Source organism: Pinus tabuliformis, chromosome 9 (assembly GCF_031772625.1).
Source record: "Pinus tabuliformis cultivar Carrire ecotype Pingquan chromosome 9, CPIR1, whole genome shotgun sequence".
Taxonomy (NCBI): Eukaryota; Viridiplantae; Streptophyta; class Pinopsida; order Pinales; family Pinaceae; genus Pinus; species Pinus tabuliformis.
The window spans coordinates 156290248-156578605 of record NC_142307.1 but is presented as its reverse complement, the minus strand read 5'-3'; the positions used below and the strand labels follow the sequence as shown (position 1 = coordinate 156578605).

Genomic DNA, 288358 nt, shown 5'->3' with positions numbered 1-288358 from the left:
ATGGGTCTTTCCTTTGGTGCTAGTGCCAAATAAAAATGGGAAGTGGAGAATCTGTGTTGATTATCAGGAACTAAACAAGGCCACCAAGAAGGACCATTTTCCTTTACCTTTCATAGATCAAGTGTTAGATGGCCTAGCAAGGAAGAAGTTTTTCTCCTTCCTAGATGGGTTTAGCGGGTACAACCAAATCCAAATCAGCCCGGAAGACCAGGAGAAGACCACTTTCACTTGTCCTTAGGGTACCTTCACATATCAGGTCCTTCCTTTTGGATTATGCAATGCTCCCGCCACCTTCCAAAGAGCAGTATTGAATATATTTGTTGAATTGGTTCATGATGCAGTGGAAATCTATATGGATGACTTTACCCCTTATGGTTCTAACTTCTAGGAAGCTTTGTCTAACCTGGGAAAAGTTTTGGACAAGTGTATTGAAATGAACCTGTCCCTCAGTCCTGAAAAATGTGAGTTCCTGATGACTGAAGGGACTGTGCTAAGTCATGCAATCTCTCAGCAAGGATTACAGGTGGACCCCAACAAAATTGCCATCATCCAAAGGGTCCCACCTCCTCAAAAAGTAAGAGATGTTTGAAGTTTCCTAGTTTTAGCAGGGCATTATAGAAGATTCATTAAGGATTTCAGTAAGCTAGCCTCTCCATTGTTTGGTCTTTTGGGAAAAGATGTTGAGTTCATATGGACTGACAATTGTTAAGAGGCTCTAGATACCTTGAAAAGTAAACCGGTGACTACCCCAATTTTGAGAGTTCCAAACTAGGCCCTACATTTACACATTCATACAGATGCCTCAAACAAAGTGATAGGAGCAGCCTTAGGGCAAGTTGATGAGAAGCTGCCTTATGCCATATATTTTGTAAGTTTGTCAAAGGAAAAATTAAACTAAACTATAACTTAAAAGGAGCTCCTAGCTATAGTCCATTCCCTAAATAAGTTCAGACACTACATCACTGGCTATCAGACATTTGTACACACTGATCATGCTGCAATTAGGTATTTAATGAAAAAACCAGATGTAAATGCTCGCATTATTAGATGGTTTCTTTTATTGCAACAATTTGATTTAACCATTGTTGATAAGTCGGGTAAGGAAAATGTTGTTTCTAATTTTTTGTCCAAAATAGATCTGTCTGCAGGTGAAGAAGGAATGGTGAATGATCAAATGCCTAATGAACACCTATTTTCTATCTCAGTACTCTCTCCATGGTTTGCTAATATAGAAAATTACTTGGTTTCAACACAGTTCCCGCCACACATGTCCTCAAAAGAGAAGATCAAGATCGTGAGGAAAAGTGCCCCTTTCACCTGGTTTGGGGGTAATCTCTTCAAACTTGACCCATATCAGGTTTTGAGGCGATGTGTCAGGGAGGAGGAAGTTTTTGACATTCTCCTAACCTGTCATTATGGGCCCTGTGGGGGGCATTTCGCAGCAAACAGGACTGCCTTCAAAATCCTGCAAGCAGGGTACTATTGGCCCACTCTTCATAAATATGTAAGGAGATATATCAGCAAATGTGACCAATGTCAAAGGATGGGGAAACCTACTCCAATGGATGAGATTCCCCTGCAACCTCAAGTGACTTTCAAGCCATTTGAGAAGTGGGGCATGGACTTTGTGGGCCCTGTCAACCCTCCTTCAAAGCAGAAATATTACATCATTGTGTGCACTGATTATCTGACAAAATGGGCAAAAACAAAGGCGATCAAGGCAACAACAGAAGAAAAAGTAGCTGAGTTTGAGAGAGAATATATTCTACATGTTTTGATATCTAAAAGAATTAGTCACAAATAAAAGGAGTCAATTTACCTCCAATCTGATTGAAAACCTGCTCACACGTCACAAAATTAAGCACAGAACTTCCACCCCTTATCATCCGCAAGCAAATGGACAGGTGGAAGTCACTAACAGAGCTTTGGAAGGAATTTTGACCTATATCTCAGCCATGCACAAAAGGAAAGGTTACTTCAACTAAATGGATTGGATGAACAGAGATTGCAGACCCTGCTCCACTCAGAGGTAGTCCAGCTTCAAAGGAAAATATGGCATGACAAACACCTCAAAGAGAAACAATTCCAGGAAGGAGATTGGGCACTGTTGTATGATTCAAGATATAAAGATTTCAAGGGCAAATTGAGGACAAGATGGTTGGGACTGTACACAGTAGAAAGGTTCAATGACAATGGTTCAGTTCTGATCAGGAACATTGATGAAGAAGCCATCCCCATGCTTTTCAATGGGCATAGGTTGAAAATCCACAAGAAGCCCCTCTCCAAGCAAGAATTCATTGAGAATCTGAGTAAAACAGTGTTGGTAGTGGAGCAAGTCTCTGCCTCCACTCCACCCACACCTTAAAAAAAAATGAGGAGAATAAAAGATCCCTAGGTGAAAACCTCCCCTTGCAGGCGCCTAGGGCAGGAAATGAAGGTGAAACCCTCCTGAAGGTGCCCCAACTGTCTCATAAAAAAAAAAAAAACATGAACAAAAAAAATTAACTTATTTTGAATACTTTGCAGGTTGCAGGAGGGCCACAGAAGAAAAAGGGATATCACCAAGCCAAATACACCTCTGATAGATCATTTCTCCATTGCTATTTTATTTCTCCAGTCCCTGGTCTCACCTGTTCTGGAAATTATGCATCCTATAGGAGGCTCTGTGCATTCTACAGGAGGCTCCTGTAGAAATCACAGAGAGCTCGAAATCAAGTCCAGAAAAGGATCAAAGGGATAAAAACTTGTTCAGAAGACCTATGGACCCCCTACCACCATTCATCCTCCTAACTCTCCATTCCACACCTGCAAAACTGCATTTCCACTCGCTTCCTTCCTCCCTACACAGAAAACACAGAAATCATGTGTCTTTTGTTAAAAAAAATGAAGAATAAACAGCAGCATCCTTAACTTATCTCTTAGCTATTGCATACCAGTTGCTTTTCCTTGACTTATAGAACCTTCCTCAGCTATCTCTCCAGTCCCTACTCAAGTCTCAGCCAAAAGTTTAGAGGGAGAAGCAGTTATAGGAAATCCTGCAGGATTCCTGTAGCAGCTGATCCCCCTAAAAATCGAGCTCCAGAGGCAAGGTCAGTGCAGCCACAGATGATAAAACGCGCAAGGAACTGGTCCTGATTAAAGATCACCAGCATGAGGTAGCCAAGACACTAAGTCAAAAGCCACGGGCACCAGCAACAACAATCCATGAACAGAACGCCAAATTCTGAGCATGCAATAGCACGGTAGCGACTAATAGGTAAGTGACAAAACCCATTCCTCTATTGCATGAGTATAATTTAGAAACTGCATGGACAAGTGAGATGGTTGCGATTAAACGAGATCGCTGGCCACCCTCGTCCAATTCAAACAGTGCCCAGTGGGTGCAATCAGCGCGTGTGTTCATTCAACTCGGGAAGAAAACTCAAAACAGGTAGTGGTGGCAGTGTATAACGGGAATGATGGAAGTGATTGCAGGCAGGCGGCACGAAGTTTCATAATTACACTAAAGTAGGGACCAACGGTCCGGATATGGATAACGTACCCTTACTGCCACCTCACCTCGTCACCATAGAACACTCCCGTAAGCTTCAGTATGCTGCAGACGACTGCCTCCACCACCTTTGTTTTCATTGCATCGACGAGTTCTCAGCTGTAGCAACCTACCTACCACTTTCAGAACCTTGAAACAGTCACTCTTTGTCAGTTTTAGAACCCTTCCACCATTCGAGCTCTACAGGAGCATTATCAGACTCTACAGGAGCAGAAACACAATCCTACAGGAGCCCTTCTACAGGAGGGCCAATGAGTAGCATCGCAGAGGAAACCTCGGGATTTTATGGCAAATTCGAGCTTGAAAAGGTAGGCTCAGTAAAACCCACTCTGCATTTACACATATATACAAAAGGTGGTGGGATTTGAACCGAAGTATTGAGTTGAAAAGAAGGGGAAAGTGAGAACAGAGTCTACATGTGTTTTAAAACAATATATATAGTTTCTCCATTTTCTCTTTGCACTCAAAAATTGTCTCTTTCTCCTCCGTGGTATTCTGCTGTGTAAAGAGATGATGCAACTCTAGAAAATTAAGCCTGTAAAAAAGTGAATTTGCATTGGGAGTCTACTTATTTTGTGAAAGAAAAAACATTATCATGTATACTCTCTGTTTTTTTTAAATATTGTTTCCCTCAGACAGACCGAGAAGTAAATTAAGTTTGAGAACAGAGTTTGAAGGGAAGGAAAATTGCAATTTGTTTTTGTTAGAAAGGAAGAACATGAAAAATTATGTCTCCAGTTCCAAAACCTCAGTTGTTCCTCTGTTTTCGGATTTGAAATTTGTTGCATTCCTCCTCACCTGAAACATTCCAGCAGTCTCTGAACATCATGACAGGGGGTTTTATGAGGAAGAAGCCTCTGAATTCAACTAAGCTGCATGAACATCCAGAAGTGGTAGCCCTCTTTACCAGGGAAAATTGGATGCCTTTCTTTGAAAAATTTCATGGGTATGATGAGGAAGTCAAAGAAGAATTTTTATTGTCTTTAAAACCTCACTCAAAAACCCATGCCACCATCAGTTTCAGAGGTCTAACCATAGAACTTACACTGGAGTTCATTAGTAGGATTACAAGTCTCCCACTTGGACTCCCCTGGAGCAAAGACGAAAAACCACTAGGATAAGTTGCTAAGAATACCTTTTTCCAGCCTGATGAACATCTTGTGGAGGATAAGAATGGCATCATGAGGAAAAGTATACCTTATCCATGGGGTGAGGTCAGTTATCAGATCATGAAATACATCTCCTGTGAAGGAAGATATAGCATAGTCTATGGGTACCATTTCAGACTATTACATGAACTACGATATGGCATAGACCTTCATGCATCCAGAAAACTCAGTCTTCCATATTTCCTCCTCTAATCCTTAATAGAATCTAGCACCAAATTGAAGTCAAGGGTTCCATACCAATTGACCCACCATGGGCTAATTAAATTGCTGGTGGAGGATGCCCTCCACACTTACACAATCCCCATAGCCTGGGAGATTTTCAGGAACATGACAAAAGAAGATGATATAAAAACTCTCACTGATGACCTTAGTCCATCTGGAAGTGAAGAGGAGGAACAAAAAGAGGAAGTTGGGAAGGAAATCCATGAAGAAGAACAGAGCATTCAATCGGAAGAAGAGGAACACCACACAAAAAAAGAAGAAAATCAGAGAGGAGAGGAGAAACATGACACCACCAAAGATGAGCCTAAGGCAGAGAAGAAGAAAGAATCAAAAGCAGAAAAGAGTAAAGCCACAACAGAGAAAAATAAGAGGACAAGAATTGAAAAGAAGAAGCCTAAGACAGTGTAGAAAAAGGTTGTCACAGGAAAGGTAGAAACTAAGCAAGCAAAGGAGAAAACAAAATCAGAGACAGTAGACACAAAACCAGCAGAAACAGGAAAAACAACATATGAAGAAGAGGAAGCACAGCAAGAAGTGTCTCCTGAGAAACTAGCAAGAGAGGCAGCAACTTTTATTGCTGCACTTAGTACTCTAGCCAAGCCCAAAGGAAAGAAGAAGAGACAACCATCTATGTACTTCAAGGCTCAAAAGAGCACCAGAATAAAGATGGGGAAGCCTCAACCACCATCAAAAGAGCCCATCATCATTGAGGATGTCCCTACTGCAACAAGGGAGGAATCTCCCTCCAAAAGCCCTATCACTTACGAAAGAGGAAGTCCTAAGACCTCTACTTGGAAGGAAAGGATCAAACTAATGGACTCTAAAATAGTCCTACAGGAGGCACAGACCTCTCTACAGGAGACATTGGCAAAGCTCCAAGAGACTGAAAAACTTGAAAAGAAGGTAGAAGAATAGACCAAGGAGGAAGACAAGGCAAAAGAGATACCAGAGCCTGGACCTCAGCCTATCTTAGGCTCTTACTACAACCTTTTGGAAGGTGGGAAGATCATCCCACAAAAGTTTGCAGTCCCTCTTTTCTTCAAGTTGGAAAAGGAAAGAGTCAGGACCCATACATGGATGCAGATTCCAAAATAAAAAGGGGTGGAAGACATTGGGCACATGGAAAACAAATTGAGGGAGATGGCCAAAGAATTGAGCATGGTCAGGCATACAGAAAGCATCAGAAGAGCTCACTTAGAGGCAAAAAATGAAATATTAAAGAAGCAGCTGCAAGAAAGGGAACCTCAAGGAGGAAATGAGTTGCCAATCTTAAAAAGACAGCAACAGGGAGAGGAACCCCAGGCAGACAGTGAAATAGTAATAAGACAACAACAGGAAATGGAATCCCAAGCAGAAAATGAGGTGTTGATCTTGAGAAGGCAGCTACAGGAAAAGGAAGCCCAATTAGCCTGCATGGCCAACTAGGCTATGGAGGCATTACAGTGCAGGCAACCAGCCAAATCATATGCAGTGTACCTCAAGGATCAGTGGCTCCAATTTTAGATCAAGACACTGGCCCAGAGGGGCACAATACCTTTTCATGATTATGGCCAATTCATGCATCTATGTGATCACAGTTTAGCTGAGGACAAAGAGAAGCTAGCAGAGTTTTACTTGGCCAACATGCCACTTACTGACATGAAATTATGGGATCCAAATGTTGCGTTGGGAGACTTGCAGCTAATGGCCATGGCATCTTGGATGAGCCATGAAGAGAAAAGGGCAATAGAAATCCAGAAAATGATGGCAAAAGAGCTGAATGAACCCCTGATGATTAGAGCAGAACCAACAAAACCCATGGCTCTCATCTATGCCCACCAACACCTTGCAACTAATCCTCAAGTTTTCCCTGACTATGTTGATAAGCATGCCCAAACTATTGCTCACTTCGAGGACATGGAGAGATTGTTTGGAGATGACTGCATTCATGCCTGCATGAGAAGGTGGAACACATTGCCACACAGCCTACGGATCAGGGAGTATCACTCCCCAAACAGGATGAGGGAAGCCATGAGGAGAGTGCCACTGTATAAGCACTCTATGCAAAGTTTGAAGGCCAATTGGATTGGCCTCAAATTCAGTCCTCCACTATTGCTAGGATTGCTGGAAGGAGTAAAAGAGGAGGAAGAACAAAAACAGTCGGAAGAGGTGGATAGGAAGGTAGGATTCTATGATAAAGACGAAGATATCACATCAGAAGCATGGGATGTCAGGGGAATCTGTCAGAGCCATCAAGGATGAAGAGTTAGACTAGGTGCTCAGAGGATGAGCAACCCATTCAGTAGGGGGGTGATAATGAGCCCCAGAAATGGGTAATTATATGGGCTCACTTTGCCTCTTATTTTGACATAATCCACCATTCTCATTCATTTATTGCATGTTTTTGAATATATTTATGCTAATAGAGTGAATTGGGTTAGTCATTTTGCCATGTAGTCTAATGTGTGCTTTATGCATATTTTTTAGTCAATTTTGGAAAAAGTCAAGGGATTTATGAGCCAATGGTAGCCAAAACTCGAGGAAAATAGGGAAGAGGATATGTAAGGGCATGTCTCCTTCATTTATGACCCCTTTTTTGAATCCTCCATCAACAACTCGGGACACAAAGATCCACATTCCAAGGGGTAGCCGAGCAAGTAAAGAAGGACTGTTGTTTATCTCCAGTTCTAGGAAGCCGAGCTCCTTGATTTTAGGAGGACTGTTGGGGGACTCCATTTGTATAAATAAGGGGGCTTAGAGCCTCAGTAGGTTAGCCAGTCATTAGTAGAATTTTCACACTTTTGTGCAATACTTGTTCAGCTTATTTTCAAATTTCTTTTTTAGAACAGTTCATGTAATGTGACCATTATTTTTTATAATGAAGATGAAACAGTTTTTGAGCCAGCACTGATCTCTCTCAGAGAGTTGAAGCTCTTGGTTAGGTCCCAACCCAAGCTACCCAACATTCCTACTTTGTATTCATATGTTTTTTCTTCAGTTCATGAGTTAATTTATGTTACATAGATTCATTTTACTTTATTAGATTAGGTTGCTTTTGATGGTTTGCATAGTTGTTTTGTGTTTTAGTTGCTCAAGTAGGTTACTGCAGTGACAGAATAAGATTCGAAAAGGCCAACAGCAAGACTTGATCTCCTTTCTCCCTGCCTGGGACTATGATTTGAGGTCAAGGCACTACTGCTACCACCAAAAACACAATGTTGCTCTTCCATGCAACTGCTAGTGTGATGACTTGATTTGGAAAGATTGATATGTTGATTCAGATTCAGTTTCCTAGATCATTGCTTATTATTTTCCAATAGATCTCTTTGCATTCTTTTCTATTCAAAGGTTAATGTTTAGCATCTTCTGTTTGTAGGTCAGAAATTAGGTCAAGCTAGAGAAATTTTTGTTTTCATAGTATAGTTAGTTCTTCCTTTGATCATTTTTTGTAAGTAGATGTGTAGATCTCTTGCAAGACACCTCAGTTCACCATACATCCATAAAAAATCTAGCACCATCTCACTTCTCATAGATTTCCCAAGTCATTCGCAATATTTCTCCAATCTGCCCTAATTTCTGCATTTTTCTCCATAAGATTTTCTCTCGTCATTTGAACAAATCCAACCATCATGTTCGTTCTTGATCTTCCTTGACAAGTTCTAGGCACTTCAACACCTTCATCTAGCCTTCAGTGACCATTTTCCATCATTTTTCCACCTTCAAAACTCCAAAAATAGCTCTCGACCTCCTCCTATAGATCCTCCTGTAGATCCCCTGCAGCCTCCTGTAGAATTCCCTGTAAGTGGTTTTTCGAAATCCAATTGCAATGGAAGTCTTTAGAAGAGTTCTAGGATCTTCTTAGGACCTCTCCACACCTTCCTCCACCTCTACAAAATCCAACTCCATCTTCCTTCGCCACCAAAACTATACACAATCACAAGCATAATAACTCCACATAAAAACACTCAAAAGCACAAAAAGATGTTTTCTTCTAATTTCTTTTCAGAAGTAGCTTGAATAAATGCAATTACCTTTTCAGTAGTCAATGGCACTCATTTCATCATTTTTCATCACTTTTCTTGCAAAATTAGGGTTAATAGGTCAATTAAGATTTGCTAGGGTTTGCGTCACATTTCAGTTTTCCTTCTCTTTCTGTAAATAGAATAGCCTCTGTAGAGTTAGATTTCTTTCATCACAATTAAAAGCTTCTTCTGAGAATTCATAGAAGTTGGCATAATTTCCTAGCGAACTTGCGCCAACTGGCCAAGTGATAGCCTGCAGTAAGAGCTAGTACTTGTGCATATAACACCGTTGCTTCCAAGTTTGTTACGAACTACCGGTCGATAAAAGTAAAGTAGGAAGCCCCAGGAGTTGCAGCATTATTGCTGCAATACTAGTGCTCACTAGCAGTCACTCCTGAAGCATTTACCGTGACAGTGAGAACAAAGGCTTAAAACAGAGAGTTGTTTTTGTGTAGAGCTAAGTGCAGTTCATTGTAGACACATCGAAGTTGTGTGAAGACTATTGTAGATCATGACGGCTATTTGAAATCATCGTGAGGTAACTTTTCAGATTCTATGTGGACAATATGAAGAGTTGTGAAGACTCCTTCATATGAAGACAGGTTGTCATTGATGATGTAGCATGGAGACTACATTGAAGCTGTAGATTGACAGAATTCAGTGAATAAGATTTTGGGAGCAAAGAATTACTATCAAACATATCTAGACAAAATATAGAAATGGGTTGGAGCCCAGAGGGTTGGTGCCCTGAAGGTTGGAGCTTCAAACAAACAAGGTTGGTGCCTTGACAAGATATGGTTGGAGCCCTTGGGGTTGGTGCCTCAGAATTAGAAGGATTGGTGTCGTTGGATTTGGTGCTCCTAAACACAAGGTTGGTGCCTTGAGAAGATAGGGTTGGAGCCCTAGAGGTTGGAGCCTCACAAAAGACCAAGTTGGTGCTTGGCAACAGATTGGAGCCTTATATATATTGTACTTGTTTTATTGTAAAGATTATATTAATAAAACCATTTATCCCTATTGTTCATTTTTGTGTTCTAAATATAAATTATTTAACTGGTAAAAATAACAATTGAAAAGGAATATTGATTCACCCCCTCCCCCCCCAGTATTTCCAAAAAAATATGTATTCTTATAAATTCATTCTTGGCATGGAAGTCCAAAAAATGATTGAGTATGGCTCCCCCTGTTCATTCAGTTTTTGTATTGCAAATGGGAATTTGTCTGCTTGATAAAATAGAAACATATACACAAGAATAGAGGCATATCTATATATTCCTTCAGTTTGAATCTTAAGGGATTGTTCATGAATGTTTTTAGCAAGGCACTGGCTAAAATTAAAAATTACTGAGGGATTTTCTATAATGGAAAAAATGGAAAGAAAACCTAAAATAGGTTCATCTACCCATTCATCTAAATAATACCCCAGCAAACATGAAAGTATGGAAATGAGTTGCTTAGTTTTGTATGGAAAATGGAGGAGGAATATGGTGGATTCTTTTTTGGGATTTGGGCATCTTCAGGTAGGAAGATTTCAAAAATCTTGGATCTTTGGGAAAAGGTCAACTTCTGATATTATTCAGGGCTTCCACTGAGAAAGTAATAGTGGAAACATTCTAAGGGATCTGCAACATTCGGTTAATTAACTGAGGGTTTATTATGAATAGAATTTCACCATTGCGGGCCACAATGGCTCTCTAGTTTGGCGAGTAACAAGCTTGGCATTTGAGGACCAATTCGAGGAAGTGATGGGTTTGGGGAAACATGTGGAGGGGTAAATTGGATTCCCAGAGGCCAATTTCATCGCTCTGGTCAAGGAAGATGTCTTTGAGCCAGCTGTGTAATTCGAATAAATCGAATTCACACTTAAGCTATGACATTTTATAATCTTTGGGATGTGATCAATGTCAACTAGTGGGGGAATCATAGGAATTTCAATATTAACATTGGTTTTTCTCTTGTGAGCCATATTGGGAATTTTGAAGCAATTTGGAAAAGGCTGAAGAATTGTGCAATTTACTCGGGAAAAGTTTGAAAATGGAGGTTGGAAACAATGGTGAATTTGGTGCTACTGTGTCCTTGTTTCCCACTCAATGTCGAGACAATCTGCCTGTGTGAATTGAAATTGAGAAAATGCAAAAGAACATCTGCAGGATCAGATTCAGCAAAGGGTGTAACATGAATGGATGGTGGGCTCTTTATGGTTGAGGAATCATGCGTTGAGGTTGTGGGACCGTTGGCGGGTTTCACGGGAATTTAGCAAAGGATTAAATGCATAACGGGTAGGGAAATGATCGGACAAGTGCCGCGAAGGGAATAGTGGTGTAGGCAAGGGAAACCGTTGGCAGGAAGGAGAGGGTTATGTAGTTTTTGGAGGGGGGAGGGTGGTATGCAGTATTGAGAGGGGAGTCAAAAGAATGTAGGAGTGACACGTAAGGTGGGGTCGGGGAAGTGAAACCACCTTTTCGGACCCCCCCTTCGTCAATAAAGGTAGGAAGGAAAGGGGGGCAAAAGGCATTGCAGACCATCAATTACAATCATGATTGACACATAGCTTAGATCGGGCCTGCCATTTATCCACTAGATGACCAAACAATTTGTCGTTTTGCACTTTTTGTTTATAAACACAAAAACTTAGGACAAAGACTATATTGCCTTAAAGCATACATAATACAATTTCAATGTTTTTCATCCTAATTTTGAAAGCAAGGTCTATCTTCTACAAACCAAGGGTGCATTTAAATGTGCATAACCTTCTTATTTTCCTTTGAAAGATAAATTTATCCTAATCTAAGTTTTAACCTACAAACTTTAAATTATTAATCCATATTAAACAATTGGATCAATTTCTTCACCTATCTACCTAATTTTAACCAAGTTTAAATAGTTTGGTTAAATTATTCTCTAGTCTAACAACACAAATTCAAATGTGTTTAACCATGATTATATTGTTTGATTCAAACAAATATATGTGGTTGTGGCATTTAAAACAAGTTGCAATAAATTCCTAATTTATTTTTCAAAACAAAAATATTTTTCTCATAGTGGCATTTGAATTTGCATCGCTTTCACTCTTTTTATTTTCATGAGGTCATTTTCATCTTTTTTATTCTTTTACTCTATTTTTCTTTTTATATACCCTCTTTTCATTTTTTTATTTTTGGAAGTCATTTGTAACATGCAATATTATTTACGATTTGATATACTGAAAGAAAATATTCAATCATCATTTTATCATATGAATCACAGGACCCTAACAGTGGCTCCAGCTGGGGGTGGCACTCTCCCTGTAAGGTTCCAAGAATTGTTGACTACTAGCCTTGAATCATCTCCTTTAGTATTTTTTCTGCACCTAATTTGTTTTGTTGTTGTTGTGATTATGGTGGCAAACATGACCAAAATTTCAAGGCCTTCTCTTCGGGCTTCAAATTTATGATATGAACTACCCTCTCATAACAGTACAAAGAAAAAGATATTTACAATGATTTTGGTGAGAAATGTTGTTATTCTTGGAAAACATATTGTTTTAACATTCTACCATTGACAGGTCCACTAGGCAGCTATGTTCCATCAATGTCCTTTAGAAAAAGAATGCATTATTTCCCCCGTAAGCATGGATTGTGTACGGTCCCATTCATAAATTATCAATTTTTCCATGCTTACCTTTTTCTTCTCTTCTTGAATCCCATTTCAAGACACTGTCCCCTATCTAAAAACCATCAACTTTGGTTCTTTTGTCATAAATATTCTTGATGTTTTCCTGGACCAATTGGGTTCTATTGTAAACTTCTTCCCTTGATTATTGCAGTTGAATTGTTTGATTTATTCTTCTTTGAAGGTCATTAGGTTCCACTTGCAATTCCTACATCATTTTCAAAACATGGATACCTAATGAACTTGGAAAAACAACGTCCATTCCATAAACCAATTGGTATGGATACATGTGAATTGGTTTCTTAGTGGTGATTCTGTCAGCCCATAATGCATTTACCAATTTGTTATGCCCTTATTTCTTGTTATCTTGCAACAATTTCTTGATGATATTAACTAGACTTTTGTTGGAAGACTCTGCTAATCCATTCCCTTGGGGTAATAGGCAGTAGTGTCCTAATATTTTTTGATATTTTTTGCAAAACTCCACCATCTTATTTGATTTGAATGTTTCTTCATTATCTGTAATGATTTTCTTGGGATATCCAAATCTTGAAAGAATATTATTTTCTAAGAATTTAATAATCACTGCATCAGAAGCTTGCCTAGTAGGTATAGCTTCAATCCATTTGGAAAAATAATCGGTGGTTGTAAGAATCCATTTGTGTTGGGCCAAGGAGTAAGGATGTTTTTCTCTAATGAAATACAAACCCCACTGTTGAAAATCAGTTTTAGTTGAAATGGGCTTCAAGGGTAAAGGCAACAGTTTCCTTTTTCCTTCAAATATCTGACATTTGTGACATGAGGTGACTTTCTTATGGACATCTACAAATAAGGTTGGCCAGTAAAAACCAACTCTTAGGATCTTTTTGGTAGTGGTCTTCCAGTACATGTGTCCTCCACAATCTCCTTCACGAAATTTCTGCATTACTTTATCTGCTTCATCTTCCAACAAGCAATTTAGTAAAATTCCTCCAACTTTCCAATACAAATTATTGTCTAGAATACAAAATTTCATAGCTTTGAGTTTGAGAAATCTAGCTTTAGTCTTGGTTAAAATAGGAGGATCATGTAAATGATGTAAAACAAAAATAAGGTTTTCATACTAGGGAGAGGTTGCAAAAGCCTCTGTTACTTGTGGAGTCGCCTTCTCTCCTTGTTCGTCAAGTATAGCTAGAAAATTTATATCCAAAGCATGTAAATTCGATCCAGCCATCTATTTAGCTAACCCTTGACCCTTATTGAGTTTGGTAGGTTTAATTTCAATGTCATATTCCAGGATAATGGCAATCCATTTACCCCTTTTCCCATCAAGATCGTTTTGGGTCAGTGTGTTTTTTACCACAGTGTTTGGAACAAAAGAAATTATATGTGAATGAAGAATATAAACTCTGAAATCTTTAATTGCTTCCACTAAATCCATTGCTTTCTTTTCCATGATGTTGTATTTAAATGCAGTATCTCTTAGGGCTTTTCTAAAGAAAGCAATAGGTTGTTCATGTCCTTCATTCTTTTCTGTAAGAGAACTGCTGAAATAGTATGCTCATATGCAAATGAGAAAATTAGAAAATATTTTGTGAAATCAAGGTCAATTAACACATGAGCTTGGGTTAAGGCTAGTTTTACCTGATCAAATGATTGTTTTGCCTCTCTGTTCCACTTTACCTTAATGTCTTTTCTCAACATATTTGTTATATTTCTTAGAAGTTCTACTAAATTAGGAATAAATATCCTTAAAAAATTGATTTGGCCAATGAAAGATTGGACTTCCTTTACATTTCTAGGGGGATTTATTTTTAAAATAGCTTCAATTCTTCTAAGATCTATTTTAATTCCATCTTTTGAAATGATATGTCTTAGCAATTTTCCTTCTTTTAAGCCAAACAACGTTTTCTTTGGGTTCAGGGAAATACCAAATCTCCTACATTTTTCAAAGACCCTTCTTAGGTGAAGCAAATGTTCTTCATCTGTTTTTGAAAAAGCAGTGATATCATCAAGATATATAACTATGAATTTGCCTATTTCATTTGCAAAGGTAAAGTCCATTTCGCTTTGAAATGTAGTGCCAACATTCATTAAGCCAAAAGGAATCTGCACATACATGAAAGTGCCCAAAGGTGTAGTACATGTTGTCTTTTCTTGGTCTTCAAGATGCACTAGGACTTGTAACCAAAAAAACCGTCTAATAAACAAATTCTACTGGATCCAACCACCTTCTACAAAATGTGATCCATTTTAGGCAAAGGGTAGTTATCTTTCAGGGATTCTTTATTAAGATTTCGAAAATCAATATATAGTCTAATTTCTCTAGTCTTTTTCCTAGTTGGAACTAACTTTGACACCCACAATGGTGCAATGATCTTGGCACCATACATCTTTTTGACCTCCTTTTCAATTAGAGGCATCAACGTTGGGTTGATCCTCCTAAGTTTCTATTTTAAAAAAAATTGGTCTTATTTTATGGAAATCCTATGTTGTATAATGTTGGTGTCATAAGATTTCAAATCTTCATAACTCCATGTAAACACATCTCTGAATTCCTTCAACAAGTTTATGTACTTTTTCTTGTCAGCTAGGGGTAAACATTTCGGTAATTTAACCATCTTGGGTTCTTAATCAGTTCCTGTATTACTATCTTTAACTTCAAGTCCAGTGGGTTTGATTTTAGGCTTTTTGGCTACATCATTAAAATCAAACAAATCCTCTAAGGGGACTAACCCTCTAGGCAAAACATTGTCTTTCAATAGTAGTATTTCTAATTCTTCTTTTTCTTGATCAATTTCTTTTGATTCTAATTTGGTCACACTGTTATGTACATTATCTTCTATGTCAACATCTACATCTATATTAGCACACTCAAACTCATCCTTTGATTGTTAATAACTTTCAATTTGTTCATCGTTCCCAAAGACTTGCCAATATCTAATATTGTTTGGTACAGTTGGTATGTTTTTTACTTCAACAATATATTGGTGACTAGGATGGTATGGCATTTTGTAGGTACTAGATGAAGTAAGTAGAGCATCAGCTAGGATTTTTTGACCTTTGGGGACCACAGACAAGTTATACTCAACGAAAGATTCAAGAAAATCCAAAACAACATTCCTATAGGCCCTTAACCTTGGGTGTTTGGCAGAGTATTCCCCTTTGATCTGTTTTATTATTAGTTTGGAGTCCCCATGAATTGAAATTATCTTGGCACCTAGCTTCTTTAAAATTTGTAACCCTAGAATTAAGGCTTCATATTCAGCTATGTTGTTAGTACATTGAAAGTTTAGCTTATATGAATGGCCTTCTGAGTGACGAGTTTGTGAATTTGAAACCCATACACCTGCCCCTAATCCCTCTTTACTAACAGCCCCATCAAAACCAAATTTCGTAGAGGTTAATTTTGTTTAGCATGCTCCACCATATATGTTTTTCATTCCTCAATTTCACACAAATCAGTTTCTAAATTGGCAATTTGTTCATTTATGTTTCCATCATTGTACAAAATGAAAGAATCAAGGTCTAAATGGACTGAATATAAGGGATAATTGTGGGGTTTATCCTGACTGCTAACCATAAATTTCATTATTTTTTCCCTATATAGTCTCCTCTACTAACCAAACACTAGAATGGTAGCATAGGTCATATCCATTTGAAGGGTTCCTTGCAGTTTAGCTCCCCACGAGTGAGATAGTAACATGCCATATTTAGGAGGTATGTCAGTAACAACTATGTCCATTACCAAGATCTTGGCTGGTATTTGTGCTAAATTGACACATAAATCCTTAATGAGACCTAGGCATTCTACTTTATTTGAATCAAAAGAATACAGATCTTTGTATTTTCTAGTGATATCCAGTCCCAATTTTTCCATGACAACCTTAGGCATGAGATTGTGAGAAGCCCCTGAGTCAAGCATTGCATTGTGAAAAATTTTATCATGAATGTTTAAACTAATGTAAAATGGAGGTACATCTCCATCTTGGAGTTTTCCATCAACTTTAGGCCCAAAAATTATTTATGGTTGATCATCAAATATATTCAATGTATCTGTACCTTCCCCTATATTCAAAGCTTTCATCACTTGTGATATGTATGTGGTTTTATTCATAAGTTCTGTTAGAGGAATGGATATTTTAAGTTTTTCCAATTCATGTTCTATACTGAATGATGTTTGAGTTTTGTTTAGATTGAGGGCATCTTGTTTCTCAACAACATCCTTTTGGGAAATATCTTTTTGTTAGATCTAAGACTTTTGTGATCCATAATGTAGAAATATGTCTTTCAGATTAATTACATTATTAGGATTTTGTCGATGTTTTGAACCAACTAATGTGGTTCATCCTTGTCTTGAGAATGAACCACATTAGTTGGTTCAAAACGTTAACCAAATCCTAAAAATATATTTTTTTTGGCTAGTAGAGGGACTATCAGTTTGAGTTGCTTTGAAGATAGTATCAAATGTCTTTTGGGTTGGAACATCTGCATTATTTTTAGCAGGAATGTCAAGATTTTTCTTAGCAGGGGTGTCAGTTACCTTTTTATTGGGAATATCAACATTCTTTTTAGTAGGATTATCAGTTGTTTTCCTACTCCTTAGGTTATATTGCCTATGTACTTCCATAATTTCATTTTCAAAACCTTTCTTTTAATCTTCTAATTCTCAGGATTTACTTCATCTTGTGAAAGTAGGAAGAGGTCTTGTTCTTCTTGAGTAAGAAATGCAGATTCATTATCATTTACTCACATTAAATTGATCTAAGTATCATTAAGGTATTCAACTAATTCTCCCTCCTCATATGTATAGTTCGCTTGAAATGGAGGTTTGATCTGCTAATCTGGACCTTTTTGTTCCCTTTGTTTGATTTGGGGTGGATTTATCCTAAAATTAGAATTTCTGATTTTGGGAGAAAGTTGGTTTTCTCTAGGAGGAGCCCTATCATCTATACTTATTCTCTTCATCATCATCTCCATCGTTCTAACCAAATTATCTATTTTATAATCGGATGAAGAGGAGGAAGGTTCCTCCTTGATAGTAACCCTTCGTTCAGTTTTTAGTTTCGCTTTTTTTCCTAATAAATTAGCCTCAACTTTAAGGGAATTAGCTTGCATTTCGTCTAATGTAGTGGGGTCTCTCTCTCTCTCTCAATTGGTATGCCATATCCACTTCAAATCCTTTAGGGAAATGGATAAGGGTCAAGCCTGATGGAGGTTTAATAGCAGTTGGAATTGCATTATAAACTTTATTAAACCTATCACAATATTCTTCCACAGTTTCATTAGGTCCTCTTTTTAAGTTTTTATACTCATTCAGAATCTGAAGGGGATTCTTTTTGGTTTCCCGCCTATTTAGGAAAGCTTGATGAAAGGCATCAAGATCAGCTATACTAGTTGTTGTTGAATTTTTGAACCATTTTCTTACTTCTCCACCCACACTGTTGAAATATGGCAACAAGAATATTCCAATTTAATTTGTCCTTGAATTAAATTGTGAATTAAAATCGAATTCAGTCTTAACAACTACTTGGAAATAATTAATTAATTATTTTAAATTAATTAGTTGGAGAAATTCAAATTAGAAGTCTTTTTGAAGTCATGCAAGAGTTATCCCTTAAATTAAAGAGATAAGATTGAGTTATATTTGAGTTGTAATTAGTTAACTCAATTTATTGAGTTAAGTCCAGTTAAATTAGTTCCAAACTGTTTGAGGATCTAAGAGTGAGTTAACATTCAATTGATGCATAAATGAACTCAACTAGTGCTACTCCAGTTAACTGAAGATTCCCTCATCAGAATCTCATGCATGTCTCTTTTGAGAAAGATCTAATTGATATTAATGTTCAAGGACAGTGTACTAAAAGTTGCATGTGTTTTCTCAAGGAGAAAACTCATGCATGAAGTCAAGGATTCATCCTTGAGGATTGTGCAGTTTTGAAGGCTAATCATCCACAAGGAACAGTGCAAGGAAATAAGAGCTTGGAGGGCATAGAGGAAGGCTGAAGAGAAGCCAAGATTTCCTGTGAGCATTTGTGAGGATTGTACTGAGAGCTGGCTAGCTGTGAGAGCTAAGCCTTCGTATAATTCCTATGTATTTCCACCATGTATGATAATACAATAGTGTGGGGTTTTTATCTGAGACTTTCCCCAAAGTATTTTCATGTGTATTGTGTCATTGATTCTTCTTCTTCTGGTTATATTATTCAGCTCGATCTTTAAGCTTCGGCAAATTGATAGTAGAAGTAGGTTATAGTATTCTGGTTTGATTTATATTGCATTATCGGATTAACCTATCACAGATTTTCTACATGGTATCGGAGATGTGAACACTATACTGAGAAGAGAATTCGAAGTTTGAAGTTCGAGGTTGTAGGTGCAAATCGAATTCATATCATACTTCAAGGTTTGCGAATGGCGTTCTATGGCTTGAAACTTGAGTATGCCTCGAAAGGTAGCTCGAATTACATAGCATGGAAAGATAGAATGGAAGTTGTATTAGAAGACAATGGCTTGAAGGTATTCATTGATCAAGAAATCCCAAAGCCAGCTTCAACTAATGCACAAGAGCTGGCTGAGTGGAAGAAGTGTGTGGAAAAAGCGAGACGGATCATCCTTGAAAGAGTTCGAGACCATATTGTCTCGAGTCTCCGTGGGAAGGATACTCCATTTTCAATGTGGAAGACATTGAAGGACCTCTACCAGAACAATAGCGACCAAAGGAAATTGGTGCTCAAGGATAAGCTTCGAAGAATCAAGATGGAGAAGGGCGATATTATTTCCACATATTTGAACAAGCTCACCACCCGCAGAGATGAGCTTGGCAGTGTGGGAATAACTATTGCCGATGATGATATGGTGAGCCTCTCTCTCCTTCGCCTTCCAAAGAGTTGAAATAACTACCAGGACTCTGTGAATGGAAGGGAGAAACTGTTGGATTGGGAATGACTGTGGTTGGATCTTATGCAAGAGGAGATCAAGAGGAGCACACGAGATTGTTCTTCATCCAATAATGATGATGAAGAAAATATGGCCTTAGCAAGTAAGGCAAGGAAAGGAAAGGGGAAGGATTCCCATTTCAAATCGAATTCTTCTCATGGAGGGAAGAAGGGTGACATGTCTAAAGTAATATGCTTTAATTATCACAAGATGAGACATTATGTGACTAATTTCCCTTCGAATAAATCCAAGAAGGGATTCTTGGAAGGATCGGAAGGTGAGGCATTAGCTTCTCAGTTCGAAATGTACTTTACCCTCATCGCATGCATGTGTCATCGATGATGGATTGTGTCTAGTATCTTGACAGTGGAGCCTCATTCCACATGACCGGTGATAAAAATTTATTCAATGCCTTGGAGGAGAAAGACCTCAAGATGCGCATAGAGATGGGTGATGACGGAAGGTATAGTGTTTCAGGAGTGGGCACGATTGCTTTTCAGAGGGAGCATGGAGCTCTTCTCACCTTAACAGATGTGATGTATGTGCCTGAATTGAAGAAGAACTTGGTATCGATCGCGATGTTGGAGGACAAAGGCTACGATGTTTTCTTCAATAAAGGAAAGGTGTTCCTAAGACACATAGCCATGGGTTAGACCAAGAGGATAGGAATTCGGGTGAAGAATATCTATAAACTAGAGGTAGATGATTGTGCAGCATTGAGTACGAAAGCATAATTGGTGCAAAGCCAAGACATTGGCGAGTTGTGGCCCAGGTGGTTGGGCCATTTGCATCATGGGGCTTTGAAGATAATGCAGCAGATATCTACAGGACTTGCCAAAGGTAAACTTGAGCAATTTGACCTTGGTAAAGTACACCAAGTCTTCCTTTCATGATCGAGACAGTTGAGCAGAGGCTATCTTAGAGCGAGTTCATATTGATTTGTATGGACCATTTTCGACGGCATCCACAGTGAAGCAAAGGTATTATGTGATTTTCATTGATGACTATTCTCATAAATGTTGGATTTATTTCATGCAAAATAAGGACCAAACCTTCACAAAGTTTTGTGAGTTCAAAGCTTTGGTCGAGAAAGAGTCAGGGAAGAATATCAAGGCCTTGAGAAGCGAAAACGATGGAGAATATGTATCTCAATAGTTTAAGGACTTCTGTGCAACAAAAGGAATTAAAAGAGAGTTGACGACACCTCATAACCCACAGCAAAATGGGGTGGCCGAGAGGAAGAACAAAATTATTGTAGGGGGGCAATGTTGCATGACCAAGGCCTACCACTTCACTTGTAGGCTGAGGCATGCAACACAGCGGTCTATTTGCATAATAGAAGCCTGCATCACATACTTGGGATGAAGACACCAGAGGAAGCTTTCTCCTGTAAGAGACCAGATGTGGATCACTTCAGGATCTTTGGCTCATCGGTATATTTCCATGTGACAAAGGATGTATGAAAGAAGCTTGAGTTGACAACAAAGTTGGGGATATTTGTGGGGTACACTAATACACCTCACAACTATCGGGTGTACTTGCCTAACAGACGAAGGATAGTGGTTCGCAGAGATCTCAAGTTTGATGAACAGAAGGCCATGCGAGTTTCCCTTGAGAGGGAGCTCCAACTACAAGCTATGGAGGAACTGTTGGTTCCTAAGGAGGAGGAGCCTCAGATTGATGCGGAGTAGCTGCATGCAGAGTTTCTAAGAGTGGAGACATCCACTCAAATAGAGTCTTCCAGAGATGGATGGAAGCACACAAGAGAAGTTGACAGATTGTTGGAGGATGCGAGAGATAATGTGGGAGCACCATCTTCTCAGTGCAGACAGAGGAGGTCACCTGAGAGGTACACTCGAAACATGGCCCTTGCTTGGGAATGTTTTGAGACCGAGCCATCCTCCTTTGAAGAATCAGTGCAGCATCCGATTTGGGCTGATGCTATGGTGGAGGAGTATGACTCCATGATTTGTAACAGTGTTTGGGACGTGGTTCCGAGACCAGAGAACAAGTCAATTGTGAGTCCCCGTTGGCTTTACAAGGTAAAGCAAGCTGCTGAAAGTAGTGTAGAGAAGCATAAGGCAAGATTTGTTGCCCATGGCTTTTCACAAGTCGAGAGGATCATGTTGGTGCAATGTATTTCGACAGAGGAGCAAGATGCTGACATTTTGACAAAGGCATTGTCAAAGTGTAAATTCGAGTTGCATAGAGACAGGATGGGGTGGCAGATAATCCCTTTATTGTTGAGAGGGAGTGTTGAAATATGGCAACAAGAATATTCCAATTTGATTTGTCCTTGAATTAAATTGTGAATTAAAATTGAATTTAGTCTTAACAACTACTTGGAAATAATTAATTAGTTGGAGAAATTTAAGTTAGAAGTCTTTCTGAAGTCATGCAAGAGTTATCCCTTAAATTAAGGAGATAAGATTTAGTTATATTTGAGTTGTAATTAGTTAACACAGTTTATTGAGTTAAGTCCAGTTAAATTAGTTCCAAACTGTTTGAGGAACTAATAGTGAGTTAACAATCAGTTGATGCATTAATGCACTCAACTAGTGCTACTCCAGTTAACTAAAGATTCCCTCATTAGAAACTCATGCATGTCTATTCTAAGAAAGACCCAGTTGAGATTAATGTTCAAGGACAGTGTACTATCAGTTGCATGTGTTTTCTCAAGGAGAAAACTCATGCATGCAGTCAAGGGTTCATCCTTGAGGATTGCACAGTTTTGAAGGCTAATCATCCACAAGGAACAGTGCAAGGAAATAGGATCTTGGAGGGCAGAGAGGAAGGCTGGAGAGAAGCCAAGATTTCCTATGAGCATCTGTGAGGATTGTACTAAGAGCTGGCTAGCTTCGAGAGCTAAGGCTTTGTATAATTCCTATGTATTTCCACCATGTATGATAATACAATAATGTGGGGTTTTTATCTGAGACTTTCCCCAAATTATTTTCATGTGTATTGTGCCATTGATTCTTCTTCTTCTGGTTATATTGTTCAACTCGATCTTTAAGCTTCCGCAAATTGATAGTAGAAGTAGGTTATAGTATTCTGCTTTTATTTATATTGCATTATCGGGTTAACCTATCACATATTTTCTACACAAACTTTAGGAAAAAAGTATGATCTTTACATCGCTTTCATCCACTTGCTAAAGATCAAATAAATCATTCATCTTATCTACATGTTTTTGTGTAGTGATGGCACCACTGCCATCAAATTGAGGAATTTTACTTTCATAATCTTGGGGCATAGGATGCAATTGCCCGGGTAAGACCAAGGGATCATAACGAGTTGCCATGTTGGGTTGAATAATAGGTGAGCTTATGGGAGGTATCAATCTAGGAGTTCCTAAAATAGGTTGGGTCATTGTCTGTAATACTATTGGAGAAGTAGTGGAGATTATAGAAGAAGTGGGAGTAATTGATGCATGATGGATAGATTGAGAGGAAATAGAAGATGCTGTAATAGTCAAGGCAGAAAGTTCAACATCTTGTTGAATATAGGCTTCACGTACAACTTGATCAATTTTTGATAGTAGATCTTGTAACTTATTGAAGTTTTGGACAGTTTGTTGATCAAAATCTAATTCAACAGATTGACCTTCATATATATAGGGTTGTTGCATGGATTGATCAATTATTGTTTCATCCATAAAACTTTCAGACTTAGTCCTAAATAGACTATGTTCAAATTGTAAGCCAAACTGAATATCCTGGATAGTGACAAATTTCTCTAGCATGGATTTTTGCTTAGGTAGGGGACTATTACTTCCTTGACTTTCAGCTAAGCTTCTTTTTCTAATCAATTTTTCAGGGTCATCTAAGATCTTGGGGGGTTTTGGATCAGGATGTGATCTGGTGTGAACTCTTTTTGGAGCCAGATATTTAATATTAAACACACAACTCAATTATTTACACAGCTTACAACCTATAAACATTTATTTATGAAATTTGAACCATTACTTTTCCTAAAAAATAATAATAATAATAATAAATTAAATAAATAAATTTTAAATTTTAAAAAATAAATAAATTGAACTAGGGAAATGAACCTTTAGAAATGAAAGTTTTTTCTTCCTGAGTATGGTCGCCACTATGTTATCACTCTGTAATTTCTGAGGTTGCTAGAGAAATTACAAAGGTAACCACAAAACCACTTTGGAAGCTGGGATCTAGCCCTGCCAGCTTCAGAGAGGGATCTCTTTGTCAAATTTAGATTTGTTTGGTTTTGGATATTAGGATAGTTATAAAATTTCAAGTTTTGTTTTATGAATTGGTTTGATTTGTATGGTTGATTGATGTCTAGATTACCATTGGGCTATGGAGTCTGTGACTTAAAAGATGGATCAGTTTCAGTATTTTGCAGATAGATTTCACAAGGAAAGGCAACCAAACTAATTGGATTCTTTAATTTTAAATGAAGTGAATAAGAAGAAGAGAAAGGGTTTCCATTAAGTAAAGAGATATTAAGAATTCATTTACTTAATATCAGTCGAAAACATTAAAATTATTCAAAGCCAAAATAAAAGTGTACATCAAAACAAATTTTGTTCTTCAACTTTCTATTAAATAATTCAAATTATGAAAACACAAAGAGTATGGTAAACAAAGAATAATAAACACATAAAATGATAGATACACTCCAAAAACAATTTGACACAAGAATCCCGTGAAAGAGCTTTTTGTATTATTGATAATTCCACTAAAGCTCGAAAATGTACAATAGATTTCTTAGATGTAAACAGACTTGCATGCATAGGCTTCTTCTCCCAAGGCAACATGCAAATCCATCCCCTGTCTCAGGGATCTATGTTTAGCAGTTGGAGGTTACATGCAAGGAGCAATTTAGAAACCTCCCACCAAGTGTCGCTTCCCCTAGATTTGTGGCATGCAAGTCACAACTTTGATGTTATCAAACTCATCAACCGAATGCTGTAGAGATCATTCCTCACATCAACCTTGCAGCTCTGACATCCCACATCACATCTAGGAGCAGTCATCACATTCAGCTAGATGTTTTGGGGTAAGCCCGCTTCCCATGCCTTGTGTTGCATTTCTGTCGTTTTTTGGTTTTCACTTGTATGAGTATTGTTTTCTTGATTTCTTCGAATGCTTGTTGTCGTTTACATGTATATTAGCTTGTTCTAGCTCTTTTTCAATTTTCGTTTCTATCTCGTCGATGTCGCATGCATGAAATTGTTTTGCATGGTCATTCGCCCAACTGGCGAACTGCCTCATCCACATGCATGTTGAGTTGTTTTTCGAATCTTTCATTCATGTTTTGCATGCACTATTAATCACTTCTGCTATCACTTAGTTTCACCATGCATTCATTGAATTACTTGTTTTCAGTTTCATGTCGATGATTCGGGCTAACCTTGGCTCGGGTTCTGCCTTCACCAAGGCTGCATTACGCAATCTGGGAAATGAAGGCTCACCTTCCTCTCAAAATTTGTGCATTCCTACCTAGCACTGGACTCCATGACTGTTTTGCGCATTTCTGGAGGATAGTAGCGGCTTGGCCCTGTTATCACTCCAAGAAACTCTCCTAGGTTATAGCTTGGAGATGACTGGTAACATATAATATTCAATATTGTTCTCTAAAATATTGGAATAAATGTGGGTTTGGATCAAGTTAGATAACCATTTCAGCTCTATTCTCACTCAACACATGCATGAACCCTCTCACCAATACAAGACTTTAGACAATTAATGCTCAATAATTTATAGATTCAATAGATAGATGGAGAACACTGAATGTACCAGCAGTTTGCATACATAAACACATATGAATGGCCAGCTACAAGTAGTAAAAAAAGCTTGCAAATCTAATTTATCAAAGCAGAGATAAGAGGACAGTTATCTGGCCTTAGACACAAAAAAAACATGAACAAATTGTTCAAGTGCAAGCATAGAACAGTAAAGAGAATGGACATTTGAACATATAATAGCAAAAGAAGCTTATATTGCTAGAATGAAGATGAGAAGTTTGAAGGAACAGAGGAGAAACAATTTGCAGAAGTTGAACCCTTGTTACCTCTATTTTTCAGATATTTATAGCCTTTACAATGATACTGATCCTTCTGAGAGGCTCGGAGTCTTAATCTATCCACTCTATCTCTTAACTGTTTGATTCCCTAAAGGCAAGCATGGCTTGGAGGTTTTTCTCCTTCTGATAGAGGAATAACCGCATTCAGATATTTTGGATAGTCTATTGCGTTGTCTGGGAGCTCTCTCATGCCAGAGATGCCCCATAATGTTTGTTGGTGTGGCTATTGCGCTGTCTGCGCTCCCTGATCTTTTTGTTTCGGGCTGCAGCGTGTTGTGGCCCTTCTCTTTCCCTTTTCGATCTCTATTTTCTGGCAGCCTGCCTCCCAGACTCTGCCATGTAGTGGAACAGGTCCTCGGGCCTCTGTAACCCTTTAAAGGTTTCCTTTGTCTGTTTCCCGTATTTACACAGAAAACGCTGCAATCAATGATAAATCCTGCCTTCTCTATGTATTTTGGACCTCAAAAGTCCTCAAGTATGGTTTAATTATCTATTGGGTCCACCCTTAGCGTTATCGCAAATCGCATTCGGCTCGCTTCCTTTGTATTTCGTTAAACCAAGAAAATGCATAAAAACTGCGAAAAAACATTGAAAGACGGCTTTCCGCAGATTTCAAATATGATACATTTTCATTCTGGAAATCCATCGGGTCCAGGTTCCATCGCTATCACAATGCCCCAAGGTTTCCTTTGTATTTCGTTTAAACGAAGAAAATACACAAAATGCATTGAAAATGGGCCTTCTATAGACTTCAAATTTTATGTATTTCACTTCCCGGACCGTTTCGAGTCCAGGCTTCATCACAATCGGCGCTGCCCCAAGGTTCCTTTGTATTTCATTATATAATGAAATACACGAAAAATCCATTAAAATTGGCTTTGGTGCGGACCTGAAATCCTGTGAAAAATTGTTTATAATACCGTCAGGTACGCAAAATCGGGTCGCCCGTATGTATATGCAAAGGCCCTACCCCATGGTTTTTGCCAATAGCGATCAAGCGATGTAACGTGGGTCGTCAATCTGTGCGCGATTGACGGTCCACGTTTAATCCCTGATCGCAATCGCTCCTTCCCCCTGGTCTGTGCCGATAACGCTGATTTGCCTCTGCCGATTGCGACCCGCCGATCCGATCATCGGCGATCATTGATCGACAGTGTCCAGCACCATTTACCACTGCCCGAAGTCCTTTCTACTTGCCGATTTGCGATTTTCCACTTAGATCTGGGTCGTTGATTGACCAAATCTAATGGTTGTTGTACATTCTTGAGTTTTAAGCCTACGATAATGGTTTTTCATGGTTTTTGAAGTGTTTTAGCCTCCCGATAGTGCATTTTTTCCCTTCCAAGGGCTCTCCTCCCTCGCTTGTTTCAATCTTTAGATGATCTTAAGCACTTTTGAAGACTTAGGGAGTGATTTAGAGCATATTTGTATCCATTTGCATGATTTTTAAGCAAACTTTGGAGACTTTGGGAGTGTTTTGGATCCATTTTTGGGCCAAATGCCTCCAAGGCTAACAGGCCCAACAAATTGCGAAAATCTGTCCCTGGGCCAGTAGTCTTTCCCAGCTGGAATTGTGCATTGTGCAATCCTAGCAGTCAGCAGCTAGACTGGACTATGCATTGTGCGGTTCCAGCAATTAGTCAGTCTCCCAACACCCCAGACTATGCCTTGTGTAGTCTTGGTAGTCGGTCTCCTGACCTCTCCGCCGAAATTGTGCAACCTTCATGATCATTCACTCAGGTATGTTGGAAGTTAGTTCTCATGTTCATTTTGGCTTTTGACTGACAAATTGCTTGGTATGAGTGTTCCCATGTCTCCAGGTATCACAAGTGCTCATCTACCTCTCAGTAGTACAAGTACTATGGTTTCCAAGAGAGCAGAGACAAAGACACCGTTCAAAGCACTCTTGGCGATGCAATCGATCAAGTGTCCATGGACTTACCTACTCACGAAGACATCAATTTTTTCGTGGACAAGGACATCAAGCAGCAGCATCACAGCGAGCAGCATCATGAACAACAGCTGAAGGTAACATAAGGAATGCAGCGAATGCAAGTGGAAGGTTGTTGACAACATAGAGGTGGAGCAAAGTTGCAAGATCAAGCAAATCGACTGATCATGAAAGAAACTTTAGAGACTCGGGCTATGAAATGATGGCACAACATGAAGATTTCGTGAAGGCATAAGATGGAACAAATAAGGAGTTGCATGTGTTGAAGCAGCAACTCAGGAAGAACATGAAGCCGCACAAACAGTCCAATGAGTTGCAATAGGAACAGGAACAGCAGTGGGCACAACATGCACTCATGGATGAAACTATGCCAATAAGAGTTAAGGATCTATCCTAGTATTTGACATAGAGAAAACATGGTGAGAAGTGTTGTTGATCGCATGCAAAGGATCCAGCAGCATGCATGTCGTTTAGTGCACACATGCAATCCAACCCATTCAACACACTCACCAAGGCAAAGACAAGAAGCAAGTCCAACTGGGGTTGAACATGTACTTCGGAAAATTGATGTGCATTGTTGTTGGGAAAAGTATCCAATTCGGAATGCCCCTATCCCACTCTGAGAGGTGATAGTGCCTTAGCAACAAACAAAGAAAGCTATCTGAGTATTCTTATTTATGAGATGCAAATAGAGAAAGAAGGATGTAACTAACCAGTGTCTTCCGCTAGTTTATCGATCCAATCGCTTTCTCTCTTTCGTTCGCTTCCCGCTGCCTGCTCTTTCACTGGTCCAGCTTCACACGGTTCCTACAAGATCACAAGAGCAGAAGACTACACGAAAGATATAGATTCACATTCATAACTAGTTTAGGATCAGTTATAAACTAAATATGCAAATATAACAAAACATCATTGAAATACAATCATATAAGATAAACTCAAGTAGCTTTATTGATATGATAAACAAGGTTCAAGAGGAGATACAACCAAGTGAGTCCCGATCCAGCATCTACCTCCCAGCAAAAGAATCCCTTCCTCTCCTCCAACAAAGCATAAATCACCCAATGTACTAATCTCAATCTCAAACCAGCAGCAATTCTCTGCAAAGTACAAAATTCCAGCCTCCTGAACCTCTGGGTGAGAGATCCATATATAGATGTGAGCAGAGAGGATGAGTCAGCTCATGTTTTGACTTGTGGCTTCTCTCTGTCAGTTCTTGTTTCCACTTGGAGGTTGAGAACCTCTTACTCATCACTAGTCGAATTCATTGAGGCAAGTGTCATTGAGGAAGATTCTGGAAGCTTCCAGGGTCTTTCCACCTCGTTGAATGAACTTTCCATTTGTCATTTCCCGCTCAGCGCACCCTGGTAGTGCTTCTACCTGCGTTGCAGTGCAAGTAGCCAGTGTAACTTCTGCATTTCAGCGCAGACAGCTAGTGGAGCCTCTGAATTGATTCTGAATTGACTGTTTTTGGGTGGTTTTTGGTGGAGAACTTCTGGGAGAAGCTGTCATTGGTTGACCTTGTTCCTTTAGGGGTAGGAACAACTCATTTAGGGACTTTGGATCCCCTGTATTATTGACATTTCATGCTCAATGTTGTAAGGCACAAAAATGTCTATAACACGCATGAGCACCAGCACACACTTAAGATCAGCACGAACATTATGCATCAGTGTGTTTCTGGTTCAACCGTACCCAAGAAGACCATGCACATGTTAGAAGACGAGTTTGATGAAAGGGGCTGAACCAATGCATCGGTTGCAATGAAAGCAAGAGTTTGCTTCAGCAAGATGTCACCATGAGGTACATGCACACCATCACGGATGACCAAGCTTGGCATCAGCTCACCAGCTTGACCATCACAAGCATGTCAAAGATTTGATATCACCACAGTGGACCCAGTGTCAGTGATGTCTTGCAAGGCTTGCTCAAGCCATGTTGTCTCACATGAGTACATGTGCATTGTAATGTTGAGTCATGTCAAGTGTTATTCAAGTGTCAACTGTTGGATGTAACAGTCATAGAGTAGGTAAATATTCATGAGGGTAGTTGAACTGTCACAAAGGAGAATGTCAAGGGTGACCCCACCCTTTGCTATAAATAGTCCCTCATAACTCATTGTATGGTCTTTTGGTCAACCAAACTTCTACTAAGACTATCTTAAAGAAGGCTTCGATAGTATTGTAATGTGCCTTGGCTTCTCCACTGCACGAAGCTAATACATCTCTTTGGAGGAGCAGACGGATGTGGCTATAACATTCCACTATTGGGGCTAGCAGGTTTACATGGTGTATTGTATGATTGTGACTTACACTTATTTAATAATAAGAGCCAACAGATTTTCATGCATATGTTTTTATTGTAGTTGGACTATTATGGTTTCCTTAATGATATATGTTGTTTAACTTATGTACTTGTATATGAATTGAATTGTATGCAAGTATATGAATCTTGTTTTTAATGTGTTGCATATGTTGTTAATGTTGTCACCGTCCATGTCGATTGCTCTGTCGGACATCATACAAGCCTTTATCATGAACATTTTTATATCAATTGTCACACTTGTCTCAGACTGATCCGTGAGTGTTGTTTGTGTTATCTTACCTTTTTGTTGTGAATGTCCCATTCAAGTGGACTACTCCGCCGGAAGCTGTGTGTAGAATTTCCTGTAAATTCTCTACAAATCTACCTCTGAGATCTATGTAGAAAGTATGATTGTAGATTAACTTGATAAGGCAATGTACGAAAGAAAAATACCAGAGTCTACTTCTACTATAAAAGTTGCGGAAGCTTAAAGATCGAGATGAATCAGAGCTGAACACATATAACCATGAAAAGAAGAATCAATACACATGAAACACAGAAAATACTTAGGGGAAAACCTCAGCTAAAAACCCCACTATCTATATTATCATACAAGGTGGAACTACATCATAATTATACAAAGCCTTAGCTCTCAGTTCAATCCTCCTGAATGCTCATAGGCAATCAAAGCTTCTCACAAGCCTTCTTCTCTGCCCTCCAAGCTCCTATTTCCTTGCGCAATTCCTCTGGGATGATCTCCTTCACCCAGTGGAACACTTCTCTCACACATTGCTTTAACACACTGTCAAAACTGTGCAATCCTAAAGGAACCTTACCTTGACTGCATGCAAGAGTTTCCTTTATAGGAAAACACATGAAACTAATAGTACACTGTCCTTAACATTTAGCTCAACTGGGTCTTTCTCAGAATAGACATGCATGAGTTTCTAATGAGGGAATCTTCAGTTATCTAGAGTACACTGGTTGAGTGCATGCATGCATCAACTGACTAATAACTCACAATTAGTTCCTTAAACAGTTTGAAACTAATTTAACTAGACTTAACTTAGTAAACTGAGCTAACTAATTACAACTCAAATATATCTCAATATTATCTCCTTAATTAAGGGATAATCTCCTTAATTTAAGGGACAACTCTTGCATGACTTCAGAAAGACTTCTAACTTGAATCTCTCTGACTAATTAATCCATAACGAATTAATTAATTAATTCCAATAAACTAGTGAGACTAAATTCGAATTTAATTCACAATTTAAATTCAAGGACAAATTAAAATTGGAATTTTTGGATTCTATTTTTATCATTTCTTGTTGCTATTTTCAACACTCCCTCTCAACGAGAAAGGAATTCAACTCGATCCCAATCCTGAACCTTTGGAATGTTTTGCATGCAACACTTCTCTCTAGTGTTGTTGCTCTAGCAACTTTAGAAACAAAAAAAGCATCCAACCTGAATCAGTATGATGCACTTGTCATCAAAGTCTCTTACTGTTATTGCCTTTGTCAACTGAAAACTCAGTGCTTCTGTTGACTCTGCCTTTCTGCACTGTTGTCAATCCTTCTCTGCGCTCTTTAGTGTCTGACTACTCTAGCCTTTGTCACTTTGATCTCTGACTGCATCAATCTCACTGATTCCTCCCGGTACTATGTACTTTGGGCTTCCGTAGCAAGATACGATCCATGAGATAAAACCTCTCAATGGACCCTACCCAATTTTAGCCTTCTTAAGACTATCACTTCACATCGCCCCACCTCACACGTGGAGGTATGGCTACATGTGATCCCTATGTCCACTTGGATCGAAATTACCCCCTAATGGAGGTATCTTCATGAATGGATCACTTCACTCAGTCTCCTCTCTGCTTCTCCAATTGTGGCTCCTCCACAATTGTCTGATACTTCTTCTAGGACTGCACGTTGAGAGGTAATTTACTCTCCCTCTCAACTACTAAGTCTCTAACATTTGCCTTGCTCCTCAAGGCTTTGAATGCATCTTGAACCTAAAGAGAATGAAGGTTCTTGACTCATGAACCGATTTGTTTCACCTGTCTCGTGGTGATGTGTCGAAGGAAAACCTTTCCCTTACTAAAAACAACATCGGGTAGCCTTTGTCCTCCAACATCGCGATAGATACCAAATTCTTCTTCAGTCTAGGCACATACTTCACATCTGTCAAGGTGATAAGAGCTCCATTCTCCCTCTAAAAAGCAACCATGCCCACTCCTGAAACATTATACCTTTCATCGTCACCCATCTATATGCACATCTTGAGGTCTTTCTCCTCCAAGGTACTGAATAAACTTTTATCGCCAGTCATGTGGAATGAGGCTCCACTGTCAAGATACCAAACACAACCCATCATCGATGACACCATGCATGCTATGAGGGTAAAGTCCATTTCAAACTGAGAGGCCAATGCCTCACCTTCCGATCCTTTCAAGGATACCTTCTTGGACTTCTTCAATGGGAAATTAGTCGCATAATGACCCATCTCGTGACAATTAAATCATCTCACTTTAGACTTGTCACCCTTCTTCCCTCCATGAGAATAATTCGATTCGGAATGGGACATCTTCCCCTTCCCTTTCCTTGCCTTAATTGCTAAGGCCATATTTTCTTCATCATCATCTTTGGATGAAGAACCATCTCAAGTGCTCCTCCTGATCTCCTCCTACATTAGATCCGACCACAGTCGTTCCCAATCCAACAGTTTCTCCCTTCCATTCATAGAGTCCTAGTAGCTATTCCAGCTCTTTGGAAGGCCAAGGAGAGCAAGGCTTACCATATCATCATCGGCAATAGTTATTCCCACACTTCCAAGATCATCTCTACAGGTGGTGAGCTTGTTCAGATATGTGGAAATAGTATCGCCCTTCTCCGTCTTGATTCTTCGAATCTTATCTTGGAGCGCAAATTTCCTCTGGTTGTTATTGTTCTAGCAGAGGACCTTCAATGTCTTCCACATTGAATATGGAGTATCCTTCTCATGGAAACTCGAGACAATATGGTCTCAAACTCCCTCAAGGATGATCTGTCTTGTCCTTGCCACACACTTCTTCCACTTAGCCAACTCTTATGCATTAGTTGAACATGGCTTTGAGATTTCTTAATCAATGAAATCCTTCAAGTTGTTTTCTTCTAATACAACCTCCACGCAATCTTTCCATGCTATGTAATTCGAGTTGCCTTCCAAGGCATACTCCAGTCTCAAGCCATAGAACGCCATTGGCTAACCTTGAAGTATGATAAGAATTTGATTTGCACCTGCTACCCCAAACTTCAAACTTCTAATTCTCTCCTCTGTATACTGTTCACAGCTCCGATAAACCTAGCTTTGATACCATGTAGAATTTCCTTCAAATTCTCTACAAATCTACCTCTGAGATCTATGTAGAAAATCCGACTGTAGATTAACTCAATAATGCAATATACCAAAGAAAAACATTGTAATCTACTTCTACTATCAAAATTGTGAAAGCTTAAAGATTGAGTTGAATCAGAGCTAAACACATATAACCATGAGAAGAAGAATGAATACACATGAAACACAGAAAATACTCAGGGGAAAGCCTCAGCTAAAAACCCCACGATCTGTATTATCATACAAGGTGGAAATACATCATAATTATACAAAGCCTTAGCTCTCACAGCTAGCCATCTCTTAGTACAATCCTCCTGGATGCTCACAGGCAGTCAAAGCTTCTCACAAGCCTTCTCCTCTACCCTCCAAGCTCCTATTCCCTTGCACAGTTCCACTGGGATGATCTCCTTCACCCAATGGAACACTACTTTCACACACTGCTTTAACACAGTGTCATAACTACGCAATCCTCAAGGAACCTTACCTTGAATGCATGCAAGAGTTTCTTTTATAGGAAAACACATGCAACCGATAGTACATTGTCCTTGACATTTAGCTCAACTAGGTCTTTCTCAGAATAGACATGCATGAGTTTCTGATGAGGGAATCTTCAGTTATCTAGAGTACACTGGTTGAGTGCATGCATGCATCAAGTGACTAATAACTCACAATTAGTTCCTTAAACAGTTTGAAACTAATTTAACTAGACTTAACTCAGTAAACTGAGCTAACTAATTACAACTCAAATGTATCTCAATATGATCTCCTTAATTAAGGAATAATCTCCTTAATTTAAGGGACAACTCTTGCATGACTTCAGAAAGACTTCTAACTTGAATCTCTCCGACTAATTAATCCATAATGAATTAATTAATTAATTCCAAGCAACTAGTGAGACTCAATTCGAATTTAATTCACAATTTAAATTCAAAGACAAATTAAAATTGGAATTTCTGGATTCTATTTTTATCATTTCTTGTTGCTATTTTCAACATTGTGCATGTCCTTTGTGTGGTGTGTTCCTAGATGAGTTGGGACCGATCCCTTTCAATCTGGAACTCACCTTCACCTTCCTCTCCCTTCAAAGTGTTGGAACCTCTCGTACACATTCCTTGACTCTCTGCATCAGTCACACCCCTGCAACTAACAGAGTTATCTTACTTGCCTCTGTGCGACATCGCGGTCAAGGCATTACCTTACTACCCACTGCTGGGACTCCTACACCAAACAGAATGAGGTCTAATTGGGACTTCTTACCGAGGAGATCCCCTTGACATGTTTGCGGGTCCAGTACCGTCAACATTTCTAGTGCTAGAAGGAGGGCCTGATGACAAGCAGTGTCCTCTCATCCAGTTTTGAACCTTTGCATATCTTTCATGGGGTCTTGCATTCTTCTTCCCCTGAGTTGTTTTTCAAATTTTGAAGATGTCTCCATCTGGGAGAATATTTTCAATCTCTTGTCCACTCACATGTTTGATGGTGAAGGCGAAGTGGCCTGGCCTGAGCACTAACATAATTCATGAGGAATATAAGTGTACTAGCGAACAGGTCGGTTTGTTGTTGGCATTCACACTTCGCGAATCTCCATTCCATTGGGTGCTCAGCCTACCGGCTGACACCATGCACTCATGTGAGAAGTTCTGTGATCTTATTGAAGACACATTCCAGCATTTTGATCGAGGTCATCTTGACTGGAAACTGTTACAGCAACGGAGGGCTCCAGATGAATCTGTTATTGATTTTTGGCAGTGCTTCCATGACTTACAGTTTCAAGATCCGAGGAGCCAGATGAAGTTCGCTTATCTCTGTGACCAGTTCAAGTATTGTCTTAAGAAATCTTCCCATCCTAAGAAAAAGCTTGATGTGAAGCCTCGCTCAACCTTCTTCGTTGATGGATCTGCGCAATCCCATGTGGGAGAAGGCACTGTCTCAACGGATTGTCTGCCTCCCTCTCATTCAACAGTTCCATTATCGCCTAATGACACTAAGGATCATGTTCGCACATCTATTCATTCTTCACACCCTCCCAACATCACTCCACTCAATTTTCGCATAGAGTTGGTTGTGAGTCCTTTGAGTTCCCATATGCATTATTTTCTTTGACCTCCATATTCACACTCATGATCCGGATCTTGGGAGGAGGCCCCCAAGATCTGAAAAATTGAAATGGATCTTGGGGTAGAGACCCCCAAGATCTGAAAAGTTGAATTGCCAGAAGAAAAAGAGGAGAATGCCAAATAAACAAAACCACAAAGAAAATTTATTTAAAATAGTAATGCTTGATAAACCAGCTAGGGCAATGGTAGCTTATCTTTGAGAAGAGATGTGCGGCTACATGCCTCTGAACTGTAAAGGCTACACTGTGGCAGACAATCTGTCCTTTTACAAAATGTGACTTGTTACTTATAGTATTTTTCAGTTACAATACCATGAGTCAATTCAATGGGTGAATGAATACCATGGGTGGATTTTACAATACCACGGGCAGATGCCATTTACAATACCATGGGTAAATTCCACAGGTCGATGAATAATATGGGTGGATGAGTACGATGGGTGGATTTTACAATACCACGGGCGGATGCCATTTACAATACCATGGGTAAATTCCATGGGTCGATGAATAATATGGGTGGATGGGTACCATGGGTTGATGCCATTTTCCATTCAGATCATTCCTCCCTCCTTAAGAAGCAATGGTCCCCATTGCGTAAAGTTCCCTCATGCGAAGCCTTTGTGGAATATGAAGAGCCACCGAAGATAAGGGTTTTATGTGGTTAACCCAAAACCCTGATAAACGAAGATCCGAGGATAGAGATACTCTATAATGCTTGTGACCAACTGTGATTCTGATAGTGTGCGACCTAGAAAATGGACTTCGATGACAAGGATTTTATGCGGTTGACCCATAACCATGATGTTGGTTGTTGATGAACTAGCAGGTTCCTACATAACCTGGGGTGGGAGGTCACGTCTCCAAATAACCCAAGTTGAATGCTGCTATATTGAAACTGATGAATGTGAAGCAGGTGCCTACTAAAGTGGGGTGGGAGGGCACGTCTCCAAAGGAAACCCACTCCGAATGCTACTCCAAAGTTAAAATGGACATAACTCGGCCAATATAACTCAGAATATTTATTATAACCTGTTTTTAGAAGCAGAAGGATAATTTTGCATCTTCCCATGAGTTGGAAATCCTTATCTGGACACTCTAAGATCTCATATTCGTGCTGCAACAGTTCTGCCGTCACAAAAATTCTAATAAAATAGCTGATTTTAAATCAGCGATATCTCCCACATCCGAACTCCGATTCGACCCATTTTTTTTTTAAATTGGGTGATTTTTCGAGAGGAATCCAGATCTGGTATTTATTTTTGTAAATTTTGTACCAAATGTTTCAGATCTGATCTGCAAAGTCGCTGCCCAAAAAAAATCCTGCAAAAAAATGAAAAATGAAAAATTCTTCCTGCTTGACCCAAGAAAGTGCTCTATGGAGTTTGTAGCACATGGCTAAATTTTGTTGAATATTGCTGCAAAATTTGAAACTGAAATATGCATCGAACCCTCATTCCCATGGAATCATAACATGCTCTGATACCACTGATCTGGATCTCGGGAGGAGGCCCCCAAGATCTGGAAAATTGAACATCAACACACTTGGCAAAGGATGACTCCACTTGAACTGCACGATCCCACTGCCCATGCATTAGAGGAGTCTTACATTGCAAGCACTCGTTCACAGCGCAAGTTATCTTTGTTTCTTTTGTTTGCTTGGATGTCTCATTCAAGAGTGTGCTTTTGCTTCAAAGTTGCACATAGTGTCACACAGCACCATGATAAGTCCGCGGGATGTCTGTTATGCACATGCACTCACTTATGTCCCGTGGGCACTTTGAAACATGAAGTGTGGTTGTCTTCACTATTATATCTTTCTTGTATGCTGGTCTGCATGACTAGGTTACTCGCAGACCAAGCCTTCATCGACATGGGTCTACCAATGCGTCGGTGGCTGCATTGGAAGTATCACTTCACATGATCAGGCCTATGCACCGTTAGTGTAGGAGTATGAGTAGTGTTTGCTTTCAGTTGTTTGCTTTCATGGTTTAATTGCTTGTTTGTTTACTTGCTTCACTTTCATTTTTGCTTCTACTCTTTCTTTGCTTTGTTGATTGTTAGTTCTTTCGCTTGTTTCATCCATAGGTTAGTTTTGCACGAAACCATGTGTGACTCATGAAACGAGCTGGGTAAAGTACAAGAGGGTTTGTACAGCTACCGCTACTTGGTTATTTGTCATCTTGCCTCTATATGTTGAACTTGTTACTCTTAGTCCATGATACGTCGAAGGAAAATACGTACTCTTCGAAGTGAGCCTTGGTGTAAACACAACGCTTGCGCGCTAACTAGTGTCACCATCTCTAGTCGAAATTTTTGGGTTAACCCTTGTCATCTCAGTCAAGTACAGTAAGGTGAGGGGGAAAACCTAAACAAGCACATCAGAGATATAATAAACTACTTCTCTACTGGGACAACCTCCTCTGCTCTCAATAAGTCGGGATCCCTCTTCTGCCTCTGAAATGAATAAATGCTATGCATGGTGAAAATGAAAATGAAAAAATAAAAAATAAAAAAAGTTCAAAATGAAAAATGAATCAGGGGAAAGAAGAGAAAGGCTTCCTGCGTAGGGAGGTGATGCAAGTAACTTTTTCGGAGTACTAACCAGGCTCGCTGGCAGTGGAGCCATGCTTGTGTTCCTATGTGACTCCACCAGGGTACTATCCAGGCCTGCTGGCAGTGGAGCAACACCAGAGATGAAACTAAGACACTAACGACTATACTGCTTGTGCACCTATATACCCCTCAACCCCAATCGAAACCACTGTGTTTCCTTGGCTTGGAATGTGTTTCAATTGACCAAGAGTCTGGCAAATACTACATCTTAACATCAAGCTAGTGTGAATCCAAGACAAGCTAGAAACTAAACAATACTTCCGGAGGTGTTAGACTTGCTTTTCATGAACAAGGTCCATTTAGAAAGCTACAGTTCTACTAGTGTGTCGCGAAATGTTGTAGCGGCTACAACCACCCTCCAAAATTTTTCCTTAGCCTGTTTTGGAGCCTCCCTACGAACCTTGACAGTATTTTGCCTTGTTTTGTCAAGACCTCAAGCTTCAACGTCTTTCTTGCTCAAAGGCAGCCTGTCGATCACAGTTTTATCTTTTCCCTTCATAGGCTACTCACTTGGACTTGGTCCAGCTGCAGGCTAAGCAGCTTCCCCTTGAAAATTGCGCATTTTTGGACGGCAACCAGCCTTCCCTCCAGAAATTGTGCAACCCTCTCTGACAGCCTATTTCCAAGATTGTGCAATCCTGCCAGCCAACCTTCCCAGCAAGATTTGCACAAATTTTCCCAACAGCAGGTTGTTCAGGCCAGGATTTGTGCAAATCTTGGCAGCATTTAGCTGCTTTGCCTAGAAATTGTGCAAACCTCCTAGGCAACTAGCGCAAGTCCCAACCAGAAATGCGCATTTTTCTCCAATAGTCGAGCAGTGGCTTGCATGTGCAGCTGAGTTCACAGGTTCCCTCCGGGACCGATAAAAATATACTTTCATGCATAGGTTACTTATCCCAAGGCAACATGCAAAGGCATCCCTTGTCTCGGGGATCTATGTTTAGCAATTAGAGGTTACATGCAAGGAGAAATTCAGAAACCTCACACTAAGTGTCGCTTCCCTTAGATTTTTGGCATGCACATCACAAACTTGATGTTATAAAATTCATCAACTGGACGTTGCAGAGTTCATTCCTCACATCAACCTTGCAGCTCTGACATCCCACATCACATCTAAGAGCAGTGGACACATTCAGCTTAGTTGTTTTGGGGTAAGCCTGCTTCCCATGCCTTGTGTTTCATTTCTGTCACTTTTTTGGTTTTCGCTTGTATGAGTATTGTTTGCTTGATTTCCTTGAATGCTTATTGTCATTTACATGTATACTAGCTTTTTCTAGCTCTGTTTCAGTTTTCATTTCTATCTCGCCATTGTCACATGCATGAAACTATTTTGCACGAACATTCACCCAACCGGCGAACTACCTCACCCACATGCATGTTGATCTATTTACCGAATCTTTCATTTATGTTTTGCATGCACTATTGATCACTTCTGCTATCACTTGTGTCACCATGCATTCATTGGTTTACTTGCTTTCAGTTTCCTGTCGGCAATTCGAACCAACCTTGACCCGGGCTCTGCCTTCACCAAGACTGCATTGCCTAATCTAGTAAAGGAAGGCTCACCTTCCTCTCCATATTTGAGCATTCCTACCCAGCACTAGACTCCAACATCGTTTTGCGTATTTCTAGAGGACAATGGTTGCTTGGCCCAAGAAATTGAGCAAATTTGTCCCTGGACCAGTAGTTCTTCCGAGCTGGAATTGCACATTACGCAATCCCAGCAGTCAGCAACCAGACTGGACTGTGCATTGCGTAGTTCTAGCAGTAGTCAGTCTCCCATCACCCCGAATTGTGCCTTGTGCAGTCTTGGTAGTCAGTCTCCTGACCTCCCGGCCGAAATTGTGAAACCTTCATGATCATTCACTCAAGTATGTTGCAAGTCAGTTCTCATGTTCATTTTGGTTTTTGACTAACAGATTTCTTGCTATGAGTGTTTCCATGTCTCCAGATATCATAGGTGTTCATCTTCCTCTCAATAGTATAGATACTATGGTTTCCAAGAGAGAAAAGACGAAGACACCATCCAGAGAACGGTTGGGGATGCAGTCGATCAAGTGTCCATGGACTTGCCTACTCACGAAGACATCAAGTTGTTTGTGGACAAGGACATCAAGTAGTAGCATCACAGCGAGCAGCATCCTGAACAACAGCTGAAGGAAGCATACCGAATGCAGCGAATACAAGAGTAAGGTTGTTGACAACATAGAGGAGGAAAAAAGTTGCAAGATCAAACAGATCTAATGATAATGAAAGAAACTTTGGAGAATCAGGCTATGAAATGATGGCGCGACATGAAAATCACATGAAGGCAGAAGATAGAACAAAGAAGGACTTGCATGTGTTGAAGCAGCAACTCAGGAAGAACATGAAGCCACACAGACAGTACAATGAGTTGCAGCAGGAACAAGAATATAAGTGGGCACAACATGCACTTGTGGATGAAACTGCGCCAGTACGAGTTAATCATCCATCCCAGCAGTTGACAAAAAGCAAACATGGTGAGAAGTGTTGTTGATCACATGCAAAGGATCCAGCAGCATGCATGTTGTTTAGTGCACGCATGCAATCCAACCCATTCAACACACTTACCAAGGCGAATACAAGAAGCGAGTCCAACTAGGGTTGAACATGTACTTCAGCAAGTTGACGCACATGAGCACCAGCACACACTTAAGATCAGCACGAACATTATGCATCAGTGTGTTGCCTATTCAACCGTACCCAAGAAGACCATGCACATGTTAGCAAATGAGTTGGATGAAAGGGGTCGAACCAGTGCACCGGTTGCAATGAAAGCAAGAGTTCGCTTCAGCAAGATGTCACCATGAGGTGCATGCACACCATCACGGATGACCAAGCTTGGCATCAGCTCACCAGCTTCACGATCACAAGCATGTCAAAGAGTTGGTCTCACCACAAAGGGCCGAGTGTCAGTGATGTCTTGCAAGGCTTTCTCAAGCCATGTTGTCTCACACGAGTACATGTGCATTGTAATGTTGAGTCATGTCAAGTGTAAGTCAAGTGTGAACAGTTGGATGTAATAGTCATAGAGTAGGTAAAGAGTCATGAGGGTAGTTGAACTGACACAATGGGGAAAGTCAAGGGTGCCCCACCCTTTGCTATAAATAGTCCCTCATAACTCATTATATGGGCTTTTGGTCAGCCAAGCTTCTATTAAGACTATCTTGAAGAAGGCTTGGACAGTGTTGTAACGCGCCTTGGCTTCTCCACTGCACGGAGCTAGTACATCTCTTTGGAGGAGTAGGCAGATGTGGATATAACGTTCCACTATTGGGGCTAGCAGGTTTACATGGTGTATTGTATGATTGTGACTTACACTTCTTTAATAATAAGAGCTAGCACATTTTCATGCATATGTTGTTATTGTAGTTGGACTGTTCTGGTTTCCTTAATGATATATGTTGTTTAACTTATGTATTTGTATATGAATTGATTTGTATGCAATTATATGAATCTTGTTGTTAATGTGTTGCATATGTTGTTAAAGTTGTCACTGTCTGTATCGACTGCTCTGTCGAACATCAAACAGACCTTTCTCATGAACCTTGCTATATCAATCATCACACTCGTCTCAAACTGATCCGTAAGTGTTGTTCGTGTTATATTACCTTTTTGTTTTAATTTTCGCATCCAAGTGGACTGCTCCGCAGAAAGCTATACATGTCCTTTGCGTGGTGTGTTCCTAGCCGAGGTGGGATTGATACCTTTCAACCTGGAACTCACCTTCACCTTCCTCTCCCTTCAAAGTGTTGGAACCTCTCATACATATTCCTTGACTCTCTGCATCAGTCACACCCTTGCTACTGACACATCTTACTTGCCTCTATGCGACATCGTGGTCAAGGCATTACCTTACGACCCACTGCTCGGACTCCTACACCAAACGGTCTTAGGTCTAATTGCAACTTCTTACCGGGGAGATCCCCTTGACATGTTGGCGGGTCCAGCACCATCAACACTTCCCATGGCCTTTTCTCTGATTTTTCTTGAGGTGTGGAGTTTTTGAAGTAGTGGTAGACAACAACTTCTCCTCTGCTTCTTGTAGATTATTTTCTTCCCACTCATCTTGGTTCATGTATTTCTCGATTTCAGGCCTCTAAGTGTGAACATATGGAGTGTTTTTTTGTTCCACTCTTAGTTTATAGATCATACCAAATGGGTCATATGACCAAGTGAATCTCAAGGGAAAAATCATCTATTTTAGGAGGATATATGCTTCCTCTCTTGTTTTCCTGTTGTTGCAAATAAATGGTCCTATCTTAGCCTTTATTCTAAATTGTGATTTCTTCTTAGCTGACACGGAATGGACCTCGTCTGAGTATATCATTTGCATGATGTATTCTAAAGAAAAAATTATCATTGGGAGATACCTGGGTACTTTATAAGGAATCATCTCACACCCATACGCTCTTATTTTAGTGTAATTCTGGTATAAATACCAGTCACCTATTCTGACCTGCTCACTTAGGTACAAAATATTCTGAATCTCTGCACTGACCTTGGATATTGTCTCACTTATCAACAAACATGTAGCTAGATGAATAAATTGATCAATAAAGTCTTTGAAGTTGTATTCTTTTGAATTCCTTCTTAGCATGGAAGTCCAAAAAATGATTGAGTGTGGCTTCCCGTCTTCATTGAGTTTTTGTACTGCACATGGGAATTTGTCTACTTGATAAAATAGAAACATATACACAAGAATAGAAGCATATTTGAACATTCCTTCAATTTGAAGCTTAAGGAATTATTCATGAATTTTGTGAGCAAGGAAGTGGCTAAAATTTAAAATTATTGATGGATTTTCTTCGGTGGAGAAAATGCATAGAAAACCTAAAATAGGTTTATCTACCCATTCATCCGAATAATACCCCAGCAAACATGAGAGTATGGAAATGATTTTCTTAGTTTTGTCTGGAAAAATGGAGGGATATGGTGGATTCTTTTTTGGTAGTTGGGCATCTTCGGTAGGAAGATTTCGAAAATCTTGGATCTCTGGGAAAGGGTCAACTTCTGATATAATGAATTCAGGGCTTCCACCAAGAAAGGAATAGTGGAATCATTCTGAGGGATCTGCAACATTTGGTTAATTGACTGAAGGGTTATTTTGAATAGAATTTCACCATTGTGGCCCACAATGAGTCTCTTGTTTGGAAAGTAACAAGGTTGGCATTTGAGGACAAATTTGGGGAAGTGATGGGTTTGGGGAAACATGCAGAGGGGTAAATTGGATTCCAATTGGCCAATTTCATCGCTCTAGTTAAGGAAGATGTCTTTGAGCCAGTTGTGTAATTCGAATAAATCAAATTCACACTTCAACTATGAGATTTTATAGTCTATGTCAGCCAGGGGGATGTGATCAAGGTCAACTGGGAACGTTGTCCCTTCCTAGATTTACCATTGGTTTACCAGTTTGGTATTTTTTGACCTCCTTAGTTCCAAATGTCCAAATTGTTCTCAACCAAGTAGTCCTCCACTTGAACATAATCAACCTGAACTTAATCCTAAAGTTGACCCTTTGCCTTCTTCGCCTTTTGTTTCTTCATCCTTTTCTTCCTCCTTGCCTAGTGAAATTCTTGATTTAAGTAACTAGGAAGCTAAGAATAAGAAGCAAAATAAGCAGGGGGGAAACCAAGCAAACATTTTTATGAATGCGACTAATGCCGATAAACTTTCCAATAAGGCCCATAAAGTGAAATTCCCTTGCAAGCTTTATAAGGGGGACCACCTTCTTATAGATTGCTCTAGTATTCCACAAGTATTAGAAGTGTGGTCCACAAGCTCACATCAACCCATGTCGTCAACCTCTGGAGATCATGTTGGTGACAAAACATCAATTAAGGATAATAAGGTTCCCGGGAAGAAAGGTAAAGTTAAGTTTCCTTGTAGGTTATGTGAAGGGAATCATCTAATTCACATTTCCCTTATGTGGATGAAGCATCCAAAGTGATGAAGAACCTTATTTCTTCTCACTAGCGACTTCCACCTGGTTACCAAAAGCTTTCCCCCAATAATTCTCCACTAGTTGATGAAGTAATTGACTCGAATCCATCTTCAGTAAAATCTTTCTCCCAATAATTCTCCACTATTTGATGAAGTAATTGACTCGAATCCATCTTCTTTCAATCCCACTCTCTCTGAACGTGAATCCCATGAGTCCATTCCCAACCAACCATTGGTTGAGAAAATGGTTGACTTACTTCCACCTTTAGTCGATAACACTTTTCCCATAGAGAGTGAAGTCATATCGCTGAGGTTTTTCTTGTTTCTTCATATCCTTTCAAACAAGGGGACATTTCCCTTGTTGTCATGGAACCCCTCCAAGTAACGACTCAGTTGGTTAGACTACCCAACAGCTCCAAGTAAGTCAACCCATTTATAGCATGCCACAAGTGCCAACTAGTCAGCCTGTTCCAAGAATGATGCAAATTCGTTAAGGCAACTATTACAAGGAATACCCCAAGCTCCTTTTGGTAAGACAACAATCATGCAACAACCTTATTCAGACCAATATTTCCAAGTTCAACCTTTTCAATGATATCAGGTCTTTTCTGGAACTAGACAACTTGGTATTAGGATATCAAAGAAATTTGTATAAAGGTGGGATGCAAATGTCAGTAGCCCAAACCATCTCATCCTATCCTGGATATCCCTCACCAGCAGTTAACATTCCCTCACAAGGTTACTGAGCTACCTAGGGGTCGGAGCAGATTTCCTTTTCTTGTGTCAAGCTCGTTAAAAAAATGAAACAAGGTCCCAAAGTAGAGTTCATTTTCTTGTGTCAAGCTCATTAAAAAATGAAAGAAGGTCCCATCAGCGGAGTTATTTTTCCTGCTTCAAGCTCATTAAAAAATGAAACAGATCTCCCTTCAAGTCGAGTCTTTCACTTGATCATGTAAATGAACCTTCATTCCTTCTGTCTATTAGCAACCAGCAGTCTACTTAGGTGAATGAAATGAAGCTTGGGGGGCATGTCCTTATAATTAAGTCATTATGTTGATGGCATGAAAACCAATTCCAAACATAGTTTTTTTCTATGTTTCAAGCTTTTGTAAAAATGAAACCCCTCTCAAGCATAGTTTTATTTTGTTTCAAGTTTGTGTAAAAATGAAACTACTCTCAAGCATAGTTTTTCCTTGTTTCAAGCTTATGTAAAAATGAAACCATTCTCATCCTATCCATTGTGATTGTCATTTTTTATCAACCTTTTTTACCAAATCAGCGTTGGTTTTCTCTCTCCATTATCACCATCTGCTTGGTCGATCGTACGCTTTCACTTTCATTTTTACCCTTTCTTGTGGAACCATTGTGATGAGTCATCTTATTAGTCTGCCTCTTGACCTCTACATGTTTTTAGTAGTTCCATCATGACCGGAACCAATTGCTACCCTTTATACCACTTGTTCCTCCAGGAGGAGTCCTCTTTGAGCCCTTTTCAGACTCCCAAAACATGGAAATATTGTCAAGCACTTGTCTTTTCGAACTTGTTAAAATAAATGAAAAGACATCTACTTGGTATAAGTTTAACCATTTTCTGAACTAGGATAGACTATTTGTGAAAAAAGAATACTTTAGTTGAACATGACTAAAAGGTTCTCATGAGTATCGTTTTCTGCCTTTTCAGACTTAAAGAGACTAAATTTACGAAAAGGATCCATTGGAGTTTTCTTTTCTCCTTTTTCTCAAACTCTCTAAACATGAAAAAAAAGTTGAGTTATATTTTTGTTGGACTCATAAAAACATCAAACAGCGTTGGACTCGTCAAACATGACGAGACCGAACCACTCCTCTCAAGGTTTGTTAAAAATACTCAAAAGGATTCATCCAAAGGATGAACTTATATATGTTATCCTCTTCAATCTTGTCAAAAATAAAGAGGTACTGGCCATAAATGGTTGGGAAATTGAGAAAACAAGGCATTTTTACCTATTAATGGTAGTGAGTCACTCTTGAACATCACACTCTTTCACATCATTTCCATGACTATTGGGTTGGGAAATATGTTTGCCTCTTTGGTTAATCACACCATATCAAAATCCTTCTTAATCGGTTTTGAGTCAACGTTGCCAACTGTATAAAGTTTTGTCGATATGTTCAAGAGAAGTCCTTCAATTGACATCTGCTACAACACTCTTAGGCCTTCTTTCATGTCTGTTGTTCCTAAACAAACTCTGCATCAACATCATTCTATCTCAAATTTTGATACTTGTTTCGTGTCATTGATGAAGGATACATCAATACCCTCCTGCGACGGATCACTTCCTATCGACATCAGATCATTATCCAGGAAGTTGAATTACAAACTCCTTTCAGTACTTTGGAGCTTGCATACTTCAATGACAAGTTTTCTCACTTTCAATGACGAGTTCTCATCATTTCCATTCAACTAGAAAATTATGTGTGGTGTTCGACTTTAGCTCATTCATTCACACCACACAGCTTGTACTATGGTACATTGAGAGCCATTATCATTAACGGTGGTTTCTCTCGCATCTATTAACGGATTACATCATTGATCGATAATCAAATGGTCTTTACCATGTTCCACTCCAACTCATTTATTTGCATGGCTAGACTTGTACTATCAATTGATGAGGTAGAAGACCCCGATCTAGTTCCATCCATATGAGCTGCGATTTTAGGATTCATACAAGATTACAAAGTATGATGGCTATAATCATTCATATAGTCATCCAAGCATGGCTCCACACTTTGTCATCAATGGACGAGACTTCTTGATCATTGTACATGTATATTGGCTTATATGATGAGTATGGATATGCCTCCCCCAGCTATGATATCATGATGATAATATGTGTTGTAACAGATGATGGTCTCAACCAAGCTATTCTTGATCCAGACTTGTCACAAGGTAAAGAAATTTTGTTATGAATAAAATATATTAAATATAAATAATGATGATAATTGTAATAATTATTAATTAATTAGTAATTAGTGTTTAAAAAAGCTAAGTCTAAATAGGACATGAATTTCCATGAAGAGGAACCTGCCTAGCATATAAGCAAGCCCCTTGCCCTCATTTGTAACATCACTCTTATTCATGCACTTTTAATATATATTCTTGTATCTCAATGAAGATCTTTATATTCCAAGTCTTCTAGAGTATTTAACCTAAAGAACGAACTTTGTTCTTCCATTTGGTATTACAGTTGTTCGATTGTCTAGTCGCTCAACTGCTGCACAAGAGCTTCATTCTCTGATCTAGGTCCTTGACCATCAAATTCGTCAACATCGTTGTCGTTAAAGTGTTTCACTACTAGAATTTGGAGTTTCTCCAAATCACCATTTAAGCCTTTGGCCATTTACAAAAATTATTTAAAAAACATAAAAAGAAGACGCAAACTAACAACAACAAAAAATTATCAAAAAAAAGATCGGGAAGAAAAAAATATATTTAAACAAAAAAAAAAAAACTTTAAAAAAGAGATATAAATTAGAAAAAAATAATTGCAAAAAAAGGATCTAAAAATAGAATAGAGCCACATGTTTTTATAACGGTAAAGCAGGATTACTTGGAAAAAAAAAGGCGTAAATTCCAATTCAAAATTTTAAAGGAGTTATATTTTAAAAGGGGTTTGAAGGAATAACTTTCGAAGCTTTAATATAAAAATAAAATAAAAACAAAACAAAAAGAGGAAATTAATATAAAAATAAATAAATTAAGAAGTGGATATTTGAAGAGAATTATAAAGGTATTAAAAAAATAATATATTTGTATATTCTCAAAGCTCATATAAGAAGAAAATGAAGTAGTCAAGATGAGTTCTACACAACAATCATTATTTTGGACTAAATGCTTGTTTTGTATAACATACATTGAATATCTTTGGATTCATAAAAATTGTGAATTATGTCGTTCAACATGTGGAAAATTATTTAATGTGGAAGAATGTCAAGATGACGTATTGATGCAAATGACAGAATGAGAGGAAAAACTTGCAGAACTAGAACAAAAACTAACAAAACAAAAAAAAACGAGGAAATTTTGCGTCTAAGGGACCATAGCCAAAAATTACTTGTGAAGGTCAAGAAGCCCAAAGAATGAAAGAAAAAATTAGAAGAAGAAAAAGGATGTGTCGAGAAGAAATTAAACGAGATTCTATCACTGAATGAAACAAAGATTATTAGAACAAATCAGAGATCTAAAAGATGATAAGCTTAAAAGCCAAGACATTGAAAATAAGATTGATGAATCAGAAACCAAAGAACTCTTACGTCTCAGAAACCATAATCAAAGTCTACTCACTCAAATTAAGAAACTTAAGGATGACAAGTAATCATTAAAAAAAAAGTTAGAAAAATTACTCACAAAAGAAGTATCAAATTCTTTAGGCGTAACAGTGCAAGTCAAAAAAAAAGGAAAAAAACACAAATCCCATTAATCTCACAATTTAGAGAAATCCAAACCCAACTGAAGTAAGTACGTACTTAGAAGTTGCAGTTCAAACGATGAAAATCCCAGATGAAGATTTTGTGACCAACTCGACAACATTAGACCTTGAAGTAAGTCTAAATATTGCCACACACATGATAAGGGAAAGACAAACTCCTTATCTACATTTGAATCACAAGAGCAGACATTCCAAACAGTTTGTGTATTTGTATCTCTCAAAACAAGAACAACAAACTTAGATTCAGAAAGACACTGAAGTGCGCACAATTTAGTGCAGTGATAATGATTCATCACAAGTTTCTAGTAATCAAAAGATTCCACAAAAGGTTAATTTAGGATGGTCAGATCCTTTCTCTATGCAATAATTTTATATATCACTCCAAAGATAATATCAACTTGTATCAATGAAGATGACAGTTCTGAGACAAGAAGACATTTGAAACAGAAAAAAAGATCAAGCCTTTTCATCAGCAAGCTTTTAGGACAAAGCTTTTTGAAGAGGAAGGCAATGTTATGAATAAACTATATTTAATATAAATAATGATGATAATTGTAATAATGATTAATTAATTATTAATTAGTGTTTAAGAGGTATGTCTAAATGGGACATGAATTTCAATGAAGGGGCACTTGCCTAGCATATAAGCAGGCCCCTCGCTCTCATCTGTAACATCATTCATATTCATACACTTTTAATATATATTCTTGTATCTCAATGGAGATATTTATATTCCAAGTCTTTTGGAGTATTTAACCTGAAGAACAAACTTTGCTCGTTCCAACTATTGTAGCCTACTCTGTCATTTAAATTTTCATTTTTTATATTACTCAAAATTCAAAAAAAATGGAATATTAAATTTTGAAAATCAAAAGAGAATTAGAAATTTTAGAGTATTTGTTACACTAACGGTGGCATTTAAGATGTTATGAAAGTGGGCCCGATCCATCGGTTAAAGCCCGAACATGTCAGCGAAGTGCGATCAAAGATCAGTGAGGGAGACAGGTAAAGTGTTCTGCGGGGGAACAAGGAGCACGGGTTATAATTTATAGCCCAACCCCCACAGTTGACCCTGACGTCAACATGGCTGACTGAAATCAATGGCCCATGATCGCTATGGGGGTTCAACCTTGATCAAACTCCCATACACTCCCTACTCCCGCAGCGGGCCACCCCGCATTGTTTACTCCACATCACCTCCGCCATGCCATCCGCCATGCCATCCGCCACTCCCATTCATTTCCATCCAGCTCACCCACCGTACCTTGTCACCTCATCTGCCACTCCATTAATTCATTACATTAATTGCAGGTTTCCCTCCGTTTTGCTTACCATATATAAAAGGAAAGTGAAAACCTCGTTGCATTAGTCATTTGCTTTTGGTACCAAGTGGCTTCACCTCCAGTTCAGCATTCCGAGTTAGCAATTGTCATTCACAGACGCCATGGCCAAACAAGTAAGTTCCTCCTCTGTCATCCATACCCCGTTAATGGACGTTGAACATGATATTTCTTTTGCACAATTAAGCACCTTTCCCTATATCAAGAAGTCATTCTAAACCATAAAAATTCCCCTGTATTCATGGCAATTATTAGATCAAGTGTTTTAGCAGCATTTGTCTAAAAAATCACTTGTTCCTTGAATTCATTCAGTGGTTAGCCTCATCAATGTACCCTAAGAAGTGTTTTGTAATGAATCAGTCCGGGGAGAATGTTTTCCAAGTAACCTCTCAGTTAATTCACCAAGCTTTGAATTACCCTGTATCTGGAACTTATACCACCTTTACTGAAGAGTCCTTGGTCTCATATTATGATAACCTGTCATCCCAGGAGTTTTCTTATGCTACCTCATTCTTAGCTCCTAAATCTGGACAATTCTCTCCATATGGAAATGTGTTTTCTTTAGACATATTTGCAACAGATATAAGACCAATCTTGCAGGTGATTTCTAAGATTTTGGGGAAGGAGGACTCTAGACAGGTTGATAAAGCAGTGTTGGGATTTTTCTCTTTGATGATGAAACCAGAAGTAGTACTAGATATTCCAACATTTTGGGTAGACACTATTAATACTCAATTCATGACTCTGTCACTTACTGGTTCCTTCAAGTTTCCTTCAGTTATTACTTATTTATTTATGTACCAGAATGTTGAACATTTTACAAGTTTGGAACTAAATATTGTTGACATAAACAAAAAGAAGCAGTCAGTGGTATTCTGGACAGACCTGATAAGGGGTGATCCAGGAGATGGTGGCCTGTTTGAATTCACTTCTTTATTCCTTCCAGTGGCCTACAAGATCTTGAATGGAACCTTGCCCCCAACATTTCTTCCCAAAGCTCAAGAATTCCTTCAATTGAGCAAGGATGTAAGGTGTGGAGACTGGTTCATATTTGAAGAACATGCAGAGATCAGGCTTTATGGAGCCTCAATCAAACCATATAGGTTACCAAAATTTGTGCCAATGAGGCTCTTTGCTCTTGAGTTTATCAAACAGAGCTTGAATGTGGATCAGGTTCATTTTGTTCCCATGAAGAAGGGTTATTTCTTTAAATTGCCCAGAGTAGTAGGACCCTTCATTGTGAACACTAGACAGGCTGCTCAAGAGGTTGAGAAATTGTTGGATGACATGTGTCTCTTACAGGTGGTTGAGTGGGCTTATGACCCTCATCAAATTATTTCAAAAAGAAGGTTAGAGAATGGATATTCAGCCTTTGTGCATGAAAGTAGACCGGAAATGGAGAAAATGGCAAATGGGGGTCTATAGAGCACCAAAGGGGCAGAGATTGAAACCCCTAGTATTTCAAAAAAAGGTGCCAAAAGGGCTAGAGAAGATGTTATTGATCTTGATGAAGAAGAATTAGAAACAGCAAAAAGGACTAAACTTTTGGATGCAATGTCTTCAGTACAACCTGGTTTGGTAATCCAATTGGGAGAAACAGAGGGTGCACCAGCTTCTCCATCCTCCAGAGAACCTGTTCATGATCAGGTTCCTCTGATACAAAGCATGTTTGCCCAGATAGCTGAGAGAAACCAGAAAGTAAAGTCAAATATGGAGGCTCAGGCTGAGTCTCAAGTTGTTCCTGAGAAAACCCGGTTATTGTCTACTATGGACTTAGAGAAAAGTCAACTTAAAATTGCATTCTCTCATCCTACTGAGATGTCAGTTGGGTCCACCAGTAATTTCAAAATTGTTAATTTGACTGTTGATACTCAGAAGCTTCATATGCTTGACAAGATCAATTTGCACATGTAGACTGGGCAATTGATTGTCAATGATTTACATAAGACAAATGTAGTTGCTATTAAAGCAGAGAAATGTTACATAAAGTAATTCAGCAATTAAAGTTGGAAAAGGCCAACTCGAGGGCTCTGAATGCCCAGGTGGATGAATTAAAGAAGATTATTATTAAAATAGGAGTCAACCCTGATGATCAACCTGCAATACAAAAATTGTTGCAATCTGCTAAGTCAGAGATTGGAATTTTAAAGAAGAAGTTGAATCTGCCTACAGGTGAGCATCCTATGGCTGCAGGGATAGCTGAAGTTGAGAATGAAAAGGAGAAGTTGTTACAGGATGTATTGCAGAAAATTGAAGAAGTTTCTTTACTTAAAGAATCATTGGATAAGATGCAAAAACAGGTGGATACTCATGTTTGCACAGTAGTGATGCTAGCCAATACAGAGGATCCAGTAGCACAGATATTACAGCTAGGGACAGAGTTAAAGATGGTCGAGCATGATGTGAAGAAAGCACAAAGGGACATGGAAACAGCCTATAAACTCTTAAACCTAAGCGAAGAAGAAGCTAGAATGGAGAAGGAAAACGCAAAGAAATACAGAGAAGACCTTCTAAGGGCTGAAGAGGAAATTAAAAGGCTGAAGGAGAAGATGAAGGGAAATATGTCCTTAATTCAAGCTAGGGAGATTTTATGGGATGAAATTATTGAAGTTATCAGGAGCATCTGGGAGTTCCTTGTTATTATGTCTGATGAAAAAGAAATTGTCAGAGATATGGAAAGTGTGGTTATGCAGGACAAACAAAAAGCATTAGACAGATCAAAGTTTGCAAAAAGAATGATAGATTTTATTAATTCTAAGTCTGCTTCAGAGCTAAAGGAGCATGACATTACAGACAGAACACTATGTGCAATAGATTTTAATAAGATGATTGTCAGAAACATTTACAGAAATACTGCTGAGAAGAAGATAAATGAGATAAAAGAAGCAGTTTCCAAGTTTAACATCTTGTTTGATAAAAGAGTTAGAGTTGGGCTTCCCTCTTGCTGGGATTTACAGGGAAACTTGTTGCCATGGAAAACATATGAGACCTTGCTAGTTGAGGCGAAAAGCAAAGTTGACAACACCCATGAGAAGACAGCAGTACTGAAGGGAGCAACTATTGTGAATTATCTTAATAAAGATTTTAAGCTTCTATGGATGGTGAAGACTTTGTTTACAGACAAGCCTACTTATAGTAGGATTACAGCATGCAGAATGGCACTCAACAAATTGGAAGAAGCACCAAAGTCGATGATAGAGCAGACAAAAGATGCACCAACAGGACCATCTACTCAAGCCACTGATTCGAACAGTGACCAACAATCACCAATCATAATTTAATTCCTTTCCATTTTATGTTATCTTATTTCCTGAGGAAAATGAGGTGTCTTTTACCCTCCAATGTAATGTTCTGAAATGACTTTTTACTTTAGGCAGTTAGAAAATAGTTAAGTAGTTTGATAGTTTTGGTAGTTACCAATTGTCCTATGATGTATAAAAAGAGGAAAAATCAAAGAAGAAAAATCCAATTTTTGGAGAATCTGAAGACTACACATTTTTCACTTAAGAAATTGATGATTAATGAAAGAATCAGGAGTTTCCATACAGTGTTGGGTATGACTTGTAATCTCTCTATTATGTGTCATTTGTATCTTCCTCTCTTTAAATATGGTAATGAAGTTGCAAGTCTTTGTTTACTTCTATGAAGAAAGTTCAATTTCCTTAAAATAGTTCTCCCATGTTTAAAACTTCTTTATCTTTATTTATTCTAAGTTAAAGTTAATAGTTTCTGTCAAACACATCATATTACCTTTTAACTTCTCAAAGTATTCTTCACACAGCATTTATATCCAACACCACATGGCATCTTGGGGCTTTCATATCAACTATATATTAAGGGTTTAAGATCATGTTCTTCATACTCCTCAAAATGAAGACACATTATACAAATAAGTGACATGCATAATAAAATTTTAATGTCTTAAGCACAATTTCTCCACTGCCTAGAAATTGGTTTCTTAAGGGACAATACCAACTTCAGTCCTCAGCCACTACTTCTGACTTTGTACTTTAGGGGGCAATATGTTACAGGTCATTTTGTCGCAATCACTCAAATGGCATGAATACCCAATCAATCAACATCCTTAACACTTTGTCATTATCCCTTTGGAAAGCCCTAAACATTACCTCTCCAAAAAGTCTGAGTTTCTAAGTCAATCGGCTAAAAAACTATGGTTTTGACCCCAACGCACATTTCACTTCAATCCACCTACTATGGTTGTAAGTTGCATAACTGAGCACCTACACTAACCAGCGCAGGTTGCTCTACTTTGTAGGTGATATGGTTCTAAAATTTTGGAAAAAATAAAAAAATTATTTATGAATCTTCTCCTTCAAGAAGCTTCTAAGGTGGTTTTGATCATTTACCCTTGATAGAGATCTCGAATTCCTACTCTAGAGGTATTATCTCTTATCCTTAGAGCGTATCCTCCTTCATATGTAGATCTCTAGCCTAGATTGGTAAATCCTAACTACCGCATTTACCATATAAACTCACTACCTCCAATACAGTCTTGGTTGGCTTTTGGAGATTACTAGTCACCCTCATGTTGTTATTTTGAGCTTAAGGAATCATCATCTATTGATGCATTAGGGTTGAAGTTGAAGGTTTGCTTTGTGGCAAGGATGCACAAGACAATTGGTGAGACATCTACAATGTCAAGCATCTATAAATGGTTGTAGCTCTCTCCTTCATTTGTTAATACAAAAATTACTATGTTTTCCTATACTTTTGTCATGTTGATGCTTATGTATTTCAATGCCTTTTGACTCATTGATTTGAGTCATTAATTAATGTTGTGTGGATAAATTTGTAGTTCTCTTGCCTATTTTAGTCATTTTGCAGGTTCCATTTATAGCGCTTGGAGCTATTGTTGGAGCTTACAAGAAACGAGAAGAAGACGGATTACTAAAGATTCCAAGTAGGCCTTTCTCCCATATTATAATTTCTCTAAGGAAAATGTATATCATTTTTCCCCTGTTGTTTCTAGATCAGGCCACTAGATCTAGGGAGTTCCCTTTTGTCCGCAGAACATAATTTTCCACATAACAGTACCAAAAATTGTTTAATTCGATTTAGGAGCACATGGATTGAGTGGAAAACACTAATGATGGCTTGGTAGAGAAAGGGAATAATTCTATTATGTAAGAAAGAAGGTATGTGCTAGTAGCTATAAGGAAGTTTAGCTCCTTGAAAATGATAGATGAACCATTTGATGACAAAGTTGCATGAAGATTATTAAGATCCATGAAGGTCAAAGTTTGATGAGATGTGATGTTATTAGGAGCCAAGAAGTCTTGCAAGCTACTACGAAGATCTCCATGGAAGAATAAGTAATTGATGAATGAGACACGCTGAAGCTTATGGTTATGTCTCCCTGGTTGACAGGGAGTAAGGATCTCCTCCCTGGTTGAGAGAGAGTGATTGTGGACACCATATTCTCCATGTGTCGCACACTAGGCTAGGACTAACAGTTGTAAGTCTAGTGAAGGCACCAATAAGGAGAATGGAGGATTGGATAAGCATCTAGGACCGATTATCCTTGAGGATTGGGAATCCAAGATAGGAATAGTCCCAAGGACCAATACTCTTTCAGGATAGTGCAAGGTATCCAAGACAAGAGTATTACTAAGGAGGACTTATATTCTTTGAGGATTGGAAATCCAAGATAAGAATAGTCCTGTAAAGACATACCTGGTGAACATCTGGATAGTGTATGTGCCTTGAGAAGTAGTTGCGGTGGTGTCCAAATGTATGTCTCCCAACATTGTGCTCTAATCTAGTGGAGAGTTAGAGCTTTTTAGTCAAGGCCTTGCTATTTTCTAATTGACTAATTGACAGTGTTGGTTATAATTATGATGTTTGATGATGTTTATCAATCTGAACTCTTCTTATGAGAATATTTCAATTTGAAAGTATCCTTGTATCCCATTGTGTAATTATGAATACCTCCCGAGTTAAGAAGGAGTGTTGAAAAATGTAACTAGGTTCAGTCTTCATAATTATCATTGTACTTGTATCATTGTGTATTTCATGAAAAAGAAAATTATTATTTTAATTATTATTTCCTAATCAAAGCATATTCTTCATGCTCTTAAGGTCATTGGAGTCAAGAAGAATGTGTAATTGAGTTAAAGTCCATTTGAACTCTTTGTAAGAAAAAGAAAGAAAAAATTGTGTTTTATCAAAAGAGTCAAATTGTCCCCATGAGATCAAGTTGGCCTTTCAAGACAAGTCGACCTAGAAGAGGCACCTATTTGGCCGTTTGGACAACTATATATACAAGAGACTTCCACCTCATTTCATCATCCATCATCCACTTTGATTTTTGTGCAAAAGAGGAGGATTTCAGTGAAGTCAAAGGAGAGAAAGTTCATTTTTCTAGCCCAATTTTATGTCCACACGTGCGAGTTTTTAAGGTAGATTTTGTGGTATTACATGCCTAAAATTACAGGGCAAAGATTGCAAGAAGGCCGAAAAATCTAGTAATTAGCCAGAATTCAGATGTTTGACTAGTGTTGACTTTATTGACTTTGACCAACAAGAAGAAAGATTAAAGGAGGGTTGACTTAAGGCATCTGTGGAGGTCTTGGCTTAATTTTGGGTCTTGGATATCTCACTTTGATATGATTTTATAATAATATGATATTTTTTCTGGCTTTTCTCCCTTGTGGGGTTTTGGCCCTAGCTTGGAGAGCATACATATTGTGTTCTTTTGTTTCTTTGTGATCTTCATGTACATTTTGGTAATTGCGTGATGAAGAAGAACATAACATAAAAATAATAAGCCAATAAACACTCAAGTAATTATCATAAAAGAGAAATCAACCCTAATGTACATTTTGGTAATTGCTTGATGAAGAAGAACATAACATAAAAATAATAAGCCAATAAACACTCAAGTAATTATCATGAAGGAGAAATCAACCCCAATTTGGTAGCTTAATGGTTTCTCAACATCAACCACTAAATCACAAGCCCAAAGGTGCACTTGTTACAGTAATGTCTAGATAATTCATAGACATTACCCTAAAAGAAAGGTTTTTGTTCAGGAAGAAAATCAACCCTTGTCAAGGTTGGACCATGGATTGTTTGACTAGTGACGCCTTGTCTCAGCCACTAAATGTAATATTCCCAAGGAAAATTTACAATGATAAACAAAGAAAACAAAGAAAAAAAACACACAATATTAAACACCCAAAAAATGCCAAAATTTGTGCTAAGTTGATCCATTTTATTAAGACAAATGATGGGGTACAATATGAGATCAGAAAGCATGCACCTAGGCTTGTCCAAGGTAATCTAGCAAAGCCCAAGTGGTGAAAACAAGTGCCCCAACTATTGTGTAGTTGTTCTCTCTATGGCCCTGCGCTGAATACCTAGAAAACTAAACTGTTGGTTGTGAAGAATGGTTGATTTGACCCCCTTTCGGAGCTCAAAAATTCCGGGAAATTAACCCCGACCTCTCCTCCAAAAACTTGCCAAAACCCAAAAATGGTTTGGCTAAACACTAACCCCGAAATTTCGGCCCAATTTCTCCTAGCTCCCTTGTTGCTAGGTATTTCGACCCACCTATAAATTCCATTGTTGAAGGCTCCCAAAATGGTTGAGATATTCAGCAAATCCCCTTCCGAAACTCCTCCTCAAGTCTCAGCCCCAAACTCCTCTTCCTCCAAGTGTCCCACATGTGGCACAAATAGGCGCTACGCAGGTCCACACAGTCTTTGTTGAACCAGCTCCACAACACGCTAAAAAGGCTCCCAGATCAGACTGAATATGATGAAGACTCCCTCCTAGGGCTAGCACTCGAGGTCCACCGAAGCAAGGGTGAGATTCTCACCTGAAAATATCTTGTGCTCAATAGCAAATGCAGACTTGGGTTCCAAATCAAGCGTGCTAATGAGAGTGAATGTTCAAATTATCAAAAATGCCCAAAATAAGTGCCTACTCCTAGTTTGTCATTGTGCCTCCAATTTTCTCATGTGGGACCTAGCCATCGATTTCCTCCATCCTTTCACTCCAAGAGTGTGTATTTCCAAGAGGGTAGCATATTCCCTCTTTGGTGTGGCCCCCACCATCCACTAAACATTTTATTTTTCACTTTATTCTATGTTGGGCCTTTACCTTAGCTTCAAAACTTCAAGTGGGGTCCCACAACCCACTTTTCCTAAGGAAAGTGATAAAGATGATAAAATTAGCAAAATAGATATTTCCCCTTAGCAATATTGCTAAGTGGGAATATCACAATCCTCCCCACCAAAATGTTACTTGTCCTCAAGAAACTAAAAGAATGGATGCTGGAGTATCTTCTCTCCCTCCAAAGTGGCATCCTCATCAAGCAGATTCCTCCATCTGATCAAGAACTCTTTGATGACCCTGTTCTGCAAGTGTCTCTCACAGGTGTCCAAAATAGCCTCAGGCTCCAAACCCAGATGCCCCCCATCATCCATGGGTGGTAACTCTATAGTTGTTGTCACCTACTACCCCAGTTCCCTTTTCAGGAAAGACACATGAAAAATGTCGGGAACTCGGCTCCCTTGGGGTAGCTCCAGCTCATACGCTACTTCAATCCTCTTGGTGACTTTGTAAGACCCATAAAATTTGGGCTTAATATTTTCGGCCCCCTTCTGTTTGAACGTGGATGGTTTGTACAGTTTAAGCCTCAGGAAAATTAAATCCCCAACCTCAAATTGCCTCTCTACTCGGCCCCTATCAGCATAGAGCTTTTGTTGGTTCCACGAAGTCTATAGGTTGTCCTTGAGAGCCCATAGGATATCCTAGATCTCTTGTATCCAATACTTAGCCCTTGGGACTCGACTGTCTCCAAACATCATATCAGCGAAAGTCAATGCATCATAACCATACAAAGCTCGAAATGGGGACATACCTATGGACATGTGGTACGTTTCGTTGTAGAAGTACTCAACCAAATGCAACCACTGTATACATGCACATTATTGGCCCGTCACATGGTTCTGTGAATAGCCCTCCAGCCACTTGTTTACAATCTTCGTCTACTCATTGGTCTGGGGGTGATAGCTAATGCTCGGGGTGAGCTCGGTACCCACTAGCCGAATCTGCCAAAATCCCCCCATGAACTTGTTGTCCCGATCACTGACAATAGTATTCAAAATACCATGAAGTTGAAACACCTCCCTGAAAAACAGCTCAGCCACCTGTGAAGCCGAAGACCGGGCGGAAATAGCGAAGAAGTGGGCAAATTTGGTTAATCGGTCTACCACCACATAGATGCAGTCCTTGCCTTGGACTATAGGCAACCCGGTGATAAAATCCATCGAAATACTCTCCCATTTCCCCTCAAGGATAGGAAGAGGTTGTAACAATCCAGCACGGTGCGTCTGCTCACCCTTTTTTCGTCTAGCACATATCACACTCCCAGATGTGCCTAAGAACATCACCCTTAAGGCCCTTCCATGCAAAACTCTCCCTGATAGTCCTATATGTTTTGGTGAACCTCTGATGTCGTGCTAACGATGAATCGTGGGCAGCCTGCATAATCTTCTCCCTCAATCAGGAGCCCCCATGCATTAGGACCACTCCTACTACGCCCTCCCGTGATGCATCGCACTCAAGCACAAAGTGTTGCATGAAATCTGGAAGTGCCAACACTAGGCAAATGCTCATCACCTATTTGACGTGCTCGAAAGCCTCCTGTGCTCCATCGGTCCACTCAAATTCCCCCTTGGTCAAATTGATGAGGGGGACTTCCAACTAGGAGAAGCCCTTCACAGACTTCCTATAATAGGTGCATATACCCACGAAACCCCTCAAATCTGTCACATTCTGGGGTATTGGTCAGTCTTAGATGGCCCTAATCTTCTCCTCATGTACTCTCATGCCATCCTCCCCAATAATATGCCCCAAATAGAGCATCTATGTCAATATGAACTCACACTTGGAAAGCTTTGCCTAGAACTGTTGTTCCTCTGGAATGCACAACACCACCTCCAAGTGTTGCAAATGCTCCTCCCAGATCTAAATATAGATCAGAATGTCGTTGAAAAATACCAATACGAATCTCTACAACTTCCCATGGAACACATGGTTCATGCGGAACTGGAAGGTGGCAGGAGAATTGGTTAGGCCAAATGGTATAACCAGAAACTTGAAGTGCCCATAGTGACACCTGAAATTTGTCTTGGAGACGTCCTAATCCCTCACTCTGATCTGGTGGTACCCCGAACGCAATTCTATCTTGGAGAAGTACTTGGCTCTCCTCAACTCACCTATGGGAGGAATGGGTTAGCGGTTCTTCAGGGTATTTTTGTTGAGTGCCCAATAATCTATGCACATGTGCAACATCCCATCCTTCTTCTTCACCAAGATAACTCATGAAGCGAAGGGGCTAGAGCCATACCTAATATGCCAAAGTGTCAGCAGCTCATGAATGGCTCACTCAATCTCATCCCTGTAGGCCTTGGGATGTCTGTATGGAGTGGTGGCTACCCCAAATCAGGTGGCTACCCCAATAGTATGTCCCCAAACACTACTGGGTATCTGTCTAAGATGGCATGTATGTCCGGGTGTGGTGGTAGGTTGACTCCCAGCGTCATAAATCCTCAACTCCACCGCCCACTTAATGTCACCATGCTCAACTTAGCCTCCATCTTGTGCATTGAGACTGCCTATGGAGGGTAATAATGCATGCCACGCAGAACAACCAATTTTCCATTCGGCCTTGTAAACTCCAACTCCAGCTTCCTCCAATTAGTAGTGACCCAACCAAGAGAACAAAGCCACTAGACAGCCATCACCACATTGGTGTTTGGTACATCCACCACAAAGAAATGGTTTGTCACTAAATAGTTCCCTATGGTCACTGTCAAAGCAGGAACACATCGCGTACGCTACATGGTCTGGTCCACTAGCACAAGGACTGAGAAGCCCTCAAACTCCTCGGTCGTGATACCCCCATGAGAGCCCGTAGGATATCTTGGCTCTCTTGTATCCAATACTTGGCCCTTAGGGCCCGACTATCTCTGAACATCATATCAACGAAATTCAATGCATCATAATCGTACAAAGCTCGAAATGGGGACATATCTACGGGCATGTGGTACATTGTGTTGTAGCAGTACTCACCCAAATCTAACCACCGTATACATGCACGTTGTTGGCCCGTCACATGGTTGTGTAAATAACCCTCCAACCACTTATTTACAATATTCATCTGCCCATCGGTCTGGGGATGATAGCTAGTGCTCGGGGTGAGCTCAGTACCCACCAGCAGAAATAACTTCTGCCAAAATCACCCCATGAACCTCTTGTCCCAATCACTCACAATAGTCTTCAGAAGACCATGAAGTCAAAACACCTCTCTGAAAAACATCTCAGCCACCTGTGAAGCCGAAGATCAGGCGAAAATAATGAAGAAGTGGGTAAATTTGGTTAATCGGTCTACCACCACATAGATGTAGTCCTTGCCTTGGACCATAGGCAACCTGGTGATTAAATCCATCGAAATACTCTCCCATTTCCCCTCAAGGATAGGAAGAGGTTGTAACAATCCAGCAGGGTGTGTTTGCTCACCCTTATTCCTCTAGCACTTATCACACTTCTGAACGTGCCTAAGAACATCACCCTTAAGGCTCTTCCATGCAAAATTCTACTTGATAGTCCTATATGTTTTGTTGAACCCCTAATGCCCTGCTAACAATGAATTGTGGGCACCCTGCATAATAGTCTCCCTCAATTGGGATTTAAGCACTAAATAAATCTTTTCTTTGTAGTAGATCACCTCGTTCATCACCATGCACTGGTCATTTGTAATTGTGCCATCAAGGACCTCACATGCAAATCAGTCCTTGGAATACTCCACTGGCAATTATGCCTTCCAATCTGGCACAATGTTCATCAGTGAAATAGTAATCGACCTCCTAGACAATGCATCAGCCACCACATTGTGCCAACCCTTGACATAATCAATGTGAAAGTCATACGCTTGAAGTTTTCTCACCCACTTTTTTTCCTCTCCTATAGCTACTTCTACTCCAAAACAATATGAGGCTATTGTGATATGTTTTCTCCTAGAACCTGTTGCCCACTAGGTACTGTCTAAACTTTTCCAACACTTGCATGATGGCTAGCTTCTCTTTGTCGTATATGGAGGATAGCCACTTGTGGGGAAGTAGCTTTTGACTCTCAAAAGCTATCGGGAGCCCCCCCAGCATCAGGACTGCTCCTACACCTTCCCCTGATGCATTGCACTCAAGCACAAAGGGTTGGATGAAATCTGGAAGTGCCAACATTGGGCAGTTTCTCATCACCTGTTTAAGGCACTCAAAAGCCTCATGTGATCCATCGGTCCACTCAAATGCCCCCTTCTTGGTAAAATCGATGAGGGGGGTTACCAACTGGGAGAAGCCCTTCACAAACTTCATGTAGTAGGTGCATATACCCACAAAACCCCTCAACTCTGTCACATTCTGGGGTATTGACCAGTCCCGGATGGCCCTAATCTTCTCCTCATGTACTCTCATGCCATCCTCCCCAATAATATGCCCCAAATAGAGCATCTCTATCAATCTAAACTCACACTTGGAAAGCTTGGCATATAATTGTTGCTCCTCTAGAGTGCACAACACCACTTGGAAGTGTTGCAAATTCTCTTCCCAGGTCTGACTATAGATCAAAATGTCGTTGAAAAATAATCTCTGAACTGCCCATGGAACACATGGTTCATGATGAGTTGAGATGTGTAAATCCTTCTTGAGGATCATTTTGAGATGCAGATATGGAAAGAGATAAATAGGTACTTGATGAAAAGATGACAAAGTTCTTTAAGCGGCCTATGACTAATGAGTAGGTGCTCAAGTATTTGAATACCACAAGGTATGCATCGTATGTTGTGTTTCAGCTATTGGCTCAATAAGCCCCAAGGTTTGATGAGAATGCCTCTTTCTTTAATGGCTCATACATGCATATGAAAGTGACTTGGATATATGTCTCCTATGATGAAAGTATGCACTTGATGTTGAACATTTTGACCTCCTTGAATTCTATGAGGCTATCTAATGTTGATACATTGATACACTTGATATTTGGCTAACATCTATTATCTATCTATAAAGAAGGCTAGCACCTTGGCTCTAGAAATTATACTCTTGATACTTGTCATGATGTCTTTCATATAGAAGGATAGTTCATTGACTCATATACATGAGTCTGTTGGTAATTCTTGCGATAAGCATGATGAAAGCATATGGAAAGAGTGATTGACATTCTTGTTGTTTTGATAAAGCTTTATTGAATGACCTAATTTGATCTCATTGGTCATGAAGAGCATGATAATCTTGATGTGAAGAGGTATAAGTGTAATATTGATATTCTAGATCTCTTACTGCCTATAGTTTTGTCTTGATGGCATATGGCTAAAATGGATGCACTAACTTGATGGAGTGACTTGACATAAAATGTTATTGTATTCATAACCTTTGAGATCTATCTATTGCTTTGAGTCTAAGGCTTTGATGAAAGATTGATGTCATGATGTTGACAGCCATATGTTTATGATCTAACAGATTTGATGTTGCATGACTCTAGTAGAGACAGGTTGCTTACATGAATGAAGATAAATAATAAAGATCCCCAGTCAAAGGGAGAATCTCTTCTCAAGAGTCTTACCCTTATTACTATGTGTATTCTATGTCGCTAAAGTATGATTTATGTGTATTAAATTTGCAGCAGTCTTAGATCTAAATCTCATACAGAAATTAGTGTTTCAACTCTGGATGCAGTGACAGATCTAAGAGATTTTGTCCCTGGACGCACTCATGCTAAGGCCTACACAATGTCTAGGCAGCGAAAGTCACTCTCATGCTAACATGAAGAGAGCGACTAGAGGTTTGACTATTGGTGACCATCATTTGAAGCTTTATGAAATTGTCTCAACTCTGAATCATGATGTTCCTGACATATTCTGCCATTGTTAACTGATTTCTAAAGTTGTTGAGTTAAATTGTTCATCATATAATGAAGTATTGTGCATGAAATCATATGGTCCCCTAGAAGATGTCAGTAGCACAAATGTATTGTAGATAACAGCAGGATCTGCTAGCCGGAAAAGCTTGAATGTTTTCCATAATATCAACATGCAGATTGATCTTGCGTTTGCATGTGACTAGGACATACATATAGATATGTCACTATGTTTGTGCTACAAGAGGTTGGCATGATTTGGCATTACTAGCATATATGAAAAGTGTTTTATCATGATGCTTGACAATAACTTTGAATTGATGATTGAAATGTGCTTTGACTATAGATCTCTCTACGATAGCATTTAGACTTGACTTGATGTCTAGTGATTTGATTTGATGATTGTTGATTTTCCCTAATATCAATACTATGTGGGCATGATGACTTATGTGGAAATTGGCCTCCTTGTTCTTAGCACAATTGTTGAAGTAATGATAGTTGTGATTTGGCATGAAAAATGTTTTAGGTCCCTATAATACTAGTGATTCCCTCATTACTATTGTCATTGTATCCCTTATTGTTATTGTTGTGCCCCTATTGTCCCCATATTGTTATTATTGTGCCCCATAGAATCCCACTATTGTTATTTTTGTGCCTTTATATTATTGTAGTTAGGTTGGCTTCATTATATTGTGAACCCTTAGACTCCTATATATAGAAAGGAGGTTTTGTCATTTGTATCATCCAAGAATTGTTCATTTGTGTAATGTAAATGAGGTTTCCCCTTCAAAGAGGCTGAATTTTAAGGCATTGATCTATCTTTTTGTGAGCTGGTTTCCTAACATTTCGTACCAGAGCTTTGGATTCTAGGGTTTTGCTACTCCAAATAGGCAATCATGGCATTTTCGCTATAACTTTGTTTCTATAACGTTTCAGAAGCAAAAAAAAACCCATTTGAGACGAAATCGTGATGAACCTCGGATCCGCATTCCAGAGCTTGTCTCACTATATTTTCGAAGATATGATCTGAGGAAGTTAGGGTTGTTGCAAGCTCTAGAATTTAAGCTAAATCAGTTCATTGTGCGATTTTCACTATAACTCTTTCACTACGATGTTTCAGAACATAGGACAAAAACCCATTTGAGAAGAGATCAGTCTGAACCTCGGCTCCGAATTTCAAATCTTGTCTCACTATATTTTCAGAGATATAGTCTGAGGAATTTAAAGTTTTTGCAGACCCCCGAATTACATTCCAAACAGGTCACCGTGGGAAAATCGTCATAACTGTCTCTCGGAGCATCAAATTGAAATTTCTTAAGTTACAGAAAGAGGACGGACTGTAGATTCTTATATATATTTTTCATATCCAAAAGTCGAAACATTGACTTGTGGCACGTCGTACAAATTTGCTCTATTGAACTAGTCTATAATCAGGTCATGTGGGAGATTTGGCATAACTCTTCCTCGGAGAATCCAATTTGGATCAGACTGGTGGCATTGGAAAGAGGACACAGAAGGCTACTGCAGGTCACAATTTCAGAACTGGGAGATCCGGAATTACAGAGGTACATCAGATTCAATATCGAGCTCCTACAACTGAAAAAGTGTCTTTTTTTTTGCATAAGCTTGGTTTGAAAAATTAGTTTGAAGAAATTCAAAGGGCATAGTGAAGCATTATTATCAGTAATTAATGCCCTGAAGAAATAAAATGGAAACACCTAGTAAGAACCCTGAAAGCTCTAGCATGACTCATGAAGAAGAGGAAGAAATGCAACATGATATATCAATATTACAAAACCAAGTGCAACAAATTTCACTCACATAAAAAACAGAAAATAAGATGGATGGTTTAAAGAAAGACATAGAAGCTAAGATGAGTGGCGTGGAAGCTAAGATGGACGGCGTGGAAACTAAGATGGACGATTTGAAGACACGCATGGAAGATTTGAAGACAGATTTGACAAATTTTCTACAAGAAATGCTTACTAATGGCAAAAGGGTAGTAAAGGAAACTCATGATAAGAACAAAATAAATGTTAATCATGATTACACAGACTCTAATGTTGGATCGAAGAACCACCATGTTTCAAAAATCGATATGAGGAAATTTGATGGCAAGGATCCCGGAACATGGATACTACAGATGGAGAAATTTTTCGATCTCCATAATGTGCAAAACACACAAAAGGTACGCATTGCAACTTTATATTTGGAACCAAATCAGTTTGTATTGTATTGATGGCTTTTCTCTCGTACAAATTGTCACTTGGGCTATTTTTACGAATGAAATGATAGCACATTATGAGGATACAAAAATATTCATTTTTCTTAGCCAATTGATGAATCTCAAACAAAAGGGTTCAATGATGGAGCACATTGAGGACTTCCAAAAATTGAATATAAGGATAAAAGATATTCCACAAGAGCATAAGATTGATATGTTCATAGGGACTTTAATAGATAACATCCAACATGAGGTTCGCCTTTGGGAACCAGATTCATTGGAGAAGGTATTCAGGTTGGCAAGAAAATAGAAAGCAAAATTATGACAACAAGGATGCCTACCACTCACAATCATAAAGATGGAAGTGTCGCTGCCCCTAGCCATCCACAACCTACAAGGTTGACACCAGAACAATAGGAAGAAAAAAGAGCAAAAGGGCTTTGTTACAGTTGTGATAGCAAATACAATAAAGGTCATAAATGTGTCGAGAAGAAATTGTTTTACATAGATTGTGAAGAGGAAGAAGAAAACAAGAAACATCAAAAGAAGAGGATATACACCAAGAAAAAACCCTAGAAAAAGAAGAAATGAATCCGACCATATCTTGTAATGCATTGGCTGGAATTACCACTCCTCAAACTATCAAGATAAAAGGGCATATCAAGAAGAAAAATGTAATTGTGTTGATTGATTGGGGAAGTACCCATAATTTTATTCATTATAAGATAGCCAAAGAATTGAATTGCTTCCTATATCCAGCACCAGAGTGTCAAGTGATGGTTGCAAGTGGAGGAACCATAAATTGCTCAGGAAAGTGCCATAATATCAAGCTATCCATGGGAGAATATGTATTGAATAGCCCAATGCTTTCCATTCCAATGGGTGGTGCTGATGTTGAACTAGGAGTCCAATGGCCACAATCCTTGGGTACAATAGCTTTTAATTTTCAAGAACCTTGCATGAAATTCTCTTTAGAAGGAAAGGAAATTGAATTAAGGGATATCGTAGGGAAACCGAGAAAGATAATCAGCTCTAATGGAATGACAAAGCTTCTAAAGAAATAACAACGAGGCATAATTGCACAATTATGTTCACTAGAGGTTCCCACATCAAAATCATCCATTTCTCCAGATCTCCAAAAAGTCTTGGACAATCATTCCAAGGTATTTGAGACACACCAAGGCCTCCCACCTATTCGTGATCATGATCATGCTATCAAATCGATTCCAGGAAGTGTTCCTCCAAACATCAGGCCTTACAGATATCCCTGTGTCCAAAAGAGTGAAATTGAACGTATGGTTGCAGAAATGCTAGAGGTTGGTATAATTCAACCTAGTCAAAGTTCTTTCTCTGCTCCAGTAGTATTGGTTCGCAAGAAGGATGGATCATGGCGCATGTGTCCAGATTATAGGGAGCTCAACAAGCTCACTATTAAAGATAAATTTCTCATTCCTATCATTGATGAATTATTGGATGAATTGCATGGATCAATTTACTTCACCAAGTTGGATCTTCATTCAGGATATCATCAAATCAGAATGAAGACTGAAGACATCCCAAAAACAACATTTAGAACTCATGAGGGTCAGTATGAATTTTTGGTCATGCCTTTTGGCCTTAGTAATGCACCTTCTACATTTCAAGGTTTGATGAATTCCATTTTCAAACCCTTCCTTAGAAAATTTGTCTTAGTATTTTTAATGATATACTAATCTACAGCAAGTCTTGGAAGGATTATGTCCAACATGTTGACATGGTGCTCAAACTATTGGAGGAGAAACAATTATATGCAAAAATATCTAAATGTTTCTTTGGAGTACAATAGGTGGAATATCTAGGTCATATTGTATCTCATGAAGGTGTTAAAGTAAGCCCTAGCAAAATTAAAACCATTAAGGAATGGAAAATCCCCACATCCATAGAGCATCTACGAGGATTTCTCGGGTTGACAGGGTATTATCGCAAGTTTGTTAAGAATTATGGGAGAATAGCAGCACCTCTAACAACATTATTGGAAAAAGATGCATTCTCATGGACTCCAGAAGCAATGAAGGCCTTTGAACATCTTAAAAGGCAATGTGCCAAGCACCAGTCTTAACTACACAAGACTTCACAAAAACCTTTATTGTGAAATGTGATGCCTCAGGAAATGGAATTGGTGTTGTTTTAATGCAAGAACAAAGACCCATTGCTTTCGAAAGTCGTCCAATCAAAGGAGAGTATTTACACAAAGCTATTTATGATAAGGAAATGTTGGCAATACTACATGCACTTAAGAAATGGCGACCCTACCTAATGGGAAGACACTTCAAGGTAAAAACAGATCATGATAGTCTTAAATACTTTTTGGAACAATGATTATCTTCAGAAGAGCAGCAAAAATGGGTCACAAAAATGTTGGGCTATGACTTTGAAATCATCTACAAAAAAGGGAAGCAAAATGTTGTAGCAGATGCACTCTCAAGAAAAAATGAGAATGTGGAAGCATTTCTTTGCACCATTTCTATTATCCAACCAGATTTGATAAACGAAGCAAGGGATGAATGGAAGAATGACGAGGAAGTGTGGGCACTCATTCAAAAGATACAACAAGATCCCAGTACATCTGATGCATTTAGTTGGAAAAATAATTCATTATGGTACAAGGATCGGTTATACCTATGTAAGAATTCCCAACTCAAACAAAAGATTCTAGGGAATTGCACACCTCTCCCTTAGGAGGGCACTCAGGATTTCTAAAAACCTACCACAGGGTTAAAAAGGATTTTTTTTTGGGGATAGCCTTAAATTGGATATTCAAAAGATTGTGGCGGAATGTTTGGTTTGCCAAAAAATAAAGTTGAAACAATTAAGACCCCGGGACTATTACAACCCTTATCCATTCCAAGCCAATGTTGGGAGGAGGTTTCAATGGATTTTATCACAAGTTTACCCAAGTCCGAAGGAAAAAGTGTTATCATGGTGGTAGTTGACAGACTTACCAAGTATGCACACTTTTGTACATTATCTCATCCATTTAAACCGAGTACAGTTTCTACTGCATTTATGGAAACAATTCAAAGCTACATGGAAACCCAAAGATTATTGTAAGCGACAGAGATCCCATTTTCACTGGAAGTTTTTGGACAGAGTTATTTTCTTGTCTTGGGACTCAGTTAGCTCATAGATCATTTTCTCATTCTCAATCGATGGGCAAACTGAGATAGTAAACAAATGTTTGGAAGGATATCTTCGGTGCTTTGTATCTGATAAACAGACACAATGGGTATAATGGTTGCCTCTGGCTAAATGGTGGTATAACACTTCCTTCCATACTGTAACAAAAATGACCCCATTTATGGCACTTTATGGATATCATCCACCATCCACCACATCATATTTAAGAGAAAGTTCTAAGGTTCAAGCAGTGGAAGATCACATCGAGCATCAGCAACAAGTTCTCCAACTCTTAAAGGATAACCTTACCTTGGCGCAGAATAGAATGAAACAGCAAGCAGATCAACATCGCAGCGAAAGAAGTTTTGATGTAGGTGATTGGGTATTCCGACGATTACAACCATATAAACAAATGTCCCTCAAACACGCTAAGAAGGATAATAATTATCAACAAAGTATTATGGTTCATACAAGGTGTTGTAAAAGATAGGTACTATGGCATACAAATTGGAACTTCCTACAACTTCCCCAGTGCACCTAATTTTCCATGTTTCATGCTTAAAGAAGGTTATAGGTGACAAGATTCCAATTCAAACAATATTGCCAGAACTTGATGAGGAAGGAAAAAACATTTTGGAACCTGAAGCAGTCAAAGAAACAAGAACTCGACAGCTACGAAATCAATCATTTTCAGAGTATGTCATCAAGTGGAAAAACTTACCGTTGAAGATTCGACATGGGAGGATGATAATTTTATACAGAGGCACACAGAACTACTCAAGCGTTGAGGACAACACTCTTTTGAAGGAGAGGGGCATGTTAGATCCCTATAATACTAGTGATTCCCCCATTATTATTGTCATTGTATCCCTTATTGTTATTGTTGTGCCCATGTTGTCCCCATATTGTTATTATTGTGCCCCATAGAATCCCACTATTGTTATTTTTGTGCCTTTATATTATTATTGTTAGGTTGGCTTGGTTATATTGTGACCCCTTAGACTCCTATATATAGAAAGGATGTTTTTTCATTTGTATCATCCAAGAATTGTTCATTTGTGTAATGTAAATGAGGTTGCCCCCTCGAAGAGGCTGAATTCTAAGGCGTTGATCTATCTTTCTATCTTTTTGTGAGCTAGTTTCCTAACAAAATGGAACCTGCATGACTCATCCTTGATGTATGCTTTTGTACCTAATGACAGGATTACGTGTATTGTGATTATGAGAATGACTTAATTAAGTTCGGATTGATAATGCATGACTTGTTGGCATGATGAAGTCATGCTTTGATATGAGCTCCACCTGTCTCCTAGTTGAAAGCACTAATACTATGATAATCATGACTTTGATAATGGTTGTGATCTGGCTTCTAAACTCTGATGAGTTGACTTTATCATTGATTGTACAACATTGAGTTATGTAAAGATGATTATGTTGGCTTAAAAAGGCATTATGATTAGAGCATTGCATTCCAGATATGTCTAAATTTAACAGTTATCTGATGAAGGCAAGATGATGAGTTCCAAGCTATGGCTTTGATATTTTTATGGCTTTGGTTTTATATACTGATGATCTACTTGTCATAGGTGATGAGCCTCTAATGATCTAAATCAGAGGGAGATGGCTTATGAAGCCAGAAATAATGTATCATGGCATGATAAATCAATTTCTAGAATTTGGGAAAGATATTCCATATTGCAAAACTATTGGAAAATGTTTTTGAATAATGAAAATTGCAAATCCTTGGATACTCTGTTGAAGTTCAAGATGTTGTTGAACTTGACATGGCATCCGACGGTTGAAACACTGATGTTTCGTTTTGAACATCCATCTAGATATGTATGATGTACATATAACTTGAATAAATTCATGAGTGATTTGCTTCACTTACATAGAGTTGCCACCGAGCATGCTTTGAAATATCTGCATGAGGTATTCTATTTTGAGAATGAGATATTTTTCCTATGATATGTATATGCATAGATGTATTGCTGATGTTTGAGATTATTGTTGATAAGCACATTTGGATGTTGCTTTAGTATGTGATCTACGATGATATCTTGGATGACAAGTCCACAGCATGATCGAGGTTGATCATGATGTTGCTAGCATGGCTAGTTGCGAGGCAAGATATAGATGCTCCTTAGAGAGTTGTTTGAGCATGATCTGGATATGACACGGATACATTGTAATGATCTGATTCGCAGTAAGTCCCATATTTGTAGTTGGGATCGAGATACTCTCGTATATTGAGACAGTGCAGTTGTTCAAAAGAAGCTCAAGCTTGTGGTTGGCACCTCCTTGAGAGGGAGGATGATTATGGTATCCTTTTTTGATTCATATGATTATATATGATCTAACATGTTGTTCTATATGAATAGGAAACGATTGCTATTTAGACAAGTTGATGATGAGTGCAGTGTTGATCGAGGACACTGAGTAGACTCTTCTTAACCTGCTTGAGCTCCCAGTGTGAGGAATTGAGATAGAGGACTCCGGGGGTTGAGGGAACTCTGGAGAATAAGGCGTTACCCTATCTGTTACCCAGGGTAGAAGAATGTTGCTCCCCTATCTTTATAGGGTCGGAGAATGTTGCTCGCCTCCTTGGTCTTTGCAGAGTATGTTGGAAATAATACTGAGAGGAGGGTGAACCAGCATTATCTGATCAATAATTTTTATTTTCTCAAACAGATTTATATACGCAACTTTTGTAAAGTGAACTAGCGTGTACATGCAACTATGATTAGAGAAACTAGTGTACACGCAGAAAACTTGTGATTTAGGCAATTTATCGTTTGTTGATCTTGACCAACACCTTGAACCCAAAATACCTTGTTTTCCAACATGTACGCTCTTTTCCTCTTGTGGGAGTGCGTATATACGTATACGCTCTTTTTGTTCTGTGGACCAGCGTGTATACATTGTTTTGACTAAGTGGACCTGTGTATACTCCTTACACTGCTTTTCATCAGCCTTTTCCTTTACCTTCTTTATTCTGATCAATGGACCTTAGTTCCATCTTCCTGTTCTTTTGTACCACTGCCATGTTACCTCTGAATATACCTATTATATTGTGAGTTGCCTTTTACCAAAACTGAATTGACTTGTGAGTGAGTTGTCATCAAGAACAACACTTGTATCATAATGCCAACAGCGTATACCCCAATTGGCATCATACCCTCAAGCAGGTCATCTTGATGGGAAGATTGCTCCTTGTTTTGGCCAATGAATTGAGAGTGTACTTGGGGTGTACAACCCAAGTCGATTATATGTAGATGTTCTACCACATGACTATTCTGGGTCATCTATGGGAAGATCAATAGGCAATAGGATGGGATGATATAACTCAATATGGTTCTAGGTTGAGGGTAAGCTCCCCGATGAAGTTCCAGGGTCAAGGGTGTACTCCCCTGTGTGATGAGTTATCCTATTGCTCGATATGGGTGGAAGCTATTGTTCCCCAATGTGGTTCCAAGTTGAGATGTGCTCCTTGATGATATGCTCTCTGATGACGATTGATGATGATATTCCGAGTAGCAACCCTCTAGGAGAGATTCCAGATAGCAGCCTAATAGATAGAGGGAGGTAGCTTGAGCTCCCCTCCGCTAACAAATTCTTCTTCTAGATCCGAGAATGATCAACATATGAGAAAGAACAATCAAGAGATAAGCATGAATAAGCAAAGGATAGATTGAGATGTACAATAATGATTTGCGATGATGAGACACGAGATGGACATAGCACGATTACTACATGACAGAGATGATCTGTGATGATTCGTGATGACACTTTAAGATTCCATAATAGCATATTGTCAATGCACAGATATTGAGAGGTGGAATTATCCCTAGTTGAGAGGGAGTGTTAATTTTTGCAACTGCGGTAAAATTCCGCCTTAGACAACTCAAATGACCGAGATAATGATTGCATTAGATTCCTCTTTTCGAGAGGACCAAAATTGACCTAAAGATCACCTAATTTGGTTAAGCGGAAGTTGAGTTATGAATTATTTTATTCATACAGATATCATGGAATGGGTCGGCCCTAACCACATGAGTAACTGCTTGGGTCAGCCTTAACCCCAAGTGAACCCTCAAGAAAACCTATAAATAGAAAGGACCTCAAGATCATTTGGACACATCTTCTCTTCTCTTTTGTCTTGGTTCACACAAGTTCGACGAAAGGAGTTCGCTCAAGGGTCTGAAATCACAGATGAAAGGTTCCTTATGGGTTAGGGTCTTCTGGATCTCGGTTGCTAGCACAGAACAGGGCATTCTAGTCCCTGGACGCTGGCTCACAAATCTATGAGAGCGACTAGAGACCCATAATCATTGGCATAGAGGCTTATGGAAGCAATTATGGCTTCAGAGGCAGATCTAGAGGTATCAATCCCCGGTCGCTCGCACAGAGTGGTCCTCGGAGCGACCAGGACATCTCAGTCGCTCGCACAGAAACAGTAAGGTAGTGGCTCTGGGTTTTAGCTGAATTGTGCCTGAGAGCGACGATGTAGTCACAGTCGCTCGCATACAGTGATCGAGAGAGCGACCAAAGAGTTTCAGTCGCACACAAACAATCATGATGAGGGTGACCAGAGTTCAGATCTAAGAATTGACGTCCTGAATTCAGTTGCCTTCAGTGATATGGTATATCTGCATTTCTCTCTACTCTTATACAGATCTGTAGATCTGATTTATTATTATCCGTTGCAATCATATGTATTGGGCTCATTGACAGTGACAGTAGTGCTCAACAGCGTTCGACACAGTGACAGTATTATACAATAGTTCACATCAGTTTGTGACAACACATTACAGCGATCTGTATGAGGGTTTTGATTCCTGATTAGATATGTTTCACAGATATCATTACTGTTTCGCTGCATCGATAAAGTTATGGATCATTGTACTCTCTTTTGTTGCATCATTTGATGACGATCTAAGAAGAAGAAGATTTGCAAGGGTTTTCCCCATAGTGGGTTTTTCCCTGGTCTTGGAATAATCCTAGTGTCTCTATATGTTTGTATGCTTTCTTCTATTGTTCCTTTTATGTTCCGTTGCACTGATGATGATGGTGATGTTGTTTCTTTCTATGTAATTGCATATGTTGATGTATAATGGTGTAGATCTGAATAATGTAATGATGAAATGGGGTGAACTTAATGTATTAATGATGAAATGCAACTATAATAACAAAGAACAATGTTGCCCTAAGAAAATTTAATACACACTGACCTTGGAATTTCGGCCCAATTTCTCCTAGCTCCCTCGCTACTAGGTATTTCGACCCACCTGTAAATTCCATTGTCGAAGGCTCCCAAAATGGCATTGATATTTAGCAAATCCCCTTTTGGAACTCCTCCTCAAGTCTTAGCACCAAACTCCTCTTCCTCCAGGTGCCCCACATGTGGCACAAATAGGTATTGTGTAGGCCCACGCAGTCTTTGTTGAAACAGCGCCACAACACACTAAAAAGGCTCCCAGATCACACTGAAGATGATGAATACTCCCTCCTAGGGCTGGCACTCGAGGTCCACTGAAGCAAGGGTGAGATTCTCGCCTGAAAATCTCTTGTGCTCAACAGCACATGCAAACTTGGCTTCCAGCTCAAGCGTGCTAGTGAGAGTGAATGTTCAAATGATCAAAGATGCCCAAAATGAGTGCCTCCTCCTATTTTGTCATTGTGCCTCCAATTTGCTCATGTGGGACCCAACCATTGATTTCCTCCATCCTTTCCCTCCAAGAGTGTGTATTTCCAAGAGGGGAGCATATTCCCTCTTTGGTGTGGCCCCCACCATCCACTAACCATTCGATTTTTCCTTTTCTCCTATGTTGGGCCTTTGCCTTAGCTTGAAAACTTCAAGTGGGGTCCCGCAACCCACTTTTCCTAAGTGAAAGTGCAAAATATGACAAAATTGGCAAAATAGATATTTCCCCTTAGCAGCATTGCTAAGTGGGAATATCACACTAAGCCACAATAGAAAGGTGTATTTGTTGTAGTGTTGTCTTGGTGAATCATGCTCATTCATTACCCTAAAAGCAACACTTTTGTTTAACAAGGAAATTAAATGAAAACATTATGTGTAAATAAAAAATCCATATTGAGACATGTTAATTATTTGGTGTGTACAGAATAAAATAGTGAATTTTAAGATTTATTATACAATCTACTTTTTAAAAGAGAGTTTGCAAGAAAATCGTGACACAAAAACAAAATGTGTACATATTCTTTTAGGTTTTAACCTTGTACAATTAATTGTCGCAAACAGATTCTTAATAAAATAGAAAATATGCAATGGAAAACACATATTAATACAAATATTTTACACCAAAAATCCCAACTAGGAAAACTAGAAAGAATTTTCAGTATATATTTCTTTGTGTATATATATATAATGAAGTGTAGTTCCTTAACCGAAACTACAAAACCATAGGCAACCAAAACCATGTACCCAAAACCACCATTGTAAGTCAAGTTTATCCTAACTACATGTAAATGGGTATATGGTTTTAAGACCTAGTAAGGCATGCATACCCCTGGAAAGTCATTGGTAAAACCTTGGAGTAGACCTAGGTAATAGAGGAGGAGAGCATGTGGATTACCCTAGTCAATTTTAAAGGAGGGAAGTTAAGGTAAACTTGACTTCGTAAAAGAGTCAAGTTGTTAGGTCCATAGTGGCGGTTTCGAGCACATGGTTTTAGTGGCTAGTGGTGTTAGAGCCCATGGATTACATGTGATGAAGCCTTTAAAAGGCATGGAGATTCTCCATTATAATGTGTCTCAGTTAACCGAAAATATCATTTGGCTAAGCCAGGATATTGACCGGTTTGGTTGCATTAAGTCACAGCGTTGTTGCTTTTAAGCCATAAGATCATAATAGATCTATTATGAGGCAAGTTTTCCCCAGTTGGAGTTTTCTAGGATAAATCATGGTGTGCATGGTTTGTGTGTTATTCCCATGTATATTTTTTATCATTATTTCTCTCGTATTGTTTTTTTATCTCTAACAATGCAATTAGAGACAAGGGATCATGGACTATATAAAGGTGCTAATGGTTGCAAACGCCAACAGATTATATGTTGAGGCTCAAGCTAACATAGAGAAGCCTTACTGTGATTTGACCCACTTAAGTGAAGATTGTCTGAGAGGAAATAGAGGTCCAATAGGGTGAGATGCAGCAACAGAAGGCAAACTCTGGTGAGGAGAGCACATGGGTTTGTAGGTGTGTAGACATGAGAGAATAGTGGCATCAGTGTTAAACAACAATTTAAAAAAAAACTCTGGAAATGAAATATGTAAATTATGTGTATATGGGCATATGGTTGTAAGACAGTTAGTCATGCAATCCTCTACCAATAAAGTTCTGGAGTAGACCTAGGTGATAGGGGATGAGTGCATGTGGATTTCCACAATCAAGTTTAAAGGGGGAATGTTAGTGTAAACTTGACTCGATGAAAAAGTCAAAGTTTTTAGGTCTGCAATGGTGGTTTTAGGCACATGGTTTTAGTGGCCCATGTTCTTAGAGCCCATGGATTATATGTGATGAAGCCTTTAAAATGCTTGGAGACTCTCCATTGTAATGTATCTGAGTTGATCGGAGGGCTCACTTGGCCAACAAAGATGTTGATCAGCTTAATTGCATTTAAGTCAAGGAATGGCTAATTTAAAGCCATAAAATAATAATAGACCTAATATAAGGCTGGCTTTTCCCCAATCGAAGTTTTCCGGGGAAAATCATGGTGTGCATAGTTTACGTGTATTGTTGTCATGTATGATTTTTATCATTATTTATATCATTTTTTTTATCTCTAACAAGTCTAACTTTTAACATTAGATCAGCATATGCATGGAGCATAGAATAGACGGTAATGGAGTATAGAGTTAAGGCACCCTGTGATGTGAATGTCACCAGTTCAAAACTCCATGGGCAAAAATCCAACATGTTAAGCACTAGTGTGGCCCAGGCCAGGTGTGATCCCCGGGTGATTTTGACAGTTTAGATGCCCCTGGATCGGAGTTTCTCAAACCAAAGGTTAAGTGTGCAGTCATCTCAGGACTCACACCACTTAGCAAACAAAAAAATATTATATCAGCATATCCCACTGCCAAAATCATTTTATAAGGCAGTCCATGACAAAATTTAGTTAATGGTATTTAGAATAAATCAACTGAATTATAAATGTAAACAATTGGATAGAAAACGATAAAAATACCCATTTAAAGAAATGTTTTTAACTGCTACATAAATAATTGCTATCTTAAGTACATTGACAATGTTTGCTCAGCTATCAATCCAGCTTCCATTTGCCAAATTTTACAATAAAGTTTGCGATGCAAAACTATCGGCTTTCATCTGAATCAAGCGATTTTCAATATTCCACAGGATAGGCTTGTACCTGCATGCAGAGAATCATTGGACATGTTTCCAATTTGGTAGATTTAGTGATCAACACAAGATATTTTTAGTAAATTTCAGTTACTGCTGGATAACCAAACTTTCAGGAAGGATCGTACCCTACAAATTACATAAAAATGAGGTTTGCAGAATCCAAAATCAAGCAGGAGTTGAAACTTCAATTTCACAGTTTATTAGAATTCAAAATTAATGCATATTACAGCCAGGAAGAAAATCCTTACAGTCGAACCAGGGCATCATAAGCCTGAACAGTACGCTTCAGTTCCACTGATAGCTGCATAACCTGTGCAGTTAATGCTTCTGATTTTGTCTGTGTCTTTGCTAGTTCTCCCTGAGTTAAACATCAGAATGCCAATTTCAGCTTCACGCTAGCAAAATCATTGCTTACAATATATTGGAACTAAACTGATCTAAATAAACCATGGGAGGAAGAGACTAGACAATGTCTCATTGCAATACTACACACCAAATAATTCCAGCCAACCTTAAGTTTCAAGTTCTCAGTGGCATACACTGTATGCCCAACAATCTGCTTATCATCGTTGTCAGTAATTTCCTTACTTGATACAGCATCCTGCAAAGGCAATTCAGAAACGGTGTTTGCTTGTTCTGCTCTCAACTTCTGCAGTGTGACACGTAACTCCGCATTCTGTTTTAGACATTCTTGAACCTGTAATGCGTGATAAATTGTAGCCAATCAAGGACAGGAAAATTTTATTAAAAGTAGACCTGCACTACTTCAGATGTACAAAGCATAAATAATGATTCATCCTACAGGGATGAACAGTCGTATTAAAATAAACAGCACATTTTAAACAGGATCACTCTGATACTAGATGCACCTGAAACAAAACACAAATGTTAGAGAAAAGAACAAGAATACACTTATTTGAGACGGAAATGGAGCATTTTATGAGAGCTGTGTTCATAAACTGTACATGATGGCAATGTAGAGAAATGTGTCTTAGTTACGTACTTATGGATGCATGTTGCATATAGGTTCTCAATTCTCAATATCAAGTGTCTTGGGGATGTGTTTGTGAAAACATTAATTTTAAGAAGGCTTACTAGAAGGTACGTTCCTAGGAGGTTAGAAAGGAACTATGTAATGAAGTAAAAGCAAGGTAATGGGATGTATTGTGAAGCATATTGTAATAGGAGCTCGACTCATCTAGAAGTCGTCCCATCAAAGAAGCACATGAGCATTGCTTTCATCAATAAAGGTATTACTATTTCTGGTATTTTGGTTCTACAATTGCCTATTGCTGTTATAATCTATCATTTTCTGCTCCAAATTTTGCTATATTCTATTATTTCTGGTCTGAATATTCTATTTTGCTAATGAAGAATATCATAAATGGTATCAGATAACTTTCTTATGCCGAGATTTTTAGAAAGAATTTTAGACTGGAGATGTATTTTGGTGTGTGTAAATAATACAGTAATCTATTGTTCAGTGGGAAAATCTGCAGTTGGGGAAGAATACACGCAGGAAAAAAATGCAGTTTCACTTGCTTGGATACCTTTGTAACCCCTGCTTGTACCCTTTTGATAGTACCACATCAGAAAACACTTATATGGAATTTCACTTACCCATGATATATTGTAAGTCCCCTTGGTTACCTGAAACCAGATTTAGATAAGCCAATTGACCGTCTTGTTGCTATAATGCACTCAAAACAACACGTGAGAAGATTGCTCTCTTACCTAGGACTATAGTACTAATGCTGAACACTACACATATCTAAGAACTATAGCACCTAGAACTCTCTTTCCCTCAGGACCCTGGAAACTCTGTTCTCTGTTGCTAGTCTGCAAAATTCCTACATAAATTGCAGTTCTGAGAATTTTGGAATTTTGTCAATGTTGTGATTGTCAGGCAAGAGTACAACTCTTCCAAGAGGAGCAAAACAATTTTTTTTTTAAGTCAGGGTCCTACCTACACCCTTATTTGAGACCTAACTCAATAAAATGCTTTCACTGAGCCGATTGCCATGGTAACACTCCAGTAAATCATTTTGTTGGACCCACCCATACCACTACTAGGAATCTATCTCAAAAGACACTAACACAATGCTCATTGCAATCGTACCACTCTAGCAACCTTTTTTTGTCAACCCACATCTCTATGGTTACCATTCAAGATGTAGAGCTCTCCACCCAAGTCTCCTCTCCAGAAATTTTTTGTAATGAGTTGCAACACAACGTAGACCGCAACCACTCCTATGCTTAGCAAAATCTTGATGACAACTCTAACGAGCTAGCCAACCTAGAGTCACTACTCAACTAGATGCCCAAAATCATGGCAATGCAAAATCGGATCCTCATTTTACAATCCTAAGGTTATCAATGACTGACCTAACCTACCCAAAAGTAAGGGGTTGAATCATCCAATCCTTATGGACATCGCTTCACCCCACTTGTTCATGATTAGATGACTCACATGTGGCACAAACTGCCTAAAGTCAATTTCAAGAAATTTGATGGGTCCAACCCCACAAGATGAGTCACTTAGATGGAACATTACTTTTGCCTACATGCTGTAGAAATTTTGTGTCCTGTAGCCCCACCCGGTTTCAATTTGTTGTACACATGAAATTTAATGCCCAAACCCCATGGTTAATAGCTCCGTTTAAACTTCAATATTAAATTCAATTAAAACACAAGGAACTACCACTACTTTTTCACTTTCACTTTCAGCTGATTACAAATTTCACATGCATACACACAATGACACTGATTTTTGGTCAATCACAGACCCTGGAAATAGCTGGAATGGAAAACCAGTTAGGAAAAGGGTTTTATTTTGCTTTTCTCAGAGAATTTATTACAGCATTAATTACACGGGTACTTATCTCTCCCCTTGAAACTCGGGCCAGCTTCCTAGGAACTCGTGCTGCTGTTTCGGAATTTGTGTCAGTCCAGACCACTGCACTTGGGAATCCATGCCATTGTCAGACTGTCAGCCCCTTGAATTTCGCAGCACTGCCCATAATTTCTTCCTCAAATTTTGGGTCACAGGCTCAGAATTTCTGCCTCGAAAATCATGCCTTCTGACTCGCGAATCTCCTCCTCGAAATTCACATATCCAAGAAATTTGGGCCTGAACTTGTCTGCAATAAATTTGCTGGAAGTGCCTCAATTTCTGCACTGAAACTGCCTGCAATTTCTGGGTATGTGTGTCACTGTCTCAGCCTGGAAATGCCTGTTCTCCTTGGTGCTGTGCATTCTCTCCTTTAGAAAATGCTATCTCAGCCTCCTTGCCTTCTCCTCTCCTCCTTGCTCTTCTCCAACACTTACACATGAAGAATGAGCTCTCTATTTGCCTTTTTCCTCCTCCTTAGAATCATAATGATGAGAAGACCTAATCCTAAGATCGAGGGCTGAGATTAGATATCAGCTTCTCTTGATCAAGGATGGAGATCTAATCACTCATTGACCCCCTCATATGTCTCCCCTTCATTAATGAACCCCTCTAGTCACTTTAATAACTTTATTTACCATGTAAATTTTTCTTATAAAGTCACTGTAAAAACATAAAGTCACTTTCATATTATAAAGTACAATGTACTTTTAGTACCTCATAAAGTGACTAAAAAGTCACGACTTTAACAACCACAGAAACTTACACTAAAATGGTGGGTTCACTTTGTGTTCCTAGCCTTATGCAAATTACACTAGGAAACATCTCCTTGGTACCTTTTTTCAACAATGGTATCACAGATGACTTGATAAACTTTGCATGGGCCTTATATTTGGATCATGAACATTGGTATTGGCGGCAATGACATAAGAAATCCCATGAGTGTTATGTTTCTTACGAATTTGTCTCAAACCTCTATGCATACTTTGAGACAGACATTCATTATTTGGGACAACTGACCAAGCTTAAATAATCTGGCACAATTGAAGATTTCATCTATACTTTTGAGGAGCTAGCCATCTACACCAATGGTCCAGTCTTCACTGATCATCCTAATATTTGGTTGGAAACCTCTCAAAAAGCCCAAGAAGCCCAACAAGTGGAAATTGCTACGAGCATAAATGTAAGGAGCAAAAAGACTTTATGGATATTTTGGGGGACATTTCTAATGATGAAGCTAAAGTTGTACCCCTAAAGGCCCTTCGTACAACCACTAAAGACATTCCCCCACTTAATCCATAGGGTGTTGAACCACAAACTTTCTCACATGCTTTGACTTGTATTTCTACTCACCAAACCCTCAAATTGATTGGCTACATCAAACATCAGAAATTCATTGACTTAATTGAAAATAGTAGCACACAAACTTCATTCATCGATGAATACCCTAGGAAACCCACTACTACATCCAAGATGTGAACAACTACCAAATGATGATTGCTAATAGAGGTTCTATCAAATGTGGTGGTCATTGTCAAATGTGAGGCTTCAAATGGGTGATTATTCTCTAAAAACCCATATGTTTTCTATTACAAATGGGTGGTCATTCCACTGGGTGTTGAATGGTTATGGACATCAAGTCCCATCACCATGGATTTATGTGTTATAAATCAGTTTACAACAAGTGGGGGCATAGCTACACTTTTAAAAGAACAATAGTCGACTTGCCATAGATAAACATTTCCCACCATATGGAAAAGCTTCTTAAAAGGGGGCATTCAGGGATTGCAGCTCAATTCCATTTGCAATGACACAAGGGAAAGAATGTGAAATCCATACAAAATACAAATTTACCCAATCAAGCAGCTATATGCACTGACATTTTCATTGGCTTAATGTGGGGTTATGTTAACCCCAATGTTTTAAAACTCCGACTCAGTCGAGGGTCGACTCTGATTCCGACTCCGACTCAGTATCGACTCGGTCGGCTCGATTTCAATGACTCAGTCGTTGTAAAAAATACATTAAATAATTATTTTTTATAAAAAAACATAATTTTAAATATTTTCATTCATGTTTCCAAACGCACAGCATTAGAATATAGATAGAAGACAACATATGATCAAAGTAGGCTCATGAATATATCCATTATATCAAAATGGCACCCAGTGCGCTGTCCAATACATATATGATCATGATATAGAGATCAAAACAAAAACACATAACCAAGGAGGCTAGAAATGGCCTCTACAACAAAAGTAAATTGTGACCAGTACTACTGGCTACTACCAGAGGAGCCGAGATCATGTGGATCAATCTTTGGATCATCATCAGAGTCAGACAGGGGGCCCCATGGCTCCTCCTCATCATCATCTCCAACTGCAACTGTAGAAGTGGTAGCACTAGCAAGTTGTGCAGCAGCTGCAAGCTGAGATAGACGAGATATGCGCTTTTGTCGTGGCTGAGCAGAGGAAACGCCTGCAACTGGAGGACTTGCTAGCTCTGAGGCTGAGGCTGGTACAAGTGGAACAAGATCTGCATTCAACTGAACATTATGTTCAACTGATGCTATCGTCTGTAAGTCATAATCAATATCCTCATCAAAAGCAAACTCTGTTGGATGACTCTCCACTACCCAATCTAATGTTGGATCAATGTCTTCCAACACAATGGGATCTGAATCAAGTCCTTTGTTCAAAAATTGGTTGCACCTGAGCCGGAGGTTATATTCGACATATACTAGATCATTTAACCATTTTTTATCCAAACAGTTTCTCTTCTTTGTGTGAATCCTCTCAAAGATAGACCAATTGCGCTCACACCCAGTAGCAATGCAAGTTTGACTCAAAATACGAATTGCAAACTTCTGCAATTCTGGACAATGGCTACCAAAAGCCTCCTACCATTGCGCTGCAAAAAACATAGGAGTGTAATGAGTTAGCTCAACAAAATTACAAATTATATCCAACTTTCAAATTATAAATGATTTAACAAAAAAAGTATTAAGAATTTGAAAATTGAAATTTATTAGAATATATTAGAATATCCCTATTTAGCATTTAATGCTCATTCCTTTTAGCTGTTGCTATTTGTATTCTTTTAGCAGTTTCTTTGATGAAACTGAGTGTTTCTATATTCTACATAGAAACCTGATGTTTCTATTATTGTAAATATCTCTGTATTATGTTTGAGTTGTTTGCTCACTCGAAATTAATTCATTCAACATTCTTTTATGGTATCAGAGCAAGGTTAAGAGGTTTTCTTGAACAGAAATTCTCTCTGCATCGCAACCTCTTGAGTCCTTTCTAAGGTCGAGCCCTCTGTAAGCCAGGCAGCCTTCACTGAGTCTTAGCCTCGGCTTTGCTCGTTGTGATAAAAGCTTACAGTCGTCCATCTCGATACAGAAATGGATTCTTCCCTTGCATGATCATTGTTTTAAGGAAATAACTTTGTGGCGGTGACTGTTTTCGTGGGAGCGGAATTTTTTTTGGCTGGCCAGTCTTGCTTGGAATCGTGAATCCGGCTATCTTCCTCTTCGCCTGGCAGCTACAACGTGGAATTCCTCAGCAATCGTGTTCCAGGTGTTTTCTCTAGTTCAAAACTCATTTTTTTAAATCGGAGTCGTGGTCTGAAAAGTCAATCTGCGGGCAACTGTCTATTTTTTTTATTCTCGAACGCTGTCAAACAGGATATCTGTGGATACGCGTGTTAGTTCAAAACCCGTGGATATATTTTTGAAACTCTGTCAAACCCGTGGCTATATATATTCCAAATCCGTGGCTATACATTTGAAACCCGTGGATATATATGTCAAACCCGTGGCTATACATTTGATATCCGTAGATACTCGTGGCTATACATTTGAAATCCGTAGATATATACTTCAAACCCGTGGCTATCTGAAACCTGTGAATATATATACTTCAAACCCGTGGCTATCTGAAACCCGTGAATATATATACTTCAAACCCGTGGCTTATCTGAATCCCGTAAATATATATATTTCAAACCCGTGGTTTATCTGAATCCCGTGAATATATATTTCGAAGTGTTATAAAGCCCGTGGATATATTTCAAACAACTAAGCCCGTGGATATATTTCAAAAGCCGTGAATATATTTCAAACGACTCGGAATACGTTTCAAACGTGTATATATATAAGTGTATTTCACGTAGCTGAGACGTGACGTGAAGCTGTGATAGCTCACGTGGGCCAAATTTTAGATCCTCGTATTTACTTTATCAGTGTTCCCAATCAGCAGTGTTTGCCGGCAGCGTGTTTCCAATCAGCCAATCAGCGTTTTTGTTACCTGTTGTCGCTCAGTGTGTTCCCAATCAGCGTTCTTTTCTTATCTGTTCCAAACCAGCAGTATGTTCCCATTACAATCTCAGACCTGAAATTTTCTGTTGCCACTCGGATTCTGGTGGAGCTCCACGGACCTGAAGCAAACCTGTGGGAAACTGTATTCTTAGACCTGTGCTTATCTTAGGATAAAACTCAGATCTGGACAGATAAAGGAACCTCAAACTTTATTTTATGATTTGGACCTGTCACATTTATTAAAGGAAGGGATTTTTGCAGCAGGATTAAAGGGGACAGTTTCAGCAGTATTACTATTGTTTTTTAGACTGGAGAGATATTTTTGCTGACCTCTGCATTTTCTTTGGGAAAATGGCCACACTCACCAATCTGATGTTAGAAGGAAATCAACGCTTTAATGGCAGCAACTATAACATTTGGAAACAAAGAATGCTGACCATTTTTGAGTACAGACGTCTTGATCAACTCATTTTGGGCAAAGAGCTTCGTCCTGGTACAGCTGGGACCGATCAAGATAAATTTGATGATCGAAATCGAGAGGTTGTTATGCTTCTCAAGCTCTCTGTCGCTGATGATCAGTTACCACAAATCCCTTCTGGCAAGACAGCTGCTGAAATCTGGCAACAGTTGAAAGAACTGCATGAGACATCTGACAAAAGCAGAGCTTTTTTTCTCAAAAATCAGTTGTTCTCCATCATGATGGACGAACATATGTCTTTACAGGAACATCTCAACAAAATTAAAGACATTCGAGATCAGCTCGAAGCCATTGGTAGGACCATGGAGGAGGAAGATATGGTAGTTATTACTTTGAAAAGTCTACCGAAATCCTATGAACACTTCATCGAAACACTCAACATTACCACTACAAATGTTGATCTGAAGTTTCCAGATTTATGTACCAAACTTCTGCAGCAGGATCGGTGGAAACAGCAGTTTGGTAGTAGTGCTTCATCAGTGTCCTCGGAAAATGCATTTTCTGCAAAATATCAGTCCTCTCAGTCCTTTCAGCAGAAAGGCTCCTCTCAGCCTTTTGATCCTGCTCGGAAGAAAAGTGTGCAGTGTAATTACTGTCACAGGTTCGGTCACATGAAGAAAGACTGTCGACAGAGGATTGCTTCTGAACAGAGGAAACAGGGAGGGCCACATCAGACAGCAAATGTTGCAGAACATTCCGAGCAGACAGAGTCTGCCTTTTACGCCTTTATGGCTAAAAGAGCTTCAGATCCTGTTCCTTCCTCTGCATGGTACATTGATTCTGGCACATCACGTCATTTTTCTCACAGGCGTGACTGGTTTATTGACTTCTCACCTTTCAGTGATTCCGTGGTATTTGGCGGAGGTGAAAAGTACACAGTAGTTGGCAGAGGGACAGTTCAAATTCAGTCTGGTGGGCGCACACTTATATTTCTGAATGTATACTATGTTCCTAGTATGGAAATTAATCTGCTATCTGTCAGCCAGATTATGAGGAATTCTCCTCAACTTGATGTAGTGTTCAGTACCCACAAGTGTTCCATTATTGACAGGGAGACTAGTTTAACAGTTGCTGTCGGCCTAGAGGATCATGGTCTATACAGGCTACTTGACACCGGTGACTCTCCAGAAGTGGCTCTAGCAGCACGTATCTCTCCTATCAGCACTCTATGGCATCAGCGATATGGGCATCTCAATATGCAGTATCTCTCTCAGCTCTCTCGGGAGGGACTTGTGTCTGGATTACCTGATATTCAGACTCAGCAGTTGGGGGTATGCAGCGCCTGTCAAGTGGGAAAGCAACATCGGTCTTCATTCAAAAATGGAGAATCTTGGCGCGCATCTAAGGTACTTCAGTTACTTCATGCTGATATTTGCGGTCCTACGAATACAGCTTCTATCACTGCTTGCAAATATTTTTTACTTATTGTAGATGATTTCAGTAGAAAGATGTGGGTATATTTTTTAAAAACTAAATCTGATGCTCTTAGTACCTTTCAGAAGTTTAAAACCTTAGTGGAAAAAGAATCTGGTTGTAACATCATGACCCTTAGGACCGACAATGGGGGGGAATTTTGTTCTTCGGCGTTTGCCAACTTCTGTGATATTCATGGCATCAAACGTCAATTAACCACTCCTTACACTCCTCAGCAAAATAGTGTTGTTGAGCGTCGCAATCGCACGGTTGTTGAAATGGCTCGTTCCATGCTACAACACAGGAGTGTTCCAAACAAATTTTGGGCTGAAGCAGTATTTACTGTTGTTTATCTTCTTAACAGATCACCCACTCAGGCTGTTACAGGGAAGACTCCTGAAGAGGTTTGGTCTGGCCGTAAGCCTAAGATCAGTCATCTCAAAGTATTTGGCTCCGTTGCATATGTTTGGATTCCAGCTGCTAAGCGATCTAAGTTGGATTCCAAAAGCCAGAAACTTATGATGACAGGGTACAGTGACCATCACAAGGCCTATAGGCTGATAGATATAGCAACTGGTCGTCTTAGCTTCAGTCGGGATGTAGTATTTGATGAAGACAGAGGATTTTTTCAGTCTTCTTCTTCTAAGCAGTATTCTGAGGATCAGCCTCACAGTGTTCTTCTTCCGGTCGGTCCACCTGATGGGAGGGATGATGTAGCATCAGTATTTGATAATACTCTATCTGAGCGTCCTCCAGAAAATAATCCTCCTATTGCGGCCCCTATCGCTCTTGAGTCTTCTCCACCTCCTCCTGATATTGGTTCCTCTACCCCTGCTATTGCTTCTTCTACTCTTCGGCCAAAATGGTGGGCTAAAACCATTGGTGATCTCCGGGATGATGAGCTCCTTGAAGGCAGAACTTCTAGACATAAGAACAGACAACAGTCTACAGTCAATTTTGCTCTTATGGCTAACCTGCACAGTATTTTTGAGCCTCAAACCTATTCAGAGGCTAAGGGTACATCTGAGTGGGAACAGGCTATGGAAGCCGAATTCCAGAGTCTTCAGAAGAATCACACATGGACACTTTCTGATCTTCCTGCAGACAAAAAGCCCATAGGCTGCAAATGGGTGTATAAAGTGAAATACAAAGCTGATGGAACCATAGACAAGTATAAAGCTCGGCTTGTGGCTCGAGGATTCTCACAGAAGGAAGGCATCGACTATGAGGAGACTTTTGCTCCTACAGCCAAGATGAGTACCATAAGGCTTGTTCTTGCCCTAGCAGCTCAGTTCAATTGGAAAGTTCATCAGATGGATGTAAAAAGTGCTTTCCTAAATGGTGATCTCCAAGAAGAAGTCTACATGATGCAGCCTCCAGGATTCAAGGTTGCTGGTCAAGAACAGAAAGTGTGTCGGTTAGCTAAAGCAATCTATGGATTGAAACAAGCTCCTCGGGCTTGGTACATGAAAATTGATCAGTACCTGACAGATCAGGGTTTTCAGCGGAGCCCTTCTGATGCAAACCTGTACATCAAGCATACTGGTGATGATATCTTGTTTGTGGTTGTCTATGTGGATGATCTTATCATTACTGGCAGCTCTGCACATTTGATCCATGGGATCAAACAAGATTTATGCAGAACTTTTGAGATGACAGACTTGGGGCTTCTTCATTATTGTCTGGGGGTTGAAGTTTGGCAGACTGAAAATCAGATCTTTCTCTCTCAGTCCAAGTATGCCAAAAATCTTGTGGACAAATTCAGAATGCAGGATTGCAAACCGGCCACGACTCCTATGGAACCAGGGCTCAAACTTTCAGCTCAGTCATCCTCTCCCCTTGTGGATGAAACTTTATTCAGACAATTAGTGGGCAGTCTCATCTATCTTACTGCTACCAGACCTAACATCAGTTTTGCAGTAAGCTACATTTCTCGCTTCATGTCCGCTCCTAAAGCTGATCATTGGCAAGCAGCAAAGCGTGTGCTACGATATGTGCGTGGCACTTCTGATTATGGCCTCCTATACACTCGAAGTTCCAATCCTATTCTCAGTGGTTACACTGATTCTGACTGGGCAGGTTCGGTTGATGACCGTAAATCTACAGCTGGGTATGTGTTTAATCTAGGATCCGGTGCTGTTACTTGGACTAGTAAGAAGCAACAGGCCGTGGCTCTCTCCTCAACAGAAGCCGAGTATCGGGGAGCAGTTAAGGCATCCTGTGAGGCAGTTTGGCTTCGACGTATGCTGGCAGATATGCATGTTTCCCAGACAGGGCCTACTTCTTTGTTTTGTGATAATCAGGGAGTACTCAAACTTGCCAAGAATCCTGTATTTCATGAACGAACAAAGCATGTGGAAACTCATTGCCACTACATTCGCCAGCTTGTTGAAGACGGCTCAGTTCAGTTACAATATGTTCCCACAACAGAGCAGCCCGCCGACATCTTCACCAAGCCTCTTGGTCCTGATAAATTTGTAAAATTCAGAGGGTCTATTGGTGTTGTAAATAGATTGAGCATTAAGGGAGGGTATTAGAATATATTAGAATATCCCTATTTAGCATTTAATGCTCATTCCTTTTAGCTGTTGCTATTTGTATTCTTTTAGCAGTTTCTTTGATGAAACTGAGTGTTTCTATATTCTACATAGAAACCTGATGTTTCTATTATTGTAAATATCTCTGTATTATGTTTGAGCTGTTTGCTCACTCGAAATTAATTCATTCAACATTCTTTTAAAATTTTTGTTTACTTGGCTCATCTGCTTCCCTTGCAATCTTTGCTAGGTTCTTGCCAAAGGTACCTGAGGCAATGCTAAAGGTTGTGACCTGTCAGTGTATCTCCAGCTGATCACACTCCAATGGGATCATGGGATCCATGCAGTCAATCAATCCATCTCTAACCTCCCCCCTCAAAGCTCATGTCGCCTTAGCTTTATAATGATATCGTGGGTTCAAAAAATACCCAGCTGCATGTATAGGGCGATAGAGTTGATTGTTCCATCTTTCATCAATGATTGCCCAAATGGGTCCATACTTAGCCACTTTATCCTTGTATGCCCTCTTTATTTGCTCCTTTGCTTGATCCATAGCCTCATAAATGAAGCCCATAGCCAATCTTTCCCCATCCACCAACCGCAACACCTTAACCAATGGCTCAGCAAGCTTCACAATCTTTGCTGCCTTTCTCCTAAATATTTCTTCATTAACTTTCTTTTTGAAGCGAACAAAGTTCCTTTTACAAATTAATTACTCCAAAAGACTTGGAATATGAAATTATCCATTGAAGATATAAATATTATATTAAATATATGAATAAGAATAAGAATTACAATGAGAACGAGAGGCTTGCTTATATATCAAGCGTCTCTTCATGGAGAGTCATGTCCTATTTAGACATGCCTCTTCAACCTAACTACTAATTATTATTAACTAATCATTATTACACTTATCCTTGTTACTTATATTTATATTATTTATATATTTTATTCGTAACATTGCCTTCTTCCTCAAAAAGCTTTGTCCTCAAAGCTTTTCGATGAAAAAGGCTTGATCTCCTTTTCGGCTTTGAATGACTTTTTCTCTCGAAACAATCATCTTCGTTGATACAAGCTGATATGATCTTCTAAGTGACAAACAAAATTGTCGCACTGAGAAGGGATCAGACCATCCTAGATTAATCTTTTGTGTAGTATTGTGATCACTGAAATTTTGTAACGACTTGTTAGCATAAGACTAGATTGATGTTAGGTCATTATTCTCTAGAACATCAATTTGTTGTTTCTGGTCTAAATGGTCCTAATACGTAGCATGGTTGAGTTGTCTACTCTCATGATTCGGATGTCGATAAGGTACTTTTTTGGTTTGAATTTCCCTTATTGGGCATGTGGCAATTTTTATATTTTCTTCTGGCGAAGACGTTGTTGAGTTGGTTATGGAACATTCACTTGGGATATTCATTGTCTGAACTGCAACATCTAAGTGTGTCGTTTCTTCAACTGACTTGTCTTCTTGAGTTGTGATATTCACTGGATCGGAATCTGTTATTTTGTCATCAACTTGAATTCCTACATTTGATGCTTCCTTCTTGATAAGTTGGTGTACCTTGTTTTCTAATGACTTCTTATCCTTCTTAAGTTTCTTAATTTGCGTCAGTGATTTTTCACTATGGTTTTTAAGTCGAGAAACTTCTTCATTTTTGTCAACAGTGATTTTGTCAATTTCATTTTGCATATTTTGTAATACTTTTTTACCTTCTTAAGAAATTACTTTTGAAATATGTGATATATCTTCTAGCGTTACTAAATTTGGTTTCAGTGTAACATCTTGTAGTCTAAGTCACAAGACACGTCCTCCAAGGTCCCGTGTCCCGTATTTTACGTGTCGAACACGAAAACGGCCCTAAAACGTGTCGAAAACGTTTTTCATCGTGTCCTCTAAAATGTAAAACGTATTCATCGGTTTTCGTCGTGTCCTGCATCTGGAAAACGCGTATTCCTTTGATAGAAAACGTTGCCTGCATAAGCTGCAATTTTTTTTTGAAAGAAACAAATAATTTTTGAGTGGAGCAGCTTAATGATTAAGTCTAGGCCCTAGTATTGATATGCTATTCATGGTAATGTTAAATTCTTAAAGTAAAAGTGACATTCTCCTTAATCTTCATTTTCATCCTTTTACTTAAATTTTTAACATTGCCATGAAATGACTCAGGATGTTTGAGAGTGGTTCCGGCCTCATTGGATTTCATATGGAGAAAGTAGAATTTTAGATTTCATTCAAAATGCAGCAGACTTATCAGTTTTTCAAGATTTCAGGATTGGGAGATTGTAATGTTTCCAGGTGACACCACCTGCCCGGGCTACCCCTGCCACCAGTAGAGGACATGGTCTACCTCCTATAGCTCCTACTTCTAGTTCTTCAGCTTCTAGAGCATAGAAAACTCCACTGCCAACTCCACCAGCACTAGCCTCTACATCTAGAGGGAAAGGGAAAGCTGTGGCATTTTCTTGCAGGTGGGGCAGAGGAAATCAATAGGATTAGACTTTAGTTATTTTCTTCATTTTATTGTACATGACATTATGACATGATGAGATACATTATTATATTTTTTGTTGATATTTTGAGGCTGAGTTGGGACTCAGGAGTCAGGACTTACTATTCAGGACATGATTCAATGTTATGTGTGATTTTAGCACTAGAAATGATATTAAACATCTTATATATTAGTTCTTTTATCATATTTATTTGTCAATGTATTTATTTTATGTTGTAGATGGTTTAGATATTAAAAAATTGAAAAAAAAATGGAAAAAAAATGAATATTTTTGTACCAAACGATTTTTTCCCGATAATTACGATTTTTTCCTCGCGTCGGTATTATCCCGATAACGATTAATGCAACATTGCTGTAAACACTGAACAGTGATACATTTTGATTTTGATGACTTAATGGAAAATCTGCATTTTATGGTTTTAATATCTATGTTCTAAATTTATAGTTAGTAGTAAGTACTTAGTAGTTTCTTACGTGCTTGTAAGTTGTACATGAACAATGAACATTGAATATTCAAGAATCAAGACCAAGCATATCACATTCTAATTTCTAAATAGTAAATTTTGATTCTATTTATTTTTTTAAAGTGAACTATGAACTTTGAGAAGTAATTATATTTTAATTTGATTAGATAAATTGCACCCTGCAATTTAATATGGATAAAAAAATATATTTCAGTATATATATATATATATATATATATATATATTATTAAATATATATAAAATGTGTCCCCCGTGTCTTGTTTCTAGGTTGTTGCGTTTCGTATTGAATACTCGTATTTACGTGTCCTCCGTGTCTCGTGTCCTCGTGTCATGTGACTTAGCTTGTAGTGTTATTTTCTTCTTTTTGTAAGAAAATGTTAGAAAAATTTTCTTCGTATTTAAGATGACAGATCCTACCATTTCCATCCAGGGTGATCCCAAAATAATGTCACCTTGATTGTTCAATAGGGTTTGAACTGAGAATTGTGATACACATGTATAATCTTCAATGTTTAACTGTAAATTGGCTATGTCATATATTTTATTGCGAAAAAGGTCTAATTTTTCAGTTATATTTGACTCCGGGATCACTAATTGATTTGTGATTTTAGGTGTTATATAATTCGCATCTTCTGCCGGAGAAATAGAAATAATAACATCTTTTCCTGCAAGATTTCCTTTAATGTTAAATAACGCTTTACTCTCTAGGTAAGGTTTCTAGGAATCTTTTGGCCTTCATTTTTGTATTAGACTCCATTTTTTCTTCTTGAATAATAAATATTTTTTAAAATCACTTTTTTATTGTTTAAATAAATCTTATATATATATATATATATATATATATATATATATATATTTTTTTCAAATATTCTCCTTTTACTTTTTTATTATAGTAATATTCAATATTAATGTTTTTCCTTCTTCTTTTTTTAAATATCTCCCAAAGTAATTTCAATATATGTATAGTCCTTTTTATTTTATTCTCAAAGACTTCTCTTATATTTTTATTAAAATACCTTACCTCTTTTAATGACTATATAAAGCTTCCTCTTTCAGTAAATCAAAACTTTTGATTTGATTTTCAATTGGTAGCTTTTTGTTTTCCTTTTTATACAATGATTGCTTTCCGTACAATGATTGCTTTTAACTTTATAATCTTCTCCCTTTTATATATATCTGTAAATGACCTTCGAATTTTTTAGTAGCTTAAAATTTCGATTTAACTTTCAATTAACCTTGAATTAAATATGCATAAAAAGTCACAAAAAGAGTCGCAACCATTCTCTTGGACGTCTACTGTGACGGTTTATATGATTCGCTGGCTTGTTATTTCCTTAAATTGACCCCATCAACCATGACAACTTTATGGACACTCGACAACTTTTAATTTTTTTATAAGTCAATGATACGAAGGCTCAAGGTCGAAGTGGTAGGATACAAGAGCAAGGAATAAGGCAGTGGCTGGAAGAAGTTGGCTAGCATACAGCAAATTGGATGTAGGCAGTCGTCGACTATTGCTGGCAGCAGACGGCTGCAATAAGTCTGTTTGTATTTTTTTTATTTTTTTTAATCTGCAGCCAGAGCGATGGTAGTGGTTGTTGCAGGGTGAAATGGCGAGGAATCTAAGCGGATAGGGGTCGGTGGTAGAGCGCGGCTTCCGGCCACCAGTTGTCAGCACCACGCCTGTGGAGATAATGCATACATGTTTGGAAGAAGGCGACTACATAGACAGTCAGGAGTTGTGAATGCAGCTTTGGATGATCTTTACCGATGGCAAGTGGATAATGTCGACTATGTGGCGTCATGTTTTAGTATAAGTGTGCCACATAAAACCCGACGATGACTCGAGCAATATGCTGGTGGTCGCGGCTCTGGCAAGGCCCCAGAAGGGCATCTACGGATGGGCTCCTACATTTGGTGGCTCGCAGAGGCAACATCAACGTCGTGAGCGGCTACAATTTGTGTGTGGCAGTCTTCTGAGTATGTGCGGTTGACGACCACAAGTTTTTGTTTATAGTTTCTTGTTTTTTTATTTTTTTCAATGTTAATTTTAGATATATTCTCTATTATTATATATTTATATACTTTTAAGTGACCAAGGGCCTGATGAAAATGGAGAAACTCCAATTATAGCGAAACACTTGAATGGCAACGAATTTCGATGGTCAAAGACCTAGATCAAAGAGCTCTGCAGCGTTGAAGCAGCCAAAGAATCGAACTGCTCTGATACCAAATGAAACAAACAAAGTTCCTTCTACAAATTAATTACTCCAAAAGACTTGGAATATGAAATTATCCACTGAAGATATAAATATTATATTAAATATATGAATAAGAATAAGAATTACAACGAGAACGAGAGGCTTGCTTATATATCAAGCGTCTCTTCATGGAGAGTCATGTTCTATTTAGACATGCCTCTTCAACCTAACTACTAATTATTATTAACTAATCATTATTACAATTATCCTTGTTACTTATATTTATATTATTTATATATTTTATTTGTAATACTTTTTCAATTCTTTGCCTTCCAGTTTGTGAGACCACTGGCTTTGACTCCATTCTTCACTGGAAAAAATATTTTGCAAGTTTCTATGTTGTGAAAGCATAGATTGCAATGTCAAAAAATGAGTAGCAAATCTAGGGATGGCAGGCCTAATAATATCCCTGTCCCCTATGTGTTTCCTCATCAGGCTCAAAATCCATGAATGATTGTAGATAAATTTTGTTATGCTTTTGGCATGATCTACAGTGTTTTTGACCCAATCTAATTTGCCAATACCCTCAAGCATGAGGTCTATGCAATGTGCAGCACATGGGGTCCAAAAGATGGTCCTGTGTTTTTCCTCTAATAGTTTACTAGCAAGAACATAGTTAGAGGCATTATTTGTGATGACTTGAACAACATTAGCCACCCCCACCTCCTCAACAACCTCATCCAATAGCTGGAACAACAATTGCCCATATTTTACCTTATCAGATGCATCAACAGATTTTAGAAACATGGTAACCTATGGGCAGAAGATAAGAAAGTTTATGATGGTACGGTTTCTTTGATCAGTCGATCCATCTAACATGGTGGTACATCATGTTCTTGCCCATGAATCCTTGAAATCTTTCAAATAGTCATTAATGGATAAAATTTATTTCGACAAACGATACCCCCTTACCTCATGCATAGTAGGGCCTTTGAAGCCTTTCCCAGCAACATGTATGGCATCAAACATAGGCTCATAATATGGTGAACGGGAAGCATTGAAGGGGATATCAGCGTCATACCACCATCTAGCTATGTAATCACAAGCAGTGTCCCTCAATTCTTTCTTCCAATGGTCATCTAAAGTGGGTTGCATTTGACTTCTACTAGCTTGAGGACCATGTGCATCTGATGGAGAGGAGGGAGTGAAATAACTTTTGATATTCATATCACCTTTTTTCATTTTACCCTTTCTCTTTTCTTGAATAGACTCAAAAGAGGGAGGAACATATCGGAAGGGGTTGGATGCATCAGTACAAGGGATAGAGGAAGAACCCTCAAAATCAAAATGGGGGTTGGTAGCCAGCATTTTTTGTGTATTCCTATTCCTCCCAATTTCAGCCTCTAACTCTTTTTGCCTAGCCTTATCTTCTTTAAACTTCTCAAAGTTGGCTAACAAATCCTTCCTAATCTCCCCAATTTCTAGTGAGGTACATGGAGTAATTTGGCCTCTAATCCTCGCCAAGTGTTGTTTCAGCCTATTAATGCCCCCAAGACCTTCCTTAATTTTCCTATGGCAAAATTTGCAATGCATTTGACTATCAACCATTTCAACATATGCCCAAGCAGCATCTTTCACTCTAAGTGCCATTTTTTGACTTGGAAATGAAAGCAAAAAATCTGAAAATGAAAACAAACAAACAAAAACTTTGATTCAATGCTCATTTCTTTCACAAAAAACACTCCTTAGGATTTCCAGATTTGCACATAATATTTAATAAGCAAAAACAAATTTTTACAAGTGAAAAAAAATACCTCCAGGCACAAACTGCCTCCTCAAGCTTGCTCCAAGAAACCAACTCCTCAATGGCAAATGTTGCTCCAAATGGCTGCCCAAGAAGCTCCTCGCTCTAGCTACAATGCTTGTCCAAGACTCCTCACTGCTGCTCCAAAAACAAAGTCAACAACTTCTCACAAACTCTCACTAAAATTCTCACTCAAATGCACGAGATGGCTATGAGAGAATGAGAGGGGTTGGGTGGGTTAAATAGGGTTTAGGAGAGGGGAATGGACCCCAAAGACCAAATAGACAAACTATAAACTGGTTTGGAGTCCCCCAAAAAAACTTTTTTTTTAAATTGCAGTTTACGGGTTTTGGGGGTCGTTGTCTCTAACTTGGCCGAGTTATTACGGGCTCAGCCGAGCCGGCCAGGTTAATACCAAGCCGGTCGAGTTGTTAGACAACTCGGTTGACTCGGTATTAACCCGATCGACCGAACCATTTCCATGGCCGGGTCAGTATTTTGGGCATCGGCTCGAACCAACTCGGTCGAGTCGGTTCCGAGTCGGCCGGTTTTGAAAACAATGGTTAACCCCTAAGTTTGCCCCTTTGCAAATCTGGAAGGTTGGGGACCATCACATTTCATTAGGATGGTATTCAAAGGTATTTCAAGAGACAGTGTTGCTTGACCTAGGGGTGGTATCCATGGACTTCGAGAATAGGATCGGTTTAGTGTTGTGATTCAAATTCAAATATAGCTATTGCACAGGTTTTCAATAGATTGAAGAGAGTTACTATTTTTGGTGGTACTCCTATATTTTAGAAGACGAAGGTTTAGAAACCTCCATGGCATTGAGGTGGTATATTTGGAGTCCCTGTGAGCTCGTAAGTCTAACGAGATTTTCCTAGACAACATGCACAAAACTTCCTATTTCTAGCAAATTCAATACAGGGGCTCACTTGTCACTTTTGATCACATGTTCAAACTCCTCGTAAAAAGAAACTCTAATAAGTATAGTTTTATGGACATGCAAGGACTTTATATTTTTAGCAATGCCTATTTTTAAGCATGACATATTAGAAGGGTTCAACTACTAGTGCTAGACATTTTATATCATTTACTATTTTTTGGGGAACTACTATTTTTCGCATGTCTATTTATAGCAAGGTGACATGTGGCAACCTCACATGATGACACATGGCAACTTCTAGATATGATCATATGACATATGGCAGCTCCTAGGATGGACAAGTGGCACGAGTTCTTGAGTCATTAAAGTGCATGCCTGAATTAAATGGGAGGTAAGTTAGGTAACAAGGTCACTTGCATAGATATGAGAGTGATGTGGCAACAGAGTTACTTAATTAGATGCTTCTAGTGGTTAATTGAGGTGTCATCCTCAGTTGCTAGAGTAAGGAGCACTTCACATCAATTTGTCTTCAATTACACTCAGTATATCTTCACTCCACTAGTGCGCATGGGTCTCTCTCACTCCACCTTAGTTCAACTCATATTATCTCTAGCTTACTAGAGCATGTGACCACCTCATCCTCGTTGACTTTTAGTACAACTGAAAGCACATCTTAAGAAGACTAGTGTGTATGATCTTTTCTCTTTCTAATTCATCGTCACTTGACTCAAAGATAAATCACTTAACATTAATGCACATGTTCATCCTCCGTTAGTCATGCATTCAGATAATTAAAGCACAAGAGGAGAAGACTCTACTTAAACTAGTGCATGGCTATTTCTCTCTCCACTTCACTCTTAGTTCGTTGGAGTGCATCTGAAGAAGGCTAAAGTGCATGGATGAGTACTTCGCTTGAACTAGATTTTATGCTTCACTTACTTGATCTCACTCAAGCATCAACTGCTTGGCTAGTTACCATCCACTCTATCCTATGTTGAGAAATCAATGTATGTAGTTATAAGGGTTTTGATTCCTCTTTTCTTGATAATTACTTGTGATATGTGTTGGCTCCTTTACTTATTTATTATGTTGTCTTTTGTCAAGCAATTACCAAATCAAAAATGCATGAAGATCACAAGAACAAGAGACACAAGATGTAGGCACTCAGCCAGGGCAAAACCCCTCTCTAGGGGAAAACCCAGTCAAACTCTTCTTCAATAATCAAGCCAAGTCAAAGTGAGACAATCCAAGACCTTTTGACCAAGACAAAGACATCCTCCAATCATCAAGTCATCCCTCCTTCCAAATAGATAGATTCTGACAAAGTCAACAAGAGTACCTTCCTTCAAAATTGCTTCAATCTAGAATTTGACCCCATGCAAATTGAAGTTGATGGTGAATGGTTGCCAAATAGGTCGAGCTCTTCTTTTATTTATACTGCTTCCACAAGGTCGAATAGCCCTCTTCAAGGCAGGGCCGACTTGGTGAGGAGGTGACAAATGACTATTTTGACTCAAAAATAATTTTCTTTACATGATACAAAAGCCTAAGAACGGTCTAACAAACATGACAATGACTCTTATGACTCAATAAAAACATAGAAGCCTAAAATGGATCCTTTGACCTAATAAATGAATAAAATAAGCATGAAACCCATGCTTGATAATAATTTTATTTTTCTTCTTTTTCAATTTTACAATAAATACATGATGAAAAAATACAATAGCAATTATGAAGACTAACCATAGTTACATTTTCAACACTCCCTCTTAAATAGGGAGGTATTCATAATTATTCTAATAAGTACAAGGATGTACTGAAATTGGCATTGTTCACTGAAGAGTTACAGCATAAGCAATGCTAGGGATACCCTTACTGCCAAGGTATACTCCAAACAGGGACTAAGGTGTCATCCACGCATTTGCCACTATAGGTACCATCAGGCTATAGCCCTGGTATCAATTCAACAGGAGGTTATATATACCATCTAGGCCTCCATGCCCTGACACCAACCCTTACAGGGATCCAGGTATCAACACTAAACCGAAGCTCCAACCGATACCCTCCCTCTGGGATCTAGACAGCAACTGAGATCACAATATTAACTAGGCCACAATGTCCCCCCAAGTACCAACATTCAGGCAATTTTATGGTACTTCATCTCTCCCTCTCAACCAAATCAGGGATATCTGCTAATCTAAGCATGCTCCTAAAATAAACTTTCTGTTGGGAAGAGATTTCATCAGCACATCAACTACTTGTTCATTTGTTGCAAAGTATTGTCTTCACGACCCCATCTTGAAACAAACTTCTAATGTAATGATACTTAATGTTAACATGCTTAGTCTTGGCATAGACGGGGTCCTCAAACATCTTGATGTTGCTTTGGTTATCACAATTTATAATTGTGGGATCCAAGGGCCCTCCAAACAAATCTGATAGAAGTTTCCTTAACCAAACCACTTTTTTTCCAACTTCACAAGCACATTAGGGGATTTTTGAGGTCTAAAGTGGGCCTCCTATGGAAATTATAAAATAATAGTGGAAATAATAAAATAAGATTAGATTATATCATCAAATTTTAGAGGGAAAAAAAAACTATTCTTTTAACTCGTATTTTCAACTGATCCCCCTATGCATTTACTCAAATTTCGAGTGGAAACACTCGTTGGATGCATAATTTGATTCCTCATCCAAGGAGTACCCATGTTTCATACTTTCGACAAACCCTTCTACACGAAAAATGAGAAATACATGAAAACCGTGATTGCAATCACATTTTTTCATCTATTTCTCATTTTTCGTGTAGTAGGGTCCATCGAAAGTATGAAACATACTCCTTGGATGAAGAATTAAATTTTGCATTGAACGAGTACTCTTGCTCAAAATTTGAGTAAAACTTTAGGGAAATAAGTTAAAAATACGAGTTGAAAAAGTAGTTTTATTATTTATTATTTTTTAATCTTTTTATTTTTTTACTCCAGAAATGGTGAATCATCCCCCATGGTTGAGATCATCATCTTGAATCCTATTAGTTCTTATAAAGTTTATTTTGGTTGTACATTTTTCTTAGGAGGCCCATTTTAGACCTCAAAATTCCCCTAATGACAACATATCCAGCCTCAGCACTACTCAAAGCAACCGAATCTTGTTTACGACTCATCCAATAAATCATAGCGGATCCCAAACTAAAACAACCACCAGTAGTGCTTCTTCCATCCTTCTCACTACCACCCCAATCTAAATCGATGAAACCTGTTAATTTGATCTCCTTTCCATCATACTTTAGATAGTGATGAATAGTCCCACACAAATACCTCAAAATATGCTTGTCAGCTATCCAATGATCATGACATGGCTCCAGCTGAAATTGATTTAGAACATTCACTGTATAACATATATCGGGTCTAGTATTCATCAAATACATCAATGAACCAACCAACTAGGATCAACAAGGCTAGAATCTGAACTTTTCTATTTCTTTAAATTTGTGATCATTGGAGTTGTCATAGGAGCTTGGAATCCATCATACCAAGCTTTTGTAGAATCTTGATGATATACTTTCCTTGACCAAGATAGATTTCCGCAGGTTTCTACCAAGCTTCCAAGACCAAATAGTAATGCATAAGTCCTAGATCTTTCATTTCGTATTATGTTGCCAACATCTTTTTGCATTCTTGAATTTTATGCTCCACACCTATAATCAGTTACTCATCCACATATAATAGAATAGTTCTATCTGAGTACAGTAAGGAGGGGGTTATATCATACAAGTATATATCATGGTAGGTCATTACCGTACTGTTCTGACCGATATGTCAAATTCAATGACCTGTTCATTCAACTCTGTTCTATTCGGGTGGGTCTGAAACTAAGTTCTACTTGATGACATGGTCCTGACCACTCTGTTATTCTCTTCTTCGCTGACCTGGTCTGCCCAATATGTTATCTTCATGGAGTGGGTCCCGATATGTTCAATTCGTTGGGGTGGTTATTCCCACTCTGTTCCTCTCTTCGCTGACAAGGTCTGACCGATATGGAAGATTCATTGAAGGTCAAATACAAGTTGTGAGTAAATGGGCTTTCTTTATGACTAGCAGGAAAGAGATTGATTACAGCAACCGGCTAACAGGGCTCACCAAAGCTTACAAGCTGGCCCCCTATCTATTTTACCCAGCACGAGAAGGAGTACCCCAGCCGGATCACTTTGATTGGTTCATTCTTTACTATTTTGATGTAGAGGTTGGGTTTACAGAGCTTTTGACAAATCCAATCCTTAAAAGATAGGCATCCATTCTAGCATACCAAGCTCTAGGTGTTTGTTTTAAGCCATATAGAGCTTTCTTTCACTTGCAGACGTGAGATTCCCTACTATGTATCTCAAAACCTTCTAGTTGTTCAATGTACAATTCTTCATCGATGGTCCCATTTAAGAAAGTTGTTTTGACATCCATCTGGTGCATGTTCCATCCCATAGTTGTTGCTAAAGAAATCCAGGATCCAATGGTAGTGTACCTAGTTGTAGGAGCAAATGTTTTTTCGTAGTCGACTCCTCCTTTTCGAAAGAAACCCCTTGCTACCAATATTGCTTTGTATTTATCTATGCTCCCATCAACTGCATGTTTGATTTTGTAGATCCATTTAGAGGTGACAACAGACTTATCACTAGGTCTAGGAACAATTTCCCTATTGAGAAATTTATAGGGCAATGATTATAGTGATTTCTCTTTACTTGGTAATTGCTTGTGATGTCTTTTTACTTATTCGCTTTGTTATTTATTATTATATGTGTGTATCATCAAATAGCTACCAAAAACAAGAAAAACAAGAACATAGAATATAGGTTGCAACCCAGGGCCAAAACCTTTCCACTTGAGAGGAAACCCTGCAAATCTCTTCTCTTCCTTATAGATTCTTCAATTGATGAATTCCAAGAACTTAAGACTGACTTCAGAACCCTCCAAGACCAAGACCAACCTTTTCGGATGATGTGCTAACCTTGATCCAGTAAAACCCAGTCAAATATCTTCTAGTAGCACTTCTTCAACCACCCGTTGCAGAATTTCAGCCTCCACTGCAGATCTGAAATTTCGTCCCCCCCCAGCAGTTGTTGTTGCCACACGTGTGAGCTTCGATCTACCTTTTGAGCCTTTCCTTGACCTACGCTTGCCTTTCCCTCACTTCTGGAGCTTGAGGATGACTCTTGGTGACCTTCGCTTGACCTACTTGCCTTCTTTTCTCTAAGATCAAACTTGTACACAGAAACCCTAGATTTGTTGCAGAAACATAGTTCTCCTTAGCACGTGTGAGAGAGAAATAGACCAAACAAAGATCTTCCCCGTCCTCTTCCTTCTTCGTTGCCTTCTTCTTCCTTCTACTTCGCTAGAATGAGAGATGAGTGAATGTGTCTCAAGGAGGACGAGTTCCCTGCTATATATAGGCTCTTCAAGGTGGGCGTGGCTCTTTCGTTTAGGCTGACTTGCCAGCTGCCAAGTCGGCTTGGTCTTGGAGGGTATCTGGACACTTTTTGTGACAAAACAAAAATCTTTATAAGTTACAATGTGCCCAATGGGGTCTTCAACTTATGACAATGACTCTTTCAACTTCTTGACCTAGGACAAACCCTAGAAGCACTCAATGGGTGTTTGACCTATAAAATAAAAGACCTTGAGCATGAAACCCATGCTCCAATAATAATAATAGTAATAATTTTCTTTCATTTTACACTTTACAAGAATCAAAAGTACATTTCATCTCTATGAAGACCGAACCTAGTTACGCATTTTTCAACATTCAAAAACCCCACTCTTCATGATTGATTGAATTCTTCTTGCATGGCTTTCTTCCATTCATCATGATGAGCTACTTGATCAAATGTGGTTGGTTTTGCTTCAATTAGTTTCAACATATAAGTTGCAACTCTAGAGTACCTCTTTGGTTTCTTACATTGTCTAAAAGTATCTTTTGTTGCACCATGTCCTTTGGCATCTTCAAGTGTGGCCTTTAACCAATTTGGTCTCTTCTTTACTTCGGGAATGATTGTAGGTTGAATGGGTTCACTTGGTCCTTCTTCTTGATATGTAGGTGCTTTGTCATTTTGCTCTTCTTCTTCAAAGAGTGGGACATCTTCTTCATCAGATTCAACAGGAATATCTTTAGATTTTTGTATGCAATATTTTCATCAAATATAATGTCTTTGTTAACTTCAATTTTGCAACATTCTTTTATGTAGATTCTATAAGCCTTTGATGAAACGTTAACAAAGATACCCTTTAAACTAGTAGAGTCCAACTTCTTTCTTTTATCTTTAGGAATGTGAATGTAGGTAGGGCATCCAAAAATACAGAGATGATCTACACATGGCATCTTTCCTGAGAAAGCTTATTTTCGTTTTATATTCTCAAGAATTCTATGAGGACTTTTATTCTGTATCTAAGTAACCGGATTCGTTGATATACCCTGGCGAACCCGAATCCCGCGTGTCCGATACGATTCGCTAGAAAATCGTATCCCAAAATCGGATTTGACGAGTCCGACTAGGATTCGTACTAATCCTATACGAATCCCGTACATGACTAGCGAATCCCGATTTTAGGATTCGTATCCCAGAAAAGTGCCTGCTTCGGGTTAAAAAGCACATATTTCTTCTATTATTTCACGTTGCTTGTCATTTGTATCTGCATTGTTTAAGTTATTTGCAAGGAGATAAGGGTTTGGAGCAAGGAGCTAAGGGAGTAGAGCATTCTGCAAGGAGATTCAAGCACCAGGTAAGTGCATCTCAGCTCCATTTTTTTGCATTTCTTATTCTATTACAGTAGTTTGTATATGATTTTTTGTTTACAAATTTGTGCATGTTTTGTTCATTTTTTTTTATAGTATTCATGGCTCAATCAAAGGCAGCAGTTAGGGGGAAAAGGAAGGGCAAGAATGTCTCCATTGGAGATGCCCCTCCTCCCCCAATATCATCAAAGTCTACTGCAAGTAATGTTGAGGGAAGAGGAGGACCTAGAGACAACATTGATAAATATCCATTGTGGAAATATGTCACAAGAGAGGATGGGACAAGCACCAAGGGGAAGGGAGGAGGCAATGTGCAATGGAGATGCAACTTTTGTCACATTGCTTTCAAAAGCACATATTTCCGTGTGGAAGCCATTTGTTGGCTTTACCAGGTTGTGGGATTGGAGCTTGCAAAGTTGTTCCTTTACAAAAGAGAAAAGAATTGGAAAAGGAGTCCACTGTTGGTATGGAAAATGTGGCTTCAAAATCAAGAAAACCCAAGAAAGAAGACCCCCTTCCATTTTTTAGGAAAGCCACCACCAAATTTCCATTTGAAAGTTCTATTGGGGGACAAGCAGCAAAAAGAAGAGCAATTGCACTTGGTCCAATGGGCAAAATTTTCCAAAAAGAGAGACGGGAAGGGCTTGATCTCACCATTGCCTTCTTCTTCTATCAAAACTTCATATCATTTAATGTTGCACGCTCACCTCTATTTATTGAGATGTGTCGAGCTCTAACTCAAGGGGCTCCATCAAGGTATGTGCCTCCTGGATCAGAGAAGCTGAGAACCACATTGTTGACGAAGGCAAAAAAAGAGGTGCAAAAAATGCTTGAGCCTATTGTAGCATCATGGCCAACATCTGGGGTTAGCATTGTTTCTGATGGATGGACAGATCCAGCACGACAACCAATCATCAACTTCATGGTGTCTTCCTTGAATGGTCCAGTTTTCATGAAAGCAGTGGATACACTTGGAGAATACAAGGATGCACAATTTATTAGTGAGTTATTTATTGAAGTTACTGAAGATGTAGGTGTTGATTCTTGTGTGAAAATCATTACAGATAATGCACCTGTTTGCAAGGCTATTGGCATGATTGTGGAAGCTAAATATCCACAAGTGTTTTGGACACCTTGCATTGTCCATTCATTGAACTTAGCACTGAAATCCATTTTCTTCTGATGTGCTTTGGATTGGTAACATTATTGAGGATGCACGACATATCCGTAACTTTGTGCAAAATCATACAAATGCCCTCACTATCTACAAGGAGTACACCAATCTATCATTGTTGAAGATTGTTGATACATGGTTTGCCTCTTCATTCATGATGTTGAAGAGGTTGTGGGAGGTCAAGACCGCTCTTGGGTCCATGGTTATTTCTGAGTTCGGTCTTTTTGGAGAAAGGCAGATCAGGTAGCCTCTAAAAGAGTGAAGGACACAGTGCTAGATGATGCTTGGTGGGAGAGGGTAGATTTAATTATTCGGATCATGGACCCTATCATTTCTTTGCTTCGATTTACAGATACAGACAAACCCATCCTAGGAGAGGTTTATGAGGGATGGGATTCCATGATTGAGTCTGTGAGGAGCATTATTCTACAAAGTGAGTGCCCCAAGTATGAGACATCACCAGAGGCCTTCTGTGATACTATACATGATATTCTTGTCAGCAAATGGGACAAGAATTGTACACCTTTATATTATTTGGCTCACTCATTGAACCCCGAATACTATAGCCATGAGTGGCTGAATGGTGGACCTTCCCGCAGATTCCCTCCTCACATGGATGGTGAAATCTCACAGGGGAGGAAAGAGGCATTCAGGCGGATTTTTAAGGATAGTGCATTGCTTGATGAGGTGGAGGATGCTTTTGTAAAGTTTTCCACTGGCAGTGGTCGATTTGGAGGTTATGATGTGATTAGAGACAGGGGGGCTAAGAAGCCCTATTCTTGGTGGGCAAATCATGGGGCAACAAGCCCTCCTCTTCAGCAGTTAGCCATGAGGCTCCTCTCTCAGGTGACTTCATCCTCTTGTTGCGAGAAGAATTGGAGCACATATGGGAATTTGTATAGTGTGAAGAAGAGCAGGCTTGAGCAGTCCAGGGCAAAGACAATGGTGTATGTGCACACCAACCTTCGTCTTATTTACAGGCAAAGGGAAGAGTGGTTGAGGGGAAAGACAAAGATGTGGGATGTCTTTCCTGATGATATGGGTCTGGACACCAATGTTGAGTTGGCATTGGCCAACATGGATCTCAATGATCCAGTGCTAGAACCTGTCAGATTTGATGACTTAGAGGGGTCATCCTCCACACCAGCAAATGCAGAGTCGACTATGGATACAGGGGAGGAGGAGGATGCAGAGGAAAGCAGTGGGGACCATGATGATGAGGACAATGATGCTGACTCTGATGTTGATGATGAGGATTGATGCCTTGAGGCTTGTATACCTATAGTTGTTTTATATTTTCTATTTCTATTTGCCATTGGCATTGCACCAACACTACCTATGTAACACATTTTGATTTGATGACTTAATGAGAAAACTACAGTTGTCAGTGTGTTTATCTTACTATCTTGTAGTTGTAAGTTGTCTTTCATTTATGAATTATGAATCATGATTTATGTGACCACTGACATGTATTTGAATTTTGTATGTACTATGCATGCTATAGATGAAGATCTATGTTTGAAATCAATAAATTTGTATCATTAATTAAAATTTGTGTAAGAAATATCTAATTTTATATATATATATATAACGAATCCTACGTGTCCTGTTCTGGGGGGTCAACGTGTCCGAATCCGACACTACGAATCCTAAATCCCCGTGTCAAGTGACTTAGTTTTGTATGTATGTTGTTGTCATTGTTGCTTCTCCCCATAATAATTTTGGAAGGTCTTGATCAAATATCAAGACCTTCACGTTTATATAGCCTTCATTCACGAATCCCAATATCCCTTTCTTTTTCAATACTAGAGTCCCTTCCCCAAACAACAACATTTCCATCTACAAAAGCAATCCTATCTCCTTTATCTTCTAGACAAGAAATAGAAAGTAAATTCTTTTTCAAACCTGGAACATAGAGGATGTCGTTGAGATGAAGCTTTCCACCATCTTCTAGTTTCAATGAGGTAGATCCAAGACCTTTGACTGCATAGCTATTGTTATCTCCAAGCTCCACTAAATGAGATGATGATCCTTTTGATAAAGTTTGTCATCATCAAATGTACCTGTAAGTGCTGCTATGAAACCTTCACTTTTGATTCTCCTAGATAGATTGTAGATGATCTTGACATCGTAGCTTCTTGCAACTTTTAAGATATCTTTAAGGGTCTTGAGTCCCATATTCAAATAGCTTTCCATTGATGAGCGAGATCTTCCTTTCGAGAGTGCTTTCCTTCCTTCAAATGATAGCCAACAAAGTGATCTTCAAATAGTCCTTTCGTCACCTTAGCTCTAATCCCATGTTGAGAAATCAATGCACGTAGTTATAGGGGTTTTGATTCCTCTTTTCTTGATAATTACTTGTGATATGTGTTGGCTTCTTTACTTCTTTATTATGTTGTCTTTCATCAAGCAATTACCAAATCAAAAATGCATGAAAATCACAAGAACAAGAGACACAAGATGTAGGCACTCAGCCAGGGAAAAACCCCTCTCTAGGGGAAAACCCAGTCAAACTCTTCTTCAATAATCGAACCAAGTCAAAGTGAGACAATCCAAGACCTTTTGACCTAGACAAAGACCTCCTCCAATCACCAAGTCAGCCCTCCTTCCAAGTAGATAGATTCTGTCAAAGTCAACGAGAGTAACTTCCTTCAAAACTACTTCAATCTGGAATGTTTGCCCCCTACAACTTAGAATTTCGAACTTATAGTTACTGTAGAAATTTCAACCCCTGCAACTTTCCCAAAAAGCCTAGAAAACTCGCATGTGTGAGAGAGAGATGCCCCAAAAACTTCGATTTGGTCTTTCTTTGATTTGTTCTTCCTTTTCCTTAACTTTGCACTCCTTTTCCTTGCTCTTGTACTACAGATCGAACTTGATGGTGAATGGTTGCCAAATAGGTCTAGCTCTTCTTCTATTTATACTGCTTCCACAGGGTCTAAAAGCCCCAATCTGGGCCGACTTCTTCAAGGCAGGGCCGACATGGTGAGGAGGTGACAAATGACTATTTTAACTCAAAAAATAGTTTTCTTTACATGATACAAAAGCCCAAGAAGGGTCTAATAAATATGACTGACTCTTATGACACAAGAGAAACCCTTGAAGCCTACAATGGAGGCTTTGACCTAACAAATAAATAAAATGAGCATGAAACCCATGCTTCTTTTTCTTCTTTTTCAATTTTACAATAAATACATGATGACAAAACACAATAGCAATTATGAAGACCGGCCATAGTTACATTTTCAACATCCTCAACAAGTCTCAAAGAGGACTAGGCATAAGTTATTTACTCTAGTGTCTTCCTCAATTCAACAAGGTGCACCTCCACATTAGCTTGAGTTCAAGGATACGTCACTTCACTTAAGCACTTGACTCTCTTTAGTTCATTTCCACTTAACTAAGACAGACTCTGTAATGTAACTAGGGTGCACTGCGCATTAACACTGGTACTCCAGCTTGTCTCCACTCAAACTACTTTATCCAATATACAGAATCATTTGATTGTCGTTAAAGCAGATAATGATAAAGTAATAAGGGATATGGAAGCTAGTCAGATATGTCTCCAGAATAAGTTGTTAGACATGGAGGAAAACCATGCCAAAGAGATTAGCACTATGAAGGATTAACATTCTAAGCAGATGGATGCCATAAGAATTGAAAAGATCACTCTTCAAAATAAGTTGTAGGTAGTGGAAAAGATATAGGTACAGGAAGTTCAGCATAGATCGGGTGATGAAAGGAATAAAGAACTTTTGACAAACCATAAACCTCCCAATCTGCCAAAGCGATTCTCATCTCATTGCAAGGAGGCTACTTGTCCCATTATAGACAGGGTAACTAGAAGTGTATGTTGATTTCTGGTAGCATCGTATGTGCTTTAAGTCTCAAAATTTGCAGGGATGCTTGAACATGTGTATTCCACAATACCTAGAAATTGTTTTGGGAAATTCCACTCAGAGACAGTTTTATTAAAATAATTAATTATTTTTAATGGTACCCTAAGTCTAAACTTAGGTTCCTAGCTGTCAGTGAAACTTCTAGAAGAAGACAAAGATCGAGTCCAAAAGATCAGAGTCATTGATTAGAATATGATCTGGGTCGCTGGTTCTCAACTGGAGGATTATAAGAAGGATTTCGATGGGCATTTGGAAAACACACCAGGAAGATACTCAGTTACCCGAGAAAAAACAATTTTCTCACTTGTCGAAGTTCGGCAACATGAAATCAATTTAGAGGGAGAGTTGCATGTGAGGAGGAGAGAGCAACTAGCAACATCAGTCTCGAGTGCAAGAGCAGAAGATGCAGAGCAAAGAAGGGGCAGTGCAGACGCTGTGACGCAAAGGGACAGCGCAGAGGCTAACGCTGGGACTACGCAGTCCTCACACAGAAGCTGACGCAGTGAAACGCAGAGGGGGCAGCAAGTCCACTCCTGGATCAAAATCTCCCCGGGAAGTGTGAGAGAATTGTCAGTAAATTTCTCACAAAGATTTCTCTTCTATTCCGCAGGTTGTATCTTGTACATGAGATTTTTGTTGAAGATTAATAAAGAAACCCTCATCTGTTGCATCGATTTTCCCGCATTGGGATTTTCCGAGGACAATTGTCCAAAAATAACTGTCATTGTGATTGTACTCGTGCTAGTAATTTTCCTTGCATTTACATTCCGTAGTATTTTAATTATGAAGGCTGCAATAGAATTTATTTCAATATTTTCGGTCGAAACACCATGAATAACTTATTTCTGAATTAATAGCTAGAAGAAATAATATCAGTCACTGCAGTTGGATTTCTATCTAGAAATTTTCACATGGTATCAGAGTATAGATTGTAAGCGGAAGAGCTTAGAAGCAGAGAGGAAAAGGATTTTGAAATCACTGCAGAGGCAGCGATTCAAAACCCTAGAGGCAACACAATTCGAAGGCCAAGGAGGACGAAGTTTTGAGGAGAAATCGATTTCTCTGAGTGAGTCGACAGAGAAATTCGATCTCCAAATCGAAGCTTACCAGAGGCAAAAGGGAGCAGCGTATTTTTCCTTGCAAAGCAGATCTTCAGCTAGGACACAGATATTTTGCAACAGTTGTTGGGGCAGAAAAGCATCAGAAATCGATAGGAAAATAGCACAAAGAAGGATGGAAAATCAAAATGTCTCTAGATTGTCTTCTAGATTAGAAGAAGAATTTGTGTGCTTGGCAAGTTCGATATCAACAGATGTTTGGTACAATGATAGTGGGGCTTCAGCGCATATGACTAGAGTATGAAAATATTTCACAAGCTATCAAGAAGAGAAAATGAACTTCCAGATTACTAAGGGAAACAGAACGAAGTGTACTCCAATAGGGAGAGGCACCATAGCATTTCAGACGGAAGCAGGAAACCAGCTTCCGAACCACTAATTTTTTGCATGTGCCCGAGTTAGAAAAGAATCTAATTCCAGTGTCCCAGTTACACGACAAGGGATACGATGTATACTTCATTTGAAATAAAGTATATGTCAAACATCCAAGCTGGAAGAAGAAGAGACAAATTGGAGCTCAAAGCAAAAGACTGTATAGGTTGCAACTCGAGTCTCCAATGGCACTAATAGGCAACAATCTTAATGGTGAAAAGGAACTGAATGAGCTATGGCACAAGCGAATGGGACACTTACACCATGGAGCACTGAGGATGCTCAGAGAGACTGTTATAGGAGTTCCAGTTCTTAGTACTAAGCATGATGATATATGCAGAGGATGCGTACTACGGAAGTATGCTAAAGCACTTTTTTCCAGGAATAAAAACAAAGCAGAGGGTGTATTGGGATTGATACACTCAAATATTTGTGGTCCAGTGTCCACAAGACCTCTTAGTGATGGCAAATACTTCGTCACCTTTATTGATGATCACTCTAGAAAATCTGGATCTATTTCTTAAAGACCAAGGATGAGGTCTTTGATCGGTTCAGAGAGTTTAAGGCTCTCGTTGAGAACATGACAAGGTAAAAGATAAAGGTATTGCATTCAGATAATGGTGGAGAATATACGGGCAAACACTTCACAGATTTCTGCGCAAAAGAGGGCATCAAAAGAGAATGGACGACTCCATATAATCCAAAGCAGAATGGAATAGCAGAGCATAAGAATAGAACAATTGTTCAGGCAGCAAAGGCTATGTTGTATGATCAGGATTTACCTAGATTCTTATGGGCAAAAGCTTGTAATACAGTGCTGTATATCCAGAATAGAACTCCTCATAGAGCTTTGGGGAAGAAAACGCCCAAAGGAGTCTTTGCAGGGAAGAAGCCAGAAGTCAGTCATCTTAGAATATTCGAAAGTGTGGCATATTGTCACATTCTAGACGAAAAGCTAGTAAACTGGATCAGATTGTAGAAAAAGGGTACCTCGTAGGATATAGCGAGACCTCGAAGGCATACAGAATCTACATTCCTAGCAACAAGAAGATTGTAGTAACACGGGATGTGAAGTTCATGGAGGATAGAGCTTTCAGGAAATCTCGAGAGATGCCAGCAGAAGATTAGTCAGTAGATATTCCTTTAGTCCAGCAGTAGCAGGGGCAGCAAGGAGGACAAGCAGGAGGACAGACACCTGGAACTAGCACAGTGACTAGTACTAGTATTTCCTCAGAAGAAGGAAATCCAAGTAGTTCTCAGCAGGTATAACAGCAAGAACAGGAGGGGGATTTGATTGAACCTCCCACCACCAATGGCAGAACCAGTAAAGAAATTCGACAGACATTGAGGGACACAGAGGAGTTTGTCTAGAACCGAGAAGAGGCAGCGTAGACAGCCTGACAGGTACCAAGCCTTGGTAGCACAAGTTGAAGAACCCTCTAGCTTTCAGGAAGTCGTACAACACCAAGTATGGGTGGATGCCATGGTAGAAGAGTATAGTTCTATCATGACGAATGATGTTTGGGAAGTGGTACCTAGGCCAAAGGATAGATCAGTTGTAGGATCAAGATGGATCTACAAGATCAAGTATGTTGCAGATGGCAATATAGAGAAGTACAAGGCTAGGTTCGTAGCAAAGGGGTACGCGCAAAAAGAAGGAATACACTATAAAGAGACCTTCGCCCCAGTAGCCAGATATATCTCTATTAGATCCGTTATATCCCTAGCAGCTCAAATGGGATGGGAGATTCACCAAATGGATGTCAAGGCAGCATGAAGAAGAGGTGTTTATAGAACAGCCTGAAGGCTTCGAAACTCATGAGAAGAGAACTCATGTATGTAGGTTAAAGAAATCCCTGTATGGGCTCAAGCAGGCACCCAGAGCATGGTATGGTCGAATTGATAGTTACTTGCAACAGTTGGGATTTGTCAAGAGTGATGTTGATCCCAATCTCTACTATCTAATGGTGGAGAATGAGCCACTTAGTCTGGTATTATATGTGGATAACTTGTTTCTATCAGGGTCATCTAAGCTCATAAAGGACTGCAAGAAGAATCTTTAAGCAAAATTCGACATGAAGATTATGGGGATGATGCATTATTTTCTAGGGTTGGAAGTATGGCAGAAGAATGGGGATATCTTCCCTGGACAAAGAAGATATGCTACAGAGATTCTGAAGAGATTCAAAATGTAGGATTGTCGGCCCATGGCTACGCCCATGATCATCAACTGGAAGAAAATAGATGCATCAGTAGACAAGGACATGGACCCCGCCTTGTACAGACAACTCATTGGGTCGCTCATGTATCTGGTCAACACCAGGCCAGACATTTGCTTTGCTATCAACACCCTTAGTTAGTTCATGGTGGAACCGAAAAGGATGCATTGGGCAGTAGCTAGGCACATTCTTAGATATGTGCGTGGAACAGTCGGATAAGGGTTGAAATACACCCGAGAAGATGACATCGAATTGAATGGATTCACATATGCAGATTGAACAGGTAGTTTAGTAGACCAGAAAAGTACCTCCGAGTATTGCTTCAGTGTTGGATCAGGAATCTCTTGGTGCAGCTGGAAGCAGAAGTCGGTAGCTCTAATCTCAGCACAAGCAGAATATATGGCAACTAGCACAACTACGTGCAAAGCTATATGGCTTAGAAAAATGCTTGTGAGTTTGTTCAGGAAAAGGATGGAGGCAACCAATATTTTCTGTGATAATCAGAGTTGTATTAAACTCTCTCAAAATCCAATATTTCATGATCAGTCAAAACACATTGATATCAGATGTCACTTTATCAGAGATTGTGTTTAGCATGGGGCAGTACAGTTGCAGTATGTCTCCATAGGATATCAAGTAGCAAACATACTCACAAAAGCTCTAGGAAGAGCTAAGTTCATCCAGTTTAGGGAGCAGATCAGTATGCTAGAGAATTCGTTTCAGTAGCAGAAATAGATGATTTCTCAGTGGCCGAAAGTTGCAGTACAGATACAATGTTGGCAGTGATAGAGTTAGCAATAGTATGGATGCAGCATTTGCACAGTAGTTGGTGGGCAGTGATGTTAGACATCAATGGCGTAGAGGGAGATGTTACAAAACAGGGTGATGCTTCAGCAAGGTGCATTGCTAAAGCACATTCCACGCTAAGAGGGAGTGTTGATTTCTGGTAGCATCGAATGTGCTCTAAGTCTCAAAATATGCAGGGAGGCTTGAACACATGTATTCCACAATCCACAAAAATTGTTTTGGGAAATTCCACCCGGAGATAGTTTTATTAAAATAATTAATTATTTTTAATGGGACCCTAAGTCTAAACTTATAAAATTAAAATAATTAAAGGGTATTAATCTAACTGTGGGTGAAACTTCTAAAAGAAGACGAAGATCGAGTCCAAATGATCTGAGTCATTGATTAGAATCTAATCTGGGTCGTTGGTTCTCAACTAGAGGATTATAAGGACTTTGATGGGCTTTTAGAAAACACACCAGGCGAATACTCAGTGACCCGAGTAAAATCGATTTTCTCACTGGTCGAAGTTCGGCAAGAGGAAATCAATTCACAAAGAGAGTTGCAGGTGAGAAGGAGAGAGAGGGTAGCAGCATCAATCTTGAGTGCAAGAGCAGAAGACGCAGAGCAAAGAAGGAACAGCGCAAAAGTTGTGATGCAAAGGGGCAACGCAGAGGCTAACCCTGGGATTGCGCAATCCTCACGCAGACACTGACACAGTGAGACGCAGAGGGTGTAGCAGTTCCTCTCCTGGATCAGAATCTCGTCGAGAAGTGTGAGAAAATTTTAGTAAAGTTCTCACAAAGATTTCTCTTCTATTTTGCAAGTTGTATCTTGTACATGAGATTTTTGTTGAAGACCAATAAAGAAACCCTCATCTGCTGCATCGGTTTTCCTGCATTGGGTTTTTCCAGGGACAATTGTCCAAAAATAGTTGTCATTGTAATTGTACTTGTGCTAGTATTTTTCCTTGCATTTACTTTCCACAGTATTTTAATGTTGAAGGCTACAGTAGAATTTATTTCGATATTTGTCGTAAAAATATTGTGAATAACTTGTTTCTGAATTAATAAGTAGAAGAAATACTATCAGTCACTGCAGTTGGATTTCTATCTACAAATTTTCACAGTATCATGGTTGAAAATGAAATTAAGAAAGATCAAGCTATGTGTCACCTTTGACAGAGTATATTCAGGACAAGATTGGAAATACTTCAGATTCTTCAAATCTTTCATCCAAGGACTCTCAGGATCAAGATGGAAAATCTACATCGATCACATTATTGACGTCACAGCCCACCCAAAGAAGAAGAAAAGAAGAAAGAAGAAGTTTGATGCATTTGATGGCCGAGAGCAACTCGACATTCATTCGAATAAGTCAAAGTCCTAGCATTTTCATAATTCAGTATGGCACACCAGGGAAGTAACCCATAGATCTGTCGGAAAGTCGGCAAATGCTCAGTATGCACTATGTTGAAGACACCTGATGCCATGGGCATCGTTTTGTATAGTATCTCTAAACCTATTCCCTTTTTATTTCATGTTGTTGGATAGTTTATTTCACACATTTATATTTCAATTTGTTAGAGTCGATTTTCTATTCCAATGGTATTTTCTATATATGCATGATGATTTCGACGTTGAATAGATATCTGTCAGGCTAGGGTAACTCCAGAATTGGCAGAAGAAAACTGATTGATTATTTCATTAGGTAACTATTGCTTATATAAAGAAATGTGTCTGAACAGTTCATCTACTTGATGACTGTTCACATTCTGGGTACACCCAACCGCTGAGGATTAGGTGTCAACAATTCCCCCCTTAATCTGAAGGGATGTTGGTGAGTCCAAGCATCGTTCTGAATCTTTCAAGCTTTTCTCTTCCAAGCGCTTTGGTGAAGATGTCTGCAATTTGCTCATTTGTGGAACAATGACGGAGATGGATTGTTTTGGCCTCAACATGATGTCGGATCAGATGATATTTAGTATTGATGTGCTTAGTACGATCATGGAACTTTGGGTTCCTGGCCAACTTTATTGCAGAGGTGTTGTCAATCATGAGTGGAGTTGATTGTACTTGTTTTACCTGCAAATCTTCAAGAATTTTCCTGAGCCACACAATTTCTTTCGTTGCTTCAGCTGCTGCCACGTATTCTGCTTCTGTTGTGGAATCTGCTGGAACTGATTGTTTGCGTGATCTCCAAGAGACAGCTCCTGATCCAAGACTCATAGCATATCCTGAAGTAGATACCCCAGTTTCTTTGTCTCCATCTAAGTCTGAATCAGAGTATCCAATCAAGCTGAAGTCGTCCACCTGTGTATACTTGATTCCAAGGTGTTGAGTTCCCTTCAAGTACCTTAGAACTCTTTTTGCAGCAGACCAATGTCCCTCACAAGGTTTTTGCATAAACCTGGAGAGGATTCCAACAGCAAATGAAATGTCTAGTCTGGTAGTAGTGAGGTAGATGAGACTTCCTACAAGTTGTCTATACTTTGTTGCATCCTCAAATTCCTTTCCTTCAATAGATGTGAGCTTTAAGTTTTGTTCCATTGGAGTAGAAAGAGGATTGCACTCTGTCATGCCAAATCTGTTTAACAAATCTCCAATGTATTTCTTTTGAGAAAGAAATATGGATTTTGGACGTTGGGTTACTTCAATGCCAAGATAGTAATGAACATAGCCCAAATCAGTCATTTCAAAACTTTTTCCTAATTCTTTCTTTATGGATGCAATATAGCTTTCATTGTTCCCTGTCATTAAAAGATCATCTACATATAACACAAGATATACAACTGTTTTGCCAACTTTCTTGACAAATAAAGTTGCATCATCAAGATCAAAATGATTGAAGTTGAGTTTCAGAAGATGCTCAGTTAGTTTTTCATACCAGGCTCGTGGTGCTTGCTTGAGGCCATACAAGGACTTCACAAGTTTGCATACTTTATGTTCATGTCCTTTCACAGCAAATCCTTCAGGCTGGGACATAAAAACATTCTATTTTAGATCTCCATTCAAGAATGCAGTTTTTACATCCATTTGATGGACTTTCCAACCGTTCTGAGCAGCTAGTGCAAAGAGTGTCCGGATGGTGGCCCATTTTGCTGTGGGGGCAAAAGTTTCCTCATAATCGACCCCTTCCTTTTGTGCAAAACCTTTTGCCACAAGCCTAGCTTTGTGTTTGTCAAGTGAGCCATCAGCTTTGTACTTGTTCTTGTAGACCCACTTGCAGCCAATTGGTTTGGTTCCAAATGGAGGGTCAACCAGCTTCCAAGTGCCATTCTTTATGAGGGCATCATACTCCTTTTTCATCGCTTCTTTCCATTCATCATGAGAAGCAGCTTCTTTGAAGGAAGTTGGTTCAAAATCTGTAGACAAGTTCAATTCACAATCATAAGTAGCATCCATATCAACAGGTAAATTTGAGTCATCTACATCACCTCCATTTTGTCGGTTTGAATTTCTGGTTCCTGTTTTTCCAATTTCATCAGGATGAACACTTTCAAGTGTCTTTGTCAGCCACTTTGGGGGACCTTTCTGAGATGGTCCAGGCTGCTCTGTTGATTGAGTTGGGACTGAATCAAGATTGAGTCTCCCAATTCTATCAATTACATCACTTAAAGCATCATCCGTTGTTGGATTTTCATGTAGGGGAGATTGTTCTTCAGAAGAAGATTCCACATGTTCTTCTAGTATAGGAATCCCCCCTTCAAGATGTGGAATCTGATTATCAAATTCTTGAAATGATTTCGTTTTTGCGAATCTATCCAAGCGATCAAGTCGCCGCTCAACAACATTGTCAGATTTGGATGATTCAAGAAAAATGACATCTCTAGATACAACAAACTTTTTATTTACTTCATCATAGAGGCGGTATGCTTTAGATGTGTTTGAATACCCCAGGAAGATACACTTACGACTTCTAGCACCAAGTTTGTTTCTATGTACCTTTGGTATCAAAGCATAACAGGTGGAACCAAAGATCCTGAGATGTTTTACCGAAGGAACATGTCCATACCACAATTCATAAGGAGTCTTGTTTCTTATAGCATTAGATGGACATCTATTCTTTATATATGCAGCACATAGAACAGCATCAGCCCAAAACATTATCTTTACATTTTTGAAGAAAAGCATGGATCGTACCATATTCAAGATTGTTCTGTTCATTCTTTCAGCTACACCATTCTGTTGAGGATTATAAGGCACAGTTGTTTGATGTTTAATCCCATGTTGGCGAAGATAGTGTTCAAATTCATTTGATGTATATTCTTTTCCATTGTCAGTGCGAATAGACCCAATATGAGATTGTGCATCATTTTCAATCCATTTATGAAAATTCTTGAATGTTTGAAAAGCATCAGATTTGTTCTTCAATAAATAAACCCAACACATTCTGGTGTAATCATCAATAAATGTCATGATATATTTATTTCCATTTGCAGAAGGAACAGGCATTGGACCACATAAATCTGAATGAATGAGTTCAAGCTTCCTATGTGCTCTTGAATGTGAATCATGAAAAGACTGTTTTCTATGCTTTCCTAGAATGCAAGCATCACATTGCTTATGTTTCCTAGGAATTGTAGGCAAACCAGCAACACCATTTTTCTTCAATAAGCGGAGACTGTCATAGTTTAAATGTCCAAATCTAGCATGCCATAATAAACTTGATGGAAGTGTACCTTCTTCATGATGAGAAATATATGAGAAATGTTGTGCATGAGCAGAGGTTCCTTGCAGTTTGAGAAGCCTTTCTTCTTCTATACCCCTCATGACAAGTGAGTGGTCAGATGCTTTTCTTACCTCAAGCTTTCCATCAAACATATGAATGGAGTGACCTTGCTGGCGGATGTGGACCAGGGACAGCAAGTTTCTCTTGAGCTGTGGGAGATATAGAACATGGTCCAGAAGAAAGTCTGAAAGACCAGGCAGTTTAAGCCTGATTGTGCCAAGCCCTGATGGCTTGATTTTTGACTGATCTGCAAAGTATACTGCTCCATCAACATTGTCAGTGAAATCTTCAAAAAAATCTTTCCTATGAGTCATATGACAGGTTGCTCCTGAATCAAGCAACCAATCATTTTCCGAAGAAGCAAGTGAAGCATTAAACAAATCTTCATTTACTCCAATGTTACATTGTGCCTCAATATAGTGAGTGGATTCAAGTGCTTTACCTTTGTCTGTATCATCAGTTTTACCTTTCTGTTGGTTTCTTTTCTGCTCAATTTTGTCCCATGGTAGCTTGCATGTAGAAGCATCATGTGATCCATTTCGTTTGCAGCGAATGCAATGCAGATCTGCCTTTTCTGCTTGAGAGTATCTGCCCCCCCTGCCTCTGAAGTATCTTCCTCTTCCTCTTCGTCCACCTCTTCCTCTTGTAGAATCATGAGCAGGATGTTTTTCTTTATGAGCAAGGCAGACAGTCTCTTCAGAAGATTCAGGGATTGTCTTCTTTCCAAAGGCTTTCTCTCTTTCAGCAAACTTTTTCACAAGAGAGTCAAAGGTTATATCTTTAAGATTTCCATTTGCTTGTAAAGACTCAAGATAATTGGAGTAAGTAGGATAGAGTGCCTTAAGAAAAGCAATAAGAGGGATATCCAGCTCAACTTTAGTGGATTTGATATCATGCATTATGGATTTAACTTCAGATGCAAGAGCAAGAAGATCATTATTTTTCAGTTCAAGAGTGAAGAGTTTAATCATGAGCTGAACAACTTCAAGTGCAGAATGTGAGTCATAGAGTTCTTTGAGCTTTTGTAAAGCTTCAAAGGCAGTTGAATATGATGAAATATGGCGACTTACTTTTTCATTTACAGATGCTGCGATTAATGCATATGCTTTGTTGTTCTTGTTATCCCAAATGACGAGCTCTTTGTCTGATGTAGGCTGTACTAGGTCATTGTCTCCTTCTCCGACACACACTCCCTTCCACAACTCATTGTAGATGAGGGTGTGTTTTACCATCCGGGACCATTCAGGATAGTTCTCCTTGCCAGTGAGAACTATCCCTACCATAGAGATGATTGAATGCATTTTGTAAAAAAAATGTCTCTGCTGATAAAAACCTTATGTCACAGCCTTATGCACTTTATTTTCCTCTAACGTTTGATAGAAGCATCAGCATCACTTCAATATATCATGCAATACTACTATGTTGAAAAAACGCATAAGGGATATATCACTTCAATATATATCAATGCAAAACGCATAAGGGATATATCACTTCAATATATATCAATGCAAAACGCATAAGGGATATATCACTATATATTACTTCAATATATATCAATGCAAAACGCATAAGGGATATATCACTTCAATATACATCAATGCAATACTATTATGAAAGCAGCGCAATATGTAAAAATTTTGAATGATACTGCGCGTTTTAAACTCTCAATCTTCACTGTTTTAGCAGATTGCAGAGACAGTATGCTCAGAAAAGAAAATTTCCTCCTCTTGCGCCGAGTAGAACAACCCTTCCACCTCAAGTCCGCAGCTTATCAACAAATCTCCTCTTCACAGATTTCTGTGTCTACATGTGAAGCAACGGGGCATATATAACCCAGGTTCTGCGTGGGATGTCGAGCAACGACACATATATATCACAGATTCTATGGCTATGATTGTCCCGCAGATTCGCAAAAACCACGAACAGGCACCAAGGCACCACCATGAATAAACACCACCACACTTCAGTTGTGTCCACAAATCCACGCATCCACCAGCGTTGACTGCTTCTCTGATGTTATACGCACTTAAGTAGTATAAAGACGAAGGTTTATACATATATATAAACAAAATCCATCAGAGACGACCTCATTTCAGAGAATATATATATTATATTGGAAAACAAAGTATTTGTATAACCAATATCCAACAAAGTATTTGTATAACCAGATAATCAATCTGCTACAAACGACGGCTCTCCAGCAGTGTAAGCGGAGCTACAAATGCCGAAAAATAAAGTCCGGCCTCAGAGCTCTACTTGTTCCCACAAACGGCGCCACAAGAACTTTATGAAAATGAAGACACACTTATCAGCAACAAGAACTTGCTCGAGCAGCTTTCAATGAACCCGGAATATACATCCAGACCCTCACAAACACATCTAATACCCAGCACCTCACAAACGCATTGAAGCCCTATTATTTGAAAAATTCAAATCCTTATCAAAACCGAAGACGACATGATGACTGGACTGTAACAAGCGTAATGTTGGAAACACAACCCAAGACGGCAAATCCCCACTAAATTGTCTTTCGGTTAACCAGAGATTTCTATTGTCAGATCATACCAGTCTTTAGCCGGATGTGTTCGAGGCTTGATGTGGAGCGCTTCAGGTATCTTGACGGTTCAATTTCAAATGTCAGATGCAGGTCAGAGACAAGCGTTGTCACGCAGAGGGCAATAAAGCCGTTTAGGCAGAAGAAGCCGTGTCAGGCCAGACAAACGTTCAGGCCAGGCAGATGCGTTAGTGGACAGAGCCCAGAGACGCTGGAACGATTTTGGATTCTGGGTGAATTCAGGGCAGCGCAGGTGTGGCAGAGGCAGAGCGCTGGCAGAGGCAGAGGCGTTAACCAACGGATGCAATTACACTAAAACAGAAAGGCAGAATATGGGACAGAGGAGTTACAAGGCACGCCAGAAAAAGGAACCTGGGACCTGTGCTCTGATACCATGTCAGGCCAGGGTAACTCCAGAATTGGCAGAAGAAAACTGATTGATTATTTCATTAGGTAACTATTGCTTATATACAGAAATGTGTCTGAACAATTCATCTACTTGATGACTGTTCACATTCCGGGTACACCTTGATGGGCTTTTGTTTCCTTGGATGCAGGATTTTGGGATTCTCATGTTCCTTCTTGGAAGCAACGTGTCCCCATATGGAGCCAGATGTTGCACTCAAATTGTCAAAGTTCCATGAAAGCAGACGTACCAACTTTTTCAACAAGGATCGGATCACATATCAGCAGCCCATGTGTCATGGTCATCCCATTCTGCAAGTTATATATTGTAAATGATCTTAGTAAAACCTTGAGTTTATGTGACAACCTTGGTAAACTGATAATGTAATGACGAATTCCATCCTAGGAGGTTTTTTAACCTCGTTGATTACCTGTGTTTTTCGACACAGCTAATCAGAAGAGTTTTTTCCCTCCAGCTTAAACCCCCAAAGCTAGGATGAAATTTATTGTCAGATTATTAGGTGAGTCCTTGTGTTTTAGTCAAGTCTGATGTAAAAGTGGTTTGGGAATAATTTAAGCTAATTAGCTTAATTATTTTATTACAAATCACTTGGTTTACTAGATCATATTGAGTCGCAAATGGGTCATGTGTCTTGAGGGTCTAAGAAGAATATGAATTCCCTCTTTGAGCCTTGTAAATGAAAAATCATATGTATTAGAGGGTTGGAAAAATAATTAATCCCCTCATGTGTATATTAATTATTTTTTCTGGCAAAATAAAATTAAATCCTAAGCCAGAAAATTAATTAATTAGAGTCAAGTTAAATTGTCTTATGAAAATAAATTCTCCAAATGGAAAAAATCGTGGATTTTAAAAGAGTCAATTTTTAAAGGTCCTCCACCAAGGGAAATTGTATTTTTCGGGAAAATTTCGACCCTTGGACCTTGGTGGTTAAGTCAAAGTCAAAATATTTAGGAAATTAGCTCAAAATAATTAATTTTGAGCTAATTAAAATAGAATTAAATGATAAATTCGAAAATCCCTTAAAAATAAAAAATCAAGGGCCAAGATTAAAAGATCTTGAAGTGTTTATCAATAGCCAAGATTATTTTGACAAAGATCAAAGAAACTAGTTGTTATTTTTCCATTTGGAGGATCTACCTATAAATTAGAGAGTCAATTAAGTTTCTAGTCATCTTGATCTCTGGCTAGAATTGTTGTTGAAGCATTTTGTAAATTATTGTCCGGTTGGGAACTATTTTTTTCTACTATAATAAAAGTCTTTGGGGTGCAACTCGAGGTGTTCTTGTTCGTTAATCTGTGGTATTGACTATGGGCTTCCTATGTGGTGCTTTACTTGATATATTTTGAGATAATACATAGTGTTTGTAGATACTCAATCCTTGGTCTCCAAGTTCACAAACTGTGAGCAAAGATCATCTTGCTTGGGCTATAGTGAGCAATAATTTTTCTGAAGCGTTTTAGCCATTATTTCAAGAAAAAATATTATAAAAAATATTTTCTCAAAATTTATTTAAAAAAGTAATGTACAATTTGTAAAATAATTTTGTAATTTTAAGTGTAAATTAATTTTCCAACTTGGATTGGGGTTTTCATTTTATTTTTGTATATATTTGGGTTTGAGAGTTTCTATTTTCATTTTTGCAGGTTAGACCGAGAAAACAAGTGGGAGAAGAGCTAGATCGAGGCCCTGAAGGGAGAGATCTAGTTTCTTAGAAATTTTTGCAGATTTCCTACGGAAAAAATAGGAAAAATTAAAGGAGCTGAAGCATAAACTTTTTGAGCAAGGGTTTCAACCTTTTCGGAACTTCTAGGCCTAGATTTGCCTTGCCCTAGGCATCCATACTCTCTTTTTCCCAAACACTAGCCTCATCAGGCATAGAATTGGCCCTTTAAAGCCATGTTCTTCATTCTTGTGCCCCGATCTATCATCCTAGTCCATTTATCCCCACAAATTTGCCTCCTTTAGCCTTGTTCTCCAATTTTTTGCCTCTTTTGCCCCAAAATTGGCCCGAAACACTAAGTTGAAGTTTTAAAGTGAAATAGTTGGCAGTTTTGCAAGATTAAGGCCTCAAAATTTTTATTTTTCAAGTGGCAAGGTGATCCCAAAGTTTCAACGATTTTCAACGGTGGGATCTTCAATGCCTTGGGCCTAGGGATTGACCTCTAAACGCTTATTTTCTGCAATTTTATTACAATAGAAAATTGCTAATAATTGGGCCTTAAAATCACAAACTAAATGGTCAAAGTCATTTAAAATTGTGAAAATCTTCATTTTCACACATTTTGGCCTCTTAGGTGTTTGATTTTTGGCTTAAGATCCATTTAAGCTCACTGAATTTTTTCTGCATAACCGAAATTTTCTGCAGATTTGAAATTTCTGAATCAAATATGAACAAAGGCCAAAAACTGAAAATTTTCAATTTCCAAAAAAAATTCTATTTTTGGAAATATTGGGCATCTATTTTTGGCTTGATTAGTTTGTTGATCTGTGGTTAACTCACAATTGTAATAAACATATCAGTTCTAAAAATTGCTGAGACAAACACTCTAAAAGCCCTAAAATTGAAATTTTCAACTTCTGGTGCATTTTGTTGTTTTTTGGCACATGGGCCATCTATTTTTGGCAGTTTTATCTTTGCTGATCTGTCTTTACTCAATGTTGTAAATCAAGAAATCGGATCTGAAATTTTACTGAATATATCATCTTAAAGTGATCTAAACAAGTTGAATTACATTTGTTGATCATTAGAACTTCAGTGTTTTATGTGTTGGGCATGTTTCATCATTTAAAGTGGTTTATGCACTATTGTTACAACATTTATAGAATCTGAATTTTCTGAAGTAGTATTGTTGGTATAGACTATCAAAAATCTATGATCGGCATCTTGATTGACTATTTTAAGTATTTAGCATTTTTGGTTACTTGGTATCTTGTGGAATATTGTTGAAATTTACACTTGTATCTCTAAGCATTTTATCTTGTCTAAGATTTCAATTCATTATTGTTAAGTACTCTTAAAAATATTCTAATTAAGTACTTAAACAACTTAAGAAAATCTTAATTCAAGATAAATTTCACTCATAATCTCTTGCATAAACATACTATATCTAGATTTGCATTAATAATTTACTTCCTAGCATAAGCTAGGTTGTTAGAGATATAGGACAACCCTTCTTATCTAGCTTGAGGGGCCTCAACAAATCTTGGGTGGTTAACATGGTGACCTTGCAGTGGTCAAAGCCACAGTCTCTGCAGTGCCGGAGGCATCGGGTGATAGAAACCTAACAGAAGGTATCGTTAATCAGACCTTAGTCTACTTCCTGATAGCCTCCTTCCTACAACCTACCTTGGAGCCCAGCCTCAAAATAGTTAAAGGAAGGTTACACTTAGACTAATAAGCATTTAACTAAAATTTACCAAGATCACTGACTAGGCATTTAACTAATTACCAAGATCACTGCATCTCACATTGATTCTAGGATTTGCATATCATATAGATGAGTCAATCATTCAAGAAGCGAGTGTCCATCCGGTCATTTGGTTCCAATTCATAAGAAGCAAGAATTTGTGACTCCATTAAGGTACTGGTCTCATAATAGAAAATCAAATTTAATCAATAATCTTTCTTAATTTCAACCAAGTGGCTAGGCCACTCATTCGTGTCTCCCAAGTAAGTTGATTCTCAACTTTCTTTCCTTCACTTCATTCCATAGGGACTAACCCCCATAGCCTGTTGTTGGGAAACAACGAGAACGGAGTGGGCGGGGATCAGAGTGATGGTGCCCGTCTTGAGCGAATGATAGTGTCCATCTTGAGCGTTGTCGCAATGCCTGTACAATCCAGGCGACAACAATTTCTATTACATATTTAACCCCATATTCCACTTACGGAAGGTAATGAGGATAACCTTGAGTGTTAGTAAAACGACAAGGGATGGACAAGTCATCCATGATGACTTACTTAAGGGGAAAGGGAAGCTAATGGATGTCAGAGAGATATCCTTCTTCAAGACAATCAACAAATCCACAAGAAGTGAACCTCTAGCAGGAATTCTTATAAAAAATGAAAGAAGTGGAGTCGCCACTTGAACATGAATCTATCTCCAAAATCCAGAAGGAAAAAACAAAAAAGTTAGTCAGGGAGAAGCAGGTGGATATCAAAGAAGGCTTCCTCTTTGAGAAAAAATGAACGCTTACCAAAATGTAATTTGTTTAACCGAGATCTGAGAGCGGGGTAACCAAGCTACCAAGATTCTTTCTAATGTAAGCTTTTGTGAATAAATGAAAAAGTGGAGTCGCCACCCAAACAGGAAACTAACCCAAATGTCCAGGTGTTAAGGTGCAAACAGAGAAGTGAACAAGGTGATAAGAAGATTAGTGAGATATCAAAGCGCCAGAAAATGTGGTGCTTGACGGATTAAGAAGATGAAAAATGGATTAGAAGATTATGAATATTATTGTTGAAGCACCGAGAATAAGATATCCCTGTGAACAGCGCCAAAAAATATTGTCGCTCAGATTGTACAGGCATCGCGACAACCGCTCAGGGCGGGGGTTGCCATTCTAATCCACACCCACTCTGTTCTAGTTGTCTCCCAACAAGAAGCTATGGGAGCTAGTCCCTATGGAAATGAGGTGAAGGAAAACAAGTTGCGAACCAACTTGTTTGGGAGACACGAATGAGTGGCCTAGCTACTTGGTTAAATTTTGCAAGATTAATGATTATATTAGATTTTAAGTATGAGACCAGTGTCTTATGCAGTCATAATTCTTTCTTAATGTCAATTAATGCCAAGTAACCAGACGGACACCCGCTGCTTGATATGATAGCCTAACCTATATGGGATGCAAGTCCTAAGAGCTAAGTGTGATGCATGAATGTTGGTAAATTTTAGATTAAATGCCTATTCTAAATTGAAACTTTCCCTTAATTGTTTTGAGAAACAGTCTTCAGAGTAGGTTGTGGGATGGAAGCTAACGGGAAGCAGGAAAGGCCTAATTAACGATACCTCCCCCTATGTTACACCCACCCAATGTATCCGGCGCTACAGAGACTGTGGCTCTGACAAATGAAAAGTCACTATGTTAACCACTAAGAAGGGTTGAATCCCTCAAGCTAATCAGAAAAGGGTTGCCTAGGAATCTATCAACCTAGCTTATGATAGGAGGTAAGTTTTTAGTGCAAGCTAGATCCTAGAATGCTTGTGCAAAGATGATGAGTGAAATTACTTGAGTTAAGATTGTTTAAGTGTTTAGGTACTCCAATTATGATTACTCCTTATGACAACAGTACTTAACAACAATTAGAGGACAATCGTAATACAAGGGAAGTGCTTAAGGATACAAGTGTCAATCAATTTTGCGAAAATCACGATAATATCGGAAAATCGCGATTTTTTTAGTTTGGCGATATTATCGCCCGATTTTTACGTTAATTTTTTTTTCGCAAAAAATCGCGATAACTTGAAATAACCGTGATTTTTTGGGAAAAAATCTTGAAAAAGAAAAAATTGAAAGATTTTTTGATGAAGAGGAGGAGCAACAAGAAGAGGAGGTGACACAGCCTACCCAGGCTACCCCTGTCACCAGTAGAGGACATGGTCTACCTCCTGTAGCTCCTAGTTCTTCAGCTTCTAAAGCACAGTAGAGTCCACTGCCAACTCCACCAGCGTCTACATCTAGAGGGAAAGCTATTGCATTTTCTCAAGAGGAGCAGAGGAAATCAGTGGTATTAGTTATTTGGTTCATTTCATTGTATATGACATTATGACTCATGATATGAGATACATTATTATATTTTTTGTTGATATTTTGAGGCTAAGTTGGGACTCAGGAGTCAAGACTGACTATTCAGGACATGATTCACTGTTATGTGTGATGTAGCAACTAGAAATGATATTACACATCTTATATTTTAGTTCTTTTATCATATTTATGAGTCAATGTATTTATTTTACGTTTTAGATGCTTTAGATATTAAAAAAATTGAAAAAAATGAATATTTTTGTATTTTACGATTTTTTCCCGATTTTTTTCCTCACCGATATTATCCCGATAACGATTACTACAACATTGGTGCCAATCAATCAATCCACAAGATACTTAGAATAAATTACCCAATTTTTTAATTAGCCAATGATTACACGATGTCCAATAAAATTTACTCAAGATGTTCTTATCAGAATGCCAATTAGATTCCAAGTGTCAAAGCAACTTAACCAACAACAAGATCAGAAATTTAGAGCTTAAATGTATGAGTGTTTTAAGTGTAAAATTCAGAAATCCTTGTAACTTGGAGCAAAACAAGCAAGTGTTAGATCTCAAATATCCAAATCAGCATTAATAGTTCAGAAAATTTCAACACTTATTAGACATATGACAACAGCAAAAAATCACTTTAGATCATGGAATTTACCAAATATATGAAACAGGAAATTTTTCAAATGATAAGCAGATGTAAATTTATGAATTTAGCCCACTTTAAAATGGAGTATTTAGTGATATGTATTCAGTGGTATGTCAGATCTGAAGTAACTTACAGCAGTAAACAAATCATCAGATCAGCAGGTTAATGATGCTACAACAAATGCTCAATATGCCTCAAACTAGAAATTTTTTATCAAAATTGAAAAAATCAAGTATTTAGGGCTTTTAAAGTGTGATATTCAGAAAATATCAGATCTGAAAAACTTGTTACAGCAGTTAAGAAATCAGAAAACCAGTGAGCTATAGCCTATTAGTGCTTGAACAAATGCCAAAAAAATGTCTAGAACTTGGAAAATTTTGCCGAAACTGAAAATTTGAAATTTTGAGCGTTGTAGGTGAAATATTCAGAAAAAATAAATAAATAAATAAATTAAAAATTAACAAAAAAAAAATTTAAAAAATTCAGATCTGATATATTCAGTTATGCAGTAAAATTCTAGCAAGCAAAAACTCAAATCTACACTATATAACCAATGCCCAAATGGTTAAAATTTAGGAAAATTCAAATTTTGCAATTTCGAGTTATTTTGACCAAATTAAATGTGATTTTAGGGCTTATATATCACTGTTAAAAATGAAAATTACAACAGCGGTAAAATAGTGAGATGCTAGGGTTCAAGTAGAAACTAAGAAAACCAAAAGGCCCTGGGGACTCGTACCCTGGGGACTTGTAGATGGCTAGGAAGACTTCCAATGAAAACATTGTTAACCCTAAAATCATTGCAAAGCTAATTGTTAGAGATAAAATGTCAATCCCTTGAAGAAACCCTTGTTTGCAATGAGATCTAGCCCTTGTAGGGCTTATGGCCTTCTTAATGCTTGCAAAATAGGTCCCAAACACTAGCCTTTTAGGTTGGGTAAAGGCTAGGGCCTTCAGAAAATGGGTTTCTTCCCCGATTTGAAAATAAGCAACCTGCAAAAATAGCCTGAAAACCCTAGACGTCTAGGGTTTCTGAGGTCTCCAATGTCAATTTCTTCCTCAATCCTGAAACAAATTTAGAATATAAACCCAAATACCCAATAATAGAAATAAAAAATAAAAATAAAAATAAAAAAAATTCAAAACCCCAAATATGTCAAAATCTCAAAAAACCCAAAACCCCAATTAGCAAAAATAATTTACAAATTTAATTTGCAAATCTATTCACAAAATTTACAAATGTACAAGTGCTTTGAAATAAAAATTTTGAGAAATAATTTTTTAATGGAGTTTTTTCTTTGATGAATGCATAAAAATACTTTAGAAACCCAATGCACACTATAGCTTTAGCGAAGATTAAATCCACCATACGAATATTTGGGATCCAAGCAAAATAATTCATACCCAAGTTTGTGAACTTGGAGACCAAAGACTAAAGTACATGCAAACACTATGTATTTATCTCAAAAATTAATCTGTTAGATCACATGGGGAATCAAACCACCTAATATTAGCCCAAAACTATCAATAGTATGATTTTATCTCCATCTAATGAAAAAACAAATCTTACCAATATTCAGCACAACATAGAGATGCTCGTAGTCTGAAGCGAAGAAAAGTTCTTTCTTCGAGTTAAATACGCCAAAAGCCTTGGAATATAAAGATATCCATGAGGATACTCAGTGTATCCTGAGTAAATGTCTTCAATACAAGTTCACAAGAGTGCCTTTGATTACTGAATAACATGATTTGTTTTTTGTGTTCTCTGCCCTGTTTGCAATGTGTTTATACTCAGGATTATGCAGTTGATGTCATCACGTTAGGTTGACCTAATGTCCTTTAATGGGGCTACAAGCATGCGTACATATGAGAGCAGATTCCACAAACAAATAACCTCATATTAGATCATATTCGCATAATTGGAGGTTTGGTTGACTTTCACAATATTTAGAGTATAGTCTCCTTGACTTGCATCAAACTCAGAACATCTCGACTCTAGCACTTGAATTGAGGAATTCGGTCATAATGAAGGGACTTAGACTCAGCGACTTCAAAGTCTACAATTGAGAAGGGAGAAAATCAATCCTTAAACAACTCGAGTTTGCCTCAGTATCATGCCACAATTAGCTTCAGATAACACAAAAGATTGTTGACATGCATAGTGAAGAAACCAACAAAAAAGGTGGAAGAAGATAAAAAGAAACCTCTTCAAGCTCTACGAGTTATCCTTGGTCACTGAAGCAAGAGAAGTTCGTGTATCCTTTTCAACGAGATAGATTAAGCAACAAAAATTCAATTTTAGATCAACAAAGGTTCCAAAAATGCCCTAGCAAAGGGCTGAGCATATGATCTTATAATGCCCTTAACGTCCAACGAGTAGTTCACCTCATATTCATCCAAAGATAGCCTCAAACAATGACTCAATATTATTCAATTAGGCTTAAATACACCCTCAAAGCAATGTTTTACAACTCGGACTCGGATTCGGACTCGGCCGAGGATCGACTCGGACTCGGATTCGGACTCGGTAATGACTCGGCCGGCTCGATTTCAATGACTCGGTCGTTGTAAAAAATACATTAAATATTTATTTTTTTATAAAAAAACATAATTTTAAATATTTTAAACATAATTTTAAAGATTTTCATTCAAGTTTCCAAACACACAACATTATAATATACATGGAAGACAACATATGATCAAAGTAGGCTCATGAACCAATCCATTATATCAAAATGGTACGGTGGTACCCAATGGCAATAGTAAATACATAGTCAACTGTAGTCTGTCATACATGATCAAAGACTCAAGAGTCAAAACAAAATACAAATAACCAAGGAGGCTAGTAGCTACTGCCAGAGGAGCCAAGATCATCTCGACCAATCTCTGGATCATCATCATCAGAGTCAGACAAGGGGCCCCATGGCTCCTCCTCATCATCATCGTCTCCAACTACAACTGTAGAAGTGGTGCCAGTACCACTAGGCTGTGCAGCAGATGCAAGCTGAGATAGAGTACAAATGCGGCTGCGCTTCTGTCGTGGCTGAGCAGAGGAAGGCGAAGCACCTACAACTGGAGTCCTACTAGCTGGCTGTGAGACTGAGGCTGGTGGATCGGGATCTGCATTCAACTGAACACGCTGCAGTGGATCTTCAACATCAATTTCATCAAGATCCTCATCAGGATCAAACTCTGGTAGACGACTCTCCACTACCCAATCTGATGTTGGATCAATGTCTTCCAACACAATGGGATCTGAATCAGGTCTTTTGTTCAGCAATTGGTTCCGTCTGAGCCGAAGGTTGTATTGGACAAAAACTAGATCATTCAACCGTTTTTGCTCCAAACGGTTTCTCTTCTTTGTGTGAATCCTCTCAAAGACAGACCAATTGCGCTCACACCCAGATGCACTGCAAGTTTGACTCAAAATACGAATTGCAAACCTTTGCAATTCAGGGCACTGGCCACCAAAGGCCTCCCACCATTGTGCTGCAAAAAACATAGGAGTGTAATGAATTATGAGTTAGATGAAGGCTGAAGCTCAACAAAATTACAAATTATATCTAACTTTCAAATTATAAATGATTTAACAAACTTTAATAAAAAAAGTAAAACCATTAAGAAATTGAAAATTGAAATTTTTGTTTACCTGGCTCATCTGCTTCTCTTGCAATCTTTGCTAGGTTCTTCCCAAAGGTACCTGTTGCATTGCTGAAGGATGTGACCTGCTGATGTATCGCAGCTGATCAGACTCCGATGGGACCATGCGCTCAATGCAATCAACCAGTCCATCTCTGACCTCCCCCTCAAAGCTCCTGACTCCTTAGCTTTATAATGATATCGTGGGTTCAAAAAATACCCAGCTGCATGTATAGGGCGATGGAGTTGATTGTTCCATCTTTCATCAATGATTGCCCAAATGGGCCCATACTTTGCCACTCTATCCTTGTATGCTGTCTTTATTTGCTCCTTTGCTTGATCCATAGCCTCATAAATGAAGCCCATAGCCAACCTTTCCCCATCCACCAACCGCAACACCTTAACTAGTGGCTCAGCAACCTTCACAATCTCTGCTGCCTTTCTCCAAAAAGTTTCATCATGGACTTTCCTTTTCAATTCTCTGCCTTCTGGTTTGTTAGACCAACTGCTTTGATTCCAATCATCACTGGAAAACATCTTTTGCAAGTTTCTATGTTGGGAAAGCATAGATTGCAATGTCAAAAAATGTGTAGCAAATCTAGTGATGGCAGGCCTAATAATATCCTTGCCTCCAGTGTGTTTCCTCATGAGACTCAAAACCAGTGTATGATTGTAGATAAATTTTGTTATGCTTTTGGCATTATCTACAGTGTTTCTGACCCAATCTAATTTTCCAATATCCTCAAGCATGAGGTCTATGCAATGTGCAGCGCATGGGGTCCAAAAGATGGTCTTGTGTTTTTCCTCTAACAGTCTACCAGCAAGAACATAGTTAGAGGCATTGTCTGTGATGATTTGAACAACATTAGCCACCCCCACATCCTGAATAACCTCATCCAATAGCTGAAACAACAAGTGGCCATCTTTTACCTTATCAGATGCATCAACTGATTTTAAAAACATGGTTCCCTGTGGGCAGAAGACAAGAAAGTTTATGATGGTACGGTTTCTTTGATCAGTCCATCCATCTGACATGATGGTACACCCTGTTCTTGCCCATGATTCCTTGAAATCTTGCAAATACTCATTAATTGATGTAATTTCTTTCTGCAAACGAAACCCCCTTAGCTCTTGCATAGTAGGGCCTTTGAAGCCTTTTCCAGCAGCATGTATGGCCTCAAACATAGGCTCATAATATGGTGAACGAGCAGCATTAAAGGGGATATCAGCATCATACCACCATCTAGCTATGTAGTCACAAGCAGTCTCCCTCAATTCTTTCTTCCAATGGTCATCTAAAGTGGGCTGAGCAAGACCTTTACTAACTTCAGGACCATGTGCATCTGATGGAGAGGAGCCTGAGTGAGTGAAAAAACTTTTGATAGTCCCATCACCCTTCATTCTACCCTTTCCCTTATCTTGAACAGAAGCAAAAGAGGGAGGAACATAACGGAAAGGGTTTGATGCATCAGTTTGAGGGATAGAGGAAGAACCCTCAAACTCATAGTGGGGGTTGGCCTTGGCAGCCATCATTCTTTGTATCTCCCTCTTCCTCCCAATTTCAGCCTGTATCTCTTTTTGCCTAGTCTTTTCTGCATTAAATTTTTCAAAGCTTTCCAACAAATTCTTTCTAATCTTCCCAATTTCATTAGATTTACATGCAGTAATATTGCCTTTAATCCCTACCAAGTGTTGTTTCAGCCTATTAATCCCCCCAGGACCTGACTTAATTTTCCTATGGCAAAACTTGCAACACATCTCATCATCAACCATTTCAACATATGCCCAAGCAGGATCTTTTGCTCTAGGTGCCATTTTTTGACTAGGAAAACAATCTGAAAATGAAAAAAAAAATAAAAATTGATTCAATGTTCATTTATTTGACTAAAAACACTCTCTAAGCTATCTTGATATGCACCTAAAATTTACTAAGTAAAAACAGATTTATAGAGGTGGAAAAAAATACCTCCAGGCACAAACTGCCTCCTCAAGCTTGCTCCAAAAATCAGCTCCTCAATGCTGCTCCAAATGGCTGCCCAAGAAGCTCCTCACTCCAGCTACAATGCTCCTCCAAGACTCCTCACTGCTGCTCCAAAACAAGCTCAAGAACTACTCACTAACTCTCAAAGAAGACTCTCACTCAAATGCATAAGACTGCTGTGAGTGAAATGAGAGCATTTGGCTGTCTTAAATAGAGTTTGGGAGGGGAAATGGACCCCAAAAGCATTAAACAAATCACAATAACCCTTTCAGCTCCACAAACCCTAACTAACTTTATTAAAAAACAGCAAAAAAGTCATTTTTTTTGGGTTAATACGCTGCCACAGCCGGTTTGTAACGGTACGGCCGAGTCATGACGGGACCCGGCCGGGTTGACCGGGTCAGCTATGACTCGGCCGGGTCATTGGATGACCCGGCCGAGTCATAGCTGACCCGGTCAACCGAGCCGGGTCAAGGGCCGGGTCAATGTGGAGGCTTGTGAAACGGAACGAAACGGCCGTTTCCGTTTCGGTTCGGCCGTTTCGTAAAACTATGCCTCAAAGTGATAAACCCAACCTTCACAAGATTTATTGGTTGCAGATCATTTCAGAGTTTGAACCCATGAGTGCCTTAGACTGCTTGCTAAAATGTCTCAAAAAAAAAAACCAACAAAAACCTGAGCTAGAATCAAATCCCACAAAGATGAACCCACTGAACTTTGATCTAGCCGCAGGGACAATTTACCTCAGAGGAATTGAATAATCTCGATGCACATAGAGAGCAAATGTATATCTTTTTATAGGGGCGAGTATACTTTTTGAAGAGGTAGGCCGACTTTAATTTTGAAGGGAATTTGAATTTCAAAATTCAAATTCATTGGAGCCAATTCCTCCCTCCAATTTGACCACAAACAGAAATTCTGAATTTAACTCCAAAAACCCTTACTAGTTATTAATTTCAAAATAATTATTAAAACCCTTCAACAAATATTTGCCACATCATCTGACCACCAATACAATGCCACATCATCCTTCAATCCTTCTATGCCACATAATCGCACCAATGAAATTGCCACATCAACACCCCTTAGAGTTTTTGACCATGAAATGGGGCTTGCAACTTTGACTGGGCATATCTCTCAAACCGTGAGGGCCCACGAAACGCTCCACCATATCAACGGAATTGCCATGACGAGGTGAATCCAATGGCAAGGGTCTCCAAGAAAAATTTGGTTATTTGCATCAACAAAATCCTCAAAAAGTGCGGGATGTGACCATCGTCCAGAGAATCCAAACCCTAGAGCTATGGTTTAATCAAGTTGCATCATCCTGTGGACATCATCAAGTTGCATCATCATCAATGACCTCCAACTATACTCACTTTGACATCAATGAAAACATACTCAACAATCTCCCCCTTTGTCATTGACGTCAACACACCAATCATCTCTTGGCGTGTTGCGTAAGCTTCCCTTGACTTCATGCTTCTCTTTGTTCCTTCCGAGATTCTCTCCCCCTTTGACATCAATGGAAAAGGTTGGTTGATGCGTCCTTAAGGATATCTCCATGTGATATGGCTCCCACTGACGATATGCTTACCTGTTGCATCATCTTTGTAGGCTCCCCCTAACAATGTGCTTTCATGTTGCATCAATTCTCTCATTACACTTGCTCCCCCTGACAATGTGCCTTCCTATTGCATCACCCCCTGATATGTACTTCCTAGTTGCATTATCTCTTCCATTCCATAGATTCCCCCTGACAGTACGTTCTCCTGTTGCATCATCTGATCCTGTGATGTAGCTCCCCTTGTCTCCATACTTCTAATCTTCCAATCGTGTGAGAATTCATTGTGAAACCTATTTTCTATGGCAAACCCTAGAGGTCTTCTCCTCCTGCCTGGTGAAAGTCCTTCCTTCTTGGTTCTGCAAAGTCCACGTTACGTTGCTTCTATAATCTCGTGCAAAATGGCCAAAGTTGTGACATAGGTAGCACTCAACATCTGGTCTAAACAATTGAGCAAAAGTGTTGTAACTTTTGTTGTCATAGGCATACGGGACTCTATCTTGTCTTTCAGAAAATTTGTTTCTAAGGCTTTCATAAAACACTCTATCAATACTCCTACTATATTCTCTGCACTCTCCAGCTCTATGTCCATAGTTAGAACATGCATAGAAATAACCATGAAATGTACCTGCATACCTGGGTGTATAGGGTGATGATCTCCTAAAGGTGTCTTGCCCTTGACAATATCCAAGACTTTGTTGTTCCCCACTTCTAAATGCTCTTCTATGATTTGGTGTCTTGAATGCATCATCTTGACTTCTTGAGGTATTGATCTTCCAGCTTTCGGTGTTCGTTGACTTGTGGAAAAGTTTGACTTTGGGCTTCTCTTCATTTTTTTCATGAGGCTTCTTCTCTTCTTTTACATGTAGCTTCTCTTCATCTTTGGAGTGAGGATTTTCTTCATGAGGCTTCTTTTCTTCATGTGACTTCTCTTCATCTTTGGTATGATGCTTCTCTTCATTTTCAGAATTTTCATCCTTGCAGCATGAGGACTCACCAATATATCCAAGATTAATTAGTGATTAGTTTAGTGAAGAGGTGTGTCCCCAAAGGACACGATCGTTCATAAAGGGGCACTTGCTTAGGTATATAAAGCAAGTCTTCATTGTAACATTGGTCCATGACTTGTATGTTTTATATGTTAATAAATTATTATTACAAATACCTTTGTCTATTTTTACATTAAAGTCAACAGGCTACAAGTTTTGTTGCTTCACCTATCTTGATAAGCGTTGACCTTTGACAATTGAGAATGTCATCCAAGAACTGTGAGCCCCTCAATTTCTTGTTTATGTTTCATGCAATTTTCTTCCTTCTACTTCATTTGACTTCTTAAGACTTCCTCAATCCTTTTGGTTTCTTCAAGTTCCCTCTTCAAGCAGGTGACTTGCTTGCCAAGTTCTTTATCCTACTTGTTCCAATTATTTGTCTTTTCCTTTTCCTTGAGTTGGTTTGTCAAAGTGCTTTCCCTATTGTTTGCTTCTTGTAGCATGCTTTTGAGGTGATCCACTTCCTCCTTTGCTTCATCAAGCTCACGATATTTTTCTGGTGTTTGTTGTTTATTTATTTGATCTTGAAGCTGGGTGATTTCAACTACGGACCATCTCCAGTTATCGAAGTACTTCTCCTTCTCCTTCTTCAATTTTTCATTTTCTACACAAACGCTACTATAATTGCCTTTGATTAAATCCCTGTCCCATTCCAATTGAAAAAATTTGTCTTTGAGGGATTTAACATCTTCTTCAGGATCAACAGCCATCTTATCTTCAACTGTAATTTCCACCAATCAACTCAGAATGCTACGAATCTACCTTCAAGCAGTTAAGCTTCCAAGAAGGACTTGCTCTGATACCAATTGCTGGAAATACTGAGAGGGGGGTGAATCAGTGTTTCTTTTAATTTTTCACACAATTGGTTATTTTGTTTTTTGAACATTCAGAGCATCAACAAAAACATGAAACATCATCAAATCATAAAGAGCAGTGCACAGTATAAATGTTGCTCAACAAGCTTTGGTTATGTATGATTTACATATAAATTTACTAGATGAATCTGGAAGGAAGTACAAGACTCCCCAGGAGTTTTACCAGCAAAGCTGGAAGGAAGCAAATGCTCCCTGAATGAGTTTGGGCTCCCGTACCAGGGACAATGACCCAACTACAATCCACCACTTCAACTGTCGTCATCGTCGCTACCACTGTCCACTTTCACTATTGCCAGTGTTGTTTACTGTTGTCCACTATTGCTGCTGCACATACTTTTGTACTTCTATCCATTGTTGCCATTGTCCTTTGTTGCCTCTGTTGCTACACTTCACTCTTACCACTGTCACTTGCTTCCATTGCTGTTACTCTTTACTACTGCCACAAGTCACTACAATATTTGTGCCTCTCTGATCAAAACTCATTGTTGCCACTGCTCCAATTGTTGTTGCTCACACACTACTATCAAGACGGGACTGTCATAATCTCACTATTTTCATTACAGTCATCATCACCGTCAATCACATATCGCTGTCATCAATCATGTCAATCCGACAATCAGCAAGTTTCACTATCCAACATCAATGTCACCGTTATGCTAGATTATTGCCACATCAAACATGCTACTATCATTGCACACACTGCCCAACTATCACTGCCATATCAAGGTTATTGCTATACAGGGGACTGTCAAACACTATTGTCATACTGTCAAATGTCACATGTCATATATTTCACTGTCAAACCATACTTCATACATTTGAGGGTTAATGCATATATCAAGGTTACAACCATCTCCTCAAGGGTCACTGCCACATTAGCCCTATCAAGGTTACTATCATCCATCAAATGTGACTGCCTTTTGTTAAGTCGTATCAAGGTGACTGGGATAACTCACATTAAGTTAACTAGCATTACTGTCATAGTATGCTTCAGAAGGAAATCTTACTTTACTGTAATCAGCACCAGTTAGAAGGAAAACTTACGTTGCTATAACCGGGATCACTCAGAGAGAAACTCGCATTGCCTTAGCATCGCATCACATCACTTTCAAGAAACTCGCATTACAGTAGAAGAGGTAAGGACTCCTAAGGTTTGCTTCAATTTGCTACAAGATTCTGCCTCCTTCATTGAATCACATATTCACTTCTTGAGACTTAACAATGTCATTTGTACTACTAAAGAGGGGGGACATGGTATGGATTTTGGCTGGTTTAAATTATTCAGATGTCTTCAATACAAGTTCACAAGAGTGTCTTTGATCACTGAATAATATGATTTGTTTTTTGTGTTCTCTGCCTTGTTTGCAATGTGTTTATACTCAGGATTGTGTAGTTGATATCATCACGTTAGGTTGGCTTAATGTCCTTTAATGGGGTTGCAGGTATGAGTACATAAGAGAGCAGGTTCCACAAACAAATGACCTCATATTAGATTAGATTCACATACTTGGAGGTTTGGTTGACTTTCACAATATTTAGAGTATAGTTGCCTTGACTTGATCAGACTCCGAACATTCTCAATTCCAACGCTTGAATTGAGGAATTCAGTCATAGTGAAGGGACTCAGACTCAACTACTTCAGCTTCTCCTTTTAGGGCAGATATTACAAGAACCTTTCCATAAGTATGAAGTGCTTCAGATTTGATGAGCCACGGAAATAACAGAGTATAAACCTCTTCTTCAGATCTTGATACCTTCAAAGTCTGCATATGAGAAGGGAGAAGATCGATCCTTAAACAACTCAGGTCTCTCTCAGTATCATGCCACAATCAGCTTCAGATAACACGGAAGATTGTCGGCTTGCATAGTGAAGAAACCAATGAAAAAGGTCAAAGAAAATAAAAAGAAACCTCTTCGATCTCTGCGAGTTATCCTTGATCACCGAAGCAACAGAAGTTTGTGTATCCTTTTCAACGAGATAGATTAAGCAACAAAAATTCGGTTTCAGATCAACAAAGGTTCAGAAAAGTGCCCTAGCAAAGGCTCGAGCACATGGCCTAATAATGCCCTTAACATCCAGCGAGTAGTTCACCTCAGATTCATCCAAAGATAACCTCAAACAACGCCTCAATATACTTCAGTTAGGCCGAAATACACCCTCAAAGTGATAAACCCAATCTTCACAAGATTTATTGGTCGCAGATCATTTCAGAGTTTGAATCCGCAAGGGCCTTAGACAGCTTGTTGAAATGTCTCAAAGAAACCCTAGCAAAAACCTGAACCAGAATCAAATCCCACAAAGATGAACCCATTGAACAATGAACTTCGATTTGGCCGCACGGACAATTTACCTCAGAGGAATTGAATCATCTTCATGCCCATAGAGGGCAAATGTATATCTTTTTATAGGGGGTGAGTATCCTTTTTGAATAGGTAGGCCAACTTTAATTTTGGAGGGAATTTGAATTTCAAAATTCAAATTAGTTGGAGCCAATCGCTCTCCTCCAATTTGACCACAAATTGAGATTTTGAATTTAACTCCAAAAACCCTTGCTAGTTATTAATGTCAAAATAATTATTAAAACCCTTCATCATCTGACCAACAATATGATGCCACATCATCCTTCAAACCTTCTATGCCACATAATCACACGAATGAAATTGCCACATCAGCACCCCTTGGGGTTTTTGACCTTGAAATGGGGCTTGAAACTTTTCCTAGGCATATCTCTCAAACTGTGAGGGCTCATGAAACGCTCCACATATCAATGGAATCACCATGACGAGGAGAATCCAATCGCGAGGGTCTCCAAGACAAATTTGGTGATCTACATCAACAAAATCTCAAAAAGTGTGGGGTATGACCATCGTCCAAGGAATCCAAACCCTAGAGCTAGTGTTTCATCGAGCTGCATCATCATCAATGACCTCCAACTATACTCGCTTTGACATCAATGACAACATACTCAATAACTAGTAACTGAAATCGGTTGAATTGGAATAAATTGCACTGCTCCATTGTCATATTACTGATTATGTTTATCAGAAGATATTTTGTTTGAATTAAAAGTAATTGTAATTTGACAAGGAATTCTTCCTTCAAACCCTAGTTCTCTAGAAACCTAGGGTAGAAATTAACCTAGCCCACTACAGTCTTGGAGCTACTTCTTAAATATGGATGGCTATATTGCATGATTATCTTGTAAGTTCTTTGGTTGATGAAATCTTTCTCTTGAAAATGTCTAATGTATGTAATTGATGAAACTAATGTAAATGTTCTTGTGCCCTAATTTTGTTGAAAAAAAGAATTGGAAGCTATTTGGTTGGCTCTTGCATATGTTACCCATGATATAACATGCAACGAATGTTCCTAGTGATGAAATGTTATTTTTCCTCACGAAATTCCATATTCTAATAGTAGGTAATTGTTGACGGGTGGTAGCTAGGGCATCAACTTTTGACCTCCTTGACGACAAATTTGGCCTATCCAATGCATCTAGGACTCCACGGCCCAAAGGACTAGGCACTAGTCCAAGGATTTTAGTGATCAAACTTCTCTTACTCCATATCTTCACCTAAATTTCGGTACCCTAAAGGTAGGGCGGAAATATAGGGCTTGCAGCGAAATTTTAGGGAAGCGATTTTTTCGGAATCCGTCAGTCCAAACATCATGCTCAGGGTCTAGGCTACCTATGCTCCAAGTTTGGTGGGCATCCACCTAAATTTCATCCATAAAATCTCTTGCCCTAGGTGCTACTCTAAGAGGGAAAACCTCGCTCTCTCTCTCACCTTGGGGACTTCTTTGAGGGTTGTATGAGCTTAGTATCTATTGGAATAAATCATAAGAAACCCTTTCTCCTCCCTTGCCTTGACCTAGTAAATACCTTGGAAGTAATTTTTCCCACGATTATTCATAAAACCCTAGGTCTCGCACAAGTCTTTCCTAGGTCTGTCAAAGGAAGCGAAGAACCCCTTGGAATTGTTAAAACATCATTAAGCTTCTTCGAGAGGTCCTATCCCATCACTTAGAGTCTTGATCCTAGGAATACCTATTATAATCATAATTCTCAAACCCTAAGTCTTGATCTCTTCCTAGGCCTTTCTTGGAGAGTGTTTAACTTCCTTGAAGCATTGAGCCATTGTTGTGTCTCTCCTTGAATGGGCTTTGTGGAATCACATCATACCTAAATCATTGATCTATTCATTCTAAGTGATTCCCTTCCCATCGGTGAAAGTCCGTAAAGAGCAGGGAACTTTGACTGAGGTGACAATGGGTCATTGTCCTATTGTTGTCACTTAGTCTAGTAGTTGTCCCTTAGGTTTTCCTTTCCTTAGGCCCTGCTAGATTGTGTGATAACAGGTACTATACATAAAACATACTCCTCAACTTTAACCCTGGGACAAGGAAGAAAACAGCTGGAAAACTTACAGCGTTTAAATTACATGTCCAAAAGAAAATGTGACAATTTCCAGCTAATTCCTTCTTTAACCATATGGGGCTGAAAATACATTAGGTGTAGTGTTCTTAAATGCCAGGATGAATGATCTGAATTGTTTTTATAGAAAGCATTTACCCAACAGGTAACATTAAAAACCGTTATTTATTGACAAAGAACTATGAATTGAATAGCATAATTTTGAAACTGAATTTAACCGTGTTGATTTTAATGTTCATTATTGTTTATCAACCAATCCAAATCAGGAACCCTTTCAGACATCATTATAGCTATACTTTTCTTTAGAAGAAACCACATGACTAAAAATTGACCTTCAAAAACATAAAGAGATTTCATAGCACTGGGTCAAAAATAGAAATATCTAGGCCTTGCCAATACTAAAAGAGCATAGAGTTCTTCGGTGACTGTATTCATATACCTGATTCTCCCACTGAGAAGCAACACTTGTCATATCCTTCAGACCAGCTGATAGATTTGCATTCTCCACAAATAGCCTTTCTATCTCCAAGGATTGCATATCAATCTACAATCATTCCATTATTGACAAGAAAAATAGCATTTATACATCAAGATATATCACTGTAAATGAAATAGGTATGGCTCTGTTGCAATCATGAACACTAACCTCAGACAGAAGTTTCTGTCGACCACTCTCTAGCCTTTCCACCATCATTGCAAGATCTCGGAGTTGTTGGTCATGTTTTCCCTTTTCTTGCTATCAATGAACATTTTTGAACATTATCAAGGAAAAAATCAAGAGCCTTATATGGAATTTTCATCTTTAATAAAGGTGAAGAATACTGATGGAAAGAGAGCTGAACCAACTTTGTATAATATACACAAGAATAAAGCAGACCATGAAATTATAGTGAATGAGTAGTTGGCTAAAAGAATCGAAGACAACACCAAAACCTAAATCAATAGAAAACTCCTGAACTGTATCTCTACAGCCACTTAAATTGATATCAGCATAACCATTTATACAGCAGTTTAAAATCGAGAAAATGCTACTTCACAACTGAAATAAGAGCTTGCACTGCAGAGTTTACCAAATATAAACATATTTACGAAAAATCTTTCATTTGGCCATATCAATTCAACACTTTCATATAGATTACCGTTGCTACTAAAAGATTATTAAGCACAAATAAAAGGAAGTACAAAATTCTCGTCCAATTTCTATATATTTTTGTTCAACTCTCTCGTCTCTCAACTGATCTGACAAACGTGTTGATTGATTATTTTTCCTTCAAAAAATTGTGTGAGTCCTACAGTGTACCCGTTATGTGATTTTATGTATTCTTTTTAAGTATATTACGTAACTATGATTTGTCTCTCCTGTTGCAGTTTTCTGTTTGTGTCAGTGTTGCAAACATCACGATATTATCACAATGTCATGATTTTTACCCCAAAATGATATTATCGCCAGTAAACAGTGTTATATTTTCATTTTCAAAAATATTTTAATATTATTGTAAATATTGTGATATTATGATCACATGCATGAAAATATGTCCCTGCCCACAAACAGAAGCACATAAAGTCAATTTTTTAGTTTTTCGAACATTTTTGTATTTTTTTAATTTGTAGATATTTTGCAATAATTTCCTGATATTGCCAATATTTTCTTTTCTGGACCCTCGACAATATTTTTGCCAGCACAATGTTGCAACAATGGTTTGTATTAGAATTTAGACCTTCATTTCTGTATTCAGCCTCCTAAGCAGAGTTTGATATTCAAATTCTTCAGTTTCCCTATTTAATATCATTTTCCCACTATGATGCTTACATTGCTGGACACTTTGATATTTCTAGGATGCATTTTCCCAAATTATTTAAGTTTCACATTTACCATATACCTCATACCTGGTACCTATTTACTTAAGATGCACATCTACCATATATCTAATACCTGGTAGCTATGTTGGCATAGCATTTGGATTATTATTTCATAATATGGAACAATAGAGATCATGCAAGCTCGATCCACATGAAAGTATAAACTCTGCTAACTATATTGCAGGGCTACCAGTGGGTGAGGGTACAAGTATAGGTAGGACGAGGATGAAAACTATGGCTACGGGGGTATTACGATTATCTTGTAAAGGAGTAGGTCATCAGTTTGTGGGTACAGAAGGTCTGGGTATGGCCTGGCTGGTTGAACTTATAACTACCCATGCAAATCATCATGTCATTATTCACTCCTGTTTCAGCATCCAAGCCTTCTTGTGTACTTCTCAAATTTTGTCTAAGTCTGTAAAAGCAGTTTGATAACTTTACAAGGTCTTAAATAGTGAGTGTGGACTATATACCCTCCAGTTCTTTGGAGCAGACTTGTCTTGATTTATACCAGAACTATGCAGTAGCTTCTCTGAGTAATGAAAGCACGTTCATCTAATTTATAAACTTGTTTTGTTGTTGAGAATTCCATATTGCTGTTTTTCTTATGATCTCATTATTTTAGGGCTTCTAATTAGCAATACTTCATATCATATTTGCTAATTTTCTTCTCTCTGCTTTTCTCCATCATCCACTGACTTAGGCACCAGTCATTTTAAAACATCTGAATTCTAAGTTTTTCCTAGCAATACCCCTCTGAAACTAGCAAGCACTAGTTTTGACAGGAGAAGATGAGTAATGGTGGCAGGAGTACTTTTCTGAAGTCGTCAATTGACTTCCCTTGGGAAATTTTCTGAGGGATAGCTTTGAATGATGAAAACTGGCGTTAAGGAATGTGAGGTTGGTTGGTGGGAGTACTTCTCTTGAGTGGTCATTTGAGATCCCTTGGGAAATTTTGAGGGACAACTTTAAATGATAAAAAGTAGTGTTATGGAATGTGGGGGGGATTTCTGATGGTCAAAAACTAAGTAACATGACACGTCCTACTCCCCACCCTCGTATCACGTATTTCACGTGTCAAACATGACAACTAGTTTGACTCATGTCGAACACAAGCCCTACTGGTGTCCCAGAAATTGGACACATGTCCAACGAAAAAACCATCTTAAAATCAATTTATTGCCTCCTCACGCAATTCATGTTGAGAAATCAATGCTAGTAGGACTTAGGGTTTGATTCCTCTTTCTTGATAATTATTTGTGAATTATGTTAGCTTCTTTTACTTCTTATTTAGTTTATCTTTCATCAAGCAATTACCAAATTATATATATATGAAGATCACAAGAACAAGAGACACAAAATGTAGGCGCGCAACCAGGGAAAAACCTACATGAGGGGAAAGTCAAAACTCTTCCTTCAGTAGATTCATAAGACAAGATGAGATGATCCAAGACTCTCTGACCTAGACACAGGCCTCCTCCAATCACCAAGTCAGCCCTTGTTTCTTCTCCAAATAATAACTTCTCAGCAACAACTTCGACTTAGAATATCGACCTTGCAGTAGCAGAATTTCGGCCTCCCCTGCAATAGAACTTCCACCTGCAGTAAACTTCAGATTTTCGACCCCAGTAACTTCGCACGTGTGAGAGATATCCCAAAACTTCGATTTTGTCTTCCCCTGCAATCTTCTTCCTTCTCTAGCAACTTTGCACTTTTTCTGCTTCTCTTTCTTGTGTATCGAACTTGTTGAGTGAGTGATGCAAATGGATCGAACTACTTCTCTATATATAGCCTCTTTTGTCGGTCAAATTGCCCTAATGTAGGCCGACTTCATCAGGTAAGGGCCGACTTGGTGTGGAGGTGTCAAATGATCTATTTGACTCAAAAATAATTATTTTTACATAATACAAAACCCCAAGAAGGGTCTAATAAAATTTACAATGACTCTACTAACTCAATATAAAACCTAGAAGCCTACACTGGAGGCTTTGACCTAAAAATGATGACCCAAGCATGAAACCCATGCTTTAATAAGTCATTTTATTAATAATAAAATTTCTTTGGACAAATATATTGTTGATTTGGGGTAGCATCGGATGTACTCTAGCCACGAAATTTGGTGGAGAGGTTGGGGCACATGAGATCTCCAATACCCAGAAATGGTTTGGGCAGATTCTAAACAAATCAAGAGACATTAGAATAATTAATATTTTTAATGGAGTCCCTAAGACTAAACTTAGGGAAAATAAAATATAAATGTGTATTAATATGAATCTGTGTTAGAATGGTCCAAAAGACATGGATCAAGCTAGATCTAATCTTAACCGTTGATTAGGGACTTAATCTCGGCCATTGAGACGTCAACAGAAAAAGTATTAGAGGAGGCTTGAGGGGCACTTGGAGGACACACTAAGGGAGACCAGTCAGTTCAATTTCTGGAGCAAGGTTTGCTAAGAAATTGAACCAGTGGTCTAGAGAGCAGTCAGGAGGTAGCAAGTACGGAACAGAGAGATGGGAGATCAATGCAGAAGAGGCAGACGCAAAGCTAGAGGAAGACACGTAGAGGCAGCAGAGACTGCGCAAAGCCAGAAGGGCCTGTGTCATCCACGCAGAAGCCCAAAGAGGCTGCGCAAAGCCTCAATAGGCTGAAACATAGGGTTTCAGGCTGTAGTAGAGGTCAGTGGGGCCTACGCTAGGTTTAGGAAAGTGCTGGAAGTTTTTCTACTTGTGGGTAAGCCAGTTTGGCACCCTGTTGTACAAGAAAATTGCTGAATAATAAAATCCTCCCTTACTGCATTGGCTTTTCCACATTAGGTTTTTCCGAGGACATTAGTCCAAAATAACTGTGTCAATGTGTGCATATTTTGTTTCTGTATTACAATGTGATATCTGCAGCAGTATTTATTTTAATGTTTGTTGAAGTAATTTCATGAATAACTTAGGATGAAATAAGTAGGAAAAGTAAATCAGTTGTTGCAGTGATAAAATTTTCACATGGTATCAAAGCAAGTAATCAGAGACAGAAAGGGAAAATCAGTGATGGGTTGAGACCATGATGCAGAGGCATCCACCTCAAGGGACTCGCAGATTTTGAGAAGATTGTACAAAAGAGAGAGATTTCGATTTCTCTATGTTGGCTTTCAGGTTGGAAGAAGAAGTGGCATGCATGACTAGTGCTACATCATCAGAAGTATGGTATATAGGCAGTGGAGCCTCGTGGCATATGACAGGAATCAGGGAGTGTTTCTCAGAATATTGAGAAGAGAAGATGAACTTTCAGATCACCATGGGAACAAGGCAAAGTGTACTCCAGTAGGAAAGGGTACCATAGTTTTTCAAATAGACTCGGGAGAGCGGTTCCGTACCACAAATGTGCTGCATGTGCCAGGATTGGGGATGAACTTACTTTCCGTGTCATAACTACAAGGCAAGGGCTATGACATCTACTTCATCAAGGAAAAGGTATACGTCAAACACCCAAGTTGGAAAAAGAAAGTGCAGATCGAGATCAAAAGTAATCAGTTGTACAGATTACAACTAGAATCTCCAATGGCACTAGTAGGCAGTCATGGGGACAAAGACTTGAATGAACTATGGCACAGAAGGATGGGTCACTTGCACCATGGAGCTCTGAGAATTCTCAGTAGCACTATAACAAGAGTTTCGGATCTGAGTATGGAATGAGATGATGTATGCAGGGGATACGCTCTAGGAAAGTATGCCAAGGCGACATTTCCTAGGAGCAACCACAGGGCCAAGAGTGTACTAGGATTGATACACTCAGATATCTTCGGACCTATGTCTGTCAAAGCTCTCAGTGGTGCCGAGTATTTCCTTACTTTCATTGATGACCACTCGAGTAAAACTTGGATCTATTTTTTGAAAACCAAGGATGAGGCTTTCTGTCGATTCAAGGAGTTCATGGCTATAGTGGAGAATCTGACAGGTAAGAAAATAAAAGTCTTGCTCTCAGATAATGGTGGAGAATATGTCGATAAGGACTTCACTAATTTTTGCGCTAAGAAGGGCATCAAAAGAGAGTGGACAACTCCCTACAATCTGGAGCAGAATGGGGTGGCAGAAAGGAAAAACAAGACTATTGTAGACGCAGCTAGGGCCATGTTTTATGATCAGGATATGCCAAAATTCCTGTGGGCAGAAGCATGCAACATAGCTATCTACTTTCAGAACAGGACTCCTCATTGGGCATTGGGCAAGATTACTCCAGAGAAAGTCTTCACTGGGAAGACACCTGAAGTCAGTCAATTCAGGATATTTGGGAGTTTGGCATATTATCGCATACCCGAAGAAAAGAGATAGAAGCTGGATCAGACTGCAGAAAAGGGGTATCTGGTAGGATATAGCGAGAACGCTAAGGCATACAGAATCTATCTTCCAGGGAGCAGGAAGGTAGTAGTACGACGAGATGTAAAGTTCATGGAGGACAAAGCTTTCAGAAGATCTCGCAAAATGCCTTCCAAGGAGCAGTCTAAAGAGGATCCGTTGGTCATGCCTCTTCAACCAACAGAAGTGAAGAATCCTTCCTCAGATCAAGAAGACTCTCAGGATGAGGAAGAGGAGCAAACAAAATCACCTGTTGGCATAGGAAGAACCAGCAGGGAACTTCGTCAGATTCTGTGTGATGCAGAGAACTTCATCGGAGAGCCAAGGAAGTGTAGAAAGGAGCGAAAACAGCAAGACAGGTATCAAGCATTAATGGCTCAAGATGGAGACCCTGCTAGCTTCAAGGAGGCAGCTCAGCATCAGGTCTAGCTAGATGCGATGGTGGAGGAGTATAACTCCATAATGGTAAACGATGTCTGGGAGGTGGTGTCAAGGCCTCAAGACAGATCTGTGGTAGGTTCAAGATGGATCTACAAGATCAAATATGCTGCGGACGGCAGTATTGAAAAATACAAGGCCAAGTTTGTGGCTAAGGGGTATGCTCAAAAGGAAGGGATTGACTATGAGGAAACCTTCGCCCCGGTAGCCAGGTATACATCTATTAGGACTGTGACATCTCTTGCAACCCAGATGGGATGGGAAATCCATCAAATCGATGTCAAGACGGCATTTCTAAATAGGGTAATAGAAGAAGAAGTATACATTGAACAACCAGAGGGCTTTGAAACTCATGAGAAGAAGTCTCATGTATGCAGACTGAAGAAAGCCTTGTATGGGCTGAAGCAGGCACCAAGAGCATGGTATGGTCAAATAGATGGCTACTTGCAGAAGATGGGGTTTGTCAAGAGTGACGCGGATCTAAATCTCTACTATCTAGTCGCAGAGAGCAAGCCACTTATCTTAGTATTGTATGTGGATGATCTCTTCCTGACAGGATCACCCAGACTCATTGAAGACTGCAATAAGAATCTAGCCACAGAGTTCGATGTGAAGGATCTGTGACAAATGCACTATTTTCTAGGGTTGGAAGTTTGGCAACAAAAAGGAGAAATCTTCCTTGGGCAAGAAAGGTATGCTACAGAATTCTGAAAAGGTTCGGGATGGGAGACTGTAGTCCTATGGCTACGCCAATGATCACCAACTAGAAGAAGATTGATGCATCAGAAGACAAGAATGTCGATCCCACCCGATACCGGTAACTCATAGGGTCCCTGATGTATCTAGTCAATACCAGCCCAGATATTTGTTACGATGTCAACACCCTCAGTCAGTTCATGGTGGAACCAAAGAGGGCTCACTGGGCAGCAGCCAAGCACGTTCTCAGGTATTTACAGGGAACAGTTGATTATGGGCTCTTGTACAATAAGGGGAAGGATATCAGGTTGAGTGGATTTACTGATGCAGATTGGGCAGGAAGTTCAGTGGATCGGAAAAGTACCTTTGGGTACTGTTTCAACATTGGATCAGGAATAACCTCCTAGTGCAGTAGGAAAAAGAAGTTCGTGGCTCTGAGCTCGTCTGAGGCAAAATATATGGCAGCAAGCACAGCTTCGTGTGAGGCCATATGGCTTAGAAAACTATTGGTAAACCTATTCAGAAGAAATATGGAGGTGACCAAGATCATGTGTGATAATCAGAGTTGCATCAAACTCTCTGAGAATCTAGTATTTCATGATAGGTCAAAGCATATTAATATTCGGTGTCACTTTGTCAGAGATTGTGTCCAACGTGGAGTTGAACTGTTGAGCTACATTCCTACAGGGGAACAAGTGGCAGATATCCTCACCAAGGCCCTTGGAAAGTCAAAATTTGACTACTTCAGAGAAAAGATGGGGATGGTAAAGAACCCCTTTCAAAAGTAGTGTGTTAGCAACATGAATGAAGAAGGAGTTGCAGTGCAGATGCAGTGTTGGGAGAAAGGACCAACAGCAGCACAGATGCAAAGGAAGGTGCAGTATAGATGCAGTGCTGGGAGAAAGGACCAGCAACAGCACGAATGCAGAGGGAGTTATCGTACAAATGCAGCAATGGCAATGGCAGAACCATGGGCAACAGTACAAGATGCAACAGTGCAGAGGATGTTGGGCAGGGAGGCCTAGCATCAGCACAAGTACCGATGCCAAATGATCAGAGTAATACTCAATAAGGAGTATTGTTAGAGCACAGTCCATGCTAAGAGGGAGTGTTGATTTGGGGTAGCATCGGATGTGATCTAACCACGAAATTTGGTGGAGAGGTTGGGGCACATGAGATCTCCAATACCCAGAAAGCGTTTGCACGGATTCTAAACAGATCAGGAGATATTAAAATAATTGATATTTTTAATGGAGTCCCTAAGTCTAAACTTAGGGAAAATAAAACATTAATATGAATCTATGTTAGAATGGTCCAAACGACATGGATCAAGCTAGATCTAATCTTAACCATTGATTAGGGGCTTAATCTCAGCCATTGAGATGTCAACAGAAAAAGTATAGGAGGAGGCTTGAGGGGCACTTGGAGGACACACTAAGGGAGACCAGCCAGTTCAATTTCTAAAGCGGGGTTTGCTGAGAAATTGAACCAGTGGTCTGGAGAGCAGTCAGGAGGTAGCAAGTACGAAACAAAGAAACAAGAGATCAGCGCAGAAGAGGCAAACGCAGAGGCAACAGAGACTGCGCAGAGCCAGAAGGGCCTGCGCCATCCACGCAGAAGTGACACAGAAGCCCAAAGAAGCTGCGCAGAGCCTCAGTAGGCTAACACAGAGGGTTTCAAGTTGATGCAAAGGGTTTCAGGCTATAGCAGAGGTCAATAGGGCCTACGATGGGTTTAGGAAAGTGCTGGAAGTTTGTCTATCTGTGGGTAAGCCAGTTTGGCACCTTGTCGTACAAGAAAATTGCTAAATAATAAAAATCCTCCCTTGCTGCACCAATTTTCCCACATTGGGTTTTTCCGGGGATATTAGTCGAAAATAACTGTGTCAATGTGTGCATATTTTGTTTTTGTATTACGATGTGATATCTGCAGCAATATTTATTTTAATGTTTGTTGAAGTAATTTCATGAATAACTTATGATGAAATAAGTAGGAAAAGTAAATCAGTTGCTGCGGTGATGGAATTTTCACATATATTACATTATACAATTATGAAGACCAAACCTAGTTACATTCCTCAACACTCCCTCTTAGCTAGGGAGGAATTCATAATTACATATATATACAAATACATGGAAGATCTCAAAACACGTGAATTATGAAGAGTTCAAGCACATTCAATGCCACGGACTAGATACCTCACCAGGGTTATCTATCTGGGTGGGACTAAGATGGACTAAATAAAACAGTGCGAAACACGCATATGGATTTCCAATGAATGAATTGAATAACATGAGCAGAATGAAGCTCAATAATAATACAGAGATATTTACAATAATAGAAACATCAAGTTTCTATTAGGAAATAGAAACAACCAGTTTCATCTAAGAAACTGCTAAAAAGATAAAAATAGCAACAGCTAATAAGAATGAGCATTAAACACTAAATAGTATTATTCTAATACCCTCCCTTAATGCTCAATCTGTTTACAACACCAATAGACCCTTTGAATTTTACAAACTTATCAGGACCAAGAGGCTTGGTGAAGATCTCTGCGAGCTGCTCCGTTGTGGGAACATATCGCAACTGAACAGATCCGTCTTCAACAAGCTGGCGAATGTAGTGGCAATGGGTTTCCACATGCTTTGTTCGTTCATGAAAGACTGGATTAGGAAATAGAAACAACCAGTTTCATCTAAGAAACTGCTAAAAAGATAAAAATAGCAACAACTAATAAGAATGAGCATTAAACACTAAATAGTATTATTCTAATACCCTCCCTTAATGCTCAATCTGTTTACAACACCAATAGACCCTTTGAATTTTACAAATTTATCAGGACCAAGAGGCTTGGTGAAGATGTCTGCGGGCTACTCCGTTGTGGGAACATATCGCAACTGAACAGATCCGTCTTCAACAAGCTGGCGAATGTAGTGGCAATGGGTTTCCACATGCTTTGTTCGTTCATGAAAGACTGGATTTTTGGCAAGTTTGAGCACTCCCTGATTATCAAAAAATAAGGGAGCAGGACTTGTCTGGGAAACATGCATATCCGCAAGCATACGTCGAAGCCAAACTGCCTCACAAGATGCCTTAACTGCTCCCCGATACTCTGCTTCTGTTGAGGAGAGAGCCACTGCCTGCTGCTTCTTACTAGTCCAGGTGACAGCACCGGATCCTAGACTAAACACATACCCAGCTGTAGATTTACGGTCATCAACCGAACCGGCCCAGTCAGAATCTGTGTAACCACTGAGTATAGGATCAAAACTTCGAGTGTATAGGAGTCCATAATCAGGAGTGCCACGCACATGTCGTAGCACACGCTTTGCTGCTATCCAATGATCAGCCTTAGGAGCTGACATGAAGCGGGAAATGTAGCTCACTGCAAAACTGATGTCAGGTCTAGTGGCAATAAGATAGATGAGGCTGCCCACTAATTGCCTGAATAAAGTTTCATCCACAAGGGGGGAGGATGACTGAACTGAAAGTTTGAGCCCTGGTTCCATAGGAGTCGTGGCCGGTTTACAATCCTGCATTCTGAATTTGTCCACAAGATTTTTTGCATACTTGGACTGAGAAAGAAAGATGTTGTTCTCAGTCTGCCAGACTTCAACCCCCAGACAGTAATGAAGAAGTCCCAAGTCTGTCATATCAAAGGTGTTGCATAAGTCTTGTTTGATCCCATGGATCAAATGTGCAGAGCTGCCAGTAATGATAAGGTCATCCACATAGACAACCACAAACAAAATATCATTACCAGTATGCTTGATATACAGGTTTGCATCAGATGGGCTCCGCTGAAGGCCATGATCTGTCAGGTACTGATCAATTTTGATGTACCAAGCCCGAGGAGCTTGTTTTAATCCATAGAGTGCTTTAGCTAATCTACACAATTTCTGTTCTTGGGCGGCAACCTTGAATCCTGGAGGCTGCGTCATGTAGACTTCTTCCTGTAAGTCACCATTTAGGAAAGCACTCTTTACATCCATCTGATGAACTTTCCAATTGAACTGAGCTGCTAGAGCAAGGACAAGCCGTATGGTACTCATCTTGGTTGTAGGAGCAAAAGTCTCCTCATAGTCGATGCCTTCCTTCTATGAGAACCCTCGAGCCACAAGACGAGCTTTATACTTGTCTAGAGTTCCGTCAGCTTTGTATTTCACTTTATACACCCATTTGCAGCTGATGGGCTTTTTCCCTGCAGGAAGATCAGAAAGGGTCCACGTGTGATTCTTCTGAAGACTCTGGAATTCAGCTTCCATAGCCTGTTCCCACTCAGATGTACCCTTAGCCTCTGAATAGGTTTAAGGCTCAGAAATACTGTGTAGGTTAGCCATAAGAGCAATATTTACTGTAGACTGTTGTGTGCTCTTATGTCTAGAAGTTCTACCTTCAAGGAGCTCATCATCCCAGAGATCACCAATGGTTTTAGCCCACCATTTAGGTCGAAGAGTAGAGGAACCAATATCAGGAGGGGGTGGAGAAGGCTCAAGAACAATAGGGGCAGCAAGATGAGGGTTATTTTCTGGAGGAAGCTCAGGTAGTGTATTATCAAACACTGATGCTGCATCATCCCTCCCATCAGGTGGACCTACCGGAAGAAGAACACTGTGAGGTTGATCCTCAGAACACTGATCAGAAGGAGAAGACTGAAAGAATCCTCTGTCTTCATCAAATACGACATCCCGACTGAAGCTAAGATGACCAGTGGCTATATCTATCAGTCTATAGGCCTTGTGATGATCACTGTACCTTGTCATCATGAGTTTCTGGCTTTTGGAATCCAAACATATGCAACTGAGCCAAATACTTTGAGGTGACTGATCTTAGGCTTACGGCCAAACCAAACCTCTTCGAGAGTCTTCCCCTTAACAGCCTGAGTGGGTGATCGGTTAAGAAGATAAACAGCAGTAAATACTGCTTCAGCCCAGAATTTATTCGAACACTCCTGTGTTGTAACATGGAACGAGCCATTTCAACAACCGTACGGTTGCGGCGTTCGACAACACTGTTCTGTTGAGGGATGTAGGGTGTAGTTAACTGGCGTTTGATGCCATGAGTATCACAGAAGTTGGAAAAAGCAGAAGAACAAAATTCCCCCTCCGTTATTTGTCCTAAGAGTCATGATATTACAGCCAGACTCTTTTTCAACTAAGGTTTTAAACTTCTGAAAGGTACAAAATGCATCAGATTTATATTTTAGAAAATACACCCACATCTTTCTACTGAAATCATCTACAATAAGCAAAAAATATTTGCAAGCAGTGATAGAAGATGTATGCATAGGACCACAAATATCAGCATGGATTAAGATGCGCGCCAAGATTCTCCATCCTTGAATGAAGACCGATGTTGCTTGCCAGCTTGACAGGCGCCGCATACGCCCAATTGCTGAGTCTGAATATCAGGTAATCCTGACACAAGTCCCTCCCGAGAAAGCTGAGAGATACTGCATGTTTAGATGCCCATATCGCTGATGCCACGGAGTGCTGATGGGAGAAACACGAGCTGCTAGAGCCACTTCTGGAGAATCACCAGTGTCAAGAAGCCTGTATAGACCATGATCTTCTAGGCCAACAGCAACCGTAAGACTAGTCTCCCTGTCGATAATAGAACACTTGTGCGCACTGAACACTACATCAAGCTAAGGCGAGTTCCTCATAATCTGGCTGACCGACAGCAGATTAATTTCCATACCATGAACATAGTACACATTCAGGAAGATGAGTGTGCGCCCACCAGACTGGATCTGAACTGTACCTATGCCAACCACTGTGTACTTTTCTCCTCTACCAAATACCACGGAATCACTGAAGAGTGAGAAGTCAATAAACCAGTCACGCCTGTGAGAGAAATGGCGTGATGCGCCAGAGTCAATGTACCAGGCAGAAGACGGAACATTATCTGAAGACCTTTTAGCCGTAAAGGCGTAAAAGGCAGAATCTGTCTGCTCGGAATGTTCTGCAACATTTGTTGTCTGATGGAGCCTTCCCTGTTTCTTCTGTTCAGAGGCAATCCTCTGTCGGCAATCTTTCTTCATTTGGCCGAACTTGTGACAGTAATTACACTGCACACTCTTCTTCCTAGCAGGATCAAAAGGCTGAGAAGAAACTTTCTGTTGAAAGGACTGAAAGGACTGATATTTGGCAGCAAAATCATTTTCTGAGGAGGCTGATGCGGCACCACTACCAAACTGTTGTTTCCAACGATCCTGCAGCATGAGTTTGGTGCATAACTCCGGAAACTTCAGATCAACATTAGTGGAGGTAATGTTGAGTGTTTCTATGAAGTGCTCATAAGATTTTGGTAGACTTTTCAGAGTGATGACTACCATATCTTCTTCCTCCATGGTGCGACCAATGGCTTCGAGCTGATCTCGAATGTCTTTAATCTTGTTGAGATGTTCCTGTAAAGACATATGTTCGTCCATCATGATGGAGAACAACTGATTTTTGAGAAAGAAAGCTCTGCTCTTGTCAGATGTCTCATGCAATTCTTTCAACTGTTGTCAGATCTCGGCAACTGTCTTGCCAGAAGGAATCTACGGTAACTGATCATCAGTCACAAAGAGCTTGAGGAGCATAACTGCCTCTCGATTTCGATCATCAAACTTATCTTGATCAATATCAGCTGTACCGGGACGGAGCTCTTTGCCCAAAATGAGCTGATCAAGACGCCTGTATTCAAAAATGGTCAACATTCTTTGTTTCCAGATGTTATAATTGCTGCCATTAAAGCGTTGACTGCCTTCCAACATCAGATCGGTTAGTGAAGCCATCTGCACGTTTCTCAAGGTACAGAAAACAGCAAAGGAATCTGTCGAGGATTATAAGGGCAATTTATCTGGCACGAATTTTAATGCAAATGCCGGCTGATCTGGTGGACCAAAAAAAACTGATTCTTCCACGCAGATGACTAAAAAGAGAAAAATTGTTACATGATACCCCCTTGGCTCAGAAAAACTGTTACGTACTTACTGGATTGAAAAAGTGAGAATCACTTCCTCCCATCACATGTCAGATAAAGAGAAACCATTGGGCGGCGGCGGAAGAAGCCTCAGGAACGTCGCAAAGGCAAAATCGTGGTTTCGCATAGGAATACGTGCTTCTGTGCAAGATAACGCTCACTAAGGGAGACGAGGAAATCTATTACCTTCGCTGTGTCGGGTCCTCTGTCGCAGTAATCTCCCAAAAATATGACTGTTGAAAGAGAACAAACCTTTGCCAATAATTTTCCGCGGCGATAGATCTGTCTGGATAATATACTTGTTGGTTATTATATCATGGCCCCATCATATACTGTTGCAAAACTCCCTGCAGCTTATTGACGTCGGTTTCCAAGGAATATTCAAGCCCACAGAATATTCAATACACTCTGAAATGCGACCACTCGTCGTAAACCTCGTGTGCAAATTTCTCCGAGACAGACCTCGCGTGCAAATTTCTCAAAAACCCCGCGTGCTCGTTGCCTGCGAATCTCTCCGAGACTTTCTATGACTTTCTATTGCTTTCCTCGCCGCTCTGATATGAAGACGCTGAACTCTGATTTGAAGGGACGACTGTTGGTTTTGTGGCCCGATTACGATTCCTCGGTGGTTAATCTGTTGACTTATGTCCGGTGGTGAATTGGATTCAGATCTCCTCTGATTATCCAAAAAAAAAAAATCCACTGCCTCTCCAATGCTGCCACGATGTTACTGGTAGTGTGTAGAATGAAACTCAGATTCTGAGGAAGAAAAAAAAAAACTAAATCCTGGAGCAAAATAACTATGATCAAATGGAGTCCAATGTCGGCATGTAGCAAAAAATCCCATAGAAAAACCAACGTTCGCATGCTGAATTGTTTTAAAGCAACCACAATCAATCGATTGCAGTACCAGTTTCCACGGAATGGCCCAGATCCACTGAAGAAGAGAAAAAATTCTCTACAGAAGAGCAATTTCAAAATAAAGCAAAAAAATACCTTGCTCTGATACCATAAAACAGTGCGAAACACGCATATGGATTTCCAATGAATGAATTGAATAACATGAGCAAAATGAAGCTCAATAATAATACAGAGATATTTACAGTAATAGAAACATCAAGTTTCTATTAGGAAATAGAAACAACCAGTTTCATCTAAGAAACTGCTAAAAAGATAAAAATAGCAACAGCTAATAAGAATGAGCATTAAATGTATTATTCTAATACTAAAGATTTCAGCGAATCTAGGTACCATCAAGCTTACTAACTAACCATCAACCCAGGGATCTAGGTGTGTATCCAAGGTCAGAGCAACAAAACCAACGCCACCCTCCCTCTTCGGGAATTGGACATCAAACACACATAAGCCGGTCAAATGTCCTCCCAAGCATCTACCATTAGATGCTTCAACTCTCCCTATCAAACTAGATATATCCATTTGTCCAAGCATGCTTCCAGAGTGTTCAATCTTCTTGTGGAGAGATTTTACCTATACAAACACAAACCCCAATCAATAATAAACTTTCAAATATACAAGTAAGCACAAACCTTCAAGGTCCTCAATTATTCGAATGTTGCTAATATCATCATCAAGTTATCCATATTCAATTTGTCGGAAGCTTTCTTCTTCTTTCATTTCTTCAGCAGCACCAATTCATTCTCCAATTTCTTCTTCAAGGTATCTATCATGACTATCATAATATGCCCTCCCTCTCAATTGGGGAGATGTACTCTTTCTTCTCCCCAGGCTCCCTCTTAGCTTAGGGAGATCAACCACTTCCTTCTTTTATAACATCGGAGAACCTTTCATGGCTTCATTCTGTGATCATCATCATTCATATGCTTCCTTCATCATGCTTATACAAACATCTTGAAGATTGTGTACCTGAAAACCGTTAATAGCAAGTACAACCAAATATATAGAAGCATGAAGTTAACAGTATCAAAGTTATGTCAATATAATGGAAGCATCAAAACAATCAAATACTTTAGACATTAAATACCTAAACCTAGTTAGGTTCATAATAAGTAAGAGACACAAATTTTGCTAGAGTTATTGTCATAAACCCTTTGACTATAATATAAAGCAACTCAATCAAGAAATTGGTCTCATTTTATCCAGGACTCAATATTACTTTCAGAGATATATGACAGATTCTATTTTGATTGATTGCAAACCCTAGATTCCATGTTCAAGACACAAAGCCTTAGATATCAACTATTTAATCAAATAACAATTCTACTATACATGTTAGACTCTATTAGGGTTTGTTGCAAACCTTAGACTTTATCATCATACATCCTAGAATATCAATCTTCTACTAGGGCTTTGTTAAAACCCTAGAATTCACAAACTATGAGCATCAACAATTAGGTTAGCACACTCACATATACATATCTAGGATTTCATGTACTAACATTTCTTATCAATGTCAAGACACAAACATCAAAGTTAGAAATACAATGAATTTTATCTAGGCTAGGGTTTCGATCAAACATACAAACATACACCTAGGGTTTCATTCCAAAGAGTTTACTATAGATATAAGGGTTTTGCTCATAATTCCTAATTCGTCAAGCCCTAAAGATCTAGGGATTTAATACATAACTTTACATATTAACAGCAAACCCTAAAGCATTAGGGTTTCCATAACAATACCAAAACACTAAACATAAAATGAATAGGTTTTCTAGATTTCATCGATAACCCTAAGTAGACTAGAGTTTCATAAATATTGGCTGCACAACATTCGACTGAGCTATAGTCCTTTTGATAAATAGTTACTGAGCTATATTCGACTGCACAACATTCTCCTTTCTATAGTCCTTTTGATGAGCCATCTTTTCCTTGTGTTCTTGTAAAAGTCTCTGCAAGTTATCTCCACTAGCAGATTTTGATATCCAATCTGTGACTGTCTTTTAAATTCTTTTTACTGATAGGCATCTTTTTGCAATGCTTCAGTTTTGTTAGATGCTGCCAACTGCTCTTGCTTCAAGCTCCATTCCTAGATGTATCTGTTTGTTTGAAGGTTGCCTCTATTTGTGTCCATAATTTACCTGTTCTCACATCAAATCCCTGAGTCGAGACATTTAACATCTGTAATAACAGCAACATAGTTATTTTCCCTATTTCTCTAGCATTGGATGGCCTTCTCTGCTGCTCCAATTTATCCTTAGTGATCAAGTGGAAAAACATCTTCAACAACAGTCCAAAGAATGGTTACAAGATCATGTTCTTCAATGTAGTGCTCCTGAGAAATGATCTTTATCAAAGAATGATTGTTAATATAGCTCATCAAGGATTTCATAAGGACCCTTTCACGAATAGCTTCTGCAATAATGATCAAGAATCACAAGCTCCCCCTAACTATATACATGGTCTCTTTTTGGCAGAATCCCATCATCAAACACTTGAAATATCAAAAATATCTTCATCAAGTCAACAACGTGCTGTTGGCTACAGAGTTCAGGGGATTTTCAGATTGTATTTGCTTTCTTCTCCATGCTTGTGTAACTTTCTTTTCTGGCATGGTTCTAGCTTGAGAACGTGCCCAAATCAAGTTACAATTACGTGCCATATGACCAATGTTATGACACTTGAAGCATTCTATGTTGTTCATGAATAAGAATTCATGACTTCTTCTTACGAAATTACTTCTCGAAGATTGACGGGGATCATTATAAGCCCTACAATCTTTTGCCATGTGTCCAAAGTTTGTACAAGAATAACAATAACCAAGAAATAAACTTTGGTACCTGGGAGATGGAGATTTCCTTGATGTACTTCTGAAGCCTTTCTACCTTGAGATCCTTTGATGATAATTATTGCTTCTCGCATCCTTGACAACATTTGCATTTCTTCTTGGAATAGGACTTCCTTCATTATCACCTTGAATCTTATCCTTACCTTTGCTAAAACTTGGAGCATCAACATTTCTTTCTGACTTCCTCATATCCTTGTTGTTTGAAGCATTATCATTCTTTCTTGAGGATTCACCTGCATACCCGAGACCTGATTTATCAAATGGACATCTTTGATGGCTGAGCATGTCATCCAAGGCTTGAGAGCTCTTCAAGGTTTTGTCCATCCCTTCAACCTTTTTCCTAAGGGAGACAATCTCTTCTTCCAATTTTTCGCAATCATTATTCTTCATAACAAGTTGTTTCTCAATTTCTTCCTTAATACGTATTGCTTCATTTGCTTCTAATTTAAGGGAGATGATATCTGACTTCATTTTGAAGATTTGTTCATTTTCCTTTGCTAGACTGCTCTCCATTTCTTCCTTCATTCTTGTAGCTTTACATGTTTCGGCCTTGAGAAGGTTGATGTTAGATTTTGATTTGAAGATTTCTTCATCCTTTGCTTTTAGTTGACATATCATGGTGTTTCTCTCCTTTTTTGCTTCATCAACCTGTCCTTCTATGATTGCCAATGCTTCCATTGTCTTCTCAGCTCCTTGTGCTAACTTTCTTTCTTCTTGTAGTTGAGATTTGAGAGAGGAGACCTCTACCTTGTATTGACCAATCTCTTCTTCAAGTTTGTTCAAGCTCTTGTGCCTTTGTTCAAGTTGACTTGACAAGGTATCTTCCCGTTTCTTTGCTTTATCCAATTGATTTGTCATGGATATGACTTCTTCATGATGCTTTCTTTTGCTTTGATGAAATTCCTTCTTAAGCTTGGCAAGCTCTTCATCCCTTTCTTGTACTTGAAGCTTGACAAGGTCAACTTTCTTCCTTGTTTGGTCTTGGTCACCAGCTAGTGCTTTCTTATTAAGTTCCTTGTTTTCCTTTTTCAAATTGATAATCTCTTCCATGGCAACCATAAGTTTAGTGAGGAGATCTTCTACAAAGTCTTTTTCATTCTCTTCATTTTCTAGGTCTTCTTTAGCCTTGATGTCATCAATTTTATCTTCAGCTTCCTTGACGAGCTCTGGATTTTCTTCTTGTTTTCCATCATTTTCTTGACTATAGATCATTGTCAATGCTCCTTTTGAGTGAAGATCATGAATTTTGTCCCATCTACCCTTCGCTGACGAACATTTTCCTAAATTGTTCTTTATAGAATCTGGTAGCCCATTCAAGATTGCCTTCATCGCTTTTGCATTGCACTCCTTAGATTCTCCATTCATCATGATATCAGTAATTACTGACTCCCATATTTCGATGCCTTGAGTCTTTAAGAAATTCCTCATTCTTGCTTCCCATATATCAAAGTTTTCATTGAACCGTGGAGCCTTCAAAAATTGATTGACTTCTATTTCAGTGGTAGAGGGAGACACATCTTTAGGAGGATTAGAGACTTTCTTCCATGGCTTCGCCATTTGTGTTCTAATGATCAATCTTCAAGTTGTTAGGCTTTTGAGTGAAGGTACTGGCTCTCATATCAATTGTTGGAAATACTTGGGGGGGGGGGTGAATCAATATTCCTTTTCAATTAGTATTTTTACCAATTAAATCATTTATATTTAGAACACAAAATGAACAATAGGAATAAATTATTTTATTAATATAATCTTTACAATAAATCAGGAACAATATATATAGGGCTCCAACCCTTGATGAAGACACTAATCTTCAATCTCACAGGCTCCAACCTGTTGCCAAGCACCAACTTGGTCTTTTGTGAGGCTCCAACCTCTAGGGCACCAACCCTATCTTCTCAAGGCACCAAACTTGTGTTTAGCAACACCAACTCCAAGGACACCAATCTTTCCAATTCTGACACACCAACCCCAAGGGCTCCAACCCTATCTTGTCAAGGCACCTACCTTCTTTGTTCGAAGCTCCAACCTTCAGGGCACCAACCCTCTGGGCCCCAACCCACTGCTATATTTTGTCTAGATATGTTTGATAGTAATTCTCTGCTCCCAAAATCTTCTTCACTGACTTTTGTCAATCTACAGCTTCACTGCTACATTAATGACAACCTTGTCTCATAGAAGGTATCACCATTGCTCTTCATTATACCCAAGAAAAATCTCCAAGTCACATCATGATGACTAATACATCATGGTCTTCAATAGTCTCCACACAACTTCAATGTGTCTACAATGAACTGCACTGAGCTCTGCACAAAAACAACTCTCTGTTTCAAGCCTCTATTCTCACTGTCACGGTAAATGCTTCAGGAGTGACTGCTTCAGGAGTGACTTCTTTAGAGGAGTGACTGTCGCGGTTTCATATTGTGTGTTCAATTAAAGACAACCATGTTCATACTCAAATAATCTTCTTAGATCTTCAGAGCGTCCTTTTGAACTGTTATCTGAATCTCACCCAAACATAGGTCTGAGCTTTTGAATAAATAACCCAGTCAATTGAATGTTCGACCTTCGGCTTCCTTCTTCTTTCGTTGGACCTTTCATCTTCCTTCTTTGCTCGCTCAACCTTCGACTTCCACTTTTGTTCACTCGACCTTTGGCTTTCTTTCTATTGTTCCTTCGGCTTCCTCTGTCTCTTCAAGTTCACAATTTGAGTACTTCTTTATGCTCTATTTTTGTGCCCGAGATAGATACTCAAAACTGAAACATTTTAACTCATTTTTATACAAGTTTCACCAATGACCAAAGGACACGTCTATTGGAGGGAGGCCGACTTGTATATTAAAAATATATATCGGAGAGTCTTTTATCCATAGACTTGATTATTCATGGAAAACCATATAAGAGCTTCTATACCCACATGGAGGTCCCACATGCCACGTCATCACCTTTAATCCAATCGCAACTTCATGAAAAATCGGAGTTATTCCTAAGACTCCTCGATATGCAATAAATACAAATCAGAAGTGTTTACATTGGTGGGTTTTAAACAAAGACCCGACCAATCACCAAGCAGTGCTTTAACACAAAACCTGCCAACGAACGTCGGTCCCACCTGAATGCACAAGACCAGACCCCAAATAAAATAAACCCGTGTCCATAAACTTCTCAGGTCCACTCAGTCCTAAGTCTTATTGAATTAATTCTCCACCGTTGATCTCATCATTTAATCCGACGTTGTTGATCCACTCGATCAACAAACCCAATCGCTGATCCTCCACCATTTGATCAAGATGCGCTGGATCCAATGGTTCACAACGATATCAGCCAAGGAACTTGCGCAATGCTTAACCGCCCTTATAGAGCCGATAAGGATTATAAATCCTTAATCTATAAAAGTTCGGGTCCGTTTTGAGATTTAACGTCCGATCACTTTATGACCTGATATCCATTGGATATATGAGGTCATCAAATCTACAGCCTGCGAGTCTTCAACTAACACACGGGTTAAAAACAGAGATCGACGGCTAGGACTTGAAAATGAGATCGACCTAAGCATTGACTTCTCTTCACTCTTCCGCTCTTCCGATAATTTTTGCTCCTGTAACTTCTCTTCACTCTTCCGCCCTTCTAATAGTTGTTGCTCCTGTGGCTTCTCTTCACTCTTCCGCTCTTGCGATAGTTGTTGCTCCTGTGACTTCTCTTCCTGTGACCTCCTATAACTCTGTTTATGCTCCTCCGTTGTTTTCTTCCTATCGGTTCTTCTTGGGCATATATTACATGCGATGCTTCCGATATGGCTCCTCTGATGTTTTCTTCTTTACTCCGTTGTTATCGTTGTTTGCTCTTTGTTCTTTCAATAACACTTACCCTTGGGCATATGTGATAACCTGCTTCTCTTGCTCCAATGACTTGCTTCTTTGATGGCTTTCGATAAACTCTTCATCTTACTCTTTGGCTTCACAATGGCTTCTCCTCTTTGGCTTCTTGCTCCTGTTGCTTCATGAATCTACTGCTTCCATTCTGTCTGTATATATATATATTCAATCCACTCGGGTCCTCCATCTCATCATATCATCATATATCAAACTTTCATCACTATGAGCATTATGATCAATGGGCAATCATGTATCAAAGAATTTGCCATCACAAACACTGCTATATTGACATCAATGACAACCTAGATTAACATTCTCAAAAGTCTTGGCAGTGCTCTTAGAAGAAAATACTTTATTTTCTTATTGTCAGGGATCTCCATTGGTTGAGATATTGAGGGAAGCTACGCTTTCAAAACACCAACCTATATATATTTTTTGTGTCGTGGAGTACAGCTAAAATGTGCATGCCAAATGCCCAATTAATTATGTACATATCTCACCCAAAAAAGGTTAAGGATTAATATTTAATGATGGCCATATCATGTGTTTCATAGCTTAGGATTTTAAGTTATGAATAGGGACTTTATATTATATTGTGTTAACAATTTGATGCAATAATAATGTGAGTTAAAATTTATTTAGCCGCATATCTATTTACAGTTACATAATAGTTTAATAACCTTTCTTCCTCGGGAGACATCTCTATGTATTGACTTCTAAACATTTTGAACAATGTCTCTCTCTACAAGCATTTTGTATATGTGGTATGTTAAAATGGTACCTGTTGCCTCAAAATCTAGCAGGTCTTGTGAGAGGCCTCACAAGACAAGAGCCAGACCAAGGGACAACAATCTGAGATGGAGGCCCATTGTCACCATAGCTCACCACCTCCTACTCTTTAGTGGATTTTCACCACAAGGGAGGCTTCCCTATATAGGTCACCTAATAAATATTCAGAGTCTAAGTCTTATAGGTGACCAAGTTAGGCTCGAGAATGGTGTTGGGCTTAAGCACAAGGCTCAATCAGCAAAGAGAAGGCAAGGTGTACCCTCCAAGAGACCTATTTAGGGTACTTACGATCTAGGGTACATTGAGTAGGAAAGGACAAAAGCTTAACAAGGTGCATAAGGCCAAGAAAAGGCTTGAAAAGATAGGTATGATCAACAAATGGAGCAAAAAGCCCCAAGTTGAATCCTAGGGTTAGTTTAAGGCTTACACTAGGGAAAAATTACCTTGGGCTTGTGACGTGAGTCCTCAAATGGAAGAATTTTCCGTGGAAAAGGATGGAAATTGATGCAATGAGGCACAAACCAGGAGGACCCTCCCAAAGGCCAACACTCCTCCTAGTTGAATTTGGCCCTAGCCCTAGCCTAACGACTTGCCTTAAAGGGCTTTAAATGTGAGAATGAGAGATACAACACGTTTTAAAGAAATTTTCTAAGGTGTGATCACCTATGTGGATGGTCAGTGCTTCATCCTTGGGTGACGGAGTCTAAATGGAGACCTACTAATGAAAAAACCAACCCCTAGTATGGAGTCAGGCAACCAAAAGCCTAGTTTTCAAAACCCTAGCTATCATGTTATGAGGGGATAAAGTCATTGAAGAGAGTTTAACAGGAAGATTAATTCAAGGGATTGTCACATATTCTTTAGGGTAGTGCATTGTGCATACAATGCTTTGCCAAGATTCCATAGAAAAATATTCAATAAAACTAGCACATAGAAACCCTAACAATAACCATTCCATGCCATAGCCATAAAAAAGACATTCAACATGTAGAATGTTAGTTTTTGTCGCATCGAAGGTGTTCTAGTCATGAAACTTTGTGGAGAGGCTAAAACACTTGAGATATCCGAAACCTAGAAATTGCTTCTGAAAATTCCACATAGAGATGGCTCAATTAGATTATTAGCCAAATTTTAAATATTTCCTAAATCTAAACTTAGGGAATATGGTTAATTAATCAATATTAATTGAGATAAGGTGAGAATCATCTAAAAACTCACACAGATCGACAAGGAATTAATCTAGGCCCTTGATTGAGTTCTAATCTTGGTCATTGGTGTTCCAACAGAATATTATAAGAAGTCGATGGGTAGATGGAGAACACACCAGTGTAGATACTTTGTTGCCCAGGCAGTTTGATTTTCTCAATAGCAGAGATTCAGCAGAGAAGATTGACTCAGAGGGTGAGTAGCAAGTGGCAAAGGAGGTCAGCAACGTTTTCGGAGGAAGTCTTCCAGTTCTAGAAGAGGCAGTGAGAGGGAGTGCAAAATTTCCAGAGGGTCTGCGCAAGGATTACGCAAGCACAACAGCAGTCAGTTCGATCTAGCTGGAGGAGCTATTGATTCAACAGTCAGAGGCCAAGATTTTGGTCAGACGAGACGGTGAGTCAGTTCCAAAGCCAGACAGAGATAGAGCTAAGGGTTTTAGAGGTTTCCACAGGCATCTGCAGCAGGGCTTGCACAAACTCTGCACAGAAGTTGACGCAGAAGGGATTGCATGTGGCTAGAGAGGCAATTCCGGGAACAGAAATCCGTTGTGGGGTGAGGAAAAACTCTCACAAAAACTTTGCTAGTATTTCTCTCAGATTGGATTGCCATTAGAGCATCCAAATTATTGTACTTAGATTTTAGCTGTTACGTAATAAAATAAACCCTCATACTATGCACAGGTTTTCCCGCATTAGGTTTTTCCGAGGACATTTGTCCAAAAATAACTGTGTTAAATTTTATGTGTGCTACAATTTCTCAACTTCCAACATTTTATTTTCGGCAAAAATTTTATGGCGAAAATTGCAATTGTGATTTTATTCATTGTCTGTCGTAGCAAATAAATTGTGTAATTAAAATTACAGTTAAGCGAATAATTTCCAATTATTGCAATAGATGAAATTTTCACATGGTATCAGAGCGTAATTGATCAAATGGGGAAGCTAGAGGCAGAAGAAGAAAATTTTGTTGTTTAGAGGGAGCAGTAGGACCAAGGTTTTCAAGCACTGCATAGTGCATAGTCAGGGAGTGCGAATTGCTTGGAGAAATTCGATTTTCAGTTACAAGTGGCAAAAAAATTTGAATTTCCCATAATAGTGATTCCAACAGGTAGAGGAAGCATCGATAGCTTAGATTTTTGATGAGCAGATTCCTTGATTGGGTGCAAAGAATTTTGTAGCAGTTGCTAAGAGCAAAATCAGTATCGGGTGGAAGAGGAATAGCACACAAAATTGTCTTTAGTAAATTCTTCAATATGACCATGGAAAGAATTGACATTCAAAGGGCTTCAGATTTGTCTTCCAGGCTAGAGGATGAATTTGCTTGTTTATCAGGCTCAGCATCACAAGGTGTCTAGTATATAGACAATGGAGTGTCAGCTCACATGACAGGGGTTAGAGAATATTTCTCTAGCTACAAGGAGGAGCAAATGGAGTTCAAGATTACGATAGGAAACAGAACAAAGTGTACTCCAAGTAGGGAGAGGTACCATCGATTTTCAGAGGGAGTTAGGGGCAAGTACCAGTGCCACAGATGTACTGCATGTGCCAGGATTAGGTATGAACCTAATTTCAGTATCCCAGTTACAGGGTAAGGGATATGATATCCACTTCGTCGGGAAGAAAGTGTTTGTCAAACACTCGAGCTAGAAAAGGGTAATACAGCTTGGAGTTCAAAGCAACAAATTGTACAGGTTGCAACTCGACACCCCAATGGCACTAATAGGCAGTGACAGTAGCAGTGGGAAAGAATGGAATGAGTTGTGGCATAGAAGAATGGACATCTACACCATGGAGCACTCAAGATGCTCAAGGAGATAGTAACAGGGGTTCCAGAACTTGGCACGGAACATGATGATGTGTCCAGAGGATGCGTGCTTGGGAAGTATGCTAAGGCAGCATTCCCAAGAAGTGACAGCAGAGCAAATGGTGTGTTAGGACTTATACATTATGATATTTGTGGGTCGATGTCCACTAGATCTCTCAGTGGTGCCGAATACTTCGTCACCCTTATTGATGACCACTCCAGGAAAACATGGCTCTACTTCTTGAAGACCAAGGATGAGGTCTTTGATCGTTTCAGGGAGTTTAAGGCTCTCGTGGAGAATGCGACAGGGAAGAAGATCAAGGTGTTTTGCTCAAATAATGGTGGAGAGTATATTGATAAATACTTCACATATTTTTGTGCGTAGGAAGGCATTAGAAGAGAATGGACAACTCCTTACAATCCACAGCAGAATGGGGTAATAGTAAAGTTTTTAAAATCGGTCGGCATGAACCATAAACCGATCAAGTGGACAGGTTCATTAGGTAATCGGGTCGAACTAGGCAAAAAACCCGGTTTAAGGGCTGACTTCACCAAAAAATCACAAAAACTGGACCAAACCGGTCGGTTCCATCATAAACCACCTGGTTTATTGCCAGGCCAGCGATGGACCCCACATAATGCAGTTTTGTGAGCTTTGAAGTTGTTTTGAGGGAAATATGGGGTTGTTTTCGTCCAAAAACAACCCCTCTAAGAAAAGCATGCATACCCTCTCATTTCCCTGACACATCTCAACACTAGCAATGTTGGCAATTAATGGTAATGTTAAATTCTTAAAGTAAAAGTGACATTTCCTTTATTTTTCATTTTCACCCATTTACTTAGATTTTTAGCATTACCATGGAATGACTCAGGATGTTTGAGAGTGGTTTCGACCTCACTGGTATTCATATGGAGAGACTAGAATTTTAGATTTCACTCAAAATTCAGCAAACTTAATGGCTTTTAGGATTTGATGGTTTGGGGGTTTGCAATGTTTCCATTTGATTCTATCATGCGTGAGGGTATGAGATTGGCATTTTATCAAGAGCGTGAAGCCCTTTAAGAACCTTGATGTTGGTGGCATTGATTGTTGAACTTTGTTGATGTTGGTGGCATTGATTGTTGAACTCTTCTACCATGGCCTTAACAAGAATGTACCCTTCACTCAAAGGAAAACAATTGGTTAGGCATGTTAATCTTTTTCTACCACATTATAAGATTGAGGAGATGAACCCTTCACTCAAACCAAAATCATTGCTTAGGCATGTTAAACTTTTTCAATTTCTATGGTTATAAGGTTGAGCAATCCAAGTCTGAAAACTTTGAGCTAGATGATGTTTATGTATCTATTGTTGATGATCCCATTTCTAGTAGTGTTGAATCAATGATGAGTTTCATGAGTGACCATGTTGATTAGTGATTTGTAGTTTTGATGTCTAATTTTTCTACTACTACTACTAAAGTTGTAGAAGAATTTTAGGAGTCCTCAAACTTTGAGCCATATTATTTATGTAGCTCATGTTGATGATCCCTTGTCTAGTAGTAGTGATGAGGAGTGATCATGTTGTTGACCACTAATATGTAGACTTGTAGTAGGTCAGTGGCCCCATAGCTTAGAGCATTCTTTTTGGACTCTAGAGGCCATTTAGAGCCTCATTGATTATGTATTTTGTTGTTGATATGTATTGCACTCCATGCCATTTTGATATATTCACCTTTACATGGTATATAAATGAGAAAACCTTACATATTTTGCCTCCATTGGTTTGGAATCATGGTTTTAAATCTTAAATATAGTTTTTTAAATTAAAATCAATATATTTCATATATTTTTTTTGAAGACCTGTTCATTGAGATCTAACCAATCCCGGTTTGATCGATTCTGGTTTGAAACCCGGTTTATTAGGTGGACCAGTGCGGAAAAACAAAACTATAGTTGGGGCTGCAAAAGCAATGTTATTTGACTAGAATTTGCCCAGGTTTCCATGGGCAGACGCATGTAACATAGCAGTGTATATTTAGAACAGGACTCCTCATAGAGCATTGGGGAAGAAAACGTTAGAAGGGATCTTCACAAGGAAGAAACCAAAGGTTAGTCACCTCAAGATTTTTGGCAGTGTTGCTTATTGCCACATGTCAGATGAAAAGCGCACCAAATTGGATCAAACTGTAGAGAAGGGGCTTCTTGTTGGGTATAGTGAAACCTCCAAGGCATACAGGATCTACATTCCTAGCAGTAGGAAGATTGTAGTGAGATGGGACGTAAATTTCATGGAAGATCGAGCTTTCAGAAGATCTCGTGAGATGCCTGCAGGTAATCAGAATCAGCCAGTTGAAGCTCCATTGGTCCAGCAGCAAGGGCAGCCAGTGGGACTACCAGTGGGATAGTCACAGGGATCCAATACAGTAACCTGTATTAGCATTTCCTCAGGAGCAGGGAATCCAGTGAAATATCAGGAGATGAAGCAGCAGAGGCAAGATGAGGAGGAGTTGGTTGAACCTCCTACTACTAGTAGTCGAACCAACAGAGAGGTTCATCAAACATTGAGAGATGCATAGGAGTTTATTGGAGCTCCAAGGATGAACAAGTGAGAGAGAAAACAGCCTAACATATATCAAGCATCGGTAGCTCAGGTTACAGAACCTTCCAGCTATCAGGAAACCGCATAGCATCAGGTGTGGGTAGATGCCACAGCTTTATCATGACAAACGATGTTTGGAAGATAGTGTCGAGGCCTAAGGACAAGTCACTCGTAGGTTCTCGATGGATCTACAAGATCAAGTACGCTGCAGATGGCAACGTGGAGAAGTGCAAGGCTAGGTTCATGGCAAAGGGATATGCACATAAAGAAGGGATAGAATATGAGACCTTTGCCCCAATTGCCAGATACACCTCTATTTGGTCAGTTATATACCTAGCAGCTCAAATGGGATGGTAGATTCCCCAGATGGGCGTCAAAACAACATTCTTAAATGGGGTGACAGGAAGAGGTGTAGATAGAACAAACAAAAGGATTCGAGACTCATGAGAGGAACACACATGTGTGCAGACAGAAGAAAGCTCTATACGAGCTCAAGTAGGCTCTCGAGGCATGGTATGGTCGTATTAACAGCTACTTGTAGCAGATGGGATTTGTCAAGAGTGACACAGATCCCAACCTTTACTACTTGATGGTAGAGGGTGAGCCACTCATCCTAGTATTGTATGTGGATTATCTCTTCTTGACAGGATCATTAGGGCTCATAGAGGACTGCAAGAGGAACCTGGTAGCAGAGTTTGATATGAAGGATTTTGGGTTGATGCACTATTTCCTAGGATTGGAAGTGCGACAGAAGGACGGGGAGATCTTCCTTGGGTAGGGAACATATGCTACAGATATTCTGAAGAGGTTCATAATGCAGGATTGTACACCCATGTCCACGTCCATGATCACCAACTGGAAGAAGATAGATGCATCAAATGACAAGGATGTCGAACCCACCTTGTATAGACAGCTTATCAGCGCTCTCATATATCTGGTCAACACTAGACCAGATATCTGCTTCACAATCAATACCCTCAGTCAGTTTATGGTAGAACCAAAGAGAGTACATTGGGAAGCAGCGAGGCATATTTTGAGGTATGTGCGCGGCACAATCGAGTATGGGTTGAGATATACCCGAGGGGATGATGTCAGACTATGTGGGTTCACAGATGCAGATTGGGCAAGCAGTTCAGTGGACAGGAAAAGTACCTCTGGGTATTGCTTCAGTGTTGGATCAGGGATGGTTTCTTGGTGTAGCAGGAAGCAGAAGTCAGTAGCACTGAGCTCTGCAGAAGCAGAGTATATGGCAGCAAGCACAGCTACGTGCGAAGCTACATGGCTTCGAAAGATGCTAGTCAACTTGTTCAACCAAATGATGGGGGCGACAAGAGTCTACTGTGATAATCAGAGTTGCATCAAGCTCTCTGAGAATCAAGTGTTTCACGACAAGTCGAAACACATAGATCTTCAGTGTCATTTCATCAGAGATTGTGTACAATGCAAAGAGATCCAGCTATAGTATGTTCCCACAAAAGAGCAGGTTGCAGATATACTCACGAACGCTCCAGGGAGAGCTAAGATAGTCTATTTCAAATAATAGATGGGTATGGTAGAGAACCCGTTTCAGTGGCAGAGACAGATTATTTTGGATGCTTCTCATTTGTAGTTGTTGCAATTGTAGAAGCAACAGACAAGAGGGAGTTGCAGTGCAAATGCAAAGTTGGCAATAGTACAACAGTGTCAGCAACATCACGGATGCAGCATCAGAATTGCGCAGTGGTTGGTGGGTAGTGGCCAGACATTAGCAACGTGACTGAGGGATGATACAAAGATAGGGTGTTGTAGCAGTAGTGGTGCAGCACTAGAACACCTTCCTCGCTCAGAGGGAGAGTTTTTGTAGCGTCGAAGGTGTTTTAGTCTCGAAACTTTGTGGAGACGCTAAAACACATGAGATCTCCAAAACCCAAAAATCATTTCTGGAAATTCCACCTAGAGATAGCTCAATTAGATTATTAGCCAAATTTTAAATATTTCCTAAGTCTAAACTTAGGGAATATGGTTAATTAATCAATATTAATTGAGATAAGGTGAGAATTGTCTAGAAACTTACACGGATCGACAGGAAATTAATCTGGGCCCTTGATTGAGTTCTAATCTTGGTCGTTGGTGTTCCAACAGAAGATTATAAGAAGTCGCTTGGTAAGATGGAGAACACACCAGTGCAGATACTCAGTTGCCCAGGTAGTTCGATTTTCTCAGTAACAAAGATTCAACAAAGAAGATTGACTCAAAGGGTGAGTAACAGGTGGCAAAGGAGGTCAGCAACATTTCCAGAGGAAGTCTTCCAGTTCCAAAAGAGACAGTGGGAGGGAGTGCAAAATTCCCAGAGGGTCTGCGCAAGGATTACACGGCATAGCAGCAATTAGTTCTGTTGAGAAATCTAAAGGGCAATGATTAGAGTGATTTATCTTTCTTTGATAACTCCTTGTGATGTCTTTTTACTTATCGTACTTATTAGCTTCACTTATTATTATTATGCTTGTGTATCATCAAACAGCTACCAGAAATAAGAACAACAAGAACACATAATATAGGCTGCAAGCCAAGGCCAAAACCTCTCCACTTGAGAGGAAAACCCACAAATCTCTTCTCTTCCTTATAGATTCTTCAATCGACGAATTCCAAGACCTTTAGATTAAGACCAGTACGCTCCAAGAGCAACTCCAAGCTTTCTAGATGATGTGCTTTCCTTGTCCAAGTCAAACCCAGTCAAATCTCTTCCAATAGCACAACTTCAACCTTCAGCTGTAGAATTTCAACCTCCACTGCAGATCTAAAATTTCTGGCCCTCCTGCAATTGTTGTTGCCACATGTGTGAGCTTCTTTTAGCCTCCTAAGACTTCCTTAGACCTTCGCTTGGCTTTCTCTCACTTTTGGAGCTTGAGGATGGCTTCTTGTGACCTTTGCTTGACCTTCTTTCCTTCTCTTCTTCAAGATAGAACTTGTAGAGGAAAACCATAGATCTGTTGCAGAAACCCTAGCCTTCCTTCGCACGTGTGAGAGAGAATTAGCCCAAAACCAAGTCTTCTTCATCCTCTTCCTTCTTCGCTACCTTCTTCCTCATCTTCCTTCTCTTGAATGAGTGAGAGATGAATGTGCTCTAAGGAGGTCGAGTTTCCTCCTTTATATCAGCTTCTCATAGGTGGACGTGGCTCCTCAAATTAGGCCGACTTGATCTTGGAGCGTATTTTGACACTTTTAAGGACAAAAATAACTTTCTTTACACGTTACAATATGCCCAAAGGGGTCTTAAACTTATGACAATGATTCTTTTGACTTCTTGACATAGGACAAACCCAAAAGCACTCAATGGGTGCTTGACCTATAAAATAAAAGACCTTGAGCATGAAACCTATGCTCCAAAAATAATAATAATTTTTTTCTTTCATTTTACAATTTACAAGAATCAAAAGTACATTTCATATTTATGAAGATCGAACCTATTTGCACATTTTTCAACACTCCCTCTTAACTAGGGAGGTATTCATAAATGGTACATAGACATTCTCAATCTGAAGAGATCCCATAATAAGAGTCGAATTGGTAACCCATCTATTTAGCATCATAACAACCACCATTATTAGATAGCAAGGCCTTGACTAATAGTGTTATCTCTCCATAAGATCAGAGCACAATGCTGGCGAGACCACTAATTTATAAACACCATCATCATTGTCTCTCAAGGTACATACCCCACCCGGGTGTTCACAGAGTATGACCTTCCTTGGACTATTCTTATCTTGGATAGCTAGTCCTCAAAGAATATCGGTCCATGACTACTCTTATCTTGGATGCCCTACCTCATCCTCAAAGAGTATCGGATGCCAGATGCTTACCCAATCCTCCATTTTGTCTTCCCAAGTGAAGACAAAAATGATGTGCCTATCTCTCCTTCTCAACTAGGGAGGATACAGCAGCCAAACCAAGCTTGTTTCTTAAATACACAAGCTTCTTATTAGGAAGAGATTTTGTCAATATGTCAGCTACCTACTCATCAGTGGAGATATATTGCAACTGCAACACACCATCTTGTACTTGCTTCCAAATGTAGTGATACTTGTTGTTGATATGTTTTCTCTTTCCATGAAACATTGGGTCTTCAGACATTCGAATACAACTGGTGTTATCAGTGTTTTAAGACTCCGACTCCGACTCGGCCGAGGATCGACTCCGACTCCGACTCCGAAACGGTAATGACTCGGCCGGCTCGATTTCAATGACTCGGTCGTTGTAAAAAATACATTAAATATTTATTTATTTTTATAAAAAAACATAATTTTAAAGATTTTAAACATAATTTTAAAGAAAACCATTCCTATCTATGTGATATCCTATCTATGTGATGTCCCATTCCTATCTATGTGATATCTGCAGCTATCATGCTATGACAGCATATCCATTGATGGGATTCACTCTACATTAATACTCTCCTAACACAGTTGGCATAGGAATTGCAAGCCTAAACTCCAATTTTGAATCTCAAAAACATGACTGTGACAATAACACTTTAATCCCTTGCTTACTTCTGAGTCTTAATTGTGTAAGGAGCTCACATGCCTCTGTGGTGGAAGGTATCATAGAAAAATAATTGAGGCCCAGACAGTATTATGCTACAATACCAGTTAAATTAAGTGTGTAGGCCTGTCCAAGTTCCTTTGAGTTTGAAAGGCTTAATAAGTTAATACTATTGAAGACCCAAGTCTTTTAGTTTGGTTCGAGCTTCTTAAAAATTGAAGCCTCCTTCTCTGAGCATTATTTGAATTTTGAAGTATATTGATCACAATTTCATGTGCGAGCATCTCTGTGACATTGAAAGTCCAACCTTAGACATGAAAGTGGCTCAGCACATTGTCAACAGAAGATACCCACAGTCTGTTTAGGGCTGCATACTATTTGTTATTGTCTCACTCATCCAACCTAAAAGTTAAAACACCTCCATTCCACTGTGGCTAACCCAGGCATATAAGAAACTGCCCTTCTCTGGTCCACACTGCACAGGGCTGATCTGGATCCAAGATAGGCTATTTGGCTCCTTTATCTAGATTCTATACAAGTGCAGAGTTGCAGCCTTTCCTGAAGCAGCTGATCTGAGGTATGGCGATGCATATGGGGAGAATTTCCATCCCAAAGACTACATATAAAATCGGCCTCATAGACTGTATTTGAATGTGGTCCTGTAATAGCAAATAGACCTATACACGTAGCCCAAAAATTCCCTTAGAACCAAAGGAGCAGCCATCAAAATGCTTCAGATATATAACACAGTGATTTAAAGGAAGGCTTCTGAATACCACTGTAAGATTCCCAAGTAGAATATCTCTGGTATGCTTCCTTTGGGAGATTTAAGCAAACAATTAGAAGACGATGTCCTGTAGGCTGTAGGTGATTTTTATGAATTCTATTCTCAGGACAGTTTATAAAATGTTCCACATATATGAATAGATTTCTCAAACAGATTCATACATCTCATATCATAATCAAACCCAGAAAATTTAGTTATTGCTAGTAAATGACAAAAGTATGATCAGAAGAGTCTTAAAATATGAGTACTCAGTGAATACAAAAGGAAAATTTCACTTGGAAGAACACTTCAGCAAGGAAACACAGCGAAACAGTGAGGTATAGGAGCAATGGAACCTGATTATACCCTGGAACAAACTTACAAAGCTAAAAATTCCTAGACCAAGACCCTGTAGCCGTCCCCTTGTGACTCGGCCGAGTCATATCAGACCCGGCCGGGTTGACCGAGTCACACATGACTCGGCCGAGTCATGTGTGACTCGGTCCACCGGGCCGGTTACTTGGCCGAGTCACTCCAGCAAGTAATGAACCGGTTCGAAACGGCCGAGTCGGATTCGAAATGGCCAGCTTGTAAAACACTGGGTGTTATCACAATGTATCAGTGTAGGGTCTATAGGTCCTTAAAATAGGTCAGATAACAGCTTCCTCAACCAGACCGCTTCTCTGCTTACTTCACAGGTTGCAATATATTATGCCTCAGCACTACTCAAAGCAACTGTATCTTTCTTTCTGCTCATTCATGAGATCATGGAGGATCCCAAACTGAAACATCCTCCTGTAGTGCTCCTTCCATCTTGCTCGCTGCCTCCCCAGTCGAAATCTGTATATCCAATCAAGTGGACACCATTCCTCCTATCGTATTTCAGGCAGTAGTGGTTGGTTCCTTACAGATATCTCAAAATATGTTTTGTTGTTATCCAATGATCATGCTTCAGCTCCACTTGGAATTGAATTGAGAACATTTATTGCAAAGCATATGTCTAGTCAAGTATTCACCAAGTACATCAAGGAGCTAATCAATTGTCTATACTTGGAAGGATCCACAGGGCGTGATTCGAAACTCAGTATTTTCAAATTTGTGATCATTGGGGTTGTCATTGGTTTGCAATCCATCATGTCAAACTTCTTCAACATCTTGATCACATACTTTCCTTGACCTAGATAGATCTCATCAGGTCCTTGCTAGACTTCTAGTCCCAAATAGTATTGCTCAACCCTAGATCCTTCATGTCGAATTATGATGGTAGTTTCTTCTTACATTCTTCAATTCAACCTTCCACACCTGTCAAGAGAAGGTCATCCACATATAGAAGAATGATTACCAGCTCTCCCTTCACCACCTTAATATAAAGGTTTGGATCAGCAGAACTCTTTGTGATGCCTATCTCGGAAGGTATGCATTCATCCTAGCATACCATGCCCTTGGTGCTTGTTTGAGGCCATATAATGCCTTCTTCAATCTGCACACATATGTCTTTCTATCTTCAACTTCAAATCCCAAGGGTTGTTCTATATAGACTTCCTCATCAATCGTTCCATTCAGGAATGCAGTCTTGACATCCATTTGGTGGATACTCCATCACATCAATGTTGCCAAAGAGACCAATGAATGTATAGTTGTATAACTTGCTTTCGAAGCAAATGTCTCTTGTTGAAAGAAGCCTCTAGCCACAAATCTTGCCTTATATTTATCAATACTTCCATCAGCTGCATGTTTGATCTTGTAAGTCCATTTGGAAGTTACCATAGATTTGTTTGCAGGCCTAGGTACGATCTCCCAAACTCCATTCTTCATTATAGATTAATATTCTTCATTCATTGCATCCTTCCATTCTTGGTGTTTGACAACTTCTTCAAAAGTGGATGGCTCTACTTCTATTAGTTTTGTCATGTAGGTTGCATACCCAAAGTATCATTTGGGCTTCTTGCTCTCCCTGAATGTGCCTTGAGATGCTCCATGACCTTATGCATCAAGTAGTGTAGACTTCAACCAGTTAGGTCTCTTTGTAGTTTTGGGGATAACCACATGTTGTATAGGTTCATTGGGACCTTCATCTTCATGATTTGATTCTTCTTCTTCCCTAATACCTTCTTCATCAAACACTGGAAGTTATTCATCATCAAATTCCATAGGGAGATCCTTTGATTTCTTGAATGCAATACTTTCGTCAAATATCACATCTCGACTGACTTCTATTTGGTGTCCTTCCTTTATGTAGATCCTTAGAAAAATTGTCCTCGGATCAAGAAGGGCAATAACAAAAGAGGAAGAGAAGAATCCCATATCACCAAAGAAGTAGAGGAAGTTGAAAAAGAAGAAGTCCAAGAAAGAGGAAGTAAGAGATCTCTATTACTAAAACGGTCTTCCTCACATAAGTTCCCAAGTCTTCTGTTGTAAGATATGGCTATCATGATTCACTAAGTAAAATAATGGGATGCATCAAGGCATCATATAAGTATTGAAAGCAAGAGCTTGAGATATCATCATAAAGAAGCATGAAAGATAGTTAGAATCTATGGAATTCAAGGATATAGCTCTTGGGAATCTCATTGAAAACACAAGTGGCAAGGTCATCTAGTACAAGGTTCATCATACATCTGTCAAAAGGAAACATCTGCTGATGGAGATACTTTAGATCCTCAAGATTCTCTGATGGAATCTTCATTGAAAGGTTCATCGATCATGAGGGGAAGCAAGTGTTTCATCAAGAATTCCAAACTTATGGAATTCATGGGATGATGGTATGATGACATAAAAGTGAAGCAGATCAAGGGATTGAAGCTCTTTCAATCAAGGAGATTGTTGCATGACCCAAAAGAAAAATAAGGTATGTATGCTTACATTTGATATTGTGGAAGTCATGTTATATGGTTGCAGATATCATGAACCAATGCTCTATCTTAAGAGCATGATCAAAAGAAGAGATCTCCTCCCTCAAAGGGATGTAGGAATGCATGGGTCACACATTACTAGATGAAATCAACATAATATGTCCTCATATGAAGTATGAGGTGGTTTACTACAATTGAGAAACTCTGATTGGAAGCTCCTGGGAATAAAATGTGTGAAGAAAGGAAGGAAGAGATCATGGAATAAGATGGTAAAGGAAATCAACATCCAGAAGACCAAGAAGATTTGACTAGGATATCTCCATGAAAGATATGAAGACTCTAATGGAGTCTGAAAATGAAAGAGACCCTTGACAATATATATCTTTGGGAGATGTGTCGACATATATGTAGGATGTTGATGCAAACTAGAAGATGTCATGATAAAAGACCATCACAAAGGTAATGTTGATTTTAATGTTCATTCCTTTATTTTTGAACAAATATTTGGATGGATTTATGCAGGGCTGCCAAAGGAAGATCTATAGATGTCTTCAACCACAGACGCACACATAGTAGGATGAAAGATCCTTAATTAAACATGGCATGAAGGAATGCCAGATATGGACTCATGGATCACTTTCCAATGATGACATGGATGACTCATGGATGAAAGTGATGGATGGTCAATGCCCTATGTAGAAGTCCCAAGCATGAAGACTCCTAGATAACGAAAAGAAATTCATGACATCGTGAAGAGGAGTTTTTCAAGCAGTTGGTTGCCCCATCATCTCCACCTGAGGACTTGTTGTAGGTCCCTAATTAAGAGGGAGCCTGGAAACAAGTTTCTTACTTGGAAGAAACTTGGAAATTCCTAAGCCAAGAGGGAGCTTAGGTACATTCCTTCCATAGGAATGGGTGCATTCCTTTATTGGAATAGATATATCCTCCCTAATTAAGAGGGAGAGATAGGCACATCATTCTTGTCTTCACTTGGGAAGACAGAATGGAGGATTGGGTAAACATCTTGCATCCGATACTCTTTGAGGATGAGTTACAGCATCCAAGATAAGAGTAGTCTTCACGTCAACTTGCCATTACCTATTAAGAAAATGCATGCTATCATTTCCGTGACATTAAATGGCAGTTCTAGATAAGTAGTTCAAACCAGTATTGCGAACATCGGCATCGGGATAACATTGGCAAGGGTACAGAAAACCAAAAAATCGGGAAAATATCGGTCAAAAATCAGCAAACATCAGCAAAATTAAGAAACAATAAAAATATCTTTAAAAATCAACAAACATCGGCTAGGCCAAAAATTCGTGATTTCGAGATAAAATTGGATGTTATCGAGATGTTCGCAACACTGGTTCAAACTGAACATGAAAACATCTATTAGATATTTAGGAGTAAAAAAGGAAAAAAGGATAATACTCAGCTTCATTAAACAAGAGTAGGATGGAAGTTCAGGACAAAGCAAACTTCAGGTTACACGGTGCCCTTGTTGACTGAACAAATATCCTTGTTTCTAATGTGCAAGAAGATTGAAATCACTCTCTACTAGATTCACACTGTTTGACAATAAATTAACAGCCCGATAATGAACAGGTTTTCTGTAAAATAAAGATGGTGCAGGTTATATCATTTTTTTCCAAACATGACCCTGACCAATTAAAGACATAATGCCCAACCTTAAAAAGAAAGCCAGGAAACTAAGATTGCCATCAATTTATGGAACAAAGCTGACCTAATTCTTCGCTTGCTTTCATAATTCTTACTAGAATTGGCATTTACAAGACCATCAATATAATCATTGTTAAAATTTGTCTTGTCTCTGACATTTGAAAAACATGATAGTGGCTGGAAGCATGAATTCATATGCATATACCCTGTATCATGTATGTGCATTTCTATAAAGCCACAAGACAAACTTTCAAAATGATAACGGATTTGCATGCATTTTTTAAATGCTGCCAAAACATACCTTCTGATTCTCTGCTGTGGAAGAGTCCCCCTCGTCATCCTTCTCTGAAGTGTGTCCTGATCAATGTATAACAGACCAAATCACTTTCGATAAACTTCATACAAAGCACTCATTGAGCATAATGTAAAAACGCCGTTGTTCCCTTCATCAAAACATACTCAGAAACATTTGGCAGGTTTTTGAGATTCTTTTCAAAAGATTATCTGATAGCAGGAAAGATATATTTTCTTGTACATAAGCATCAAATAGAAATTGATGTTCTATATTCAGGTTAATAACAGAGAAGCTCTATTAGAAAATCTTAATTCCTTTACTCAATAAGAGTGGGCTGTCATGCAAAAGTCATGAATGCAAAGGCGTGAAACAAAATGAAAAGCAACTGAAAAATAAAGTTGTTACAAGCTAGTATTATAAAACATGAAAATCAATTGAGATACTGAAGACAGTTGGAAATTTCCATTTATGACCTAGTTCAATATTTTTTGTTAAAACAAATGCAATAAGTAGGCCACAAATATAAGATTTTTTCTCATTAAAATTGAATCCATACTGGTCAGACATTGCTAGACAACAATTTACTCGAGTATACATCTAGGTACAAGTACACCTCTCAGCAATGAGTGCAACTTATGCATTAAAGAAGAAGCAGTGATGTTTATCTAGCAGTCAGCAATTATTATTGTTGAGCTCCAACTAGTTTCAGACACTTAATTCCCATTATTTAAGACATACACAACATCAGACCTAACACCATTATGGTCGTTAAATTAATTATTCTGTGTTAGCTTGAACAGTTCTTAGCTATGTTGCATGAGTTTCTGGAACATTGGGAACTTGGGTACGGGTGTCCAGAACGGCTAGAGGTTTCCACAAAATTTACAGGAAACGGCTAATCAGGATCGGTAATATTATATAAAAAAAAAAAATTAAAAATATATATAATTATATAATTTATATAATAATCAAAATATTAAAATCAATTTAAATATATAATCTCTCTTATATATAAATATATTCTCTGGGTGTCTCTCTCCCTGAGTCTCTCCCTTTTATATATATAAAATGTCAAGTTCATTATCAGTTCTCTAACATGTTTCTCTAGTTATTCTTAAGAAAAAAAACAACTCTAATGTTTAAGCATTGACTGCCACATACAATATGCACACACAATCTTCTGTGATATATATACATAAACAACAAAAGAAATACTCATCAGCATGACATCCCAGATATCGCCCTTACGTTGAGGTGCCACACACTTCCTTAACCCATCAAGAAATTGCTCCAGTTTCTCAATTAAGGATATCGGTGTTAAGGATGTCTTTGGCCTTCCTTCCTGCGAAGGCTTCAACATAGGCTCATGTTTTGTGGGCAATTCAACATATTTATCTACAAGTTTTGTATTCCCTAACCCGAGGGAACGCCGGAACTCTAAAACAAACAGTCTTCAAAGCTCCCGGAACTTTCCCAAGCTCCCCATGCAGCTCCTGTTGAAAAGGTAATGTTCCCATACAATTCCAAAGCTCCCAGGAGTGTGAGAACCATTGGAACGGGTTTCCCACCTCTCGGGAGCGGTTCTGGTGTAACAGAGGTTCTTAGCTATGCAATGGATATTTTAAATTTATCCCCTATACTATGTACAATTGCTCCTTGTCAAGAGAAGAGGCATTCAAACCTGTACTGGCAAATACCTTTTTTGGTGCATTGCAGGGTTGCACCACTGCAGAAAGTTTCAAGATTCATCATAACTGTAATCCCACATTACCAGATCTGTTAGGCCTAGGGACTGAATCCGCCAATCCCAAATCCAATACAGATTTGGTTCAGGATCTGCTTCTATCTGCTCCAAAACTGCATCTTGTCAATCATACTGGTTGATTGGTCAATTTTCTGGAGCAAACAATTGGTGAATTGTACAGATGGATTGGTTGAATGCATAGAGGAATCAATTGACCGATTGTCAAGAGCTACCACAGCACGCTTTAAAACACACTACAAATGGGCCTGGCAGAAGGCAGAGATCAAGGTTCAAGTCAGATCGAGTGCTCTAAAACCATGAGCAGAGGAAGGTGTAATTTGGATATCAAGTCACCTAGAGTGGTCATTTGTGCTTGTGGAGCCCTTTGGATTATGAGGAAGTTGTTAAAAGTTGAAACTTACCACAATAATCACCACAGTTTTGTATATAGCACTACAGCTATAGCACGCTTTTACTCCATAAGATTGGTATTAGTAAAAGTTTATTATTTTACACTTACATTCATAATTATTATTAAATCAAAAACTAAGTTTTATTTTTGGCTGATAAAAATATATTTATATTTTTTATACCTCCCATTTCCCCACTATCTGAATCCTGGCTTTTCAAAAATTCTGGCAGATCCATATCCAGATACTGGAAAGTTAGCTGTAATCACCCTATCCATAGTTAAATGTTATTGTTGTAACCATCTGTTATGAATAAAATATATATATATATATATATATAATAATACAAATAATATAAATAATAATAATAATGATTAATGATTAATTAACTAATAATTAGCATTGAGCAGACATGTCTCTATGGACATGATCATTCATGAAAGGGTACCTGCCTAGCTATATATACGGGACCCTCAGTTGTAATCAAATCATCTCATATCTTCTATACAATTGTTATATAACATAACATATAACAGATTTTCTGAGTATTTTACCGCATATACGAACTTTGTTCGTTACATTTGTATCAGAGCATTTACAAACTTTGTTCGTTACATTGGTATCAGAGCATTTACGAACTTTGTTCGTTACATTGGTATCAGAGTTGTTCGATCCTCTGGCTGCTCTACCGCTGCAGAGAACCAATGTGATCCTGTCTTTAGCCATCAACCTGTCATCAACTTTGTTGTCGTCCTGATTCAAGCATTTCGCTATACAGTTTTTGAAGATTCTGCATTTTTCCGCCAGGCCTTTGGCCTTTCAAAAGAAAAAAACTTAAAAAAAAGAGCTTATAAAAGAAAAAAACCAAGAAAGTCAATAATATATAGAAAAGAAAAAGTCAAAAATAAAAATAAAAAATAAAAAAAAGAGGGTTATATAAAAAAAAGAGTATCAACTATATATTAGAAATAACTTATTTAAAAAAACTAGAAAAAGGTTTTAAAAAATTATAAAAAATCGAAAAAAAATAAAATTACATTATAAAAAAAATATATACAAAAAATTGTAGCGCAGCCGCACAACGGTCGTCACAGCAACCTGACAGCCATATAGCTGCCACCGACCATTTTTCTTGTAGCCGTAAGACATCAGTCAGTCGTCATACACCGTCATAGCCACCGCCACCAGTGCAACCACTGTACAAGGTCAACACAAGTGTTGTAGCTGCGTGCAGGGTTGTTTTCAACCACTCTTCTACCACCCAACAATTCGCCCTCTTCGTTGTCAATATGACCGCATCCTATCCGTACACCCAATCCCCAATCTGTACTATTTTCGTTGTCTAGCAGTATTGTTTATCTGTACGTAGATTTTGTGCTCACTTTAGAAGAAAAATCAAGCATTCCTTCCACAAGACACAACCCTTTTACAACTACGACGACATTCAAGATCTCACACCCCTGACCCTTCGCAAAGAGAGAAGTGTAAGGAGACAACAAAGAGTTAAACCCTTGTTATGAGGTTAGGTTACAGTGGAATATAACAAGGTTTCAGATAATTTATAATCCTTCACAATTGCCACTTAAAAATTATAGTTATATCTTGGTGGTAAGGGCGCCACATAAACCAAATAGTCAAGAGAAGTGCCAATAGAGAATAATTTGTGTTAATGTTATGAATAAAATATATAAAAATAATATAAATATAAATAGTGATCAGAGTTGTAATAATGATTAGTTTATTAGTAATTAGTAATTAGTACTAAAGAGGCATGTCTAAATGGAACATGACCTTCCATGAAGAGGCACCTGCCTAGGGTATATAAGCAAGCCCTCATTCTCATTTGTAATACCATTCTCATTCATACATTTTAATATATTTTTTTGTATCTTCAATGGAGATCTTCGTATTCCAAGTCTTCTGGAGTATTTAACTGGAAGAACGAACTTTGTTCGTTCGATTTGGTATCAAAGCCTAGATCGGAAATGAAGACCAGAAGATTCCCAGAAACTAAATATAACTATGCCTCAGTGCTATTTAGAATTAGAGGGTCTATTGTGGGAAAAGATGTTTACTATCGCTATCTCACCAGTTGAAGATTTATATAAAACCTAAAATCGCAAACCAATTAGTGATTCCTCAGTCAAATATAATAGAAAATTTAGACTGTTATGACAACAAAAAATATGACATAAACAGTGTACAATTAAACATTGGAGATTATACATTTGTATCACAATTATCAGTTCAAACCCTATGGAGTGATCAAGGTGACATTATTTTAGGTTCACCCTGGATGGCAACCCTAGGTTCCTTCATCCTGAATACGAAGAAGTTTTTGACATTTTCTTACATAACGAAAAAAATAACACTATAGATGTTACAGTGAAGTCGAATTTAGTAATACCAGAAGACATACTAGACATCTCAAAAGTAATTTTTCAAGAAGGTAAAAAAGTACTACAAAATATGCAAAGAGAAGTTGACTAGATCACTGCTGAAAAAAATGAAGTTTCTCGGCTTAAAAACCATGGTGAAAAACTATGAATGCAAATTAAGAAGCTTTAAAAAGACAAGAAGTCGTTAAAAGACAAGTTAGAACATTATATTCAAGAGGAAGTATCGAAGTCACCAATCGTAATAGCTCTAGTTGAAGATAAAGGAAAGAATACCAAACCAAGCAACACCACAACTCAAAAAAGGATAAGTCAGTTGAAGGAAAAATACACTCACATGTTGCAATTTAGATGATGAAAATTCCAAACGAAGATTTTGTACCTAACTCAACAACCGTGGTATTAGAAGAAAATCAAAAAATTGCCACACACCTAATAAGGGAAAGTCAAACCAAAAGAATTCCCTATCAACATCCAAATCACAAGAGTAGACAACTCAATCAAGCTACGTATCTGTACCATTCAGAATAGAAACAACATATTGATGTTCCGAAGAATGCAAAAGTCAGTGTAATCCACTCATGTGATAACAATTCATTACAAGTTTCAGTCACCGCAAGATTCCACAAAAGATTAATTTAGGATGGTCTGATCCCTTTTCAGTGTGACATTTTTGTTTATCAATTAGAGAATCATATCACCTTGTATCAACAAAGATGATAGTTCCAAGACGAGAAGACATTCGAAACAAAAAAAAGAGATCAAGTCTTTTCATCAGCAAGCTTTGAGGACAAGCTTTTTGAAGGGGAAGGCAATGTTATGAATAAAATATATATAAATAATATAATATAAATATCAATGATAAATGTAATAATGATTAGTTTATTTGTAATTACTACTGAAAAAACATGTCTAAATGGGATATGACCTTCCATGAAAAGGCACCTGCCTAGGGTATATAAGCAGACCCTCATTTTCATTTTTTATACCATTTTCATTCATACATTTTAATATATATTCTTGTATCTTCAATGGAGATCTTCATATTCCAAGTCTTTTGGAGTATTTAACTTGAAGAATGAACTTTGTTTATCCCAGTTAATTGGGTTATCTACAATTCTCTATTATTTTTAAGAAAATAATTAAGGCATTATTAATTTAAATAAATTAAAAAAGTTCATATCATAAAAAAAATCAATTGAAAGAAAAAAACGATCCATAAAGAGATCTCTTTTCATTTATGAAAGTATTAACTTCTAAAAAAGGAGTATTAAATTACTTTTTCATAAAAGTTCTTTTGAAGTATAAAATACACATTAAATAGAATAATTCAAAAAGGTATTTCTTTCGATCAAAAAGGCTGATATATAATATATAGACTTTAATATAAAGTTTATATATACATAAAGGGTGATTTAATAAAATATTACCTTTTATTAAACTACAAAAGATTAAAAAAAAGGTTAAGTTAATTTACTTAAGTACAAGAAAAAGAGTATTAGTATAAATATTTGAAAGGTGTACCTTTAAACCCTAATCTAACGCAAATGGAGTCGGTCATTGAAGAAAAACAAATGGAGACTAGCATTGTAAGAATTTTAGACACCTCACCCAACTATGCTCGAGTGTTATTTAGAATTAAGGGAACTCTGGCAACAAAAGGTGTTACTATTACTATCTCTCCCGCCGAAAATAAAAATTTTATAAACCCAAAAAATGCAAACCAATTAGTGATTCCTAAAGCAAATATAATCGAAAAATTTTATTGTTTTGAGAAAAAACATTATGACATAACCAATTTACAATTAAACATTGAGGATTATACATTTATGTCACAATTTTCAATTCAATCCCTATGGAGCGATCAAGGTGAAATTATTTTGGGGTCACCCTAGATGGAAATTCTAGGGTCTTTCATCCTAAATACGAAAAAGAAGTTTTTGACATTTTCCGAAGAATACTAATGTCAATGTAATCAACTCATGTGATAACAATTCATTACAAGTTTTCAGTCACCGCAAGATTCCACAGAAGATTAATTTAGGATGGTCTGATCCCTTCTCAGTGTGACATTTTTGTTTATCAATTAGAGAATCATATCAACTTGTATCAACGAAAATGAAAATTCTAAGACGAGAAGACATTCGAAACAGAAAAAGAGATCAAGTCTTTTCATCAGCAAGCTTTGAGGACAAAGCTTTTTGAAGGTGAAGGCAATGTTATGAATAAAATATATATAAATAATATAAATATAAATAGTGATGATAATTGTAATAATGATTAGTTTATTAGTAATTACTACTGAAAAGACATGTCTAAATGGGACATGACCTTCCATGAAGAGGCACCTGCTTAGGGTATATAAGCAGATCCTCATTCTCATTTCTAATACCATTATCATTCATACATTTTAATATATATTCTTGTATCTTCAATGGAGATCTTCATATTCCAAGTCTTCTGGAATATTTAACTTGAAGAACGAACTTTGTTCATTCCAGTTAATTGGGTTATCTGCAATTCTCTATTATTTTTAAGAAAATAATTAAGGCATTATTAATTTAAATAAATTAAGAAAGTTCATATCATAAAAAAATCAATTGGAAGAAAAGAAGGATTAATAAAGAGATCTCTTTTCATTTATGAAAGTATTAACTTCTAAAAAACGAGTATTAAATTACTTTTACATAAAAGTTCTTTTTAAGTATAAAATACATATTAAATAGAATAATTCAAAAAAGGTATTTCTTTCAGTCAAAAAGGTTGATATATAATATGTAGACTTTAATATAAAGTTTATATATACATAAAGGGTGATTTAATCACCCTGGATGCGGGTGACTGACGCAGCATTCAACATGATAGGACTGGGGTGGGGCGAGGCAGCTCGACACCTGCCCACCCAGTACGAGGTGTTAAATACAGGTGAAGGGAAGAGCGCCTGGCATGCGCGCAAGGCGAGTCATTACATTCCCCCGTCAAGTGATTCTAGCTCATTCTCTCTGTCCTCTGCAATGGATCCTCCCTCCGCACGCTGCTACTTGCAAGAGATGACGGCGATCATCAATGCAACAGTTATGAATGTGGTTTTTCGTGACAGGTTTGGCAAGCTTAAGGAGTGGCACTGCCCTGTGTTCACGTTCAAACCTTGCGAGTTGTTTCTTTGGGCTCATCCCCTCGCCTCTGTTCAAATTCCGGTTCTTTCTGTAGTTTTTGTGCCTTTGACGAGGAAGCTCTGTTCGGCCTTCCAAGGGCAGCTCCTTTGGCTCATATCTTTCCATTGGGGGGCTCTGGGTTTAAGTCTGGAGGTTCTCGGGTTGGTTTATCATCTCGTTTTCTCTGTTCTTGCCGTCGGTTCTTGTGGAATGCTTCTGAGCAATCCCTTTACAGTTTTTGTCCCCCTGTTCAACCGTTTTGTCTTCTGCCCGGTCTTTAAGTTGGGAGGGAGGGAGACTGGTCTGGGCAATTCAAAGGTAGCCCGCAGGCTCCCGCTTGTGTCTGGCATTCAAGGGCTTTCTCCCGGGTCTCCGCGTTATTGTTGTTCTGCTCGCCACTGGCTTAATCTCGGGTCCACTACCCAGCCGGTCTGCAACCTATCCATTACTCCTTCATCAATGGCTCGTCTTCGTCAGAGAATGGGGTGCCGTAGAGGCCAACCCCGGCGCGCTCCGACTGGCTCTTCATCGGACTCGCCAGCCCCCACCAGTGAACTATTCACTGGTCGTTATCCTGGAACCCGAAGTGGGCGCGGGAGGCGTCAGGCTTCTAGCCACTATCGTGGGCCTCCATCCTCGACAGGCTCAGCCATTTTCACTTTCAACAGCTCTCTGCATCGGCCTCGGATAACTGCCCACATATCCGTGTTCTTCTATGAGACAACTCAGTTGGAAGGCTCAGATTCTCATCCGGGAGGCTCAGGGGCAGTTGCAGGTCCTTCTTCTGCGATTCAACTTGGAATTGGAGTGGCGTCGCAGCATGTACAGGATGCCCCAGGATGCAGCACTCAGGATGCTGAGATGTTGCCAGTAAATCCCGGACCCTCCAATCAGATCGCCACTCCTGCTGCTGATGTGCCAGATTTCGGTTGGTGCCAAATCGTGGAAGAACCGCCTGCTGACTAGTCTGCACGCGCTAACGTGGGTTTCTTTTTTTGGTTTTGTAATGGCTTTTTTCGGGCATGTCTACTATAGTAAAAAGGCGATGGTCTGCCTATGTTTTTGTTGTTTGGGTTTCTATGGTACTCCAGAAAAGCATCATCCTGATCCCCTGCGTGGGTTCTGCTCTTGGTTTCCTTATCTGCTTTTTCTTGGGAATTATGTCTCTTTTCAGAGCAATGCATTGACTTCGGTCCTCATGTAAATATTTTTCCTCTTTTTTAATAGAATTAACCTTACTCAGAATAAATAAATAATAATAATAATAATAATAATAATAAAAAGATTAAAAAAATATTACCTTTTATTGAACTACAAAAGATTAAAAAAAAGGGTTAAATTAATTTAATTAAGTACAAGAAAAAGAGTATTAGTATAAATATTTGAAAGCTTTACCTTTAAACCCTAATCTCATAACGCAAATGGAGACAACCATTGAAGAAAACAAATGGAGACCAGCATTGGAAGAATTTTAGACACCTCGCCCAACTATGCTCGAGTGCTATTTAGAATTAAGGGAACTCTGGCAGAAAAAGATGTTACTATTACTATCTCTCCCGCCGAAAATAAAAAATTTTATAAACCCAAAAAATGCAAACCAATTAGTGATTCCTAAAGCAAATATAATCAAAAAATTAAGTTGTTTTGACAAAAAATATTATGGCATAACCAATTTACAATTAAACATTGAGGGTTATACATTTATGTCACAATTTTCAATTCCATCCCTATGGAGCGATCAAGGTGACATTATTTTGGGGTCACTCTGGATGGAAATTCTATGGTCTTTCATCCTAAATACGAAAAATAAGTTTTTGACATTTTCATTTAAAAAAAAAAAAAAAAACACTACAAGATGTTACATTGAAGCCAAATACAATAATACCTGAAGACATACAAGATATTTCAAAAGTAATTTTTCAAGAAGGTAAAAAAGTACTACAAAATATGCAAAGAGAAGTTGACAAAATCACCGTTGACAAAAATGAAGAAGTTTCTCAGCTTAAAAACCATAATGAAAAATTACTAATGCAAATTAAGAAGCTTAAGAAGGACAAGAAGTCGTTGGAAAACAAGGTACAACACCTTATTGAGAAGGAAGCATCGAAATCTTCAAATGTAGAAATTCAAGTTGAAGAGAAAGAAATGAATACCACTCCAGTGAATATCATAACTCAAAAACAAGACAACTCATTGGCAGAAAAAATACACTTAGATGTTACAGTTTAGATAATGAAAATTCCAAGTGAAGATTTTGTAACTAACTCAACAACATCAGTCCCTGAAGTAAATCATAATATTGCCACACACGTGATAAGGGAAAGACAAACCAAAAGAACTCCTTATCTACATTTGAACCACAAGAGCAGAGATCTAAATCAACCTACGAATCTATATCACTCAGAACATAAACAACAAACTTGTGTTCCAAAGAATACTAAAGTTTGCACAATCTAGTCATGTTATAACAATTCATCACAAGTTTCCAGCAACCGCAAGATTTCACAAAAGACTATCCCTTCTCAATACGACAATTTTGTTTATCACTAGGAGGATCCTATCATTATGTATCAATAAAGATGACAATTCAAAGAACTCTGAAAGATATGAAAAGATTAAAATACAAATAAATAGATGACACGCCTTGTCAGCAATAAACTTTGAGGACAAAGATTTTTGAAGAGGAAGGAAATGTTATGAATAATATATATATATATATATGATTAATTAACTAATAATTAGTATTGAACAAGCATGTCTCTATGGACATGATCATTCGTGAAAGGGTACCTGCCTAGCTATATATACGGGACCCTCAATTGTAATATCTTTTGTACAATTTTTATATAATTTAATTTGTCCTATAATGGATATTTACATATCCCCCCGATCGGGGTGATAAAGAGGGATAGTACGGGAAGGTGGACAGCGCAAGGGAGAGGACAGCCACCTACTTCCCTCACCACAGATCAAATGGCCATGGTGGCGTCCTGCATGCCTGCGGGAGTTTCGGGGCAGCATAGTGGAAGGAGTGTGGGGGGAGAGGAGGTAAGAAACGGCAGCAGTAGTGGATGGGACGTGGCCCAGATGGGCTGGGGTACATGAGGGTGGTAAGAGTGGGAAAAAACTTAGTATGCAACGAAGGGAGGAGGAGAACTGTGTAGCGCAGGCATTGGGATCTTTGGCGATCAAGCGTGATTTTGGGAGGCAATAAAGGAGGAAATGGCTTGCTTGGGTAGAGGCAGGGGTCATGGAGGAAGAGGGCAACAGAGCCAGCCGGGCAGAAGCGATCCGTCAACCTTAGCGCCAGCAAGTCAAAGGCGAGGAAGGAAATCCATAAGGACGGCAATCCAGGAAGCCGCTCGAGCCTATAGAGAAGGGATGGACGCGGACATTCGGCAGCGAATTCAAGAGATGGAAGACAGTGTAATGGAAGAGGAATCGGAACCAGAGATGGAGGAATCGGAACAGCTAAAGTGTTAACAAAATACAAGAGAAAAGAAAGAGAAGAACAACAGCTAGGAAAATCCTATGCGTAACAAGGCCCTAGCTACACACAAGCGACATAAGTGGAAATACTCTTGGACACACCAATCTCTCAATGCTTAAGCAAATTCTAGCAATCTAGAGAAACATTGTTTGAAGATGAGGAAGCTTTTTATAATCACAGTGACAACATATTTGTATATTATAAATTCCTTTCCAGTCACTTAAATGCAATGCTTTATTGACTTGGTTTACCAAAATATATATAAAATGTTTAAATTTTAATGAGAAAATATATTTTAAGAATTTCAAACCACTAGAGTCAAAATATGCAATTTTTGCTCATTTATATACCATGAAAGGGTGAATTTATCAAAATGGCACGAAGTGCAATACATATCAACAACAAAATACACAACGGCTCTAAATGGCCTCTAGATCTAAGTTCCCAGGACCCAGATACGAATAGAGATATGGATCAACTAGTTTTCTCAAAAGCGGAGATCTAGATATCGCAAGTTACATTATATATATATATATATATATATATATATATATATATATCAATGTTACCAAACTTGGAATCGGCAATAAATCGGCGAGGCAAAAGAGCGAAGAGTTTTAATCAGATCAGGGAAAAACCGGCAAAAAATTGGTAAAAAATCGTTGAATTCATTAAATAAAAATATACACATATATTGAATTAAAAAATAATAATAATAATAATAATAAATAAAAATAAAAATAAATTTCATTAATATTCGGTAAAGGCATGTCCAAACAATGCATAGTATCAATAGATGTCTAAAATATCATGAATGAATAAGTATCTCATATATGTTATGAGTCCAAACATGATCCAAAGTACTGAGTCTTGACTCCTGAGTCCTAACTAGTGACTACATAGAACCAGAAGCATATGCTTCTAAAAGTTTTAAAAAAATTGCATACTAATAAGAAGAAAAATAAAATAATAATAATAATTCAGTAACTAAGAGTCTAAGACTCTTAAGAGTGAGAACTAGAAGCGATTCCTCCCACTCCTTCGCTTGCTTGACTCTCAAAGTTCTCCAAATCATGATGGCTTAAAAGAGGAGCCTCCTCTAATTAGACCCAGTCTGCTGCATTTGTAGTTTGCAAATCTATATATAACTTGTGACTTGGGAAAATATAAAATAATATATTTCCTTTTAGTTTAAATTCAACCATTTGCATAAGTGATTAAATAAAACAGTTGGATGCTTATTGCTAAAGGAAGACATTGACATGCTTATAAACCTATATGAGAAATTGCTTTTATGAGTATTTGAAAAGCCTAGATTCACCACGCCATGTAAGAATGCTTTTAACGATGGGAGTAAAAGGTTGAGCATCTTATTTTATTATATATATATATATTTTAAACGATGGGAGTTAAAGGTTGAGTCTCTCTCCTCATGGGAAGGGTTTTCAGTAATAAAGATAATTGACACGCCCTTTTCACTAGTCATGCGCATGAGATAGACCGCAGTTAATAAAACGTTGCAGTGATAATTTTAATTTGCGACAACGACCTCTGGTAAGAGTGGCTTTACAACGTACGAATGCTTTTCTGAATATAACGTGATTGTAATGCAATACCTAAATGAGTCAAGCAAATCTTCACATGGTTGTTACTGTCATGCTCTCGAATTCTTCTGTATTGACGAGTATTTCAGACCGAGAGACACTAAGTGTACAGGTGTAGATGCTTTGGCTCTACCCTAGTTCAAAACGCATATAAAAAGGAAAAGCGAAAACCAGTGTTCCATGCCCACCCTTTTCTTAAACTACGCTGTCGAAATTTTCTTTCTCACTCAGTCGCAGGGAAGGACAGGCATCGGTGAGGATTGTTTCAATTTACTGACATGGAGAATTGATTCTTTGTGGCGTCTATCTCAGCAGCGTCGTGGAATGAGGTTTCTCTGCGGCAGCGAAGTGAACAAGCAAACTGGCGGCAGCATAGTGAACAATGAAAACCCGATAAAGCGACAATCCAAAACTGGCGGGACTTGAGAAAAAAATGCGAAAATCGGCCCAATCACAGACTTGTGAGTCAAACTCGCGTTGACCACGAGTCAAACTCGGTCAACGCGATTTGACTCGCAAAGTTTTGACTCTGCTCGTTTCACTGGAGATCCGATTTTAACTCGCGAGTACTCGCCAATTCCTGTTACACTGATATATATATATATATATATATATAGAATATTTATATACATATATATATATAATATTTATATATATATATATATAGAATATTTATATATTTATTGATATTATATATATATATAGAATACTTATATATTTAATAATATAATAATATGTGATACATTCTAAAATAATAATATATTAGATATCATTTTGTTAGAATTTACTTTAACCCGACACCCAATATTTAATTACAAGCAATTAATCACTGAAAAAATACACAACTACATTCCTAACACATAATATTCAACGAAAGCAAACTACGATCTGAATCACATAATCACAAACAGATTTTTGCCCAACAAATCAATTCTTCATTTATAAAAAAACTCAGAACTTACTTGAGCAACTGTCTTGGGATAATGGCCCAACTGAGAAATTATATATTACAATATGTCGAAACTGATCCAACAGATTCGCTCTCTCTTGCAAATCTAGATCTCCAACCCCTCTACACTCTATCAGACCCAACACACTCTCACTAAGGTGTAGCTCTCAACCTTGCATTGTTGTTATGTGTTTTCTCCTCACCTTTACATTGTTGTTATGTGTTTTTTATAACTTTACATTGAGCCAAAACCCTAATCCTAACCCTAGCCCTAACCTCAAAGTGATTGACATCTGAGATTAGATCTCACCCAAGGCTGCAGGAGAGCCCCCCTTCCAAATCTCTTCTTGTAATGTCCCCAACCACTTAGGAAGCTTATGACGGAGTTTATTAGCCTAAAGTGGTTCCCATAGGCTAAAGTGGGGGGGAATATTTAATAAAGGGGCCTTAAATTGCCTAAGGAAAACATTATAAAGTCTAAAAAGGAGAAAGGGTGATATCTCCTAGGCAAGTGAAAAAGTCACTTTAACTTTATAAAGTGAAATATCATAAAGTGGCTTTATAAAAGTTGTTTTAATAAAAGGAAGATGAAAAGGTGACCCTACAAGAAGGAAAATGAGAAGATTCTCCTCATTCGTGCATTTTGAGTTTTGGAGAGAAGAGCTCTTGGAGAGTTTTATTGAGGAGAATCTTAGGGTTTTGGAACCCTAGCCGCCATAGCAAACTTCAACGTTGAAACTAGACACCTCTGTTGGATTTGAGAGTGAAATCACTCAGATTTCACTGTCAAAATTCAAACAAGAAGAAGAATTTTTAGAGACTTGAGCTAGAAGAGGTGTTATCAGTTGAATCTCTATTTTATTGCTCTCATTTATCATCTTACAGGTTTGGGACAAAAATCGTGGAGCCAAAAACTCAAGCCCAGGTCCAAAGTTGAGTCGTTGTTGAAAGATTGAACAATTTCCCCTTCATTCTACCATTCGAATCTCTGTTCTCTGTGACTGGACGAGTATAAGAACGTTGAACTGTTGCATGCTTAAAGGTACGAGTTTCTTATTCTGCTGAGCCAAGCTCACTGTGGTAGGAAGTCCGAGTTTCTTTGTCAATAGAGGCATGAGTTTCTGTTGGTGGTAGAAGATTGAGTTAGTGGTACCCTGGAGTCATTGCATTGCTGGTATAAAGTTGAGTTTATTTTTGCTGTGAGGAGGTTTGAGTCCCTTAAATAAGAGGGTCATGAATATCAGTATTGGTAACAGATTACCATACCTCTTATGAGTTGTTATGGGCCAAACCTAAGATTTATTTTGGGTGCATTTGTTGTATAAACTCAAGTTTGGAAGTTGATTCAAACTGCATATTTGTCCGTACTTCCTAGTTGGTGATACGCAGAGGTTGAGGGCACACATTCTTATATGAGTGGGCCATATTTCCAAGGAGAAAAGTTGTTGGACTAGATTGATAATCAGAGACTGAAATGAATGAGTAGATTTTCCTGAAGATGACTGACATTAGGAGGGCCATCTAGCTAAAGCAAATTTACCAGGTTCATCTAATCCAATTAAATATTCAGTATGTTATACAGTAAATGTAAAGAAACATTCTTGTTGCTATTACTAACAAAGTCATATATCAATCTTGTACAATTTTCTATGTAGTTAAATAAATGAGTTGGATGATCTAAAGGTTTGGTTTGTGTGTATATACTTTCTTATATGCATTTTTGAAGTTGAAATTGTAAGTAAAAACCTACCTACAGCAATGTGCCAAAGAATTGTTTGACAAAAGACACCAGTGGAAAATAAAAAAACACAAACTCATAAAATTATTGAAAACTTGAACTTTGGAGGGAAAGGGATCTTGCAGTTGTATCAAAGCATGCTCGTGGAAAGTTATGTGGTCTGAGGGCAGCCTGATAGTGGTTTCATGACAGAGGAAAAACCTTATACAGGAAAAACGTATAGAAAAGGACATACTTACAGAAAACCAACTGCCCTTATGGAAGAGGATATCCCTGATATGGAGAGTGAAGAGACACCAGAAAAGGGGAAGGAGATAGGGGAAATGCCTAAGATCGAAGGGGCAGATATGGGGGACAAAGAGGGACAGGTCTTTAACATCTTTTTCAGGGCTATAAATGACTTGGCTAAAGGCCAAAAAGAGATGGTAGACTTGATGAAAGGGATGACAAAAACAAGGGCCTCCACTAGGAAGGAACCACTGAATGGAGAAGGGTACAACAGTGCTGAGGGAAGTCATAATCATGCCCATTTGCAAAGCCATTCACATGCTGCTAGTAAAATGCACAGACCCAATATGCCCCAGTTTGTACAAGAGACAACAGAGGACTTCAAAGAGCAGGTTGATTTTCGAATCCCTTAAGCAGATTATATGGAGCATTACCAAGCATTGGGACCGAATTTTCGTGCTACTATGAATTTTACTGGTTTTTTCCCCCTTCAATTGAAGAGCAGGCCTAAACCATCTCAGAGGTTCCCAAGGCAAAATCAAGAGCTACAGAAAACATTGGGGAAGGTGACCATCCCTTGTTTTGATGGGACTTCCGAATGTTCAGCTCAGTCAAGAGTACAGAAATTGGACACTTATTTTCAGTTGCATCAGATGACGGAGGAGGAGGCTATCAAACTGGCCACCTTGCACTTGGATGGTGAGGCCCATGAGTGGTGGTACCATGGGTCAGTGACTATGAGCCATAACAACAACACCTCATACACAGAGTTTACTCGGAGACTTACTGAGTGGTTTGACACAAAGGATTCAGAGCTTCACTTTAGAGAGTTGGCACAGCTCAAGCAGACAGGTAGTCCGAAGGCTTATACTGCAGAGTGTCAAAGGCTGGCGGTCATGGTCACGGACATCTCAAAGGCCAGGTTGGTGATGCTTTTTGTAGAGGGTTTGGCAGAACCTCTACGTGGATGGGTCAAGGGTTTTGAACCCACCACTCTTCGTGTGACAATCAACAAAACCAGCAGCTTACAGGATGTCACTTCCAAGAATAAATTCACTCCTAAACCTTCTTTCCCTCAAAAGGGTAAAGAAGTCAAGCCCTTTCAGAAGGAGTGTACCAAGAAACCCAAGATGGATGAGGAGACCCAGAAAGAGCTAAGGAAGAAGAAACTTTGCTTCAGCTATCAAAAGCAATGGGCACCAGGGCACAAGTGTATTGGCAAGGACAAAGTGAGAAAGGCTCATTATATTGAGGTATACTTGGAGAGTGGTAGTGATGATGGGGATGAGGAGCCAGTACAGGGACAGATGCACCATGCAGCTGGGGGCAAGTCTTCACATGCAGAGGGAAAAGCTCCTATTATTGCCTCTATGTTAAGATTTCCTAGATATCACACCTTCAAAGTCAGAGGGGTTATAGCAGAGCACAAGGTGACAGTATTGATTGATAGTGGGGCTTCCCACAATTTTATAGATGAAGGGATGGAGCGGAGAGGGATTCCTACTCAGGAGTTCGATGAATTTACAACTGTCATTCCCGAAACGGCGAAAAACATCAAATGGACTATAATAGATACATCTCCAAACACTAATGTGGTCTTGGTTTGTCAGTGGCTTCACTACATCAGGAAGTACACCACAAACCAGCGGAACATGGAAATGGACTTCAACAATCTCGTAGATGGCAGGAGAGTAGTTTTGAGTGTGAAAAATTCTAAAATAGAAATCCTACTGCAATGATTAATATGACTTCTTCTACTTATTATTTCGAAGATAAGTTATCTATTGTATTCTTATGGTAATTATCGAATCATATTCTACTCCAGTCTTCACAATTAAAACATTGCAGAAATTAAATGTAAGAAAAAATGTCGACACATACAAACACCATAACACATTTGTTTTTGGACAATTGTCCCCGGAAAAACCCAACGCGGGAAAACCGATGCAGTGGATGAGGGTTTTATTATTCTTCAGCAAAAATCAACATGTACAAAATTTCACCCAGCAATATAGAACTGAGAAATATTTACAAACGTTCATGAACAAGTGTCTGACCCAAGAGAGAGGTTCCTTGACCCTCTGTGTCTCCCTAGCTTGCTCAGCGTCAATTTCTCTAGCCTCTGGACTGGCCTGCGCAATGCCTGCGTCATGCAGGCCAGCGCTGCCTCTCCTAGTGTCAATCTTCCTAGCGTTGTTCCTTTTGTTGCTCTGTGTCTTCGTCCCTGTCTCCCTGACTGATGTTGAACCCTCTCTATCTCTCCTCCACTACAACTCTCCCTTTGAATCAATTTTCTCTTGCCGAACTTCGACTAGTGAGAAAATCGATTTCTCTTGGGCAACTAAGTATCTCCGTGGTGTGTTTTCCAAATGACCCTCAAGTCCCTTCTTATATCTTCATGTTGAGCAATCAACGGCCTAGATTAAAACATAATCAAAGGCTCAAATCAATTTGACTTGATCCATGGCTTTTTCTAGAAGCTTCACCCTTGATTAGATTAATACCCATTAATATTTTAATTTTCCTAAGTTTAGACTTAGAAACCCCATTAAAAATATTAATTATTTTAATAAAATCACTTCTGGGTGGAATTTCCCAAAACGCTTTCTGGGTTCTTTGGAATACTTGTGCCCAAGCCTCCTTGCAAAATTTGAGGCTTAGAGTACATCTGATGCTACCCCAAATCAACACTCCCTCTTAGCGAGGAATGTGCTCTAGCAATACACTACCTCTCTGCATACTGCTCTGACTTTGAAGCATTGTCTTTGCGCTGCTGATGTCTAATGTTCACCAACCATTGCGTTGTTGCTGCAATTGTATTGTTGCCTTTGACACTACTACTGTGAATGCTACATATGTACTACGCTAAAATATACTGTATGAGGGACCATGCACTAAAATATTTTTTACATAAGATGATTACATTTTCAACCCTCGAAAAGGGTAAACCCGTTCAGTATATGTTGAAACATGTAACTAGGTTCGGTCTTCAAAATGACATGTAATTGTGATTTTTGTAAATGATGAAAAGAAGAAAATAAAATTAATTTTGTGACGCTTGCTTCATGGGTTTCATGAGCAAGATTTTTTATTTAGATAGCTCCCATTGAGAGCCTTAGGATTTATCATTAAAGTCAGAGTCAAGGTCATGTATGAATAACCCTTCTTGGGGAAATAACAATGTATATGAGTCTATAACAGTGTCTAGAAGCCCTCCAACGACAAGCACGTGGTTCTCTTATTCAAGCCGGCCTCCTGATGAATTAAATAGCACATGTCGGCTCACCTATTAAGACACATCCCTTCATTGAAGACATGTTGGCTTATATATATAGAAAGACCACTATATATAGGCATGAAGGGTATTCGCATTTCCACAGAGAAATATTCGGACATCTCTCTGTAGTTCCGATAAGGTGACAGGCAGAAGTTCGAACATCTCCATGACTTCGGGTGGACAGCTAGAGTGAACAGTTCAGGAACTATTCTCATGACAGCCTTCAACCAATCACTAACAGTGTTGAAGCATACCCTTTTAGGAGATCATCAATCTAGAAGCCTTCAACATAATTACTGCTGCAACATGTTAGTACAGTGGTTAGTTGTCCTGTAGCCTTAGATCCACTACACAGTCAACAATAGTTTTGTTACTATCATCATGATAATTGGTTATGGTATCAAACACTGTTGTAATAGTCCTCCAACAGTAATCAAAATAGCCTTTAATCTCTACGGTATTGCCTCACAGGACAAATCCTTGGTTATGTTGTTGATCTGGGCATATATAAGCACTCAAACACACCTACACAATACTTGACTGTGGTGTTATGGCCTGCGACCTAACAAACAGTCTTCTTGTACCCCCCAGGTAGCATAAACCTTATCCTTGTCCCTCCAACGATACCCCAACAGATGTGATCCCAAACTCCCCTAACTCGGCCCTCCTAAACAGCCTCACGGTCTTCCTGAAATGGCTTCAAAACAACCTTATTTCTCCCACGTTGAATACTCCTTGTTGCAGCTAGGGCATACTCTTGCAGTAGTTAGGGCCTCCCTCGTGCTATGAATAGGAGCCTTCCTTTGTTGCAGATTAGGCCTTCCCTTTTGCTGCGTATTAGGCCTCCTTAACTACGGCCAAATCTTCTTCAAGACTGTGGCTAGATGTCTCCCTTGACTGCAGCCAGAGCTAGGCTTTATTAACAGCTGCTAGGGCTCTCCTTCAACTGCGTATTAGGGTCTCCTTGTTAAGGAAGTAGGGCCTCCCTTAACTGCGGGTTAGAGCTCCTCTTGATAGCGTATTGGAGCCTTCCCTTTGACTGCGGCTAGGGCTAGATTTTGTTATGGCTATGGCTCCTTTTAGATCTGCGGCTAGGGCTAGATCTCCTTCTCTAGGACTGCGGCTAGGTCTCCCACTTGACCTCTCTTGCCACCAAACCCAAACGAGTGGAGAGAGATCATGAGAGATGTGTCTAAAATGACTTGAGATCACCTCTATTTATAATGCAACATTGAGGTTGAGTTGGGGGTAATTTGCTTGCTGGCCGACCTTGACAATTTGTCAAATAATACAAATAAATTCATATCTCCATAAATACATGTCGGAATCGGATGATCTTTAGATCAATCCTACACCTCTCGGAGAGAGGAATCCAGGAAAAATATCAGCTGCCATAAATAAGATGACCCACATGGAGTTTGGCCCTAGTTGCAAATTTTAACACTCCCTCTCAACTAGGGAGAACTCCATCTGCTAATCCATTTGCCAGTTTGTACTATCTCTGCCATCAATGCAGTGCCCTGCACTGCTCTGCTCTGCTAAACTATGAAGAAGAAGAAGTGATCGAGAATGTATCATACCATTCTTTACTGACCCGAAGTCAGTCCCATATAAAGAGTGTCTCATACTGATCCGAAATCAGTTCCAAATAGAGAGTGTCTCATGCCACTCTTACTGACCCGAAGTCAGTTCCATTGATCCCAGATCAATATCATTCTAGCATAGGGAGTACAGTAATACACGATGCGTCCATCAGTAGTAATATGGTCCCTATCCTCATTTCCCTACTCATTGGCCAGATAAGAAGTACTTCCCATGAGTCCCAGACTGCATGGGTACAATGTCTCAACAGGAGAAGGATGAACCACTCATTCTACCTACATGTCGCCATGGGGTATCCCAAGGGAAGGTTTAACCACTCACCTTGTACACAACAAATCACTAGGGGAAGGTTGGACCACTCACCCTATGATTGTGTCTCAGCAGGAGAAAGATGAACCACTCATCCTGCTTACATGGCAGACCACTAAGGGAAGGTTGAACCACTCACCCTATGGTTGCTCATCACTCCAAGAAGTACCCCAAGCCCCCCAGAGCTCCCAGAGATCAATATCCATATCATACAGGACCCTCAGGAGAGGGTCTCTCCTCGACTCTAGTCGTTCTCGAAAAGTCAAGAATTTGACCTTTCTCGGGGGCTTCGTCAGAATATCGGCAACCTACATCAGTCCCAATGTGATGGAGCCTTATTGCTCCTCGTAGTACCATATCCCGGATAAAGTGGTATCTAATGTCTATAAGCTTGGAGCGATCATAAAATGCGGGATTCTTTGATAATTGGATCCCACTATGGTTGTCGCAGAGGATTACGGTGGTGTCCAGCATGTGTCCAAACAGCTCACTGAAGAGCTTCCTCAACCAGATAGCTTCACAAGAGGCCATACTCGCAGCTATGAATCCGGCCTCAGCGATGCTCAAAGCAACCGACTTTTGCTTCCAGCTCATCCAGGATATCGAAGCAAAACCCAAAGAGAAACAGCACTTAGAAGTGCTCCTGCGATCCACCACACTGCCTACCCAATCAGCATCAGAATAACCATGCAGCCTCACATCTCTAGCAGTGTATCTCAGTCCATGAGTGATTGTGCCCCGAAGATATCTCAGAAGATTCTTGGCACCAATCCAATGTGAGTGATGAGGCTCAACCATATATTGGCTCAACATGCTAACTACAAAACATATATCCGGACGGGAGTTCACCAAGAACATCAATGCTACTATGAGTTGACGAAACTCAAAGGCATTTCCCAATTCAGGTCTAGCAGCGCTACCGCATAAATTCTTAAAGTTAAGCTCCATCGGGGTAGTCACAGGCTTGCAGTTCACCATTCCAAATTCGGAATCCAACTCCCTCTTACGTTTGTAAATGAGTGGGTTTGCACCTGTCAGAAGGAGGTCGTCCACATAAAGTACCAGTATGAGAGGTTTATCATCTTCAACCTTAAAGTAAAGGTTTGGGTCAGCTTCACTCCTAGTGAATCCCAGCTTCATCAGATAGTTATTGATCCTCTCATACCAAGCCCGGGGTGCTTGCTTCAAACCATAGAGAGCTTTCTTCATCCAGCGAATATGAGATTCTTGATCATGAACCTCATGCCCCTTGGGTTGTTCCACATTTTTGGTCTTGATATTACTTGAGGGGAATGGTCCCCTTGTAAGTTTTCCATTGGTACATCTCGGACATATACTTTCATGCTCTTCTTTGAATTCAAGTATCCCTGTCACCATTTGTCTCCCATCGGGAAGAGCTTTGTGATGAAGATGGGTAAACCTCCAGTGCTATAGTTCAGATTGCAGAGATGGGTCACAAGACATGGCCCCTAATGGACATCCTGCAACTTGATACAAAGTGCCAACCCTAAACCCAAGAGTAAAAGCATCTTTAAAATTTATTTTCCAAACACATACCTTTCCATCGATGAATGCCACCTTGTAACGTTTGTCTTCCATTGCTGAAATGGACACCAAGTTCTTCTTGAGATCAGGTACATAAAAAACTTGTAAATGAATCGAGTTACCCTGATCCAATTGAAGAGTAACATTCCCTACACCCTTTACGGGATAGGTGGCATCATCTCCAAGAATAATCTTCAAGTTTGTTTCCTTCTCTATCAGATTAGAGAGCGCTTTCTTGTATCCGGTGAAGTGCCTTGAAGCACCACTATCAATAAGCCAATTTCCCAAAGAGTCTAAAGGAGAGCTAGTGGAGAGGGACGATATAAGATAATACTCCTTTTGCTTATCAGAAACAACAACTGATTCTTCATACCTGGAGTTCCTTGCTTTCTTGGAGGGTCGACCATTTCCTTAATATCCTGCATTCCTTTTTCCTTTGCCATTGTACTTGTCGTTCCTTCGATCATTGTTATTGAAGGTGCCCCTGAAATGATTGTGATCATTGTTGAGCCTCAAAATTATTCTTTCCCTAGCAACTCTTCTCATTCCTTTTCTTTGTTTTTCCATAAAAAAGATGCATTCTCATCACTAATAACTCGTATATACTGTCTTGAGGAGGACATTTAGTGATTTACATATTATGCTTTTTATGTTTTGTTGTTTGAATAAATTTTTGTATATTAGCTATGGAACGCAGCCTATTCTGCAACTAACCAGCTGTTCCGCAGCTACCTCCATGCTCTAACAGGTTCCAAGTGTCAAAAGGAGAAACTAGCCACATGGGCAGCTTTAAAATCATCATGACATGGACCCTGTCCTATTCATTCAGCCCAGGTCGACAAAGAAGATGGCATAAGACTACGATCATTGGATAAGTCAAGTCAACACACAAAGAGACCGAAGGTAACAGGACTTTGTTTCGTGATTAATTAATGCATTTCACAGTGATAGGAAGCATTATCCAGAGCAACTACATGTACCTACGGACTCCAACAACCACCTGTACAAACGAATCCAACAGCGACCACGTCTTGGATTTATTTCTCCAGCAGCCGAGGAAGATATTCCACATATCTATCTTCTACGTGTTTGGTTGTAGCATGCTTTTCTCCACAAACAGTTATATGATTTTTCTTATAAATACATGTGTAAAGGACCGAAGAAGTTAGTAATAGTTTTAATGTGAAACCGAAGTTCTAGACTCTGTAATTTTTGGGCTTTTTGTGTCCCTGTTTTAATATGAGAAGACCGCGTGTTTTTATGAACATCTGAAGGAGTTTTCTTGGAGTTGATTGAGCAAGCGTAGCCTAATCAATTGCAGAGGGCCCCTGCACTGAAGAAGGTTTCATTTCATTTTATTTTTCTTCTTCTTGTTAACTATAAATTCATCATTTTCTTTCTAAAACATTGTTTATAATCATTTTCTTACTAACAGTGTTTATAATTTAGAGCAGTTTTCATCATCTTGATTTCTTTTTAGTTCTTATAAGTGGTTTAGAAGATAAAACTCAATAGTGTAATCTTGTTTCTTCAATTAAAAACTAACATTGTTTTAGGATGAGAGTACGATTGAAGAATGATAAGGATACACTATTGGATAGTTTACTTCATTCACTGTTTTTGCTAGTTTAAATTCTCAATTACACTGATCAGTGTCATTTACTGTCTTTGCCATTTCATTTTTAGTTTAAACTACTAACTCATGGTGTTAATTTATGGAGAACCCTATAAGTTGATACTTCATTCTTAACTAAGTGGTTGAACATTTCATCTATGCAATGAGTTATTTCTGCATCTTTGTATTTACTTTCTCTTAGATTAATGAAGTACAGAATTACTTAAATGTCATCCCAAGGAGACTTTCTCCCAAAATTGAGAGACAAAGTAACCAAGTATTTCATTTAGCTTTATTTCTGTAATTAGTTAGACATCAATTGCAAATTTCACTTTCAGTTTTAATTCATGATTTGGAAATAATGGTAAAATAAAAATAGAAATTTTGTTTTCATTTCTTTCTTAACTTTGTTTCCATATCTTTCTTAGCTCTGTTTTCATTTCTTTCTTAGCTCTGGTTTCATTTTTAGATTTTGAGCAGTCTTTAAGAAAGTTAGATTTAATTTTGATAGTTTACATTGTAAATCATTAGGAATTAAAAGACCAAAAACCCCCAAAACAACATAAAACATAAAAGAAACGAAGTAAGAAGGGTTAGCTAGCACAAACAGTGCACTACACTTCATTAGTTTATGATACCCGGATTGATAATTTATGTACAGCAATTTAGGACACTAAATTGACTAAACAATCATCATCATGTGATGTGTCCCTTCTATTTGGACACTCCCTCGCATAGTGGCCAAACGTATCGCAAACAAAGCACCTGCCCCTTCCTTCCACCCTTAGATCCGGGCTTTCCATTGAAGTGACCTTTAGACCCTACATTATTTCTCCTTTTGGCATGAGCAGAGAAAATAGTGGACTTGCCTCTATGAGAAGGCATTTTCTTGCTCCACCATTCTTGTTTCTGCCTGAATGCATCTTGACATCAATTCTTCAAATCCCGGAATTCGATCATTATTGAGAATAGTGGTTCTAAATATATACCACTCCGGTGGGAGTCCTCCAAGGGTAGTGATAGTAAGTTCCCTATCAGATATAATTTCTCCAATCAATAGAAGATCATTCTTAATCTCAGTGATCCTTGAAAGTAGGATTGAATATCCTCGTCCTTTCCCTTCTTAATATCCTTCCACTTATTTTTGAGGAACAAAATTTGATTTGCATCACTAACCTTGAACATGCTTACTAATCTGTTGTAGATCTCCTTGGAGGTGTTTAGATCAGATATGTAGGCCACCAGTCGCTTGTCAATGGAATCTCTGATAATCTTCTTCGCTTTGACTTCACCCCTAGTGTACTTGTTCTTTGTAGCAGCCGGTCCATTTGATGGAGGCTCGGGGATTTTACCCTTCACATAATCCAGCACTTCTTCTTCTTCCAATGTCAGATCAATTCATGATATTCAGACTTTTCACAGAGCTTATCTTCAGCCGAGAAGTGGGATGAGAAACCCATTAAGCCTTTTGCCCTTTCCAACTATCTTTGATGATTGCTTTTTCACTCTTGTTTCGGTGTTGTCTTCACCTCACCTCTGATACCATGTTAATTTTAGGTATGTTCTATGCTTAAGAGCAATTTACTTCAACTTTCTTGTTAGCCCAATATCAATGTCCAGTTTAGCAATCACATTAGCATGATAGTAAAATGCAAATAGAACATAAACATAAACAATGGAAGACAAGCCAGGGACAAGAGGACACAAGATGTGGCACCAGTCAAGGACAAACCCCAATGTGGGGAAACCCTTGATCAAATCTTCTTATATTCTTCAATAGTTCAGCAGAGAGAGAGAGATAGTACATATATACAAAACTCATATTTATGACAGCAGTAGAAGTCCATCATTCTGCTAATGATGACTGATCAAAGATGCAGTCCTGAATTCTCATGACAGTCTTCAACCAATCACTAAGAGTGCTGAAGCATACCCTTTTAGGAGATAATAAATCTAGAAGCCTTCAACATAATTACTGTTGCAACATGTTAGTACAGTGGTTGGCTGTCCTGTAGCCTTAGATCCACTACACAGTCAACAATAGTTTTGCTGCTATCATCATGATGACTAGTTAGGATATCAAACACTGCTGTAACAGTCCTCCAACAGTCATCAAAACAGCCTTTAATCTTTGCGGTATTGCCTCACAGGACAGCTCCTTGGTTATGTTATTGATCTGAGCATATATAAGCCCTCAAACACACCTACACAATACTTGACTGTGGAATTATGGCCTGCGGCTTAACACACAGTCTTCCTGTAGCTTCCAGGCAGCATAAACCTTATCCTTGTCCCTCCAACGATACCCCAACAGATCTGATCCTAAACTCCCCTAACTCGGCCCTCCTTAATAGCCTCACGGTCTTCCTGAAATGGCTTCAGAACAGCTTTATTTCTCCTACGCTGAATACTCCTCCTTGCTGCAGTTAGGGCCTCCCTCGTGCTATGAATAGGAGCCTTCCTTTGCTGCGGATTAGGCCTTCCCTTTTGCTGCGTATTAGGCCTCCTTGACTGCGGCCAGATCTTCTTCAAGACTGCGCTAGATGTCTCCCTTGACTGCGGCCAGAGCTAGGCTTTATTAACAGCTGCTAGGGCTCTCCTTCAACTGCGTATTAGGTTCTCCTTGCTGTGGAATTAGGGCCTCCCTTAACTGCGGGTTAGAGCTCCTCTTGACAGCATATTGGAGACTTCCCTTTGACTGCAGCTAGGCTAGATTTTGCTGTGGCTATGGCTCCTTTTAGATCTCCGGCTAGGGCTATATCCCCTTCTCTAGGACTGCGGCTAGGTCTCCCACTTGACCTCTCTTGCCACCAAACTCAAGCGAGTGGAGAGAGATCATGAGAGGTGTGTCTAAAATGACTTGAGATCACCTCTATTTATAATGCAATGATGAGGTTGAGCTGGGGGTAATTAACTTGCTGGCTGACCTTGACAATTTGTCAAATAATACAAATAAATTCATATCTCCATAAATACATGTCGGAATCGGATAATCTTTAGATCAATCCTACACCTCTCGGAGAGAGGAATCCAGGAAAAATATCAGCTGCCATAAATAAGATGACCAACATAGAGTTTGGTCCTAGTTGCCAATTTTAACAAGGTCAAAATGGAAGAAGAGTCAAGAAGAAGGTTGACTGTCCAGAAAACACGTGTCTTGGTCTTGGAGTGGCAAATAGGTCAAGGGTCTTGGTCTTGGTATTCGTCAATTGGAATTTCTATAAGAAGAATTTGTGTGGGTTTTCCTCCCAAAGAGTCAGAGGTTTTGGCCCTGGCTGATAGCCTACATTCTGTGTCTCTTGTCTATTTATGTTCATGCATTGGTAGTTGTTTGATGAAGAAGAACATTAATAACATAATGAAGAAGATCATAATCTAAAGTTGTAAGAAGCACTCACAAGCAGTTACTAACAAAGAGAAATCACCTAACTAATGATGTCCTAGATTTCTCAACAGTATAGACCCTCAAATTACACACTGCTCATTGGACTAACTCAAAAACACCTCAAGTGAGCAAATTTACAAACTTCTTAATAAAAAGGAAGTTGAGGATGAGTAGCATCTCCTCCTAACTTGCTCTACCCTCAAGAATATGAGATGTAACTTTACCCGATTTCATAACTCTATTACTCTTCAGGACCTCCCGGCTTCGTACTAGCATATTTCCGTTATGTCCAATTATAGAAATGATATTTTGAAGAATATCTAGTCTATCTGATTTTATCTGTCCAAAGGTCTTTGGGGATGGTAACATCATCATCATACAAGCAACATGTACAGACAAAATACTTTTATAGAATCATTCCTGAATAGAATGTTGAAGGAACAAAATTAGATAGTGTGAGACATTGATTTACCTGAAATTTTCACAGTGGCCGCAAGTAGTTTCTCTTCAAGTTGCTGCTTCTCTATCATAAGCAGAGCCGTATGTTCTTTCTCCGCAGCTAGTTTTTGTTGCTCCACTTGCCTCTGTTGTATTGCTTCCTATGATGCAAGCCCACACGGCAAACTAAGCAAAAACTTTCAACATTATACGTTCAATGTTTATATTAAGTTGTACAAAATTTTGTGTATTTTACCTGCAATTCAACCTTAATTTTGGCCATTTCCTGTTCCATTGCTCTCAAGTGTTCCATGGTAACAGAAGATGATGGGATGCCACTACTCTGATGTTGCTCTTCTTGTCGTTGTAGCATATTTAGTTCTGCTCTCAAGGTAGCTGCATCTTCTTCAGCCTGTTGAAAAGACGAAATTGATTTTTCTTCAAATGAAATAAGTGAATCGGTGAACCCCAAACACAAAAAAAAAGGGCAAGGTTTGACCTTATATTGCTCTTCCTCCACTTCCCTCAGGCGCCTTTTTACTGCTCGAAGCTGTGCTGATAGATCCTCCTACTTATGAAATTCATAAACAGAACAGGCAATCACCACATTATTATAATATTAATAACAAAAGCCTAGCCAATGTAGTGAGGTTGAACACTGGTATGGTGAGTATAATTTCTACCCTTGTTATAATCGCAGCATCCTTCTCCCGAGAGGCATCCTGTAGAGCTTTCTTTAATGATGGCAACTCAATCTCTTCCTGGAAAAGCAAGACAAAATAATTAAACCTCTGTTTCATAGATTGCTTATTTTTTACAACAAAAGGATTTGTAATGTGACAAAGTAAATTTTCTTGTGAACGTTAAAAAACTAAAACTTGTCACTTGCCATGTTCTTCAACTGTTTCTCAAATGCATCTCGCTCTGTTTCTAGCGTCTCCAGCTGCCATAATAATTGAATGGGTTTGACAAAGCAAGAGAAACAAACGCATCATACCTAACTAATTTAAAGTCAAATGGTAAGTGCTCAAGATTCAATGAATTTCAAATTTTCTGGGAGAAAATGTCAAATGTGCTGACTAAGGCTGTCAGCATCAAACCAAGACAAGTAGCACCAATGCATACTTAAAATAAGTGTAAGTGCATACAATTCAACATAGAATCAATAGAACTACTGCAAATGGAATAGAAAGGCAATACCTTTGAGGCAAAGCTTTTATTTTGCTGTTGTTGCTCTCTAAAATCAGCTTCTAATTGCCTTGTATATGCTAATAAAGCTTGAAATTCTTTCTGTCCATTGAAATCAACCCATAGCCAATATGCATGGCAGAAAGAGGTCAATATTAATGCCAACTCTAACAGGCATGAAATATACAAATAATTACCATTCACTGTTTACATCATTGTCAACATTCAGATTTGGTTCAAAATTATCACAAATAAAAATTATTAATATCATATTTGGTTGAAAATGATCACAAATAAAAAAACATAATTATCAGATTTGATTGAAAATGATCACAAGTAAAAAACATTAATATCAAATTTGGTTGAAATTGATCACAAATAAAAAAAAACGCAATTTATATAGTTAGGACATGTGGATATAATTAATAAAATTGGAACTTAACCAAGATTTACCAAGTAAATCAGAAAAACCTGCCTCAGTGGATTGATTGCTGATCCAATGTTCAGTTTCCTCAACCCCGCTGCTAGTTTTCTGGAGCCCTGCCGAACAGAAAAAAGAAAAAAGCGTAACAGTCACATATTATCCAATAAGATCTTGGGAGGGGCCAAATAGATACATTGAATCCAAAAGCAATGAAGAATCCATTGATAATTTATTAGTTCATTGCCCATTTTCAAAATAAGTTTGGAAAGAAGATTTCAAGCTAGCCAACAAAGATGGCTGATAGGAAGGAGAATCTACCTTAGACTGTTTCAAGATCTGGTGAGAAAATAAAAAGGTAAAGAGCATAAAGCATTACCCTGCACAATGTCCTGGACATTATCTCTAGCTAGAAATGATATGACTTTCCAAAATAAAGAAATCATTCTCATTCAGGTCGGCTTCCATATCAGGTATGCATATAATGGTATTTGGGTTTTATTTGTGTTCCACTGAACACAATCCAAGAGAAACAAGGGCCTCATATTGATTTCTCCAAACCCTAGGAATTCTTCAATGGAGCTTACCGAAATACCTTAGGTGCTTGTGGCTTGGGTGGTATCTTATATCCATGCAAAAATCATTTTATTAGCTTTAAATCAACAATGGGACAATGGATCTCTTAACTACCAGACCTCCACTTTAAGTGGAAAAGCCCTAAAATACAAGTGCAACCCTAGATAAGATAAGATAATTATATTAATGTCCCAAAAATGACTAGAAAATACGTCAATGGGACTGCTGAGTACAATGATGTAGAGGAAAAGCAGGAGTACAAAGAACAAGAAGGAAAACATGAGGTCAATATGCTAAAACATGGAAGACCCATGACTCCAAGTGCGAGCGGCCACAATGGGAGGGAGATGTACAGAGGGAAGGGATCTAGGGACTAGGTCATGTTCCACTAGATCGATCTATCCTAACATCTGAGGCCGAATGGAGGAACCTAAAGATAGAATAGTGCCCCAAGGAAGAGTTGGGGTGGATCTAGACCCTCTATTGCACTATTGCCTAGAAGAATTCACTCGTCGTTGATGTCTATGTGACCTCGTCAACTTGTTGGTAAGATATTTGATCTAGCAATGGCTCTAAGATCTCTAGGGAGAGGGGATGCTCCCCATGCACTGATCTGGAATCAGAGGCAATGTTGTGATCAATATGTCTCTTGGTGCCAATCGTTGATGGAGCACCGTAAAGAAGAAAGTAATCCGTTGAAAGAGAACAAGTCTAAGAGGAGGTTGGAGAACGTGGGCACAAAGTTTGAGGGTTTCCTACATGTAAAGAGCTAGACATCTCTAGTCTAAGTACCAAAAGAAACTTGATAGAGTCTAAATCCCCTTGAACAAGCAATGGAATCTCCCACGGACCTTATAATAAATGGGGCAAGGAAAGGTGAAGTGCTTCTCCATCTCAATCTTTCAAAGATGGCAGAGCTGACAAATCTTATCTAATTGATCAATTTGGGAGTCCATCTCAATCCATAGTCTATGATAGCCAACTTTGGAGTCTGAACTTCCCCAAGGGGGATCCAAAGAGCACGCATTCAATGGTGAAGCATGTAATGGGGCCAAACAATGAGTCCATCCCTCATCATTATGAAGTGTTCAGCACAGAAGGCCATCTTTAGACGTAACCCACCCGAAGGGTTTATCAAAGTGACATTTACATATTGCTTGTAGATATCCTCTCAAATGATTGCATTTGTCAGGCCAAGCATTGGTAACTCCATGAATGATAAATTCTATTAGGAAAATCATTAATATATACAAGGAGAGGCAGACTATTGGAATTCATATTCCAATGTCTCTTCATCTTCTCATGTTCATATTTACAATATTTACAATAGTTTCCTAATCCCTAGCTGGGGTTTTCATGGTTTCCTTAGCTAGGGTTTTGATAAGCTTGAAAGAATGTACCACCTTTGTGATAAAGTTGTGGCATGTACTCTAACCTGGTGGGGACTAAACCTATGGGGTTTGGTCCCTACCAGGTCAGAGGTTCAAATGTCATGGGGAGGGGTTGAGGATGGGAACCACCTTTGAGGGGAATTAAATTATCCCAAGGGGCGTCCAAGCTCAACTGAGCTTTGCACAATCCTGGTGATAGCATCCCATTGATGGGCAGATCATTTTTCCATCCAACATTGGGGCTTGCCGTGACATAGGCTTGGCCTAGATCGAAAAGAAGAAAAAAAGTTGCGCTATGTACATGGACTTCATTCTTATACATATATATTAAGTTTCCAGCCGTCTAGTACTTGTCACTGCTGATTTGATTTCCAATTTTCATCATCTTCTTGATTGGATAGTTCCCAACACTTAATGTTCACATTGCGGCTGATTTAAAATATTTAAGGGTTGAAATTGTTGAGTGATTCAACGAACATTTTGAAGCAGGAATTAAAGTGATTTCAGATCTGATTTATGCTTGAAAAAGTGTGCCCTACGGGCTGAGGCCTGAAACTTCTTGTCATATGTTTAGTATATTTTCTCTTGGGCCTAGTGTGTAGGGTTGAAGTGAGATGAAATATGGTCTGTCGTTTGCTGCTATAAATTAATATTTCAGATTAGCCCTCAGACTAAAGTTCATTAGGGCAAGATCTGGGAAACATCCAATATGAGGTAGAATTTTTGAATTTGCAAAAGAAGTCATAAATACAGAAATTCCAATATAAGCCTTAACATAATATTGTGTTTTCAAATACGTCAAACAACAGGGCCTAGGGAGGGATCCCAACAAGAAAGAGAACCTAAGAAAGGACTAGCATCGGTAGAGAGGCGACGCAAGCACAAAGAAGGCATTGAGCAAAGGAAAGGCTTGATGTGGATACAGGTTCAACCACCAACGCATGTTCAAACTTCAAGCCGATGCAGATAAGTATTTGGTTTAGGCTTGCGACGATGTAGACAAACGGCCGACACAAGCTTCAGTTCAGACTAGGACTGACATGGAGGAAAAAAACATCATCACACATGCCTGAGAAAGAGACTACATAATCTGAGGGATATTCTTCCAAAAGAGGCAAGGAGTTTCAGAGAATAGTGTCAACCTGAAAGAGGCCAAATGTAGAAACAAGTTCAGACATCAAAATCAGTGCAAAGTTAAGTCGATGCAGGTAGTATTTGGATTGAGGGGGCAGGATAGATAAACACATGCATACATCAGAGAAGATGATTGTTAAAGGTTTGGAGATGTCTACAATATCAACCCAAAGATGGAGCCAATGTAGGCCTAAGTTCAAGTTAGGGGTGACGTAAAGACCAAAACACCATCGAGCGGGCTTGAGAATAGTCCAAAGAAACAAAGTAGGTTTATTTCTTTTGATTTGATAGTTAATAGGTGCTAACTTCAGATAAGTGCCCACATTTAGAATCGTGTGGAAACATTCAACTAACAAGCACATCACAGACCCTAATGCCATAGTCAAAAGCTCACCATAAGCAATATTGTACAGATCTACCAATTGGATCGTGGTTCAATGGGGAAGACAGCGGTGCATGAAGCCACCTACGAAGGTTCAATTCTCCTAAAGGCACAGATAAACGGTTGGGCCCAAGTTCAAGCCTTGGGCGATTACGATGGAAGAGTGCCCGCTTGCCATGACAACTTAGCCAAAGGAAAATTCTTGTGATTAGTCGTTTGTCCTTGCGATAAGTGGTTCGCCCTTGTGATTATTGAACCTTCCATGAAAATGGAACATGGTGGCGCCTTACATATCGTGTCCAATTGTAAAACTTCTAGAGTTTAAAATAAACATTTCAAAGACAGAAAAAGAAGGTGCGTCCTTGATGCGAAATACTAAGAGGAAATACGGTACAGACCTGATACGTTCGAGTTCCTAGGATCCACTCCTGCAGAAGCTTTCTGAGATCTATCTGCTGCCTTCTTTTGCCGAATTTCTTCCAGCTGCGTTTTTATGCACATTGCATACGCAATTCAGTAGAAAAACAAAGTGACAAAATAAATAAATACCAAAAGTGATGTATCCTTAAACTTTTAGTTTTTCTGGTTAATAAGTGGTTTTTTTGTTATTTGCAATTCCTTGCTTTATTGGAAATAAATAATAGCGGCATCAGCCACTTGATGATTCAATCGCAATTCAATGAACCCCGCAAATTTTCCTGCTCCAGTCATTTAGCTCCCAAGGATTTCAATAAATGTATACTTACTTTAGTTTATTCCGTGAAGCCATTTTTCCTTTAATTAACCGTTTGAAGGCTGTTTGCTGACCCTGGGTCTGTGGTCTAGAAATTCTGTTATATTATTTTCTAGACAGGTCGAGATATCGGAGATTATTTCAATATTGAATCAAAATCTCAGGGACGTAGACCTGAATTATATGAATCGATTTCAAAATATCCATAACTATCAATGCCCTAAAATGCAGAACAGATCCAAATGCCCTTAAATTCATGGAGAGGGCAAAACAAAAAATGCCTAAGTTGTAAATTACCCGCCATACCTTTTTGCGACCGAGGGAAGCATGACGGCCTTCCATATTCAAACTGGTTGAGCCTGTTTTTCTTTGTGTGAAGACTATATATTGTAAAAGCGGTACTTCTGTCTTCGCTAACGGGCAGAATGCATTATTTTTTGAAGCCAATCAACTGAAGAGTATTTCTGTATTTGCGACAAGAAGACCTTCAAGACTCCCGACTGTCCGAACTGAACGCCCAGAGTGGAAGGATCCGGTAATCAGTGTATGTTTGTTGTAAGGCGATCCTTTATTCTTTTGTTTAAGGTTCCACATTGTGATGACTTTTTATTTATATTGTTTGTGGGGAAATTGCTACCCAGTGAAGTCACTCCATGAAAGGATGGCTAACAAATGCAGCTTTTAAGGATGCATGATGATCTCTATTATCATCTATGTAATATGTTGAGGTGAGTAGATTGGGAAATATTTATGATTGATAAGAAAATGATGCTAGTATTGGAGGATTAAGGGTTTAAATAAATGTTGGGATCTAGGTTAGGGTCGTGTTTTTTTAAAAGAGGATTAACGGTTTAAGTAAATGGTTAGGGTCGTGTTTTTTTAAAGAAGATTAAGGATTTAAATAAATGTTGGGATTTAGGGTCGTGTGTTTTCACATTTTATTTTTTATAGGATGGGATGTGAAGTGGAATTATTGATTTTCTTATAAGATATTAATTTCGAAAGGGTTTATTGATAGTGGTGTGGGTTTGAATAAATGTATGATCTAAATTAGGGTAGTGTTTTTTCACATTTTATTTTTAGATACGGGTGAATTGTGAGACGGGATTAATGACTTTATTTACATATTTTATAGTCGTGTTTTTTTCTTAACAATGTGATTAATTTGAAAGACTTCTTTCTATATCTGATCTTTCTTTCAAGATGGCTTTCATGTGCTTATAGGAAATATTGAAAATTCTCCATGGATGTTTGAGAAAGGAGAAAGTCTTTTAACAAACATATGATGTATGTTAGGAAAAAAACTTTAGTGGATCACATAGTGGAAATGGTTCTAGCAAAATAGTTAAGGAGATTGTTAAACTAAATGAATATGCATGATCTTATATTAATTATTATGCATGTATTTAACCATCGAATGGAAACAATTGATTAACTAGTCAATGATTAAGCATTGACGTGACAAATGTCATCATCCTAACCTAAGAAGGCAACCTCTATGAGATCATATTATTGTTATCTTGCATTGTGGATGATGAATAGTGATAAAAGATATCATTGGACAATACAAATACAACTAAATTTTTGAAGGAGGCTCTCATTCCATTCATCTCTAAAGTAACCTAATACATCATTACATGATGATTCTTTAGTCACAAGACCACAATAGGAACGTAGTTCATAACTTAGATCGTAACCTACAAATCAACATGAGATTAACTTACACAAATAATGTAAAGGACCAATGAGAAATCAACCCTTTGATGTGTTGAGGACTTTACATTTCTACTTATGTGCCCGAAGGTGGGAAGCTACATTCAAACTTAGGAAAACTATTAGCATACTTACAATTCTTTATTTATGGACATGTTGATATATGATCCTACTCTAGCTAGATGTCTTCACTCTTTCACCACTCAACTCTTTAATCACCTAAAATCTCACCCATTATTGTGGTTTTTGTCTCCCTTTATGGCAAATACTCTTTAATGTTGCTACTAGCCTTCAATCCAAGTGGTGCAAATCGTATCTTTTATGTTTATGGATTTTGTGTCATCCTGTATTTCCCTCTAACCACACTATGCCCTCCATCAAAATCAAAGTGTAAATCCCAATAAGCCCTATTCACACCTATTGACTTGCCATTTGGTCAACTTCGTCTGCCCTTACTTGACTCCTCAACCCCACCAGATGAGCAACCCAAATTTTGGATCACTTACCTCCAAAATTAAGGAATTCATCCAATTCCTTTATCCAATTTCTAAATAAGACATTCAAACTTGTTAAATAGATATTTGGTTGGTCTAGGTCTAACACACCTAGGGCCAAATTTCTTGAATAAATGACTAGTCAATTGTAACCACCCCTCCCATATCTACCCAGTTTCATCGGCCTGCTAGGGTAAACGTGATTTGAGGGCTACTATGACATGACTCGACCTCCTAGATCACATTAAGGAAATGGAGTCGACAAGATGAAAACTTATTGACCTTTCTCAGGAGCTACAAGAACCCCGGGAGCCAAACAACCACTCCAAGTGCCCAAACCCTAAGTTAACTTGCCTCTTTAGTGATCTAGACTCTCAGTCACTTGCATAACAAGGCAAGCCAATAATTGTGACCCTCTAGTCACATGGATAACCCTGCCTCCCAGCGACTGCAATCTATATTTCCCAGTTCTGATCATGTGACCCTGAAATCTAAGCCACTTTTTTAGGGATAGGATCCAAACCTCTACCCAAAACTTGATAGAACTTTCCAAAATTATGCATGACACAAGGACAAAGGCATCAATGTAAAACTTAGTCAAGAACTTGACCTAACCAGGCCTAACCATGACAGTGATTTCATCAAACACATTGTGAACATGTAATCTACAAGTCATGAATGCATATCTGAACATAGTGGTATGATACTTATCTGGGAATCGTCAAGAAGGTCTAATGCCTCTCACAATAGTTGCAATAACATCTATTAGGTCATGCATTCAATAACCATTCATTTACCAATCAAAACATGTTAAGAGCCATAACTAGGATCGATCGTGAAACCATGCTTATAACTAGCATGTAACTAGAATAATAACAATGATAGAACAACCATCAAAGCCACATAATAGCAAGTATAAATACTCATGAAATACAAGAGGAAAAGAGCTCTTATTAACATGTGCAAAAGTCAACCAAGTCAGGGACTTCCACGTACCACCTAACCATAGATTAGGTTGAGCCAAATCTCTCTTTTAGCCAATCAACCCAGTGCCATATTCAAAGCATGAATGTGGGATCTCATGGAATATGTTGTACCTTAGGAGACAGTCCCTGATTGTGGGGGAACCAGTGCCTGAGACATTTTGAGATTGGATAAAAAGATTGAAATTAATGGCTGAAAGTACAGGCCATGAAGGCTTGTAACCAAAAGTTATAGTTTTGAAACCCTAGCCTTTTAAAACTGAATGGCCAGAGACTATGAGAGTTGTAGGGCGAAGATGTAAAGCACAAAATGAAGGAGACAAAGTTTTGGCACAGGCTATTAAGTATTTGTGCTTCAAGCTTAATTTTTAATGATTACAACGAAATGTTAATGAGCACAACGAAGCAAATTCATTAAAAACATAAACTAAAGCGCCAGCTGCATCTTACATTATCCAAGAGAGGAAAAACATATATGAATGTTTGGACACATGAGAAAAATAATCACTACAACACCAATGTTGGAATCAAACTGACATATATTATTCAAGCTTCAAAAAGATTCTGGTTTACAATACTCGGTCATTAAGACTGGACTTCGAGCCCTTTCAAAATCTAAATTATGAACTTTTATTTCTGCCTCCTAACCTAACTATACTCACTATCATGATCAGTTTCAAATGAGAATAGTTAGGAAAATGGTTCTTCCTTCTTCTTTTTAAAAGTTTGTGAAATATTTAAATTACAAAAAGGTAATATTAATATTATATAATATATATAATATTAAGTAAAAACCTTTGAAAACAAAACCCCACCCCCTTTTCGTATTTTACGAAGCGAATACATGTTGGGCCTTTTAAAATTAAACACAACATTAACACAAGTCATAATTTTTGCCGAATATAAATATTGATACTCGCCATAAAAACCACATACAGCTCTTGAAAATTGAATACTTCTTACGAAACCACTCATAATGGTTTGAGGAATTATCGAGGAGTGATGTCGTAATGATTTATAGTCGTCGATCTTATGATGGGTGGTTTGGACTCAACCACTTACGGAGGGACTCATTTACATAAACCTCGTGTAGTTTATGTTGTCGGGGCTTCGTTGGATCTTGGTGACAGCATCCTGCAAAGTGGGCAGCGCTCCAAACTGCACTGGAGATACTCCTTATTACTTTGACTACCTGCAGGAACTATCTTTGGCTGTTCCACAGACTTAGGGCTAGAGGTTTTCTCCAGGATGTGCATTGGTTGATCCATAGGCATACCTTTGATTATCGTTTGATCTTTTCCATCAGCATCACAATGTCCAAAGCTCATCGAATTAGTGTTATTCAAGGTTTCCAGAAACAACAATGTTGAAAAATTGTTGTTCATATATCTGGAGGGTATAAATAAGTTCGCCCAGGGACCATGCAACTAGAAAGTGAAATTCTGTAACATACCATTTCTGCCCATAATGGAATGGCCGGTCCTGTGCTTGCAAGTCCTATGCAGGGTTCCATTTTGAATCAAATATAACCACTCGATTTGCACTAATGAGATTTAATCCTTGCCCACCAGCGCGAGTAGAAATAAGAAATACCTGCTTGCTTGGCCTTCTGTTAAAATTATCAACAAGGAACTAGCGATTATTCATTGGAGAGTGGCATCGATTATAAGAACGTTTAATTCATATCACTAAGTCAGCCGACAATCATATAGTCATGTAACGGCTCAATAATTTCTGATATATCCTCGTGTGTTTCAGGTAGTTGTAGGTAATATATTTGGGTGGTTTGACAGTGAGTCATGGACGAAGTCCGGGGAGATCGAAGTTCAAATCTCATTGAGTATAATGCCCTGCGGTGGTGGTGGCTAGAGAGGCGGATTCCCCTTTCCCGTGAGTCTGCTCTTGCTAAAATCATAAGAACTTAGTATACTCGACTTACAAGTGGTTGATTATGCTCTTGATTATGCTCTTAGCGTTATAGTGGCAGCTATAAAGTTTAATCCTGGACTGGCACAAAACCTCTGATCACCCATTTATTTAACAAACTATCTACCTATCATTCTTATTTGACAAAGGCTGCCCAGAAGTATATTATAAGTCCCAACTGTAGGAGCTAGACGTTCGCTCATCATTTCCTAATAATACCAAATTAACTCTTTTCAAATTTATTTGCTTACAATATCCACGAGCAGAGCATCATAAATGGTTAAGTCGAGCAAGAATCCTTTTATGGCATTTCATTCCAAACAAACTTTGATTTCTGCGTCATTCCCTTTGATATATAATATGTGAGCTATTGTGAGCTCCTCTTCTTGCATATGCACTGAGTTTCATTAACTTGCAAGTTTCAAAACATTGATAAACAAATAGACTGCAATATTACCATGGCACGTTATATATCATATTGATTTTGGAAACTAGAAATACCACATCCACAAAACGACAACTTCCTACACCTTTTTCATTCACCATCATTTTGGAAACTAGAAATACCACATCCACAAAACGACAACTTCCTACACCTTTTTCATTCACCATCATTGACAAAGGTTTCTGACATGTTATACACATAAAGCACTACTCCCAATTGGACCTAGGCTCTTCCTCTTGATGCATTTTGCATAAACTCTTCGATACCCAAAATTGTAGAGTTGATTCCATGAAAATTTGTTTTGCCAAAATTTACAAAAATTATAAGACGTTTTTAAGAAAACTGGTATTTGAAGGAATCCTCAAAATCTTTGAAACCACTCAAAATTTATGGAAAATTCTTGCTTTGAAGGCAATATGGGTCATTTTGGACAAAACCCGCATAGTAGATTATTTAACTTCGTTTGTTTGTAATAAGAAATCGAAATTTGCCTCCTAGGCCACCTACGAAAAATTGTTTGCTTAGTGATTGCTTTTCATTTCAATATTTTGTCCACGTGTTGTGCATTCTATCTTCTAAAGCAAAGAATCGAAAGGACTTCTGATTTTCCATATCTGAAATCAAAACTTTCTCCAAAGGCCTCTAAAACTTTTTGTTCGTCTCAATCCTTGTGTATTTTATAACAAGGATCTTTATATTAGTCATTTTATCCATCCCTAGTGAGTGTAACAAATATTGTATTGTTGATCCATTCACAATAAGGGTTAGAGAAAACTATTCATCCCCTGAAGAAACAAAACAAAGCACCAGTTTCCTTGTGAGTTGAGGAATGTTACTAGAACTCTATAATATTTTTTTTACTGTGAAGAATGATTTTTGCCATGACCACTCCACTAAGGATAAAATCAATGTATTCATAATGTACGAAACCATTGCTCAAAACTGATGCAAAATATTATGGCTTTCACCCTTGAGCGTTGCCCTTCCAACAACTGCATGAAACATGCTTAATGTCATGACTGTTAAATCACCAAAAACCTCAGGAACACCTTCAGTCTTGTGAATCAAAATGGTGAGAACTTTGGAATGTCAAAATTAGTTGTTGCTTAGGAAATTGGATTAACAATGTGAAGTGCCAGAAACAATAAGTTTCCTAGTGTAGCAAGGATGGACCACCCCCTTGCAAAACATTATTTCTGCCTCAAATGGTCTTCCAAAATGTGGAACTAAAGCCTCAATGAACAATTTCCACTAATTTACTGATGCAATAGCTTATGACACCATTTTATCATATTTATGAACACTAAGAATGACTTCCACTTATGGAATTGCCAACACATATTGATAGGGCCATTAAACTTAGCAAATTTAACCATGTGCTGGAATTTTTTTAAATCTTTAACCTTTTAGATGGGCTAGAATGAGCTACAACAAAATAAACCAAGTGAAACCAAACCAGGGCTTGCAGAGGCCAAACCACATCAACCCTCAACTAGTGATTCCACCTCATGGTCGAACATCACTAACCATCACTAGATCGATCTCTACCCAAGTTGTCCAAGGCTCCAAAGCGTATGTTCCAACCCGGCTCCAGGACTAGTAACTCAATCGACAACTATAACGGGGCTCCAAATAATTTGTCCAACCAAGACTCCAAGACTAGTAAATCAACCCACCAAGGGCTCTAGATTGTTTATCCAACCAAGGCTTCCAAGACTAGTAACTCTGCCCAAGTTGTTCCAGGGTTTCCAAAGCATTTGTTCAACCAAGGCTCCAAAAACTAGTAACTCAACCCATAGTCATAAGGAGCATGAGCACCAATCGAAACAATTAAGTAGGAAACCCACAACACCATGGCTATCCAAGAAATGGCAAGGTTAGGCAAAGCCACTGTTAATCCAAGCAATCCTCCATGCCAATGATAGATCATAACCAAATAGCCACATGCATATACCATCTTGGAGATACTCCTTATTACTTTGACTACCTGCAGGAACTATCTTTGACTGTTCCACAGACTTAGAGCTAGAGGTTTTCTCCAAGATGTGCATTGGTTGATCCATAGGCATACCTTTGATTATCGTTTGATCTTTTCCATCAGCATCACAATGTCCAAAGCTCATCGAATTAGTGTTTTTCAAGGTTTCCAGAAACAACAATGTTCGAAAAATTGTTGTTCATATATCTGGCGGGTATAAATAAGTTCGCCCAGGGACCCTGCAACTAGAAAGTGAAATTCTGTAACATGCCATTTCTGCCCATAATGGAATGGTCGGTCCTGTGCTTGCAAGTCCTATGCAGGGTTCCATTTTGAATCAAACATAACCACTCGATTTGCACTAATGAGATTTAATCCTTGCCCACCAGCGCGAGTAGAAATAAGAAATACCTGCTTGCTTGGACTTCTGTTAAAATTATCAACAAGGAACTAGCGATTATTCATTGGAGACTGGCATCGAATATAAGAACGTTTAATTCATATCACTAAGTCAGCCGACAATCATCATAGTCATGTAACGGCTCAATAATTTCTGATATATCCTCGTGTTTTTCCGGTCGTTGTAGGTAATATATTTGGGTGGTTTGACAGTAAGTCATGGACGAAGTCCGGAGAGATCGAAGTTCAAATCTCATTGAGTACAATGCCTTGCTGTGGTGGTGGCTAGAGGGGCGGATTCCCCTTTCCCGTGAGTCTGCTCTTGCTAAAATCATAAAAACTTAGTATACTCGACTTACAAGTGGTTGGTTATACTCTTGGTTATGTTCTTGGTGTTATAGTGGCAGCTATGAAATTTGATCCTAGACAAGCACAAAACTTCTGATCACCCATTTATTTAACAAACTATCTACCTCTTGCATCATTCTTATTTGACAAAGGCTGCCAAGAAGTATATTATAAGTCCCAACTGTAGGAGCCAGACGTTCGCTCATCATTTCGTAATAATACCAAATTAACTCTTTTCAAATTTATTTGCTTACAATATCCACGAGAAGAGCATCATAAATGGTTAAGTTGAGCAAGAATCCTTTTATGGCATTTCATTCCAAACAAACTTTGATTTCTGCGTCATTCCCTTTGATATATAATATGTGAGCTATTGTGAGCTCCTCTTCTTGCATATGCACTGACTTTCATTAACTTGCAAGTTTCAAAACATTGATAAACAAATAGACTGCAATATTACCATGGCACGTTATATATCATATTGATTTTGGAAACTAGAAATACCACATCCACAAAACGACAACTTCCTTCACCTTTTGCATTCACCATCATTGACAAAGGTTTTTGACATGTTATACACAAAAAGCACTACTCCCCATTGGACCTAGGCTCTTTCTCTCGGTGCATTTTGCATAAACTCTTCGATACCCAAAATTGTAGAGTTGATTCTATGAAAATTTGTTTTTGCAAGAATTTACAATAAAAATTATAAGATGTTTTTAGGAAAATTGATATTTGAAGGAACCTTCAAAATCTTTGAAACCACTCAAAATTTATGGAAAATTCTTGCGTTGAAAACAATATGGGTCATTTTGGACAAAACCCGCATAGTAGATTATTTAACTTCGTTTGTTTGTAATAAGAAATCAAAATTCGCCTCCTACGCCACCTGCGAAAAATTGTTTGCTCAGTGATTGCTTTTCATTTCAATATTTTGTCCACATGTTGTGCATTCTATCTTCTAAAGCAAAAGAATCGAAAGGACTTCTGATTTTCCATATCTGAAATCAAAACTTTCTCCAAAGGCCTCTAAAACTTTTTGTTTGTCTCAATCCTTGTGTATTTTATAACAAGCATCTTTATATTAGTCATTTTATCCATCCCTAGTGAGTGTAACAAATATTGTGTTGTTGATCCATTCACAATAAGGGTTAGAGAAAACTATTCATCCCCTGAAGAAACAAAACAAAGCACCTGTTTTCTTGTGAGTTGAGGAATGTTACTAGAACTCTATAATATTTTTTTTACTATGAAGAATGATTTTTGCCATGACCACTCCACTAAGGATAAAATCAATGTATTCATAATGTACGAAACCATTGCCCAAAACTGATGCAAAATATTATGGCTTTCACCCTTGAGCGTTGCCCTTCCAACAACTGCATGAAACATGCTTAATGTCATGACTGTTAAATCACCAAAAACCTCAGGAACACCTTCAGTCTTGTGAATCAAAATGGTGAGAACTTTGGAATGACAAAATTAGTTGTTGCTTAGGAAATTGGATTAACAATGTGAAGTGCCAGAAACAATAAGTTTCCTAGTGTAGCAAGGATGGACCACCCCCTTGCAAAACATTGTTTCTGCCTCAAATGGTCTTCCAAAATGTGGAACTAAAGCCTCAATGAACAATTTCCACTAATTTACTGATGCAATAGGTTATGACACCATTTTATCATATTTATGAACACTAAGAATGGCTTCCACTTATGGAATTGCCAACACATATTGATAGGGCCAATAAACTTAGCAAATGTAACCATGTGCTGGAATTTTTTTAAATCTTTAACCTTTTAGATGGGCTAGAATGAGCTACAACAAAATAAACCAAGTGAAACCAAACCAGGGCTTGCAGAGGCCAAACCACATCAACCCTCAACTAGTGATTCCACCTCATGGTCGAACATCACTAACCATCACTAGATCAATCTCTACCCAAGTTGTCCAAGGCTCCAAAGCGTATGTTCCAACCCGGCTCCAGGACTAGTAACTCAACTGACAACTATAACGGGGCTCCAAATAATTTGTCCAACCAAGACTCCAAGACTAGTAAATCAACCCACCAAGGGCTCTAGATTGTTTATCCAACCAAGGCTTCCAAGACTAGTAACTCTGCCCAAGTTGTTCCAGGGCTTCCAAAGCGTTTGTTCAACCAAGGCTCCAAAAACTAGTAACTCAACCCATAGTCATAAGGAGCATGAGCACCAATCGAAACAATTAAGTAGGAAACCCACAACACCATGGCTATCCAAGAAATGGCAAGGTTAGGCAAAGCCACTGTTAATCCAAGCAATCCTCCATGCCAATGATAGATCATAACCAAATAGCCACATGCATATACCATGCATGCCAAAACTAGCAAGGAAATCATACCTGCAACTCAGTGCTTGCAAAGCAATCTAGTTGTAGTAGTTGATCCCGTTGTCTCCTTGCGCTTTTCAAATTTTCCTTTGCCTTGTTTCTCCAATCCAATGAAAACTAGAGTGCTCCAAGCATGCTCCAACAATGCTCCAAAATTTCTTTAAGTGTGCAAGAGTATGGGAGAGAGAGATAATAGAATGAGAGTGTCAAAGACTGAATTGACAAAAAGTTGTGAACTAATATTGATCCAGGTGGATATTGCTGGCCACCCACCTATCCCACCTAGACCTCCAGTTAATTTCATTTGTTTCCTTGTTTATTTCAGCATTTACTATTTTTAGCAGTTTTTCGGGTCCTGAACTTCTGGAGCAGTTTTGACCCCTAAACAATGTTTGTTTGTTTGTTTTTGTTTTTTTGTTTTTTTGTTTTTTGTTTTTTTTTTTAGGTGGTTCGCAGCAAGCCTCTTGTCGTAGGCAAGGAATTGTGGCACAACCTATAGCACTCATATAGACCTTTCCAACAAGGTATCATACGCACCAAATGAAGATAATATGACCAAGTTATGACCCCGGGAAGGTGGCTGCCCAACTAACCCCAACGGGGCCCACAAACTCCTGGTGTTACATCTACTGAGGTTAGGGTTTTGGTTATTTAGGGTTTTCTCATGTTTTCCAATAATAAATAGGCCCTTGAGCCTCATTGTAACACAGTTTAGAGGCATGTAGCCACCACATCTCTTTTCAGAGATAAGCTACCATCGCCCGAGCTAGTCTTATTTGCATTATGTTTGTAAGCATATTTCAGTATTTGATATTAATGAAATGAAGCGTTATTTTTGTTGCATCTTTGTGTTTATGGTTATATCTATAATTTATTGCACTCATATTTAAATTTGGATCAGTGGTATCAGGGCGATCTGCTTGTTCTATGTTTTTCTATACATGTCCCCAACGAGGTCGGGATGTAAGGAGTTAGGACTTGAACTGGTCGAACCTTTGCAAGACCAGCGTCGCAAATCCCGATGGCCTCTCATGGCGGAAGAAAAGAAAGACGGGGGGGGGGCAGGAGATCTTATCAAAATCTTGCTCGAAGAAGCTCTCAAGCGACAAAGGAATGCGATGATGGACAACTATTCCCAAATCCTTCAGCGACTACCCAGGGGCGACGCATCTACTTCCAACAACTACTTTGGAAGCGCCACACCCTTTTAGGTACAAGTTAACTTTGACATTCCCATATTTGAGGGTCAAATAGATGCATACACTGTAGATAAATGGTTAAATCTGCTAGAAGGATATTTTTGTTCATGATTTTTCCAACCGGGAAAAGATTGCTTTTACTCTTCTCAAAGTCGCCCCCCACGTCAAGGACTGGTGGGAAACCTACTGCGAGCAGAAGGATGAAAGTACGCCCTCACTATTTTCAATGGCACCCACTTGGGATTCGTTCCAGGATGCCATCAAGGAGTAGTACTATCCTGTTAGGAACTATGAGGATAAATACATAAAGTGGACCACACTGTGACAGGGAAGGGACTAAGACGTGCCAGAGTTTACTAATGTTTTTCATACCCTTCGCACGAACTTGAGTATTAAGGATTCTGAGAAACATTTGGTACTCAAGTACCGCAGCTGCCTACACATGTACATGTAGGATGAGATGGAGTTCCTGTACATTTCCTTGCTTGGCACAATGTACCGATACGTTGTCAAGATTGAGCAGAAGCTTAAATAGAAAAGACGAGACTTTGGTTCTGTGAATCTGAAGCAAGGGAAAGGCGCCCCCAAACTGCAAAGCAAAGGGCAAAGCCAAGGCGGGGCAACCCATGATAACCTGTCGAAGCCGCAAGAAAAGAACAACACCACGAAGACAAATAAGGACATGGGAAAGTGGTGTGAGTTCCATAAGAGCTCCACTCACAACACAAGTGAGTGTCAGGCCAAGCAATCACTAGTGGCCGAGCTAAAGCCTTTTGAGCCCAACGCATGTTCTGACTTTGAGTCGGAACCCGACCAGGGGAATGACAAAGGGATGTAGATCATTGACGTGGAGCCTAATGCCATTATGGCCACACCAAGATCCAAAAGATTGAGCCTGACGATCCAGAAGCGGGGGAGTGCCTATTCCACTCACAGATGTGGATGAAGGGTTCTTCGTTGCAGTTCATTATTGACAGTGAGAGCCAAAAGAACCTCTTTTCAGCAGAGGTCGTGAAGCGGTTGGGCCTATCGACTACAACACATACGCAGTCGTACACCATGGGTGTCTTCACCAAGGATGAGATCTTCGTGTCAGCCAACAGTGTCACCTTCCTTATAGCATTAAGCCCTTCACGGATGAAGTACTGTGTGATGTTTCTCTTCTTGAAGTTTGTGATGTATTACTAGGACAACCATACTTATGGAAGCGACATGTTGTATACGAGTCTAGACCTCGTTATGTTATTATTTCTTTGGGTACTAAGTTATACATGATACTGGAGGTAGCCCCACTTATTGCCATCTCTTTGATCTTTGCTAAGCAATGCAGTAAGGTCATCTCCCAGATTGGGAAATTTGCTTTATTTCTTATTTGCTCTCAAAGTAAAGGGAAGGTCGTAGCCACATCTATGGCCCCTAGGAAGGGTTCCTCCAAGCAGTAGAAGCAGGTGGATGCAGTTGTGGAAGAATACAGGGACATCTTCTCCTCACCCACAAGGGTACCCTTGCACTGTTAGGTCAAGAATTCAATCAATTTGACTCCCTGAGCACCTTGTTAGGATATTTTGACATATAGGAAATAATTAAGTACAACTTGGTCTAGTGTATAGTTAGGTAAAATGTGTTTCTTTATTATGTACCTTTTTGTAAGTTACAATTCGATAGTCACGATATGTTCTAGACATGAAGTGATCCGACAATTCATTCTCTCCTCGGTAGTACCTACACTTGATTTGTGTCTTAACACCCGATTGGTCCATGATCTCTATTTAAAGAGCATGGAGGGTCATTTGTTAGGTGACTGTTCATGAGAAAAGCTTATGTAAATTTTCTTTCTTTTACATTAATAAATTGCCTAAAGTGGTTGCGTTGGCTCAAGCCATGGACTCTTTCCCTCTTTGAGGGTTTTAACCACGTCAAGAATACTGGTGTACTGATCTATGATTTGTTTGTGAGAAATGTCCTTCGGTGTTCTATCTGAGGAACTTACCTTGTAAATTCCTACATGGTATCAGATCTATTCGAGGGTCGCATTCGTTGGTGATCCAAATCCGAAGCCGGTACAATTGCATCTGACTGTTGTTTTCTATATCTATTGTTTATGACCGCTTTCGGGCCGAGATGATTGCTCTATTGTGTTAGGAGCATCTGTTCCAGTGAGAAACCCCTTTCATTTTACGCGAAAAAGGTTTCTGGTAGCCATAGCTACGTCATTTTTAAGATCTGGTGGTATATAGTGTTTATTTGCAGTTATATTTATTTATTTCTCTGTTTATTTCGGTTTATAGTCCTCTATATAAAAAATTATCACTGGATCTATACCTTTCATTTCTGCGTATGCTTTTTGCCCCATGACTTTGTGCAATTTAGGCAAACCAGAAACAGAAAGAAATGATTTTTCTCATGAGCATGCTCTTTTCTGCCATGTCTTAGTGTGATCTCGGAAAATCATAAAAATTGAGGAAAATATCTAGTTTCCGGTTAAATCTAACTTTAAGTTGTAAGGTTTGGATACTTTTGCTTGTTCCTTTGGTTTGTGTGGTTGTTTTTTTTTGTTTTGTAGGCAAAAATGGGTTTTTGCTTAAAAAAAAAACAACAACAACAACCTCCTTCCTCATTTCCAAATATTACTAATATTTTGAACTAGCTCACTTGGTCTAAAGTTACTTTATGAGAATAGAGGTCTTGGGTTTAAGTCTTTCTTTTGTTGAATTATTTTTTCAAAAAATAAATGTGACTTATGTTAATGTAAAAATGTTCTCACCCATTATAAAAAGTGAGTCATCTATAATTCTAAAGTCACTTTATCTTTTATTTAATTTACAATTTAGTGGATAGTTCATAAAGTACCATGGTAAAAGTGACTTTCACTTATTTATAAAAGTGAGTCACATAATTTTTATTTTTATTTTTATTTTTTTATTTATTTTTTAAGTGAGCTAATTAGATTAAGTTTGGAAATGGGTTTTTTTTTTTAATATAACATTATCATTCACTTCCCAATATTCATGTGTTTCGTCAGCATCTTCAACAACGTTTCCTCAAAAAGCCACAACTTCTTCATCCAGACGCCGTTTTCGAGCCGTTTTTTTTTAATCGGCCTAATTTTTCGAGATATTTCCATTGGAACACTTAGTTTCAACATCTACAACTTCAATTTATTTTAAAATGGAAATTTCATGCCTAGTTATTCTTGATAGCACCAACTACTTCCAATGGCTATCCTACATGGTGGATTTACTTAGAAGTAAAGGTCTTTATAGAATAACCTCAGGCCAAGAGTCTAAACCTCAAGATGAAGATAAGCAAGCCAAATGGGAAAATAATCAAGATCAAGCACGTGGTTTGATAGGGATGTCTATTTGTCTAGAGGTTAGATTCCATATCGCAAAAATTGATACCCCCGATGAAGTAATGAAACAACTCAATAAAGTTTTTGGAATTAAAAATGAAATTAGAGCCCATCAACTCGAAAATGCATTGCTTACATTGGACCCCAATAGTTTTTCTTCCATTGAAGATTTTTTGTCCAAGTTCAAGTCCCTTAGACTTCTCTTGAAAGGTGTTAAGGTCAAGAAAGAAGATGGTAGCCTTATCTATCCCATTCTTACTAAGTTAGGACCAGCCTACCCTGTGTCTGTTTCCACCTTCCATTCTACTAGAGAAGCCTTTATTTCTCAAGGACAAGGCTACAAGTCCCCCTCTTTTGATGCATTTTGTGATTCTTTAATAAGAGAAGAAGAAAAACCCTTAAATATTGGTCTTCTTAATACTGGAAACTCTTTTGAGAAATCCTTAGTAGCCTAGCAGCAACCAAGTTCAAAGAATCCTAAGAAGCAGCATCCTAAAAATAATAGTCCTAAACCAAACAAGGGTCCTAAGTCATTTCGGTCTCAAAATGAAAAATCAACTCAACAAAATGATAATGCAACTAAAAACAAAGGGGAGAAGACTGATAGACAGTGCAAATTTTGTAATCGTGATGGCCACTTAGAATTGAAATGCTTTAAGAAGATGGAAGCCTTGGAAACAATAATGAAGAAGCATAACATCAATTTGAAGCACTCTTCAACTTCAACTTCATCTTCAGGAATAACACTTTTTTCATGTGGTTGTCAAGTATCTCGGTCTGGTTATGCACTAAATGTACTAAATGTATCTTCTTCTTCTCATTCTCATGAGTGGCTCGTTGATTCTGGAGTTTTTTATCATATGGCCAAAAACAAAGCCATGTTTTCTTCTTTAAATGATTGTAACACCAAAAATATATATGTTGGTGATGATAGATCTCTTAGTGTTGTAGGGACTAGAACTATTCATCTAGACAATGGTCAATTTAATGATGCATTATGTGTTCCTACCTTATCCTGCAACGTTCAATTCATATATTAGATAACTCATTCAGGTGAAGGTAAAACCATTGAATTTTCACCTCATGATGTTGTAATTAAGGACCTAAGAGATCCTAGACAGATTTTAGCTACTGGCATAGATGATGATTCTACAAGGTTGTATAAGTTTAACAACTTTGGGTCATCAACTCTTCCCTTGGTATTTGTTTCTCATAACGATGAAGTGAACAAACTTTGGCATGGGTGATTTGGTCACTTAAACTATCACTCCCTTCAAAATCTATGTAAAGAAAATATGATAATAGGTATTCCTATGGTATCCCGCAGAGATGGTGTTTGTTCTGAATGTGTACTCAAAAAACATCATTGGTATAGTTTTGAAAAATGTGCCTCTTGGCACGCCTCAGCCCCTTTACAGCTTGTGCATAGTGATTTATGTGGTCCACTTCGAGTTGTTTCATTCTCTGGCTACAAGTATTTCTTAACTTTCATTGATGATTTCTCGAGATGCACTTGGGTATACTTCTTAAAACTAGTGAGTGAAGTCTTTAACCTGTTCTTAGCCTTTAAGGTCTTTGTTGAAAAGCAATTTGGACATCAAATTCTTAAGCTAAGATCTGATAATGGCGGAGAATATGTTAACAACAAATTCATCAACTTTTGCACTGAGCATGGAATTCAATTGCAACATATTGTTCCATATACTCCACAACAAAATGGTGTAGTTGAAAGGAAGAATCGCACCTTGAAGGAAATGGCTAATTGTATGCTTCAATATAAAGGACTTAGTCTTCATTTTTGGGCAGAAGCAATTAACTGTGCAAATTACATAGTAAATCGCACTCCTACTAAGGTTTTAAAGAATATCACTCGAGAAGAAGCATGAGCTCAATTAAACCAGATATAAGTCACTTTCGTGTTTTTGGAAGTGAAGCATGGACCTATATTCCAGATGAGAAACATAAAGCCTTAGAACCTACAAGTGAAAAATATATTTCTGTTGGATATTTTGAAGATGTCAAAGGATATAGACTTCTTCAACCTAAATCCAAAAATGTTATCATTAGAAGAGATGTAAAGTTTGCTAAAAATATATTGGCCTACGAACCTAGCTCGACGGATGTGCCACCTCTCTCTATCCCTTCTACTTCTAAAGATATTCCTTCTTCAGATGATGACAGCGAGGATGACAATCCTCCCCCACCTTCTCGGGTCCTCCTTCGGCTCCTCAGCTTCCAAAATGGGTCTGCTACTTGGGATGCAGTAGGTGCTCTTGCAGGTGATCCTACAGATCAACGCCGTGCACATTCTCAGTTTGATAGAGCCTCTTCTTTACTGGCTCAAGCTTCAGCGAATTATGATCTTGACACCTTTGTAGAAGCTTCAGGCCATCCAAATTAGAATGCAACTATGAATGAAGAATATCATTCATTATTGGCAAATGATACATGGGACCTTGTTCCTCTTCCAGAGGGATGAAAACTTGTTAGATGCAAATGGGTTTACAGAACCAAGTTTGGACCAGATGGAAAAGTTGATAAACATAAAGCTCGTCTTGTTGCTAAGGGTTTTTCACAAGTTGAAGGCATTGGCTATACTCAAACCTTCTCCCCCATTACCAAAATGAACTCTATCTTCCTTGTTCTTTCCCTTGCTGCCTCTTTCAAATGGGAAGTCCATCAGATGGTTGTTAAATTTGAATTTTTGCATGGGGACATGCATGAAGAAATCTATATGGAACAACCTCCTCGCTTTATACAAATAGATTCCAGACTTGTATGTTGGCTTAAGAAATCCCTTTATGGTCTCAAGCAAGCCCCTCGAGCTTGGTATGCCAAAATGGATAGCTTTCTTTTAGATACTGGCTTTTCGAGGTGTCATTCTAACAATACTGTCTACACCAAGAAAGTGGGTAAGTCTCGTATCTTTCTTGTTCTTTATGTTGATGATATTATCCTTACTGGGAGTGATTCCAACCTTATAAACCATGTGAAGTCCAACCTTAAAAATCCATTTGAAATGACAGACTTTGGACACTTGCATTTTTTTCTTGGTCTTCAAGTCTTGCAATCCAAAGAAGGTATTTCCCTTTCCCAATCCAAGCATGCATGTGATCTTCTACACCACTTTCACATGGAAGACTATAAGCTAACCCCTTTTCCCTTTCAATCTAGAGCCAAACTTTCAGTCACTTGTACTTCCCCCAAAGTTGATGCAACCTTATACCGTCAACTTGTTGGAAAACTTTTGTATATGACCCATACCCATCATGACCTTTCCTTTGTTGTTGGTATTATTGCTTGGTTTATGCAAAACCCACATGAAACTCATTGGGAAGCAGCTAAAAGAATAATTCGTTATGTTCGAGGTACAGTTCAGTTTGGGATTCATTACAGTGCAGAAGCATCTCCTCTATTGGTTGGTTTCACTGATTTTGATTGGGTTGATGACCTTGAAGATCGGAAGTCTAATGCAGGTTATGTCTTCACTCTTAGTATTGGACCTATTACATGGGATTGCAAGAAACAAAGTGCCATTTCTCTTTCTTCAGTTGAAGCAGAGTATCATGGTACCGTTGAAGCTAGTAAGGAAGCCTTGTGGCTTCATCAGATCTTGTCAGAGTTTGGTTTTCAGTAGCAACATCCAACTACACTTTGGTGTGATAATCAAGTGTCATTCAACTGTGCAAAAATCCAATCGAACATTAGCACAACAAACACATTTAACTACACATGCACTTCATCAGAAGATCATTCATGACCATGTTCTTGAAGTACAATATTGTTTAATCGATGATCAAGTTGCAAACATCTTTACAAAGGCTCTCACAGAGGCAAAGTTTACTAAACTTCGATTTATGTTTGGAGTTCAGGAAGTTGTCACGAAGGGGGGATAGGCTCTAATGCTTCCTTCCTTCTCCTATTGTGTCATCTTTGTACATCCTTCAATCCTATCCCAAGTTGTTCTTAAGGGGGGATGTTAGGATATTCCGACACATAGGAAATAATTAAGTACAACTTGGTATAGTGTATAATTAGGTAAAGTGTATTTCTTTAGTATGTACCTTTTGTAACTTACAATCCAACGGTCACGATATATTCTAGACATGAAGTGATCAGATGGTTCATTCTCTCCTTGATATTACTGATACTTGATCCGTGGCTTAACACCCAATTGGTCCATGATCTCTATTTAAAGAGCATGGAGGGTCATTTGTTAGGTGATTGTTCAAGAGAGAAGCTTATGTAAATTTTCTTTCTTTTACATTAATAAATTGCCTGAAGTGGCCATGTTGGCTCAGGCCGTGGACTATTTCCCTCTTTGAGGGTTTTAACCACATCAAGAATACTAGTGTACTGATCTATGATCTGTTTGTGAGTTGTGTCCTTTGGTGTTCTATCTAAGGAACTTACCATGTAAATTCCTACACACCTCTCCCTAACAGGCCAATATATCGTCGCTCCATTATGGAAAATGAAGAGATCATGCGACAAATCCAGGAGTTGTTGTAAAAAGGGCACATCCGACCAAGTTCCTCACCTTGTGGGAGCTCGATTGTACTGGCACATAAGAAGGACAAAACCTAGAGCCTCTGCATTGATTATCGAGCATTAAACAAAATCATTGTCAGGAACATGTATCCAATCCCATGGATTGACGACTTGTTGGACCAACTCAAGGGGGCCAAGTATTTCAGCAAGATCGATTTGAAGTTTGGTTATCACGAGGTTCCAATAGAGCCCATAGATGTATGGAACATTGTCTTTAAATCAAAGGAAGGCCTTTTTGAATGGTTGGTTATGCCCTTCGGGTTGAAAAATGCCCCCACTACTTTTATGAGGATAATGGATGGCATCTTGCGGCCCTTCACCAACTAGTTCGTGGTGGTTTATCTGAACGACTCCCCATCTTCAGCAAGATTTGGGAAGAACACTTGCAACACATTCGGCAGGTCCTTCAAATCGTTCAGTAACATAAATTGTGTGCCAACTTGGGAAATGCACTTTGGCATGAGTCAGGTCCAATACTTGGGGTACATCATAGATGAGTGTGGTGTGCATGTGGATCCGACCAAGATCCAAGTCATTGGGATTGGTTAGTCCCAACCACTCTAACGGAGCTTCGCAGCTTTTTGAGCCTTGCAAATTTTTATCGGAGGTTCGTGTTGGGATTTTGTTGAAAATAGCAACAAGAAATGCTAAAAATAGCATTTCAGGATACATTCCAATTTTAGTTAATCCCTGAACTAAAATTGAGAATTAAAATTCGAATTTGATCTTAGTAGCTATTTGACAAATAATTAATCAATTCATCTTGAGTTAATTAGTTGGAGAAAATCAAACATGAAGTCTATGTGAAGACATGCAACAGTTATCCCTTTGATTGAGGAAGTTATCCCTTAATTAAGTAGATCAGGATGAGTTGTACTTTGATTTGTAATTAGTTAGCTCAGTTAACTGAGTTAAGTCGAGTTAGATTAGTTCCAACATTTTGTGGAACTGATTGTGAGTTCAGTTAGTTAATGCATGCATGCATGTAACTAGTCTACTTCAGATAACTGAATATTCTCTCATAAATAACTCATGCATGTCAGTTCAGTTAGAGACCCAGTTGAGATCAGAGGAAGGGACAATGTACTATCAGTGGCAGGAATATTCCCATGAGGATATCTCTTGCATGCAGAAGGAATTCATTGCTTGAGGATTGCGCAGTTTAGTCTAAGGACAGTGGTGTGTGTGAGAGGAGAATTCACATAGGTGGCAGCCAGAGGACCCAGGAGAAATTGCTCAAAGAAATAGGAGGCTTGGAGGACTGAAGGAAGGCATATGTTCTGTCTATTCAGTCTATGAGCAGCATTGAGGGATTGTACTGAGAGCTGGATAGCTTGTGAGCTAAAGCTTTGTGTAGTCCTGAGATATTTCCACTTGTATGATAATATAGATAGCGGGGTTTATAGCTGAGGCTTTCCCCAGAGTATTCTTCTATGTTCATGTGTGATTGATTTCTCATCCTCTGTTATATGTGTTCTATTTGATCTTGCTCAAAATTAATTAAGCTTTTGCAAAGTTTTTTGTAGAAGTAGATCAAGTATTTTGCTTTAGTATATTGCATTATCAGGTGATCTACAGTGAGAATTTCTACATGGTATCAGAGCGAAGGTGATCAAAGCAGAGAAAAGTATACAAAGAAGGGAGAAGTTCGAAGTTTGAAGATCTTGATTATAGAAATTGAATTCTTATCACATCTCAAATTTCACCAATGGTGTTCAACGATTTGAGACTCGAGTATACCTTGGATGGCAGCTCGAATTACATAGCCAAGAAGGATCGCATGGAAGTTGTATTAGAGGACAACGATTTGAAGGACTTCATTGATCAAGAAGTCCCCAAGCCAGCAGCTACTAATGCCCAAGAATTGGCGGAATGGAAGAAATGTGTGGCTAGAGCGAAGAGGATTCTTCTGGAGGGAGTTCGAGACCACATTGTCTCGAGTCTCCACGGGAAGGAGACATCGTTTTCAATATGGAAAACATTGAAGGATCTATATCAGAACAACAACGATTAGAGGAAGCTGGCGCTAAAAGACAAGCTTCGAAAAATCAAGTGTGAAAAGGGCGACACGATCTCTACATATCTAAACAAGCTCACCACCTGTAGGGATGAGCTTGGAAGTGTAGGAATCACGACAACTGATGATGACATGGTGAGTCTTGCTCTCCTTGGTCTTCTTAAGAGCTGGCATAGCTACCAAGACTCAGTAAATGGAAGAGAGAAACTGCCAGATTGGGAACGACTGTGGTCGAATCTGATGCAGGAGGAGATAAGGAGAAGCACTAGAGATGGTTCTTCATCAAAGCATGATGATGAAGAAAATCTAGCCTTAGCGAGTAAGGCGAGGAAAGGGAAAGGGAAGGCTTCCCATTCCAAATCGATTTCTTCCCATGGTGGGAAGAAGATTGACAAATCGAAAGTGCGATGCCTTCATTGTCATGAGGTGGGCCATATTGCAACAAATTGTCCATGGAAGAAATCCAAGAAGGGATCAGATGGTGAGGCACTAGCCTCACTGTTTGAATTGGATTTCACCCTCATCACATGCATGGTTTCATCGATGGTGGGTTGTGTTTTGTACCTGGATAGTGGAGCCTCATTCCACATGACCGACGACAAGAGTTTATTTAGTACCTTGGAGGAGAAGGACCTCTAGATGCGCATAGAGATGGGCGATGATGGAAAGTACCGTGTTTCAGGTGAAGGCACGGTTGTGTTTCAGAGGGAGCATGGAGCTCCTCTCACCCTGACTGATGTAAAATATGTGCTTGGACTAAAGAAGAACCTGGTATCTGTCGCTATGTTGGAAGACAAAGGCTATGATGTAGTCTTTAGTAAAGGAAAGGCATTCCTAAGGCACATCGGCACAGGACAGACCAAGAGGATTGGGATTTGAGTAAAGAATCTCTACAAGCTGGAGGTAGATGACTGTGTTGCATTGAGTTCCAAAGCAGAGTTGGTGCAAAACCAAGATATTGGCAAGCTATGGCATAGAATATTGGGCCACTTGCACCATGGGGCCTTGAAGATCATGCAACAGATTTCTACCGGACTTCCCAAGGGTAAACTGGAGCAAGTGGATACATGTAAAGGTTGTACCTTAGGTAAGTATGCAAAATATTCCTTTCAGGATCGAGACAGTTGAGCTGGAGAAATCTTGGAGCGAGTCCATTGTAAGGACCACATTCAGAGTGTAAGGACCACATTCAGACTATATACATTTTTATTTATTTATTTTTATTTTTTAAAACAGCAAATATAACCAGAAAAGAAAAGCATTGAATTTCAAATTTATTCAACACTATCTAACACATTCCTGACACTCATTTCAAGAAACATATCATAACATTTACATACTTTAACTAAGATTAAATAGTAATGAAATACATATGTACCGTTCACCAGAAGGCGAGACTCCGCTTGCTCTGCTGTTACTATTATTCCCTTGTTGCTAGTCACCTCCGCGAGTGAATGATGACGTACTTGATCCAAATGCGAAGACCCACCGGTTAACCTCCCAACCTACTCCTTGGGTACTCTTCTTCCCCGCGGACTCCCGTGCTGCAATGGGGTTGTACAATGGAGGAAAGCACTAGCTGGTAGAGGAGAGCACACCTTGGCTCAAGAGTCCCCTCTCTAAAATCCTCTACCTCACCAAACTCACTATAGCTTCGTAATCATTGCTCTGACATCATCTCATCCATCCAACAATAGGGTTCCAAAAAGTCCCTTCTCTCATGGCTTGCCCCTTCTTTTATAGGAGTCCTCATAGGTGACACTTGGCATGTCATGCACAATTAGTTATTTTTTATAATTCAATAGCTTGATTATTCACCCACCCAAGTGTCACTCTCTCATCAAGGGTCTCCCAAAATTATTTACTTAAATTTTAATTTAAAACTAATATTTTCCTCACCTCAACAAGATTCCTATTTCTTCTCCTAGTTGCCTCTTTATCCCCATTTTTATTCCTTAATTTGGGTTCATTACTAAAGTTAATTAATGAGTCAAGATTTGATCCCCTATCTACCCCCCTAATTTAACTCAAGTTATCTCTTAGATGGATATTCTTATGTTGGTTGTTGCCACATTGAGGTTCTCTACATTTCTCTAAATTTAATTTATTATTCTTATTTTTCACCTTCCTCTTCTCTTAATTAGGCTTAATTAGTTTAAGATTAATCTTTATCCTTACAATTATGTCCCTCTTTCCCCTTTTACCTAATTAAACTACATAATCTACCTAATATTTTCCAACATGGGGAGGGTAGAGTTTTTAAGATAAAATATTTTATTTCTTCCTATGATCCTCTTAACCCAAGTTTTATTCTTGATTTAATTACCTCGGTTTCTAACATCATTTACCCTTGATGTAAATTTACCTAGTTTTCATTTCTTGATTATATTTATTAATTAATTTATTTTTAATGATTCCAAGGTGCCAAGTTTGGGTCGTGCCCTTCAAGAACTTCCCTTGAAGCTCCAAGGGTGCCACGCCTAACAATTTATTTGTGATGCCAAGGGTGCAAAGTTGGTCGTGCCCTTCAAGAAATTCCCTTGAAGTTCCAAGGGTGCCACGCCTAACATTTTATTTGTGATGCCAAGGGTGCCAAGTTGGTCGTGCCCTTCAAGAAATTCCCTTGAAGTTCCAAGGGTGCCACGCCACTTGCCCTTCAAGCATTCAATGACTACAAGGGGAAAGTATAGGTGCAACGTCATAGACCACTATCATCTCTTATGTTGCCTGCTATAGTGAGACTAATGGTGTCGGGGATCAAGGAATCCGCCTTGATGCACGCCCCCCAGTAAAATCCTCATAAGCGACCCAATTTGGGGACCTGCCCTCATGGCATCGTGATCTTCAAGGTGAAGGTGTTTCAACCCTTCCAGCCCAAGTCACGGCGGGAGTGCTAGTGGGTGAGATCAGGAACATTGTCCCACCCCTCCCATGTAGTTCCATCCACTTGTACAACCCCATCACCCATATGTGAGTCATTCGGCCAAGAAACTAATCTGTGCCTGTAACCATTAACATATCATCAGAATATAGATAAACATATATAGCAGGTTTCAAAATCAATTAGAATTTCAAAGATAAAATAATATAAATTTTCATCAAACCAGGTGTCGTCAACTCATCATGTGCGAGTGCCTCTGGTGGTTTCCTGCCATTTTCAATAATAATCAGTAACCAGGTTTCTCAGTGTTAGTCATTGTCATAATAGCATTATTACCATCACCTGGTCATTCACATCATTGTTCATTGTGAACCAGAACTAATGTAAGTAGCTAACATAGGGGATACCTCCATCATGGCTAGCATCAGCATAACCTTAATGGAACCATACATATAGATCAAAGCTATCATCATTATAACATCAATAGAAACATGTCTATACTTTACTACTATCACCATCATGATATCAATAGAGAGTACACATAACCATTAATTATATCGTAATCATAATATTAATAGAGAACATACATAACCATCACATTCACTAATAATAGAGTCACGTTTCTGGATCCTCAACCTGAGTTCCTCGTAGACTAAAGTATGTAAGATATTGTCATATTAGGGTCAGGAAACTAGAGTGGGAACTACATCCATACAGATGTGCATGGACCATTCTCGACAGCCTCCACCTCTAAACAAAGGTACTATGTTATTTTCATTGATGATTTTTCTCGTAGATGTTGGATCTACTTCATGCAGAAGAAGGATCAAACCTTCTCAAGGTTTGGTGAGTTCAAATCCTTGGTTGAGAAATAATCTAGAAAGAAAATAAGGGCCTTGCGAAGTGACAATGGTGGAGAGTATGTCTCTCAACAGTTTAAGGACTTCTGTGCGGCAGAAGGAATTAAACGGAGTTGACGACACCCCATAACCCACAACAGAATGGGGTGGCTGAAAGGAAGAACAAAACGATTGTGGGAGTAGCTCAAGTGATGCTGCATGACCAAGGCCTACCACTTCATTTGTGGGCTGAGGCATGCAATACAACAATATACTTGCAGAATAGAACCCCGCATCGTATATTGGGGATGAAGACACCAGAGGAGGCCTTCTTCGGGAAGAGATGAGATGTGAGTCACTTCAGGATCTTTGGCTCATCAGTAATTTTCCATGTGACCAAAGATGCCCTGAAGAAGCTAGAGCCAACAGCTGAGTTGGGGATACTTGTCGGGTACACTGATACAACCCATTACTTTGGGTGTTCTTGCCTACTAGTCAAAGGACAGTGGTACGGAGAGATCTGAAGTTCGACGAGCAGAAGGCCATGTAATTTTCCCTTGAGAGGGAGCTCAAGTTGCATGCAGAGGAGGAACTTTTGGTTCCTAAGGAGGAGGAGCCTCAGATTGATGCGGTGCAGCTGCATGCAGAGGATCCAGGAGTGGAGATAGCCACTCATGCAGAGTCTTCCAGAGATGGGTGGAAACGCTCAAGGGAAGCTGACAGATTTTTGATGGATGCGAGAGAGAATGTGGGACAACCATCTTCTCAGCGTAGACAAAGGAGGTCACTTGAACGGTACACTGGTTACATGGCCCTGGTTGGGGAATGTATAGAGACCGAACCATATTCATTTGATGAAGCTATGCAACAGCCAATCTGGTTTGATGCTATGGTGGAGGAGTATGACTCCATAGTTCAGAACAATGTTTGGGATGTTGTTCCAAGACCGAAGGACAAGTCAGTGGTGAGTTCTCGATGGCTTTACAAGGTAAAGCAAGTAGCTGATGGTAGTGTTGAGAAACATAAGGCAAGGTTTTTTGCCCGTGGTTTCTCACAGGTCGAGGGGATCGACTATGATGAGACTTTTGCTCCTGTAGCAAGGTACTCATATATCAGATCAATGTTGGCACTATCAACACAGATGGGTTGGAAGATCCATCAGATGGATGTGAAGATTGCGTTCCTCAATGGAAAGATTGAGGAAGAGGTGTACATAGAGCAACCAGAAGGATTTGAGACCTTCGATCGCGAGTCACATGTGTGCTGACTCAAGAGAGCTTTGTATGGGTTGAAGCAAGCACCTCGTGCTTGGTACACCAGGACCGACAACTATTTCACCGGGTTGGGCTTCACAAAGAGTGAAGGAGATGCGAACCTTTACCACATCATGGTAGAAGGTAAGCCATTGATCATTATTCTTTATGTTGATGATTTGATATTGATAGGTGATGATCAGTTGATCAAGTCTTGCAAGGAGAACCTTGCAAGAGAGTTCGAGATGAAATACATGGGTCTCATGCACTACTTTCTAGGCATGGAAGTGTGGCAGAAGGATGGGGAAGTGTTTGTGTCTCAAGGCAAGTATGCCAATGAGATACTCAGGAGATTCCACATGGAGAAGTGCAAGCCCATGTAGACTCCTATAACAGGTAACTGGAGGAAGGACGATACTACTTCAGGTGAGGTAGTAGCTGCTACTGTTTATCGACAACTTGTGGGTTCATTGATGTATTTAGTGAACAGACGACTAGAATTGTGCTTTGCGGTGAACAAGTTGAGTCAAGCTATGGTTCAGTCTACCAAGCTGTTTTGGAAGGCAGCGAAGCATGTGCTGAGATATCTCAAAGGCACATCTCAGTATGGATTATGGTATAGACGGACAGAGGGAGTGAAGCTTTAGGGCTTCACGGATGCAGATTGGGCAGGGAGTCCATCAGATCAGAAGAGCATTTCAAGAGGAATTTTCAACCTTAGTTCAGCTGCAGTTTCTTGGTACAGTAGGAAATAGAGGTCAATTGCACTTAGCTCAATAGAGGCTGAATACATGGCTGCTAGTCAGGTAGCATGTGAGGCCATTTGGATGTGGAAAATTCTAGTTGGATTGTTTGATAAGAGGATGGATCCAACTGTGATCTATTGTGATAATCAGAGTTGTATCAAACTCTCTGAGAATCCAATATTTCATGACAGGTCCAAGCACATTGATATCCGGTATCATGATCTTCGAGACTATGTGGTGAAGAGGATCATGTTGTTGCAGTATGTTTCAACCGAGGAGCAGGATGCAGACATTTTGACTAAGGCATTGTCAAAATGCAAATTTGAGTTCCACAGAGATAGGATCGGGGTGACAGATAATCCTTTTCTTGTTGAGAGGGAGTGTTGAAAATAACAACAAGAAATGCTAAATATAGAAATGCTAAAAATAGCATTGCTATCAATAGCATTGCGGGATACATTCCTTTTAGTTAGTCCTTGAACTAAAATTGAGAATTAAAATTCGAATTTGATCTTAGCATCTATTTGAAAAATAATTAATTAATTCATCTTGAGTTAATTAGTTGGAGAAAATCAAACATGAAGTCTATGTGAATACATGCAACAATTATCCCTTTGATTGAGGAAGTTATCCCTTAATTAAGGAGATCAGGATGAGTTGTAATTAGTTAGCTCAGTTAACTAAGTTAAGTCCAGTTAGATTAGTTCCAACAGTTTGTGGAACTGATTGTGAGTTCAGTTAGTTAATGCATGCATTCATGTAACTAGTGTACTTCATATAACTGAATATTCTCTCATAAATAACTCATGCATGTCAGTTTAGTCAGAGACCCAATTGAGATCGGAGGAAGGGACAATGTACTATCAGTTGCAGGAATATTCCCATGAGGATATCTCTTGCATGTAGAAGGAATTCATTCCTTAAGGATTGCGCAGTTTATTCTGAGGATAGTGGTGTGTGTGAGAGGAGAATTCACACAGGTGGCAGCCAGAGGACCCAGGAGAAACTGCGCAAGGAAATAGGAGGCTTGGAGGACTGAAGGAAGGCATATGTTGTGTCTATTCAGTCTATGAGCAGCATTGAGGGATTGTACTGAGAGCTGGATAGCTTGTGAGCTAAAGCTTTGTGTAATCCTGAGATATTTCCACTTGTATGATAATACAGATAGTGGGGTTTTTAGCTGAGGCTTTCCCCAGAGTATTCTTCTATGTTCATGTGTGATTGATTTCTCATTCTCTGTTATATGTGTTCTATTTGATCTTGCTCAAAATCGATTAAGCTTCCGCAAAGTTTGTTGTAGAAGTAGATCAAGTATTTTGCTTTAGTATATTGCATTATCAGGTGATCTATAGTGAGAATTTCTACAGATTCTCCCATATCACTTGGCCTTCGAGTTAGATTGCTAAGGTCAGGGCAAAAGAAAAAATTTCCTGGTTCGATTCCCAACAGAAGACTTTCGTTGATTTGAAGCGTTGCCTCTTCTCTGCACTGATACTCACACTGCCAGACTTGCAATAACCATTTGAAATCGAGAAAAATGCCTTAGACTATGCTATTGGTGTAGTCCTCACCCAACACGGGCATCCAGTGGCCTATCATAGCGAGACACTTTCTGATACAATTCAGAAGTACCCCACCTATGATAAAGAAATGTATTCCATCGTGCAAGCTTGCCGACAGTGGAAGAACTACCTTCTGGGGAAGGAGATGGTCATCCACACCGATGACCGACCTCTCCAGTTTATACAGACATAGGGGAAGTTGCACAACGATCGACATCAGAAGTGGTCTACATATCTCCAACAATTCCACTTGAACATTAAATACAAAAAGGGAAACACCAATCATGTTGTAGACTGCCTCAGTCGGTCCCCAGTTGTAGCACTGACTTCTGTTCTCAAATCATGTGGTCAAGAGACCTATGGATGGTTGCAACTATACAAAAATGATCTAGAGTTTGCCTCCACATACCATATGCTAGTATATGGGAAGCAAGTTCCTGATTTCCACCTCCAAGACACATTATTATGCTACTTAGGCCACATTTGTGTTCCTTTAAGCAAGCATGCCAAACTGATATGGGAGGTGCACTACATTCGGATCATAGGACACTTTGGGGTGGTGAAAATTGTGACTGTACTACAAAAGTACTTTTATTGGCCCAAATTCCCACTAGATGTTGGGAAATATATAAGATCCTACACTGCCTGCGCCATCGCCAAGCCATCCATCAAGAAGCAAGGATTGTACACTCCTCTGTCTACTCTCAACCAATTGTGGAAATCCATCTCCATGGACTATATGTCTGGCCTCCCTTCTACCAAACATGGTAAAGTGTATTTGTGGTCGTGGACAAATTTTCTAAGATGGCTATATTGGCAACCTACAAGAAGAGTATCACATCAGAGGCCAAAGCCAGACTCTTCTTTGAACGAGTATGGGTAAATTTTGGGATCCCGTAGACGATTGTATTAGATCGGGATAGTAGGTTCATGAGCACATTCTGGTCAAGCCTTTGGACACTATTGGACACCAAGCTCACCAATTCGATTGCCTTCCATCTCCAGACTGATGGTCATACGGAGGTCGTCAACAGGATGATAGTGCACATACTCTGCATGTACAACTCTAAGCATCCTCAAACTTGGGATGAGAGTCTTCCATATGTGCAGTAAAATTATAATAGAGCTCTCCATAGCTCAACTGGTCGCAGTCCCTTTCAAGTGTGTCTATGATTTCAACCGTTGTGTCTTATTGATGTTGCCATGGCTCAGGCGACTACACATACATAATCCACACATGTATCGTCTGAGGAGGATAAAGCGACTAGATTTATTGAACGCATCCAACACATCCGCCAATAGGTTCACAACATCTTGAAGAAGTCAAATGCCAAGTACAAGCAGTGACATGATCAAAATCAGGTGCCACACAAGTTTCAGGTGGGAGACAAAGTCTAGTTGCATTTGCAGAAAGAACACCTTCCCAGAGCCCATTGGAAGCTCAAACGACTCCGATATGGTCCTTACACCATTACCAAGGTTGTGGGAGATAATTATTTTGAGCTAAACATTCCCCCATTCCTTGGTATGCACCTAGTGTTCAGTGTCGACCGCCTTCGACCATACTTCCCACCATTATTAGACACATCAAACATTGCAGAACAACTCATACCAACAGAGTTAAATCCAGAATGCATGGAACACGCCACAATTGATCAGATTATGGACACACAATTCAAGAACACTCGCCAGCAGAAGATCCATCTATATCGGGTTGTCAAAGCTGGCTAACTCCTGCACCAAGGCAAATGGCTCACCAAGAACCAAGTTCAATAGAAATTTCCTCACCTCATGGAGGCTCTGCACGCAATGGGGACCATTTCTTCCTAAGGGGGGAGGAATGATCAAGGTGTATATTGGTGGCTACCCACCTATCCCACCTAGACCACCAATCAGTTTCATTTTTTCCTTATTTATTTCAACATTTACTATTTTTAGCAGTTTTACGGGTCCTGAACTTCCGGAGCAATTTTGACCCCCTAAACAACGTTTTTCAAGGTCCGCAGTAGGCCCAATATTGTAGGTAAGGGCCTGTGGAAAAACCTGTAGTACTCAGAAAGACCTTTCCAACAAGGTATCATACACGCCAAACAGAGATAATATGACCAAGTTATGACCCTGGGAAGGTGGCTGCCCAACTAACCTCAACGGGGACGACAAACTCTTGGCGTTACATCTCCCAGGGTTAGGGTTTTGGTTGTTTAGGATTTTCTCATGTTTTCCAATAGTAAATAGGCTCTTAAGCCTCATTGTAACACAGTTCAGAGGCATGTAGCCGCCACATCTCTTCTCAGAGATAAGCTACCACCACCCAAGCTAGTCTTATTTCCATTATGTTTGTAAGCATATTTCAGTATTTTATATTAATGAAATGAAGTGTTATTTCTGCTGCGCCTTTGTGTTTATGGTTATATCTATAATTTGTTGTGTTCCTGTTTAAATTTAGATCAGATACTCATAAGCCTTTTTATTATTGAGGCCTCTGTTTTCTTCATTTTCCCTCAATTTTCCTCACATGCAATTTTGTGACCTTTCACCTTCTTTTTCTCCTATTTTCCATTATTTTCATAAATAAATGTCAATTAATACCTCTTTTCCTTTGCCTTTATCAATTTCCATAACTATTAATTAATCACAAGTGATCCCCATCACTATGCTTTTGCCCAACATTCAGTTCTGAATACATGTCCCATGACCTTGGTCTTATTTTGCCTTTATTAACTTTATTACATGGATTTTTAAATGAGTTTGTTACATCAACTTTGATAGAATTATGTATTAATTAAATTGCAATATATCTATAATACCTCGACTCATTTATGATGTAAATATATGTACTTATTATTAGGTTGGTGAGGCAGAAGTAATTTGCGGGCCTGTGTGCCTATGTGTTTATGATATGTGGCATGTGTGCCCATATGGATATGTTAGATATTGTGGGGCCAATGTGCTCGGGCATATGTGTAAGTGTTGGTTATGTGGCTAGAGGTCCAAGATTGTAATATAAGGTAATTGTAAATATTCTAAGAATAATAAAAAGATTGGCAATAGAGCCCACTTGACGATAAGAGTATGAGGGGCAGTGCGACTCCAAGGACATGGGGAAACGGTGTTGGCAACAGATGTTGGTGAGAAAGGGCACTTGGGGCCCACGTGACTTTAAGAGCGCCACATGGTAAAGAGAGTCATATAGTGGGGAAAATGATAGATAGATCTGTGTGTATGTATGTATGCATGTCTGTATGTATACTTACCACTGGAAGGATTCACAGAGTATTATTCGTTATTATTTTGATGATCATTTCTCTAAGGAGGAGGATGGTTTTGGACTTCCTAAAAAAACAACTGGTGAGCCCTAAGCTTGGGTTTTAGACCAATTGGGAGTTGTGTCAGTTTGATGGCCCGAAGGGTTCTTAGAGCCTTAGAGTGGCATGGTTGTGTGTTGACACCTTGACAGTTAGCCTGGAGAATGCCAGAGTCCTAAAAAACATGATCGTTGGGTTGGCACCTTGGTCATGGATGTATGGGGATGGGCTGAAGGGTGCATGGAGCCCTAGACAACATGAGCGTTGGGTTGGCACCTTAGCCATTGATGTATGGTTATTTTTTATTATTGTTGTCTGTGGAGTTACATCCCTAGCTCAGGGGTGACCCATGGTTGAGATTGATGAACCACGTGTCTATGGCAGGGCGAAACGTGGAGAGTCTGTTGGCAGTCAGTATTTTATGCACATAAGTATTCATGCACTTTATTGTGCTAAATTATGAATGTTACGAAGAAATCCTAATTCTCGGGGCTCTCTGTTTAAATGTTTGTATTTAATTGGTAATTTGTTTATGTGTCGAGTCTTATAGTTACATGAAGTTTCATTGTAAACCCTAGTTCGAGATTCTTAGCACTTGTGTGCATTTATAGGTTTGTGTATGTATTCATATTTGTTTATGTGCTTTCGTTGATAAAACTCTAAATTGAGTGAATTTCGTATGTTTATTGATACTTAATAAGTATTCATAGTTGTTATGCACAAGATTATGTGGGAATTATTTTATTATGCATAAATTCATTATGTTGTATTGAAACCCTAAGTTTTTGTTGTAATAATAATGGGTGCAGTGTTGCGTAAGTTGCATACTAATTATGCATGTTCCTAATAAATGCAAAGTTTCAGTTTCATGTTGAAACCCGAGGTGGGAATACACGAATTTACAAGTGGACTCTTGTATTAAGTTATGATTTAATAAATAATAATTATGTATTCTGATGTTTGACTTATGGTGAGATTCGTACAAAATTGTGGATAATTAAGATGAGTCGGGGTTTAATAATAGAAAATTTATAAATTTCAATATTTTGCAGAAACACTAGTAAATTGATGAAATTTGTGTTGTGGATTACATAGTGTCACCTAGCTGGAGGCCAGGGACATTACAAAGTGGTATCAAAGCCAATTTACAACACTGGGTTTGAATTGGGCCATAATTGGAGGTAGGTTAAGGAAAATTCTTACAGGTAACAGGTTAAATGTTTGACAGAAGGATTTTTCACCAACTGTTTAATGAAGGTTACAATGGTGATAATGGTTAAAATTCACCTTAGAAATAGACTAGAGGTGCCAAGAGAGGCTGGGTAATGATTAATTTCGATTAATTACGAGCGAGATTGGTGAAAAACGGTTGATTTATGCATGAGAGGGCTAAAATTATCTATAGGGGCAACGTTTGAGGAATGGTTCCCAACTGTTTGACAAAATGTTTAAAAGGGAACATGTAGTAATGGGTCCATTCTAATTTTACATAGCAATAAAAGAATAAATGAATCAATCAAAATATTGTACACCGGCTCAGTTGTTTAGCTTGATAATTATTTCAAGATGGGAATGTGAATGCAGTGCCATTATTGTGGTAATATTAGGTTGTCCTTCCTTTAACCTTGTAGTCATTCCCGAATGACCAAAAGGACTTTAAGTATATACATATACAATGGTGTATTTTGTGATGTTTTGTTATGACGTTGGTGGTTTCACTAAAGGTGGCTTCCATGTTTTTGTTTGAAGGTTTTAAACTATAATATGCACAAGTATTTTGCATATGACTTCTGTGTATTGAATATTTATTAACATTGTAAAATAAAATTAGAGCACAAGCCTACATATTGCGGAGGAAGTTCGACACGTTCATTCCAATTCATGGTTTCTCTATTTCTAAGCTTTTGGAATCACTGCAAGGGTGACTTTTTCATAAAGCCAACGTCAGGAAATGAAATGTTTAATGGCTCCATTATGAGCTTGTTTCTTTCTTAAAAACATCTAAATTATAATATCGACCAAAAACAGTGAAGCATGTACATTCATATGTAAGGGAAAGATCGAAAGTGGATCGATATAACAATTACGGTAATGGTGTATATATATATAGTGTTTATTTGCATGGAAGAGCAAGTGAAACCTCCCCTTTCCCTTTCCACCATTGAATGTGTAAAAGGGCGTATTAACATTACAAATTGGAGTATGTATTGTTAAAAGGATGGATGGGAGGAATTTGAATTAGAGGGTGTATTCAATAAAATATTGGATATATACATATAGGCATGGATTATGTCTCGTCAAAGGCATATTCAAATTATATATATGCATTGATACGTGATTTTATAATGGGGCATGGTAATACATGATACATACAAAGTGGGATAATCCAATAAGTTTTGGCTAGAGAGATTGAGAATTGCAGTGGTGGTAGTTGCCAGGTTGTTTTGTTGAAGCCACAATAGAGATAAAGTACTAATCACAATGACTTTCATACTCAAATAGATTAACTTGTATAAGATTGCAGGCACGCTAGTTGTCATGGATTGAGAAGTGCATGGAGTAAGAAAACAAAGCATTCATTTATGTATCTATTTGTGGTGGATGCAATGCATCCTTTCAATGTGCAATTTCAAGAAAATTGCTTTAGTGGCAATGTGTCGTTGCACCTAAGCTAATCATACATTCCAGGTTATGTGTGTAAATACCATTTATGGTTACATGTGAAGGAGTAAGTTTGGAATTAGGTGATCTAGGATGACCTAAAATTCAAAGCCCCTAAAGTTTTATGGAAATAGAGCCAAGTGAAAGAAATCGATGACACAATCCCAACGCAACTTGAATCGTGTCGAATGGAGTCGATATGAGAAAGTTATCGCACTTTGAAGTTTTACAAGAACATGCAAAGAAAGAGGACATAGGGACATGTGGAAGCCTCTCAGGGTGACACGTGTAGGTCGTGCGAATGACACTTGGTAGAAGAAAATGACATGGAAGTACTTAGTCTTGACACATGGCATCACATGGTTGGATGACTAGGCACATATATGGCAAGAAGATGGACCAATATGGTGGTGACACATGGACCAATCATAGGGTGCCATGTGGCACCCTCGAATTCCATAATATGGGTTAGTTTAATAGAATAACACCAATAGGATTTGAACTCGTAACCACTAGCACACTAGTCAAACCCTCCGCTAATAAGCCAGACTCATCTGTTGGAATATAAAGTGAGATAAACCATATTTACATTCTTGTATCTTCAAATGTTTAAAAAAAGCGAGGAGGGCCTCTTGACGTCCCAAGTTGACTGAGAACTCTATGGAGCCACCAAGCACATGTCTGATAGCCACCGATAGTGAAGCCACTTAGTCGTATAATGATTGGTCGCGGTTGAAGTGGTTAATACAACAAGGCCATGGGTTGGGGATGGTTATTGTTATATGGAATAACGTTATACCAAATATGACATATGGTTATAACCAACACACACCCCACATGAATGTTAAAATTAAATTAAAAACACACACCCACACATAATATAACATATGGTATAACAATACAACGTTGATTTTTAACAATATGTTATTTATATGTATGTCATTACAACAGTGGATTGCAACCTCCGTGTTGTGGACCTTAACCACTATATATTTGAAAGAAGAATTTTCCATTATGCCAAACCTTTATGGTTATGACATTTTGCCCTAATGCTTGTCTTTTGAGGCCTGGATTTTCATTGTGTATTATGTGTAAAACACAATTTTGGCTCTTTTGAAGTGCAACAAAAGGAGAGATAGGTCGAAAAGTGTTTTTTAAAGGTAATTATGTAGCTACAAAAGAGATTGTAGTGTTATGGTGTTGAGAAAAGGCTGAGCTCCTTTGATTTTCTAGCATGATTATCACTTTTTTTGTGATGAATCATAGAGTATTTTCCCTTTTGGAGAATTTTGAAAGGAGAGTTTTTGCGAGGATTTCTTGAAGGATTTTTGTAAAGCAGTAGAGTAAAGAGCCAACTTTAGATATTAGGAATTGATTTAATTGGATTTATTTGCATCACAATTGAAGAAGCCACTATATTGGAAGCGAACCCATAAACTTATCTCACATTGGTTGAACTTTGTTATCAATCTTGTTTGTGTTATTTTATTGTTGTTTACAATTTTTTATTTCTGTTATCTTATTTTTAGTAGCTTTTTTTCAAGCTTGGTATTTTGCATTCTATTTAAACCCTATAAATCAAAGTTTGCAATAGAAGATCCTGATTAAGTTTGGTATCAAAGAATGTTGAGCTAGTTTTATTTCGGTTTTTGAGTGTGAATGATTACCAGGTCTAAGCTTAAGAAGGGAGAAGGTGAACTTGAAGCTTATAATCATGAAGTTGGCTCAAGGAGCTTCACTTTGAGAGGAGAGATGGCTTCACCAAGACAAGAAAATCCTTTTAAATATGAGTCAGATTTTCTCGAGATATTCACAATGTTGCAGTCAAAGGTGGAAGAGCTCTATAAAGAAAAATAAATTCGGAAAGTAGAATACAAAAGTCAAGTAAAGAACAAGGGTGATCAAGCCCCTCTTCCTTTGTTTTATCCTCCTCATTCGAGACCTCTATCTCCTCCCCATTCTTCACCTCCTTCTCCATCTAAATCCCCACTTCCATCTCCTTATAAGAAGATTGCTTCGAAGAGACCCTTGTTGAAGTTGGATGTTAAGTTTGACTTACCACTGTATAATGGCGAGCTTAATGCAGAACAATTGGATAATTGGATTTGGCAAATAGAAGCTTAATGCCATATTCAGTAGATTGATGAAAAATAGGTAAAGATTCAATTGGCCTCTCTTCAACTCGAAGGTACAACGTTGGTTTGGTGGGAAAGTAAACTTCAAGAAGGTAGCAAAAAGAATGGTAAGCTCCTTTCTTCATGGTTGGAATTCACTATTGCATTGAAGAAGCAAGTATTATATTATCCACTTTGAAGAGAAGTATTGTTTTTCATCCATAGACTGATGAGTAAACAAAGGTGGTCAACAAGAACATGGTACATTCGATCCAAGGATACTACAACAAGCATCCTAAGCTTTGGGATGAACAATTTCATTATGTGTAGCATGCCTACAACCAAGCATTGCATTCTTCTACATAGAAGTCCCTATTTGAAGTTTGTTTTGGGTACCTACCAAAGTCTCCATTGGATTTGGTTTTTAGGAAAGATGTTGATTACGATGAACAAAGAGATGAAGATAAAGCTTGAAAATTCATACAAAAGATTCATATGGTGCATCAAGCAGTGCAGAAATAGTTGGAGAAGATCTAAGCCCAATATAAGGCTAGGCATGATAAACACAGGATGGATCATCGTTTCCAATTTGGTGATCGAATTTGGTCACATATTAGCTAAGATAGGTTAACAAGGGAAGGTGATAAGCTCAAGCCAATCTAGTCTGGTCCATTTACTATTTCAGAGAAGATTGGTTCTAATGCTTTCTGGACAGATCTACCACCCTATATGTAGATTTATTCAGTAGTGAATGTGGAGAATTTGAAACTCTAAGAGCCACCAATGGTCATAAACCAGGATGAGAGTATTGAAGTTCCTTCCATTGATGATTTTGTTCCCGAGTCTCTAGATAAGCTACAGGAAGATGTTATTATTGATAGGAAGATGAGAACTTCACGTCAAGGAAATGTGGAATATCTTCGAGGGGGTCTTACGGGAATGAATCCAAGCAAGGCACAATGGATTCATATAGGGAAAGTGAGGGAGAAATACCCTCACATATTTGTTATGTAATTTACCTTTTAGTGGTCCAAAAGCTTCCCAGTTGGGATTATTGATCTAGGAGGACTTCAAAGTCCCCAAAGTTTGATGGAAATAGTGCCAAGTTGAAGAGCTCAATGAGACAATTTCAATGCAATTTAAATTATGTCAAACAAAGTCCGTATGAGAAAGTTATCGCATTTTGAAGTTGTCTGACAACAAGTAAAAAATGAGGACTAAGTGACATGTGGAAACCTATTAGGGTGATACGTGGCAGGCTTTATGGATGATACTTGGCGATGAAGGTTACATGGCAATACATGGTCTTGACACATGGCATCATGGGGTTGGATGACTAGCCACATATGTGGCAATCAAGTGGACCAGTCTAGTGGTGACATCTGGCCTAATCAGAGGGCACCACGTGGCACCCCTAAACGCCAAAATTTGAGTTAGCTCAACATATTAACACCAGCAAGATTTGAACCCGTAACCACTAGTGCACTAGCAAACCCTTCGCTAATAGGCCACATACATCCATTGGAATAAAAAGCGAGACATACCATATTTGAGTTTTCGTTATAGTTGAATGTTTAGGAAAAGGGAGGAAGGCCCCATGACATCCCAAGTTGACTGAGAACTTCGTGGAGCCGCCGAGCATATGTCCGAGAACTCCTGACAATGAAGCCACGCGGTTGTATGGTGATTGGTTACGGTTAAAGTGGCTAATATGACAACGCCATGGTTTGGGGATGGTTATAGTTATGTGGAATAATGGTATACCATATATGAAATATGGCTATAACCAACGGACACCCCACATGATTGTTAAAAAAAAACAATTAATATGAATATATACATATACATATGCAAAATTAGTCTTTAACAATATGTTATTTATATGTATGTTGTTACAAAAGTGGGCCGTAACCTCCGTGGGTTTGACCTGGGTTTGCGCACCCTAACCACTATACATGTAAAAGAATTTGGAAAGTCAGTTCCCTCTACCCGAGAATAACCCTTTGCTACTAATTGAGCTTTGTATTTTTACACTCTTCCTTCTCCATTCTACTTTTTCTTAAACACCCAGTTGCTACAATGGGATTTCTTTCATCTAACAACTCGACTAGATCCTAAGACTCATTCTTTTTCAAGGTTGTCATTTCTTCAACCACGGTATTTTTCCAAAGTTTTCCATCCTTTGAAGCCACTGCCTCCCGAACAATTCTACGATCATTAACTGTAATAAACAAAGAAAATTTTGATTGAAAATAAGGTGGAGTATACCTTTTTTACTATATTATTTCCTAAACCAATACCCTCAATACCGAAGTATGTGGATCTTTTTCTTCTTATTCCTATTCTTATGTAGAATCCAATTCATGATCCTTCAATTCAAACTATATTTTCTGGTTCGTTTCCCGTTGGTAAGATTTCCTTTTTGAAAACATCTTTGATTTTTCTAACTACCACATCTCTAATATACACAATCTTCTTATTTTATGGGTTCCAAAGCTTATAACCTTTCAAACCATCTTTATATCCAATAAAGATACATTTTTAACATTCTTATCTAGCTTTCTCATATTCTCTTGTGGAATGTGTACATAGGCATCATGATAAAATACCCTAAAATGTTTAAGAGAGGGTTTCTAATCAGTTCATGCTTCATGTGGAGTCTTTTCACTCAATGTTGATGAAGGTGATATATTTACCTAGTAAGACACAAAGTCCTTTTCCCCTACCCAAAATTCCTATCCTAACCCGATACCACTAAGCATGCTCCTTACTTTCTCCATTAACGTCTTGTTCACCCTTTCTACAACTCCATTTTGCCAAGGCATGTATGGAGTATCCTTCTGTCTTGCTACACCATACTTCTTATATAATTATTTGAATTCATTCCCATAGAATTCTCCATAATTATTTTTCCTCAACACTTTAATTTTCTTCTCTATCTAATTTTCCACAATATCATTAAACTCTTTGAATTTGAGGAATGCTTCATATTTCTTCTGAGGAAATAAAGCCATATATTCCTTGAGAAGTAATCTATAAATGATACATAGTACACAATTCACCTAGTGATGGAACTGGCATAGGTTTAAACACATCATTGTGCACTAGATGTAATATTCCCTTTGACTTCGTAGAACCATAGGAGAATATTATATGATTTTGCTTCCCATATAAACAATGTTCACAAAAATAAAAATCCAGAGAGCAATTAGACATACCTTATACCATAACATTACCATGTAGTACTTGAAGGCCCTTTGCTCTGATATGTCCCAGTCTTTGATGCAATGACATAGTATTTCTCCAAATATTGTAGGAGTTTTTCCTTCTTCTGCTCCACTCTTAGGAAGAATGTAACTATTCACCCATCACTAACATTTCTTCCCAACAACTTATAAAGAGTTCCAATTTGAACTCCAACAATACCATTTCTCCTTGAACCATCTTACATGTATCCTTTTGAAACATTGTTTTTAAACCTACATTTCTCATCTTGCTTACATAAATCAAATTTATATTCAATATTATGATGTGAAGAGCACCAAGGAGTGTTATAATCCTCCCATCCGTGAGCTTCAACTTGACTTTCCTCATCCCATGATCCCTATTGTCAAGTCATCTCCTCACATGACATCATCGCTATTATATTTTCACACTCACAAAACCATTTCCTATGAGGACTCATATGAAAGGATGCACTTGATTCAACCAACCATTCTTCATGATCTACATGTGTACTTGAAGAAGCCAAGTACACATCCCCTCCTTCATCTAAGGAGGCTTCTGCTTCTATCAAAGGAGCATCTTCAAATCCCTTTCCTTTCCCAACAATTTTGGATATATAATCATTTTTATAGTGCCCTTCTTTCCACATCTCCAACATAACTTTACGAACTTTCCTAGATATTTAGATCTTCCTCTAGATTTATATCTCCTACTGGAGGACTTATTTCATTTCTATTTTGGGAGTTTCCTCTTATAAACAAGTCATATCCATTTTGTATTTCCATGTTTTTTTGTCTCATTTCCCTCAATAACAAAAATGAGACTATTTCATCAAAGTTTAAAGTAGTTGCACTACTACCTATGGCAACAACTAGACTATTCCATGAGTCTGATAGAGAAAATAACAAGCCGATACACTTATCCTCATCTAAAATATGAATATCAACAGATAATAGTTGAATTATCATATTATTGAAAGTATTTAGATGCCCCATCATTGAGTCCCCATCCTTCATTTTCAATTTATATAACTTTTTTTGTAACAACAATTTTGATCCGGATTTAAATGGGAACGCAATAGATTACAGAGATAACCATAAATACAGAGATGCAATAACCATAAACACATAGATGCAGCGGAAATAATGCTTCATTTCATTAATGGAAAATACTGAAATATGCTTACAAACAGAAATGGAAAGAAACCAGCTAGGGCGATGGTAGCTTATCTCTGAGAAGAGATGTGGCGGCTACATGCCTCTGAACTGTTCCGAACTGTATTACAATGAGGCTCGAAGGCCTATTTATTGTTGAGAAACAAGGGAAAACCCTTCACATACCGAAACCTAACCCTAGAAGATGAAACGCCAAATTGTGGGCCCCGTTTGGGTAAATTGGTACATCAATTTCTTGGGGTCGTAACTTTGGCATACGATCTCCGTTTGACGCGTACGATAGCTCGTTAGAAAGATCTATCCGAGTACTACCACTTTGGGAGGCTACGATAGCTTGTTAGAAAGATCTATCCGAGTACTACCACTTTGGGAGGCAATAATAGGGCTCGGTCGCCCCAGAATTCCAAAAAAACGTCGTTTAGGGCCTCAAAACGGCTTCGGAAGTTCAGGACCCGAAAAACTGCTAAAAATAGTAAACTGTGCTACAATTAAGGAAACTGAAAATGCTGAGAAAGACAATGGTGGGGGTCCAGGTGGACCTGGCAGGTGGCCACCAATATCCACCTGGATCATTCCTCCCCCCTTAGGAAGCAATGGTCCCCATTGCGTTGAGTTCCTCCATCTGCTGAACTTGTCCTGCAATGTCTGATGTGTCCAGTGATGGTGGGAAGCATGGTCGACGATGGTTCACATTGAACATTTGGTGCAGGCGAAAGAATGGAGGAATGATGTGCTCCAAAGCATTGTTCCCCATAGCCTTGGTACTGCCGTAAGGACCATGTCGGAGTGATCTGAGCTTCTGATGGGTTATGGTAAGGCGTTCTTTCTGTTGATGCAACCAGACTTTGTTGCCCACCTGAAACTTGTGTGGTACCCATGTGGGTGAGGAGAAGTTGTTCCTGTGTTTTGTCATGACCGTATCCCTTTGCTGCTGCTGCTGCATGGAGGAACCCTTTGCAGGGGTCATGGATGTAGCAACGATCTTCCCCTTACTTTGGGAGTGAACCAGACAGATGAATTTCCTGGTCTGTGATATGAGCGTGCTGCCTTTTTTGGTAGTGATCAAAGATGTGGCAGTAGGTGGGGCTACCTCTGGTATCCTGTATAATGAATTGTTCAAAGAAATAATGACAGCACGAGGCCTGGACTCATACACAGCATGTCGCCTCCACAAGTATGGCTGGCCTAATAATACATCACAAACATCCAGAGGTGTAACATCACACAATACCTCGTCTGTGAAGGGTTTGATGCTGTATGGAAGGCGGCACTGCTGGCGAACTTTGAGATCTCGTCCTTCATGAAGCCACCCGATACTGTACGGCTGTGGGTGTGGTGTAGTCAGTAGGCCCAACCACTTCACGACCTCTGCTGAAACCAGGTTCTTTTGGCTACCACTGTCGACAATGAATCGCAGCGGTGAACCCTTCACCCACATTTGTGAATGGAAAAGACGCTCCCCCTCCTCTGGATCTTCGGGCTCATTTTTCTTGATCTTGGCGGTGGAAACAGTGGCACTGGGATCCGCATCAATGATCTGCTTCCCTTTGCCATTCCCCTTGTCGGGTTCTGGCTCAGGGTCGGAACATGCATCTGATTCGGAAGCCTTCAACTCAGCCACCAGCGACTGCTTGGTCTGACACTCACTTGTGTTATGAGTGGGACTCTTGTGGAACTCACACCACTTTCCTGTGTCCTTCTTCGGCTTCATGGTGTTGTTCTTTTCTTGCGGCTTCGACGGGTTGTCTTGGGTCACCCCGCCTTGGCTTTGTCCTTTGGGCTTCGGATTTGCAGATCCAAAGTCTCGCTTCTTCTGTTTGAACTTTTGCTCGATTTTGACAGTGTATCGGTATCCTGTGCCGAGTGAGGAGATGTTCAAGAACACCATCTCTTCCTGGATGTATTTGTGCAGGCAGCCACGATATTTGAGTACCAGATGCAGCTCTGAATCTTTGATACCCAACTGTGTGCGAAGGGTATGAAAAATGTTTGTGAACTCCGGCACATCTTGGTCTCGTCCCTGCCGCAGTGTGGTCCATTTGATGTATTTGTCCTCATAGCTTCCGACAGGGTAGTATTGCTCCTTGATGGCATCCCGGAAGTCATTCCAAGTAGGTGCGGCTGAAAATAGTGAGCCTGTACTTTCATCCTTCTGCTCGCAGTAGGTTTCCCACCAGTCCTTGACGTGGGGGGCTGCTTTGAGAAGAGCGAAAACAATCTTTTCCCGACTTGAAAATTCATGAACAGAAAAATACCCATCTAGCAGATTTAACCATTTATCTACGGCATCTGCGTCTATTTGACCCTCGAAGATGGGGATTTCAAAATTAACTTGTACCTTGAAGGGTGTGGCATTTCTAGAGTCGCTGTTGGAAGTCGACGCGTCGCCTCTGGGTAGCCGCTGAAGGATCTGCGCAAAGCTATCCATCATCGCGTTCCTTTGCCGCTCGAGCGCTTCTTCGAGCAAGATTTTGATAGGATCTCCTGCCCCCTCATCTTTCTTCTCATCCGCCATGGGAGGCCGTCGGAATTTTCGAGGCTGGTCTTGCAAAGGTTCGACCAGTTCAAGCCCTAACTCCTTATATCCCGACCTCGTTGGGGACATTCAAAGAAAAACAGAGAAAAAGCAGACCGCTCTGATACCACTGATCCGGATTTAAATGGGAACGCAATAGATTACAGAGATAACCATAAATACAGAGATGCAATAACCATAAACACATAGATGCAGCGGAAATAATGCTTCATTTCATTAATGGAAAATACTGAAATATGCTTACAAACAGAAATGGAAAGAAACCAGCTAGGGCGATGGTAGCTTATCTCTGAGAAGAGATGTGGCGGCTACATGCCTCTGAACTGTTCCGAACTGTATTACAATGAGGCTCGAAGGCCTATTTATTGTTGAGAAACAATGGAAAACCCTTCACATACCGAAACCTAACCCTAGAAGATGAAATGCCAAATTGTGGGCCCCGTTTGGGTAAATTGGTACATCAATTTCCCGGGGTCGTAACTTTGGCATACGATCTCCGTTTGACGCGTACGATAGCTCGTTAGAAAGATCTATCCGAGTACTACCACTTTGGGAGGCAACAATAAGGTGCGGTCGCCCCAGAATTCCAAAAAAACGTCGTTTAGGGCCTCAAAACGGCTTCGGAAGTTCAGGACCCGAAAAACTGCTAAAAATAGTAAACTGTGCTACAATTAAGGACGCTGAAAATGCTGAGAAAGACAATGGTGGGGGTCCAGGTGGACCTGGCAGGTGGCCACCAATATCCACCTGGATCAAATTTGTTCACCAGGGACTTAGACTGATACAAGGTCCCTAACTTGTCCCACAATTCCTTCATTTTAGCTTCTCTTGAAACTTTCAATAATACTAAATCTAAGAGACACATTCATGTTGTGCTCTTTTCCTTCCAATCCATTTTGGTCTAGTCTTTTGTTGACATCCCCATTGATAAAATAACCAGATGCACAACGATTCATTGATCTTTGTCCACCAACAAATCTTCCATTTTGAGTTTCCACAACTCAAAACTCTGCCCATTGAAATTTTCGATCTCTATCTTTGAATTTCTCATCATTTCCTTTCACCACAAAAGTTGATTTTGTAGGTCTCCCATTGTAACAAGGTCTACCACAAGCCTGAACAAAAAATCCATTAGCCATAAATGCATCTTCTTGAAGTAAATGATTGATACCAAATGTAAGTTTTAACCTTGTACAATTAGCTATTGTAAACATGTTGTTAATAAAACATAATAGATGCAATGAAAACAAACACACTAACATAGATATTTTTATCTTGGAATACAAACTAGGAAAACCAACAAGATTTTTCAATATATTCTTCTTTATATATATATATATATATATGAAAATACGACATTCTGTTGTCATGGCTGTCAACAAACAGGTCAACTTCACAGTGCAATCCCACAAGCTAAAAAAGACCCCAAAAGAACTAAGAAGCAATCCCAAAATCCAAAAGGTTGGCAATGCACTGAGCCCTGAGAAGAAGCAGTAGAAGAAGAAGAGACTACAAAAAACATTGCAGAAAACAATGTACAGATAAATCAGAACATCCCACAGAATGACAAGTTAGAGCACAACTCTGCATTAACACAAAGGCCCAACAACTCTTCACAACAGTACGGGAAACACACATTAGGAAAGGAAGTAAGTGGTAGCAAACAAATTCATGGATATGAGGGATCCGATTTTGACAAAGAATATTGAGTTAATACCAATGAGAATCAAATGTCTATTGTAACATCCATTCCCAACACTGGTGGTTGGTGAAAAGTAGAAAAAAAGAATGGTAGGAAAGAATAGATTAGTCTTTTATGGATCCTGAGAAACGAGGACCTGATATTATTGCATATTCTCATTAGCATCTACAACATGTAATTTTGCTCATTATGAATAAAATTACGATTTTTCCATGGGAATCTATATATATAGTTAGAAATAATGAGGGGGTTGATTCAACATTTTGCTTCAATAAGTTAATTTTAAACTTACAAAGCATTAAACATCATTAACATTAGATCAAAACATAAATCAACATCACATCACATTAATAGTACACAAGTATGGACAAGAGAGGGAAGGATGAGGTCGGGCGATGGACATACAGGCGATTGGGGTTAGGGCATCGAGCCCGGTGAGCGACCCTGTTATCAAGGAACTGGAAGCGACCTGGAAGGTGACCTCGTTACAGTTTACAATATATTCACGGCATCCACACTGTATTCAATAGCTGTTTGCGGTTTTATGCCGGTTAGTTTTTGGTCTCCCCTAGATGGTTTCGGTCCCCCACCGACATACCTGCAGGCAGCTGTCAGCTCGGGTTTTCGACAGTTATGGAGGACAAAGAAGTTTATTCCGCGGTTCCTTCAGAAAATATGCCGATATGGTCTCAGCTCGGGACCACTGTTCATGATTATTTAACATTTGACCATGAACTTTCTGCAGAGGTTGAAGCCCTTCCTATTCTCACTTGACATCGCATACCCTCCATCTCGATTCCTTTAGAAGCCTCGGCCATTTAGGAATATACAGGCCTTTCGCTCCTCACAAGTCCCTTATCGGAGGTTGAACGCTGGCGAGCTCCGGATGCACAAACCCTAGGGCCAGATTTGGTTTCAAATCTTGCAGGGGAAGGGACGGATAAACCCTTGGAGGGGTATCCTACAGTTCATGTCAGCCGGGCACCGGTTCATTCTGCTCCCCTAGTCTCGGGGAACCCTACCCCGGGCAACTTCACGGGCATAGGTATTATATCAGGGCATTTCGACAATCTAAGGGCAAAAGGACCTTTGGCAGAGAAGGACTCAGCCACACTTGTGGCAGTACAGGCGGATAGGTTGATGGTAGGCACGAGCAACAAACAAAAAGGGACTTCCAAAAGGAAAAAACGCCTCCCTCTGTGCAGCAACGAAATCTTCCTCAAGCTTGCCGAGGACACACCTTTCTGTGAAGCTATGGATTCGGCAAAAAAGGTTCTGGTGGGTCGTGTCAGGGGCAGACATTACAGCGTGGAGAGGCTCCAAAAATGGACAATGGAAGTCTGGGGACATCATTTGTCGGAACCTCCTCGGGTACAAACCTTTGTTAGGGGATGGTTTGCCCTGCGATTCAAATGCCTCGCTCACACTAATTGGGTCCTCTCCACAATATGGCACATTGATCAAGCACCAGTCCTCCTCCGAAGGTGGATGCCGATGTTCGATCCAGAACTTGAGAGGGTGGGGGCAGGACCAATTTGGGTACGACTTCTGGGCCTTCCCTGTCACTTCTGGACAGAGCAGATCTTCAGACAGATTGGGGATGCCATGGGCTCGTACCTTACCTATGATGACTCTTTTATCTCGACAGGAAGAATGGCTTATGCCAGGATATTAGTGCACATGGACCTCTCGGATGGGCTTCGAGAGTATATTAACATACAGTGGAGGAACGCTGCGAGGAGGCAGATGCTGGACTATGAGGAGGTACCTTTCAGGTGTAGGCGCTGCCACAAGGTGGGACACCTTTTCAAAGACAACCCTCTGAACAAGCAAAATAGTAGGAAATCCGTGAGACATTCTTCTCAGGATTCACAGGAACAGGTGGCATAGTCGCATGAAGACCCTGCAAGAGAGGAACAACCTCGTGCCTCTGATGATTTTCATAGGATTGCGACTCCTCGCTCTGGAGGAACAGCCACATTTTCGGGCCCCGGTATGCGGTCTTTGGAACTAGCTCAGAGCACTCCAAGGAAGCATGGTAGGCCGCCCCATCAGCCCCCACCTCCAGTACCTGGCTCAGCTGCAGCAGCCTCGGGTGACTCCAATACATCGGGTATGAATTCCATACACTTACCCCCCTCTCAATGCTTTTCTGATATTAATAATTCAATATCTGAGCAGTTATTGGGGCCGGGAACTGTTTTCTCAATTGAGACCCCTGTACAAAGTGTATGTGACATTGTTCCCCCCTCACCTCCTTCCCCCCCACTCCCCCTGCTCTTTTTTGCACCCCTCCTCCGCATCCCTCGGCCTCCTTAACAACGGCCTTGGTTCCTAGATATAATACTCGGTCTCGATCGAGGATTTCAGTCCAGGACCATGTTGGACTTGATATTCTCCATCCCCCCCGGCCTTCCAAGGCTTCTCGAGGCCGTCCCTCTGACCTCAAAAATTCCCAAGCACAAGCTGATGTTGACATTGCTTTGGGCAAGAAATCTACCATCCCTGGGGTTCTTAGAGCAAGAACAACCCCATCCGAACCCCCTCCATGAAGATTCTATCCTACAATTGCAGAGGGCTAGCTAGGCCCGACAAAAAACTAGCTCTTCGTCGGTTACTCTCTGTCAATGCTCTGGATATTATTTTCCTCCAGGAAACCTTGGGTCCTGCTAATGTAATTTCTCGTACTCTTGAGCACTCTCTGCCGGGTTGGAGATTTTTGGGATTGGATGCCCACGACCATTCTGGAGGACTTGCATTGGGAATAAACACACGATCTATCAAGGAAATTAACTGTTGGGGTGGACAGGGTTACATTGGGGCCGATGTTCACTCAGCTGAGCTGGGGATGCCCTTCAGGATTATCAATATATATGGGCCTTGCCAGAACCACCCTGATTTCTGGGATCGCCTTCTGGGTCTGGAACTATTTTCGGTTGATAATCTGATAGTCGGAGGGGACCTCAATTTTTCCTTAGGACATGCTGAATCTTGGGGACATCATGCACAAAGGGATTCCCTCTCGGACTACTTCTCGTCCATGTTGGAACAACACCATCTGATCGACATTCCTACTGCAAAAATTCAAGCCACTTGGAGGAACAATAGGGTTGGAGATAATGGACTTGCAAGGAGACTGGACAGATTTCTTGTCAAGGAACAGGTCATGGATTTGGGACTCAATATAAGGCAATGGGTTGGCACGGGTGGGCTCTCAGACCACCTACCTATTTATATGGAAATGGAAAGTGGAAGAGACAGGCCGAAGGGTCCTTTCAAATTCAGTTCAACCTGGCTTAAGGATGCATCATACATCAACATGGTCACTGACTTCTAGAAAACAAACCCACCAGGGGTTAGAGGTTCAGCCACGACTGGGTTTATCCGCAACCTAGCAGAGCTGAAAAAGATGTCCAAAATCTGGGCCCATCAAAAAAGAATTCAGGATGATCAAGCGCTGAGACAGATTGAGATTGAACTGGAGGTTTTTGAAAATGAGCTGGGAGGTCTATATAGATCAGAGGAGCACAAGAATAACATCACATCCCTCTACTCAGCCCGTGGTAATATCCTCAAAGAAAGGGAAGACAAATGGAGATTGAGGAGCAGGGCCATCTGGATACAGGAGGGGGATGCTAATACAAAATTTTATCAAAAGTTTGCTAATGGGAGGAAAGCTATAAACACCATTTGGCAAATGCAGGATGAACAGGGAAGGACAACAAACACTTTCCCTCAGCTCACCTCACTTGCAAACTCACACTTTAAAAATGCCTACAGTGACCCCAGGGAGACTAATTTAGCAGAAATTATCAGAGTTGCTCAGCTTTTCCCTAGATATGTGGAGCAAGAGGATGAGGAGGATTTGGTGCAAGAGGTCACTTTGGGGGAGCTGGAGGCCACTTTAAAATGGTTCAACAAAGACAAAAGCCCAGGACCTGATGGTTGGTCCATCAGCATTTTTTGAGTTGATTGGTCTAGACCTTCTCAGTGTTGTGGAGGAGTCAAGGGCTTCGGGACGCTTGGAAGCGGCCATTACCTCCACTTTCATTGCCCTAATTCCGAAGACAGACAATCCGACCACTTTTGATGAATTCCGTCCCATTTCGCTTTGTAACTATTTGTACAAGATAATAGCCAAAATTATAGCAAACAGATTGAAGCCAATCTTATCAAAGCACATCCTGCCTAAACAATTTGCATTCCTGAAGGACAGGCAAATCCATGAGGTGATTGGGACAGCACAGGAAGTATTACACTCTCTCCACAACAAAAAAGGCAAAGGTATGATAATGAAGGTGGATTTATCTAAAGCTTTTGACAGGGTGAATTGGTTATACCTGAGAATGCTTCTAACCCACCTTGGTTTCCCTTTCATCTTCATTAAATGGATTATGGGATGCATCACTAACATTCCTTTCAGTGTACTGGTCAATGGGAGTGCATCCCCATTCTTCACCTCGGCTCGAGGTTTGCGTCAGGGGTGTCCTCTCTCACCACTACTTTTTCTCCTGATCATGGAAGGGCTCGATCAGATAATAACGGAAGATCATAGGAGAGGAAGACTCATTGGTATTAAGATAACGGATGATTGCACGCTTACACACCTACTGTTTGTGGATGACGTGCTGGTATTTCTCAATGGAAGCGTTGGGGATTTGACATCGATCAGAGATATTTTTTCCTTATTTCAGAAGGCCACAGGGATGATCATTAATGATGGAAAATCTACTTTGACGGTCACAGCCTGCTCACAGCATGAAATTCATTATGCTCTCCACAGATTCCACTTTACACAGATCGATCTGGAAGAGGGGCTGAAATATTTGGGATACAAGTTAAAGCCAATAGGATACAAGATAGCGGATTGGACTTGGCTCATTGCAAAGCTGGAAAAAAGGCTCAGCATATGGTACTTAAGATTCTTATCTCATGCAGGCCGATTGACACTCATCAAGAGTGTCCTGGAAGCGACCCCGGTGTATTGGATGTCTCTGGCCTGGATTCCTCGTGGCATTTTGTCGAGGATACAAAATCTCTGCTGCAGATTCTTATGGAGGGGTAAACAACCTGGAAGAATATATGCATGGGCAAAGTGGGATGCCCTCACACTTCCAAAAAAATGGGGAGGCTGGGGACTCAAAAAGCTTGATGATTTTTCCTCAGCTCTGGCAGCGAAGCTAGGTTGGAAATTGGTAGCTTCGGACAGTTTGTGGACAAGGGTGGCCTACTCGAAATATATCGCCCCTACTCAAGTACTGGATTGGATCAGAAGACCGGTTAGACTCTATACTGGTATTTCGATAATATGGAAGGCTGTCCTAAAAGCTTTGGATCCCATCCGCTCTGGCATCACTTGGTGAATCCATTCGGGGAACAAAGTGTGCATCGGGATAAACTTGTGGATTGGTTGTGGAAACATGCACAGAATATCTCCAGATCTCTTAGCGCATCTAAGGGAGCAAAATGTTACACACCTTGCTCATATTGCTGATGAGCTCAACTCCTCTTTCCTTCAACAGGCTTGGAAAACAGATCTTCATCTCAACATTCCTCCTCTATGGCAGCAAATCTGGAGGGACTATACATAGGCCCTCCTGGAGGCTCATATCCGAATTACAGATGGGGATGATGAGATAATCTGGGCTCTGGCGAAATTAGGGAGATATACTCCAAAGGAGGGTTACATTGTTCTGGCGGATTCACGGAAGCCCCAGATCCTTCATCAGTGGTGGAAACACCTCTGGAAGCTTAAGGCGCCTCCTAGATCCAGATTATTAATGTGGTGCATACTGAGAAATAAAATCCCCACGGGGGATAACCTGATGAAGTGATCTTTCTATGGCCCTCACTGGTGTCATTTATGCAACAAGGATGGTGAATCTGCTTCCCACTTATTCTTGAACTGCCATGTTATTCGCAATCTTTGGAATCTTGTGTCAGCTATTGTACCCTCAAATTGTGACTGGAAACCGGGCTCTCTGGTTGATGCCTGGAACCTTTGGTTTTCCTCTGTCATGCCCCTTAAATTGAGAAACCTCCCCTTGTTGTTTTGTTGGGCTGTCTGGATAGCTCGCAATCTTTTAATATTCCAAAATCCCCCCCTAGGTGGACTGTCATTGCTGCCTTGATCAAAGCGGATTATGACCTTATCCCTGATGACCCGCCCCCCCCCAATGCACGAATCATCTCTCAGGAACAAATTGACCCCAACAGACCCTGGGCATATTTTGATGGGGCTGCACAAGAAGAAGGTTGTGGTGGGGGAGCTATCCTGCACATATCTGAGAGGCACTCTTACAGCCTGACTATGGGTTTAAGAAGGGGAACAAATAACTTCACAGAACTTTCAGCAGCTTTTTATATCATTCGCTTTGCTTTGGAGAAGAACTGCCATGCATTACAACTGTTTGGTGACTCTAAAATTGTCTGCGACTGGTTGAATAAAAGTTCTTACTGCTGGTCTTTCTCATTGAGACACATACTTGATGAAGCATTAAGATTGATATCCAATTTTGACTATTTTTCATGTAAACATATCTACAGGGAGCGGAACTCAGAGGCTAACCGCCTTTCCAAAGAAGGCGTGAACCGGGAGCAGGGCATCTGGCTGATCAATGAACAGATTGATGGAGAACTCTACCAGTACTATCACAGGCCTTTTATGGACATTTTGGACTAATCATTGGACACTGATTTCATATTATTGTACATATTTCATTTGCTGTTTATGAACTGATATGCGGCCATTTATATGATTGGCACAGTACATGTTTTTGGTATTATCTCCCTGCATGGATTATGATATTATATACTATGTTGTTCTTTTGTTTTATTTTGGACTCTTCTCACAGACTCTGTTTGGGCTACTACCTCCCTGCGTGGACACAGGTAGTGGGCTTTGATGCTTCTTCGGAAGAAGTTTTCTATCAATAGAAATATCGGAATATGCATATGCATCTAAAAAATGTAATTTCTCTCTTATAATGAAATTACAATTTTTTCCATGGGAAAAAAAAAATAGTACACAAGAAATTTTAGGTGGAACCTTTTCGAGAGAAAAACCATTGAACACTTTCTGATATAATTGATGAGTACAATAATTTATTAGCTCCAACTGAAGGGAAGCTCCAACTTCCTTGTACTCTATGAGAAAAGCATTTTGTTTTACTAGGAAGCTCCAACTCCTGAAAGGATGCTCCAACACCTTGGTTGTACCAGTTCCAATTGGAAGGATGCTCCAACACCCTAGTTTTATAAGCTCCAAATGAAAGGATGCTCCAACACCCTTTAAGCTCCAACTTTCCCTAGCACCACCCTGCCAACCTAAAGTGTTTTCAAGCTCCAACCTGAGGAAGACTTCAATATTTTCCTTGCACCACCCAATCACCTTGAAATAAAAGATAGAAGAATAAAATGTGGGTTCTCGTACCAAGGACAATGACCCACGTGAAATTATATTAAATTAAACCCTTACTGTTGACTCTGTTGATATATTCCCATATATAAAATGGAGTTCTTGCTATATTGTCAAGTTGTTATCAAACTTCAAAACTACTTCTTGGATTTGTCCAACACTTGCCTCAACATGCAATTCAAATACATACTTAAAAATTTGCAAAAACATTGTCTCATACTTGATAAAAGGTGTGTCTTTTCTACCACTAATTGCTTCAGACTCTGCGAAATATTCTTCCCTTGGAGATGCCCCTTAATAGCACTTAACCTTTATCAAATTGTACCTCTGAAAAGCATTCAATCTGCCTTGTATGTAAGTATAAATTTTAGTAGATCTTTTAGTATTCCTTAACTCAGTCTCTTGAAAATATGACTGTGTCCCTCTAATTTTGATTTCAACCACAAAGAAACACTCTTAAATTTTGAACTTGATTCCTTTCTACTCACTATGGCTTCTACATATATTAATGCAACCATATTCTTTGGTCTAGAAAGACTTGATATTTTTCTCAGAAGATGGTATGAATATGACCTTAGCCTTGGTGCTAAATAACATCAGTATGAGCCTCAGATTTAACCTTCAAACTATCCACAGATCCAGTGAAAACTTGCCTCAAATGAGCCTTTTAAACATCTCAGATTTTCCCTTGACAATTCCTTGAGATATCCATAGAAACATACTAAAAAACATGCCTTAAAAGGTTGATATAAGCCTTGAAACAAGCTACATGAATCCTTTGAAAAAAAGTAGGCCAACCTCATGATCATTGCAAGATAAGCTCATTAGTATGGCCGAAAGTGCCCCCAAAATAGTCTCAGTAACAGTGCGAAATGACCTTTGAATGGCCTTAAGAGGGCTTAAAGGCTATACCTCAGAAAGTTGCTGAAATCCTATAACAAAGGACCTCATACGAAGCCTATAATAGCCATAGAAATATCTACAATGAGCCTCAAATTATTGACCTTTGATTAATAAAGAATCACCACTATAAGATATAGAAATTAAGCCAATATCTCTCTAAGAAACTTGGCCTTCTCCTTCTATTATGAGTGACTATATAAGCCTCCTGAAACAAAAAAGAATGATAAATGAGCATGAAAGAATGATGCCCTTTGGGAAAGCACTGAGCTCTTATTTATACAAGAAAAATGAGGTCTTGAAGGGGGGCCAATTAGCCCTTAACGCCAAGGAGCCGAACTTGAATTTACTCAATAATTTTAATTTTTGACGGCCAACCTGATCACCAATGGAAAACCTTTTAAAGAGCCAACAATATTCTTCATTTGAGGTTGATTTCATAATGAAAGTTATCATATTTGGAGTTCGACTTGTATAGATGAAAACTAGTATAAATTATCCAAGGTTCTCTTGAATATCACTTCCAAATTTAACCAATCATCAAGCTACACTTAGCATCTCATTTTGGGGCACCTTGGCCACATAGTGGGGCGCCAAACTTGACAGGACATATCTTCTTAATTGTGAGGAGTTATGTGGTGTTCCACCTACTATTGGAATCAATATGACAAGGACAATCAGGTGATGATGGTCTTGTGAGCAAAAACAATAATCTTGCCACCCATTTACCTTGACAAATGCAAGGATTATTTTGGGTGCAACTTGGGTTAACATCAATGACAACCAATTTACAACACATATATATCCCATGACTTCCATAAAATGCCAATTCATTAACCATTGAAACTACAAAACCATGGGAAAAATTGATGCAAAAGACCACCCAAAAAATAGTTGTGCAAAGAATATAACACATACCCAACAATCACAATAAGGTAGAGGAGAACAAAAATACAATGGTAAGGTTACTTGGATTATTTGGGACCTTCAAGAAAAATTAAAATGGTGTTTAGGAAAGTGATCAAACTTTGACGTCATCAACCCAAAACTCTTATATAAAAAATAATGGATTGTTGGAGGGGCTAGTCGACTTAGTTGACTAGCCCAATTAAGTTGGAAAAGCATAGTGCAAGTCAGTCGACAAATGTGTTAAGTTTACGACTAATCTGGGTTAAGTTAAGTCGGGTAGGACAGTTAAACTGTCCTGAAAAGATATATATATGTAACAACCTCAGGTTAATTTTTCATGTAAATAAAATAATACCAAGGTCATCGGACGCATATTCCAAGCTAAATGGAGGGAAAAACACTATAGTGGGCATCACTTGTGCTTAATTAATGGCTGTGGAAATTGGCAAAGGCATTGAAAAAGGCAAAGAGGCAATAAATGGAAATTTAATACGAGAAATAAAGGAAAATAGGAGAAAGGGGAGATGAAGAGATGCAAACATGTATCCAAGGGGAATTAGAGGGAAAATGAAGAAAAAAATAAAAAAAGGAAAGGAAGAGAGTACACATCAACGATAAGAAGGCATCAGATAAAAAATTCACAACTTTTTGTGAGTTCTAACTTTTATCACTTTTAGAAATAAATCTCTAAGAGAAGAGAGAGGAAGCACTTGGACACAAACAAGCAAAGGACAAGCAAGGGAGCACAAGGAAAAGGTTGGAAAAACAACTACATCAAGAGGACATTGTAGGTAACAGTTTGCATGTGTGATTTCATTGCTAAGATTTGGAATGCATGGTACATGCATTTGGTTATTTGGTCACTTTGTTGTCACTCGCATGGGATTTGTCTAGATTGATAGTGGTTTTCAACCTTTCCTTTCCATTTCCTGGATATCCATGGTGTTGTGGGTTCCTTGTTTGGTTTTAACTTTGGATGGTTGGTAGACTTTGGATCTTGGTGAGGTGGTCTTGGGAAATTCTCAAGGGTCAAGGGTGGAGATGGGTTTTCTCTTGGAACTCTTGATGGATGGGTGGAGACTGGAAAATTCCTTTGGATATGGTGAAGAAAGTTGGAGGCTTCCAGGCTTGTTTGGTGTTAGTTATTTATGGATCGCTTTAGATGAAATAACTATGGTTGAGGGTTGAAGTGGTGTGGCATCTGGAAGCCCGGCTGGTTATGTTTTGATTTATCCCATTAGATACCACATTCATGCTTGGAAGATGGCATAGTGTGATTGGATGAAAGATAGATTTGGTTCAACCTAATCTATGGTCAAGTGGTATGTGGAAGCCCCTGAATTGGTTGGCATTTTCATATGTTAATATGAGTTGTTTCCTTATTGTGATTAATGAGCACATGTACCGGTTATCATGTTGATTTTATGACTGATTTGTCATGGATTCATTCTGGTTATATGTTGGTTATAGACCTGTTTAAATGATGTGCTTTGGTTATGGATCATATTCATGATTTGATAAGTTATTGAATGGTTATGTGAATGCATGGGCTAACAAGTGTTGTTTCAGCTAGTTTGAGAGGGCATTGAGCCTTCTTGATGATTCCTTGACGAATTTAAGGAGAGATTGAAGATATATGAATTATTAACCTGTAGTACTATGTTTACCACGTGTTTGACGAAATGTTCTCATGTGTTTGGAAACTTCTGAACAAGGTATAAATTTAGTACTTATCATATAGACTTGTCATCACCTTAAACGTGTTATAAAATATCCATGAATGTATCAATGTATCGATTTCATTCGAATTTAAGAGATATATGATTAAAATGTGCTTCTATTGGTTCTCCACTATTCGAGTCTCTTCTCTTCTCTATTTACTCATGTGCTTTGCTATGTAATTTCTTGATGTCCTTACTACTGGTAACTATGCATGTTGATTAGTGGTTTTCATTGATGTTAACCCAAGCAGCACAAGGGGCTACACTGATCTTTCATGGGAATTTTTACTTGACAACTTACTCTATTTTGGTTCAAGGATATTCTAGATGGATTCTAGTTGTTGAGATGTTTCCGTTGATATATGGCACGCCAAGTAATTCTTCACGGTTTGAGAGATATTCATGTTTGAAGTTAGTAACCCTAGTTAGTGGGCTAAAACCCTATGGGGTTGTGGCACGACACTCATAATTGGTTGTGGTAATTGAATATTCAATAATTAATAATAAAAAAATTGCTCCTAAAATCCCTGCAATGTTCACTTTTTGAGGACCCTCTCAACTCAAGACGTTCATATGAATAATGACCCTCATATCCTGCTCTAGTAGGGTTTTTGTGTCTTCAAACAGGTCATCGTGGTATTTTTGCTATAACTTCTTCTTCTTATTCTTTTTTTTTTTCCAAAGCTTCACAAGTTGAAATTAAAACCCATGTGCACCGAAATCTTCATGAACCTCGTGACCAAATTTTAGATCTTGGTTCATTATATTTTCGGAGATATGTTCTGAGGAAGTTAGGGTTTTTGTAGGCTCCCGAATTCCATGTCAAACATGTGATGTTGGGAAAATCGTCATAACTTTCTCTCTGAGCATTGGAGTCAAATTTCGTAAATCATCACAGAAAGACGACGAACTATAGTTTATTGAATAGTGTTTTCAGGGCCAGAACTATGGGGTTGGAACTAGGACTCAGAGAGCTATCACAGGACGAAATTTCAGACCATAGAGATCTAAAATTACATAGATACAACATATTCAATATTGAGATCCTAGAAGGCAAGAAAAATCATGCATTCAAGGATCACTGCAGTAAGGACCACACATCAACAATCAAGGGTAAGTCTCCTACAACAAGGTATGTATGATTAGTGTTTACATTTGAATTTTGAGTATCATCTCTGACATATGTTTTTGTAGGACAACGTAAGTATATACAGTGTCTCGGTTACATCTCTATGTCTATATATGTCACAATTAGTGTTTCGGATGTCCTATTCTTGATACTACACATTTTATGCTACATATTTTTGATGCTACACCAAGTTTCCTAAATCTATATGATGTTGTAAGTTTATGTTACTTGTCTTGTCGTAGTTGATAGAATGGTCTCTGTTGTTGTACTTAGAACTTGGTCCATCGCAAGTCCAGGGCATGTCATCAGTTTTTATTGTATATATGTTTAGGTTAGTTTTGGATATAGTCTTGCATAGATTCCAAGCCTATATCAAGAGTGGGAGTCTTTGTCTATTGCTGCAACAAGTCAACAACAAAAGTGACAAGCACACTTCAGGTACACATTGTAATTCTAATTTGTATTTATTCATTATTATGCACTTACATGTGTTTTTTCACGCAAAGGTAAGTTGAAGGGTATTTTGTTTTGTTTTGGGATTGGTTTCTTCAGGAAAATTTTGCATGTAGGTAGAAGAATATTCAAGTACAACTTCAAGCAAGAATTCAAGAGTAGAAGTATAAAATCAAAGGAAGCATTGCAGCGGGACATCCTTTGAAGACATGACAGTCATCCGTATATTGTGAAGAAGTGTCAAGGCCAAGAGTCATCATTGTAAAGTTGTAAAAGAGTCATTTGTAAAAGTGTCATCATTGGAAGAGTCATTATTGTAGAAGAGTCAATCTGTCTAGAGTCGAAGAGGCATTATTGGGAGGTATAGGAGTCTATGTTGGGATGATGTCATGGTTGGGTTGCAGGTCATAGTGATTGGGTGTTCAGTAAAAATAATTTTAAAACATATTGTATCGTGGATCGTTTTCCTTGGTATAGGAATCCACACTCTTGTCTCATTTCAGTCATTATAGGGTGGCAGGGAGGTGCTAGGCTGGTGCATGAAGTTGCCTACAGGTTGGATCCTGTGAACACTTCAGGGTGGTAGGTTGGTTTAGGATGTTGGGGCATCCATTGAGTTGACTACTCAAGAAACTAGGGCATTGGGATGTCCTTCCAGTGGGAGCTAGAGAAGAATGCCTTTCTAGAATTCTAGGAAGTTATTACTTTCATTTTAGTTGGGGCTGAAGATTAAAGAGTTTATTAGAAAAGTGTTCGGTGGTTTTTGACCTGGAGGGGGTTTTCCACCTAAAATTCTTGTGTCTACTGTGTTCTTTTATTTACCGTTATTACTGCATAAACATTAATAATAATTCAAGATTAAATAATGCTATGAAAATATTTAAATTCGCTAATTGCTAAGGAACACTGTTTCACCCTCCCCCTCAGTATTTCCAACAATTGGTATTAGAGGGAGGTTCCTTCAATAATAGTCTAACAACTAGAAGGAGATCATTGAGTATACTAAGAATATAATTCCTTTGTTCAATGGAAATAACTATGCACTTTGGAGTGGAAGAATGCAGGTTCATTTGTTGTTGCAAGGATACGAAGTATGGGAAATCATTGATAAAGGCTTCACACTGACCCGGGATGAACAATGTAAGAAAAATATGGTATATGATGCAAAGGCTAAAGATCTTATTATCACTAGGCTTATTGAATCTATTTATCTTAAGGAATTGAGTTGCAAAATTGCTAAAGAGGTAAGGGGCAAGCTTGAAAATATATATGCAGGTGACTCAAAGGTGAAAGAAGCAAAGCTTGAAATTTTCAGGGAAAAATGTGAGCAACTCAAAATGAGGGAAGATGAAGATATTGATGCATATGAAATGAAGATTGGAGAAGAGGATGACACTTCTCACTTAGAAACAACATTTTACACATCCAAGAAGAATAGTAAGGATAAGCAGACTCCGAAAGCAAAAATTTGCAATTATAAGGATGAGGAAAAGGAAGAAGATGAAGAAGAATTCTCAGATAAAGAATTTGCCTACTTTGCTCAGAAAATGAGAACATGTACAGGAAATTTCAAAGGTAAACTTGCATTAATATGTTTTGATTGTGGTGAGGATGAGCATTTTGCAGTAAAATGTCCTCACAAAAATGAGGGTGTTACGAAAGGGAAGAAAAGTCCTAAGAAGTTCAACAAGCAAGGCAAGAAGAAATGGTTTAAGAAAAGTTTCTTCTCCAAACAAGATAGTTCCTCATCCGAAGAATACAGTGATAATGAATAAGAATTCAACAGAAGGGTATTATTTATGGCCAAGCACAATAAAAAAGAGGCACTTGACGAAGAAGGAGACGAAGAAGAAGAAATGACTAAAGTCGAATTTCAAAACGAAGTAATCAGGGTTATCAAAGAGCTCAAGGCCGAAAAGAAGCATGTTAACACTCTTGAAGATGAATTGAAGACAGAAAGGGAACAGGTCCTCAATCTTAAAATCAAGGTTGAAGAATATAAACGAATTGAAGAATCACTCAAGAAAGAAGTAAAGGAAAGCAACAAGGAGAGAGAAGCATTGGAAGCTGAAATAGTTTCTTTGCAAAAGGAAGTAAAAAGTGGAAAAAATCTTCAAGACTATGACAGTTCAAAGGATTTGGACGAACTCATCAGCCACCAACGATCATACAATGACAAGACTGGTCTTAGCTACAAAGAAAAATTCGAAAAGGAGTCAAGTCCTTCTATGAAAACTAAAGAAGATGGATATGCAAAAGGGGTAGATCCCCCAGCTAGATCAAGAGATCAAGACTTGCAGGAAGAACCTTGGAAGACAATTCCTCGAAAAGGATTTCCTCCCAGGTACCAACCTATCTTTTATGGTCATTGTTATTCACGTGGAAGGTTTGGACATAGAGCTGCCGAATGTCGCATTTATGTTTGGAATGGATATAATTCTAGGAGATCGTTCAGAAATGGATATTCCAGAACTCAACATAATATGAACAAATTTAATCGTTTGAGAGATGATGTCAAATGTTACAAATGTAACAATTTTGGTCATATGTCTAGGTATTGTGAAGTTCCAGATAGGTACAACTATTATCAACAAAACTCTAGAAGCAAATTTGTAGGATCAAGAGATAGAGACCAGACAAAATCTTCTATGAATAACATCGAATGTTACAAATGTCATAACTATGGACACATAGCTCGTAACTACAGGTACAAGATGGAATCAACCATGAATGAAAAGCTTGACGACGAGAATAAGAAGGTTTGGAAAGGAAAACGAGTATAGGATGAACAAGTACAAGATGAGCAAGAAAAGAAAGAAGGCAATAAGGTCCCAACAGTTATGCTTCCATGATTCGTAACAGATTGTGAGGAATCAAGAGTTGCTTTGGTTAATGACTCAAGTCAATACAACTAATTAAATGACACACTATTTTGAACAATTCAACTTATCGACTCTTAGAAATTTTTAGAGGAGGAGTCTATGAATCAGTATATGGCACAAGTCTACGATTGAACGAAAGGTAGTTTGAACAAGATGGCAGTTTCATTATAGGTTAGGGGGAGAAAAATAGTTGAAGGATTATAGGTTACCAGGAACAAGGCAAGATTAGTTTGCAAAGGATATGCACAGGTTGAAGGAATCGATTTTGAAGAAAAATTTGCTCCCGTTGCCAGAATGGAATCTATCAGGTTGTTTCTCACTTATGATTGCTTGAGAAAAATCAAGGTCTACCAAATGGATGTTAAGTCATCTTTTCTAAATGGTGAATTGAGGGAAGAAGTTTACATTGAAAAACCTGAAGGTTTTCTGCTCTCTGTCAAAGAAGACTATGTCTGCAGATTAAAGAAGGCTCTATATGGTCTCAAGCAAGCTCCTAAGGCTTGGTATGCTCGTCTTGATGGATATCTACATCAACATGGATTCAAGAGAGGAAGTGTTGACAACAATATTTATGTGAAAGTGGATCGAGATAACCTAACAATTATCAAAGTATATGTGGATGATATAATCTTTGGAAGTAGTGATGACAGATTAAGTAAAGACTTTGCCACAAAAATGCAAAGCGAGTTTGAAAATGTCTATGATTGGCAAACTGACATACGTTTTAGGGCTTTAGATTTCTCAAAAGAATGAAGGAATATTCATATATCAAACCAAGTACATCAAAGAAATGCTCAAGAAATTCCAGATGGAAGACTGCAAGCCAGTCCTTACCCCCATGTTGGATAAGTAGCAAGATTCCAAGTAGCATCAAAACAATCTCATATAATTGCCGTCAAAATAATTCTTTGGTACCTTAAGGGCACAATGAAATATGGTCTATGGTATACCAAAGGAAATGATCTGGTCATCCAAGCTTATACAGAGGCAGATTGTGCAGGAAGTGTTGATGATCATAAGAGTACCAGTGGAGCAGCATTCTATCTAGGTGGTTGTCTTGTTTCATGGTTAAGTAAAAAGTAGTCTTCAATCTTGTTATCCACAACAGAAGAAGAATATGTCATGGTAATATCTTGTTGTACTCAAGTTCTTTGGATGAAGCAAACTTTTCAATATCTTCAAGTCAAGTTCGATGATCCTATTCCCATCTTTTGCGATAATACCAGTGCCATCAGTATCTCCAAGAATCGTTACAGAGCAGGTCGTTGAAAAGAATATCAAGCTTGAATATGTTGGGCCCAGAAAGGAAAAAATTGCTGACATATTTACCAAACCATTACCTCGCTAAGCATTTGAGTATCTTCGCCAAAAGCTTGGGATTCTCCAAAGTTTTCATTAGGCTCTTTCTCTTATCTGCTCGAGTAGAAAGGGGGAGTGGAGGTGTGTACAGGTCCGCAGGATGGTGATTTGTTAGGGGGAGTTACCCTTTTCCATTGATGACAAAGGGCTAGAGAAGCCAGTAGCAAGAGTTGTCATGATCGCATGCGGAGTACTTGTGTTGCCATCAATGCCAAAGGGGGAGATTGTTGATAAGTGGTTGTCATTGATGTCAACCCAAGAAACACTAGGGGCTACCCTGATCTTGCATGGGCATTTTAAATTGACAAATTACTCTATTATGAGTCAAAGATATTCTAGATGGATTCTACTTGTCGAGATATTTCCGTTGATATATGGCACGCCAAGTAATTCTTCACGGTTTAAGAGATATTCATGTTTGAAGTTAGTAACCCAAGTTAGTGGGTTAAAACCCTATGGAGTTGTGGCATGGAACTCATAATTGGTTGTGGTCATTGAATAGTCAATAATTAATAATAAAAAGATTTCTCTTAAAATCACTTCAACATTCACTTGTTGAGAACCCTCTCAACTCAACACATTCATATAAATAATGACCCTCATATCCTCCTCTAGTAGGGTTTTTGTGTCTTCAAACAGGTCATCGTGGAATTTTCGCGATATATATATATATATATATATATATATGTTGCAAAGCTTCAGAAGCTGAAATTAAAACCCATTTGACCAGAAATCTTGATGAACCTCGTGACCAAATTTCATATCTTCGTTTGCTATATTTTCGAAGATATGATCTGAGGAAGTTAGGGTTTTTGTAGGCTCCTAGAAACCAGGGCATTGGGGCATCCTTCTAGTGGGAGCTAGAGAAGAATGATTTTCTAAAATTCTAGGAAGTTTTTGCTTTCATTTCAGTTGGGGCTAAAGATTAAAGAATTCATTAGAAAAGCATTTGATGTTTTTTGACCCGGAGGGGTTTTTCCACCTAAAATTCTTGTGTCTAATGTGTTCTTTTATTTATTGTTATTACTGCATAAACATTAATAATAATTGAAAATTAACTAATTCTCTGAAAATATTTAAAAGTGCTAATTGCTAAGGAATATTGATTTACCCCCCCATCAGTATTTCCAACAATGCGTACTTTTCCCTAGATTACAACATTGGTTCCATAACCATTAGTATTAAACTCGAGTCTCAAAGAATATGCGAGCATAAATGTCAACGCTAGAAGAAATACAATAGTGGTGGGAGACCAAATTTAATAATTACCTAAAGAACTATGCAAGAAGAAATAGATTGTCATTATCAAAAGCAAGGGATAAGTTTTTTACAAAATGGCACTATTGTTTTGTTGTTCTAATGTAGAGATATTGATGTAGAGGTGTTGATCCATGCAGAGGTGTTTGGCCAATTAGGCGTCCATGTCCTTGACTTGATGTAGAGGTGGTGATCCATGAAAGGTTGCTAAGATGTTTTTGGTGACTTGTCAAGGCTTGTACAAGTCCTACAGATGATGAAGGAAGCATGCTATGGAAGAAATTCAAGTTTGAGTAGAAAATTTATGGTTTTGCCTAGGTTTGGCCATAGTTTTTGTGAAGACACTAAATCATAGTGGCTGTAGGCTTTTGAACACTGGGATGCCTATGGTAAGGATGCAACTATAATTGCAGGGAGCTAGTAGTCATCCCAACGGTTGTTCACGTAGGTGAATTTTCACCGGATTATGCGTGCACCTCAAATGTTTTTAATGGTTTTTTCGATGATTTTGTTCGAGATTTTTTTATAAAAAGGGTCAGGAAAGGTTATCATTATTCTGATGTAGAGATATTGTTTTGATGCATAGGTGTTGATCCATGCATAAGTGCTTGGCCAACTAGGCGTCCATGTCCTTGAATTAATTTTGAGGTGTTGATCCATGCAAAGGTTGTTGATATGTATTTGGTGACTTGTCAAGGCTTGTACAAGTCCTTGAGATGATGAAGGAAGCATGCCAAGGAAGAAATTCAAGTTTGAGCAGAAGATTTATGGTTTTTCCTAGGTTTGGTCAAAGTTGCTTGGAAGACACTGAGTCATACTTTCAACCACTAGGATTCCTATGGTAAGGATGCAACTATAATTCTAGGGAGATAGTAGTCATCCAGCGGTTGCACTTGTAGGTGAATTTTCACTGTATTATGCGTGCACCTCAAATATTTTTATTGGTTTTTTTGTTGATTTTGGTCGAGATTTTTGATAAAAAGGGTCAGACAAGGTTAACCATCATCTAGAAGGTGAATAAGTAAAAAATGAGGAGGTTTAGTTATGGATATTGATTGCACCTTCCATCAATTATAAAATCCCGAAGTGTGAAGAAGAAATGGTTGGATTGAGTGAGAGTTGTCAAAGATTTCTGGAATAACACTGTGTAATATGTGTGATTCAATCAACATTTCAGATGGTGATTCCATCCATCGTCAAGGACCAAAGAGTGTATGCTACAGATTTGCAGAGTTGGAGAGCATATAAGAGCTTAGACTTGGAGCATATTTCAGATGATCATAGATCTACATTAGATCTAGATGTCTAATCCATTTGTGTTGCAAATTGTGGGTCTTAGTTGATGCTATTATAGAGAGGAAAGTTATGGATGTAGCTACTGCAGTTCTAGATTAAAATTTATTTTGTTTGTGCATGTGTGATGTAGGGGTTTTATTACAATTTTTTTTGTTATAGATTTAGTATATTGAGTTTTGTATGGTTGCATGAGTTTTTATTATGGATGAATGTGTAGATCAGATTGCCATTATGTGTTGTTTTAGGTTTGATTTAGTTGAGAAAATTTTGGTTGAGATTATGTAGCAAATGCAAGCATATTGGTGATTGTTTGTAGGAGTTTGATTCAATTATGCAGATTTCATTCAATTGATGGGATGATGTATTAGTTGAGGTTGTCTTGCAGAGATTGTGTGGGAGAGCTTGTATTTAATGTCAGATATATAAGCAGATTGATTTATTGTGATTCAGTGTGTTACAGAGATTTTATATCCAGGTTGTGGATTGTATTGTAGGTGTTTGATTAAGTTTTTGATGAGTTTATTGTATGATGGGACATAGTGTGAAAATAGATGAAACGAGGTTCACGAGATGTGTTGAAGGTTGGGGATTCTAGTGAGCAAGTGGTGGCTTGTATATTCAAGGTGTAGCAACATCCTTCATGTGGTATCCTGAGAACGCGGGAGTGGTGGCTGGGTGAGGCTTATTGGGAGTAGTGGCTTTTAGCATGTGGTGGCCTACAAAGTCGAGGGAGTGGTGGCTTCCAGCAGGTGGTGGTTTGCAAATTTCTTCATGGTTGTTGTCTGGAGCGAGTAGAGACTCATGTGATTAGCAAGTTGGGGCTTGCACATTGGTGGTGGTCAGTGAATCAAATGTAAAAGCATTTTTACATAATATAAGAGATACTAAAAAAGACTATCTGCCGATGGTGTTTTTTACCCTTGTGGTTTCCACCTTATTTCTTGTGTCTCATGTAGATGATTTGTGTGGTTGTGCTTTATTGATCACATGTTTCTTATTTGTATGCATGCTTCTCATGTGATTTACATGCTTATTTGTTGATCTATTATTGTTTGTTGGTTAAATAATGTGTGATTTAGTTAAATTAAAAGAAAGGGTAAAAATTGTTCATAAGTCACACTACTGATTCACCCCCCCTCTTAGTAGTGCTCAATGTTTCTAACAAGTGGTATCATAGTGGGTCTCTTGGTTACAGCTTAATCGCTAGAGTGTAGATATGGGCAGATTGTTGGTGTTTTTTTTAATTGTTTGTTTGTTTGTATTTTTTACGAGAATGAATCCTCTTGGAGTATATGACCTCACTGCTACAAATTTCAAGGTTTGGCATGAAAGAATGAAATCTAAAATATTTTATTGTGGATCTAACATTTGGAGACTAGTTTGTGAAGGATGCGTCGAGGATCCACTTTCACCTATAATAATGCAACAAAATTCTCAATCGAGACGTATTACTTTTTAGAATATCCATAATGTAGACTTGGAGAAAGTTGGAGATCTAAAATCTGCCAAGGAGATTTGGGACAAACTACAAGTGTTGTTTGGAGGTGATAACAACAACAATGGAGAGGCTGCAAAGAAGAATAAGAAGAAGAAGAAGGCTGATCAAAAGCAAGAATCTCAGCAAGAGAAGATTAGTGCCCTTAGAGTGAGTGATGAATCTTACAAATCAAAAAATGAAGCTTTAGAAGAACTTAATGTGCCTCCATGTAGCATATCTAAAGGCATAGATACTAATGAGTTGATTTTGAGTTATGTTTTAGATGGTTTTGGTTCTAGTCATGATGAGTTGCCTAGTGAATATGAGGATAATGTTGACCTTCTTAGAGTTGAGTATGAGTATACCATGGTTGTTATTGAAAAAAATTCCAATGAATTTAAGAGACTAATAGTTGCATTCAAAGATCAAGAAAAGTTATTACAAATTTGTGATGAAAAAGAAAAGGACCTGAAAGAGGAGATTATCAATTTGAGGACCTAATTGGTAGAATTGAAGAGATTATGAGCAACCAAAAAAAAGAGAAAGAGAGCCAAGTTATGCATCTTGAAGGTGAAGTTATCACATTGAGAAAGTAGCTTGAAGAAAAGGATAAGTAGTTGAAGATGGAGAAGAGCACCATAGCCTTGGAAAATTTGCTTGAAAACAAAATATCGCCATTGGATAGATATGGTCTTGCTTTTCAAAAGGGAGAGTTCACTTCACATGTAGATAAGAAAAAAAATGCAGATCCAAAAGGGCATGTAGCAAACAATAGCAACAATAAGAGTGGTAGTAACCAAGGAAACAAGCATCATATCCAACTACAACAGAGAAGAATATCTCAAGGAGAACCTACATTGAGAATACCATTCACTTCAAGAGAGGATTATGGCAGAGCCGTCAAATTCCAAAGGAATCAAAGTCCCTTTGTTCCTTTGATGCGCGAGGTAGAGTGATACAATTGCCACACGTATGGACATGTTGCAGCCAACTGCAGGACCAGAGTGTATAGATCCAATCAATAGTATGAACAACCAAGGAGATCAACCATCAGGTATAATTATGGTTTTTAATGGTTTTTATTTCTCATGTAATCTATTTGACCACAAGGTAGTTGATTGTAGTTTTAGCTCATGGAGGAGAGATATGTTATATACAAGGCATAGATATAGCATGAGCAACGAAGAGATTTGCTCCTCTTGTATCTTATCTTGACCATGTGGAGTGTTATACATGTCATAAATTTGGCCATATGGCAAGAGACTACATGTTGTTTAGTTCTTTAAGGAAAATCTAGCAAGAGAAATAGATTCAGAGAGGATCTAGAAGAAAAATCAAGAAGGAATAAAAGAAGCAACCAAATACCATGTGGATAAAGAAGGAGCAACAACTCCTGAAAAAGAGACATCAACCCCCTTTGCAGTCAATGGCTACCTCATGCATATTTATAGTAGACTGCAAAGTTTATGAGAGGTGCATAACCTTGGGGGGAGCATTTAGTAGTAGAAGATGGAATGATGATTGGTTGACTACAAGTTGTAGCAAATTTTTTTTGGTATGCTCATAAGCCTCATGCACATTTAGGTCTGTAGGATCAACTTGCTTATTGGAGGTACAATGAGCTTAGGGGGAGCTATGCATTGTATGAGACTTGCATGGATTGTTTATCATTTTTCCTATTGCTTTCACTCATTTATTTGTAGTAGATTCATGTATGTTTCCATGAGTGAAAGAGTACATTTTCAGCCATACATATGATTTTGGTGTTCACTGACAGGTTGGTTGAAAAGTTTGTACAACCTTGCATAAAAGGAGATCATTGATTCAACCATGCATAAAGGAGTTTCATTGATGTAGCAGCCATGAAGAGCACTTCTAATGTGCATATGAGAAACCATGTATCATTCATGTATTTTATCATTGAGTTGTTCTTTGTGTGGTCACTATGTCAACCATGTACTGTAGAGATGACATGTATGGATGAGTGGTCCATGTCTTAGCGAGATTGATAATGTTAGGCATGCCCAAGTTTGGATGCATATATCAACCATGTGTAATTTTGGGAATGCATTATATTGTTCAACATATATATTATCCATGTATGTTCTTATGTGAGCAAGATCAACTGTGTAACTTTATTACATTCATCATTTGGTCTAGTTGGTTCATTGGTCTTGATGTAAAGCATGCATTGATGAAAATCTCGAGAGATGATTCAACCATATATGGGCTTATTGATGTCATTGTACAACCATGTATTATAATTATTGTAGCCATGTTATATGCCTATGAAGCCCTATACTTCATTGCATATCATTTGGTCATAGTCCTTAGCCTGTGTAAGGTAGTCTCTTGTATGTAAAAAAAAGGCATTGGCAACATCATATAACATGTACAACAACACGAAGATATGTTTTGTAGCCCCATTATATGTTCAAGGGGAGCAGATTTAGTTTACTAGTGGAAGGAAGCACCAATAGTGTCATAGAGGCATGGTTTGATGGCATGGAGTTGGTAGAGACATGTCGACAACTAGTCTTTTGTTTCACATGCTTATCTTGTTTATCCAAGGATCAAGTTGATCAACTCTATAGTCAACATGGTGTTTATTATTTCAGGGGGAATACTTCTCTCATCACCTCACATATTTTGGCATTTTCCTTCAATGTTGGACTTTCCCTTTGCCATTGATGTCAAAGGGGGAGATAATTTTCAGTATTTGGAGATCAACCTCAAAGTTTGGAGATCAAGTTAAGGTTGAAATCAATGTCAAAGGGGGAGCATGTTGGCGTTGTAGTGTTGGCATTGATGTCAACATGGATTTAGTACTATATATCTTATCATTGATGTCAACCTGATGCAGGTAGCCCTCATGATTTGTGTCGAGTTATCGTTGGTCCGATGTAGAGGTATTGTTTTGATGCAGATGTGTTTGGCCAACTAGGCCTCGATGTCCTTGAATTGATGCATAGGTGTTGATCATTGCAGAGGTTGTTGAGGTGTTTTTGGTGACTTGTCAAGGTTTTTACAAGTCTTATAGATGACGAAGGAAGAATGCCAACGGTGAAATTCAAGTTTAAGCAAAGATTTATGGTTTTTCCTAGGTTTGGCCATAGTTGCTGGGAAGACAATTAGTCATAGTGGCTGTAGGATTTTAGCCACTAAGATGCCTATGGTAAGGATGAATCTACAGTTTCAGGGAGCTAGTAGTCATCCCAGTGGTTATGCCTGTAGGTGATTTTTCTCTAGTTTATGCACACACCTCAAATTTTTTTATTGGGTTTTTCGGTGATTTTGTTCGAGATTTTTTATAATTAAAAAAGGGTCAGACAAGGTTAACCATCATTTAGAAGGTGATTAAGTAAAAAATGAGGAGGTTAATTAGTGATGAATATTCATTGCACCTTCCTTCAATTATAAAATCCCAGAGTGTGAAGAAGAAATGGTTGGATTGATTGAGAGTGTATGCTACATGTTTGTAGAGTTGGAGAGCAAATCATAGCTTAGACTTGGAGCATATTTTAGATGATGATGGAGCTACATTAGATCTAGATGTCTAATCCATTTGTGTTTCAGATTGTGGCTCTTAGTTGTTTCTATTATGAAGAGAAAAGTTATGGTTGTAGCTAGTGCAGTTTCAGATCAAAGTTTATTTTGTTGATGCATGTGTGTTGCAAGGGTTTTATTGTAGAGTTTTTGTTGTAGCTTCAATGTATTGAGATTTGTATCACTGCATGAGTTTTTATTATGGATGAGTATGTAGATTATTTTCCGAATATGTGCTTCTGTAGGGTTTGATTTCATTGAGCATATTTTGGTTGAGATTGTGTAGCAGATGCATGAAAATCAGTGATTGTTTGTAAGAGTTTGATTCAATTGTGCAAATTGTATTCAATTGATTGGCTAATGTATTGGTTGAGTTTGTGTGTAGAGATTGTGTTGGAGAGCTTGTATTCAATGTTGGATGTATGAGCAAATGGATTGATTGTGATTCAATGTGTTGTAGAGATTTTATATGTAGATTATGGATTTTATTTTAGGTGTTTGATTCAAATTTTGATGAGTTTATTGTATGATTGGCCATAGGGTGAAAATATATGAAATGAGGTCCACGAGATGTGTTGAAGGTTGGGGATTCAGTTAGCAAGCGGTGGCTTGCATATTCAGGGTGTAGTGGTATCCTTTAGGTGGTGGCCTGAGAACGTGGGAGTGGTGGCTTCCATCCAGTGATGGATGGGCAAGGCTTACTGGGAGTAGTGACTTCCATCAAGTGGCGACCTACAAATTTGAGGGAGTGGTGGCTTCCAACAGGTGGTGTCCTGCAAAGTTCTTCATGGTTATTTTTTGGAGCGAGTAGCATCTCACATGATTATCAATTTGGGGCTTGCACACTAGTGGTGGCTAGTGAATCACATGTAAAAGCATTTTTACATAATAGAAGAGATGACGACGAAGACTATCTGTCAACGATGGTTTTTACCCTTGTGTTTTACACCTTATATCTTATGTCTCATGTGGATGATTTGTGTGGTTGTACTTTATTTATCACATGTTTCTTATTTCTTATGCATGTTGCTCATATGATTTACATGATTATGTGTTGATCAATTATTGTGTTTCTCGTTAAATAATGTGTGATTCATTTAAGAAAGGATAAAAAATGTTCATAAGTCACACTATAGATTCATCCCCACCCCCCCCTCAGTAGGGCTCAAGGTTTCTAACAAGTGGTACCCGAGCGGGGCTCTTGGTTCTAGCTTAATCGTTGGAGAGTAGATTTAGGCAAATTGTTGGTGAAATTTTTATTTTTATTTCATAATGAATCCTCAAGGAGCATATGTCCTCACTACTGAAAATTTCAAGGCATGGCATGAAAGAATGAAATCTAAGTTATTGACTCGTGGATCTAACATTTGGAGACTGATTTGTGAAGGATGTGGCGAGGATCCACTTTCACCTAAAATAATGCGCAAAATGCTTAAGCGAGACGTATCATTTTTTAGAATCTCCATAATGCATAATTGGAGAATGTTGGAGATCTAAAATATACCAAGGAGATTTGGGACAGACTACAAGTGTTGTTTGAAGGTGAAAGCAACAACAATGGAGAGGCCGAAAAGAAGAATAAGAAGAAGAAAAAGAAGAAGTCTCATTAAACGCAAGAATCTCAGTTAGAGAATATTAGTATCCCTAAGATGAGTGATGATTCTGACAAATAAGAAAATGAAGCTGCAATAGAACTTAGTGTGCTTCCATGAAGCAGAATTGAAGGTATAGATACTAATGAGTTGATTTTGAGATATGTTTTGAATGGTTCTAACTCTAGTCATGCTAAGTTTCCTAGTGAATATGAGGATAATGTTGACCTTCTTAGAGTTGAGTATGAGTCTGCCACAATCATTATTGAAAAAAATTCCATTGAATTTATTAGATTAACAACTAGATGCAAAGATCAAGAAAAGTTATTGCAGATCTGTGATGAAAAAGAAAAGGAGATCTCAAAGAGGAGATTATCTATTTGAGGACCTAGTTGGAAGAATTGAAAAAGTTGAAGAGATTATGAGCAACCAACAAAAAGAGAAAGAGGGTTGAGTTATGCATCTTGAAGGCAAAATTATCACATTGAGAAAGCAACTTGAAGAAAAGGATAAATAGCTGAAGATGGAGAAGAGCACTGTAGCCTTGGACAGTTTGCTTGAAAACAAAAGATCTCCATTGGATAGATCTAGTCTTGGTTTTCAAAAGGGAGAGTCCAACTCACATGCAAGCAAGAAAAATAATGCAGATCCAAAAGGGCATGTAGCAAATAATAACTACAAGAAGAATGGTAGTAACCAAGGAAACAAGCAGCGGATCCAACAATAACATAGTAGAAGATCTCAAGGAGCACCTACATTGAGAAGACCATTTGCTTCAAGAGAGGATTTTGGTATATCTGAAAAATTCAAAAGGAATCAAAGCCATTTTGTTCCTTTGATGCATGAGGTAGAGTGCTACAACTGCCACAAGTTTGGATATGTTGCAACCAACTACAGGAGCAGAGTGTACAGATCCAGTCAATAATATGAGCAACCAAGGAGATCAATATCATGTATAATTATGCTTTTAATGGATTTTGTTTCTCATGTAACATGTTTTTCCACGAGGCAGTTGATTGCAGATCTAGCCCATGGAAGAGAGATATGTTATATACGAGGAATATATCTAGCATGAGCATCATGATATTTGATCCTCTTGTTTCTTATCTTGACCATGTGTGGTGTTACACATGTCATAAATTTGGCCATAGGGCGAGAGACTGTATGTTGTCTAGTTCTTCAAGGAAGATCTGACAAGAGAGAAATTTAGAAAGGATCTTGCAGAAAACTTGAGAAGGAAGAAAAGAAGTAGCCAAAGACCATGTGGAGAAAGAAGGAGCAACAGCCCGTGAAGTAGAGAGATCAACCCCCGTTGAATTCCATGATTACCTCATGCATATTCATAGTAGACTACAAAGTTTATGGGAGGTGCATAACCTCAGGGGGAGCATTTAGTAGCAGTAGATGGAAAAATGATTGGTTGAGTACAAGTTGTAGCAGCAACATCTTGGTATGCTCATGAGCCTCATGCATATTTAGGTCTACAAGATCACCCTGCCTATTGGAGGTATAATGAACTCAAGGGGAGCTATGCATAGACTGTTTATCATTTTTCCTATTGCTTTCACTCATTCATTTGTAGCAACTTCATGTATGTTTCCATGAGTGAAAAAGTACATTTCAGCCATACATATGCTTTTGGTCTTCATTGACAAGGTGGTTGCAAAGGTTGTACAACTATGCATAGAAGGAAATAATTGATTCAACCACGCATAGGGGAGTGTCATTGATGTAGCAGACATGTAGAGAACTTCTAATGTGCATGTGAGAAAGCATGTATAATTCATGTATTTATCATTGAGTTATTGGTTGTGTGATCAGTTCACCAATCATGTATTGTAGAGATGGCATGTATGGATGAGTGGTCCATGTCTTGGGAGATTGATAATGTTAGGCATGCATAGGTGTGGTTGCATATATTAGCCATGTATACTTTTTGGCATGCATTTTATTGGTCAATATACATATATATATATATATATATATATATCGGCCATGTATTCTCTCATGTGAGCAAGATCAACTCTGCAACTTTATTGCATTCACCATTTGGTATAGTTGGTTCATTGGTCTTGGTGTCAAGTATGCATTGGGAAAGTATTGAGAGATGGTTCAACTGTATATGGGATTATTCATGTCGTTGTACAACCATGTATTGTCGTTCTTGTGGCCATGTAATAGGCCTATGAAGCCCTGTACTTCATTGCATATTATTTGGTCATAGTCCTTGGTCCGTGTATAGTAGCCTATTGTATGTGATAAGGAGTCATTGTGAGTGATAGAAAGCATGTACAAAAGTATGAAGAGATGTTTTGAAACCCAATTATATGTTGAGGGGGAGAAGATTCAGTTTAGAAATGGAAAGAAGCACCCATAATTCCATAGAGTCATTGTTTGATGTCATGGTGTTGGTAGAGACATGTTGGCAGCTAGTATTTTGTTTCACATGCTTATCTTGCTTATCTAAGGATTAGTTTTTATCAACTCTATAGTCAACATGGTGTTGAGTATTTTAGGGGGAGTACATCTCTCAACCCCTCACATATGTTGCCATTGTCCTTTAGTGTTGGCCTTGCCCTTTTCCATTGATGTCAAAGGGGGAGAGAATTTGGAGTATTTGGAGATCAACCTTAGAGTTTGGAGATTAGGTTGAGGTTGACATCAATGCCAAAAGGGGATCATGTTGGTATTGATGTCAACATGGATTTAGTACTATCTATCTTATCATTGATGTCAACCTGATGTAGGTATCCCTCGTGATTTGTATCCAGTTATCATTGGTCTGATGCAGAGATCTTGTTTTGATGCAGAGATGTTGATCCATGAGAGGTGTTTAGCCAACTAGGCCTCAATGTCCATGAATTGATGCAGAGGTGTTGATCCATGCAAGGTTTGTTGAGGTGTTTTTGGTGACATGTCAAAGCTTGTAAAAGTCCTATAGATGATGAATGAGGCATGCAAAGGAAGAAATTCAAGTATGAGTAGAAGATTTATGGTTTTTCCTAGGTTTTGCCACAGTTGTTGGGAAGAAATTGAGTCATAGAGGCTGTAGCTTTTAGCTGTTGGGATGCCAATGGTCAGGATGAAACTATAGTTGTAGGGATCTAGTAGTTGTCCTAGTTTTTGTGTCTATAGGTGAATTTTCTCCATATTATATTTTATTGGTTTTTTCGATGATTTTGTTTAGGATTTTTGATAAAAAGGGTCAGACAAGGTTCAACATCATCTAGAAGGTGATTAAGTAAAAAATGAGGAGGTTTAGTGATGGATATTGATTTCACCCTCCATCAATTATAAAATCTCAGAGTGTGAAGAAGAAATTGTTGGATTGAGTGAGAGTGTATGCTGCATGTTTGCAGAGTTGGAGAGCATATTAGAGAGCAAACTTGGAGCATATTTTAGATGATGATGGAGATATATTATATCTAGATGTCTAATTCATTTGTATTGCATATTGTGGCTCTTAGGTGCTGGTATTATGGAGAGGAAAGTTATGGTTGTAGTTGGTGCAATTTCATATCATAGTTTATTTTACTGATGCATGTGTGTTATAGGGG

The 288358-nt window shown here is 38.9% G+C and overlaps 1 protein-coding gene across 2 annotated transcripts; it reads right to left on the bottom strand.

Annotated features, from left to right (window-relative positions):
- Window positions 1-77150: 77150 nt before the first annotated feature.
- Window positions 77151-213733, bottom strand: LOC149147596 (uncharacterized). Of its 2 annotated transcripts, none has more exons than XM_089438435.1 (15): window positions 213405-213733; window positions 212764-212848; window positions 208915-209001; window positions 208474-208563; window positions 208159-208216; window positions 207957-208030; window positions 207773-207841; window positions 207530-207685; window positions 207308-207434; window positions 179395-179450; window positions 141599-141688; window positions 141392-141496; window positions 77920-78105; window positions 77657-77766; window positions 77151-77415 (listed from the first exon to the last, which is right to left on the bottom strand). In XM_089438435.1, exons 1-15 carry the CDS (start codon window positions 213425-213427, stop codon window positions 77334-77336), a joined length of 1398 nt encoding a protein of 465 aa, XP_089294561.1. In that variant the 5' UTR covers window positions 213428-213733; the 3' UTR covers window positions 77151-77333. The 2 variants fall into 2 exon arrangements, with proteins under 2 accessions (XP_089294561.1, XP_089294560.1); XM_089438434.1 differs by having other exon boundaries at window positions 208915-209005; window positions 212765-212848.
- Window positions 213734-288358: the final 74625 nt, after the last annotated feature.

Bases quoted from the DNA above. Each gene is read 5' to 3' on its own strand.
- LOC149147596 (XM_089438434.1), bottom strand. From the start codon at position 213,427: ATGCTTCCCTCGGTCGCAAAAAG. The intron at 208,031-208,158 runs GTGACAAGTTTT...TTTTCCAGGAAG, and splicing joins ACAGTTGAAGAACATGGCAA to AGATTGAGTTGCCATCATTA. The intron at 207,842-207,956 runs GTAGAAATTATA...TTTCATAAGTAG, and splicing joins ATGCTGCGATTATAACAAGG to GAGGATCTATCAGCACAGCT.